Source organism: Aulonocara sp. 'chitande type north' Nkhata Bay, linkage group LG22 (assembly GCF_057382095.1).
Source record: "Aulonocara sp. 'chitande type north' Nkhata Bay isolate Kocher_YH1m ecotype deep benthic linkage group LG22, A_spYH_male_GT1.1, whole genome shotgun sequence".
Lineage (NCBI taxonomy): Eukaryota > Metazoa > Chordata > Actinopteri > Cichliformes > Cichlidae > Aulonocara > Aulonocara sp. 'chitande type north' Nkhata Bay.
The window spans coordinates 11,249,472-11,481,553 of record NC_141364.1 but is presented as its reverse complement, the minus strand read 5'-3'; the positions used below and the strand labels follow the sequence as shown (position 1 = coordinate 11,481,553).

General features: G+C 40.3%; 8 protein-coding genes across 19 annotated transcripts; 4 read left to right on the top strand and 4 right to left on the bottom strand.

Annotated features, from left to right (window-relative positions):
* Positions 1-121,011: 121,011 nt before the first annotated feature.
* On the bottom strand, positions 121,012-125,234 carry cdca8 (cell division cycle associated 8). 2 transcript variants are annotated; one of them, XM_086280739.1, is made up of 11 exons: positions 125,103-125,234; positions 124,674-124,763; positions 124,022-124,150; positions 123,783-123,823; positions 123,591-123,666; positions 123,436-123,503; positions 123,239-123,321; positions 123,003-123,101; positions 122,233-122,362; positions 121,771-121,857; positions 121,012-121,630 (listed from the first exon to the last, which is right to left on the bottom strand). In XM_086280739.1, the coding sequence occupies exons 2-11, from the start codon at positions 124,759-124,761 to the stop codon at positions 121,595-121,597; spliced, it is 837 nt and encodes a 278-aa protein (XP_086136865.1). In that variant the 5' UTR covers positions 124,762-124,763; positions 125,103-125,234; the 3' UTR covers positions 121,012-121,594. The 2 variants fall into 2 exon arrangements, with proteins under 2 accessions (XP_086136865.1, XP_086136866.1); XM_086280740.1 differs by lacking the exons at positions 123,591-123,666; positions 123,783-123,823.
* Positions 125,235-125,274: 40 nt separating this feature from the next.
* airim (AFG2 interacting ribosome maturation factor) lies at positions 125,275-127,710 on the top strand. The gene is made up of 4 exons (XM_086280741.1): positions 125,275-125,731; positions 125,994-126,173; positions 126,250-126,368; positions 127,115-127,710. The coding sequence occupies exons 1-4, from the start codon at positions 125,463-125,465 to the stop codon at positions 127,153-127,155; spliced, it is 609 nt and encodes a 202-aa protein (XP_086136867.1). The 5' UTR covers positions 125,275-125,462; the 3' UTR covers positions 127,156-127,710.
* Positions 127,711-134,641: 6,931 nt separating this feature from the next.
* On the bottom strand, positions 134,642-136,092 carry cldn35 (claudin 35). Its single transcript, XM_086279308.1, has one exon. It carries the CDS (start codon positions 135,525-135,527, stop codon positions 134,838-134,840), a length of 690 nt encoding a protein of 229 aa, XP_086135434.1. The 5' UTR covers positions 135,528-136,092; the 3' UTR covers positions 134,642-134,837.
* A 9,312-nt stretch (positions 136,093-145,404) lies between these two features.
* Positions 145,405-165,747, bottom strand: ago4 (argonaute RISC component 4). 8 transcript variants are annotated; one of them, XM_086279087.1, is made up of 21 exons: positions 165,499-165,747; positions 158,344-158,515; positions 158,105-158,225; positions 157,195-157,376; positions 156,672-156,808; positions 155,060-155,194; positions 154,385-154,472; positions 154,074-154,221; positions 153,441-153,560; positions 152,999-153,160; positions 151,251-151,325; positions 149,290-149,331; positions 148,310-148,443; positions 147,674-147,858; positions 147,419-147,578; positions 147,010-147,181; positions 146,710-146,853; positions 146,463-146,597; positions 146,276-146,377; positions 145,853-146,052; positions 145,405-145,567 (listed from the first exon to the last, which is right to left on the bottom strand). In XM_086279087.1, exons 1-21 carry the CDS (start codon positions 165,725-165,727, stop codon positions 145,459-145,461), a joined length of 2,952 nt encoding a protein of 983 aa, XP_086135213.1. In that variant the 5' UTR covers positions 165,728-165,747; the 3' UTR covers positions 145,405-145,458. The 8 variants fall into 8 exon arrangements, with proteins under 8 accessions (XP_086135213.1, XP_086135214.1, XP_086135215.1 ...); XM_086279088.1 differs by having other exon boundaries at positions 153,032-153,160; XM_086279089.1 differs by lacking the exon at positions 149,290-149,331.
* Positions 165,748-166,810: 1,063 nt separating this feature from the next.
* Positions 166,811-181,723, top strand: clspn (claspin). 3 transcript variants are annotated; one of them, XM_086280783.1, is made up of 24 exons: positions 166,811-166,927; positions 167,891-168,008; positions 168,981-169,390; positions 170,177-170,320; positions 170,586-170,642; positions 170,722-170,794; positions 171,257-171,359; positions 171,521-172,116; positions 172,605-172,793; positions 172,990-173,153; positions 173,238-173,440; positions 173,561-173,613; positions 173,729-173,922; positions 174,224-174,755; positions 174,877-174,910; positions 175,105-175,201; positions 175,310-175,461; positions 175,981-176,142; positions 176,262-176,383; positions 176,753-176,883; positions 177,098-177,224; positions 178,042-178,121; positions 178,461-178,619; positions 181,104-181,723. In XM_086280783.1, the coding sequence occupies exons 2-24, from the start codon at positions 167,969-167,971 to the stop codon at positions 181,227-181,229; spliced, it is 3,948 nt and encodes a 1,315-aa protein (XP_086136909.1). In that variant the 5' UTR covers positions 166,811-166,927; positions 167,891-167,968; the 3' UTR covers positions 181,230-181,723. The 3 variants fall into 3 exon arrangements, with proteins under 3 accessions (XP_086136909.1, XP_086136908.1, XP_086136907.1); XM_086280782.1 differs by lacking the exon at positions 166,811-166,927 and adding an exon at positions 166,935-167,142 and having other exon boundaries at positions 175,108-175,201; XM_086280781.1 differs by lacking the exon at positions 166,811-166,927 and adding an exon at positions 166,935-167,142.
* Positions 181,724-187,499: 5,776 nt separating this feature from the next.
* Positions 187,500-190,510, top strand: c19h1orf216 (chromosome 19 C1orf216 homolog). Of its 2 annotated transcripts, none has more exons than XM_086281064.1 (2): positions 187,500-187,621; positions 188,978-190,510. In XM_086281064.1, the coding sequence occupies exons 1-2, from the start codon at positions 187,617-187,619 to the stop codon at positions 190,047-190,049; spliced, it is 1,077 nt and encodes a 358-aa protein (XP_086137190.1). In that variant the 5' UTR covers positions 187,500-187,616; the 3' UTR covers positions 190,050-190,510. The 2 variants fall into 2 exon arrangements, with proteins under 2 accessions (XP_086137190.1, XP_086137189.1); XM_086281063.1 differs by lacking the exon at positions 187,500-187,621 and adding an exon at positions 187,642-187,926.
* A 17,600-nt stretch (positions 190,511-208,110) lies between these two features.
* cdca5 (cell division cycle associated 5) lies at positions 208,111-209,348 on the bottom strand. Its single transcript, XM_086280490.1, has one exon. It carries the CDS (start codon positions 209,024-209,026, stop codon positions 208,244-208,246), a length of 783 nt encoding a protein of 260 aa, XP_086136616.1. The 5' UTR covers positions 209,027-209,348; the 3' UTR covers positions 208,111-208,243.
* psmb2 (proteasome 20S subunit beta 2) lies at positions 208,991-226,764 on the top strand. Its single transcript, XM_086280491.1, has 6 exons — positions 208,991-209,389; positions 210,844-210,966; positions 211,103-211,173; positions 223,952-224,114; positions 224,419-224,468; positions 226,535-226,764. Exons 1-6 carry the CDS (start codon positions 209,299-209,301, stop codon positions 226,634-226,636), a joined length of 600 nt encoding a protein of 199 aa, XP_086136617.1. The 5' UTR covers positions 208,991-209,298; the 3' UTR covers positions 226,637-226,764.
* Positions 226,765-232,082: the final 5,318 nt, after the last annotated feature.

Here is a 232,082-nt window from a genome sequence, read left to right as displayed (position 1 = left end):
AGCAAAGACTCACAGCCTTGGCCAGCCGCTTGAGGAGGTACACCAGAGAGATAGAAGGCAGGAGAATAAACCAGCTGTTCTCCACAGAACCAGCAAAGGTGTACTCTCAGTGGCAAGAGAACAATAAGAGAACAGCACCACCAAGGCTGGAGACGGAGCAATACTGGAAGAGCATATGGGAGAAGGATGCAACCCATAACGGCAATGCTCAGTGGCTAGAGGATCTGAGGGCAGACCACAGCGACCTCCCTGAACAGGGTCCAGTAACCATCACAGTCGCAGATATCCAAGAAAGGGTCTCCAGTTGGACAGCACCAGGGCCCGACATGGTTCACGCCTACTGGCTGAAGAAGCTGACTGCACTCCACGAGCGTCTGGCAGCACAAATGAACCAGCTGCTAGTTAACGAGAGACACCCGGAATGGCTAACTGAAGGCCGGACGGTCCTGATCCCCAAGGACCCCAAGAAGGGACTGGTCCCCTCCAACTACTGACCAATAACCTGCCTCAGTACTACATGGAAGCTCCTGTCAGGCATCATATCGGCTAAGATGAACAGGCACATGGGTCAATACATGAGCGGGACACAGAAAGGAATTGGCAAGAATACCAGAGGCGCAAAACACCAGCTACTGGTAGACAGAACAATCAGCCGAGACTGCAAGACCAGACTGACCAACCTGTGCACTGCCTGGATTGATTACAGGAAGGCCTATGACTCAATGCCCCACAGCTGGATACTGGAATGCCTAGAATTGTACAAGATCAATGGGACCCTAAGAGCCTTCATCAGGAACTCAATGGGGATGTGGCGTACAACACTAGAGGCCAACTCCAAGCCCATAGCACAAGTCACCATCAAGTGCGGGATCTACCAAGGAGATGCTCTGTCCCCACTGCTGTTCTGCATAGGCCTGAACCCCCTCAGTGAGATCATTAACAAGACTGGCTACGGATACCGACTACGGAACGGAGCAGTTGTCAGCCACCTCCTGTACATGGATGACATCAAGCTGTATGCCAAGAGTGAACGAGACATCGATTCACTGATCCACACTACCAGGCTATACAGCAATGACATTGGAATGTCGTTTGGACTGGAGAAGTGTAGTCGGATGGTATCAAAGAGAGGGAAGGTAGTCAGAACTGAGGGGATTGAACTACCAGAAGGCAACATTGCAGACATAGAGGACAGTTACAAGTACCTGGGGATCCCGCAGGCAAATGGGAACCATGAAGAGGTCGCTAGAAAGGCTGCAACCACCAAGTACCTGCAGAGGGTCAGGCAAGTCCTGAGGAGTCAGCTGAATGGTAAGAACAAGATCCGGGCCATCAACACATACGCCCTGCCCGTGATCAGGTACCCTGCTGGGGTAATAGGCTGGCCAAAGGAGGAGATAGAAGCCACTGACATAAAGACAAGAAAGCTCCTGACCATGCATGGAGGGTTTCACCCCAAGTCCAGCACCCTGAGGCTGTACGCTAAGCGGAAGGAAGGGGGCCGGGGACTGGTGAGTGTCAGCACCACAGTCCAGGATGAGACAAGAAACATCCAAGAATACATTGGGAAGATGGCCCCAACTGACCGAGTGCTCAGTGAATACCTCAGGCAGCAGAAACCCAAGAAAGAGGAGGGAGACGAGGAACCATCATGGAAGGACAGGCCCCTGCACGGTATGTACCACCGGCAGATAGAGGAGGTGGCTGATATCCAGAAATCCTACCAGTGGCTGGACAAAGCTGGACTGAAAGACAGCACAGAGGCACTAATCATGGCAGCACAAGAACAAGCTCTGAGCACAAGATCCATAGAGGCTGGGGTTTATCACACCAGGCAAGACCCCAGGTGCAGGCTGTGTAAAGATGCCCCAGAGACAATCCAGCACATAACAGCAGGGTGCAAGATGCTAGCAGGCAAGGCATACATGGAACGCCATAACCAAGTGGCCGGCATAGTGTACAGGAACATCTGTGCCGAGTATAACCTGGAAGTCCCGAGGTCAAAATGGGAGATGCCCCCAAGGGTGGTGGAGAATGACCGAGCTAAGATCCTGTGGGACTTCCAGATACAGATGGACAAAATGGTGGTGGCTAACCAACCGGACATAGTGGTGGTAGACAAACAGAAGAAGACGGCCGTAGTGATCGATGTAGCGGTTCCCAATGACAGCAATATCAGGAAGAAGGAACACGAGAAGCTGGAGAAATACCAAGGGCTCAGAGAAGAGCTCGAGAGGATGTGGAGGGTGAAGGTAACGGTGGTCCCCGTGGTAATCGGAGCACTAGGTGCGGTGACTCCCAAGCTAGGCGAGTGGCTCCAGCAGATCCCGGGAATAACATCGGAGATCTCTGTCCAGAAGAGCGCAGTCCTGGGAACAGCTAAGATACTGCGCAGGACCCTCAAGCTCCCAGGCCTCTGGTAGAGGACCCGAGCTTGAAGGATAAACCGCCCGCAGGGGCGTGCTGGGTGTATATATATATATATATATATATATATATATATATATATATATATATATATATATATATATATATATATATATATATATATATATATAGGCAACATTGCAGACATAGAGGACAGTTACAAGTACCTGGGGATCCCGCAGGCAAATGGGAACCATGAAGAGGCCGCTAGAAAGGCTGCAACCACCAAGTACCTGCAGAGGGTCAGGCAAGTCCTGAGGAGTCAGCTGAATGGTAAGAACAAGATCCGGGCCATCAACATCAACACATACGCCCTGCCCGTGATCAGGTACCCTGCTGGGGTAATAGGCTGGCCAAAGGAGGAGATAGAAGCCACTGACATAAAGACAAGAAAGCTCCTGACCATGCATGGAGGGTTTCACCCCAAGTCCAGCACCCTGAGGCTGTACGCTAAGCGGAAGGAAGGGGGCCGGGGACTGGTGAGTGTCAGCACCACAGTCCAGGATGAGACAAGAAACATCCAAGAATACATTGGGAAGATGGCCCCAACTGACCGAGTGCTCAGTGAATACCTCAGGCAGCAGAAACCCAAGAAAGAGGAGGGAGACGAGGAACCATCATGGAAGGACAGGCCCCTGCACGGTATGTACCACCGGCAGATAGAGGAGGTGGCTGATATCCAGAAATCCTACCAGTGGCTGGACAAAGCTGGACTGAAAGACAGCACAGAGGCACTAATCATGGCAGCACAAGAACAAGCTCTGAGTACAAGATCCATAGAGGCTGGGGTCTATCACACCAGGCAAGACCCCAGGTGCAGGCTGTGTAAAGATGCCCCAGAGACAATCCAGCACATAACAGCAGGGTGCAAGATGCTAGCAGGCAAGGCATACATGGAACGCCATAACCAAGTGGCCGGCATAGTGTACAGGAACATCTGTGCCGAGTATAACCTAGAAGTCCCGAGGTCAAAATGGGAGATGCCCCCAAGGGTGGTGGAGAATGACCGAGCTAAGATCCTGTGGGACTTCCAGATACAGACGGACAAAATGGTGGTGGCTAACCAACCGGACATAGTGGTGGTAGACAAACAGAAGAAGGCGGCCGTAGTGATCGATGTAGCGGTTCCGAATGACAGCAATATCAGGAAGAAGGAACACGAGAAGCTGGAGAAATACCAAGGGCTCAGAGAAGAGCTCGAGAGGATGTGGAGGGTGAAGGTAACGGTGGTCCCCGTGGTAATCAGAGCACTAGGTGCGGTGACTCCCAAGCTAGGCGAGTGGCTCCAGCAGATCCCGGGAATAACATCGGAGATCTCTGTCCAGAAGAGCGCAGTCCTGGGAACAGCTAAGATACTGCGCAGGACCCTCAAGCTCCCAGGCCTCTGGTAGAGGACCCGAGCTTGAAGGATAAACCGCCCGCAGGGGCGTGCTGGGTGTTTTTTTTTTTTTATATAGATATATAACACTTCTGGTTTGTTAATCAATCATCTCACAGTCTGTTACTTCTGTACAGAACAAAATGGGATGTGTAGAAAGTTCCTGGACATAGTGCATTTTAATGAAAGCACACAGCTGGAGATACTAAGAACAATTTTAGTGAGATGCACTTTAGGAAAGTGATGTTTACAAACTTCAACTTCAATGTTAGGGAGGTTTTGTACGATACAGTCTTCTAAGTCTTAAGCTGTGCATTTTTGTGGTTTTCATTTTAATTAATCCTTTCTCTCAGTATTAACAAAGCAACAGGACAGCATGAACTGTGCACATGAGATGCCCTTTCTCCCCGCCCCCGTCCCTTTAAAAATGCAACTAAAATCGGATTAGAGCCAAAGATTAAAATGACATATGAGCTAAAAATATGTATTTAAGCCTCATCAAAACATTAACTGTGAAGCCTGGTTCAGTGAGTTTGAGATCCCATAAGTGCACTGAATTTGGGCCAAACCAATTTGGGTCAGTAATTGTGTTTTTTTTTTTGTTGTTGTTGTTGGTTTTAAAAGCTCAGACAATGTTGATGTTACTGTTGACCTCTTGCCATAAACTCCTCCTTATACTGAACGCTAAACGACCAGCCAAAGCTGATGCAAAGCAAATGATGGAAAAAATGATAGTGGGAAAGACAAATGAATAAGGAAAGAATGTGTTTTCACTGCTTGTCCTCAGCAAAAGTGTGACCTGTAAGCTTGTATAACTTCACCTGAAAGAAATCAAAGTTGAAAAAGCGAATTTTCTGGTGGCCTGTTCTGACTGTGGTCTTTCATCACAGCTGGCAGGAGATGACTCACTCAAATGCAAATGCAAAAAAAGCCATCATCGCAGACATAAGGTCTGTGTCACAAGATCCCTTCCCCCTGATATGACAAATCCATCATAAATCTGCACTGCAATGTCCAGAACATTTGACTCTGAATTTACATAAATAATACATTTAGATCATTTAACAGTCAGCACTCCTCATTCCCCAGGTGTTGATGGAGACCCGAAAAGAACTTAAAGAATAAATATTGTAATCGCATGTATGCCAGGTAGCTGGAAACATGGCACCAAGTGGCAGATAATGTATGCTGGATGTATAAATCAGTTGTTTTGCACTGCCATATCACATGTTTAATGATAATGTCAGGGTGTGAATAAATGTCTTGGTGTGTATAAACATAAAAGAAAAAGCTCAATGGATAATTCTCCCTGAGAACGGCTATGCCAGGTTAGAGGAGAGTCTGTCTGTTAGTAACACTGCAACAGGTCTTTATCATCTTGAAGATATTCGAGAGGATGGGATATTGTAGCAAGCTATTGAGTCCCTGGACAACCACAATGAGAGCTTGGTTCACATTGCCGGGAATAAATCAGACTCTTTCACACTCGGTGTTCCACCAGGGCTGTGCTTTATCATTGATTTTGTTCATAATTTTTATGGGCAGAGTTTCTATGTGCAGCTGAGGATCAAAGGGTGTTGACTTTGCTGGTCTCTTCTATGTTTTACAGAAGTTGTAATTCTGTTGGCTTCATTGAGAGAATACCTCTCAGCTCACACGGGATTGGTTTAAGTTGGCGGGTATAAGAATTAGCTTCTCTGAGTATGAGAGCATGGTTTCAGCCAGAGAAGGGTAGAGTGCCTGTTCTGACTTTAGGTTGAGTTTCTGCCCCAAGTTGAGGAGTTCGAATAAGTGGGGTCTTGTTCACAAGTTAGGGTAGAAGGTAGCAGGAGACTGACAACGAGATTTTTCAGAGTTTGTGATTAATGTGTATACTGCACCAGTCAGTTGTGGTAAAGTGAGAGCTGACTGTGAAAGCAAGGCAGTCAGTTTACTGTCAAATCTATATTCACCTAAGGGCACAAGCTAGTAGTGACCTACAGAATAGTATCATAGATATAAGATGAGGAAATAAGGTTCCTGTCAGGGTTCAGCCTTAGGGAGAGGAAGGAGCTTAGTCATTCAGGAAGAACTCTACTCCTCCACTTCAAAAGAAGCTAACTGAGATAGTTCATGGATCTTACTAAGAGGCTTCACAGACGCCACTGACTTGAGGTGTTTCATGCTTCCACTTGGAAAGAGACCACAGAGAAGACCAGCACACATTGCAGAGGTTATGTGTCACCTGGATTAGTAATGCCTTAGTGTCCCACCAGAAGAGAAGGTTCTGGCGTCTCTGCTTAGTCATGCAGCCCCATATCCCAGAACTGGATAAGGAAGAAAGGAAGGAAGGAAGGATGGATGAGCTCAGTGGCTCCACCAATTAAAAAGAAAAATCGTGCCTTTTGTAAATCTGAGTATTCCCAGCTGCTACTTTAGATCACTTGCTGAAACTCTTGTTCTTGCACTTGCATACATGGTGGTTGCCTTCCAATGTGTCTAGCATGGGCCATTTAACCTGAATATAATTTTGGGGAAGAGGTCAAAGTTGTAGACAGCCAAATCTGAAAGTGATAATATTGTTGGTGTGGTGCTCAATTTAGAGTGATACAGTGAAAACTCTTCAAGTATTTTGCACGAAAGGTTTTCCCTCAGACACTTCAGGCTGTTACAGAAGAAATCTTTGTTGAGATTGTGGGCCTTGGAGGCCAATTCATGGCTGAAGAAAACAACAAGCATCTCCCATTTTCATTCCTGCACCGAGATGTCACCTCAGGGCGTTTACACTGCAGGCTATTCCACTCACACACGTGGTCTTAGATGGAAACCCAGTGTCTCTCTTATCCAGTGACATTATTTTGGGAAAGAATCTGGGTGCTTGCTGTCTGTGGTCCGTGACCAAATCACAAATGTGCTTATAAATAGTATAAGTGGTTAGAAAGTCACTTCCAGCTTTCAGCTTTACTGAAAGTGGTCTAAAAGTCCACAAGGATGCAATATTGAGTGAAAGATAACATTTACATTAGCCATTGTTTTTACTTTTTATTTAACAAGTGGAATTGCTAAAGTGCAACTTATAAAGTTTCGCCAAGATCCTTGAGTAGACAAAATTGAATCATACAATACATTACAAATGAATTCTTTGTTTGCCAAAAATTGATGTTCATAAAATATTTCTGGCTTTCCCTATATTTGAAGTAAAATTTGCTACGTGTCAGTGTAACATTCAAGAGGCTCAGTTGTATCCCTGTAATTCAGTAAACTACTCGGATAAAACCTTTTCTCGGGCATACAAGCTTTCATTGTGAAATGACCTCATCTCTGCTGTGCTCTCAGCTCCACTGTACACTTACTTAACATTCACTGATAGCAGGCCTCGTGAAACAGCCCAACAAGCCTGGGGTGGTTTGTTGACTATCTATTGTAATTCACTGTTTAAGCCACTGTTTAATACTGCCCCCCCCCCCCCCCCCCCCCCCCCGCCGCCCAGCTATCCAGCCAGGTCTTCTGAGGTTGTGGTACTAGACCGCAATATTGTGTCTGATTGACTTTTGGATCATTTATACTTTAATCTCTGCAGCCATCCCTAATGACTTTCAGTGACTCTCTCGCTTTCCTGCCCTCCCTTTTTGCTCACCAGATGGTGAGGCGTCTGTCTGTGGCGTCTGTCAGTCCACCTGACTCTCTGATACCTTTTCATAACAGCCTCTTCTGTCAAAACTGTTAGGATGGTGGTGCAGACAGTTAGAAAGAAGATAAGGCGAATGAAGGATAGCCTGATTAAAGAAGAAAAGAAGAAAGAAAAAAGGACAGCACAATAGTGGCACAAAATCATAATAGCATGTGTGTGTGTGACAGCAGGTGAAATGGGAGATGGAAAGGTGTCACAGAGGAAGGGGATCACAAGAGAGAATGAATAGCGGCGAGATGGACTGATGAAGACCTGAAAGAGACAGGAAATGGATTTATATTCACCACTCATTTTGCGCTCCGTTTGACTTTTGGAAGGGAAGCAGATGTGCCTCCATGCACACAGCAGCCTCAATAGTTGCACAGTGTTACACAGGCTTACAGATGAATATGGAACAAGCTGAGTTTGCCACATTAGCAGGCTCATTTCCCACAGAGAGAAAGATATTCAGTCAATCCGTCACTTCTCCACTACTTTGAAAGAATGCGTGTTTGGGGGTTGGGGGCAGAGGAAGGGAGAGTGGGAGGGACTAGGAAACAGAATGAGGAATGTAATGGCAGCCACTGAGTGACAGAAGGGGAATAAGAGAATGGCAGAGCGAAGATAACAAGAGAAATGGAATGGTTTGTTTTTTTTCTGCGGTAAGTTTGTTTTCAGATGCTCATATCCCTTTTGGTTTACAGAGATGCTGGAAATAATGCGGTCATCAGCATGGAAGACAGTGTCTGAGCTACATGGATTGCGAACTGGGGGGCCGGTATCCAAATGTAGCAAGGGAATAGCTTGCTTCCTGATCGACATGGTCATTTCTCCCGCAAATGCTAGATGCCTCCTTTAGCATCACAAATTTCTTGTTGCATAGAAACAGAGTTTGTGCTGCCAGGCTGAGCAAATATGAGACAGATGGCAAAAAGGAAGACGCAGCCAAGATCAACATCAGTACAAAGTTTTATAAATATACGGCAGCATAATTGCACAGTAAAAAAAAAAAAAGACAGTCATATTGACAGCTGGGTAAACTGTTCAACTAAAATAGAAATTTCATAAAACAATGTAGTTAGCGAGTATAGTGAACTTAGCCATTTTCTTAAGCAGTAAAATATGAAATCAGTAGTCCAGCAGTCTGATTACAGGTGACAGAGGGCATGGATCTTGTCTACCTTCTGTTGTCCATTACTTGGGATCCTTTGTGAACATTTACAAATATGAACACTTGGGCACTTGGGTATAAACAGAACATTCAATAAAAACATAAAAAATGGTGAGAAAAAAGTCCAAGCTTGGCTGAGATGGAGAACTGCTGTGTGATAAAAATAAATTGTGCAAAGTAATCATGATGTAAACGAAGCATGGATTCAATAATCAATGTCCCTGAACAGATGACAACTGTGTAGCAGACAACATGAGATCAGAGTCGAGGAATGAGGAAATGTTACTCAAATACACATGAAATGAGCAGACATTGCATACCATCATCATGGTTTTTGTATCATTTACCATCTGGGGTTTACCAGGATCTTTTTTCCTATTGCATTTCCTCCTTCTCAAACATTATGCAACTCCTTTTATCCCCATAAAGCAAGTCCTTAATATTCACATTAGTGGAAATTAGCATTAGTATGTATTTTCAAATACATTTTGATGCATTTTGCATTAAGTTTGGATAGAAATCTAACTTCTGACATGTATTTGGGTGTTCTTTGCGTATTCTAGTCACAGCAAAACTCCCCTTTTGTGCAAAGTAGCCATGGATTGTTGGTTGATTCCATGTATTAAAAAGGAAGATTTTTTTTTCCCAAATGCAGACAATTCTGTGTTTTTTACTTGCATTCTGTTTCCCTCAAAGTTTGAAACTGGAGCTATTTTTTGTTAGGAAGCATGGATGGAACTTAACAGCAGAAAGAACCCTTTTTTATATTGTTTGTGTATTTACTGTAGCAAATGGACCAGATCATGGTAATACCTAGTACTTGTAGCAGCAAGCCTTTAACTGACTTTACTCTTGCTTCCAAATGGATAGTTAATCTTACTGAATATTCAGTCAAGTAGAAATGGGTTAAGAGGTTGCAGCGGCAGTGAGACGCAGAAGGTCCCAGATGCTGCTTGTAGCCTGAACAGTGCTGGAGTATTCAGCATTAATGCAGATATACTGAAACAGTAGTTCTCCCTGGTGCAGAGATGGAGATGGGACTGAATAAGTACTCAATGCAGCAAAACAATAGAGCTATCCAATGCGTCACATAGGGTGTAGTGCACAGTTATACCTTATGCAGCAAATGCAGAGAGCAATTGCATGATGCAGCAAGCACTGCACAGTAACTAATAAGCACACACACACACAGACACACACCCATATTGAAAGTATGTTAGCTGTATGCACACATTCCTACAGTTGCACTCAAACACTGTTTCTGTTACTGTCTCTATCACTTTGTCTCACACACACACACACACACACACACATACACAGAACTTACTTTTACACATACAGCCTATAGACAGCAGATATATGGACCTTCAGACACAAACACATACACACAAATAGATTCCTTCTGACACACAAAGGCGCACACACTTCTATAGGAGCAGCAGCTTTCACCTGAAAAATAACTGTACTGCTGACACGCCAACATCAGCTGTCTGCATGAGAAAGGCAGGAAGGAGGGAGGGAACGGGGTAAGGGGAGTGTGGTGGGGGGAGAGAGTGCACAGATGGAAGTGAGACAAGAAAGGACTGATGGGGAAACAAAAGCGATGTGGAGAGAAACCAGCAGCATTTTGTCAACACAAATGGGTGTGGTGTCATTAAGCACTGCCCAATGCTGCCCATCTACAACATGTGCTTGGCGGTGGATGAAAGTATTATTCATGCATTAGTGATATTTAAATTTAGGATTTTAACATCCTGAAATACATTTGTATACACATACTAGCATCTTATATAGAAGACTGGCCAGTAACACACTTAAAGCAACTTTAGTGGTATAGCTTGTTTTAAAATAGGCTGCACAAAAGAAATAATTTGAGGGGCTTTCAAATTAAAGTAATACAATATAGTGACAAGGTGCTCATTAAAGTAAGTAATAAAGTAAGTAAGCCAGTAAGTAATCACCAACATGAAAGGCCATACGTATCATATATGCTAATCTGCAAAACGTATCTCCATGGCAAATCTCTATAAAACAAATGTAACTATAATTTAATCTGAATTGAAATTTCTGTGTATTTAATCCAGCTTGAATTTTTTTTCTAGTTAAAATGTACTCCATGACTAAATAACAGTGTATAACCAGTAGTTCACTACTGGTTAACCAGATTGTCTCATCACATGGCAGTGACGCAGAACAAAGCTATAGGTTTTGGTATGTCTGTGTTTACTTCTTAGAGCTGCATATTACAAAAGATGCTCAGGTCCCATTACCAATACCCACGACGCAATAACAGACTGTTTTTGCCTCACCATATGGCGGCATGTCAGAGACAGGAGAGCTCTGCTATATGCCAACTCTGACATGTAGGACAGCAAATATGAGCAGAGCATTTTATCATGACTAGCAAATGCAGGCCCAATTTTGAATACTCAGTTGTAGAAAGTGAGTGAGGTTTGATTACAAAGTTTCCACTGAATTTCATGCACAAGTTATGTAAAGGTGCAATAAGTGAGTATTTAATTTTAAAGGATAATTGCCCAAAAACTTGCCCTAATAGTCTCATCTCACATTTCCCTGCTTGGCTGGCCAGGACTCTGCTGTGTTGGTCCTCACTGTCTTTCAGTTGTCTCGCAGACAATAGTACTGTTTACTTGAAGTCCATCCATCAAGGACTGCCACAACAGTGACCTGACCACTCTGCAGGTGGGGAGAAAAAAAGTGGGAAAAGACAAGAGGGCAAGGGGTGAGAGGGGACAAGACTAAGCAGCTTCCTATCCCTTTCAACATAAAATGTTTGGATATGGCACATTAAACTAAAATTAACTAATATGTGAGAGGAAGTGGAAAGAGTAATTCATTACCTTTAATTATCAGCTGTGTTATTAACTGTGTTATTAGTACTATGTGTGAATATTTTTAAATGTACCAATAAATCCACAATTTTCTTAAACGTAATAAAATCCTAACCCTAACTTTAAACTCTTTACTGGTAGGGAAAAGCAAACGATATCCAAACATCTAGGATATTTATGTCCTTTGCAAAGGGATAGCGGATTTGAAAGACTATTTGAGACAAAAACAAATTAATTTCTTCGTTCTTAAAAAGATACTTAGTTAATCAGGTTTTTCCAATCAGTATAAGCATCATCTATCATCTGTGCAGTTGTGGCTCAGGAGGTCATCTATTAATCACAAAGTCAGAAACAGATTTAATTCTTGGCTGAACTCCAAAACCGCCTCCCTGCAAAATGTGTCCTTCTGAAATGTATAGTGCTGTATGTCTACAACAGAGAGTGTCAATAGGTGAATGTGACTTGTAGTGTAAGGTGTTTTATTAATGAAGTATATTTAAAAGTGCTCTGAAGCTTTTCTGCAAACTAAGGCTGAAAATAAAATTTAAAAAAAACGAATGAGGTTCCCAATGGCTGGGGCGATCGTGGCTCAAGAGTTGGGCGTTCGTCTTGTAATCGGAAGGTTGCCGGTTCGAGCCCCGGCTCCGACAGTCTCAGTCGTTGTGTCCTTGGGCAAGACACTTCACCTGTTGCCTACTGGTGGTGGTCAGAGGGCCTGGTGGCACCAGTGTCCGGCAGCCTCACCTCTGTCAGTGTGCCCAAGGGTGGCTGTGGCTACAATGTAGCTTGCCATCACCAGTGTGTGAATGTGTGGATCATTGTGTTTAGTGTAAAGCGCTTTGGGGTCCTTAGGACCAAGTAAAGCACTATACAAATACAGACCATTTACCAATGACATAAAACATGAATTTCCTAGTTAAAGACCTTTTCTAATGTTAGCAATATGTTAGTATCCCATAAACTTGTACATTTATGTGACAATACTTTAAGGTTTAAGTTCATGACGTCTGGGCCAGTGGCAGATTAATGAAGTTCAAGAGGCTGAACCTCCTTCTTGACAGTTTAACCAATTCCACTTTTGCTTTAAAAGTCAAATATTTCACTACCTCGACTCAAACAAGATGACTTTCAGTGCTGATATGTTTGGTTTGGCAAGAGTTTGGCAAGAGTTCTTACTGACATGGGCTGAGTGTTCTTCCTGAGGGTCCCATATTCTGGGATCAAGCTATACTCGTTATTTAAATACATAAAAACTAAAATAAAATGGTGGTATCTATGACCGATCCTATGACTAAAGTGGATGAAAGATTTGCTTCATTCAGTTTAGAATTCCTAGTTTAGGTTCAATGTCATCAGTATTACAGAGTCCTTGTTATTTGGTTTTTATTCAGTCTCTCATTATCAATTTGGATTAGATAAAGTAATCAATGTTTAATGGTATTTTTAAAATTACACTCTCAGTTGAAAATAAATCCTATTGACTTAATATTAGTGAAATTTAAAACAATTACCGAGAGCTTAAAAGGTTAACAGTATTCGTGAATTCTTTTATTTTATTGATGCTATGCTATAATCCCTTTTTGTATTTTGTTAAATCAATTCACTAATTAAAATATTCAGCAACCTGCAAGATTATTTCTCTAAAAATCAAATCCATACAGAATGCATTTTTTCCCAGAGGATGCAAAACTGCTGAGTACAGGTCCCACTGCTATCCCATTGAGTTACGCAAGAAAGAAGCTTGACATTAGGCGAACACATTACATTAAGGCTGACGTAAATTTTCAATAGTTTAAAGGACAAAAAAAAAAAAACATGTAAATTTGATTTGCAGGGTTTTACTTTGGCAACAACATCATGCAGGGTAATAAGGCAGACCCAGGGGAGCTAAGAAAGCTGTAGGCATATCAACCAGAACAGGCTGTAACTCTATCAGTAACTTCTGCTGACACATAAAGGCCTCTTCAACCACGCTGAGGGCTGCAGTAAGTACTACCCTGCTGTGTATACTGCTAAAGACATTTATGTATCTCCTGGACATGAGAGGCAGGGGCAGAGAGGAGGAGGGGGAAAAGAAAAAAAAGAGGAAAAAAACTGCAGAAGGAAAGTGTGAAAGAACAGGCGAAGGGGAAACAGTAAAGACAGAGAGAGGATGAGGGGGTGAGCACAGTGGAAGGTAGATGTTCCACTCTCCTGCTCAGTTCTGCCTTAATGCTGATGTTTATTGGAACTGTCAGTCCTGCTGCGGCACAGTGGCACACACATGCACACACTCACGCATGCATAGAGAGATCTAAGACGTGCCTGCACTCTTTAGCACTTAATACACACACATAAATATGTAAATACTTTAGCTATAAGCACGTGTGTTTTATGCATACTTACATATGAAAGCATACAGACACATAGAGGGATGCCGATAGTCTAGAAAGTAGTGGCAAGCAAAGACGTCAGCTCTATCAGAACTTCAATGTGGATGCACACCGAACATTGAGAAAGAAAGTTGATGTTTTGGTGTGTGCGTGCATGTGTGTGTCTGAATTGCATTATTTTAAAGGTTTTTGCTGCAGTTAGTTGTGCCTCTCTAATCATATGCAAAGGTGTTGTATGTTTTTAAATGTTGAAAAGTTGTTTAAAAATATATGCTCATTAAAAAAAATCTAATTAGGTATCTAAAATGAAAAAAAAAAACCCACCTCATTATTAGCGCAATATAAATGTTAATATTCATAGCTATGGACTTTCAAGAGCATGAGCTTCCAGCACAACAAAATTAAGCGTATTTACTTAACAGCTCATAATTTATCTAAATGCCTCCGTTTCCTCTTCTCCATCTGCCATATTGCAGCTGTTTCACATATTTATGTTTCCAGATTTCATCTTGAATTTGTCATATTTAATTACCGTGTTGATAAACATTATTAGAGTGAGTTAGGGACAAAAATAGCAGCAATTATTCTTCATAATATATTTTTTGTTATATGACCAATATCGCATTCTGGAAGATAATCTACTTTGTTAGACACACATTTAATTTTGCTTATGGTGATTATTGAAGCAACGCATTCATAATTAGGCAAGGTTTTCTTTCTACTTGCTAAGCTGACATTGTGGTGAAAGGGATAAAGTTTTCATCAGACAGGGACGACTCCATGTTTGCGGGACTATCGGCACACAAAGCTCTTGTAGTCATTTTCATGCATCTTGGCATTTGCTGCTGCAACGAGTCAATTTTCCCCCACAGGGATTAATAAAGTTTCATCTTATCTAAACCTTTGAGCACCACGGGGTTTTCAGTGTGGTGACTGGAAACCAACTGGTGCCTTGAAACACATGGAGACAGACAGTAATTTGACATCTGGATTATTTTCCCTGGATCTGTAGAGCAGTTTTGTGAGGATATCTTACAAATAATTATGTAACTTTTGAATCTTTTTATGCCCTGCAAGTCTGCCCAGAGTTTAGCTTATCAAGCAGCATATAAACAAACATCATATGACAAGGACCACTTGTGGTTGTGTGAATGACTGCTGTCCCTGAGAGGTAAAAACTTGAGCATTTTTAGTCTTGAGGCAGCTAAACACGGCACACGGACAAAAATAAAAACATAACATGCACAAAGCTTCATTGTTCAATTATTCCACTGATGCAGCAGGATGGCTGGCAAAGTGGCCAAATGTCAAAATGGATGCTGGTAATAGAGATTGCATCATAAACTGCAGAAGTTTAGGCTTTACATTAGAAAACGGTAACTCTGCACACTCATGACATTCTTCTTTGCCAACGAAAAAAATCATGTGCCCCTTTAAAGTAACTGATCTGTTACACAAACCTAATTTCCTGGGCTGCCCTTCTTTACCTTACCTATAAGAAATGGCATGCTTCCACTAATGCAGAACCATGCAATTTGTTGTCTGCTGTGGGGCAAGGAGGAAGGGCAAGTGTTCCTGTTTCTATTGATAGTGACAGAGAAACAGCAGGAAATGAAGAGAGAAAGAACGACAAGCAGAAATTGTGACTGTTCAATGCATCCAAGGACATTGTGGTTCATGGTCAAGGCCAGCATGATAACCTACTTGTAATCAATGTTAACTATTAGCTGTTAACTATGAGAAAAAAAACACTGATACAAAGCATCAATCGTGGCATAATTATTCCCTAACCATAACCAACTAGGTTTTACATTTATGGCATCTTGAAAATTAAGAGCATGGTGTTATTTATTTTTCAAAAAATGCCACCTCGGATATGCTACATTAACAGGCATACAGAGAGTGGCATGAGCCCTCTCTGTTATAATATACACCATAAGTCATTATCCGGCCAGCTTGGCTGTGTCTCTCTCTCTCCTCCTCCCGCTCTCGCTCCATTACTTGCTCCTGCTTCTTAAAGACAGGCTAAATGTGACATCAGTACCGTCTCCCCATCCCAGAGCCAATTTAATGTCTCTGCATGGTGCAACACCTGCCTATCTGGTCAACTGTTACTTCCCATTAGTCAGCTCATTCCCTCCACTGTAAGAAACCATGTGAAAACCCAAATGTGTATGCAAATGTCTTACTTTCCTCTCAAACTCATGAGATTGAAATGCATACCAAATATTACATGGAAATACCATATAAGACAGCACAGGCACACACCTCGAGGTAAAAAATAAATAAATAACACATATTACAGTGCATTTCACATGGACAGAAAACATAAAAACACCAGTAAATACACTTTCATACTATGTGCACCGTGAATCCTCACATACACACTCACATGCAAACATTCATGAGCATGCAGACCTCGTTTTCCAGCTTTGATTCCAACTGCGAGACATCAGAACATTGCATGAATAAACCAATAAACAGCAAAAGAGGGATTAAAAAAAAGAAAGTAAAGGGAAGGCAGTGATAGAGCCAGAGTGACAAACTGAAGGGAGAGAGAGAGAGAGAAATAAAGCAGTAACAGTTAACAGAGTGAGAGAGAGAGATGTTGAGGAGAAGACTCCTGACATCACTCGTCTCCGTTGGTTTTCAGAGGCGAGACAGCTGGACAGACTGCTTATGCAGCAATACCCTTCTGTGTCGGACTCTCTTCTCTCTTTCTCTCCTTATCCCCAACACACACATTCACACAAACACTGTCTGCTGCCTACCCCCCAAACCTTCCTCCTCCTCTTTACTTATCCACACCTCGTCTACCTCTTTAAAACCGCCTCTCTTCCCATTTCCCTATTCCCGGCTCGTCTCCTCTATTGTTTGCGTGTCTTCCTTCTCTCCCCAATTCTTGTCTTCCTCATCCTCACCTCTAGCAACCTTACCTTCTACTATTTACTCTCTTGTTCCCCTTTTCTCCTCTTCACTCAATCAAAGCTCTCAGCCTCTCAGTATTTCACTGCTTTTTGGGGTTCTTATATTTCCCTTCTCACCTCATCCTGTACTGTTGACTCCCCCTGCTTCTCTCCTCACCTCACCCAGCTGCACTGCCTCTCATCGCACTCTCTCCCTGCTCATCTCATCTTCTGTAGATGCATCTCTTCATGTTCTCTGAAGGAAGTGATGAGGATAGACCCCGCAAGTGACCCAGCTGCATCATTCCTCCACCAGTAGGCAGAGAAATCATTTCACATAGAAAAGAAGCATATGTAGAGATGTTTAATCACTACAGTCAGGTTGTTTTAACCTTTTCTGTCTTGTATGGGCAGGAACATCACTGCTTTTGATACTTGCCTAAGCAGCCATCTAAACCCAAAGGCACGTTATTTTGAAGCGTTATCTAAATTCTGTAATGTCAATGGTCACCTGGGGATAAAAACTCTTTTTTGAGTTATCTTACAATGTATGTCATGTTGCTAAAGTTTAACACAGCATTTCCTGTTTCCTCTTGTAAATTATAGGAGCTTTGAGGTGTAGGCTTGTTGCTGTTCCAGGTTGCTGATTGACAAAGTGCAGTTATTCAGGTCAAATCAGCATAACAGTGTAGCACATTAACTGCTCACACGTCTAAAAATTCTCTGCAATTCCAAGATTCAGCCAGAGGCGTAAAGAGTTTAAATGTTAAAATGCTGCACCCCATTTTACAGGGTAACTCATGGCTGAGTTTGGTGCAAAAGTCCCCCAGTCAGCTCGTGACCAGCTGGACATTTGCAGCATGACATTTCTCCCATTTTAACCACAGACTGTACATAAAAGATGGGTGTAGCTACCATGACATCACCCGCCAGGTTGTGAAGTTCTGTTACGAATCGTTAACTTCTGGGTTAACTTTAGATGGGCTGAGTGAAAAAACTGAATAAACATGAGCCTGCTTTTTTAAATAATTGATACGATAATTTACAACCTGAGCATATTGTTCAGTTAAATAAGACCTGAAACTATTAATTAAAATGATAAGGTCAGAAAATAAGTTAACTGAGGTCATAAATCCAAGGAACCTTTTCCCATAGGTTTCTGTACAATCAGAATTCTTTATGCTTTTGAAGCAGTCTCCCCCTACTGGACATTAGAAAGAATGCAGGTTATTTTTCAAACAACTTTGATAATCACAACACTGACTAACGTGAAGTATTATTTTTTGTGAAGAGGTTGTCCAGGAGTGTGTCCTGCTGTTATTTCCATTTCAACATTTCAATCTGTAGCACACTGCATTTCACTTCTCCTTTGAAAAGTGCCATTCAAAACAGGTATAAACACTTTAGACATTTATACAACACTACATACAAACAACTTTATCTGGAGAATGCCGGTTTTTCTCTGAGGTCCTGCCACTTATTTTAAATGCTACAGCAACAATGAAAAAAATGACACTTTCTCTCAATTCATTGCAAAGGCTTTAAATATTACAATATGTTCTAGAGCTGACTTTAGGGCTCTCTTGTTTATCCACAAAACACTGAACGGCTTTGCACAGCACGCCTAAAAGCTAAATTGCTGAATTGAAATCGATGAAATTTCAGGCAGCCTGAAAAAAATCCCATTACGGCTTTAATAATGGCCACAGCGTTAGTCAATGAAAGAGGCATGTGCAAACTTCCCTGTTTGTTGAAATACTGATTGCTGCATTTTTTCTTTAATTTTCACTAGAAGATGTTTTTAAATGAAGTTTTCCTTGCTGGTAATCTCCCATCTGTTAATACAAGTCAAAGTAAACCTGCAAACTGGGGATTTCTGGGATCTGTTGCAGAAATGAAATTAGTGTATTTGCAGTATAGTATATACTTAAAATAAACTTATGTAACTCAATAGCAGGAGATGGTAATGTGATGTAGACATTTCTATAAATTTAAAAATGCATCAGTCACTCAAAAACTTTTCTGCGCTCCTTTAAAGCTGCGTGGTACACTTTTAGAAAATATATGGAGAAAGTTGGTGAAAGGGTTTTCTGAGTGAGGTGTTTAGAGGAGGAAGACTGAATTCCTGAACACAGCTTGAAAAAGCAGGTGCCGTATTTGCCTTTAGTAGTGCTACCTTCCCCTCCTTCCTATTTACAATATAAAGAATATTTCTGGTTCACTATCAGTTCATTTTCTCTGTGCCTATATGTCTGTGCATTTTTTCCCCTCTCTTTTTTGGATAGGGGAAGATAATTGAATGAAATTACCAGCCATTTGCAAATCAAGCAGGTTCCATTCCAAAGTGAGATATCTGGCATTTGAATAATAGTCATACCTTTCAGGAAATAATTGCTTGCATGACAGCAAAGTATATTTGGGTGGAACTATTTTCAATCATTTCTGTGTAACCATGATACCTTTCCCACTTCCAAAAGTTATGTCTGAGAACAGAAGAATCCTTTATGGTAAACTGACACAAGATATCCCAAAAATAAATAAAACCACTGCAATTATTACTATTTCCTGTTGTTCTTTTTGTAAATACGCTTGCAGCTTCACTGAGATTTAGGAGTTTTGCAATTCATTTTTTGTCCTGTCACATTCATCGTCCTTGGAAACATCTAGATGATCCTGATTTTGATCCAGCAGTTTCCTACAGTCAGCTGAATGTGCTGCGTTTGTGCTTCTGACGTTTTCTCCTTCGTCTCTGAAGATTTGAACCTTGTCAGATCTCAGGGCAGGCGATGACCTTGGCTTTGTCATTGAGATATGCTGACAAAGTCTAAGCTAGTAGTAAAATGGATTTCACTGGTATCGAAGCCAGAGACGCTTTGTGTTCCAAGTAATCTGCAGGTGTCCTTCAGAAATTTTGTGTATCTCATGAAATCAACAAACCACAGCTTTAATCAATATTTCTTTAATCACACAAATACTTGTCTTTCAAAGTGTGACTCATATTGAAACCATGAAAGAAAATTCAAACCCAACTGTTCTGTTTTTTGGGGGAGGGTTTTAGATTTGTGATGCTTTTACTTTACTGTTTGGGTACTCATAGCACTGAATAAAGAGTAGACCTAAAATGGGATAGAACAGGGATGCAGAGGTTGAACTCCATCAGGTGGGGCCTTTCTGTGTCGCATTTGCTCTTGCTGTACTTAAGTCGGTTCTCTGCAGGTACTCCTGTTTCCTCCCATAATCACAGTCCCGCAGACGTGCATGGGTAAGGCTAACTGGCAATTCTAATTTGGCCACATACGTAAATGTGAAAGTGCAGGGTGGTATCGGTATGTTTATCCCTGCAATAGATTGGCTACCCCACCTTTCACGACGGATGGATGGATGGAAGTAAAACGCAAGAGAACACTGAAGTTCTGTACACCAAGCAGACACAAACACAGCTAATAATTGCTGCACTGCATCTGCTTGATATCAAAACAGATGTTCTCAAACAAGTTGTCAAATTACCTTAAAAACCGATAATATGTCAGTAATTAGTACCTGTTTCTGCTGCCCTCAGCAAGCCCAAAAATCTGTTATTAAATATCTGAATGAGGTGTTCAGTTTTTTATTTAGAAAGGTTGGGTGCCAGATTTAACCATATACACTCTTTTAAATCCCATGAACACAACTCCTACAACAACTACGACAATGATATCATCTCTACAGCTCATTACAGTTTTATTGTTTAAGGATAAACTGTTGGGCGGGTGAAAGGTGAAATATATTCCCTCACTGCAGTGGTGTAGATCCCACACGTTAACCCCCACACAGGCTGTTTTCACAGTAATTGATTCAGACATGCTAATCTTTTAACCCATGTCACTAACTCGGGCTGCATTTGAAGTTATGCTGACATAAGAAGGGAATGCATTACTTTTACGCTATGCATTGTCCAACTCTATTATGTTAATAACTTGCTACTCTGTGCTCTGGATGTGAGCATGTGCATGTGTCTGGTGTGTCTGTACACGCAGAGGGTACAGGCTGCAAGCCTGGCATTATATTTAAATTTTAGCTTGTCATTTTGGATTTGTCGTAAATCTACCTGCAGAATGCATTGTTTCTCTGCTGCTGTGCGCGCACGCATGTGTGTTGGTGGATTTGAGAGTTTAATTTTGGAGCGATTACATGAAACAAAGGACATCAACAATGGCTCAACGTATTGATTGCTACCATTATAGACATGCATACCATATGCCAAGCTACCTGATCAACCACTATGGCTGATTAACAACGTTTCTCCTTTTGTGGAATTTTATTGTCGGTGCCGTTGTTTTTGTTTGCATTTGTCATCCAGGACACAACAAAATCCCAGCTCGGGTAGTATTACTATTGTTCCTTCTTACATTTTGTGTCCCTTTTTTGTCACTCTTTCCATCTCGCTCTCATTCCCTGCACTGCAGTGCAAAGACGTCCACGCAGCTGCGAGAATTTTTAATGAAGGCAGCTTTGGATAATACAGCCTCACCCAGGGGACCACTTGTTTGGAAATAATTATCTCTTACAGCTGGCAGAGAGAGAAAGGGACAGAGTTAAAGAAAGAAAAGAGAAATGTGTGAACGGGAATTGTAAGGGGGAGGGGGGGCGAAGGGTCTCTTCATCTAAATGTAGGCACATGCCCGCACTGAGATAGTTGAGAGAGAACAAACAATAAAGAGAGAGTTGCAACTCTGCTCCACTTGCTTAAATTGGCTTGTGCAATTATTAATATCCTGTATTTACAGTGAGCACTCACCTTTGTCTCATACACACAGGAATGCACAGAGTTAAAAAGCTCTAATGGAAGCCGAGCTTAGCTAAATTCAGCTGCGTCTGAGCACGCAAAGCTGGGCTGATGAAAACAAAACAATAACAGTGTAAGGATTTGTGATTAAATTAGAAATGGTGCGGTTGCATGTTGGAAACGGAGCTTCTCTGTGCGGCTGGTTATTACATTTAACCCTCCTGACTTCAGTGTGTGTGTGATAGCACGCTACATTTGCTTTATCTATTGCCGGTTGCCAAACACAAATACAGCCACAGCATGCCACATCAATCCCCTGCTGCTGGTTCCGTTACCCTAAATCATCTAAACACACATGCACGCACACACACACACACACACACACACACACACCGTCATGTAAACACCCACTGATGCAATAGCATGCCAATACCTAGAGTCGCCCCACCCTTCCCCTCTTTACATTTTATCGCCTTCAGCACAGTTTTCTCTTTTATCTTGTTTTTCCTTTTTCCGTTTCCGGCCCGTGAGTGTCTTTTTTTTTTTCAGGAGCCTTATAAAGCTGACAAAGCCAATAAAGAGTCTTTAGGTGAGATGGGTCAATGCTACAGTTTCATCTCTACACAAAGACACCTTCAAACACAGAGCAGGGGGGGAAGAAGAGGTCAGAGGGGTGGAGAGGACACCTGCCAGAGACGAAAGCAGGGGATGACTGAAAGAGAGGGGAGAATGAGGAGAATATTGAGGAAGATATCATGTGATAAAAAGCGATAACGCCAAGGACGAGAGGGAGAGCCTGGGCTGCAGAGGCAAAATGGCAGGACAACAGGAGCAGGTGGATAAAGTCATGATTATGATAAACCAACAGGATGAGCACACACAGCTCACTCTCCCCTCCCCTCTCTGTGCATCATCTCTTTCCTGTGACCAGCCGTTAATTTATGACACGATAGCCGCGGCCATGTGCCCGAGAGCCGCACATAAATCTACCTCATCATTGTTAAACACAAGGGCACATCAAGGGTACCGCCTTCAGTGCACTGCAAAAAAAAATGTTCACCTCAACAAGTCACTAAAGACCTTGTTTTTCTTAGAACTGGTCAGAAGCTCTGCCACTGGGTTGATGAAAATGAATGTAATCCCGGCGTGATTTCAGTATCTTCAAAAAAAACACAGATTTGAAAAAAAAAAAAACTTTTTATTGGGTTTTTTGAAAGAACAAAAAAAGGCAGCCACTCCACTAGAATAATTAAATTATTATACCTGAACATTTTGGCAGGTTTTCCGCGTTTGAAGAAAAACATCAAATGCATAAAGCAGAAACAATTAGCTGATCAAAAAAGAATTAATTGGCATCTTTTTTTAGATAATCAGCTGATAAATAATGTTTAAAGCAATGCAAATCATTCATTTTTCAAGCCTCTTAACTGTGAACATTTGATGATTTTACACTACGTTAAATATTTTGTCCCCCATTTTTTGGCATTTAAAGTTTAAGAAAAAACTTTGATTTTTTTTTGTATTTTTGAGGTGTAGTTTGCATTAAACGGACTGGATTGATGTACTTTTATAGCACTATTCTGCTCTTACTGAGGACTCCAAGTGCTTTCACACTACAGGCCACATTCATTCATTCACAAGCCTTTAAGCACTTTTTGCCAATCATACCCACACTCACACTTTAGTGGCAGCACCAGTTGCAATCTATAGTTCAGTATCTTTGCCCAAAGACACAGTGACATGCAGACTGGAAGAAATGGGGACACAACCACTGACCTTCCTGTTAGTAGACAATCAACTCTACCTCCTGAGTGAAAGCAGCCACTAAAAACGCGTTTTGACAGGACAGAGACCAGATCGAAGGGCGTCTGAGGGTGTGCTTATGTCGAGTTATACCAAAACGGCATTTCTTTAATGCCGTGATGTTTGATGACCTAAAATTCAAAACGCTATTAAATAACTTAAACCGAGATGACAACAAAATCCTAGAAAAACAAAACCGAGGCTCTTTGAAAGACAGGAACACAACAGCACCAAGGTTACTCAGCCTTGTTAAAGGAGTGAGATCAGACCAAAGAGGGAAGACAAAGTGGATTATGGGAACAGGAAAGATCAGTCGGTCTGATAAGCTTATTGTCTTCCCCTTCAGCGCAGTACACACTGCACCACAGCAGGAAACTAACAAAGGCAAGCCAGAGGCACTACATTCAAACACACTTCGTCGTATCACAAGGCAGTATTGATTCATCTACATACACACACGTACACCACACAGAGACATCATACAAATGTGCAATCATACAGCAAGCATACAGCGGCCCACACACACACAAAGTCATTTACATTTGATCCTGTATGTTGGAGAAACAAAAAGGCAATACCACCGCGGGCATCAGGAAGGCTTATACTATCCAAAAAAAAAACAAAAAAAAACAAAGCTTCCACTTCAGGCTCAGTGTGATAGTCAACACTATCATCACAGTTACACAGACTCTCAGTCTCAAGAGTAATATACAATACTCCCTGTCTTCCATTTTCCGCTCATGCCTCTGTATCTCTTCCAAAAGGCTCATGTCTATATGGTCTCCTCAGTACAGATAATCCAAGCATGTACATGTAATTAAATGTGCACATTAATCACTCACATACTACACACATGCTCTTCGTCTTACCCCACTTTTCTCTTCCTCATCATCATCAATCCCCATCCATTCTGTCCCCACGTGAGGGATCCCTAATTGAGGCCTCTCTTCTGGAAAAAAAATTAAATTAAAAAAGAAAAAATCTTTGCCACATAGACAAATGGGATTAAATTCTAAACAATCAACCAGCCTTTGGAAGAAAAGGCTCCCACAGGGCACACCTCATCCCATCTAATGCAATTTCTTAGATGTTCAAGCGTTAAATAAATAAATAAACTCCACTCTGTATGTGCTGTAATTAATTTAGAAGCGAATAGAAAATGAAATTACTGCTGGATCACAACCAACACAGAGGGGGAGCACTTTACATTGAGATGATGAAGGAAGTTTCATGTTCATGGACATGTGATGATGTACGTTATCAGGATGAGTGTGAGAGGCTGAGGTCCAATCAACAGCTCCGGAGACCGACTGCAGCGCTTGGTTTTGACTGTTGACAATTATCATGTAAATTCCCCTGCCTGTAACATTTGTCTGACAAATTGAACATTTGCACATTTATTGCTTGTTATAATCGAAATATTCAACATATCTTGCTGACAATAGATGGAAAGTTTGAGATGTATTAGCTGTTCTAATATTGTGGTGGTGCAATAGGCACTGGCATCTCTGTCTGACTTCGAGCTTTGAGTTGAGCTCTCAAGGCCTGTGTGGAGTTTACATGTTGTCTCCTTGTGCTTTTGTGTTTCCTCTGAGTGTTTTTTTTTCTCTAAGGTTGAATGCTGATTCTAAATTGTGTGGTATGATGGACCTGTCCAGGAGGTCACTCTCTCTCTGCCCCGTGACAGGTGGGACAGGCTCCTGCCCTCTCCGAGTTCTATTAACCAATCATTTCTGAGCTTTTGGTTACATAAGGTTAAACAATCTGTGTGTGCAGCAAAATACAAATTACATTTGCAAATCCAATCCTGAATCTTGTGGAAAAATAAATGAAAATGTACCCTTTTCACCCCATTTTACGGTAGTGTAAACAATCACCAGCAGACAGAGCAAAAGGTTTTGGCTTAAATATTCACTAAACGGCAAAACAGATAAGCACAATATCAAACATAGTGCTGATTGATGTTTAAGTTCCACTGTTTTTTTTTAAAACACCGGTATAGTTAATTTTTTGACACAAAGAACCACGCAATTCAGCGCAAAGTCACAAAATAAGAGATTATATTCGGCTATGGCTAATTTGCTAACAATGCAGGCGCTGAAGAGCATATATAAATAGACGTGTACATTAAATATAGGCTTACAGTGGCAGTCTGGCAGAAACAGTCATTATAATAAAAACAGACTTTAGTAATTGACAGGCTCCAGTGCAAGTTATTGCATTCTGTAGCATTCGTATACAGACAACTTACATCAATTCAAGGGAATCCCTGACTGTTGCCGCTAATATTTTTGATACGGCAGCAGAGATTTAAAAATTAGGTGGCTTGGTAATGTGCACGTTTTTAATCAGGTTTGTCTGGCATTCAGAACATTAAGAAAGGAACTCCCAGAAATGCAAATGCAAACGTGTCAGTCACACAAATGAAAACTCCCCACTTCTTACAATTTTGTCTCTGTGCTCTCTTTTTAAATACCAACAGTACTATTTTTAACCCCCAAAACCCAGTTTGCTTTGGTTCATCATGTTAGCAAATCTAGCTCTTGACATTTTGAAATAGTGGTTAATATTTCTAGAGGATATGTGCACAAACTGTTCTACAAAAAATAAATGCAGAAGTTGAAGTTCTGCAGGTTTATTTTTGACCTTAGAACATGATCGCTTCATGATAAGTGTTGTGACCTTTATTATATTATATGTATAATAAGATTTTGATGTAAAATTCAGCAACTGCTATTACTGTTATTGTATGTTTGTCATTCTAATACTTAAAAGAACATTCAGTTCTAATTAAGGGCTTACTAAACACATGAAAAAAGCGATGGGCAATGCTTTTAAAGACGTTGCGATGAAAGCTTTTAAACAGGATTTGTGACATTTCATCTTAGTTGCTTATTTGAATGCTTCCTTATTGCCATTTGAAAAAAGCAATATGCTTGGCGGCTATGTTTTACAGTGTTTTGACTTAGCAATTTAATTGTCCTCGTGATGTCTGCTTGCCTTTCATACAAGAGTGCATATCAGCGTCAGCATCATGCAGAAAACCCTCACCGATGATTTTCCATTTGATTTACCACAGCTGATTGATGGTGTTGCCCCAGATGAGAAGGGGAATGAAAAATGTGTTTGGATTTTTTATTTATTTATTTTACGGCCGTTGGAAAGAGAGACAAACATGTCATCATCTTTTTGTATGTCATACAAGTGCTCATTCACCCGACACCCACACACACACCGTCTGTCAAACGCACACCTACATATGTTGCTTGTGTCTTAATGGATGAAATGAGGGGAGGGCCTCGTTTGCCAAAGTGTCGGCAGTGGACCGATTGCGGCGAGGTGATGAATGGCTGATCGAGGCTCTGCAGGGGTGCAGAGGAAACAATTAGTGCCATGTTGATCTCTCCTCATCTCCTCCACCCTACATCCATCCCTCACGGCCCTGTTCTCCTCCTTGCTTTCAACATTTGCTTCTAGATTTCTTTGTCGGGCAGTCATTACCAGCGGTGAAATTGTGGCCACGACTGTTGTCGTCGTCTAGCGAGTCTGTCTGTGTGTCTGTGTCTGGACAAATGTACCATAGTAGAAATTAGCATAAAGGAGTCAGGTAGTCAAAAGATTTTGTAAGTACAGTGAACTGATGCAGTCACCAGGTCTTCTGAACAGTAGAGGCAATCAAAATGTGCAACATTTTCTCAATAAGAGGAACCAGACAAAATGCTGAATAGTGCCACATAATATAAGACACCTAATAAGCCAAGGTCTGATCCATGAATACTCAGTAATAATGAAGTAATGACTACTGAGTACCTATGTAATCGTGTAATGAGGCAGTAATGACACAGTACCCATGGGTCAGAATGTCAACATGTTAATGAGTGTCACAGTTGGAGAGATCCCATTACAACATCACTATCTGCCTCCCAGTTCCTTTAACTAAATCATTTTAGCATCTCTCTCTTGCTCTCTTCCTCCCTCTCCTTCTTCAGCTCGCTCACCGTTTTTTTTTATACTTCAATGAAGTTGCACCTTTAATGCCATTACTATTAATATGCATCTTGAGGGAAGAGAGGGACAGGCATAAATGAATAACGATGGAAATAGGGAACAGGTGGATGAGTGCTGGTGAGAGGACAATTAAGTATCTCATCCCGGTGATGCCAGCATCGTTAATGTTAGCTGCTGGTGAAGTCAGAGGGAGAGGAGGAGGAGGAAACGAGAAATGGGGACAAGTGAACAATAAATGAATTAGAAATATAAAGAAAGATGAAGAGCTGAGGCGGTTGGAGAAGCAGACCAGCCTCAATTTTTAAAGTCCGAGCTCAACATTTACAGTTTCAATGTGAGAAGTCAGTGAAAAGAACTAATCTCAGCAATGTCCTATGACATCCTTAGGAAAGAAAATTGAAGATGATCAAAAAGTGAATGTGAGTCACCTTCAATTAATCCTCTCTGGTCACAGCAATAATGCTTCATGTACAGAAGGAAGCTTTGCATATTTTTTTTGGGAGGCCGTCAGAGCGAAAAAAGTTTCATTTTATAAATATTTTCAGCAGCAACTCCTTTGAAGTGTAATCACACTTTTAAGTATTTAGTTCTCGTCACCACTGTGACTATAAGCAGGATTTCCGAGTGTCTGTGTGTGTTTTCAGCACCTGGCCCTCACATGGCGAGAGCGAGCTTATTTCTCAACTGGAAACAGCAAAAATGCATCGTAACTTTAATCATATTGCAAATTGGAAACCAGGTTGATTAGACACCAGAAGCGAGCTGAGATCTAGGCTGAGTTAAGAGTGATGTGTAAATGTTACTGCAAACACTCTGAAAGAGAACCGCCACAACTTTTATGGAGGAGAGACCAGGGTGCACATTCAGACACATTTCATCAGACGACCAAAAAGGGGTGCATGTCTGAATGAGGCTTTGCATTTCTACAATGCTATCACAAGGACAGACTCCACAGACAGACGAAACAAAGGGGCTATTTTCCTATTTTATCATGTCAAAACTTTAGAATTTAAATATTTTGTAAATAGTTTCACCTTCTTAAATTTTTGGAGTCCTATTTCTTATTATTGCATGCCACTGTCTGTGTACTTTATAGCTTTTTACTGTTTTTCTGTATTGTGTTCATTAACACAGCTTTGGTCGCTAGAGTCCTCTTTCATTGTTATTTATTAGTCTAGTTTACTGATCAATCAATAAGATGACAAGAGGTCAACCTGATAAAACACACATCAAACTATTTTAAATGGTCTGTTGCGCATTTAGACTGTTGGTTATTATTTAAATCAGGTTATTGCAGTTTTACTTTTAGTCACATTTTAAAAACATACCTGGTTTTGACAGCAATGCTAAAGTACTAGTGTGGATACTGGAGCTCATATGTTGCACAGGACACACAATATAAAGTGTTATCTGTCCCACAACAAGGTCAGGCTGATGAATGGCCACTGCTCTCTAAAGTACAAGGCAGCACCGATCTGTTTATGTCACCCCACGACTCAGTGGAAAACAATCAGTACGTATGTGTGCATGCACAAGTACGTACCAATTATTATACATATAAATACAAGGTTTTGCATAGTATCTAAACACACGTTTAAACTAACGTATTAATGTTCTTTGTGTATTAGAGTCACGAGCGTGTGTGCTTGTAAACATGCGGACAATAACCACAGCAGGTGTCAGAGGATCCCTGCTTTATACTTACAGTGCACAGGCAGATAAATCGCTCACACCGAGTCACCGATCATCACTGCAAATAGGTCATGACATAAACAGGCTAAAGAGGGAGGATGGGAGCCACAGAGTCCGCCCCATAACTGAAAATTTAAAAGTCTTATAGCAGCAGGAGGAAATCAGCAGCTCATCAGGTTCATGGGTGCCTCAAAGTTTAATGTGAGGTGAGACACTGGAACTAATTCCTGTTTGAACTGGGGACACTGGTCTGATAATTACAACAGTGAATAAAAACGGCCTCACAGTCGAATCTTCAGCACATTATTGTTTAGTGATAAATAATTTGTGTTCTTAGAAGTTTTCGTCCGGCTGAGGTGTCCTTGAGAAGAAATATCGATTTACTGTTTTGTATACTCCTCTAAATGAGATCCTTCATCAAAGTCTAACATTTTCACTGAAATAAGCATTGAACAAAGACTAGCCTGACCTCTGAACGTTCAGACTTAGATACCTCTGTACTTAACTTCTTCAGATTTTGCACAAATGTTCATTTGTACCAAAAGATTTTTTTTTTTTTTTATATACAGTTAAAGGCCAAGTTTGCTCTGATCGTCCCATTTTTGTGAATGTGATATCAGGAACGCCTGGAGTGAATTTTATTACATCTTACGCCAACGTCCTCGTGGATTCAAGGAGGAACTGATTAGAATTCATTTGCCAAAGGTCAACGTTAAAGTGAGCTCACAAAACATAGTTTTGGCTGTATCTCAAGAACGATAATTATGATGAAAGATCACACAAATATCTGTTAGGGAAAAACTCAGATAAAAAAAAAAGTCTGCACACACATGGATTTAAATTACAACTTGACTGGTTTGAAGAGATTATAATTTCATATATATGAACAATGCATAGGGACGTTTGGCGGATTTAAGCTTAAACCTTACTCTTTGTTACAATGTCGTTTATGCCTCTTTTTGATAAAATCTCTGCGGTTTTGAATGAAACTGTATGAATAGTATTCCGAGGTAGACGCTACGGTTTTCTGTTTTTTTTTATCATAAGCCCTATAATCTTTGTTAAATGTTTTAACACGACATGCAAGATTGAAATGGAAGTAGGTTAAAGGAGAGGCAGACTCGGAGAGAGGGAGGCCCGCCATAATGAGAATCATGCCCTAATTCATTTCAGTCAGGTAGTTAATTCAATGCAATTCACCACACTTATCTGAAGAGCTTTAGAAGAATATGGTAGATATAAAATTTCATTCCGCTGACAAAATGAAAACGGCAGGATGGCAGGGAAAAAAAGACCAAAGGAAGAAATATTAAAAAAACAAAACAAAAGACAGAAAATAACCTAGATTTTAAAGCAGGGTTTCATTTCAACACTCTGGTCCACTTATTATACAAATTACTTTTCATTGTCACTGGTTGGAGTTTTTGTGAGTATGTGCTTGTCACTCGTTCAGTTTTATTGCCCCACATCGGAGAGAGTGGCACAGAGAAAAGAAAACCCACACAAACATTGTGTCTCCTATCTTTTTCAGACTTTGTAGATTAAAGAGAAAAAAAAACTCTGGACTTGGCCATAGAAATTCACACCCGATGAATACGCAGCAAAGGTTAGGATGGTTTATAACACTCAGTTGGACTATTAGGCTTGTTTCCAGCAGCTTCCACTGGAACTAATGTGTCTGGATGAAATTGGCTGTAAAAGCAAAATAACCATGTGAAGCTACGGTCGTGGCAATGCCATGATTTTTATTATTTTATTTTATTTATCATAAAAGCATTTTAGGTAAACTGTTAAGGCATATTTTATAGGGTCTCATTTTCAATTTCATGTTTAGTTACCTTGAAGGCATTATCAGATCTACAAATTATTAGGGGCAATAAGCTTATTAGCTAAGTGGAGTTTAAGTAAAATGCATAAATGAATTCCAACAGCACTGTAAGGTTAAAGTAGAGAGCTTCAGATATACAGTTTCATAGCAGTTCCTTAAGAGTTTCCAGATGCTGAAAATTGTTTTGTTTCAGCTTTGAATTTCCTTTATTTCAGAACATAAAATCATATAACAGCACAGCAAAAAAAAAAGAAGTTTTGAAGCATATTTAAAGGATGGATATAGTCTCTGGGTCTCATAAAAGTGTCTTAAACCAGAATTATTTGTAATGGCATTCAAGGGGCAACTTCTGTGGTTGCCAAAAGACTTCTAGCTGTATGGAAGTCTACAGGGAAATGACCCCTAGCTTACTTTCTCTGTGACCTCAGTAAATACTTTCCTGAAAGCTTTAGTTGCTAGTTACTGGTCATACTGAAAGTCAGTTTTGTAAATTGTGCTCATTCTAAGTGTCAGAAGCATGATGAGTGGATGCTTTAGCAAGCGAGCATGAGGTTTCGCAGTCAGAGTCATCCCTGGTTTGTAACATCTGATGTCAAAACATCAGCATGGGGGCAGTATAAACCCTCAACTCGAGGTTTCATAATAGGATTTTCGCAAACCAGTGGGTGGCGTCACTGTGGCCATGTCCATCTTTTAATCCGTCTGTGGTTTCAACGTCTAACTGCTGATTCCCAGCCTTGCAGAAAATGAAGATTTTACTCGCAATGGTGTAAGTTGATTTAGTTTTTAATTTCAGGCCAGGATGTTAGTGTTGGTTCCATCATACAACAGTTTCCACTGCTTTTGCTTCAAAAGGTGGTTGTTTTGATAATGTCTTGCTTGTTCTTTCTTATAAAAAGACTTATTTTTAACCCTTTTATGCATAGTGGTCACTACAGTGCACAGCTATTCAAAGGCTGTTTTCTTGTATTTGTTTCAGTGTTCGTGGTATACTTGCACATAAACCACTACGTTGGACACTGATGTGTCACTCCATGCCCTGCCACCCATTGGTCGTTTAGTGTTACTACAGATGTATGACGTGTTTCATCATAATTATTGTTATTGTTATTTAAACCTGTTGTGCATGAATTATGACAACCTCAGTCAGGATTTTTCTTGAGTATTTTTATTCATCTTTTCATTCCTAAAGATGAATAAAAATCCTGATTGAGGTTGTCATAATTCATACATTAAAGGGTTAAACTAAGAAGCATGCAAGAAACATCCACCTTATCATTTTCGTTCCAAGTACACATACAAATTAAACCAGGCTTCCTATGTAGTGATTCATACAAGAAATAGAACACTTGTGTGTACATTTGTCATAAGTATTTTTTTAATTAAGAAGTCTTGCATATCTTACAAATCTTTGCATTTTAAAGTCTGAAATACTTTCAAACACATATACGAAAACACTGAATTTTAGGTTTCAAAGCTGACTGAGCTGGGTGTTCGTTAATGAAAGAGCTACAGAAGTGCTTGTAGAAAAAGCTCTCTGGACTTGTGCAGCCATTATACAGAGCCCTTCTGGAAATATAGAGAGGGAGAGAGGGGCTTGAATGGGCACTTGTCAAGGTAATGTGTAGGAGTGTGGTGCGCGTACCCGTATGTGTGCAAATACAGGCTACAGAGTGAATGAGTGAGTCAATGAGCGTGTGAGAATCACAGAGATAGATAGACAGCAGGGAGAGGGTAATCTGTGGGTAATCTTCACGAGAGTGCTGACCGAGGTCCCAAATGTTCCACCTTTCTCTGTGTGTGTGTTGCAATGCGAGTGTTTGTATATGTGCATATATATATGTGAGTCATTTTACTCACTACTTACCATATTGATCACCTGCACGTGTTTGCAACTGGCCCTGTGTCCCTGCGTGTGTGTTCTAGGCTGTGTTATATATATATATATATATATATATATATATATATATATATATATATATATATATATATATATATATATATATATATATATATATATATATATATGTGTGTGTGTGTGTGTGTGTGTGTATCTGGTACCACCCAGTGTGGTTGCTGGGAGGGTTGCTGACAGTGACAGAGAAGCAGGACATTGGGTAATGGAGTTTGTACCAGTTGAGAGTGCATCACACTGACAGATGCTAGTCCCTTCGGACACTGTGGGGGAGGAAGTGCTCATTCACTCTCATTGCCACCTCATGGGAGGGCCCAGTGTACCGCCACACACACACACACACACACACACACACACACACACACACACACACACACACACAGATAGAGACAGTGATAGGTTATACACATAGCCAGCAGAGAGAGAAGAGCTCGATGAACAAACACACCTATTTTTGACAAAAAGACACATATTGTACTGTGCACTACACATTACAGATAGTTATAGATAACTAAGTTTAGTTACATGTGAGGACATTGTATGAAATCAAATTAGCTCGACCCAATTACATAAAAAGATATCTTTATCTAAGTTATTCCAATATACTAGGCTTGGTGATCTTTTTGTTTTTCTATGTTGCCATATAAACCATGGAGGTGAGTCAAATATCATTTGTAGTGAAAAAAGCAGGGAAATTACCTAAATCTAGTCTAATATTGAAGGCAATATTTTAAACACACTCAGCACCATAAAAATATATTCACTGCTGTTCTATAAGAGTGGAACCTTAAGTAATGAATAAAATCTAAACTATCTGCAGGGGTTTCTATCAGGGCATTTCACAGAGGAAATATAGTCGGAGAAACTGTAGGAAGTACTTGCAAGAAATACACTTTCTCCTGTGATCATCAATAGTGTGTCTACAAAGACAAAGCTGCACCCATGCAGTTTCACTGTTCCACTTGTGCCAAGCAGTATGTTATACGGTGAGCAGAAAATGCTGTGTCAACCAAGTGTCAAAGATTTTGCTTATGGTTTGACTTGGCTTCCAGTATGTTGCCAGATGTACTGGAAACTTCCTACTGATCCATAATTGCAATTTAAGGAATTTACATCACATAATCTTTTATAAATACTAGAAAAATAGGGAAAGAAACATAGTATCTTTAGAAATTTAAAAAGGAGAATTAACAATGTTATAACAGAGTAGATGTTGTTATGTTTATATAAAGAAAAGGATGTTGTTCATGATTTCAGCCTTTATGGTAAGAGTTAAGTGCCTGTTTGCTGTACAGTGGTCCCTTGTTTATCGTGGGAGTAAGGTAAAATCCACAAAGTAGTCAGCTTTATTTTTTTTACAATTACTATAAATGTTTTAAGGCTGTAAAACCCCTCACTACACACTTTATACATTTTCACACTTTTCTCTCTTGTTTAAACACTCAAAGTTCAAACTGTCATAGAAAAATAAGTCCAGTATTATAGAATGAAACCAAAGATCAAAGCCTGTTTTCAGGTCCAGAACATGGGAATAGAGCATCTGCGAGGGAATTCAACATTAATGAATCAATGGTACAGAAGCAGAGGAAGCAAGAAGAATGAGTTGAGTAAAGTTTGACTTATCTGACTGTTTTGTTTCGCTTAATGCACCTTATAATCCGGTGCACCTTATGGTCTGAAAAATACAGTAACTTCTACCTTCCTTTAGCATGTCCAAAAGTCCAACTTTTTGTGCGATGGTTAGCATCTTCTTCTGCCTTTTGGGTGCTACCACAGGTGCCTTTGACGGTGCAAAACGTTTCGTCGACATTGTTTTGTTTGTTGGGGAGAAAACTTACAAACATACAGTATAGCACTTCAGACTCACACTGCTAGCGATGAAAGATTTATGTATGTTTGACAAGCTGAACGCATTCTGTACTGGACAGGATACACGGCACGAGATTGATTGACAATGGTCTACAGCCAGGACACAGAACACAATGCACTGTAAAAAAAAAAAAAATTTTAAATAATTTTTTTTTTTTAAGCATGCAAAATTGCACAACAAAAAAAAAAAAAAATCAGCGAAACAGCGAGGCTGCGAAAGGTGAACCGCGTTTTAGTGAGGGACCACTGTATTTTAACCAACCACCTTATTAGTTGCAACTTTGTAGCACTTGCCTCTTTTGCCTTGAGGACTGCTTCAGCTCTTCATGGCATAGATTCAACAAGGTGGTGGAAACATTCCTCAGAGACTTTGGTCCATTGGACATCATAGCATCACACAGTTGCTGCAGATTTGTCAGCTGCACATCCATGATGCCAATTCACCACAAATGTGCTTTGACTGAGATCTTGTGACTGTTAGGCCAACTCATTGCTGTGTTCAAGAAACCAGTTTGATTTGATGATTTGAAGCATCAGAAGATGAGTACACTACAGTAGCTGATCAAGAGATGAACATGGTCAGCGACATTACCCCAGTAGACCTTTTAAACACCACTGTGGTGTATAAACGTGTTTCCATTAGTACCTACTGTACAATTTTGGTGAGCCTGCACAAACTGTAACCTCAGTGTCCTGCTCTTCTGCCTTCAGAGATGCTCTTCTGCATAACTTGGTTGTAATGAGTAGTTATTTGTTGCCTGTTGCCTCTTTATAGGGTCAAAGAGGTCTTATTGTTCTCTTCTGAATTCTTACATCAACAAGTTACCCAGAGAACTGCCACTCACTAAAGTCTTTTCTCTTTTTAGGGCCATTCCTTGTAAACCCCAGAGGTGGCTCTGTGGGAAAATCCCAGTAGATCAGCAGATTCTGAAACATGTCTGGCACCAACAACCATGCCAAATTCAAAATCACTTAAATGACCTTTCTTCCCTATTCTGATGCTCAGTTTGAACTTCAGTAGATCATCTCGACCATGTCTCCATGTCTAAATGCATTAAGGGTTTTCTGTAATAAAGCCACCTTGTTAGAACCTGTGGAGTCCACCTTTAAAAAGTTAACAGTTTTGTTTAGTGAAGCATCCACAGAGGCCAGAGAGCAGCTTTAAAACCATAAAGATACTCCAATGGGTCAAAAATATCAGCTGAACCCATTCATACCAAGACCCATTATCACAAACAGTAACTCTGGTAAGTGTACTCCATGAAAGCTCTTTCTCTCTCACACATTCACACACGTTTTCAAACACTAATGCACATACATTCAATCACATGAAGTATTATAGCACCTAAAAGCCTGCAGACAGGTGCATTAGAAAGGCAAGATTTGACTGAAGTCACCTCCCAGGAATGTAATGGAAGTGTGATCTGATGAGATTGAAAGTAGAAACACAGCACAAATCCTTTATTATACTCATATTTTACACTGCAGTTTGGGCTTTATCTTTCATCTGTGCCCCAATTTCTTTCTTATATCCCTCCTTTTCTTACACTACTTGGTCTTGGTTGTATCATTTTTTTCCCCCTGCCGTTTCATAAGTCATTTTGCAAGAGCAGGTGTTTTGTACAGTTTTAGTGCAATCAGCAACTCCTCACTTTGCATTAAACAAGAGATTTTATCAAAAAAAAACTGCAGAAAATAGAAGATGAATTGCTATTCTAGGGATGGCATATTAAATGTGGTCATTTCTGGAGCCCCTACTTTTTTTTTTCTTTTTTTCTCATTTCAATCTCCCCAATTTTCTTGAAGAGCTGTATCACTAAATTAATCTTACATAACCGGCTCTTATCTGGACTCGGGGCTTAAAGCTCTTATCCAATTACAAATTTATCCAGCCCACACTGACGGACTACCTCAGCTTGAGGACACTATTACAAATGCAAGTGGAGGACACTCATTTTCTCTGTCTGTATCATGCCACTTTCTTGCTTTCTTTTAATATACAGATGTTATCAATGCTTTATACCCACATAGACAGAAAAGAAAGTGCTACAGACACACACTAAGTCAACACAGCAGGGAAACACTTGTTGTCTCTATTCATTTATCCCTGTCTCCACTTCATCCAACGAAAAGATATCTATTGTTTATATCAGCAAAGACACGTGGAGAGGGTATGGTCTTAGCGCTCTGGATGAGACTAATCTCAACAACAGGGCCCCATTCTCTCTGTCTCCTTTCAGCTTCTTCTTCTTGCGTGGCTTTTAGAGTAGACACAGCCATGTTTTAAAATAAATGATATGAGCACTGAAGATAACACTAAAGACACACAGCATCATCTGAAACAACTTTACACAAAAGGAGCGTGCTCCTTCTTGTCCTCATTATCTATCGTTCTTTCAACAGAGAGACAAATATATGCATTACATCCCGTGGAGTCCATATTCTGAGAAACCATGTCTTCTGAATGATCACAACCCAGCTAACAACAACAGAAAGATATTATTTCATGTCATTTTATCACACTGTTTCCATATAAAAGGATGAAACTATACACCACAAACTCTGCCAGAGAAAAAAATTACCATAATATTTTCACTTGGCTAGATGTGAAGAGATTTCACACAGGCAGTGGCAACATAGAATGGAGTTTTACCAGTGTGTCGGTTTATAAAAGCAAAATCCTGCAGTCCAACTTTTATGGCCGAAATGCAGTGCGCGTATAGTTGAGGCAGAGTGTGTGTTTTCTATTTCCTATCAGCTGCAGCACCAGTGGTGTTTAACGGTCTGAAAGTAGCCTAAAGAGCCTAAAGATTAAATATACAGATAGAGCCGCTCAGACTTGCCGCCCCCAGCCTGCTGACAGCCAGCTGCCAGTCACTTCCCAGCCCCGGGGAGTCTGACTGTATACACTTTTCACCAAGTTGAGTCGAGTGTCATCAGGAGGTGATGCTTTGTTCACAAAAGCTTTGACGTGTATAGTTTCTAAATGTTTTGATAGCTGAAACATTTCCACTTGCTAAGATACAGACGTTACAACCTGTTGAGCATGTTTTGAAAATGTAAAACAGTAAAAAGTATTAATAAGACACCAACACAGTTTAAAATAATAATTACACATGTAAATTAATATAAGGTTGATATAAGGTATACATAAGGGAAACACAAAGAACTGAGTCGCTATTCAAAAACTTTAGACACTGCTATAGGTCCAAGAAATCTGCCAGGAATGGTGATCTTATATTCAGAATTGATTGGTGAGTAGGCAGTGATTTCATAGCTATTGTTCTTGAACATAACCTGCTCTAGAGCCAACTAGTTAAGAAGTAAACCATTTTTTTAGTACAGAAAACCCAGTATTAGCCCTAAATTGACCTGAATAAGCCCAAATCCTGCTTTATATTACAGGCCTCGGGAGACTTGTTCATAGAAGGTCGAGAGCTGACTTGTAGAAAGGTAACAGTTGCTGTTTTTGTTGCCATACACTTTAAACTATAAGGTGGCTTAAGTGTAACCTACTACAAGAACATCCCTCCTTATATATGGAATTAACAGGACTGCGTGTAAACTAATTAAATATTTACATATTTAGAAATCACACGCAATTAAAGAAAAGCTCAGAATGGACCAATATTACTTAGCTTCTTTTTTTTTTTAATTTCTTAACTGATGACCAATTGTATGCAAGTATTTGGACTCCAAGTCAACTTTATAGCATTGTGCAAGAATGTCTGGTTTATATAATGCATCATATGTAACAACATTAACTTTCAACTTAGTTTCTATCCATCTTGAATGATTCTTGGATTCATTTCTTTATTATTTGATATTTTATCCATTCAATATTCATGAAGGAATTTGTATACTGGTCCTTGAAAGTCACAAAAAAAATCCATCCACTTTCCTAAATGCTTGTCCAATTCAGGGCTGGAGGCTGTCCTAGCTGATTGGCAGGGTACACCATGGACAGGTCAGCAGGCTATAGCAGGGCTAACACACAGCTAGATAAAACAGTCACACTCATATTCAGTGATTACAGTTAAAGTCCCATATCGCCTGACAAAAGTCTACATAAAAGCTGTGTGGCAAAAACAAGGAAATAACAATAATATAATAGAAACTCTACTGATGGGAGGAGGATTAGATGAAGTGAATAAAAGGTGGAGGGATTTTTTTCCTGTGATAAACTCAGTGAAACTGATATCACATCTCACACAAGCCCACAACACACCCGCCTTTTCTTCTCCACCTGCCCTTTCTGTTGCTCCATCTGCCAAAGAATAGTACGGGATATGAGGCCAGAAGAGCTAAACAAAAAAAGAAAATAAACACACACATTGTGTTTGTCGTGTGGCTTACACATACACACGTAGGTATCAAGCCAATCAGATAACATTCACACTCTCATAAATGCAGCCAATCATATCTATCAGAGACATAAAATGGGTGACAGATTATCTCACTCTTTCAATTCAATTATAGTTGTTTTCTTTTGCCTTTTGTGGTTTTTGAAGTCTATGGAGGACAAAAACTCAATAAAAGAGAGGAAAGTTGATTAAAGGAAACTGTCTATATCAAAAAAGAATAGGAAACATTATTTCGTCTACATTATTTAAAGTGTTAGAGTCACAATATGTACATAATCCGTACTTTATGTCCAAAATGAACACACGCGTACAAATAAAGGTATAATAGTAATAATAGTACACAGAGACATCTAAAACACACTAACACAAGGCCAATTAGGTGAGTCAAGCATAAAACGTATTCAGACTTCACAACACAAAAAGGTCGGTCACACATACACACAGACACACAAACAGACACACGCTTCCCAACAGGAGCAGGAGCCCCCCCATAATGTGATTCTGTCTCGATTAAAATAGTGGGAATTGGATCTGAGGTAAAAGGCCATGTCAAGAGAGAACAAATGGGAACGCGGCACACGGAGGAAGATGAATGACTGTCTGGGAGATAGAGAGATGAGATGGAGGGAGAGAGAAATGATAGGATGGGAGAGAAAAGCCAGAACGAGTGGGGTGCTACGGGTTCTATATTAAACCATTACAAAAGGGCTCCTTCCTCATTTCTGTAACCCCCCCCCTCTTCCTCACATAGGATGATAGCACTGACCTCCATGTTGAAAGGGTAAGTCAGGAGCTGACAGTGTAGCTGGACATCCACCTTCCTCATTATCATCTGCAACTTTTTGCATTTGTCTTCTTGTCTTATACGTGCTTTTATTTGGCTTAACGTTCGCTGCTTTGCATATACACAACTTCGCCTGCATTTTCTCAGATTCGTCCTTCTTATGCTTCAGATATTTTTTACCTATTTCAAAGTATTCCTCCATCTTCCTCTCCCTCGTGCCCCTATGGTTGGAATTTAAGCAGTTTTCATGCATGAAACCTGGAAAATGTAGTGAGGAATATTTCAGGTGAACATTAAATGAACAAATGATGAAAAAATGTGTTACCATATTTCTTTTTTTTTTCATAAAAATGTGGAGTAGAAGCTTGTACACATATCGGTAGAAGACGACCCAGGGCTTCATTTATACAAATATCCTGTTTCACATAACTCAACTTTAAATCCTTCCCAAATATGTGTTTATACTTACACAAAAAGTAAAGAAATCAGTGTTTAGTCGATTATTTTTTTTGTTGTAACGATGCTTCTTGGTAATAAATCTTATGGTTGGAAAGTTTTGGCAGGGCTTACCAGAGGCTTGGATGCTCATATATTGAAATGATCTTATCGTCTTAGATACAACTTGATTTACACATCAAATAAACTATAAATAGTTACTCCTAACTCTCCTGAAAGTTAGCCCAATGCTTTGCATGGCCGCCCTGCTGCATTTGCACATGGCTGAATGAGAAATGTCCTTAAATTGCACTTTGGGTAAAATTCCTTAGAGTAAGTTAATGAGTTTTAATTCGTTAAACTTGTTAATAAATTTGACAACTCCACTTAATGCAACTACAGAGCATTTTACATTTGCTAGAGCATTGATTGATACACCCATGAGTGCATGACAAAGGCCACTAACATCATTGTGAAGTTTGCAGATGACACAGCATTTGTGAAATTGATTCAACAAGGTGATGAGACATCTACAGGGAGGAGGCAACTGCCCTCGAAATGTGGTGCAAAAGCAACCATCTATACCTGAATGTTTCCAAGACAACGGAGGTCTTAGTAGATTACAGGTTGAGGGCAGCCTTAGGGACACCAAAGAGCCTTCTGATAGGTGGTTTCACCACTTAGTATGATAACTGCACCAGTGACGATTTTAAGGACCTTGAGAGAGTGGTGCAAACGACTCAGCACACAGCGATGGGGAAGGCCATGAGAATTTTAAAGGACCTATCCCATCTACACAACAGCCTGCTCTCCCTGATGCCGTCTGCTATTTGATATAGAATCCAAACACCGCACACCAGCAGACTAAGGAATGTTATTTTTTTCTCCCCTTACGGGCTATAAAACTATTGAATAAATAACAAGTGCACATAACACATGAGCAATACATACTGCACATGTGCACGTCATCTCTGTGTATTACCTTCTTTATGTATGCAGGGTTACCTTTTGTAATATTTTTTTAATCCATTTGTTTCCTGCATTAACAGTATTTTAGCTGCTGTTTTTAATTTCTGTTGTTTTTTTATATTGTTGCACATCATGTTGGAGCCTTTCAGTTTAAATCTTTCAATTGTATTTGACTGACTTTTAACATCTTGAATCTTGAATCCACTTAATAGCTTACTCTCAATGCTGCAGCTCACCGCTATTATATCTAGAGCCATTAATCATACCAAAGATCAATAGAAAAATGAGGTTTTTTTGCAATAACAAACTTGAAATAACCATTAAAAGCAGAGCACCAAGTAACACTGGGTCTTTTTTTTTTAATGTTGATAATTCTCATGAAATGGACATTGATTTTCACTTTTCTGGCTTCTCCTGGTCACAGATTTTCTCCTGCATTTACCCAAATTGCCCCTCTTCTTCTTCCTTTGGGTCCTTCGTGTTTGAATGTCCTTGTTGGTGACAACTGTGAGCTCCTTGATTTCATGTTATTTTTCTCTTTGTTCTACAATTTCAATGCAAGTTATCCTACACACACCAACATCTACTGGACGAAGGATTGCTCCCCAGTTGTGCTTCATGAGCAACAATCACTCTGTGAGGTCCTTCTCCAAATTGTCCACTCCAAGGACAACAGGCGCTGTACAGACCACACTTTTTATGATATAATAAACAAAAAAGATTTGACACTCTCGGTCCTTCAGCCCTCTTATTTCTATTTACACTTTTCCCCCTCTGTTTGGTATCCTTCTTTATAAAACAAGCAGGTTTTCATCTCAAATTTGTTTTCTACACTCAATTATACAATATTTCTACACACATGGAGTATATCTTAATGCTCAGGCTGAATGCAGATACAGCAATAGCAACAAACAGTATATCTCCATGTTTTGTGCTAATCCAGACGCTATATGACAATATGCACTGTCTCTCTTCTGTAGATATAATATGTAATCTGTGTGGAGCACGACACAGCCTGCAGCTTTCATGTGTCTGTGTTGTTTAGCCATTTCCAATTTGTGTAAAAGTCACGAAAAGAAGATGTGCAGAGAAGATCTCATCATCTCCAAAGTGAAATGAGGGAATAGGCTCAGTTTGAAATGTCTGACTACATTTAATACCACATACTGCTGGTGAAATTTAGCAAGTTGTCTGTTTACTTACCATCACTTTACCAGACTTGAAAAAGTATCTAAAATAACTGTCAGTCTCAGTGTGAGAGTTTAAAGCCCATGTATCTGTTTGTATAACGGTTTAACGTGAAAGTAAATGATTGCAGTACTATGATCATCGTATTAGGAAAAGTTTTTGTTTGTTTGTTTGTTTTCTGGTGCATATTAGCCTTGCTTCACTCTATTTTCGGGAGAACACTGATCTGAACACTGATCTTTTCAATATATTCATCAAAACACTGCATGTTTTACTACTGCTGACATGAAGACACCAAGCTGTGATCTGTACCCTGATACCTTATCAGGCTAAAATGCATTGTAATATGAGGTGTACTGTGATAAGAATACAATCTGATCTAGTTGCTGACATTGAAATGGGATCTCAGCCAGTGAGCTGCACGCAAATGCAATTTACTGCAGTATACTGTGTTCATATCTGTGAGGAATTGCTGCCCATCCTGTATAAGTTGCTCTAAAATAAAGTTTGTAAACCAAATTACCTGCTACGCTTTATTTTATGCAACAAAAGTGATGATGTGATATAGTTTGTCTTGCATGCATGCACATTTTGATGCTATTATGTCACACTGAAAGAAAAATCGATCATATTTGTTTGCATTGCTAATGTCACACTCATTCCCTAATTTCCCACGTTTTTCAAATTACACCACAAAGTTCAGTGTTTTCCCACGTTCTCCGGCACGCCACATAAAAGCCTCTTCTGCTCTGATGTCGCTATCAGCAGGATTTGTTTCAGTTTTAATACAATTACACTGTTGAAAGATGAAAAGGGTTTCTGAAGTGATAGTATTAAAAGCTATGGTTGAGTTTCCACAGGACTGAAGCACAAAGGTTAGGTTTAAGAAAACATTTTACTCTTATTATTGTCAGCTTTAAACCAGGACCTGAATTTTTTTTGAAGACTCAGTCTGGTCAGGTTTGTGCAATATGTGCAGCATATCATGTAATAATGTGATAACGATTGAAAGAAAGTGTGACTGTTGTTTTCATTATGCTCTATAGGTTATTTTTCCTTTGTAGTTCTTCAAGTGCATGCTACTTGTCTTTAAATACCTTTGAGTTGAGAGTTGATTTGAATATGATTTGGTCTTGAATTGCTGTTGGTTTTTTTGTTGATGATGAGCGAGTCCTACAGGGAGAAAATTGACTAGTGTTTTGTTGACTCATCTACTGACCCCAATCACCTCCTTATGCAGACATTGCCACTCTAAAACAAGCCAATCTGATGTCTTCCTATCAGCATTTGTATAGCAAATGTCTCATCTTTTTGCCGTCTTGACCAGTAGATCTCCAGACTTTCTGAAGGTCTTACATCATTGCAATATATAAGCTCTTTGACCTATTTTCTGTCCAGTTCTTGTACCGGGCCTTTTTCAGAAGAATGCTTTGTTGTTTGTTTAGCCACTTAATTTTGGCCTGTTTATCATTCAAACAATGAAAAAGATATACATAAAATGTGTTTACACATAACTGACAAATTAGCAAAGAACCAAATATATCTTTGAACACTTAAAATAACAGAGGAAACTGGACAACGCCCATTTCCAATTTTCCTAGCAAAGCATAAAGAAAGATAGGGTGGCTCAAGAGTTTTGCACAGTACTTTACTAAACAATAGTTTGCTACTACTTAGTAAACAGCTTAAACACCTTAATGTTTACACAATATATCTAGAATTAAATGTGCAGTGATTATTAATGGCACAGCATCATTTACACTGACAAAGTCATACTTAACTTGATAAATGCTAGGCAGGCAGTAATCATGGAATGAAGCATGACAGGCTGTTTGGACAGACCTAGCCTGCATTGCAGAGGGGTCCCTGGGGTGATACTGGGCAGAGAAAAGTGATATGTGATGAATCCGTTGTTAAAAGGTCAATACAAAATATCAGCTGGCCAGATTGCTTGCATTGATTTGAAGGGGAATGTTTTGCAGAGAGGCATTTGGCAGCGGCCAGAGAAAGGCACTAGTGATGAAATACTTTGCTGAAAGGCCACACTGACAATGATATAGATTTCCAAGAATAAAACAGCCATAAATGAAACTTTCCGGGGGAAGAAGGCTGTCACATTACATGACCATTATGTCCGCGGTATATAATGTGACCAGCAAGGGCCCCATGTACTTTAGATCAGTGGTTTATAACCTTTTTGGCTTATAAAACAAGAGCTGTCTACTTCTGAGCTTTCATTATGGGTTTCATAACACTTGACAATTCGACTCTAACTTTTAACTTGATCTTCATGACTTTAAAGTCTCAGCTAAAGAGAGACATTTAAGTCAAAGTATTTAAGCAGGTCAAAAATTTTTGGTTTTGTCATTTTTGTCATCTAATCGCTTTTGATTTGCTGCTTGCTACTTGTTTTATTTCATCCTCATCATTGTGTAAGAGTAGTTTTGTTTTCAAAGCTATATTTTAACTATGAACCCCTAATGGGCTCACTGCCTGCAAAAGGTACCGTAGGAGTTGGGGCAATCTATGTCAGGCAGTAGTCAGCAGAACCTGAAACTAACTTGTGCAACATGGGACGGCACCTCACGTCTCTCCCCCGTGAAATTTTGAGATTTTGTTTTTCTTTTCTACAGAGCATAACGGCTCGCCCTAACATCCTAACACTGCTAGTCCAGGTTAAATAAATGCCAACTTAACCCCTTCCCTAATAAACCATTAATAAATGTAGTATTTAGTGCCAGATGATAACTATAATCCATGCAGCACATACAGTATACTGCAGAAATGTATTCTATGCTGGGTATCCCATGGAAAAAGGGGGAAAAAACCCACTACCCTACTCTTAATTTTGATTTCGGGGTTTGAGTATGTCTCAGCTGGTAGTGCTATGAATTTAAAATGGAAATTTTACTCTTGCACCGCTTTTACATGCATATAGGTTTTGATATTGGCGTATGTAAGTGTCTTGGCATGCACTGAGGCATGTGTGAAAATGTGCAGGAGCATATGAGAAAGGAGAGTAAGAGAGAGAATGAATAAGAATGAATCGGTGTTGACCCCTGGACCACCAGAGCGGCTGATGAAATTTCTCTAGAGATGAATATTGTTTTGAATATAGCCAACTGTGAGATGGCTTAAAGACACACATGGCCGGGCTACTTCTCTCTCACACACACCTTCAGTGCACTTACAGAGCATACCTGTGAAAGAAACGGTCCAATCTCACATGAGAAAATCATGAAAGCTGAATTCATAGACTAGAAAGAGAAATTCAAAGAGGAAAATTGAGAAGCTAAGAAGGGGGTAAAAGAGAGAAGCAAGTAATGTATATAGAGAGAAAAGAGATATGTATATGAGGAGGGAAAAAATGAAACAGTCATCCAAAATGAAAAGAGAGGCAAGGACATGCACTGAAGAGGGTGAAATAGAGTGCAGCTTATTTGAATGGCTCTCAGTTTCAAGTCTTTGACTCTCTTTCCCCTGGTTCTGCTTTGACTGTGCCTGAGCCTACTAATGTATCGATCTGGGACAGGAGCTGACTGAGAAGCGTATGGAGTCATTTAAAGTTTATTCTGACTCGCTCCCACGAAGTAAGCGCTAGACACGACAGCTTTAACTTAGTAGTCCTTTCCCACTCGCTGTCTGATTTTTCACAATTTTCCTTTCTTTTTCTTCCCTTCTCTTTTCTCTTTGTTTGTTTTAGATGCACTTGTCACTTCATCTTCAGTGATCTGACATTATGAGACCACAGTGGGCGTCCTGCTTTGGCCTGAAAATGTCCTTACAAGTCTCCTGCGGCTCTGTTTATTTTCAAACTGCCGGCTCTTTGCATTTTCTTCCTTTGTCTTTCCACAGCTCGTGTCTTCATATGCATTCCCACTTTCTTTTTCACAAAAAAGAAATAAAGCTCTCAAATCAGGTCATGGAGCTGAAAAATGAGTAATTTATGTCAGTGTCGTCATGATATCACGCTTTTATCATGGAAGCTAAGCTAATTAGTCAATTAGTAGACATAAAATTTTTAAAGCCAAGTAATATATGATATTTCTTAATGTTAGATTTGCTGATTTCATCATACATTGAATTAAATTGGATATCTTTTGGTTGCTGTTTCTTACTTTGGCAGCATAAGGACTGCTACAACCATCACCTTAGGCTTTGTAAATTAGAATAGATCATGTTTCACCCTTTTTTCTATTATTCAAGATTATAATCAGCACAGTTTGGCCCTTAGCAGCAAAAATCTCCACTTGAATAGTAAACATAACCCCTTACAAAACACTGTTACAACCCAGTGTTCCTTAAGTATTAATATCAACTTAGTGTAATCCTATTAAATGCAGCCTATTACAGCTCATGCAGTTAGGCTTAAAGCTTCAGTGGGCAAGATTTTCACCCTGCATGGAAAAAAAACATCAATCAACAGGAACTAAAGCTCAATTATTTTTTTATATAAGATTTTCATTTCTAAAGCCTTTTGCTCATCCGTGACAATGTGGACAGTGCGGCAGACAACACCTGTTTTGTTGAAGCAGATTTCAGTGACTGTTTCAGGTTATAGAAATTGTATTACATGTAACTGCTAACATGTCATCCATCCGATCCATACTCTGCAGTCCATCTTGGGGACAGAAACACTCTCAGGATTGCAGAGGCATAAAGAGAACATCACAGAGACAATAGGAACCATGGCAGGGAATCATCGTTCTGTGTTTTGATGCTATCTCGGTGAACAATGAAGCATTTCCTCCCCTGAGGCTCGGTGGTGAGATACTATGAGAAACGACAGGACTAATGCCGAGAACATCCCCAAAGGATGGCGAAGAAGACAAACGTGTTGGTCTGCTAATGGAAGCGTTTTATACAACAGCACAATAACACACACACACACACCTAATAGACTTGGCTGATAAGTGGAACAATAAATGAAATAATTTCTTTCCTGCCAAATCCTAAAATAAACACCCGGAAAAAACCCATCCAGCAAACTCCTGTGTATCTAGAACAATAGTAAATGGACTGCATTTAAATAGCCCTGATTAGACAAATTGCTTTACAGATGGCTTTTAATTCACACTGAGAAACTCGTACGCTGAGGGTGGTGCTGTGATGCCAGGTAAACAAACATATGGACAAGGAGGATCTGGGGATTGACCAGCAATCCTGTGAGAACTGGAAAGTATGCTTTGCTTTCAGAATCTTAGCCAGATACTCTTATATTACTTATAATTACAACTTGTACTTATATATTACTGATACTTACAATGTAACCTTATTTAAGTAAAATGCATGATTAGTTTATTAATGTATCCGTAATTTTTTGTTAAAACAAGGGGGTAATCAGCTCTGCATTGATCGGCTGGTTCCTCTCCAGGAGTATGTGAGTATTCTTGAAATATGTTTATAGACTTTCTCTGTTTGAATCACGAAAAAAAGGTAAAATTTTTCCCAGAAATTACGACCCACTACCTTGCCAAAGTAGTCAGCAGAATTTAATATACCAGCACATTAACCATTTCAATAAAACTTGGTAAAGCTGCAGGATTATCGTAATCATGTCGATCAGCTCTGAGATTCACTGATTTTAGCGACAAAAATGTTTTTATTGCACTGTCATACAAAAAAATCTCAACACTTCTTTCATGTCTCATACACATCTGTACAAATCTCTGCATCAAAATAAAATTAGTCTGCATTATTCATCTGAATTCAGTGGAGCTCTTTGTCATAGTCACTGGATTTTTGCCTGAGTTTTGAGTTTTTGTATTTTTGCTTTTATGTTTTGTGGTGTTTAAACAACTCAAAAGGACTTAATTTTCGTTGTTACAGACATTTCCTGGCTGGTTTCTTTACAATTACTCTCTCAGTTTAATCGTTAGGATTAATTTTAGCCATTCCACCTTTTGCAATCTAGTTTCTGTTTGTGGTTAGAGTTTATCTTTAACTCCTATGAGTTTCACTTTATCCTGCCTCCCGCGTGTCCCTTTGCATCTTGTTGTTAAGTCTGTCTTTATTTTATGTTTTCTTGCTGTGTCTTATTTTGAAAGCTGTTGTCTTCTGTGTCTTGTTCCTGATTTTACTTCTTCTGTGATTAATTTCAGCTGTCTTTAGTTCCCCATCTGTTTCCTCTTCCCTCGTTAGCACTTTTTTATTTAAACCTTCAGTTTGCTTCTGTTCTTTGTTGTGTTGTACCACTTATTTGTTTCCTGTTCCTTCCCATCATGCATACCTTGTGCCTTGTTTAGTTTTTGCTTCACTGCATTTGGGTTCACAGACTTTCACTCTCCAAAAGATGACACTGTTAGAAGAAAAATGTTTTTACATTTACATTGCGCTACATCCTGTTAATTAAGCTTTAGAAATGAATCTTTGCAAACTAAATGTATCTCCAGAAGCTACATAACATATTTTGCTCTATTTATTCTACTTGCATGATGGATATGAATAAAACTTAGCAAAAGCAGTCTCAGCTGTGCGACCCCTTTCCTTTTTCCCTATGATCTTTGCATACAGTGTAGGTATTTCCACTTTGGAAAAATAAATGTGTGAGGGAATCGCATATCTTTTCTCCATTAAGCTGACCATTTTCCTGAAGCCTTCATTACTTAGGATGTTTATCAGATACGCGTTTGACCAAATGGATGCATCCGTGTTGGTGATTTCAGTGCATATTTGTGAGCTGGATGGATTCACTGATGCGCCGTACAGGCTCACTTTTATGGATGTCCTATCCTGTGTCTAAATAAGTCAGTTATATTGCTTTGCAGTGAATGTCACAGCACTACATGTGATTTTTTCTTAATTAACATGAGCCCTAAATCCAAAGTATTCCCAAACAATGGATGATGATCCGTTTCAAGGGACAAGCTCCTTCTGGGTATCTATATTGGATATCTTTTAAGGTACTGTTTTTGCACTTAATAATCACAACCATAACCTGCACAATATATAATGTTCAAGATTATTTTGGTCAATGTTTGCTACTATGAATACACACTGACTTTTGAAACATCGTGCACTTGCTGAAAATCTTTTCTCTTATTATTATTTTAACGCTGGTTTGTGTTGTTACTTCTCGCACCCTTTGAAGCATGTGTGTTTCAATACAGCTGAAGTGCTTTTACCTTTCTTTTTGCCTTTCTTTCATCTGGGTTTTGATTTGAATCTGCATGCCACGTGGTTTAGGAGGGTGAAGGCCCACACACTTGTAAAACTAAGGGATGTCCTGGATTCATATCATAAGAGAAAATAAGATCATCAATGCAAAACAGAATGCAGCACAATAATCTTCTGTCACAATTATTCTGCTGTTAGTGAGAATAAACAAAGCCAAAATAAGAATCCGAACACGCCAGCGGTTTGCAAAATGCAGAATCAGGTCTTTTTGTCCCCTTGATGAATATGTAGTACCACAAAAAAAATGACACTCCTGACACATGTTTCATTCATCCCGCATCTATGTCACTGATACAATACATCAAGTCAAGTCTTATCTCAGCTTTATATTACCTGCATGCCGCTACATGCATCCTGTACTTCACTGTTTAACTGCTAAAGCTGTGAACACTACCACTTTTGTCCTGTTACTCTTCCTCCTTGTGTGTCACTGCTGGCAGGAGATAAAGTGGAAGTGACACTTGTGTGGGTAAGATGATATTTATGTGGTATGTGGGGGTCATTTATTAAAAGAAAAATGGCTTATTACTGGCCCTGTATGATGACTTGATTTATCCTCTCCTCAGCTTTTACCTGTAAAAATCCTCTCCCTGTAAAACAACTGGGATTCACTTGTTTCTCTTCCCCACGTAATAAATCTATACATTTTTTCAGACTTTCACCTCCCTCAGACACACCGCTGATTAACTCAGAGGACAAATTACAGCCTTGTATCTATTAGTGCTGTCCAGGTGCTCTGCCCTATTGAACGATCAGAACTAAAAAGGTCGGCAAAATACACCACACCGCCAAGCCCCTTAGATTTAGATGGAGTTTCTTTATGCACCAGAGGACAAAGGAGCATGACTGACTGGAGATTACATCATTTTGGTTTCGCACCAGCTATCTGCCCTGCACTCAGGTTCGACGGCAGATTTACGATCTATTCATATTATTCTGACTGGTCGCTCTCTCTGTCCTTCTAAAATAAATTATTGTACACAGGGAGTTCGTTTAATTTGTGCCATGCTGAGTCCCCAGTCAAATTAAACGGAGTGTTTACTAAGGATAAATGCAAAATGGCCCCTACACAAAAGACCTACAAACTGTAGGAGCTTTGGCAGTAAATTAATCTAAAAGGAAACAGTGTGAACTCCACTTCCTCTCAGTTGGGGATTTGTTAGGACAAAACAGTTACTTTCTCTTTCTCTGATGAAAGAAATAGAAAGACTGCTATCCAATATGAAGCCACAAACAGTACACATAATAGCTGAAACATTTAACAACTCTGTCCTACTGATCTCTTAAGCAAGATCCTCTCACTTAAACAATAAATTGCATCACTTGTAGCTGCCCTTGAAAGATGCACATCAGTATGTTCTGGTCTTCTATCAGCAGCACATCATTTGGCACTGCTGAGAAAAACTATAAAACATTACACTCTCTGAAGAGCACACATTGTGACCGAGGTCATCATCACAGTAAAAAGAAAGCAAAAGTTCAAAGACAAAACAGCCAACTCACTGTCAAAGTCCAGCCTTTTTATGTTGTATAGCAATCTCATCCCTTTTACTCTCTTATTCCCTACAGACAAAAATTAGGATTCTTCCGGCTGCTGGAGAGCTTTGTGTCTCGAACTTCAACAAAAGTCATGTTATTGGTCATTTGCTGAAATGAATAATGTCATTTTTCCTGGAAGAACAATTTCCCCCCAGGGGAGAGTGATCTATGTAGCATCTCCTATTAAAGCATACATTTTAAACTATGAATGAAAAAAAAGTCAAGGTGGTTGCCTTGACTTACAAAACTACTTTTGTAAAAACACATTAAAGCACAGGATGCTGCAAACCATTCTAACAATATGTGGGCTAAAAAAGATGATGGCTAGAAATCCATTCACCATCTGTTCATTTTCATTGTCCTCCATCTCTTTGGTCTGAGCTGGAAAGGGGCTTTTCAAGATGGAGTTATATAACTTTAGGAGTATGTCTAGCAGACTGTCAGGCTGTACAGTGAAGGGAGACAGCTGCTGATTTCAGGTAAGGTATCTGAACTTGTGATTTAACAGTGACATTGAGTTATGATTTTACACTGAATTGTTTGCAGTAAGCCAGTGACTACAATGCTTGAAAATTAGGCATTTCATTACACAGTTATGCATACATGTAATATTTATATTACACTGTACAACCGCAGATAATGTACAGTCCTGTGAAAACTCTCGTTTAAGGTGCATTCTTACTACTTCCACAGGAATTAAGAGAGTAAGTTGATTAAATGATCACGGCTATGTTAAATGTTCATGATGGCACAATTAGAAAAACACTGAGTGTGGCAAGGTTGACAGGGAAAAGCATATTCTCTTTAAAATAAAAAAATCACTATTATTTAAAACACACACAGACACAGACAAGGTTGTTATAACCCCAATAAATATGACATGAAACAATGCTAGTCAGTAATTGGTGACTTACAGCATCTGACTTACACTATTGCCTGCTTTTGGTTTTAATAATCAGCTAATATCCACAGTCTATGCTGTTCCAGATCCAAAACAATTTCCTTCCCTCCACTGAGTCCCAAATTAAATAAAATTTTCAAGTCTGGTCTCCTGGGTCTAACCTCTACAGACCTCTCCTTGATTCTTTGTACTTCCTGTATGATGCAGCCTTCCCTGCCATCTGCTCCAACTCACTACTAGATGGTAATCAGCTGACAGCTCCTCTCGCTACCTGAATTTCCAAGACATACGGTCACAGGTCAGATAATAAGACAACAAAAGGTTGATCATTTGACTTTGTTCTAAGATTATCTGGTACCTTGCAGATTTATGACCCACCTAATGCTTAAACGTGATATTTGTTACATACACAATTAGAAAAACACTGAGTGTGGCAAGGTTGACAGGGAAAAGCATATTCTCTTTAAAATAAAAAAATCCCAAAACTTCTGGTTCTTCCCCAGTGACAGATGAGAGCACAGTGGAGATGTTTGGCCAAAATGCACAGTGTCAAACCAAACACAGCATATCAGCACAAAAACCTCATACCAACTGTGGGGGTGATGGTTCCAGCTTGTTTTGCAGCCACAGGACCTGGACACATTGGATTCAGTGAGTCAACCACAAACCCCTCTGTTTACCAAAGTAAACTAGAGTCAAATGTGAGGCCATCTGTCCAAAACCTAATGCTTGGCCAAAACTGGCTCATGCAACAGGACAACCGGACTCGAATCAGAATACTTGAATACTTGATAGGTCCCAGGGGAGAATTGTTTTCCTACAGATGTTCAATTAAAATACAAATATAAAAGATAGAAATTTTAACCTCTCTATTTTAAAATAAATGAAATTAAGGCACTCAAAGTGCAATGTTATATTAAATATTCCAGTGTTAAACAATACTATGTATAATGTGGACAAAAAATTGCAAGTAAAAAAAATAGTCCATGTATCACTGGGAGGAGTTTTAAAGTTTGACTTCCACAGGTATGAAGGATTTCCTGTGGTGTGGGGCATCGTGGTGGAATGAGTCTTTTGTTGAAAGTGCTCCTGTGGCTGTCCAGCATGAGATGAAAAGGGTGTGAAGGATAGTCCGTAACTTGGACAGAATCCTTCTTTCCGAAACCTCTGTCAGCGAGTCAAGCTGCTCTAACACTACATTACTGCCCTTGCAGATCAGTTTCTTACATTTTTTGGTATCTGCTACCCTCAGTTTGCTGCCTGAGCACACCACAGTGATGACCATCATCTTCCAGGTAAAAAGATTCAAGTTGTTGCAAAGGCCCAGTTAAAGCCCAGAAGTCAACAAAATTAAATGCTGTGGTGGTACCTTAAGAGATCTTTGGATAAATGAATCCCCACAAACCCTCAATGAACTGAAGCAGGGATTTAAAAAAGAGCAAGGCACAATTCCTCCACAGTGATGGGAGAGACTGATAAAGTTCTCTCACATGTGGAGCTCAAAGTTTGCTGTTGTGTCAGTCCTGTATCCAAAGATGACCATTTAATGAATTCTGTCATGTCAACAACTACAACTAATGCAGTATGAAATTATGTCATAATAAATTCTTACTACCATTACTTTATATCAAAAACACACGCACACATATAGAATTGATGGAGGTGAACTTGGAAAGCTTGTTATCATGGCCAGATATTGAAACGGCAGAATTGCAGCCAACAATTGATCATCATCGTCATACAGCTTATTTATCCTTCATTAGATTCATGCTACACAGTCTGCCTTGGATAAACTTAAAAGACTGGTGAACTTTTATAGCACATCCTAATAACCTTGTACAATAAATTTACTAAAATTTGAATACTTAATAAGATGGTGAATGGACTTGACTTCCATAGAACTTTTTAAATCTTTACATACAGTTTTCCTCTCTTGTTCACATAATCACGCACCACTGGTGACAAAGCTTCCACGCAGAGTGCTCGAGTACCCGCAGGATAAAAGTGGTTCTATTCAGATATTAAAGGGAAAATCATATTCATTAAGTGTAACTATCTTGGGTGGCATCTTCTAATTAAATTGGTCACAAGGAGACACGGATCAAGATGTGTTTACCATCTCGACACAGTAGTTTCTGGAAAAAGCTAAAAGTACCTGACAATCATATTAAGAGTAATCGAAGTGTCTGACCTCACAGTTTGAGTTTTCTTGGCGCAAGCAATGCTACTTAGTTGGCTTACATTTTTAATTACATAAACCTACTAATTAAATAAACCTACTAACTCCTTTCTGAGAAAAAGTTTTTGAAGCTGGCAGTGAAGGACAAATCATAAAAATATTCACATTAAGAACATGACATTTACACAGGCATCACACACACACACACACACACCATATAAAACATAATTAAATATTTGGGTTCATTCACCTGAATGTCACATGAGCTAATGAACACATCACAAAAAGTATAAAATCCAATTAGATGGAAGATATCTTCATGAGTACTATCAAACTAATTGACAGACCTCAAGCAACACACTCTCACGCCTATTACACATGAAATCACTATTATTTAAAACACACACAGACACAGACAAGGTTGTTATAACCCCAATAAATATGACATGAAACAATGCTAGTCAGTAATTGGTGACTTACAGCATCTGACTTACACTATTGCCTGCTTTTGGTTTTAATAATCAGCTAATATCCACAGTCTATGCTGTTCCAGATCCAAAACAATTTCCTTCCCTCCACTGAGTCCCAAATTAAATAAAATTTTCAAGTCTGGTCTCCTGGGTCTAACCTCTACAGACCTCTCCTTGATTCTTTGTACTTCCTGTATGATGCAGCCTTCCCTGCCATCTGCTCCAACTCACTACTAGATGGTAATCAGCTGACAGCTCCTCTCGCTACCTGAATTTCCAAGACATACGGTCACAGGTCAGATAATAAGACAACAAAAGGTTGATCATTTGACTTTGTTCTAAGATTATCTGGTACCTTGCAGATTTATGACCCACCTAATGCTTAAGCGTGATATTTGTTACATACAAGCCACGTCTGCCACAGAAGTCCAATAAGAAAAGACTGCTCTGGTTTAGCTCAGTGCAGTAAGCTATTCCTTCCATCCAACCCTCCCCACGTTTCTCCATAGTATCCCATGTGAGCACTGATGTTTTACAGGAGAACTATAGAGTCCCCTTCCAGGATCCTACCCAGAGGTCCCAAGAAGGGCAGATATTCTGATAACAGTCAGAGATTTATCTTCTGTGACTCAGTCATAGAGGTGGCTATCTGGCTCTCAGAGTAAAGATCAAATCACAAGGGCACACAATGTACACAATGTAGGCTGGCAGCCATTAAATTTTAAAAATTCTGATGGTTCTCACATTGCTGAAAATAAGAACCTGGCAACAAGTAGATGTCAAAACAGACAAAAACACACTGTAAATTATATTTAGTACTAAATGTTTATAATCATCAGTATTAGATGCCAAGACATTTATCAATTTAAAAAAACTCTGAAAAGCCTTTGGCTGGATGTTGCCATTGAAAGGAGGCCACACACAGAGAGCAAGAAGGCCACCATCTCCTCAAGGATCTGGAGGCAAAAGGGTCAATAATATACCTCAACTTGCATTAATATAAAGTGAAAGTTGACAAACTCAGCAAGGTTGCAGCATCTTAGAAAGATAACCATGACAAGCTGACTGTACTGCTCAAGACAGAAAGGGGGAAAAAATGGACTAGCGGGCGGATCAGGTCTATTTAGATGCTTTGAAAAGTCCAGCGACTTCTAGCAGGAGGTGAACAACCTGAGTAGTTGAAGGATCAGCTAAGGTAGAGAGACAACAAGCCTGAAGCCTGAGAAGAGAAGTCTCTATGCCAGTCTCAATGAAAAGCTTCAAACTGACGAGGCCTTGATAAACAAATACAGCAAAACAGCACACTGAGATGCTGAAAGTGGTGGCCCAGAAAGAGAAACCTGAGCAACAAAGAAAGCTCTGAAGGAAGATAATGAAAAACTGACGAGACAAAAGAAAGAAACCATGAAAAAACTGCAGGAAGAAAACAAAGACCTAAAAAAGGAAAATAAAGAACTGACGGAGGGAAAGAAAGACCTACACACAGAGGTATCTGATAAGGATAAAGAAAGTCTGGAAAAGCGAGAAACCGAACAGTCAAATAAAGAATCAAAGGAAGTGCGAAAAGAACTGAAAGAAAAGAAGAAACAAATGGAAGACGCAAAAACAGAGGAAAACACGAAACTCTTGAAGAAAGAGTTTTTGAAGGCTAAATAATCAGAGGAAACAGTGCAAAAAAGTACAGAAAGAGCTGAAAAGCAAAAAAAGGAGGATAGAAGGTGAAAGAGTAGATAGAGAAAGTGAAAAAGAAGAGGCGCTACTTGAGTTGATACAGAAGAAAAAATGTGACCATAACAGAAAGCTGGATTTCATCACCTTTTTCTTTTCTTTCTCTCCTCTTTTTTCTTCCTCTCTGTCATCGACATTCCTTTAACCCTCCTGCTCCCCGACCCAGCTGTTACCCTTCTTCCTCCTCATTCCTCCATTACCCCTCTACCCTCCCTCTCACCCCCCTCTCTTTTCTGTCACCCCATCAAGTCGAATAAAATCATAATAATAATCCTTAACATAAAACAAAAATAAAAACAAAACACTCAAAATCATTTGAAATTGTTACATATTTAATAAACAAACTATTAATATCTGCATGTGTTTGCCTCCCTGATTAAACAGAATTAACACTGTGGCCGTTGGTGGTTGTGGAAAATGCTGGTGGTTATGATTTAAAAAGGAGTAAATGTCTGAAAGTCATTACTGTACAAAATAATTATATAAATTGTGGCAATTAAACAATTAATTACTTGCTTATTTCACTGTATGATTTTTTTTTTTACCTTGCTGACTCTAGTTCATGTGGTGAGGAAAGAAAAACAGACCAGTCGTCCATATTTGAGAAGATACAACGATGACTTTCACTGTTAAAGGTTTATTAAAGGCCAGAGGAAGCAGCATCCTCTCCCAAATCCAAAACACATCTACAGAATCAGATTAAACTACTGCATCTACAGTTCAAATGATGATGGCGCACGTGCAGGTGCTATTTCATCGGTTGCGAAACAGCAGGGAGCTAACATTTGTTAAGCTAGCAACTGGATATTAAGAATGAGATGAAGAGTTCATCAATGTGAGAAAGTGAAGGAATACTTGACCTGCATTAGGTAAGACCAATTGTTCAGGTTCAGGTTCTGCCACCAAACAGTCAGCATAAATGATCATTAGCCTGTTTTTACTGGTAAGTTGATGATGTGACGCCCTCGCTCTTCTTGTGAATATAGCAGCGGTTATGCTCTCAAGATATTTTATAATCAGCATAGCTGTGCTTGTAGTGTTTGTGTACTTTGTTCTATCAGATCGCTGTTGGCTTTATCTACACACAAAAAAACCTGTTTGACAGACGTTTGCTAAAGACTAAGGAGAAGGTGTAGTGTTGCCATTGCTGTCAGCTTTGATAGTAAATTTCTATACTTGTCGTTTTATTGTTAACATTTATTGTGTGGCTTTGAGAGCTCAATCACTGGATATGTGCATAACCTCTATTTTTCTGTATATTTTCTTTGAAGATTGCTCTTTCTTAATGTATTTTACTCATCTTTAAGATCACAATTTTTAAATGATGCACTTAACATTTTATAGCAGATACAATTTATAGAGTTCTTACTTATATGGCTACTGAGGATGCTATCCAGCTTATAGTGCCATTTTCACAGCACCGTGTGTGTAAAACTAATTCTCACAGCTATGTTGTTATTATATGAAAGAACAAAGAACGTGATGGTGAAGTGTAAACTGCACCAAAGCCAAAAGCATCTATAAGGTGTTACTAACGCCACCTCAACTTATGGCAACAGAAAGCTAGTATCAAAAACCCAGTTATGTTAAAGCTGAGTGTATGTAAAGTTCCATGTAAGCTGGATTTTAACTTTGTTGTTGACTATGTGTTCATACTTAAAAGCGGTCTGCCTCGTCCTTCTGGGCTACATAGACAGAAGCCACACGCCAAAACACCTTGATCAGTTAATAAGGTTGGTTCTGTTTACCTTTAAGTGTTGCTGGAGTTCATGCATCCCTACTGGACAGAAGACCACTTCTCCTTCAAGGTTTGACCTCTTGTGCATTCTGTGAAAGATGCTGCGTGACCTCACTGACATAAAACTACAGTATATGTTGGTGTCACAGCTGGGATCGGCGGTGTGTTTGAGAAGCAGACCCAAAAGCACGAGGGACAGAATTGAAGTTAAACAAAAAGCAGGACTTTTATTCTGGCTGCTAGAAAACGTAGGTACAAAATGGCAATGGTGAAAACTAAATTATAACCTAAACTGGGAAAGCTAAAGCTAGACATGGAAAACACACAAACATGAACCTGAGAAAACTAAGACTTGAGATGACATGAATTTAAAGAACATGAGGTGCGCTAAACAGACGACCTGACAATTAACAGAGGAAGACAGAGGACTTAAATACACAGGAGGGTAATGAGGGTAGTAGAAACACCTGGGGAAACACAGCTGACACAAATGAACATGATGCCACAGGGGAAGCAAAACTAAACACACTGAACATGGAAACACAAGACTTTCAAAATAAAACAGGAAACATGAAGAGACGTAGACATGACAACACAATCTTGACAATATGAAACATGCAGACAAGAAAAACATGACAGACTGGGGAGACACGGAACACAGGGAGAGACACATGAGAACAGATAAGGGATAATTAAACATTAAACAAAGAGGACAAGATAGACTAACACAGGAAAAAACCCACAAACACGGAGACATAGGTGAAACATAAACTAGACTAAAACTCGGCTAAACTCTAACTAAATAATAGTACAAGAACTTACCATTACTGCAATGCCATCTGGTATGGTCTTCTGCTACTATAGCCCATTTGCTTCAGGATTTGACATGCTGTTCATTAAGAGATGCTCTTCTGCATACCAAGGCTGCAACAAGTGTTTATTTAAATTACTATTTCCTTTCCATTTGCTCAAAGCTGCCTGGCTGTTCTCTTCTGCCCACTGGCATCAACAAGGCTTTTTTTCCCCACCAGTCTGGCTGATTAGATATTTTGATTAAAAAAAGGAAAAAGGAAACAAACATGTTATCTGCCTCGAAAACCACTGTGCTCTACATGTTTTGCATAAATGGTAGAAAAATACAGGCCAGCTGGCCAAATCAGATCTTTCATCAAGTGAAATATTTTATGCCAAAATATTGAAATAATGTCTCATACTTCAGGTAACAAAATACTGCATACACACACACACACTGACATCCCTCCATGCATTCACAAAGTTCTACTGCTTCATTGCTTATTAATGCTTTCAGACAACCTTAGTAACTGGAGAGCTATTTCGGGGGCAGAATGATCTTCAAATCATCTGCCAGCGAGCCAATCTCTCCCTGTGCTCATCACTCTCCTACCCGATTCTCATCACTTTTTCTCCCCCTGCTCATCACTTCTTTCCTGAGAGCAGGAGGCTGGCTACAGCCAGGGCACGGCAGGTTGGAGGGCGTGTGTGTGTGTAAGAGAGAGAAAGAGACACAGAAAGAGTGCACTGTGTGGTTAGATAATGCCAGGTCATGCTTTTCTGACACTGTGCAGTCAAAGGGCGTCCTCTATAGGTCACTCGACTAACTACATCCTGCCAAGGATCAAAAAGGTCAAAGAAAATCATACAGATTTAAAAAAAATCTGCAAATTTTCCAGTCTGACTCCTGCATTTCTGCCTAAATATATCTTCCAGTTAGAGATTTATTTTGGGAGATAGCTCCTCTGCAGAACAATATAACTGTCCAATGCCCATTTTCTCCCTCTTTTACATTGTACTTGGTTGTTATTCACAAAAATCTTTTTTATTTTAGACAGCTCCTCAAAGGAAAGATTTAATGTTTCCTTCCTGCATCTACTGATCATCTTTGAGACACTGATCCTGACACTAATCCTTATGACTGACAGTGAAAATGAGGCAAAAAAAGGGAACATAAACAGATGGATATGTAAAAATTGCATTCACAAGGCATAGAAACAGGAGGATGAGGTGCAGCAGTGATAGAGAAACGAAATGAGGCGGATGAAAAGAGAGGAATTAGACGTTTGTTTTTCAGGACACTTCTGCTGTTGCATAAGCTATTCTGTCAAATCACATAAACAACCTAAAACGAGGAAAGACGTAAAGGACAAAAGAAGGTATATAAAGCTGGACTAGAAAGAAATGGAAGAAATAAAGTAGCTTAAAGGGGGGAAGGCGAAGAGCAAACCAAAGAGTGTTTAATGAAAGTCAAATTCTATCCGTTTCAAAGAACACCGTTCCCTTAAGTTTCGTTTACACCTCCCTGCAGCTACTGTACCACTGCACCACTGCACCATCAACACTGCATCACCATCGCACACTCCCTATCTTTCAGTCACACACACAAACTCATAACTGTCAAGCTGCTTACCTGCTGAGCCTTTCACAATGAGAAACTATAGCGCTGCAACAAAAACAAAAATACCGACGAGCATATGATCCCATCCCATCCTGCTTGGTTCGTTTTTACCCTCCCTTGATTTGTGAAATAGAGTTTACCCGACTTTGAAGTGACAGCAAAAAAAAACTTTCACAGTATCTTGCAAGATACTGCAAGTTCATAAAGAGCTACATGTAATTTCAGTAACATCATGTTTGTATTTGTTATACGTCGTTATTTTAAATTAATGTCATCACACTACAAAGTTCACAGTGCTTTCATACAATGTAATAGAGACTGAGCTCATACAGTACTGTGGAGAATTCTTTAGCCACCCCTCATTTCTTTATATTTTGCTTCCAAGGAGCAAGATGTAATGTGTCATTTCTTTAAATAGTCCTTAAGTCTTTCTGAAGGATTTTGTTTTTTATGATGCAGAAACAATTTTTTGCTCCCATTTCTTTGGGAAAAAATGAATCAATAAAAAAGAGGTGGCACAGATTAACAGGCACCATCATTCAGTTGATCCATCTACTGTTCACTGAAGACTCATCAGAAAGGAGCTCAGTGGAAGGGTAGCTGTGAAGAATCTGTTCTTATGGAAGGGAAATGGGGAGAAAAACCTGAGGTATGACAAAATACACATAAAAAGAAAAGAAAATGTAGAAGAAACATCTGTTGGAGATTTGGGGACACCTGCAGTCATGGATTGACCTCTCCAGAGACTTAAAAACTGTATGCGGTCATCTTGACACAAAACAAAACAAAAAGCAGCCAACATCCAATGAAGAGCTTTGAATGTCCTTCAGGTAGCCTGGAGAACTACTCTAACATAAAGAAATTACAAAGCACCCATGCTAAGTACAACTTTCAACCCATTAGAATTGGACAATCCCTGTTTTTATGGCAAAATAAGAAAAGTGGGTTGACTTGAGACTTTTGCATAGTAATGAAAACTCGTATGATAGTACTATTCATACTTCTTAAATAATCTCACTTCTAAATAAGATGAAAAAATAGCAGATTTTGTTGGAAGAAGTGAGTATCCATTTGAATGAAGTGAATAACATTTTTAATAGTTTATGGAAAGAATATGCTGCCGGTAAAAGCTGAAACGGCACTAAACTCTAATGTGAATTTTGCCTCTCAGAAAATGCAAGTGCAACAGAATAGTTTAAAAATGAAGACAGCAAAATCCTACAGAAGCCAAAAAGTGACTGATATCCCATGGGATAAGCAGCAACACTTATTCTTTGCCCACCTGTAGCCTAGATTGCACTGGCCTGTCATGTTTGATGCAATGCAGAAAAATTGGGGAAGCTGAAGTACAGATCACTGTGTCAGAATCAGCTACAATGCTCATCAAATGAAGTGGCAATCATAATCTTTTGTGAGAAAGAAAGTCTCACCATCTTCATGATTAGCCCCAATCATCCAGGCCAGAGTACAGGAGCACTCATAGCTATTTGACAATGACCTCCAGTGATTACTGAGATAAAAGTTGACTTTTGTGGCCATGAGACAGATCTTTGGTCCTTCACTGCAAGTTTTTTTGTCACGCAAGTCAGAGCAAAACTTTTCTGTGGGTATGTGGTGAGGGTCACACTGATTTAAAATAAAAGAACATAAGAATTCAGCATACTCTTGAGGGAAACCTCATAGAAGTGGTGCATACGTATAAATATCTTGGCTTTTTAATTGATGATTCTCTGACCTTTAAACCTCACATAGACAATCTTGTGAAAAAACTCAAACTAAAATTGGGATTTTTCTTTCGAAACAAATTTTGCTTTTCTTTTGAGACAAAAAAGCGTCTTGTAAATGCTACATTTTTATCTGTTTTAGATTATGGTGATCTGCTGTACATGAATGCTTCCGCCCAGTGTCTTCATAAGATTGACTCAGTTTATCATGCCTCCTTACGGTTTATTACAAACTGTTGTGATCTGTACGCTCGAGTGGGATGGCCTTCGTTGTCCTCCAGGAGGTTTGCTCACTGGTGCATCTTTATTTATAAGGCCCTGCTTGGACAAATGCCCACCTACATTTGCGATCTGCTCACACGGAGAAGTACTGTTTCTTACAGCCTGCGTTCAAGCGATCTTTTATTGCTCAATGTTCCATTTGCCAGAACTGAACTGGGAAAGAGGGCTTTTACTTATGCTGCCCCTTTCACATGGAACATGATGCAAAAAGACTGGAAGATAGCAGATCTTATTTCATTAAATGCTTTTAAGTCCAGATTGAGAGAGCCAGAGAAAAATGTTTTTAAAATGTAATTGTTATTTATAATATGTATGTAACTTTGTAATTTCAACGTGTTGTCGCCTCTTGGCCAGGACTCCCTTGCAAAAGAGGTTTTTAATCTCAATGGGACTTTTCCTGGTTAAATAAAGGTTAATAATAATAATAATAATACTATTTTATATATTTAGTCTGCAGCAAAGAACAGCTTCGGCAGATTCAGCTCCACTGGAAGGCAAAGTTACTGAGATGCATTTTAGCCCCCACCTATGTTGTCAATCTCAGGACAGCAGAACTCATGAAAAAAGCATGTAGTGTGATTGCAGTGCCTATGTCCAGCTGAACAGCACATCTCTACCTTTTCAAGCAGGCATGGACACAGTTTATTAAACAGTGCCCAGGCACAGCACACAGCAATCAAACCAGTCACAGAAACTGGACTTTGGAGGTCAATTAAACTGAGTAAGAGTACAGCGATAGTGCACTGTTAGTAGGGCCTCAGAGAAAGGGTGAAGAGTTCATACACCCATTGGGAGCTTGGAGTAGAACATCTCTTCCTTGTGGTGAAAAGGAGCCAGCTGAGGTGGTTCGGGCATCCAGATGCCTTCTGGGTGCCTCATCTTGGAAATGTTCTGCCAAGCTGGGAAAAGAGCCCGAGGCAGAGCCAGAACTCAGTGGAGAGATTATACAGTGTGTCTCATATGTCCTGGGAGATGCCTAGGATATCCCAGGATGAACAAAATGTTGCTTGGAAAAAGAACAACGGGAACACCCTGTTTAGCCTGCTGCTGCCACCACAACCACCATGACTTCAGATAAGTGTAAGAAAAGAAATCGATGGATATACATCATATGATGCACACTGAAAGTATTAGGAAGAATGATTCTCTTCTCTCTGCTAGGAAACTCCTATATATTATAGTAAATTACGTTGGCGATGTATAAGACTGGGCCCATTTGAATTTGGCTTAACTGCATTGTCTTGATTTATGTTTACAGTTTTTTTTTGTTTTTCTTCTTGTAAATCATTGTGAGAACACTGCAGACATAAAACGAAACTGTTTATGCTCCATTGAATCACATCATTCCAAATTATGTCACATAACGTACAGAAACTGAGTAGTATCACTTCAGCTTAAAATGTCATTTTTCTGTGTATCATGTGTATCATGACATCCTCACAAGGAAACGCACTCGAATGCATTCTGTAATAGGAAAAAACAGAAGCTAGTTTTAGCTAGTTGCTGTACAAAGCCTGCAGCTCAAACACACACATACACAAACTTATTTTGCTCTGACCATAAAATTCTTAAATATGCAACAAGTACTGCATGAAGTAGAAAAAAGATCTCACTAACGACCTAATTAGACCGTGGGGTTGTGGGTCACGTTAAAAAAGAAAAATCCTAGTTAATTACAAGCACATCTTCTGTGTAGCATGATCTGAGTGGAGTCCTGGAAGCCCTTCTAATGCTATCAATGCTGACCCGCTAACCTGCGATTCTTTAAAGGACTACATTACAGCACATCTAGTAAAGAGGGTGTCAATTTGCCAAGCACGACTGTTTTGCCTCACCCTATGCCCTTTTGTTTTGTAGCATTAAAAGTAGAAACTAAAATCTGAACAAGTCAAGCAGCAAAACATGGTTATTTTAGAAACATAGCCATAATTTTGTTATGTACTGCATCTTTTTTCACTATAGCTCTTAATTCAATATTGAAGATCCCTTTAGTCTTATTATTTCATTTGAACGACTCAAATGCCAACTGAAAGCAGCTTTTTCAGTTTTAACAATGACTTTGCCTTGCGAAAATATTTGAGCTGATAAATTCTGTCAGAAGAATTAAATATCAATTTCCATTCATCTGGAAAGAAAATTAGAATTTGAATCATTGCAAACTCCGTACTTGTCACGAGGGAACGATGAAGTGAAGTTTAACAAGAGTTGCTATGGTATCTAAAGTTGCAGCGCATAAAGTGAGGTCAAATATAGTAAAACAGAAGTGGGGCCTCACTACAGGTTTGAACAACAAGAGACTTCAAACTGACATCACAGAGAGCTCTGAATTCAGCAGCACCGTCCACAACAAGTGTTTAGAGCAATCTGAAGCCTGACCTTATTACTCACAGGGTTCATTCGTGCATACACCAGATTTATTTTAGCCTTGTTTATTTAAAAATCATCGCTGTAACAGTATATATGACAGAAATTAAAATTGAAAGTATAACAAATGCTATGTTAAAATAATTTTAGTATTGAAGTTTGAGCTTGAGTAAACCAGGTGGAAACTATCACATGCCTCAGTCTCACAGTGACACTCATGAGCAGTCACAATCAATTTACAAACAGGCCTTCAGCCCTTCGCTCACTGTCAGCGCGACACAAGAGGTATGAAAGCACTGCTGACTACCTGTTGCTTTTCTCTTTCTTCATCCCGCTCTTCCTCCTGACTTCTTCCTCATCAAACCCAATTCACAGGAAATTGGTCATTCCAGTGCTACCTTTTGAAGCCTGTGATTAACAAGCTATTTGGCCTCCAGTCAGAGAGAAAGAATGGCACAAGGGGAAGAATCAGAGAGGCAAAAGCACTGACACTCAAAGGGATTACTGAAAGACCGCTTCCTCAGCATGGACTTCACAAGAATCTGAGGGACATCAGAGAGAGTATCAGTGAATTCCCATTTGATTTACATTTTTGGTAAACTGTTGAGCTGCAAATCTTAGTTTTTAATTCTATTATATAATGAAAAAATAATTTTAAAAAATTATCCCATGCAATGTTAAGCATGCAATATGTCTTCTAATGCATGCTTCTGGAGGCAGGAGGTCTGAGCACTTCAAAATCATAATAACCCACTGATTTTTTTAACCATTTTACTGTTACTTTTGTGTGCTTTCTCTCTTTTCTCTTGCGTGGTTTTGAAGCATAAAGGACTGAAGTAATTGAGTTCTACTACCAGATTACCATTTAAAACATGCAGATGAGATGTTTTTGTTTCTTTTCATTGTTGTTGTTGCGTTACTTTAACATATTCAAATTACAGCCACGCAATACATTACTTTTAAGAAGTAGAAAAAAAGAGAAAAAAAAAAAAAGAGAGGCAAAAGCACATCAGAGATTTCTGATATATGTCTGCCTATGGCTCACTTCAGTCACATTTCTACAGATTTACAATGTCTTAGCTCTATGAGGGCAAGACCTCTGGTATTTAGTTTTGTTCGCTAGAAGGCAGCTTCACTGCCAGATCTAAAAGGGCACTGCAGGGCAACAATAATCCACAGGAAGAGAGCGAGCTGTGCTGTGAAAGAGTGGACAAAATGAAAAACAAGAGCAAGGCTCTCAAAAGACAGGGACAAAAGAGCTTTCCCCCTGCTGCCTGTTCCTCTGACACGACTAATAAATCACCTTTACACCATCCATCAAGTGCGAGACTCACATGATCGATCAGGATGCCTTCAAACTGAGGTAAAACATGGACTAGATACAGAGGTCAGGCTCTGTCATGTATGCAGCAGAGCACATAAACAAAACGTATACATATAGACAACAGTTAAAAAGCACACTTAACAACTGGCTGTGAAATTGAGCTGAGTTCAATGTCAACATCCACACTCACACCTGATTATTGCCAGACCTGTTGAACCAAGAAGTCACTTAAATAGAACCTCACCACCAAAGTGAAGCAGGTTAAGAAATCTAAAAAAGCAGCACATCATGTTACAATCTACAGAAACTCAAGAACTGCTGAGAAACGAAGTCATCTGTCAGCCTGGAAAGGGTTACAAAGTCATTTCTAAGGTTATGGGATGCCAGCAAGGCAGAGTGAGAGCCATTATCCTCAAGAAGAGAAAACTTGTAACAGGGGTCAACCTTCCCAAGAGTGCCCAGCTGTTCAAAATTACTCCAAGAGTGAATCAGCGACTCATCCAAGAGGTCACAAAAGAACAAAGAATAACACCGAAGAACTCCAGGCCTCACTTGCCTCAGTTAAGGTCAGAGTTCATGATTCAACAAAAAGAAAGAGACTGGGCAAAAATGGCATCTATGGGAGAGTTACAAGGAGAAAACCACTGATGACCAAAAAGAACAGAAATGCTCGTCTCACATTTGCAAAAACATCTTGACTTTTGGGAAAATATTCTGTTGACTGAGGAGACAAAATTCAAACATTTTAAAAGGTTTGAGTATCATTACAGCTGTGATGGTGTGAGGCAGCTTTGTTGCTTCATGATCTGAATAACTTGCTGTAATTGATGGAAACATGAATTCTGATCTCTAAAGAAGAATGTCCATCAGTTCATGCTCTGAAGCTCAAGAGCACTTGAGCACACTTGAAAATGATCTGATTTGGAGTGGCCTAGTCAAAGTCTGGACTTAAATCAAATTGAGATGCTTTGGCAAGACCTTAAACAGGCCAATAATCCTCAAAAACCCTCAATGTCGCTAAAACAGTTCTCCAAAGAGTGGGCCGAAATTCCTCCACAGCGATTTGAAAGACTCATTCATTCAATCATTGTGAACACTTGACTGCAGTTTTGCTGCCAAGAGCAATACAACCAGTTACCAGGTTCAGAATGCAATTATTTCTCACATAGGTCAGGTAGGTTTGGATAGATTTTTTCCCCTTAATTACTTAAATCATTATTTAAAAACTGCACTTCATGTTTACTCTGGGTTATCTTTGTTTGATGATTTAACAAATTAAGTGTGACAAAGTTCTGCTCTTTGTCATTCTGGGTTCCACTTCGTCTTTTTTTAATATTGTGCTGGAGAAGACAATACTCACCACCTCTGCTGCAACAATTTGGGGAACGCACACTTGGGAAGAAAACATCAATCAAAGGGGGGAAAAAAATCTTTGATTCAAAACCATAATACTCAAACAAATTACTCTCCTTATAGCAACATCTCTGGTGTCTCTTTATCACAAAGCACAAGACACAAGCACCAAAGTCTTTTCCTGTTTTCTGACATTTACTATTCTTATGCTGTCCTGGTGGCCAAGAGGTTCTAACACAGAGATAACAGTCAATCTAGATTTACTCTTGTTGAAATTTTAATATAAACTCTCAGTGCGCCCGAGTTCCCTTTGTTATGATTCAGTGTTATGGATCATTTTTGTGCTGTGTTTTTTGTCTGCCACACCAGAGGGTGGCATAGTTTGTGTCCTGTGTTATTGCTGCTACGTGAGTTCCAGGTGGAGGCTGACCATTGGTGGAGGACTGGGAGAGGCCTGCTATAAATGAGGACCCTTCTCAACCGGCAAGTCCCCTGCCTACTTCCTGTTCCCAACGAACTGTGCATGTGGCTGCGTGTGAATTTGTATTCTGGAAGCTTTTGCCGTGTTGTAAATAGTTTGTTGTAAATAGATGTAAATAGTTGTCAATATTTTTTTTTACTCGGTAGCTGTAGGGGTGAGAAGCCATTTTTCTTTGGAAACTTTTTCTCCTGTTTTTGGTTAGGGAGGCAGGTAAGACACCTGTAATTTTCTTTTGGGGTTTTCTGTGTAGGTACGCCAGCTGCATTTCATTTCTAGAGTTTTTGTTTGTTGTTTTGGCTATGCTCACCCTGATGCCCGCTACCTTTGGGGACTTAATAAACTGACTGGCTGTTGCAAAATCCAGGGCAGTTGTCTTTTTGGTTCGTCTTCCTTGAGAGCAGGGAGTGTGGGGGCATTTTCTTTTTTTTAAATTTCCCTTATGTTGCACGCCGGTTTTCCCTGGGCTGGGGTGTAACACCTTATATTGGTTATACATTCAAATGAAACCAATCCTTATGTTATCAAAAAACAGTCAATTGCATTCTATAAACAGATGCAGTCTGTATCCACAAACACATGTGACTAGAAAACTGGGAAGCAACTGTGATGCACATGTGTTATAGCTTTTTGAATATCTAACATATCAGCAAAGTCCAAACAAAAAAAGCAGCTTTGGCCCCATTATTTATGATATAGTTATTACAATATAAAATGTTAACCCTAATAACCCAAATCCTATCATAGCAGCTAGGCTAGTGATAGCCTAAACTAAAACTAAACCATAACTAAAGTTAGTTAAAGCAGAGGTTGGTAAGCAGTATTTCAGTGATGCAAGGTGATGTTTTCTTCAGTGCATATGTAAATTACCTTAAGATAAAAAAAAAAATCAGTGGTTAAAATTAATAGTTATCATTATTCCAGCTCCAGCTTTTCCCCTTTATTGCCTTTCTTTTTTTTTCAAATAAATGCTTCCTGAACCAAAAACCGTGAAATGCTTGATTTGTGCAAAGCTACGCCCGAAGCTCAGCTAACTGGATAATGACATCCTTGTTTTTAAATGGTTTTGGAAATCGACTGTAGGCCTACATCTTGAACAGCATTTACAAATGGCTGAAAGGAAAACATATTTTTCCGCTAATAATTTCTTTTTGACACATTTAACTCCAAAATGAGTGACAACAAGACTTTTTCCTGATGAAGAAACTGAAACAGCCACAGCTTTAGACAAACAAGAGCTGGTATAGAACTTTAGCCTCAGTTCATATAATACAGATTAAAAAAAATACAGCAAGACAAGGACAGAAAATGACTGCAGAGGACACTTTTTATTGTTTTTAACACTCAGGTTGACTTCAGCTCTTTGTATGGTAGAACTTTGATGGCGGATGGACCAACAACAGTATGAGCAAGAGCAGCGTGCAGACAGATTGTACCACATATTTTGTACACTGCCTCCATCAAGAACCAGCCTCTTGGCAGGTAGATGGGTAGTGTGTGACTGCACTCAGAGTACCTTTGCACTGCACCCACCCAAGCATAAAACAAACATAAGCTGTGACACTGAAGGGCAAATGCAACCAACTTCTGTAAATACTTAAATATTTATTAAATACACAATATCTACCTAACCTGGCCTGAAGTGAAAAGAGACAGAAACTATTCGTTTTATTTATTTTATTTTTTACAAAAAGCTTTAGAAGGGTCTGAATCACTGTGACTATTATTTTAAATTACTCCAATACTTTTAAGGCAGTAAAAAACTGTGGGTTCAATGAATCTGTTGTTGCAAGCAGTGCTGGCTGTAGTAACTTGTACAAAGTAAATCATACAAAAACATCAGATTACATTTTTCTGTAACACAGTATTGTAATGTAACTACATTCATAAAGTTTGGAAATTAATCATGAAAGGAGACAAATGTAACACTAAAGTGCCTGAAACTAACCTGTAGCTAGCAAAACGTGAACTCTTTGCAAGCGTCTGCAAACCCATGCATGCTAACGCAAAGCTAGTAGCGATGAACCCCAGACCCAGAGAGATGTCAAGTAGCCATATCGTGATTTTTGGCACATAATAAAAGCAGAGACAAACAGTCAAGTTTGTAGTATTGAAGCCTCCACTTCACCTGTTTCTACAGGAGAATCTCACTGGCCACATCTGTGTGCTCTTTAGATTGTTAATACTGATGCACTAAAACAATAGACGTCTCACTTGCTGCCAGATATGATCGAAATCCCTTTCCTCGCGGCGATACGTAGTCACTTTGAGACTACCCCCTTAAAAAAAAATGTGGACTTTTTTTCCCATTTGTGACCTTTTTGATTTTCTAATGAAAACCAACCGAACATTCTCCTCTCGAGCATCATTCTCCCTGCGGCAAAAGGATAAGAGAAGGTTGAGCAGAAGGAGAAGACGGAGCGACACTTTGGTGGCCTCGATGGATGTCGCCTTCAAACGCCACATATACCCATCGAAGCAAAAGTGCTGAGAAACATGAGAGACTTTTATTTTTAACGCAGCCTTCCCTAATCTAATTACCTCAGCAATTAGACTGCAGTGACATGAAAATGAACTCGCAGAAGGCAATGCGGGAGTTGTGACATGCTCTGTTTGCCTTGGCCAGCCCAAAGACGGGGAAAAAAAGCTTCTGAGAGTTGGCATAAAATTTCATCAGTTTTTCCGCCTGTGGCAAGTGTGTGGCCAGTGCCTGTGTCCATGCCAGTAAGTGTCTGCTAAAAAAAGGACATATCAGGGTGTCTTTATGTTCATGTCTCCTCTCTGGTATTTGAGATGAGTGATCTGCTATGAGCTAAAAAGAGTAATGTTCTTCCAGCGCAAGTGACAGTTTTTGGCTCGGTTTCACAGCTAGTCACAGTCTCCATCAGGAGACATCGAGTCACATTGTGCCGTCATAAACAAGGCTTTTAGGAACAGATCCATACCTCCTCAGTGTTGTGAGTCACATGGTTGGACACTAGCCTGTGCTTGTTGGCAAAAGAAAGAGTCACACACAGATGGAGAGATGAGAGGCAGCACACGGATCGGTTTAAGTACAGGCGTGGACAAACAAGGTAGAGCAATGAGCAGCAAAGATTGGAGAGATAATAAGAGAGAACTAGAAAAAAATAGATATCGACTTCAAACCCAAACAAAATATAGAAATACTGCATTTCTTTCATCTTCTGCCGCATGTATATGTATGCGTTTGCATGGTTGTAAGTGTGCATCGGCCCATCTCTTTACCACCCAGTCTCTCAGAGTGCGTCTCACTTCAAAGTCAAACCAAAACTGATTTATTAGGTACTTCAGTTGACAGGATATTATAGCTGCTCGTTAGCATAATGGTAAAGATCCAGATCACACACACATATATATATGTATATGTATATATATATACACACACACACAAAGACGTGCATTTAAAAAAGAACAACTGATTTGTTGTTCAGTTGACAACATTGGCTGTAATGTTGTAAAAGACATTCTCCCTGATGGATGTGTTGTGTTGAGGCAAAAATGAAGTTATTTTCAGATACAGTGGGCTGTTAACCAATTAGAAGGTAGGTGGTTTAATCCCCAGTTCCTCCAGTCCTTATGTCCATCCACATGTCCCGATTCATCATCATCTCATTGGCATGAGATGGTAGTAGACACGAGCGCTGCATGCATAGAATAATGTATGAGTGAATGTGTGTGTTCGGCTAATTGGAGATCCTATTTGACCATAGGTGTGATTGTGAACGTAAATTGTTGGCTGTCTCTCTGTGCTGGCCATGAAGAACTACCCGGGGTGTACCCTGGCAGCTGGGATAGTTTCCAGCCCCCCGCTGACAATGAATTGGATAAGCAGTTAAGAAAATAGATGAATGTGTGTGTGATTGGGTGAATGTGGTGTACAGTGTAAAAAGCAGTTTCAGTTGCCAAGAAAGTAAAATACTTTGTGTTCGTGGCAATTTACCATTTACACAGTATTCACCAAACCTACAATACACACCATGCACATACAGAGTGCAGTATGTATGCACTGTGTTAGATCACAACTACTGACAAGACGTGAAAAATACTAAAAGCTGCAAAACTCTCTGTACAGCAAAGCTTTCCCGCTGTGCTATCACGCTGTGTTACACTGAATCTTCTCTATGAAGTAAATGTAAGTTCAAATACACAAAACAGGAAATTGCTTACAAAAGGCATAATTTGCAGTCTCACCTGCCCATTTGTTGTTCTTAGGAAATTTGGTGGCTATCATGACACTCAGTTTTGGCCTACAGTAGTATTTTTTTAGACTGCAGAAACCTTGATAACAGATACTGACGGCATTTGTACGTGGACTGTGTGCACTTCACAAAAGAGCTACTGCTGACTTTAAGCAAGGAAGACATATCAAGGAAAATCTTAATATAAGGAGCTCATTGTACTTGCAAAACCGAGGTATGGAGAACACAAAAACTCTTTGTTGTCAGTCAGTAAATAACACATTCATGCGGAAAGAAAATGCTTATAATGCACACACTCACCCTTTTTCTTTAGATTTTCCTTTTTTTAAGAAGATCACATATCTTATCAGTATTGTTCCTCCTTTGGCACACTATAGGTAAACAGGTGGTTATGCAGACATTTTCTGTACTGTCTTTTTAAAGTGATATACAGCATGTAATCTGTAGGGCTAAAATTCATCTTTTTATTCCATCTTATCTCATCTGCAACCGTTGACAGTGGGCTATATATCAAAGATTTGACGCCACGCTAAAATATGAAAACTACACCATTATTTCAAACTGCATGTGGAGACATAAAAACTCATCTGAGGATAAAATCTAAAAAAAAAAAAACTTAAACTCTGTGTTTCATGCTGGAAGATGCCCAGGTTCTCACTGAACATTGGCTTCTAGGTATTGTAAATGCTGGGGCAATTTTTCATCAGCCCGAAATGAATTCCACTGGCCTGACTACAAAGCAATAAAAGCATGTTAAACTTAGATTCTCTGTCGGTCTGCACCATCAAACATGAGCAGACACAGCAACAACAAAAGATTAGAGATCAAAACTGGTACCAGAGCAATAAATCAGCTGGAAAACTCCTGTACCTGGCATACTGGAGGGACAAATGTCCCCTGAAAACAGCACTCTTGGCCTTGATAGGTTACTGTGCTATCCCACAAAATGTTGCTGCACCACAGCCCGCGTGCCGCGTACTGTTTCATATTCAATGAGTCTGTGGTGAGTTTTCTCAAATGCATTCCATCACCTCAATCACTGCTTCCTCCATCTTTTAATTAAATCAATGTCACCCTCCTTCTCTCTACCTCTGTCTGTCTGTCTCCTCTTCTTTCGTTCTCATTCTTTTCCATCTCTCTCGCTCTCTCTCTCCCACTCTCAATCTCTCTCGCCCGCTCTCTGGCCCGTGTTACTCCCCTGCCGCAGTTGATTGATGATGAGAAAAATCTCCCAAGGACAGGCGCCTTGTTAAAGACAGGCCAGTGTGTTCTGTCTGTTGGCGCCAACAGAGATGAGTGAGGGGAGGGAGAGTTGAGGGGATTACTAAGACAGGATCGCCCTGATATCCAGCTGCTCCACTTCTGCTTTTCCTTTCATTTCCCGATTTTATCTTTCGCCATAAATTCTCGCTTCCTGCTCTTCCTTGTATTTTCTTTTATGGTCTCATCTTGATTTTATACCCTACAACTCTGCAGCTTCACCGCAAGGTCCTTTTTTGGGGGAACTCCACTGAGAAGAGGATAGTCACAAGAGGGGCTGCTGGATGGGGGTGATAGCCGTCAGGTGGGGGAGGATGGAAATGGAGTAAAACAGGAAGATGGTGGTGAGGCGTGGGGAGTCTGAGTCCCCTTTGAGATCCCCAAGAGGGGGGGGCATTCCAGAGAGAGACAAGCGGCGGTCTGATTAATGACAGGGAAGTCGTCGAATTCATCACTGCCCTACATCAGCCCAGGGAGAATAGCTGTTTGTTGCCAAGACTGGTGGTTTTTCTGCCTCTAGATGTTTTTTTTCCCTCTCTCTAGTTTTTCTGAAATTAATGTACAATGAGACAAACAGAACCAGAATACATTGAGGAAAATAGCAAATGAATGAAAAAGAAAAGAAAAAGAATAAATCCAATTCTTGAAAGTATTTTTTAGTTTTTATTGGCTCCGTATAAAACAAAAGGACAGATAACAACAGAGGGAAGGACAAGGACTAAACTAAACATTTTATTACAACATGCCGATGTCAGCCTGTTTTTATTTTCTAATTCATGTGACCCTGACCTTTGACCTATGACCGTGATGTATTACATACTGAAATCTTTTGTTTTTTTATCTTTATGATTTGAGCTGAATTGACTGAATCCTTTAGCTTCTATAAGCTATAAAAACGTAAGATTTGAAGATATATTTGTGCAGTGTGTGATTTTGCAAAACTTTATGTGATGTGATAGTGGTAATAAGAAAATAAGATGTGCTGTACAGCTCTCTCCATGTCCTTTCATATGATATTTTACATGATTTTTGAACTTGGGTGCTAACCAACATGGTCCCTGAAACCTAATAATGTTTTGAAGTTTGAAGTTCATAAATAAATGTGGGCAATATCAAGTTTTTATTGATTTTCACACTTGGTGTGACCTTGACCATGCCCCTATTTTCACAAAAACTAAATCAACTGTCAAACAGAATTTGAAAATGATATCCTGAAAACTGTAGTTGCTACATTGCTAACAACCACACAGACAGACAAACAAACAGAACTGATTACATTCGCGCTCCTTCCAGGGCTTAAACATGAAATACGGGAATATCGTAGAGCCAATGACATGTTTCTGTCAACGAATTGTTGGGTCCCCAAAAAACACATTACCAGATTTGCAAACAGGTGTTTATCCAGACAGATTTCAGGGATTCTCCAAATATATTACACTTCCAGGAAGAAAAGCAGTGACCGCTCGGTGCCAGGTTTCCAGCACTTGAGCAAATTATGATAAAGTGGTGGCTTCCGTGGAAAACCACAGCGCTTGTTGTGAAATCCATGAGCTGAGAGTAAAAAGCTTTGTTTTCATTTACAGGCAGAATTCAGTGACTGTCAGAATAAACCTGCAGCACTAAGTTTACATGGTCAAGAGAGGCAGATCATTATCTTACCTTATGCATGTAAAGGCAAGGTTTCTCAAGTACAAGCAGTCATTTCAGTAGTCTACAGCTGAAAGACACTGTGACTGTTATTGTTTGGATCCTTCTACACATTTCCACAATGAGTGTGAAAAAAGGTAATTATGAACTGAGATTAAGATCAGTCAGAAGTCCTTTAATCCCACAGAACTGTTGTTACAGCGTATGCTCCCTAGACTTGCTGAAGACATTAAAAGTACTGTGAATTCAGTAAAAAAAAAACTTCCTGGCCTTGAATTTGTTCAGCCATGTGTATTTCCCTATACTGCAACCACTGCCATCTAGTTTACATTTGTTCCGTATCCTCCTACTCTTTTCCTCCCTCTTCCTCATTTTCAGTCCTCTTTTTCTCTACTTCCTCTCCTCTTCCTCCCTCCCCAAGCCCTCCACAGACTCATACAACATTTATGACTGTCTGGAACATACGCTTGCAGCAAAAAACTGAAGGGCATATATCGCTGTCTTCATACCAATACTAACACCGCCTAACAGCCTTTTTGTTGTCTGATTTTCTTTTTCACCGGACAGAATTACACCAACTCTCTGGAGGCAGTGACCTGCTTCAAACTCGTGCTGGAGAAAATGCAGTTTGGATTCGGAAATAAATTTTCCTGCTTCCCATGTAAATGTAAGCCTGAATATTTTTTATTCGCCGTGAATCCCAGATAGAAGAAAAAACATGACGGGCAGCAGCGCAGCACATCAGTGCAATCTCTAACCGTACTTTTTATTAGTTTGCTCTTATTTTTTGCATCCCCAGTAAAGTTTGAATTCTCAGAGACTCGTTAAAGAAGGGATGGACATTTCAAGCAAACACAGTTCAATTTTACTTTGAACTATTCAACTATAAAACTGACCTCAAACAACCGTGCACAGTAGTAGACGTGTGACGTACTAGTTTTACCTAAAGCAGGTTTAACACACACAGGATATCTTCCTGTTAGCTGGTTTTCTTTAGCCTAACATCAGGAGGCCGTGGTCACAAGAAGATGTTTATCATTAATAATTAAAACATATAATTAAAACAAGGTTCATCAAATTAGGTGCTAGCACATTCACAAACATAACTGTAAATGTCTACTGGCAGCAGAACGGCTGATAAAACTAAGATAGTGGAGAAATGTCTTAGTTTTATCTTAGAAATATCTTAGAAATTAAAGAGGTTAAACATGTAATGCAGACTGAAAACAACGCAGTGGCTGCACACAGAGAGGCAGAGTGTGAGTGTGTGTGAGTGGAAAAGTGTAACGTTAAACATGCTGTACAAATGTATGTGTGCTATACATGCTTTGGCACCACTGATTAAACCATTAAAAGTGAGAAAACAGCATTTATTGATTTATGGCATTACATATGATACACTAGCTTTACATAATTATTGCTGTAGCTGTTTGTTTTTTGTTCGCACTGGTAAACACCAGTTTCCACCACAAGAAAAGAAAAAGGTGAGTATTACAGGATGTATGGACCTCTAAAAATCTTTAAAGAGACGTCTTCATTATCCAAAAGACAAACTGCCCGAAAGAATTCAAAAAAGGTAAAAAAAAAAAAAAAACTGTTTTAGAATTTCATTCAGAATAATACAATAAACAAGCCTTGAGCAGCTATTTATGCAACAAAAGAAGAGTTGTTTTAGTTTATACATTTATTTGTTTGCATAGCAATCAAAAGAGCCACAGGCTGAGAAGATGTGCACTGAATCATTTTCATAAAAGAAGACTGAGACTGAAGCCGTGCTCTTTTTTTCCTAGCAGAAAAGGCTTTTGTCACTCGCATCACATCTCTGCGCTGTTTCCTGGAAATTCCAGCGCATACTTGGAAAAGTCAAACTCTGAAAACTACAAGCAGCCCAAGAGGCAGTTACAGAATGCAAATGTATTGAATCAGTCAGATCAAAACTGAAGTCTGATAGATTTCTTCAACTTTAAACACTATGAAGATATTGAAGGCCTGCGGTACCACGGGGCACCAGGTGTGCGAGAGAACGGCTGAGCAGCTTTAGCTCCTTGCAGAAGTGTGGAAAGACTGAAGTAACTAACCTCAGTGGGCAATTTTTACAACGACCATTTTATTGGACCTCACACTCTTTTTATGTGGTGCAGAGCCATAATAGACCACTACTGAAGTCCTAAGTGAGCGCACTGGTGGTGCCGAAATGGAGTTTAAGGAGATTCCACCAGTTCATATTTCAGAGCTTCTTTTGATTTCACGCCTTTGCTCTGCCCATTACCTTCAATCATCTGCGTTAATAATGAAATAGGTGGTTTTCTTTTGTTGCTAATCTATCTTATTTGCTATTCAGCCACTTAAGGCCATTTCACTAGAACTCATATTAGAATACTGGGCCCAGTGGGCATTAATATTGGATGAAGTGGGAATATAATAATGTGAGCTCCCCTCAATGGAGGCAAATCATTCTCAGTGCCTTTCTCTCCTTCTCTGCGGCAATATATATGGAGGAATATTAATTACTGTCGAAGCATTATGGTTATTATTATGATTTCACATTATGCAGCTTCTAGGGGCAATCTGCGGTGCGATGCTAAACAGGTACAAGCTACTTAAGATGATGAGAGGAAATGAAAGCGGGTTACAAAAAAAGAAAAAGCTCTTTCTAAGACCTGCTACTTTTCTTTCTCACACTTTCTCTGGTTGTTTTACTTGCATCCATGTTCTCCACTTCCTGTCCTCCTTCTCTGCAGCTTGCTTCTTGGACCTACTGGCAACACTGTTTTTTTCCTCCTCGACCTCTTCCCGCCTCTCACTCTTTGACCATCCCTCTCTCACTCCCTCTTTCCCAAAGGCACAGTGGATCAGAGGGTTTTAGGTGATAAATACCCTGGACCGAGGGCTCACCAGCCACCGATTCCTGCCACTTTACTGTGTCACATTGTGGCCGAGGCCTCATTAAAAAGGCATTAGCCTCCTCTTGGTCCCATGATGGAGGCTGGCTCTGCCACTGCCGCAGGGATCTATTTAAAAGTGGCAGCAGGAACGGATAAGGACGAGAGCGATAGGGAAACCGAGAGCGAGACACAGAGAAAGAGAGATGGCAATGTAATGAAGGCAGGATTTGCCTATAGAGAGGGAGCAAGAGGCATCAATCCCGTGTCTTAGGATGAGCCGAGGTCCAGGAGTCCGAGTAGGCGAAAGAGGAGGAAGCAGAGATAACTAGCTGGAACAAGTCCACTTACTTGTCCCCTGTGACTTCGTGTGCTTTCAGAATTTAATTGATACTGGCCAATTAAAGCTGCTCAGTTTTCACCTTGAGGAGGTCAAGAGAGGTGAAGTCAGGGGTTGAGAACAGGATGAAGGGGGTGTCGGGGGATGATGACAATGAGAGGAGTGAGGTGAAGAGTGCAGAGCGAAAACACAGGAGTAAGCGTTTGCTGAACATCATTAGTAAATAAGTAGTCTAGAGGTGAAGATGGAGAGGGAGGGAAAGTGGGAAAAGAGGGCAGGAAAGGAAGACGAATAAGGAAAACTGTGTCGGTGGATATAAAAAGAATGTTTGGGAATTAGGATAAATCGAGGGCGCTATAGGGAAAACCATCAGACATTACATCATCTACATATTTCAAATATTGCAAAATAGATTAGTGTGAGGTGTGCAAATATTCCTGAATTCCCTCATTCGGATAAGGTACTCTCTTATCTCTAGCCTACAGCTCAGCTTTCTGACCTTCAGACTGTGCAGATACAAGTCGACATAATATAGACGGATGTCAAAGAAAGACTTCAAGGCCACCCATTATGTTACAGAGCAATGCGCCTCTCCTCTTCTAATCCTTTCTCTAAAGTTCAATAAACCATAAATGACACCGTGACCACATGAGTGATGCTATGAGAGACATTTTAACAGCCCCAGCTGTAGCCTTTACAATCAGTAACCTAAACACAGCAATTTGTTTGATTGTACCCCATTAGAGTTGGAGAGAGCTACCCGGTGGATTAAATACAAGGCAAGAAAGTCAAATAGAAGACTTTTGGCCTCAGAAGTACATTTCTGGGGGGGATTTCTTTTCTTTTTTCATTTGGCACATCATAAAACTACTAGACTTGTGCTTGACAATGCTAACCGCAGCACTGCATAACCACTGTGCCTGTTTTTACACCGACTCCTACTCGAGGAGGTGCTCACAACGATGAACCCAGAGAGAATCAGTGTCTGAGGCTGAAGTTCCTCTTGGCAATACTAAGCCTTGCACTGTAGGCTTTTCGCATTTCTCTGTTTTGTGCCTCTTCATCTCATCTCCTCTCCATTCCCCTGTATCTGAGCTGGAAATGTATCTCAGTAAAGCATCTTGTAGGATGTCTCAATCCCTAAAATGCTCTCTCGGAAGGAGAGCGAAGCCTTGCCTGTTAAAACACACTTCTGCAATACAGAACCCTTTGACAGGAGAATGACTCTACAAATAAGAGTTTCCTTTTTATTGTTTTGTTAGTTATATTAAAGTTGTATTAAGGCTATATTAAATATGATCAAACGCATGAACAAAAACTTCTGTATACCATTTGTGAGTGTATGTATACACGACTTCCTTTGGTTTATTAATGTTGTGCTCCGTTTTGTGTCGGTAGTACTAATAGTAGTGATACTATTATGTGATTTGTGTAGTAATGTCACGTGTGATCCTCATGTAGGGGCATTTGTGTGCATTTAGGGAAGTCCACTTAAACTAGTTAGTAAGAACTGCATGTGGTGACCTATAGTTAAACACTCATGGTGTCCTGTGGTGACTCAAGCTTGTGTGCAAGGTTGCCTCTTGCTTCAGCTTCTGATTGGTCTGTTAGGGTAACTTGATTTGTGGCTGCTGCACGCCACACTTTTTTTTTGCAGCTTTTCTCATTTTGTTTTTCAACTCTGGGAGAGGATCCGAAAAGACTCAAGAGGGGCTTATTCTTAATTTATTTCGGGCTCCTAGAGGAACACTTCTGAGGTGTGAGGTGTTATTCCCTCTCTATAACCCTTATTCTCCTTGCAGTGGCAGCGCAAAAGTATTTGGGTGTTGTTTGGACTTAACTGTCGATTGTTTGTTTCAGCTTAGAAGTGAGACACAGGATCTTGCCAGACCACGTCATGCTCTCCTGGCTGTCATTCTGTGAGCTGAAAATATTTTAAAAACGTAAAATAAAAATGTCACTTTACTGCCATAACAGGTGTTAGTTATTAAAAGCAAAGGAAATAAGATATGACCAAATAGAAAATAACATTAACTGTATAATGCACCAGACCATAAGGGGAAAAATGGCACAAATATAAGGAATTACAACACCATTAGACAACAATGCCGTAACTTTTTGAGGTTAAAGTAAAAATTGCCTTAATGAGATAGTTGTGTCACAGAAGTATGGCTGAAGTGGGCTTGCAGATTAAGACTGACAGTGGAAGGTTTCATTAAAAAGCATAAATGAAGCCACATTCGTGCCAATTTAGCTCAATTTACCATCTACCTTGTTTAACTCAACTCAACTTTGTTGTAACACCTCCTTGCTGACAGCTTCTTGATTCCGTTAATTTGAATTATTTTCTTGATGTAATTGCTATCACTTGTTAAAAATTCCGACAATAATTTACCACAAATCCACTTTGTGAATTTCATTCAAATTATTTATTGAGGTTTCAGGGTACAGCTTAGCTAAACAGGTCAAGAAGGCCGTGAGGCTTATCTTACAGCCCAGCACTGAGTCTGCCCTGGGTCATTTGTTGAGCATCTCCCTGCCTTCCTGCCATGTCCTCAGCTGTTCCCATCATGATTGAGGTGAAAAAGTCATGTGCACATTGCTCAAGCGTTGTCACTACCACGCTAGTGACCAAAAGAATCTTAAGGAGGTTTTTGTCAGCCTGTTGTGGAATACATGTTTTTCCCTAGCAATGGGTATTTGCCAGGGGGTCACCGACCAGTCTTTTGGCCTGTGTGCTGGGACTTTAGCAGTCATTTTCGGTTGTTGCCAGATAGTCGCAGACCCTTATTCACTTGATCCGACGTTGTCACCATGACTGTCACCCATCCAAAAGGCAGACAAGTTAGCGTCACATATCTGCAAAAGCTTGATAGAAGTTGTCATAACTCTGTTATATTAATCTGACAGAGATCATAAAATACCAGGTTTAACTGCCCTTGCTTCAATTATTTGCTTGGAGTGATAAAAGTCCCAAAAATATGAAATATTTTGACAAGCAAATAAGCAGATCAAACTTCAGGTGGACTGCAGCAAACAGAGAGAAAGTAACAGACAGGCAATCCAGCAGTATGCCTCCTCATGTATTGACAGAGCAGATTCCTATCAAATTGCCCTCTGCCCTCTGTAAGGAAGGAAGAATAAATGAGCAGATAGCTGTCACCACCAACACCTGCGTGTCTGTCCATCCACTGACAGGCTGAATAGGAAAGATGCGGTGTGTGTGTGTGTGTGTTTGCATGTGTAGGCAGCTCAATGAAAGAGGATGGGGTCAGACAGGCAAGCATTACTCAGATGCAGAAGAATGTAATAGCTCTAAAGGAATACTGGGTAAAATAGCCACAGACAGAAAGGTAGGAAGTTGTTCGTGGAAAGTCGAGCCACAGGTGAGGAGTTTGTCTGGTAGCCAGACACAGAGAAAAAAGATCATACTGCAAGCAGCTAAAAGGAGAGACAACCATTGCTCTTGTAACGATGCAGATCAAAAGGAGAAGGTCAGATAGAGAGGATTCAGGTGGAAGGAAGTGGATAAAGCTGTGATTTTTTTTAGTATCATTTTCTTCTTTTGAACTGTAACAGACAGATGGGCTGTCTGAGGTAATTTTGCAGGAAATAAAGTCTTTGTTCAGATGAAGAAGAAGACAATCTGATGTGAGGAAGGCTGCGTTGAGCCTTGTAGGGTACTGGACTGCTGTACAATGATAACCAATATGCTTGAATAATTCAGAGGATGGACAGGCAGCAAAGTTAAAGAAATAACAAAACTCAGCAGTCAAACGGAAAGAATATACTTTGTAATGATACAAATCAATACAGTGGAAAGACAGACTTTTGTTGTTTCTCCTCTCTAAGCCCTTTTGTGATGTTAGGCAGTTTGTTTACTTGTTCTTGTTCTGGTATGTATGGTCTTGTTTTTGTGGCTTTTGTCTTGTTTTTGTGTTTTATGACAGTTAATGAGTCTTCAAGCATTTGGTGCCTATTGTTTTTCCAGATACTGTCATAAAAGAGGCAAAAGCAGAGACGAGATGGTATATTTTTTCTGTATCTGTGCACAGTGGAAACCCCTTGAGAAAACGATTTCCTGCGATTCACATCTGTTGTTTACCAAGTCGCATTAGTATAATGAAGTTAAAGTTTTATTATTGTACAAAAAATGTAACTATAGCAATGAATCTTCATACTTTGGTTGCAAATTTTCATGCAACTCCCACAATCTGTTATGCTTTCTCGAGGAACTCCAACAACCCGTGCTTTGTGCTTGTACTCTGTGCTCCTGACTGACTAATACTTTGAACTGGGGATGTCATGCTCTTCCGGATCTAGGCCAGATCAGTCCACACAATCCTTTGTGTCTATGTAGTTTAAGTAATTGGTTGAGGTCTGGGTTGCCTCTCTTTATAAAAATACAAGACTTATAAATCTGTGCAACAACAAAAAACGTCAGCATATGGATCAGTAATCATTATGAGCCAAAACTCAGACTACAAACTGCTTTGCCCACACACTTCCTTTATGATTTCAAAAGCTAGTCATTTCAAGCACACAGCTGTGTCCCTGTGAGCAGAAACTCCAGCCACCCACTGTTCAAAGTGTTTATGAGGGCCAGCCAATCAGAAAAAAGCTGGCTTACACTGAGAGGAGGTAAAACTGTTTGTTTCAGGATAAAAGGAGGAGGATGAACCAAGGGGCTTCACCGATGTCCATAATGATAAATAAAGGTTATTAAGAATGAGTTTCAGATTGAGAAAGAACTGAGGGATTGCTCTAATGCCCAATATAAAGTGAATAAAGATTATTCTGAACTGTGAATCATGCAAAGCTACTGTAAATATGCTAGTAGAGTCCAAGTGTCGTGATTTGTGTGGATGTGGACCCCAACTCCAGACTCAAACACTGACAAGCAAATTTAAATTAAAGCATACCTTTAAAGGAACCTCCAGGAAACCACAAGAGCCAAGAATAAATGCACTTCTCACAGGGTGGAAGTAAATTCAATTTTTCTGTTAGTCTTATTAGTTTGGTTTTACTGTTGCGTGTTTTTACGTTTCTTGCATGCCTTTATTTTGAAAAGTCCTTACCTCCTACCCACGTTCTTCTGATCTAGAAAATTTTTGACACCTGCTCACTCACTGTATGAATAAGGGGGGGTCAGCACAGTTGAGAGGAGTCAACAGAGCAGGGACACAGCAGAGTTTCAGCAGAGCAAGTGGAAGCAACAAGATGAGCGTTACAGACAAATGCCAAGAATCCTGGGATTGGAACAAGGAATTGCTTTGGAACTAGAGTTGGATGTGGAGGAGGAACTGGGCCCAGTGAAAGACTGATTGCCATGATGGTTGGTTTTAGAGCATTTTTTGGAAGACTGAAGGTTTTACTGCTAGCCTGGTTTTTGTTTTGTTTTGTTAAATGTCCCAGACCGAAGCAATTAACATGAAGCAATTAACAAAACGACCTGGGTCAATGACCCAGGACATAAATGGGAATATGGAGCAGGAAATGGGCAAACGTTAGTAAACCTGTGGGTTCAAGAGCTCAGGGAACACACTGGGGCCAGGTGGCCTTCGAGACAGGCCAGCTAATTTGAAATTTATCAATTGCACGGTTCAGTACAAACACACCGACTGTGTGTGGCTGTGTGATTTTAAAACATTTAAGAACTCCAAGCACCATTCCTCTGCAGTGTAATACAACAGTTGTCCTAAAATTCCTGTAATAAGTTAGTAAACTCCTCCGTATGACAGTGCAAAATGACAACTAATCACATGCTAGCAGCTTGATCCTCAAGCTGTCCATGCATTTAGATTTTCATTAAAGGCATTAAATCCCAAACTGCTCATGATGTGGGACAAACATAAGTCAGTTTGGATAAACATTCCTGCCCAAAGACACGTCAAACACCACCAACCTCAAAGCACACAAGTGGGATTTACATACAATAATACAACCTCTCAGAAACATTTGCAGCACACTAGATCAATTTATGTTAATGTCACAAAGCATCAGTTCATTCATTTTAACACCAAGATCTCCCCTAAATGCCTGATTAAAGTTACATTTTCATTATAATACTCATATTTTAAAGGAAGATGTAGATGTAAAAGAAGGAACTGCCAGAGTTTCATATTTTCCAGCAAGTAATAAAAACATTTTAAACAATATAATATGTACAATATGCAATTTTTTCAGACCAAAAGCCACAAGTGTTTTACTGAGAAAGGAAAGTCAAATACTGAAACAAAACAGGCAAACAGGCAGAGGATGAAATGTACTTAGTTTAGCTGACGCTGGAGCACATTCTCCACCTGTATGTGGGTGAATTAAACCATTTCCATATCTCAAAATATCCCACAGGAAGCTGATGGCAGTGAAACAGTTTGCTGGAAAATGTGTTACTGAAAAACAAGGGAATTAACTCAGTGTTTCAGTGAAATTATATGAAATTATACTGAAATAACTTTTTTATTTCTTTGTTAGAATTTAGATCTTTAATTTCTCACAGTGTCACAGTGGACTGCAGGTGGCTGTGTTTGATGATTGTTTTTTAATTAACTTCACCTGGATTCCCCTCACAGATTACAGGAAAACCAGCCATTAAAATGAGGAGTGCTGTGTCACACGTTTGAAGACATCATTGAAAGCCATGCATTAGATAAAAGATGGGTTATATCTTTTAGCATTTTTTGCATACTTGTGACTTAGTTTTCTTTGATTCTTGAGAGAAAAAAGGGGCAAAATGGTCAGGACTTCTTGAGCAACTCAGGGGGTTGGAGAGTGAATGAATAGTGGAATTGTAAAGCGCTTTGAGGGTCTCGAAAAGTGCTATATAAATGCAACCCATTATTATGATTATTAACAAGGTCGCCCACTATGGACCACCACTAGAATACCCTAGTGCCCCAAATGCCTCTGTCTACTGCAACAATAATTAATAACTCTTTTATGAGCTCCTCACCCAATCTCTCTTAGAGAAAGGGTGAGGAGTTTGGTCATTCAAGAGGGACTTGGAGTAGAGCTGCTCCTCCTCCACATAAAAAGGAGTCAGCTGAGGAAGTTCGGATATCTGACTAGGATGCCACATGGATGCCTCCTAGGTGAAGTACCCTAACGGGAGGATACCCCGGGGCACACGCAGGACTGGCTGGAGAGATTACATGTCTCAGCTGGCTTGGTGTCCTCCTGAATGAGCTGCAGGACATGGATGGACACTTGGATGGATTTCTTCATAAAAGATTTAAAGTTAACCTTTTAATTGCCCCTACTCCGAAAGGTGTTTAGCTGGTTCATTGGGAGGCTGTATAGTTTGTGGCGCTACTGAGTTGTGTCATACTAAGAGGGAATTCTAATAGCATTTTCCAAACCATATTATATTATTGAAATTTTATAATGGCCATAAAGTTGTAGCAGGAATGTTGTAATTAACTGCATTAGCTTTATCTATCTGTACCCAATAAACTGGCGAAGTACACCTCTAAAGACATTTCTCCAGAGTTAATTTAACATCTCTGTTACAGAGTCCAAAAAAAAAGGTCATTAAAAGTTTCACTTGCAAGGCTGCATTTTATTGCTCGAGTAATAATGATGATACTGCACATCTAAGCTGTGTGGATTATTCTCACTGGCATGGAAGACAAGCCTCTACTCTATCACCTGTTCTTTTTAGAGATGAATGAGTTAATTTAGTGGTTAATGTAGAAAATAGTGAGAACTATCCATCATTGGATATTTGCACTGTGCTGGATATTGATACCCAGAAAGTTAAAAATGATGAACATTTTTTACTTGATAAATGCTAATTACAAAAAATGTTCCTAATTAATTTTATTTTTGCTTATTTTCATCCGGTCTGTGTTATTCATAAAATGCCCATTCGCAATAGCATGAATGTCAGGGTAGCACGTTGTTGTTTTAAGTTAATAGGTCTCGAGCTGAATGATTTATAGCAGGCAGTCAACATTTTGTTTGACGAACCAATCACATTAGAGATCCCACCCCAAATCCCCTGTTCCCATTAGGCTGAATGACACACAGTTTCACACCACGCAGGCTTACTGTCATTCTCAGAGGTTAGTTTTAGTCACAAAAGTAAGTCAGAAAATGAAGAAAGTCCCTAGAGCTGTTTTAAAATACCCTGACATACCCGCCAGATTCATGGACTTTTAGATCATTCAGAATTATTTACATCATGTTTACCCCCTCACAGCATTTTTCAGTCAGTATCTTAAGAAAGATTTTCTTCCCTGTTGTAAGGTAAAGACCTTATAATAATACAGAAAGAAGCTCAACAATGTCCATGGATCGAGTACTTGGGGACAGTAACTGTTCAGTCGATATTAATGCCTTCTCTTTTTCTTTGTTTTCTTTGTTTTTCTCCCTTGCGACCACATTCTTGCACCTCCTCCACATCTCCACCTCTCACATGTTGCTCAGGCTCCATCCAAGCCTCCAATTTTATCTCCACCACCAGCATCTGGACTCTGGGTGGTGATAGGGATCACCATTGGGATCCCGATACTGTCTGCTATCAGAGTCTAATAACCAAATAGCTTAATTGAATTCTGTATGTCAATAAACCATGTTCGATTCCTTCTAATTATCTCTCCTTACTGAAATGATTTTAAAACTGCTTCTTTTAAAGATACTTCCATTCTTATGACAAGACTTTATCTGATTACATTCAGTCTTAACCAGTGTTGGTCAAGTTACTTGAAAAAAGTAATCAGTAACTAATTACTTCCCCAAAAAAGTAATCCCGTTACTTTACTGATTACTTATTTTCAAATAAGTAATTATATGCAACATTCTCTGACTGGAAGAAATTTGTTTAACATTTAAACCTATTTTCTGCACATTCCAGCACATAAAATAAAATATTTTTTTGTGTTTACACTCACTCTTTCAAATAGATGCAAGTGAAACACAGCAGAAAATAAATAAAATAAAAGACTCAGCGGTCCTGTTGCTCTATTTTCACCTGTAAAGCAGGAGTGGGGTAGGCGGAGGTTTGCCCTGGTGCAGGTGTGCCGGAGCGGTCAGTTGAAGAATCCGTGAGTTTCTCTGTGAATTTCCCATTACGTGGTAGTGTACTGTCGGTGCTTGCTTGGAAGTTTAGGGGGTTTTTTCGCTGTAAAAAGAAGTTTTCTTCCCATGCACAACTAATGTTTTTGTCACTTTTTATGGAATCGAACTCAAAGTAAGGTCAGTACTTCCACGCTTAAAACGCTGCACGCTCATACTCTCTCCCTCACTCGATATATTATCCATTGTTGAATGCGACTTTTGCCCTGCTTCAGATCAACTACAGAATCTTTTCAAGTATGGAGCAGATTGCTCATCAGGTTTATCACAGGAGACTAGTGTGTGTTTTAATCAGCCTTAGTACCCTCAACAACTCTGAATGCTAAGTGAGAAGTTTTCAGAAAAACTTTCTTGTAATTTATTCTTGTTTCGGTGAGCCATCATTTTAATCTTCTCCAGTAAACTTGGTAAAAACAGTAAAAGAAGTAAGAGAACACGATGAAACTTTCCAGCATCTGGAGGAAGTTGCTGAAATAGCTGGACAGTAATGAGATAACAACATAGACATTTTGCTGAGGCAGGTTGGAATCTTCACACCAATTAATAATAAAATCACACACGCACACACCTACACACCCAACCCTGCATATCCCATGCTCTACTTATTATGAAACTGATTTTAATTCATGCTCAGGGGGTGTTGAGCTCTCATAAGAAAACCTACAACAGTTGCCAAAAAAAGGTCAAAGAAACTTGAAAGGGCATCAGTCCCCAACCTTATCCACTCACAGATGATTTAGTTCCTGTGTCTGTATGCAGGGGCTACTCCACAGATCAAAGTGGGACAAGGGTAAAGGTGCTGTGGCAATAAAGTCAGATTGGTAGTTTATTAGAATAATAAATGATCTGAGGTCAGTGAAAGGGGACACGTTAATGATATGCAGCGCATAGAGTCCATGTAGGAGAAAAATCTGTGTAGGAAGTTTGTTCACAAATGTGTGCATTTGTATATATTTTGCATTTATAAAATTTCATCAGTATATGATCCTGAGTGCTGAAGGCTGAATAGTTCTGATTTATTTTGAAAATTTACAACTATTTGGTTTTACTGTTTTATTAAAGAAGCTCCACACGTGTGCACTTGTACAGGCACCATTTAGAGGTAAAAGATGAAAGCCTGTAAAGTATTAGAAAAATACCCACTACCATTTTTGTCTGGATTTGTTTAAAGCCATGTGAAAAAAAAAGTTTTCAAGGGCTCTCTGTAGTCTTCCAACTAAGTACACCCTATGATTCAATAGCTTGTAGAACCACCTTTATCAGCTATACCTTGAAGTAATCATCTTTTCTGTGACTTTATCATTTCTCACTGCTCTTCTTTACCATGTTGCATCAATTCATTCAAGTTTTTCCAGGCATTTGTTTATGCACAGCTGTCCTAAGATTAAAACAAAATAAAAGGCTTGCTGCTAATTATTTAAGGCTCATTATTCTACAAGCAGGAGACAAAAGTGAGAATCCTTTAATATGTGCATTATTATAGGAAAATTGAATATGCACTTATTTCCGTTCTCGCTAAGAGCAGGCTAGGAAGACCGATATCGTGAATTGTAGGTATTAAAATTTTATATAAAACTAACGCCAGCAGCTGTTTACCTTCAATAACCTTGAACATAGGAAGATGAAAAACAAGTTGGCTGTTTGCAGTGGTAACAGTTATTCTTGTAGGAGTGCACGCCAAACTTTTTCCTGGAGTGTTCTCATCAAATTAAGGTTGCAGATATCAAGCAGGTGCAGGTGACTAGGTCTAGCCAAGAAGTATTCCAGCACATAATCACCATTATAATAATGATTTCTTGGGTTTGCACAGCCAACATATTCCCACAACGTCCAGTCTACGTTAAGCCTGGAAAGGGGTAAGCTAAGAAATCAGCTCACATAACCCCAATAGGAAAAAATCGATGATTTGATGATGTAACAACTAGATTGTGTGTATAGAGGCTATAATATATGCTTTTCTTCAACTTTTTATCCGCTACCATTATCAAGATTCCTTTAACAGATGCAATGTTTACCTTCTGCGAAAGACCTGCAGGGAAAGTGAAATTCATTTAGAAGCACCAACATTTACAACTGCTGACTTTACTGAATTTATTGAGCTAATTTACTTCGCATGGCTGCTTTGTACTATATTCAGTTTTTCACATAGTACTTTCATGGTACTGTTTGTTTTCATAGTATTGTTTGTTGATGTATATTTATAGAGCACTTTTATTACATTTTTTTCAATTTAACACATTTTTTTCCTTAAAAATTTAGTTATAAACTATATAATTTAATCCTTTATAAAATCCGTAAATCTTAAGAGGAAGTGGTGCCAGAAGATATTGCTTCTTTCTGGTTGTAGTGTGAACACCTGAATGACGTACAAGAAGAAATGGTCAGAGACCACATACTCTGCAAGCGGAGGTCAAAGAGCAGTGTGTGTGTGTGTGTGTGTGTGTGTGTGTGTGTGTGTGTGTGTGAGGCTTGGTGAACAGACGTTTAGAAAGACAGGAATTACTGGAAGTATTTGTAACATTAGAGGTGAGAAGAGGTTATGCAGCCTAGCGAGCAGCAGTTTTGAGAAATGAGCAGTGAACTGGCTTAGGTCAAAGGTTACTAGCTCTGGGCAAAGTAACCTCGAACCTGTTCTCTAGCAGATTTGTGGCTTTGCAGAGCGGTAAAAACCCCACCCTGCTAAATCTTTAATACCTGCTGCCTCATAGAATCAGAGGTATGATAGATTGGACTAGTGCTGAGCAGGTGACTGCCATCTGGGAGTGTGTGATACAGAGAGGAGTGATTGACTGGAATTTAGAGGAAACTGGCCCGGCTGTGTGGTCTGACAGGGACTGATAGCCTTTGTAACATCATTCTGGGTCACAGCAGGGGAGGTCTACACTCTGCCTGGGAGGTCAGGAGGGAAGTACAGCAGCAGTGCGGGTGAAGGGACATAGATGGCTGTTCTGAGAGGATTATAGAGAAGTTTTTATTAACGGAGTTTTGGCGCATTTATAGAGGTGAAAAACATTTCAAGTGCAGAGTGCGAGCAGCTTATCACAGATAGGTTTCATCAGATTAGAGACCATCATCAACAAAAATGTGGACTTTAACTTCAGAGGCTGTTTCTACTCTGATACTGAATGTTTAGTTTAACTCTCATTGTTCTACAGTCCTAACCACAAGTGCATGCAAAAACTTTAGCATTGTATCCAAATTTTTGACTCCGTTTACATCCTGCTCTTCATGAGATCACATTATTAGCTAAAAGTTTGGAAGGAAAATGCGCAACGTCAAATCTCAGTTGAGGACTTGAAATCATCTGGTGCTTGAGCTCATACTCGGATTAACAGATTATAATTGGTTAATACAAATGTATTTCAATCTCACAAGCTACCACAGAACAATATAAATACACCAGAGTGCACAGTGAAGGTAGAAAGATTTTGTAAAGAGGACTGTCAAGTGGAGGCCAAGAAATGCCTAAACACAGAACATGCTATCATTAACCCAACCACTCCAAGGTAGCAGTTGCTTCTTTTGCCTCTGGCTCTCTTCAGTGGTCCAGCTGACTGATCACTCGGGTTGCATTACCACCAGTCACAGCAGTGAACACTGGAACATCCACAGGTTGTTCAGTCTTACTCAAGTGTCAAACCGTTGATAATTCAGTTGCTTTGGATTCCAACGTCAGAGATCGTGTTAAGAGTCTGGTTTTGACTTTTAGAGCTGCACGGACAAGCAGTTTGTACATCAATGAACTTTTACATCCAAACATCCCCAGGAGGTCCCTGAGCTCTTGTGCCTGCAGCTGGCTGTGCAACTTACAAGGCTGGGAGTGTGGCTCCCAGAACCTGAGACTCTTCCGCAGGGGCTTAGATGTTCGAACTCAAAATTTTGCTTTTGGCTCATTTTTTGATGCTCAAATATGGGATATTTATCTTGAAAGGTGCTATATAAATACAAATGTTACGTACTTACACTGTACACACCTGTTTTTCATCTTCCCACTTACATGCTGTACTTAAAGTCTTTTCTGTCCATTTACCCCAGAGCATTTCAGCTGCCAAAGTGATAATGTCAGGCTTCTTAGGATTGCACCTCTTTCATCCATGTGTATTAGATTACTTACCTTTCGTCTTGTCTGTGCTCCTTATGACCCTTCCAGTGTGTGTGATTGCTGCTTTGTAGCCTGCCTGGAACTGTCTCACTGCAATTCTGTAAGAGGAAAAAGATGTTCATGAAAATGATAGCTCACATGCCTATGCAAGTACATTATAAATACTACTTTGTTGCACATCCCCCTTATTATAATAAACCTATGATAATTTTACAGCACGCAGTCACTGAAGTGTCAGCTCCTAAAGCAGACGCTGTGTAGTTTGTGTGTCGGTTTTGGCAGCAGGGTGCTTCTGAGAGGCATGAATGACTTTGCAGTTCTTAACACAGGGTGCAAGATGCCCCTCATTGGACTGGGAACATGGAAGAGTGAGCCTGGAAAGGTGAAACAAGGAGTTATTTGGGTACTGGAAGCTGGGTATCGCCACATTGATTGTGCACCCATCTATGGCAATGAGGCTGAGATTGGAGAAGCCCTGCAGGAAAAGCTCGGAACCAAAAAGTCCCTAAGAAGAGAGGATGTGTTCAACAACTCACACTACAAACTGAATTTGTGCCTTCAACAACCCCATCAGCACACCTTCACCTTCCCATATCACTGATAAATGTACCTGGGTCCTGCCATCGAAGTTTGTCTTTAGATTTTGTTCAATTCTGCACTTGCTGTTAGAGTAATTCAAGTTACTATTGGATGGTTGAGACTGAAAAACTAGTAACTGTAAACACACCGTACAGTATGTGTTAATTTTTTTTAATAAACATTTTGTTACTTCCCTTGCAAAAAAAATTAAATAAATAAATAAATAAATAAATAAATAATAATAATAATAATAATAATAATAATAAACCTATGAAATTGTCTCCCGTGTCCGTCTGCTTTAGAGGTCTTTCTGTCTCGGTGTCAACATACGCAGTGAGTACAGTCCATTTATATCAGCTGTTTTGCTTGTGTACTACAGCGAGGTCACATGTCAAACCACAGAAGGACTGTAAAAATATTACAGTTTTAAGATGAGTATAACTTGATTCATTTGTTTCGGTTTACCACCTCTCTTCCACACTGCTCCTGGCTTCCCTTTGGTTAGGACCCAGGAACTGCCAAACCATTCGAGATCCTTACAGACTCCTTTTGAGGTCAGTGTCCTGTGCAGGCTCACCAAGTGTCATGTGAAAGAGGGAGAGACTTGATGTTTAGAAGGATGCATTGATTTTAAGCAGTTTAAGGTATCTTAATTTTTAATAAGACTTGGATATGACTTTTTCTTCTGCTGTTAGCTTAAAACAGTTGGCTCTAAGTTAATTGAGTACTAGTAGTACTAGTAGTTATTTCCTGGAGTAAAATGAGCTATACAGGCAGGAGATGTTGCTCCTCTCAAGATTCATTGTGTACCAGGTAATGCTGATGAGCAGGCCACAGTGGCTGTACTGCCAGAAGCCCAAATTAAATGTGATATAAATGTAATACATTTTGGATTGTCATTTTTAAGTTGGAGTTTCCGGGTTGTTTCTCGTTGTTATTTAGTTTTCACTCCTGCGGTTTCTCTTGAGGTTATCTTCATTATTTACCAAACTAGCCTGCAGAGTAAATATGCTACATCAGTCCACTGCTGTAAAAGAGCTAAAAACATTTCTCTGAATATAGTCAGGCACAATGTAAAAGAAAAAGAGAAAAAAAAAGAAGCTAAAGACAGCTTAACAGCCCTGCATTTCTGCCTTCAACACTCAGGTATTCTTTACAAGGACAGCATGCCACACGAGAAGATTATGTCGAGAGAAATTTTAGTAGATTAAACCTGGATTATTCTCAGGTTGAAATGAATCATAATAACCCTGAACAGTGTAAGTGTCATGGATTTGGGGGGAAATTCATGCACTAAATGTTGCATGCTAGATAAGATAAGTGATGTCAAACTTTTCCCTAAAATCGCTATAAATCATTGTCTTGTAAGCTAGTAAAGTGGAAAAATATTGTTAATGGGAGTGATAACATTCTGTGTGCTACACAAGAATCGAGGATATGGATTGCCATGTGTCAAATGCGAGTTATCTCTTTCTATTATCATGGCCAGTGAAGAGAGCATAAAGACTATATAAAAATGCTTTTGGAAACAAGAAAAGCAAATAACCATTTGTTACAAGCAGTGTCTGAAGACACAAGCATTAGCATGCGGTGGGGACAGGCTCACCGAAATTGGACACTGGAAGATTGGAAAAACACTGTGTGATGTGATGGGTTTCGATTTCTGCAGAGACATTCAGATGGTTGGGTTAGAATTTGGCCTAAACAACAATAAAGCTTCAACAAAGATTCCTGCTTTGTATCAGCAAGTCAGGTTGGAGGTGATAGCATAAAGGAGTGGGGCAGATTTTCTTTGGCAGACTTTGAGACCCAATTCAGCAACAACTAATGTTCTTGATTGTCCCGGAGTTAAAATTTAGTATAACCACCTTTACTCTTCAACGCAGCCTGAACTCTCTTAGGCAAGCTTTCTTGTCATTTCTTAAAGCAGTCTTTAGGAACAGTTCTTCAGACTTCTTGAAGGACATTCAAAGTTCTGGATATTGGCTGGTTTTTAATCTGTTCTCTGTAAAGGTGATCCCATGTTGCTTCGACATTGTCGAGCTCTGGGTGCTCTTCTTCTGTCCTCCACTTGTCCAGTTTCCTTAGATTTAGTAAGGGCACACTGCCGAGATGTTTTCAGCTAGAAGTTCTTTACAAATAACCTTTTCTCTGCAAAAACTACTATTGTGTCTGTCAAGCTATTATCTCTGGTAGATTCAAAAAGTCCAAAGAACTACTGGTCAAGAGCACTTTGAATATTTCTGAAGCTGAGATTCAAACAGGGGTTTTCAACTCTTTCTTTTTAGAGGTTTAAGGGCAGAACCTGCAGGTCAGTGTCAATAGGTCGGGTAAGGACAGATTAGCAACCAAGCAAACAACGTATCAAAGGTAAGAGACTCTAACCCTGTAGTCTGGTAAAGACTGCTGGTGACAGTAGATGTGCCAGAGGAAATTGGGGCAGCCACGCCTAATCCTGGGTGGATGCGAACATAGTTAATCACTCGCACATTCACATGTGCAGAGGTAGAGAGAGAGAGTGGCAGTAAACACCTGAGAGGACAGGAGGACCATGACAGTTATGTCCAATATTGAGCCATTAAACTTCTCCCTAAACAGCAAACTCATTGCATAAAGTGAAAGTTTCCTCATTACTATCACTGGCTCCATATAATATCTAAATGAACAAACCAGGCAGATAATGTCAATCAGCATAAGCCTATTAGTGCATTTAAGCCAATATGCAATTAAAAGCTGCAAGTGATGTTGTGATGCAATGAAAGAAATCAATCCAACATTACCAATTAAATTGTGTGAATATGATGTCATTGGGACATTTTGCACTAATTTACGGCCATGCCCTTTCAGTCTGAGATGTTAATCCATTTGTAATAAAGCTAATCAACAACGCAGTAATGAATGAGTGGTTATTGTAGTCTCTCGTGTGGGAATTAAAAAATCGTCTCTATTTCCTCTCTCTCGTTCTTTCAGCCCACTTCCTTTTTTTTCTTTTCTTACCTACATCTGCATTCCCGCTCTCTACTCCTTCACTCTCCCTCTCTCCTCCACACCCACCGCGTAAAGCTTATAAATCACACAGTGAAAGACTGACCCCTTTGGGAATGTCTCAACCTGAGGCTCGGAGCAAGGGTAGCTCACCAGAGATGCTAGTCTTTGTTCTGAAAGCACATCACCAGGGAATATTTACATGAAGGGCACAGATCCCTATCATCCCAACTTGAAAGAAGGGAAGAAAGGGGTATACTCAGAGAAATAGTCCAAGGACAATAAAAGGCTACAATAACAGATATTTTCAAGGGACCAAATTGCAGGTTATATTCAGACTGAGACCTCTGGAGGGACAGAACACAACGATTGTCTCTATTTATATTTCAGCTGTGTGACTTCACTGCCATTGAGGCAAATTGTGTGTCTTCGTTCAAGAGGAGTAACTCAGAAAGTGAAGCACATTGGTGCTGTTTGAAAGCCGAACTAGAAGAATATGAGCCTGATCTGTTATAAGTGGCTTATTAACAAGGAGCAAGACACTCTAAGCATCGATGTTTTGCTGACAAGGGCTCAGGTTAACTCCTGTTTCACACAGTAAATTTGACACTTCAGTTTCAAATGACCTTCATCCCTACACGCTGCCTCACTGCTTTCTCTTGCCAGCGATCCACCACGGTAAGCTTGCGAAAATGACACGCTGCGAGGGGCTCGCACCATCCATCACACCTCGCAGGAAACAGTGCGGTAGCTGTCACACAATCCTAGACACACGTTTTACTTTTAATGCATTTATATCTGTACGGGAATGCCAAAAGCAACAAGGTGACCTCAAGTCATCAACACAATTTGCCAAAAGCTCCCTCTGCCATAAGTCACTCATCCCAGAATTTCAGCACAGGCGTCCTCTCTCAGTAGGATTAAATATTTATACAACGCAACAGGGGTTCACAGTGAGCACAGGAGGAGCAGCACAGTTTAACACAATGTCAGGTAGTGTTATCACCTTATTGTTAATGACTATAGACCTTACAGACATCCAGGCGACAGAAAGTTGCCAAGCAGAAGCACAGTTGTAGGATACAGCCAAGTTTCTTTGCAGAACTGCCAGTTGGATATTTATGCCTGGCTCCTCCTACAGTATTCCCCCCTTAAAAAGTCCAAGAAGTTACTACTGTTGTTAATATTTTTGCCATTCAAAGCAAAATTGGCAACTGTTCCATCATTATTGAACAGACCTAAAGAAAAAACACATTTTGTACAATTGGAATTGGGATTGTAAAATCATATTTAAGTATAGCCATTAAATTGTGGACTGGAGTTACTTACATCTTGGTTTTTTAAGCAGGATGAAAACACGTTTGGAAAAAGAGGGTTTCATCCTCATGGTGAGCTTTCTGTTAATGGTACTGTCATAGAGGATATAAAAACTAGACATAGCAACTGCTTTCTGAAGTTGCATTGTGAAGTCTTGAAATTAGTATTTCTGTGATGCCATCTTGTGTCATGGTTGTCCAGTCCTCCTGTGCATCTCTCTCCTCTTTTGTTTACCTCTTTTTCATTATGAGTGTGTGGGTGTGTTTGTTTGTGTGCCTCTAACCAACCCCTTAATTTGCAGGGGTGGGATCCTTCAGGGATTTCTGCCCTCCGCTCCAGCACACCTGAAGTAATCAAGCTCCCCTGTTTGTCTGCTGATCTGCCTGCCACTACTTATGCTGGGAGAAAATCTTCAGTCTTTGCCTGACCGTTGAACTAATCACGTTAGTGAGACTGTCTCCAGTCTGTACGTCCTGTTGCCTGATGACCCCACTGATCATTTACCTGCTCCCCTCTTCTGTGCACTGTCATTTCCTTGGTGAGAGAAAACTGTGAGAGAGAGCGGTAGAGGATAATTTGTTCTGTTCATGTTCAAGCTCAGGGAGCTCAGCTCATTAACAGACTTTCCTCTCCAAAGGAATTTGCAAATAGTGGATTTGTCTCTTTATCAAGATTTGGTGAATTGTTACTTTTCAGAAGCACTGTAAATAAAAGCACTGAATCTGATCTCCTAAGACCCGCATTTTGAATCTGACCTGCTTCAATGGTTATGACATCTTGATTGCAGAATAAAACGGAGGCATGAGTCTAGGCAAGGATTGCGTGGTCTCATACCATAAATAGTCCTCCATTCTGAAACATGGTGTGACCAGGATTTACAAAATAGACTATTTGTCGTTTACTCTGACCAAAAGTATACAACTTTGCCCTTAAACACCAAAGTATTTACGGAGGCCAAGTCAGAGAGCTGGCTCCTCACAGACTTGCATATGAACATGTCTTTTTACAACCACAGCTATCGCCATCTGGTGGCCTTTAGATAAATTGCAGGTTTAAGGCACTTCCACACTGGTTATTCCAACCCAGAAGCTATGTCGACCGTTCATAAACTAGTTTGTTTAATAAGGCAGATCCTCATCACATCACTGTGATATTTAATGGGATGCTAACTAGGTGTGACGGCCAAACCCATGGACACAGTATCAAGTCGGTAACTCTTGTGTATTTTCATTTCTTCATTTGAACACAGTAACACACTTTAGTTTCTCCAGTTTCAATAAGTTTATTGATTGGTTTGGATACACTTGTTCTATTTTTAAGCGCGCACATTTAGTTTACTTATTACTTTGATTTTTGACTAACCTTTGTTTCTTTTACTTCTTACCTGCCATGATTACATGCGAGTTGCCAGGCAAAAGGTGTTGACCGCACCACCACTTGCTGCTGACGGGGAGAATGTGTGTTTTCTTTAATTAAGGAACAAAGTATTTGTACTTAGTTAATTATTGAGTTTAGGGTTTAGTAATTTTGATTTTCTTCTTTGATCTTTAGATTGTTAGCAAACCAGACTGTACTACTGTCACGGTCTGGCTGGCAGACCGTGGGGATGTGGGGAAAGGAGGACCCAAAACGCAGACTCTGCGATGCAAACAGTGCTCTTTATTTACAGTGAAAAGGCTGTAAATACAATAACTCCCCGTTGCTCCCTCGAACCCCGTGTGCGTGCTTCCCTCCGATATCTGTGCTCGTGCTCCCCGCTGTTGTGTTTCCGCACCCCCGTGCGTGCTGCCTCTCCGGACCACTCCTCCTCCTGTAGGGAAACCAGAGACGCAGCCGTCAACACTAACCCTCGGCGGGCATATACGCACAGCACAGACCTAAGCTAACACACACTGACTTGGTAAGATAACTCAATGATCCCGCGTCGGTGGGAGCTCCAAGACTCTCCTAAGTAGCTCCCCCGACGAGCCCTGATCAGCGGCAGGTGTGTGGCTTCGGGTGTGGCCAGTCCCTCCGCAGGGCCACACCCCTCAGGCCTGCAGGTGGCCGAGCTCCATCCTCCAGGCACACCCGCAGACATACACACCCATACCTCGCCTAAACATATGAGTGGGACACAGACTAACACAGCACAGAGAAACACACATATGTACACGCACAGAGAAGGGGAAACGACACCAAAAATACATAATAATAATAATAATACACAGGTCCATGACTGCCCAGGGATCCTGGGTCGCCCAGTCCCAGGACCCTGACAACTACATTGTTTGTTTACGATTGTATTTTGTTTAGTTACCCCCTCATGTGTCATAGTGGTCTGATCAGCCATTATATATTATATCTGTGTCATTTCATGTTCAGGTCAGTTATGATTTTTGGGCAGTCATTGGGTTTGTCAGGTTTGTAGTTCTTTGCCTGAGTTCAGTTTGTTTCTTTGACCTCTTTTATGAGCTCAAATTTATTGCTTTTGTAAATGTAATTTTTGGTTAAATGAATGGCAACCCTTTTTTTCTAATAATTCCTGTGACTCTTGCTTTTTTTTTTTTTTTAACTCGGCCCATCACACTAGGCATAGCAAAAAAACAGCAATAGAAAAATTTAATAATTGAGTCCTTAGATCAGGGGTGGTCCCCATTTTTCTCAGGGACATAGATACATTTTTAAAATGGTGATGGTGTTGTTCATCAAAGAAAACTTATTTAAATTATTTTTATTTGAGGGAAGTTCAGGTTGTTGGACTTCAGGGGCCCAACCATACTTTGCTCATGTGTGCCTTTGACTCTCTTTTAGTATAAAAGATAAACATGGGATGAAGTCACACTTCTCACTCAAAGTGAGTGGCTTAGTTATATATATATTTTTTAAAAAACACCCCTTACAGAGCTGTCACCAAGCAAGACATGCTACAGAAACCTTGACTGATTTGCTTGGGCAGCGAGCCTCAAGTGGCAATTTAAGGAACTGCAGTTTTTAGCATCTCTACTAAGATTTAATTTTTGATTCGCGAGGGTTGCCACACCAGGTGTCTCAGTATTTTAGTGCCGCTAGACGCAGGGCTCTATGGATGGCTGTGCTGAATAGTCAGCAGTCACATTACCTCTTTGGTCCAGATTAAAATTAGTCAGTCAGCCGTAAGATGTTCTTTACAGACTTTGCACAGCTGTCACAAAGAGCGTCCCAAGCATGGCCGTAGATTATTAGACAGTAATATTTCTAGCTGCAGGAAAACATCAACACAGAGTGGCTTTGCAATATCCAGGGTTACATTTGGTTTACAGATTTCAAGTTTATGGAACAAATATGCCTCTGTGCAGACATATTTGTTTGTCAATATCCTTTTGAAGTTTGAGCAAATGTCTCTCGTTTATATAGCCAATCAACGGGCCGACTTTTAGCTTGCATCTGGAGAAATATAAACATTGCACAAAGATGCTTTGAAGAAACCTATAAAAACTGACACTGAAGTCAGTGGAACTATAAATTAGAAGTCACTTGCTCAAAACTGCCCTTGACAACATGCATTAGGCTTCCAAGACTACTGGGGTCTCAGATAAATAAAGAAACAAACTCCCTTGCCAAGCCTGCCTGCAATTGCTTTTCTTTATTAAGTGGTCAAAAGCAAGACCTCATTTAAAAGCCTGAAGTTTCATTCTTCCTTTCCTCAGTGCTCTCCCTCCATTAGCTCCAACATCTCTTGGGAGAAAGAAATCTGGTGCAATAATGTACAATGCACGGTGACAAGAAATAGGATTTTTAATAAACAAAAATAAGAAGAAAATCCTGCCAGGAGACAGGACCTGCAACCTTTCACAGGCTGTCTGTTGAAAGTGTCCTGATCTGTATTATACTGTAGAGTTTTCAGGGGGTCTGCTCCAGATAAAGGTAAATAAAGCCTTTTATTGCCTTGATTTCCTCAAAGATAGACTCAGCTGTGTAATATAGCGACTGAGATACCAGGGGATTGAAGCCAAATAAGAATAGCAGCAAGGTAAGGAATATATCATATGAAGATTTTTTTATTATTATTTTCTTGTGATGATATTGATGCAAAGAATAGCTTGGCAGCAATATTGGAGTATTTCTTTTACTATCCCAAGGCCCAAAAAATCACCTAAAAATCATGTTTTCTTCTGTTATGTAATACACAGGTTTTATTAAGAAATGCACAGGTATAAAAATACACTTGTATAAACTCTGTGTTCGGCTGATTATCTGAAGATTACATTAAAAGTGTATTTTGGCTAGAATATAGGTTTATCCCCTGCTGGCTGTGCCAAATTTAACAATTACACCTTATCTCATAACCTGCAGCCATGCTGACCTATCTGAACTTGGCTTGGTAATAAGGTCATACTGTATCTGACAGCAGCTTCCTTTCATTACTTCCATCTGTCACTTTAAGCACTGGTTCACATACAGTAGCTCCAACACATATCGATCGGTATTGAAACCGCCATAGGACTCAGCTGCCGATCAATACACAAATACTCTAACAGCTCTAAGATAATTCCTTTACGCTAATATGAGGTCCTCAAGTGGTTCAAATACCTTCTGTTGGCACAGGTGAATGTGCACCGAAATTCCTCTTTTATTTATGTCTTATTACCAGTTATGTAGTCGTATGGCCTGATTTATTTCTCAACTTGGACTCGCTATTTATTGATATTTTCTGAGAGAGCGCCTTGTGCAGCACCTGTCATGAGGAAGGTCACTGAGAAGTCAATGTTTGTGTCAGTTTAGTGGCTCGCTTGATGTGCAAGCTGCTGTGTCATATGGATGACTGATGGGTGCTCCCCCTCTCCTTTAACTAACATGGCAGCTGGTCTGCAAACTTTCAAAGTGTTTGGGCAAGCAGACATTGATGGTAATTTCCTCACAGACCTTTTTGAAAGGAGAGGAAGCAACCGGAGAAACACATCACCTTTCAGCACTACGCTCATCACGAGGCACCAGAGGCGCCACCGTAAGAGTGGAGGTTAAATTTTAGGTGACTTTCAAAAGAGAAATGATGGTTCTTCACAGATTCACACCCAAGATGTAATAATAAGGGGGATGTTTACATTTGTTCTCCTGGTTGTTCAGTATGAGACATTTTAAGTGAAAATACTCTGATGTAGTTTTGTGTTTCATGTTTAATTGAAATAATAAATTATTCAGTAGACACTATACTGCCAAAAGTATTTGCTTGTCTGACTTCATATGCACATGAACTTGAGTGATGGCCGCCTACTTTGCAACTATAACAGCTTCAACTCTTCTGGGATGGCTTTCTCTGACGTTTAGGAGTGTATTTCTGGGAATTTCTGAACATTTTTCCAGAAGCATTTATCAGGTCAGATGTTGGATGAGAAGGCCAGTCAACTTCTTCCACACTAAACTCATTCATCCATATCTTTATGGGCCTTGCTTTGTGCACAGAGAACACGTCTCCACGGTTCTAGAGTCCAGTGGTAGTGTGCTTTATGCCACTGTATCTGACAGTTTGCGTTGTGCTTGGTGATGTGAGGCTTGGTTGCAGCTGCTCGGCCATAAGAACCCACTCTGTGAAGCTCTATGCACTGTTCTTGAACTAATCTGAAGGCCATGTGAAGTTTGATCACTGTGACCGTGATACTGTGTCTAAGTTGCTTATCAAAATTAACCAAGATCATTCTGATTGGTAGTTGAAGTGTGAGGCAGAGGAAGATGTGCAGGGAACAGGAGAGTAAAAAGTAATAAAGTAAAAGATACTAGATAAAAGTCTTGGATTTTCTGAGTTCCGTGTGCTTCCTTATGCTGCGTGAGAATAAAGAAATGTAAAAAGGATGATAAAAGGCTCCCCCAAGCCTACAGCAAAGACTTTTTTGCTGTGCCTGCAAAGGCACTTGGTGCCAAGTGGCCTCCATGGGGGTCACAGCCTGAGGACCTTTTTCCTCCTCCATGGGACACCTGAGGACATCTGCGTTTCAGCTCATCTTTCATCCAACTTTGCTGCACAAAATCTCAGGAGATCGTGAAGTGGAGCAGGATGAGATAAACTGGGACTAGGGGTTGATTCACTTTTACTGATTTTATTTCTAACTATTGAGGGATTTTTTTTTTTATTGATTATTGCTGTTACTTTTTGCAAGAATTAATAAATGCTTGGAGTTAAACTTTTCTGTATGTACTGTTTATTTGGGTTTCTTCAAATGTGACTAGTGTGTGTCTATGCCAGATCCTTAGCTGAAGGTTCTAAGAGGTCATCTCTGGATTCTGAAATTAACATCTCATTAGCAGTAAATGCATCTTCACAGTAAACCACACTGTTTTCAAGGGCATTCCTGGGTTAAGCAGTAGGGTTAGTGATGAAACAGAGAGGCTTTGAGAAGAAGACAGTTGGCAGCTGGATGGAACTCCTTTAACTCAGTCTTTTTCTATATTAAAGACTGTACATGTAACATATAATGTAATTGTAAGGAGGTATTTCTGTAGTCTATCAATTACTAGATAGTGGAAAGGGGGTGGGATTAAATAAGCTTATGCTTCTTCCTGCTCCTTTTTGAACATGAAAGTTATTTGTAGTTGTGGTTGCTCGTTTTCCTTTTGTTGTGCTTTGTTTGTTTCTCTCTTTTTAATTCTATGTTGTTATACCTTTTCAACATGTTCAAAATAAGGATTCAATCAATCAATTCAAATCTTGCACTGTTGCGTAGTCAAGTAAGCATTTTGATATGAAGGCTGAACTGGGCCCATGTACTGAGCTGCTGGGGTAACAAACAAAACATTCCAGTCAAATGTATTTCTGACAGAATTCAATTGAGAAGTATGAAATGTGTTAGATATAAAGACTAGATTTAAAGTTTTTTCTAGAGTTTCCATGGAGTTTTCACCAGATGCCCCTGATTTGCATAAAGAAGCCTTCCAGACTTTATGCAAATAAGTAACAGGCGACTGAATACCTTAGCAGCCCTGTTTGAAACAGTGCAACATTACCTGCTTCCTCTTAGAGAATAAATGGAAAAGAAAAAGAAATCTGTATGTATGTTGGCTTGTTGTGTTGAAGCTAAACGCATTTGGCAGCCTAAAGGTGACTTTTAGAATGTAATGTTATCAGGGCCAACCAGGGTTTAGAAATGAGTTAAGTCCAGCATTTTTATGTATTTATGTATCATATTTATATGTCCTTTCTGAAAAGTCCTAAAGTTACAAAACAATCATAACCAGAAATTGAAACTATAACAGACAATATTTTTCTCAGCTGTACATCACATATGTATACCATTATGTAAAGACTCTAGCATACTGAACCACAGGTAACATCATCATCATCACACATCCATTTATGCTTGTCTTTATGGGGGCAGCTAGTCGCTACAGTATTCTCCTGAACCACAGGTGTCATCACTCAGACGGTACCTTCACATCAGCGTTGATGTAGGAGGAGAAGAGATCAAAACCAGAAGCAAAGAAAAATTTTGTAACCCTTAAGTCTCATCTTTTCAAACTGTTAGAACATCTCCCTTTGTATAACTTTGTATAATCTGTAAAACGCTGAGCTTCTGTGCCGATATATTAGGCACAAATTCCAAATGTATCTTAACAGTAGATTGGACTGGTCAGAAAACACTCATGCTGTGTACAAGGGCAAAGTTGGCTGTAACTGCTGGGCAGGCTGAGGTCTTTTATGACACAGTGATGGCTTCTGCAATCTTTTAGGCAGTTGTCTGCTGGGGAGGTGTCAGCATGACAGGAAGCGACTTAATAGACCGGTGAAGAGGGCCAGCTCTGTCCTGGTCAGTCCCCTAGACTCCACTGAGGAACTGGGTGAGAGGAGGATGTTAGCAAAGCTAATGTACATAAGGGATGACATCTTTTAACCTGCTGCATGAGACTTTGGAGGCCCTGAGCCGCTCTTTCAGCAGGAGACTGTTAGAGCCACTGTGTAAATGGTGCACTATTGTAACAGCAGTCAGACCTGCTCATGTGTATGTACAATAAATATTTATGTATATATGTATATGTTATCACTTGTTTTTTGTACACTATTTTGTCTCCCCCCCCCCCCCCCCCAAAAGGGAGAGAGTATGTAATCAGCAGTCTGGATATCATTTAAAATTTTTGAGTGTTTGCCGACACTAATAACTGCTAGAGCTCGTTAAATTTTGATATTAATCGGGTCAAGGTCAAGCTCAAGGTCACACCAAATTTCAAACTCAGTAAAAACTTTTTTATCACCGCCAATTTTTCTATGGATTTTCTTCAAACTTCACAACAATATACTTGGCCTCGGGAGTCATGAGTTCCTAGGTTGGCCAAGCATTTGACCTTGATGTTCATTGTAAGCCTTCAAGGTCAAAGTTGAAACCATATTGAGTAATATATCATATAAAAGAGCGCGAAGAAAGCTGCACAACACACTTTTTTTTCAGTACGACGCCTATGTGACATTAACTTTGTCACACGATGGCAACTTGCCAGGCGCCGCGAAAGCCCTACCACCAACTCAGTATGCATTCTCTCACTCATTTCTTATTTTTAACTTTAATACCAGTTATTATTAAACCATTTTTTTCATCTTCAGTCTTGAACTTACAGCAGCTGAAAGTAAAGCAACCAGTCCTAACAGTTGGAGAAATAAGACGTGGCTTTAATTACAGCAGCTGCCACATAAAGAGCCAACTGAGAAGGACAGAGAGATGGTGTGATTCATTTATGGCATAATATATTTGCAGATGGCCATATGACACTGCATATGGGACCATCACTCTACTTTTATATATGGAGTCGCTGAAACAAGCGCACGACACACTGCAAGCAACTGTAGAATGAATCCACTTTCTTCACAAGGTTTTAACCATGAGGTAAGCATCATCAGCACTTTTTTCCTCCAAGTTTGTTAATTTAATAAAATTTGAGAACACATTAAAATGAAATACACCAAAATAAAATGGATTAAGGTTGAGTATTCAGTTTACTGCTGAGTGAGAGTGACGAACAGACTCAAAGCAGGAGCCACCTGAGACTCCACACTACCCTCAGTCAATTTAAATCACATTCTACAGAATCTGTCTTTCTGAGCGCTAAATTGAAATAAAGATTACTTAAACTTTTTTCCCCACAGTGTTTTTATTCTTTTTGGTTCTTCTGCAAGAATGTAGAACTTGTTTTACGTGTAACGGACCGTGTCAACTGTCACTACTTGAAAAAGGAGTACAAGACGGGGGGGCGGAGAGAGAGAAAAGTGTCTTTTCAGCAGGATACCAGCAATAATCTGTGTTAAACCTGCTGAGCCGCTGTATTACTGAGGCTTTTGGCAGGTGCAACCACAATGTAGCCTTGCTCAGTCAGTTTGAATAAGCTCTGAGATGATCACCGTGAAACTATAGATTAGCATGACTGGCGCACAGACGTGCCAGGGGAAGGCTGGATCTGCCTCTCTTGCCGCTGCGATCTCAGAAGAAAAAGCAATCACAATATGACGGCATGGTTTTTTTGCAGCACCGGAATCTGCAGTGGTATTGTTTTCATGGGAGCAGGTGACACACGTGGAAGGGGAGAGGATATTCAGAGGCATTAACATGAGCTAAGCGTGTTGTTTAAACCTGAAGTCCTTACTTTGAACTCATTTATTCCCATCATTCAAATGAGATTTCCATAATCTGTTCCATCAGCAGTGGCTGTCCTTCTTAGAGGCCGCACGGTAGATTACACTCAAATTAATGCACCCCAGTCGCCGCTGTTAATGTGATCTACTGATTATGCAGGAGGGAGAAAAACAGCAATTCAGCAGCTTACTATAGCAGCCATAAAATGCTTCTCAGGCTTTTTAATGTTGTGTTAAACATTAAAAACTCTATTTCCAGGGAAATAATCAAGAAGACGGGCACCTGCTACTAGAGACTTGAGACCCAAGCACTTAAAAACACTTTGCACATTTTTTTGCGGCTGACCAGTCAGAAACAGGGGTCTAAGGGGTCAACAGCTTTGTGATGCATGACACTGGAACAGGGTTTTCTGCTAACAGCACGTCAGTGTTACTTACAGCGAGGTCAGCATTTTACTCACTTCCCTCTGCACACAATCTCAGGATTTCTGCTCCAAGACCTCAGACACACATCAGCAGGCTGATGGGCCAGCAGTCTGTCTTCACTCAGTCGGACGTGCGTTCATGTGTCTGGGTTGTTGCTCACACTGCGTGTCCATATGGTCGTACATTTGTTGTTGATGATTAGCAACTTGTAGAGAAGAAGGAAAGTAAGATACACTATGCAATATTTTATATTAATGACTGATCAACAAGAAGTTATGAGCACACAAACAATTATCACCTAATTCTGCAGGTTTTCTGAGTTCGGGGGACAATTTTAGGCCCTTTCCGATAATTGTTTTGATTTTCTGACCTTTAAGGAAGCATGCTTTTTCATTGGTTTCTAATGGGAGTGACAAGCAGCTGGGTTTCTTTTGCATTATGAGGACTGAAAAATGTTCCACTTCAGGAAAAATTGTGCACCCATTTCTTTCACTTCCTACCCAGCTGGTCCAGTAAAAGTGGAGGAGGGTCGGGATAGATGCTACATCAACCAGCCATCACATCCTATTTGTACAAGTGGTAAATGGTAAATGGCCTGTATTTGTATAGCGCTTTACTAGTCCCTAAGGACCCCAAAGCGTTTTACACATTCAGTCATCCACCCATTCACGCACACATTCACACATTGGTGATGGCAAGCTACATTGTAGCCACAGCCACCCTGGGGCGCACTGACAGAGGCGAGGCTGCCGGACACTGGCGCCACCGGGCCCTCTGACCACCACCAGTAGGCAACGGGTGAAGTGTCTCGCCCAAGGACACAACGACCGAGACTGTCCAAGCCGGGGCTCGAACTCGCAACCTTCCAATTACAAGGCGAACTCCCAACTCCCACAGTTTCTTCAATTAAGCAACAGTTAGCTAGAGTCACTAAACATCAAAGCATTTCTACTGATAAAATCCTGCCAATTGGGCGTTTTCCTGCTGTTTTCAGCTGGGCTTAAAAAATAAAAAATAACATACAAATACTTTGGTATATATCCCCCATATCTATTCTCTTATGAAATATCACCAGTGACTGGCTGGTGAACATGGTTACAGCATTTAAATGCTGTCTCTCACAGTGGTAATGCACCTACAATGTGAATCTAGACCCCTCCATGATTTCTAAGTGGGAGAACTTGCAAAATCGCAAGGTGTTCAAATACTTGTGTTCCTCACTGTGAATGTGAAGGCCCAGATATTTATTTTGACAATTAGTGTGATGTAAACACAGCTTGTACTGGAGTAAACATTGGTCTTGAATTCTTCAGGTTGACATCAGCTTTGAGCGTCCTAAACAGGACAGTATCTACACCCATCTTTAGTCCTATCTACGCCCTCCCTCTACTCAACTCTTTCGTGACGCCATAAAATTCCCTGAAAATATTGTGAACATTAAACGTGTATTGGCTATGAAAAGAATCAACTGATGCACTTTGATTTTAGTGGCCCTGGTTTTTAAATATCTAATCTAATACAGTGAAGGAGAATGAAAACTAATTGTCTAATTACTTAGTTACAGAAAACCAAAGACAGCCTGTGGATCATGCAGGGAAAAACCCATCCAAGGTGTTCAATCGCACTGGAGCGGAGGCGTTTTTTTTAAGATAAGACCAAACCTTTTGTGTGGATAAATATCACAGGGTGGAAAAATGTGTCTGGTATTTGGGTGGTGAAACGAGCTGAGCGATGTTGTTTATAAAAACTTCTTTTGACAATCTTCAATTCTGACTCATTCCCTCTTTGAAAGGCAACTATTAGAAAGGAAGAGACTGGATCAATGAGTTCACAATGTTCAGCTAAAAAGTTAAACATCTTCTTTCATGGGGAGAGATTTATTGATGGAAGACGTGTACCATAAAACTACTTTCCAAAGGGAGGTAAAGAGGAGTTTTCAAAGTTGCCTGATGCCATCCTTCAGAGGCAGAACTGTTGTCAGCCTTTCCTCTGTTTTGGCTTCATTTGATCTCTTTCTCTAGAGTGTGACTGCTTAATGAAAACAGCTCTGATGTTCCCCGGTGACTCAATCTAGTGGTACAAATGCAATGTACTCTCAATTACATGGAATTAGATGCTGGCTTAATGGTGCTTTATTATCTCACTTCTTAAGTTTGCACTTTCTGCCTCCTGTCTGTATAGAAATGCAGTGTAGCTCATTTAAGTAAATGAATGTCACAGTGAAATTAAAATTTCATTAGAAATCAATAAAGTAAGCACCCACTTACATTAGTGTTCTTCAAAGGCAATGAGGTTTTGGTTCCAACTAATAAAGTCGGTACTGTAATTTGACTGGTAATATCTTGTATTGGCACTAAATATATTTGTAGCTCCAGTTCCAACAAATATTGCAGTTAAGAAACACCACACTAACTTTTCTATCAACTCTGGAAGCACTGAGATAAATATTTTATATGCAATATCCATAAATGATATTAAAAATTGAGATAGCTACCAAACGGTGCCCAGTGTCACCCACTGGGTTTTGTCTCATTCAAAGCGACAGTGTTTACCAGTTGATTAGCTTGGTTAGCAAGGTGACTGCGTGGGTGCATCACAAATACCTGCTAATTAGTGCTAACATATTTTTAAAAATTAATTATAATTAACAGTTAACTACAACATTAGATACTTGCATTAAAACATTGTATAAGGCATCAGTTGTCGTGATATCTGGTAATGGGTATGTCTTTTTCACAAGTTTTGAATTGTGAACCTTTTGTCTGGGTTTCTGTTTTTTTTTTCTGTATTCTTGAAGCTTTGATTTATGTATTTGGTATGTTGAGTTTTGGAATCCTGTTTTGTATATCCTAAGTTTTTCAACATTCACCAGCCACTTTATCGGGTAGTGCTGGCTTAGACCCTTAGATTTTCCATTCATAACTGGCTTATTTCTCCCTGATATTGGTTCAACAAGGTGCTGGGAGCATTCCTCAGAGATTTTGGTCAATATTAATGTAATAGTATTCATCCACATCCATGATGTGAATCTCTCACATCCCAAAGGTGCTCTATTGAAATAAGATTTAGTGACAGTAGAGGTCATTTGAGTACAGTGAACTCATTGTTATGTTAAAAAAACAGTTTGAGATTATCTGAGCTTTGGCCTGCCTAAATCACCCGTCAGAGGATGAGTACACTGTTGTCATGAAGGGATGGCCATTGCCAGAGACAACTCAGGTAGGCTGTGGCACTTAAATGATCCTGAGGCGTCCATACTGTGCCAAAAATTAATCACCAATCAATTACACCACCACCTTTTTGTTCCCTTTTCATGAATATCAGATTTTGGATAAAGTTTTACTTTGTGTCCAGTTTGCATTTGGGTCTACCTTTGACACTAGTTACTTTCAGGAGGTCCATTTCATTGACTCAAATTAGCTGAGCTGAAGCCTGTTAGATAGCATGGGGTTAAACCTACTTATGTCTCTACCTGGCTCAAAGCAGCCATATCGCTAATAATGCATAACGCTAAGCTGTATGGAAATTAAACAATAACAAAAAAAGAGCAATAACAAAAACAGATATCACCCTGTATACAGTCGTTAGAAAGCAGGAAACTGTTTTTTGTTGGGGGGTTGTTGTATGAGACTGTAAACATGTCTATTTCTGCTGTAAAGTTGGGTATTTTAACACTGGACTCAATGACAGTGGTCCCCAACCCCCGGGCCACGGACCGGTACCGTGCCGCGAGAGTTGAGGCTCAGGTGTGAAATGCATGGTTTTCGGGGTTTAATCAGTTTTTATCGTTATTTTTTTATCGTTTTTAACATTAACTCGATTTCCCTGGGTCTTTCCCGTGTGTTATGAGTACATCTTCTGGTTTTTTGGTACCGGTACTGGTTTTATTTTGTTGTATTTATCCGCAACACCTTGAAGGCCGGTCTGTGAAAATATTGTCGGACATAAACCGGTCCGTGGAGCAAAAAAGGTTGGGGACCGCTGGTCTATGAGGACTCACTTTTGGAGTTATCCTTAAGTGGTGATCAGAGGAACTGCATTTTCTGGCTCTTTAGCATCAGCTTAATTCCTTAGCAGCAGAATTAATTGTTCTGCTTGAATTTATCACATAACTGTCTCATCCATACATTTAACTGGTAATGAAAAAACACCTTCAATAGATCATTCAAAAGCAAATATTTATTCATATCCAACTCAAAGAGAGAAAGGAATTTGAACCAGTAAAGATAGGCTCTAGTTGTTGTTGTTGGTAGGAAAATTTGCTAGCTGTGTTCTTCCATGTGTTTGTGTGTTGTGAAAAATGGAAATCAGCAGGGCAAATGTGCAGTAGCTCTTGAAGCAGACCCCTTAATCATATCACTCATCACTGCATCTAATAAAAAGACAGCCTAGAAATGAAGATAAATTGATCCCCCTATTTTATAATGTAGGTCTGGTGCTGTGAATCCAAGAGAGACAGGTGTTTCTCAAACGATCCAAGAACGTGTGTGTGTGTGTGTGTGTGTGTGTGTGTGTGTGTGTGTGTGTGTGTGTGTGTGTGTGTGTGTGTGTGTGTGTGTGTGTGTGTGTGTGGTACACACATTATAACCAGCATTGTTTCTGCATCTACTACACACCCGGACAGAAGATGCCGCCACAACTGTCTGCCTGTGGTGAGCATGCAGTCACAGTGTGGTTTTTCTCCAGGGCTGACCAACTTAGCAACTGCTAGAATAAAAAGACTTTTGTCTTTGGTGGGTGTTATAAAATAAGCATACACCACATATGTTTTATTTAGGGGAGACATAGTGGCTGTAAGTGCATCTAATAAAATCACCCATAAGGGACCAGTTAGAGGAATACCGCAGAGCAAAACTCATAGCTGAGCAGCAATCTCAAGGCCTCTGTGACAGCAGCACTTTGGGAAAATCTTTTAGACGTAACCTGAAGTAATAACAGAAATGAAATCTCTGAACCCAGCCCTGCATCAAAGTTGAAAACCATCCAAACAGAGTGTCAGCTCCATTCCTTTTGCTGTTCTGTCTCTAAAAATGCAGCTGAGTGTCCCAAAAAACTCAATAAGAAACTGTCAGCTTGGCTTTTCATTTATTTTCCCACCATTTGATGCACCGCACAGTGTTTCTCCTAACCTCAAAATATGAGTTAAGATGTAGAAGGGGGTAAAAATGTTTGACTTTTGGCTGAAACTGCCCGATCTTTGTTTTGTTCCTGCTTGTTTTCTCACAAAAGAGGTTTCAGAACATTTTCTCTTCATTCCACTGAAGTCCTGTTTTTTCCTGTGAATCGACTTCTCTGTGCACCTACAAGACAATATGAAAAATTATGTATGTGGCTCCATCGTGTTGTAACAACTGAAAACAATCAGAGAATGGAGAGAGCAGAGAATGTGTTCGTAAAAAAACTACTGGTCTCAAAACATAATGTGAAGCTTGAAAGGTAGTCCAGAAAGAATGCCCCCCTATGGAGCTGTTGTCCAAAATTGTAACTTTCATGGAATAGAAAAAAAATTTTCATTATGTTTTAAATAGGAGTCCAGACAATAGATCAGATTTCATTTTATAAAAATGGAAACTTCACAAGCTGTTTTCCAGCATTTCAGTTTTCCACTTGCAGTTTTCCTTTTCTTATAGTGATCCCAAGCAACATGATTCAAAGACCCAACTCTAGTGCAACAGAGCCTGCCACCTCCTGAATTGGATAAGCATAAGAAAATAATAGGATGGATGAAAGGTGTGTGGATGCTACGATTCCTTCTTTGGGAACCAAGGATGTCTGTACCAAATTTCATTACATTCCATCCAATAATTATTCACACATTTAATCCCAAATAAGTATTAAAACCGCTCAACAACCATTGTTTCAAACGTGGAGGCTTAAAGTTTACAGGCTTTCTGTCTACTAAATGTTAGATATAGAGGATATGTCAAAACATAAAAATATGTTTCCATGAGGTACTCTCTGTCTCACCACAGCCACTTCAGTTCACCAACTTGAGAAGTTATTTAGATTTAACAACTTTTATAACAGATGTCCTTTCAGAAAGGCAATAGTTTGACACTAAATCTAAGCCATCCCAGTAAAAGACTTTTGCCTATACTGCCTCTGCCATAGACTGTACATGAAAGACAGACCTAGAAACCTTAGTCTCACCTATTGATTAATGAAGCATCGCTCTGAGCATTTCAGTCTCTGCCATGTTGGACAAACAACAATCTGACTGAGATGCCAAGAGATACTGTTGACTCTAAGGTAAGGCATCAATTTATCAATCACAAGGGAGAGTCGTCCTAAAGCAAACCCTGCTTTTTTCTTATTATTTACAGTAATGAGGGCCATATTTAACAAAAATTAAGTAGTGAGACCATAAAACTGCTTTCTTCTTGTTTCTAGAGGAGACAGGCCCCCTGCTGGTCACTATAAAAAATGCAGGTTTAAGACACTTCCACGTTTGCATTTGTTCCCACCTGGAAGCTACATCATTTATTTACAGTCTATGGTCTCTGCTGACAGTACACGTCATCACTATCCTGTGATGTGACCTTTATTTGTTGTTAACATTATGTGCTGTTCTGAGCCGAGTGGCTGAAGCTGTATGTATCCAGTTTGATTAATATTTGTCTAACAGCATTGTTTTGCACTAACATATAAGATCAAACTCATCAGTCTCCTCACTCATCATCTGTTAGTGCAACCTGTTCTCCCAAACAATATATATGAGTCATACTAACTGATAAAAGAAGCATTCAAACACAGCCTGTGACAAGGTGAACAGTAAGGCATCTGAACTTAATGTAGGATTTTCTGTTGGAGGACAGAAACGGACCCTTTGTCTCCTCCCCAGTCTCCTAATAAATTGGTTTTAGTCTGTTTTGGAGCAAATTATCCTTCCCTCTCCCCCTAATTTTCCAATTTGCTGTGTCATTTATACCTAATTGAGGACCGCACTGGGCTGCATTACTCTCACAAATTGGGTGATATAGTTTATTGAAGGTCTGCTTTATACAGAGGGGCTGGTAAACCAAACATCAATTGTAGACCATACAGAAGATGGGGATTTTTCCTGCAGGCTGGGGAGCATTGCAAAGAGGCTTTAATTATTTCTCAAAGGCAATCCTGGCCATTGCTCCACCACTCATTTTATGGTCACTTTCTTTTTCTTTCTTTGATGGAGGTAATGAATGGGGTGAAAATTCACTTCATTTCATCCCTGCTCTGTCACCCTTCCTGGTATTTGCATCTCATATTCTTCTAACCAAATAAGAAAAGCTTGTTTTCAACCTGCTCAGGCCAGGTCCAGCATAGGAATGAACGAAAGAATAAAGCACAGGTTAGTGCCTCCTCCATTAGCGTGTGACTCCTCCTAATAAGGAGGTGTAGGTTTGTGCCCTTGACTGTCAAACTATTTACTGGAAGAAATTCCCAACAAAGTTTTGTATTTATTTGCAATACAGAAACACAATTTATTGGTACACTAAAGTGAAAATGTAGGAACATAATATACAAAAATGTGGTTATTAGTTAAATTCATGTGATGATAAAGGAAATACTTCAACAGTTTAAGATCCTTTTTTTTTTCACTTTTAAAGATGTCACAGAAAGAAAAAAAGGAGTTAACAGCAGTTAAATACATATTGTATCTCCTGCAGGTTTTCCAATCAAGCCTAGTTGACTCAAGTCAAGTACAACATCCACACAGAAAACTGTAATGGTTTTGAATAGCTAATCAGCTAGCATCATGTCTTATTCTTCAACTGACATCTCAGCCTCTTTCGGTACTAACCAAATATTCAGCTGCTGACTTTCTATACATAAAGCACCACGAGACGTGTGAACTATTCAGAGTGCACGGCTTGACAAATGACAGTTTGACTGCTCTTATCTCTTACACAAAGTGTCTACATAAACACGTCTCCAGTGTAGACTTTACTCTTCAGCTGACAGTTCAACCTCCTTCTGAGCTTCGACATTACCTGGCACTTTAGCTGTTTACACTTAGGCGTTTGTTTTTTTTAACTCCAGTTGTTACAAAGTGACAGCTCCACTTCCCACAGCACTTAAACTGAAATCTGACAGACTTTATGTTATTGCACTTCTGCTCATTAGCAGTTCTGATAGTGTAAAGGCATTCACTTCTTGAGAGTCTCTGAGTGCGTCCGTGTTTTAGAAGGGCAAACTGCAATCCTGGAGGCATCTTCTGTAGCAGGAGCTATACCACAAAGGCCGTTTTGTGATTTTTGTCTGTATGCTGGTTGCTAGAGTGGTGCTCCTTCCAGCTGCTTTCAACTCACATTTGAAGTTCAAGATGGTTTTTCCCCTTTGTTCAGTTTTCATACTTTAAGTGAAAATATCGGATATTTCACTTGCTTTTATGGCGTAGACAGTGATTGCTATTATATGACTTCAACAAACATGTTAACTGAAGACCTTCAAGTTCCTGGGTACAACCATCTCCCAGGACCTGAAGTGGGAGACAAACATCAACTCCATCCTCAAAAAGACCCAGCAGAGGATGTACTTCCTGAGACAACTGGGGAAGTACAGTCTTCCACAGGAGCTGCTGATCCAGTTCTACACTGCGATCATTGAGTCTGTCCTGTGCTCCTCCATCACAGTCTGGTATGGAGCAGCCACTAAACAGGACAGGAGCAGACTGCAGCGGACTGTACGGGCAGCAGAAAGGATCATCGGCACCCCCCTGCCCTCCATCCAGGATCTGTACCTCTCAAGAACCAGGAAACGGGCAGGGAAAATCATCGCAGACCCCTCACACCCTGCACACAGACTTTTTGATCTGCTGCCCTCTGGCAGACGGTACAGAAGCCTGCAGACCAGGACCACCCGACACAGGAACAGTTTCTTTCCCCTCGCCATCTCCCTTCTTAACAGTTGACCTGTCACACTGCTCCCACTGCCAGACTGCAACTGCACCTTATGTACATTTTGTAGTATTCATTCCACCTCATTCATTTCTGTATTTTATGTATATACGTTTAGATTCGTTATTTATAGTTGGTTTACATAGCTTTGTGTATGTATGTGTAATGTGTATATATAGACACTTGTGTGTGTGTGTGTGTGTGTGTGTGTGTGTGTGTGTGGTGTGTGTGTGTGTGTGTGTGTGTGTGTGTGTGTGTGTGTGTGTGTGTGTGTGTGAGATTTACATTGCTGTGCTTGAGAGCCACCATCTACCGGAACCAAATTCCCTGTATGTGTCTGCACATATACTTGGCCAATAAACACGATTCTGATTCTGATTCTGATTCTGAACTGCTTACAGAGCTGCTCTACTGTGACATAAAATTATGGTGAAAACCGCTCCTACAGGACCTCAAAGTGAAATTTCACATGGTTCCAGAGGCCACGGTTCAATTGTTTTGATCTGTTTTCAGCTCTAATACTTGAAATCATTGCCAGGGATTCAACGACTGCCCTTCTGACATTTTACATATAAATACAAGCTGTCCTATGGCTTTGCTGACTGTCCCAACTGATCTATTACAAAAAAAGATGCAGGTCACGCTCTCACCTTTTCAAATATGGACATTTGTAATGAACCCATTGGCACCATTTAAGTGTCATTTTTCAAAAGCATGATTATCACCCTAATACATGATCTTTTGCTCAGTGTTACTAACTAGTTTTATGTCTAAACCTAACCAACTAGGAAATGTGAAATTAAAAAGTGACTGAAAACAAAGCTTGAAAAGTGCAAAATAAAGCTTGATCAAATTACAATCTCTTACAAACTTGTGGTTTAATTTATTGGCACCCCAACAATCTTTAAATGCCACTCTTTAACCTCCTGCGGGTTACAGGTGAGAACCCTGTTTTGTACTGAAGAAAACAGTCACAGCAGCAGTCACCTCAAGGCACTTTATATTCTAAGGCAAAGACCTACAATAACGCAAAGAAAACCCAACAATCATATGAGCAACTTTGGGCAAGCAGTTGGCGGAAAAGCTCCCTTTTAATAGAGAGAAACACTCAGTACATCATGGGAATCCCCTATCAGCCCAGACCTATTGCAACCACAAGATTTATTTAACAAAAAGGAAAGTTTTAAGCCTAATCTTAAAGTAGAGAAAGTGTCCGTGTCTCAGTTGCAAACTGGGAGCTGATTCCGCAGACGAAGGGCCTGAAAACTGAAGGCTCGGCCTCCCATTCTACTTTTAAATTCCCTATGAAAAACTACATGTGGTTTTCCTGGTCAAAAACAAATCATTTGATAAAATGAAAAAGAAAACAATGAAGGAAAAATGTGATATTCTGATTGCGTAGAGTTGGGGTTAGAGTTGGAGCTGGCACTGATGAGTTAAATAGCACAGTCACTGTCCAATAATGCCACTACTAGTGTGCCAGGAAATCCATGCCAAAGCACACCTCTGCAATACCAGAACAGCAGTATCTGACACTCTAGCACGAGAAAGCACTTGACAACTATACAGGTAAAAATGTTTTCTATCTCTAAATGGCAGAATGGGTTTAATACTTAGGTCTTGTTTTTGTATTTAGTGCAACTAGATATCTGAATTTCAAAGCCATCAAGAGGCTTCTCAAGCAAAAGTTTGTCTCTGTGCAATCAGCAAACAGCATTAACTTCCCACCTCTCCTCAGGGTATCCTGTTATTTTCTTTCCACAGGAATTTTTTCCTTTTTTTTTGGCAGCAGATGTTCCTCTCCACCCTGCCCATCGTTGCGGGTGCCTGAGTGACGGAGAGGCCGCCCATCAAAATGCCATCAGGACCCTGCTGGCCACCAGATGAACGCATGCCCAGAATGCATCATGTGGGGGCTGTTAAGTCCCATTTACCTCTTCCTCCCGTCTGCCACTTCCCTTTACCATCAGCTTGTGTCCTCGTAACTCTCCATCACCGAAGCAGACATAACAAAGCATTCAGCGACACTTTTTCTGGTTTGTGCTGACAAACCAACTTAACAAAAGATGAGTCTCGACCCCTGGCTGGCTCAGTATAAAAGACCGCGGCAGACGGAGGTGTGGGCATGTGAATAAATCGATTAGCAGAGCGCTTGACGGATGGGATTTACAGGAGGTCTCGACGCACCAGAGAATTAATTTTGCTGGGAGAACATGGTTCTGCCAGGTTCATTCGTCTTGGCGGGGAGTTTGGCAGTTTCCCCAGGTCTGGGGGCTCAATTAACGAACGGCTGCAGCGGTTTGGGGAGGAAACAGCTTTGTTGAGGAATATGCCACATCCATGTGTCAGGCACATTTTAACGATAACGGATTTTGGGAATGCAAAATGAGAAAGGGAAAGGGGAGGTTAGGTGGGTGAGGTTAAGCTTTCAATGCTGGATTGGTGGGGGATGGGGTTTTAAGAGGAACTACAGGACAAAGAGAGAGGTAAAAACATCTTGTGGAACATTAAGCCAGCACGACAGCTGGCTAATTTACACAGCATTACACCATGGACCCAACAAATACACTGTACTGCAAAAAGCACTTGCTTGTCTGCCTTCACATTGCCTTCAGTGGCATCCCATTCTTAGTCCATAGGGTTTAATGCGATGTCAGCCCACCGTTTGCAGCTATAGCAGGTTCAACTCTCTGGGATGGCTTTCCCTGAGGTTTAGGAGTGTGTTTATGGAAATTTTAGGAGCATATTTGTGAGGTCAGACACTGATGATGACAGTGATGAAAGCCTGGCTTGCAGTCACAGCTCTAATTCATCCCAAAAGATGTTCTATCAGGTTGAGGTCAGGACTCTGTGCAGATCAGTCAAGTTCTTCCACACCAGACTCACTTATCCATGTCTTTATGGGCCTTGCTTTGTGCACTGGTGAGAAGGAGCCATCCCCAAACTGTTCTCACAAAGTTTGGAACATCAGATTGTCCAGTCTCTTGTTATGCTGAAGCATTAAGAATTCCTTTCACTGGAACTAAGAGGCCAACTCCTGAAAAACAACCCCATGCTATATAAATTAGCGACCTGTGTGTACTATGCGCCTCAACATCTGCTGACCCCGCTTTTACGTGGCCTACCACGTTGTGGTTGACTTGCTGTCATTACCAATTGTTTCCACTTTATTATAATACCACTAGCAGCTGACTGTGGAATATTCAGCAGTGAGGAAATTTCAGGAATGGACTTGTTGCACAGGTGGTGTCTCATAAAAGGACCACTCTGGAATTTAGTGAGCTCCTGAGAGCAACCCATTCTTTCACAAATGTTTGTAGAAGCAGCACGCTTCTGTACTTGATTTTATGCACCTGTGACCATGGAAGTGATTGAAACACCTAAATTCAGTGATTTGGATGGGTGAGTGAATACTTCTAGCAGTATAGCATATAAGGCCAATATTCATTTTACTTTTGATGCTGCCTCCACCACCTCTACACTCATACAGTATGTCAGTCGCAGAGTAGTTCACTGTAAAGCATCCAGTGTTTTCTCCTCCTTTTGCTGTAAATGGAACCATAATGAGAAGATGGAAATGCAGATTTAAGCAACTTAAAACAAAAGATGGGGGTTTTTTTTATCTTCTGTATACAGTCAGTTATTTATGCAGTAATATTAAATATTAAAAATTATTAAAATTATAAATATTACAATTAAATTACAATTTTAATATAAATTATAATTATGAATATTAAAATTATTTGAAGCTTTGTCTTTCAAAAAAGAAAAAGATTTTCCATATGAAATTTGCACAAATGTTACTTTAACAGGATGTGGTCTGTTCATTTCAAGATGAGTATTTTCAGTGCATGGGCTCTGCAGAGTAGCTTTGGATGATTAAAAGGTCAAAATAATCTTCATTTACTGGGCCTTCAGTTAATCTATTGTCTAAAACAATCGGTTTTAGCACCTCTGCCTTCAGCCAACTTTCTTCTGACTGGAGGAGTTAATTGAAAAGGCCTCTGTGGTGACCAGATTGGGAATATCTGCTGTCTTTGACATCATACAGACATCCAAAATCAAGCTTCTAAAGCAGCCTCAGATAGCCTGAAAGAAGGGATTCTTTTTATTATTTGAAGATGCGCTTGAACATGTATATGCATCCACCATTGTTAAAGTATAAGTAAATATATATATGTATATATGACAGAAACTAAGGATAAATATGATGGGCCTGCTTTAAATTCTTAAGTACCTTTCTTTGGAAGTAAAAGGCAGGTGAATCTAGACTTCCACAGACTGAGCATTAATGCAGAGTTGCTTGTTATGTTGAAGCATCTTTGCACTCACTCTTCCCTTCCCACTATCTCAGGTTCCAATCCCTCAACCTGAACATTTCAGTGGATGATTTATGTAGTAGTGTTGCTCTGTGACCTCAAAATCCGCCCCATCCATACCGCACCTGTCACTGCGCCACAGCCTGCATGCTTACTGAAAAGCAAGCCATCCATGCAAAATGGCAATTTTCTACTCACCTAGAGAATAAAAAAAGGATCCAATCCATTCAGAGGCAAAACAAGGAAAATTCTATGATATATAGAGCAGGTGCGCGAGGCCTTGGCCCACTGCTAACGAGGGAGCTGAACTGCATGCACCGTTGACCACAACATCTGTCGTTTTCACTGATGCAGAGTTTGGTTTTACCTTTGCAGCACAGTTTGCACGGCAAGAGACAGGAGATGATAAAGTACATAAGATGGATACAGATGGAAGAGACCCGGCCCGATTTCAGTTGGGGGGCACAAAGTTCCCATGCTGTGCCTTGGTAGCATATGATGCATGAGAATCCACCACGAGCAGCAAAGAGTTATGCTTGTCTACCTGGGCCCAAGGTGAGGCCCGGCCTGACCCAGTTCACCATCCCAGGTGGAAACCCTAATGAGCTCATCAGGCCTAACGAAGCTTAACAAGCTTCTAATTGGCAGCGTTATGATGTCCCCGAAGGTCAGAGTGCAGGTTCCTGTGCCAAGAGCAGGAAAGGCTTTCACTTCCTGCCAAGAGCAATCACGTGACTGACTAATATCCCTTTGTGTAAACAAAGTCGGGAAAGGGCAAGAGGAACTTCTTACATAAGCAAAAAGAGTGCGGTAGCTTACAGATAAAAAGTTGTGGTGAGGTTTGAAAACAACGCTGCAGCCTCACAACTGGAAAACAAAGATGTAAAATAAATATCACCAGTATAAATCATGCTTGACAGTGTAATCTAATACAAGAGAGAATACAGACACCTATAACTTTACAGATTATAAAATAAAAATCAACAAACATATAAAAATTTGCTACCAGTAAATAACAAGCAGTTAAAAAAGTTTGATCAGATACAGAAATCTTTTTTTTCCTTTAACAATAAAAAAAAAAAAAAAGAGCAGAGGCTGTTCAGGTGCCTGACAAATATTTCTGTGGTGAAATGCTGCCACCTACTGGTCACTATGCACAGATACAACTTAAAAAAAATCTGTCCACTGAAAGAAAGAAAAAACGAATTTCCACATTATGGCATAATTAAAATAAAAATCAAACATGCCATCTGCTATATTTAAGAATACAAAACCCCAATAAACCAGAAAATAGCCACATCACACAGTTATGAAGACAGAGTGCACGATGTACACGACATATACATTTTAACTATTGATGTAACTACAAGGTTAGTGATAGAAACATGGAGGGGGTTTATTGCAGCAATGACAAACCACACAAATAATATCAGAAAATGTACTTTAAAAAAAAAAAAAAAAAAAAAAAAAAAAAAAAAGAATAAAGAGAAAGTTGTATCTGATAAGCACATACTGCATGTTTCTGTTGGATATTATCATGCAAGTCCTATTAAGATCCATTAAATCCAGACTGGCCAGGAATAAAAGACTGGAATAGCACTAAAATCTATCCAATTTCCCCTGCAACAAAAAAGCATCTGAAACTACATAAAATTAAATTTTTTTAAGTAAAGAGATAATTTAGGAGAATGTAAATACAATGAAATGAACAGTTTAACTCCTAGATTAATTCCAGTGAATGTGAAGGATCTCAAGAAAACAGTGTCCAGCGCAACAAATATTAACCTTACACTGTATCCTAAAGTATTAGTTAAAGTATAAACTGTATAAAGGCAAAAAAAAGAAGAAGAAAAAAAACATGCCACATTGTAGAATGATGAAAGCTTTATAATAGAGATAAAACTTGTTTTTAAAAAAAAAAAAGTATAGTACACGTCCGTGGCAGACTGTTTGGTCACTCTGATGTCCCACACAATGTTGTGAGTCGATTCTGTTGGGAAAAATAAAAAGAAATGATGAGAATCAAAGCATATGCAAATATTTCACATCAAAATTTGGCTAAAGCTGCAACAAAACAGTGATGAAAAGCTGATGAAACTGCAAGTAACGCTGTCCTGCTGGAATTTTTACCTGCAGCTGCCGAATGCTCCTCATGGCGGTTTCGTCCAGCAGTGACAGATCTACTGAGTCCATCTGACTGGCCAGCAGGTGAATGCTCTGGATCAATATGTTAAGGACACTTGTGTTAGTGATTTCATTTTTGAGAATTAGCCTTCTAATCAAGAGTTTTGTTAGACAATTAATTACTCAAAAGCCATGAAGTCATCAAATGTAACTAAACAGTCATCAACATAAACACAGTATAAAATCAACATGAAAGCAGAAGACTTGAAGGCCGATTTAATGCATCTTTAAGCTCATTTTCAATAAACCATATATAACAAAGTATTCAATGTTTTATCTTCCTGAAAATAGACATCTAAATTTCTTCAGTAAATATCGTTTCCTCTGCTGCCTTGTTAAAATCATTTCTTAAACAACTGACTGATCAATAGTACCTGAAGCTCTGAGCCTGACTAAATGTGCACTCACCTCTCCATTCCCAACGGGAACATTGATGACAATATCCTCATTTCCTGCTGCAATGGGAGAGCCGTTGACTGAAATGCTATAGACCCTCTCCTTGTGGCGGGGAACTCTCACTGCGGGGGTCTTGGGAAGCCTGAGGTGTAGTGAGTAATATGAAGCCTTCTTTGTAGGAAATGTCAACATTACAGAGTAAATAGCAGGGGCTGCCAGATTACAGCAAGTCTCCAGTCCCCACACACTTTCTAACACTCAAAGACACTAGATCCACTTACAGCTCTATGAGAGCAGAGATTTTGCTTTAACGAGAAGCCTGAGCTTTAATACAATACTTTGAGCATTTGTTTGTCTGTTTGCCCATGTTTTCACAGAATCACTATCTATTCAGCATGAACTGTAAATGAATTTGTGCTAGTAAAAATATCTCAGTACTATGTCTCAGTAATAAATCACTGAATATAAAGACATAACAATGCAGAAGTCTTCAGTGAGCTGCACTGAATAACCACATTCAGCACAGGTGTAGATGTCAACCTGCGAGGACGACTGGTGCACTGCTAATGTTATCCACACACAGCAAACTAACCTGACCAGTATGTGAGTCTAGTATCTTATGCACAATATAAATCTGACCCGTCTTCATCTGTGCTCAATTTTGAACCCTTTTTTTAACTGTTTTATAAATACGTTTTCTCCCCTCTCAATCAACTAGAACACTAATTGCCATTGACACAAACACCATCTTTAGAGTGACACAGTATAATTCTAAGGTGTACCTTGGGTCAAAGCGGGGGGTAATAAGAGGAGTGGGTCCCATCATCACAGAAGAATCCAGCAAGCTTCTGGCAGGAGTAATCAGGGGGTTCCTGTTTGATCTGAATCCAAACAATGACAATGTGTTAGCATCACATTTGTTAGCCACCAAACTTGCTTCCAAAAGTTTTTAGCACGGGAGGAAAGAAGAAGAAAAGAAAGAAAGAAAAAGAACAATACAAAAAGTAAAAGAGCTTACCGTCTGATGGTGGAGCTCTGCTTGCTGATCGACAGTGCCTTTGCCCTCTTTGTTTTAGTCGGGGGCTTTCTGGTAGTTCTCCCCTAAATTATAAACAAGCATTTAAAACACCACAAAAGAAGCAAACAGAGGATCCTGCATAACAACAGCTGTATGTAGTTGCTCTCATGTATGACTGTATGAAAAGCAGTCATTACCTTTTTTGTTGTGCTTGGGACGTTTTCATCCTCAGAGCTCAATGTAGCCCCACCTTTCATCTTTAATGCTGTGGATTGGACAAAACAAATTGCATTGGCTAAAGGGAAATGGTTTTCTTGTTTCAAGGGAAATGTATAAACTACTTTTAACTCACTTTTTTCAATTGTTTTTAGAAGAGATGTATGATCCTTAGCCACAACACTTTCCACGAGTGCAGCTTCCTCTTTTCTCTATAAAAGCAAATATAACTGAGTGTTTATGCAGAACAGAGCATCCTTGCACAAGCATGAAACTTATATATACTTAACGTATATTAAGTATAATTTGAGAAGGCTAATCAACTGACCTTTGCATTATCGAGTTCTGGTGTTTGTGGTTTCTCAGACTCTGCAGAGATGTAAATATTCTTTATTTAATGCTGTTTAAAAATGAAATTCATCCAAGATCAAATGCACAGATTTTTGAAAATGTACCATTAGCTTTTTTAAAAATAGGAAGCAGAATGCTGTAAAAGTCTCTGTGGCTCAAGAGCATTTCTTCTTTATAGATTTGGGATTTGTTAGTCAATAATCTATGTATACTTACTCCAATGCTCCAACCAGTTCATTTGTCTGACAGCCTTGGGGAGCTTAATTATTGCCATGTTGTAGCTGTTGTCAACATCTTTCAACAGCTGGTTTATCTTCTCTTTCACCTGTCCAACTCTAGTCTTCACTGCAGAAACACAAATGTTGAGTTCCGCTTCAGTTATACATTGTCACTTCAGCTTAAGTTATACAGTGTCAGGGTGGGGTGGATGGATGTTAGCATCAGTGGTGATTTGTAGCAGTAGGTTAGCAGCAAGAGTGAAGGCAAGATTTCCATTGGTAGTGACCAGAAAGGACAGATTAGAAATTAGTACATGTGAAGGATGGTTGAAGTTGAGTGGTTTGGAGACAAAGTTAGAGAGGCAGGGCTCAGATGTCATAAACATGTGCAAAGGGGGGACAGTGGAAATACTGGACAAATTATGTTGAATATTGAGCTCCAAAGCTGGAGGAAAAGTAGAAAAGGTTCATGGATGCAGTGAAGGAGGACGCTCCGAGGGTTGGTAAGACAGAGGAGGATGCTAAGGATACAGTGAGCTGGAAGAAAATGTTCTCCTGTGGCGACTCCTAAAGTGAGCAACCGAAAAAAGAACAGGGAGTATTTCTGTAGCATTTCTATGGTGAGTTAAAAAAATAGTAATAATAATCACCCTCGCTGTCAAAATCCTCCATAAAAGCTTCCAGTTTTGCCGTCTTGGGGTTATTCTTGCGTTTGGTGGTCCTTTTCCTGGGAGCCATTTCTGACGGACACGGAGTATATTAGTAATTACAATATACCCTAGTACAGTACAGTGTAGTGTAGTGCAGTATAGTGTGGTATATTAACACCCCATAGACACCATGAAATGTTAACATTGTGGCCTTAATCGGGAACAAAAGAATGCAAAAACAAAAAATCAGCCTACATGCGACTAACTGTTGGTGAAGCTAACGTTAGCAAGTAGCTTTAGCTGAGTTAACGCTTATTTTCTGACCTTATTTTCGACAGCTGTGTTTACATCTACCAATATGTGTTATGGTCTTTTAAATAACTGTCCCGAGATGTATTTACATAAATTTTTTAAAGTATATATCATTACCTAAATGTGTTTTTCCTGTTCGTCCTCGAGACTCGCCTTCCTTCCTTCACAAAGCCGTTTTCAAATCTTCGCGCGGGGAGGGGCCAACACACCAGATCAGCCAATTAGGACGCGCATGTGCCATGCGTCGCAACAACTTTGTTTTCAGCCTATCGTAGCGCCAAACGTCAGTGTTTACATCAAGAGAACGGAAGTGGTTCAGGCAACATGGTAGAAATGTGATGTTCTGTAGCTGCGGGAAGAATCATTTAAAAGTCATTTTTCATAAAGTCGCCTTCATGGAAAATAAGACATAAAGCTGACTTAATGTATTTCGTGTTTTTCCCTTTGAACACCTAAGTACTGAAATCGTTTGCTGAAATGTCCACGCTTGCGGTAGCTACGCTTCATCAGGCTCTGAGGAAAAGCTTCGCGACACTTGAAAGCAACCAAAAAGTATGGAAGAGTGTTTTAGCCGAGTGCAGCCCTCTGATGGTGTCTCTCGGGAATTTGGCGGAGCAGTCGAGAGCACTGTCCAACGTGCAGATCTCCAACACACCGCTCAGAGGTTTTCCTGACCTGGAGGAGAGACTCCGCTTTAAGCTCCTTGAAGCAACGGATATAGTGCTGGGAAAACTCAACGAGAAGATGTGAGTAAATCGGCTATTATATCTGATGAGGATGCTGCGTTATTGGTATTCACATCCAACTATGTATGTTTGATCGGACAGGAGTACAGCTACATCCTTTTTAGTAATAAAGATCAGTTTATTTTTTTAGTAAGTAAATGGATCTTTGGAGAAGAACCTTATTAGTACCAGTTTGCAGAAGCTGCTCAGAGTATGCTTAAAGTATATATTATACTATAATTTTTATCTCACCCTCCCTTCTTTCCTTTCCTCTTTCTTTCAGGTCTTCCCTCCAGTCTGCGAGGGATGCTATCAGTAACCAGGTTGCTTCAATCCTTCATCTGTACGAGCAGAACGCACACAGTTTAGATCTGCTTGCAGTAACTGAGGGATCAACCACCACCCCGTCGGTTGCTGACATGCTCGAGTGGCTTCAGGATGCTGAGCGTCACTATCGGCAACAGTATCCTTTTCTCTCTTCAGTTTTGGATGTTTATGTTATATACTGGTATTTTTTTCCCCTCAACTCTTGTGTTCAGATTCCTGAGGAGGAAAACTCTGCTTCAAACACTGAGAGCAGATGACCTCTCTCTTCTGGAATCTGCTCCCCAAAGGTGGAACTCATTGGAGTCTCCCAGTGCTGAGGACCACATCACAGGTAAAATGTATATGACTAGTATGTCTGTGAAGGTTCTCAGTTATCCACTTCATTGTAGTCTAAGTAGCTTGGAAAGAAAAGCGTCTGGACTTCTTTAAGTTGCTTTGCCCCTCTTTGGGGGGATACTCCCACTGGGTTTAAATCTGGGACTCTCCACCATTTGACCCTTAGAACTGAAGAAGCTTCTCGGATGAGAGGTGAAACGTCTTCAAGCAACTTAACTTTTCTTTCTAAGCTCCTTAGATTATATGACCTGTACTTCACTATACCATTCAGTTCACATCTGTAATTAATGCTGTATAATGGACTAGTTCTTTCAACATAGAAAGAAGCTGAAGATGTTTATAAATGTACTTAAATCCAGAACAACACAAGTACTGACAGACTGTCGTCTAGCATATATCTAAAGTCATGTAAAGATTTGAAAACAATAGATTAGAAAACAACTGTAAAAACATAATTCGGGAAATATTATATCACGGCTTTAAACTTAAACTTTTTTCCTGTTACACTACAGGGCGTCTTTAAATATTCTTTTTCTGTCACGTATAATCAATCATAAAGGGACCTACCTTTATGGCCAGTATTCATAACACTTTTAAAATTCAGCTCAAGTAGCAAAATTTAACTTGATATAATTTCACTTTTAATAATTGAGTACACATTGGCCAGAGACCAGTGCTCTGATGGATCTAGAAGTGACTGTTATTTATTAAACGAATTATCTTTCTCTCTTTTCTTTTCAGATACACTTTGCAAAGTGTCTTTCTTTGTGGAGTCGCAGTGAAGATTGTTAAGGACTTACCTAATCGTGAATATAACTGCATTTTAATGAAGACAATGAGAAGAAAGAGATCCACAAGAATGACTGAATCTAACTCCACATTGACTTGAACTGATGCACACAAACGTCGCTTGGAGGACAATGGTGCAGTGAAAGCTCCTGGTTCAAACCTCCTGGTTAACTGTTGGTTTTTGTGTGGAGCTTGCATGTTATTCCTGAGCCTGCAGGGGTTCCATTGGCTTCTTCCCACAGTCCAAAAACACAAACTTGTATGTAAATTGGATGCCTGGATGTGAAAGTATAAATAGTTCTGTCTTCCCTGATGAACTGTTAAGCCCAGATAGGATCAGCAATTAAAAATGGATGAGTGGACTTAAACTGCTTCTAGATCTATTTTGAAGGGAAACCAGGGTGGCCTAAAAACTACAAATAAGTATTTACAAATAATGGGGCCAATGTAAAATATTGATTTATCTTGAATTCAGTTTGGATGGATTGAAATGTTTAATCCAGTACGTATGAGAATTTTGAGCACAAGTGAAATTAAATGTATTGATTGAACAGAAATTCTTGGTGTGTGTGTGTGCTGTTTTATTAGCTACAAAACTAGCAGTGTAAAAGAGACTCAAGAGCAGAATAATATCAAGTATAACAAAATGTACAGTGGGGCAAAAAAGTATTTAGTCAGCCACCGATTGTGCAAGTTCCCCCACTTAAAATGATGACAGAGGTCAGTAATTTGCACCAGAGGTACACTTCAACTGTGAGAGACAGAATGTGAAAAAAAATCCATGAATTCACATGGTAGGATTTGTAAAGAATTTATTCGTAAATTAGGGTGGAAAATAAGTATGTGGTCACCTCAAACAAGGAAAATCTCTGGCTCTCACAGACCTGTAACGTCTTCTGTAAGAAGCTTTTCTGTCCCCCACTCGTTACCTGTATGAATGGCACCTGTTTGAACTCATCATCTGTATAAAAGACACCTGTCCACAGCCTCAAACAGTCAGACTCCAAACTCCGCCATGGCCAAGACCAAAGAGCTGTCGAAGGACACCAGGAAAAGTATTATAGACCTGCACCAGACTGGGAAGAGTGAATCTACAATAGGCAAGCAGCTTGGTGTGAAAAAATCAACTGGGAGCAATCATCAGAAAATGGAAGACATACAAGACCACTGATAATCTCCCTCGATCTGGGGCTCCACGCAAGATCTCATCCCGTGGGGTCAAATCTAACTAAATTAAACCATATCCCACTTTTAAAGAAGGTAGAAGATGATCTGGCTAGATGGAAATGTCTACCCATATCACTCATGGGAAGGGTTGCCGCTATAAAAATGATGGTCTTACCAAAAATAAATTATTTATTCTCAATGATCCCAACTAAACCGCCACAAGATTGGTTCAGATCTCTAGATTCATGTATGTCCAAATTCCTTTGGAAAAATAAACCCCCACGTATAAGCTTAAAAACACTACAAAAGACCAAGGATAAAGGAGGACTAGAACTGCCTAACTTTCAGCACTACTTCTTAGCCAACAGGCTTCAGTTTATCTCAGGATGGCTAAAACATACCCTCTTAGATTAACCTTGGCTAGATGTAGAACAAGCACTTTGCAATAATCTAGAGATCTCAGACCTACCATTTATCAGCTCAAACATCCAACGACATGAATGCTTTAAAAGCATCAACATCAGCTCTTCTCTGACAGCATGGTGGGAGTTTCTAAAATTGACGGCGTCTTCATTAATCCCATGCAAACGTACACCTATCTGGAACAACCCTGACATATTACAAAACAATAATATGATAAACTTTCCAGATTGGAGTGGTAAAGGAATCAAATATTTAGAACATATACTAGAAGGAACAGAATTTATTTCATTTGACGGACTAGTTACACAATATGGAATCAACAAGAAAAGATTTTTAGAATATCAACAAATTAAATCCATAGTAAAAAAAAAATTTAAACCAGGTCAAGTTGAACTACAAACACCACCAAGTGTGTTTCAATTTCTTACTCTTAAAACCCCCAAATTACTATCCAAAATATACAGAATGCTTTCTAAAACAGATGAATCAATATCACTTCCTATTGCAAAATGGGAAGCAGATTTATCAGTTAACTTAGACCTAAACTTCTGGTCTCAGATTTGCTTAAAAACCTTTCATCTAATTAGAAATCCCAGTCTTCAATTAATTCAATACAAAATATTACATAGAGTGCACTATACAGGTCATCGGATGTTCAAGATGGGCTTTACGTCTACCAACAACTGCTCACACTGCCAAACCAATTCACCGGACAATTATATCCACGCTCTTTGGTTCTGTCCACCAGTTCAGAAGTTTTGGCGCGAGATATGTGAAGACTTATCGAAGTGTCTGAAATGTAACATTCCAACTTCCCCCTTAGTGTGTTTGTTGGGCAGCTTAGATAATGTCACTTCAGAAAAGAATATAGCCCATATGGTTTTCACTGCCCTATGCATAGCCAAGAAAACAGTCCTCATGAACTGGAAAAATAAAAATAATCTTAATTCTAACCAATATAGAAATTATCTATTAGATTACATTAGTCTTGATACAGCCTCTGCCACCACATCAGATCAATTGCTCTGGGCTCCTTTGATCAGCTCCATCACCTAGTGGGGGTGGGGGGTCATAGTTTGGTCCCGCCTTCACTGTTGTGATTGGTGTGGGGGTAGGGACAGGCTTAGGGCGTCGGGGGGTTCCCCGGAGGCATCTTCCTTGGGGGGCTCAACCCGGGGTAGCGGTCATGTCCGGTTAGGGGCTCTGTTGGCTCTCAGGTGACTGTTTCCTCGCAGCTGCGTGCAGCGGGGCTAGGGGAGGGTCTGTGCTGACGGACGTGGGTTACTGACCTGGTAGCCTGGCTGCCCCTGGGTGGGTCCGGGATGGGCGTGAGGTTCTGGGGGCGCTCCGTCTCTGGGCTGGGGCCCGGGCCGGGCCTCGGGGGCTTGGGTCCTGGTTGGTGTGTTGCCGGGGTTGTGGGCGGGTGGGTGCATGGGGGCCCACCCCTGGAGCAGGGTGCCGCCGGTGCATCGAGCCACCTGGGGGGCTCTTCAACTGGTGGGGGAGATTGTCACATCTTGCAGGAGCTTTCCTCTCCTCGGGAGCTCTCTCTGCAGGAGGGGGAGATACAGGAGAGGTGGAGGAAGATCTCAGCCTGGGTGTTTATTGTCTTATGTAGTCTGGAAGATGAGTGGATGGTGGGGTGGGTGCAGTTTTCTCTGTGGTGGGGTTGGGTGGACTGTCCCGGGCTCTGTGGGGCCGGGAGGCGCTGCTGCACTGGGCCCCGGTCTGGATGGGCCTGGGCCCCCTTTCCCTGGCGGGTCGCGGAGTATGGGGGTGCCTACTGGGGTCAGCGGGGGAGCTGGCCCCAGGGAGGGGTCACTTGCCCCTCCCTTCCTTCCCTCCCCATCTCCAGCTGCCTCCCTCTTCCCGCTCCACCACAACCACCCACACATGCAGGACCTTGGAGTAGGGGTATGTCACCAGGGTGCAGAGGAGGCTACCCCCCCCCCCGTCCCCTTCTGGCTGCCTCTGCCTCAATTTTATCCCACAACTTAGACATTCACATTACTCACACTCTCATTACACATACATATAGGATCTTGGGGGTGGGCACGATACACGGAGTCCAAAGTACCATCAGGGTGTACACCCCACCCCTGGCATCGTTGCCCACCTCTCAAGGTTAAATACACGTAGACATTGAGGGCTAGCAGGAGGGACCATGCGCTTACCTGCTGCTCTCTGGCAGGTAGCTCCAAGCCCTCCTGGGTTTTAAATGCACCTTAGAACACACATGCATCAACACTACAATAAGCGGGTGGAGGGAGGTTTGGAGTCTTCTCTCACCCCCGTTCTCTGCGACCTGCTGGAGCAGGGGGGCTAGGAGGAGGAGTTGGCCGTCCGACTGCGGTCTGGAGTGTGGGGCCTCCCTGCTGCTGCGGAGTCGGGGTGGTCTGCCTCCCCCCACCGCAGGGAAAAGGGTAACACCACCTGGGTCTGGGTGCAGTTCCCCCTCCAGGGGTAAGGGTACCTAGACCCGGTTTGTAGAGTACGCTTGGGGAGTGTGATCGTGTGTACAGCGTCTCTTTATGTCTGTCTCCACGTTGGTTGAGTGTGGAGTAAGTGCATATGAGAGCATGAGGGTGGGAATGGATGTTTGTATCTGTGTGTGCCTGTATTTCTGTGTCTATATGTCAGGTTGGGTGTCAGGCGCCACCTCTCTGGGGACATCTCAGGCCCTCCAAGGTTTGGAGGCCTATCTCCCCCTACCACCACTTCCCCTGCCAGTGGCGGACTCCCTCAGACATCGGTGCGTTGGTGGTTCTTTGTGTCCGGGGATGGGCGTCCAGGTACACACCGGCTCACTCCTTGGCGGCCGCTTATCGGGGCCTGGAGCCTGGGGCTCGCTCGGGCCACTTCAGAGGTGGGGTGCCCCCGGCCTCTCGGCCTGGGGCTCGGTCACTCAGGCACAGCTGGCTGCCGGCGGAGCTCACGGGCACGTCACTGCAACTCTCCCTGGCTTCTGCTCCGCGGCTGCTGAGTGAGCCCTCATCTGGGACTCTCCTCAGCTCTTTCCGGGACAGTGGCGCGGCTGCCCCTCTGTTGGTCTTCCTTGGTCTCTTGTGTTCTGGGGGCCTCTGGATGTCTGGAGTTTTGATCTCCTCCATACCTGCTTCATGCCCTGGAGGACGGGGCTGTGGCCCCCCCACACCCTCTAGCAGATCATTACATGAAGGAACCTTTTAAAAAAACAAGCGCGTCCATGCTCACAGGTGTACACACGGGTGATCACACCCACAAACTACACCCTTTTTGGCTCCTACCTCAAAGCACACTGTGTTCTGTTGATCTTATGTGCTGCACAATAATGTTTAACATTTAGTATTTACTGTCATATTCCCATATATCATTGTGATGCTGTTTATTCTATTACTCTTGTTCTCTTCTGCTTGTTTTCTTTTTTCTTTCTCAGCAGGTGATCCAGGTGATTGATATATGCATTTTTTTCTTTTTTTTTTCTGCTCATTCTGTTGGTTTTTGTCTTTTGCCCTTCTCCCCCGTCCCTCTTCTCAGCTGTTTCTCTTTCCCTCTTTCTTTCTCCCCTTCTTTCCCCCAGTGAAGTCTGTCCCGTATTCAGTAAGTGAAAATAAAATAAACAATAAAAGGTGAATCAAATGGACCATTATGGCAAGGCTGGGATGGTCAATTTGGTAAAGTAAATCCGTTGGGCATCTTTCTTTGCCTTTAGACAACAATTCTGATGGCAAAAGAGCCAAACGGGACAGGCAAAAAAAAAAAAGGAAAAAAAAGAGAGAAGTAAAAAAGCGCAGACAGCATAGGATCAGTGAAACCATCGTATTGTTACACATATATAAGTTAGGTCCTGTGATGAAGTCTGTTTAAAATCTTAATGATGATGGGTGTTAGAGTGAGCGAACCCTGGATAATCCTCCTTTTTGTTTGGAAAGATGACCAAAATTTACTAAAATAACTTCATGTTATTTGACATGAAACTCATGACTAAACCAGTAAAGTCATCTGGAGCATAATTACTGAGGTCAGAGAGCAAAATAAATTATAAAACCAGACGTCTTTTGGCAACCACAGGAGTCGCCTCCTGCAGGCCACCCCGTTTTGGCTTCAGTTTTCAGACCCAGAGACTATGGCCATCTTTTTTACAGTGTATGTAAAGAACAGAGTGAAAAAAATGTTTAGAAAATGGTAGTGAGAGCAGGCAAAGTACATGGGTAACAGTGCTGATGAAAAGGGAGGAGGTGGAACCAATGGCTGCTCTGTTAAAGATAATAAATTTGCACTGAGAGTGACAAAGACTGACAGGATTAGGAATGAGTACATCAGAGAGAAAGCTCAGAGATGGACAATATGCCCCAAACCTAGCTTCAGGTGAAACATTACCTTAAAAGGGACAGCAAACCTCCCTAGACCTCTGATCTCTGAGTAGTATAATTCATTTTGATGTTATTAGGTTACAAAGTTGATACTTTGTTAACTCAGTAGACATTTTTTTGTAACTTAATAAATAGGGTGTTACAAGTTCACAGAAAGCTTTATTTATTGTAGAACATAGCTTGTGTACTGCTAAGTTAAAATGGGAGAAGTGTATCATTTATCAAACCTTTTTAACAAGACTGTTTTAGGGATTTATAATCAAGTATATGTGTTGTTCTTATTAGGATTTCGCCTACTTCAGTATCAGTTTAAATGTATTACTAAGACATACACAGAAAGAGAGAAAAAAAAGAGAAGAAAAGAAAGAAAAAGGAAAAAAAGAAAAAAGAAAAAGAAAAGAAAAAAATGTAGAGGTATGTATTTTCTGCATCACCAAATTAATACATGTACATTTCCATGAGTATATAACACTTAATTTAGTGGTTTTAGTGAGGTACGGCTTAACAACTTACACATATTAAAAAGTATTCTCCTAGAAACTTAAAACGTAGTCTAATTTAAAGCTGAGCAAAAACATGATACTTTCTTTTACTTCATTACTGTACTTAGGTAGAACTTTGAGGCATCTGTACTTTTCTTACAACTTTTTACTTTTACTCACTACATTTTTAAACATATATTTTTGAATTTGGATTAACGGATCTGACGGGAGTTATTATTTCACAGTATTTCATCATCTAGCTAGCCCTACAGAAAACAAGCAGGTAATTTTAAATTAAGAGTTTCTATCAGCTCAGCTCAGCTCACTCAACCGTTTGTGTCTCCAGTTTGTGGCACAGTGTGTTGCTAGCTAAAGGTCCAGCTACTGTATTTGATGGAGAGAAAAGAAAGAAAGCTAATTTCGCTCAGAGATGGATAAAGGTAAGAAAGACGACACGAGAGGAAGAAAAGAGGTTAGAGTTAAAGGTAAGGAATGCTCAGTGGGGTCTGCTACACTGGAAATGTAAAGCTTGCATGTAAGTCCTCGTGTTTTTAAATCAGATATTGGGTCTGTACATGCGGCATTGTGTGTTTTTCGTATTGTGAAACATGCTGCAAAACAAAACGGAGGTAGACTGTGTTATTTAAGGCTCAGTCAGCTTTGCATAAGAATAGCTGGTAGAAATATTCCTCAAGGAGCTTTTTTTACCTTTTTACTTTAAATACATTTCAGAGCTGGTACTTTTTCACTTTTAGAAGTTTAATTGGTGCTTCAACTTTTACAGGAGTTTTTTTTTTCAACACTAGTAGGTGTACTTCTACTTAAATACAGAATGTCTGTACTTTTTTGGGTTTGTCATATGCATGTCGACAGAGTGACCCTAAATAGAACAAAAGTCCAGCACACACAAAGAAAAGCAACTACTTCAAAATACTTTAAGCACACTTTGCCAGATTTTTTTTTTTTAATTTCACAATTTTCTGACTTAAGTAATCACTGCAATCTTCAAAACAAAAGCCATCATTAAAGCCATCATCAAGTCATACTGTTACAGCAAAGACTAAAGGCTTTCTTCAGGCACTGCTATGACTCAGAGAACAGAAAACATCAAATCTCAACGTACTGAAGACAAACATGACAAAGAGATATACAAAATACGTATTCATAAATATATGTTTGAATTTATACCTTAAAATTCATGATCTTTGTACCATTTTTAAGAGTATCAGCTCTTCTGTCCTTCTTCCTTTCCTACACATACTCCTTCAGTGGTAAATTATTAGAAGTGATAGGCTTTGGGAAATCTGGTGCTGTAGCAGGTGAATTTGCAAAACTCCGCCCTATGTAGCCCCTCCGGTACCTGCCTCCCCTCTCCATGAGCGGGCAGGTGCTGCTCAACACAGCTCCGCTGATCATGAGAATAACCGCAGCCGCCCAGCCCAAATAAATAGCCTGGCCCAGCTCTCTTTTGTACATCACAGGCACGTTGGGGTTGTAGAAATCCTGGATGACTGTATTGGCAGTCCAGGAAACTGGAATTAATACGCACAGGCCTGTCAAAATGAAGAGAACTCCACCTGAGAGCGCTATACCCGCCTTGGCCTGGCGATCGTCCCCGGCACAAGTGGTGCACTTCATGCCGCAGCAGGACACGGTGCAGGAGAGCCAGCCCATGAAGATGGCCAGACACATAAGAGCACGGGCTGCCTGGATGTCGGGAGGCAAAGCCAGCATGGAGTCATAAGTCTTACACTGCATGTGACCCGTGGTCTGGTAGATGCAGTTCATCCAGATCCCTTCCCACTTGATCTCTGAGGTCAGGATGTTGCTGCCTATGAAGGCTGAGACCTTCCACTGAGGCAAGGCTGTGACAGCGATCGCCATGATCCAGCCGGTCACCGCACAGGTGAAGCTGATCAGCTGCATCCCGGTGTTCACCATGATGAAAAAACTGGATGTGAAGCTATTTCTTAATGTTTAATTTGTTCTCTGTCTTTAGCTTCTTTGACAAGATCTTTTCCTTATTATCAGTCTTCCAAGTTGTTTTTTATTTAAGTGTTCTTCTCTTTTCCTTTTGTTGTTTGGCCAAGCGTCTTATGGTCTTTGCCCTAATGTCACTTTGTCAAAGTCATGTTCTTCTCTTTTTCTTTTCCTTCTCAACATCTGCTCACAGTTTCCACTTCCACGCGTCTCAGTGCGCTGCGTTATCCAGAAGTAATCGCTTGCTTTCCCTCAACAGACACCCAGCTTTTCAGGGGATCAGTGGCTCACGCACTTTCTCCTCCTTTTCAAGTTTGAGTCGGTGCATTATTGAGTAGCCAATACCTGTGCAGCCACCTGTGGCAGCCTGCAGATGTGGGATCAATCAGGCTTTATAATGCAGGACCGGTGGAAGAGAGATCTCTGCCAGGAGTTTTTCTTTTCTTTTCAGTGGAAGTGCTTCTTTTTTCCTTGAACTCAGGACTCCTGAGCTGCTGTTTACTTCAGTGTCACTCTTGGTTTTGGTGTAGCCTTACCTAGATGGATCAGACTGATATAACCTGATACCTGGATCCGAGGCTACTGATGATGCTATGAGTGTATCCTTTCACAGGAGGTTGAATATAGTGACTCTCAATTACACAGAATAAAACAGCGTAGCTTTTTACCTCCTGGTCATCGAAAGCCAGTTTCTACTCCTTATGCTTCCAGAAGGATGGACAAAATATGAACCATGATCAACCTAAAGAGGGTACTCCAGCCTCCTTTTTCCTCCAAAGAATCCCAAATCCACATTAAGCCTCAAAGCAACGGGTTTTTGTAGTCTTCGTCCTCTGAAAGAACAGCTTTCCTGTAGAAAACAACCTGCAGAATTTATCTTCAGACACCGCTGCTGTTGCCAGCTGAAGTGTCTCTTAGCTGACAATATATGGCGCTGGGGTCCAAGCCTTGATGAGGCCACTTCAGGCTTCAGCTGCTGCACAGCTTCACCCTCCCTCAGCCACTTCCTTTAGTAGCAGTGCAGCCCAGATGGGTCAGTCCAGATCTAACAAGGGTATAAATAAGAAATCAGGCCTGCAAAGTCAGACTTCTGGGTAAGTAGAGCATAAGATCCCTCCCCCTTACCTTCATCCCCTCTGATATCCAACCTGTGGAAAGCACCACTGAACCCCACAAAAAAAAAAAAAAAAAACACAATAAAACAGGCGAGTGGGAGGGAGAGGGCGAAAGAGGGTGAGACAACAAAAGGGAGGGAGGCATGGGCAAACTCAGGATGGAGCGGTGTCTGTAGGTGGATCAGCTAACACAAAGACAACATGGAGTGGGCTCCTACAATGGGGATTACAAACTCTATTGCTCCATACCACACGTAATCACGTGAATTTTAAAGAAGACAACACAAAAATAGCTTTCACTTGCCTCTTTTTGTCTACAGCGAAAGGGCGAAGCAGCTTTTCATGGTTTTATTTTTTTGACTGTGGATAAAATGTTGTGAGGCTACACAAAAAATAAATAAATAAATAAATAAATAAATAAGAGATCACAATTTGTTTGGGGTTTATTTTCAAATTCACTTAACTGCAATTTCTTACTAAACACTTTCATGTTTTTCAGTTAGACACAGACTACTGAAACATTAACAAGCTGAAATACCAACTGCAGTTATTATGGTGAATTGTTTGGCACATAAATAGCTGGGGGCAGTGTAACAGAAGGATCTGACAGCAGGTCTTTGTTTTCATTTCAACATATTTTCCACCCAAGAAAGAATCCTTATTCCCGCTGCATTTGGCCTTAGTGGTGTGTTGTGCTGATGAATTAAATATCGTGGCATCAAGATCTGTGGTTCAGGTTTCCTTTCTTCTGTAGCCTCCGCTCGCCTTGGTAACAGTGGTCATGACAACCAGCCGGGACACAGGAAATGCAGCGGAGACAGATGATACACAAAGGGGGGGCAGAGGAAGGTGGCACATACCGCTAATGGCGAGTCACAGTGAACAGATAAACAGACAGATGTGTGTGTTTGAGTTTTCCTTTAAGGGAGCAGGCGGCAGTGAAATTACTCTAAACTTAAATCTTAAATACACATGGGAAAGACAAATACTTTAGAGCTTAAATTTTGAAAATATGGTTTAATGGTGGAATGCTTCAAGTCCTAGCTTGGGACTTTATAAGCAACCAATTCACTATCCCAGGTTGATTGCTTGCGTTACAGGTTGCATTTGCTGACTGCTGACCTCTTTACCTGAGGTGCACAAATATAACAGGCAGCCACCTGGTTATTTGACCAGTTCCTTCTTAGTAAATGTTGTGTTGTTGTTTTTTCAGTATATAGTAATGCATCTTAAAAAAAAAATCTGAATATCATGAAAAAGTTTAATTCTTTCAACAATTTTCTTCAAAAAGGGAAACACTGATATAGTCTTTATTCATTGCATGCCTTTTAAGCCTGCTAAGGTGTTGTTGAAGGTTGATTTGATAGCTGCCATAACTTGAGATTTATAATAGTTGTCACTGTGGGCAGTGCTAGGTCCTGCTGGAAAAGGAAATCAGCATTCCCATAAAGCTTGACAACAGGTGGAAGCAGAGGTGTGGACTCGAGTCACATGACTTGGACTCGAGTCAGACTCGAGTCATTAATTTTATGACTTTAGACTTGACTTGAAAAAATGTTCTAAGACTTGTGACTTGACTTGGACTTTTACACCAATGACTTGGGACTTGAATTGGACTTGAACCGGTTTACTTGAAAAGACTTGATATTTTACCCCAAATACAAAATTTAACATGCATATTATATAGAGATTGAAAATGTGACGTCATTCACGGGTAGAACCGCAAAGGATTCTGGGAACTCGTGGCAAGCGGTACTAGCGCACGCAGGCTTTCAATTAAAATCAGTTATACAGCGATAAAAAGAAACACAAGAAGCCGTTGTATTATTAACTGCAATAGCCGGTCGCATGACAGCCATGGGAAGCCGACGGGTAAAGAGATCGGTTGTTATCGGATTACCTCGTTGAAGAGAAATTGTTCGAGCCATGTTTCCGAAGTAACAAAGAGGCGACTGGATTGCAGCCATTCAAAGGTCAAATATAACGTCCCAGAACCCTCCAGCTCACAGGTTAGTCTGCTCCAAGCATTTACACGAAGGTCAGTGTTTTTTAGTAGTTAATACGTCACTTTCATAACATAACTGGTGATATAGGTTACAAGCAAGTCTGGCGCTGAACAGAAATTGTCGCGCTATGCTCCTTTATTTATTGTGCATAAATAGTGAATTGTCCTGACACAATATTGCGTTTCGCTTCTGTTATTATGGTACATTGACAAAAACATATACTTTTATTCACAGGATAAAACAGGTTTTTTGTATCACTAATTGCCCAGTGCGATTACAGCATACAGTATTATTGTCACTGCTACATTTCTGTGATGCTACCAGAAATTATTTCCACTACTAATTAATTACCGTTGAGCTCAAAGGTCCTATTAATAAACGGTTAACGAATGTGTATTTATGACGACGATTTGTGAGACTGGTAAACTTATGATACGTACGATGGTCTTTACTTTCTACACGGTGCATTTCAAGGTCCTGTACCCATCCGTCGGTAAACTGTACCTGGGCTTGTTGCAGTGACCTGAAGTTACTAAACTTCATGAGTGTATGCACTCACTCCAAGAACCGTATGATTATAAATATGCATATAAATATGCTAAGATGAGATAGCTGACTTCATCTAACTAGCAAATGTTGTCCAGGCTACGTTGGTGATACAGTTTTTTTAATGTGTATGATATTTTTGTCATGCGATTTTAAAGCTGGTCCTACAACCGCATCCAAGAATAACATGCAGCTTATCTCAGAACTGTCGGTGAAAATTATTCTTGGAGCTAAGTTTAATTGAGCTGCATTTTAAAGAGGTGCAATTTCACAATTTGTGTATATTTTCTAAGTTCACTATTTTGTCATGTGTTGAGAAAAACACAGATTTTAAAATTACATGGTCTAACATTTACATTTAGCATATAACTGCAACATTATTTTTTCGTTGTTTTTTTTTTTTTTTAAAGACTCGAAAGGACTTGAAATTCAAAGTTTCAGACTTGTGACTTGACTCGGACTTTTACACCAGTGACTTGAGACTCGACTCTGACTTGCCTGACATTACTTGAGACTTGACTTGAGACTTGAGGATAAAGACTTGAGACTTACTTGAGACTTGCAAAACAATGACTTGGTCCCACCTCTGGGTGGAAGCATAAAGTGCTATAAAATCTCCTGGTAGACAACTGCAGTGGACCAATCAACCATCAAAACCCACCAGCACTTGATACACAGACCACACTCTCCACTTTTCCTCCAGAAAAGCGTGGGCGATCGTGGCTCAAGAGTTGGCAGTTTGTCTTGTAATCGGAAGGTTGTCAGTTCGAGCCCCGGCTCGGACAGTCTTGGTTGTTGTGTCCTTGGGCAAGACACTTCACCTACTGCCTTCTGGTGTTGGCCAGAGAAGCCCATGGTGCGATATGGCAGCCTCGCTTCTGTCAGTCTGCCCCAGGGCAGCTGTGGCTACAACTGTAGCTGCCTCCACCAGTGTGTGAATGTGAGAGTGAATGAATAGTGGAACTGTAAAGCACTTTGAGGGTCTTGAAAAGCGCTATATAAATGCAATCCATTATTATTTGAAAAGGACTTGATTTCCAAATGTAGTTCAAAACGTACTTTTATCTGAAAAGAGGACCACAGAGCAGTAGTCCACTTCTAAAGTCTCTGGTTCAGGGTGGTTTGACAGCAGTAGTAAAGCAACAGCTATACCGCCTGTTATGAAGACGTCTATATACACTGAAACCAGCCTCCGTTCACTCCTTGTGATGTTCTTGAGTCAACTTTTCCTGACAGTCCTCTCAAGTCTGTGGCCATGCTCTTTGTCTCCCTCATACTTTTTCCCCTTCAGCCAACTTTATTATTTACACACCTCCATACAGCCAGCCTTTTCAGCAAGACCTGTGGCTTATCCTCCTATTAGAGAACATCAATGATAGACATCTAAACAACCATCAAATAAGCAGTCTTCCCTCTGATTGTGTTTGCAGGTATTTACCAAGGTCTGCATACCAAGACAAACATTTATGTGAATAGTTTGTTCTTTAAATTTAAACTGGCTTTCTGATTTTCATGAGCTATAGGCATGGTCATCACAACAACAAAAAAGTCATAATGCTTGCATCATGTATAATGAATATGAAATATAGTTAAGTTTGTAGTTAAAGGTTTTATAGTTTAAAAAAAACCCCAAAAAAACCAAACTATTTACAATAAAGGACAAAGCGTCACATTTTTTGACAATGAAATCATTAAGAGAAAATATCCTACTTATACTGTTAAATATGCCCCCACAACAATTTCCATTAATCTTTGGACCCTTTTCTGTATTGTACAGCATGTATTTTGTTTGGGTTTTTTGTTGAGAAAAATAAAAATTTATCCCATTACTTGCACTACATTCTTAAACTTTCAATTTCCAAAACTGCATTCTATTTTTTTTAAAAAAAGAAAAAAAAAAAAAAAAGGGATATTTGTTTAATTTTTTTTTTTTTTTTTTATATATATATTTTTTTTTTTTTAAATACTCAACATTTCAAGTCACTGTTCACATACAGGACCCCATCCCTACACTCTTGCCAGGACTACTAACTTAACACCTGCTTTACTAAAGCAAAAAAAAAAAAAAAAAAAAAAAAAAATTAAATGTGTTCAGATTTCTTCAGGCTACTTAAGACAGAATATATCTGATATTGTTACACTATTCAGCTGCATCCAAGGACAGGAACAGCTTACATCATTAATATTTTACCAAGTGCCATCATCCTGTAATCTGATTTACTTTGGTAAAGAATGCCATCTAGTGACAATAAATGCATATGTAGGCTTTGGTGTCAAGTGCAGATCTAGCTCTGTGGGCATAAATCCACCTTTTAATCAATATTACAGGCTAAATGTCAATGACGAGCGCACACAGTTATGTTATAGGCATGAAATACCCATTTATTACTTTGCACATTAACACAAGAATTCCCTGCAGGCGAACAAAAACAACAAAAACCAATTCAACATGTCACATAATAGCAATAACAGCAAGTGAATGGCCTTCTGAGGGCAGGGACAGAACGAACCCTGCCCCTTTACAACTTAAAGGATTCCGTTCATTCACAGAATCTGAACCACCAGATTCCCAGAATCGGATCGCTCAGATTCTGTGATTCTATTGCTATTAGACAATCACACAGTTTCAGAGACCACTAGCAGGAAAAAATAAAAATAAAAAAATAAAGCAGAGCTATAACAAACCTAAAAAAGAAAAAAAAGTGGGAAAAAGGGTAACAAAAAAGGGGGAAAAAGACATAATACACAATGTCAAATTACAAATCTGTCAAGATATAATATATCAAAGTGAGAGGAATTTAAAAATAATTCATGCTCTTTCCATTGGGGCACAGAAAGAATTATGGATCTTGTTTTAAAAAGGTTAAAAAGAGGTAATCCTGCTCCGTCAATGCCTTGGGGACCTCTACACAAAAGAGGAAGTATATCTGTGAAGGGTCAGCGGAGTTGCCATGGAAACAGGAGAGCGCCCACCAATAGGCGTGGCAATAGGTACAAACCAGGAGCGAGAAGACGAAATGGATGCTCTCTACAGTAACCTGGCTCAGAGGAAAGGAGTTCGGTCTTTAACGGGTCCACGTTTGAAGAAAGTACCTCGTTTGATTTGGAACACGACGCAAAGCGCAGAAGCCCTCACCTCAAAAAACAGCTTGTACCTCCCAAATTACTGACATTTGTGTAGGAATCTTTAAAATACATCTTAAAGAGAGACAGACAAATATTGCTAGCCTAAAACAGTCCCACTAAATTGATAAACATTTACCCCGCCCCAAAAAAAGGAAGTTTATATTTTTTTTTTCTCTCATAATAAATATGACTCCAAAAAGGTTTTCAGTTTTTTTGTTTTTTGTCATTTTGTTTTTTTTAAAGGACAATACTCTGGCATGCAGGCGAGCAAAGTCTACATTTTGTTACTTGAAAGAAAGAGTCTAAAGCCTACACAACTACTCCACCGAATGCACATTCCCACTGATTGATACAAGCAAATCATGTTTACAAAAAAAAAATAAAAGTAAAATTAAAAAAAAATAAAATACAGAGATTTGATAGCGAGTGACCAACAATCACAATGAGTAGAATTATATCTTTGTTTTTAACCATATTTGAAAACTTGGGTTAATATTGCTTTGTAATATTTATAAACAGGGAGTGAGCCTTTATCTGACTGGATTTTAATGACCAAATATTGTGATTTAAACTTTCCCCCTTGGAGATCCCAGATGAATATTTAATCAAATCTGCTAACAGAACTGCACACTGTAAAAACTAATCTGCATCATTTAAAACTTATTGCAAGCAACGCCTGGAAAACATCCTCCCCAGTCCCCCTTCTGCTACTCATTTCCTGCTTCTCCACTTGATGCCCACGCCCACATCAAGACGGAGCTCAAACTCATTCATAGTAAACCTGCTGCTTTACGGGTGGTTTATTACAAAAGGGTTTTCACTGAGCTGTCCCTCTCGATGAGGCGTGCACATTTCTCCCAAAGCCTGCTGTCCTGCATTATTATCCAAAAGCAACATTAGGGGGAGCCAATTGTACGTCTGTCACCATTAGTTTCCATGTTAAAAAAGGGAGGGCGGGGGGGGTTCCCAAGGGCAGCGCTTCTATTTACCGTCAATTTAATCCAGTGTTGAAATGCATAAAAAGCACAAAGAAATACTGTTAAATAGAGAATTGTAAGATTGATATAACTGACATACACGCCGAGTAAAATTGTTTTTAAAAAAAAACAATTCAATTCAATTCATTGCCTACCATAACAACATTTCCCGATTGTCTCCATCTATCGGATCAAAACCAGCCAACACCCGGTGCGGGACGTACACCACCATGGCAGACCTGTTACACCAGTCTGACTGCTACAAGACAACTAGAGTCGGCCACTGTTACATCAGAACCTGCAGAAGAGGCGCGAATTCATCCATCCTGAGAACTACCTCTCACCAGAATGCTACCAAAAAAAAAAAAAAAAAAAAATTTCCAATCTGAAAACTCAACCCCTCAACCTGCAGCTCAACAACTGAAGTCTATTCCTGAAATCACACTAGTAGCTATATAACTGGCTTCGCTGCAGACCTTAAAAATTTGATCACAATAGTAACAACAGTGACAACAACGAGAACAACAACAGTAAACTACTAGGTCTAAAACAGTTTAAGATAACCACAAAACATCTTATATTAAACTTTTACAAATCTGCTTTGTTGATTCGTATGTATAAATGCATAAAGGTAAGAGATTGACAGTGCCCTCTGGTTCCTGCTTAGCATCCCTGGTCAGTGCAATGAATTGGCCAACATTAGCAAAGGAGACCTTAAAAATCAAAATTAAGTTGGTTCCAGGTTCCTTGAAAACAAATTTAAAAATGTCCAGCAGTGTCATAACCCTTCTTAAAAAGTTTTAAAAAATTGGATACCACTTTTCACACAGAAAGCAAGACTGATAAAAACATACTGTGTTTAATGCCTTCAGCTTTTTAAACAGGTCCCAATGCTGAACCAGTCACAGGCCAGACCATGGTTGCTACTGCTACACATCAGTCCTGGCTTCAGTTACTACTTGAAATGGACTCTGGGATTCAAGGATGTTTAGAGGCACAAGAAAGCAGCCGTCTCCCAAAGGTGCAAATCCCTATCCAGCCTGTGCAAGCAGCAGGCTAACACAACCACTAAATGTAATAAAGCATTTCATTTAATAAGTGACCCAGGACTGCTACAAATACCCACACGTGCCTCTATGAGGCCTGTTTAAGTCATGTCTCAAAGTTGCTCTATAGATGTAAATATATGCTTATATGTACTGTATGTGTGAATATAAAACACAACAAATCTGAGGCATTTACAGCAGTTATCTCCTTGATTTCCCTTTACAATTCAGTGGCCTGCCATGAAACACACACAAACACTCTCATACAGCAGTAAATGTATATACAGAGATGCACGCACACACACACACACACACAGACTTGCGTATTCTTCGCTAAGATGGGAGGAAAGTCGCAATGGGTATGGACACCCAGGTCACCTCGCTTGTAAAAGACCGAAAAAGGAGAAAAAGTTAAAACACACGCTCATAAAAAGGAAAATATATATAGATATAATTCTCAAAAGGTCAACCCCCCTCCATCTCTGTTCATGTAGAGCTCCCTCCCCACCACCCGATAAACCCAAGACCTTGTGACAGATTTTGCCCAAAAGGGCTTTGAGGTAAAAGTAGATAAGAGTCCTGCTTAGCTGGGAGAGCTAAAGAGCTGTGCGGGCACAGTTTGCGCCTGCCCACTCTCTCGCTCAGTGTATCTTACAAACACATGAGTACAGACATTCAAATAGAAAAAACAAAAACAAACGCAAAATAATGGCTCAACTCGTAGATGTGTGTATGGTTTGTTTTTGTTTTTTCGCGTTTTTCTCTTTTGTGCATTGTAAACCCCTGTGGGTTCGCAGTGCTGGATTGCTGGTTAAAAGGGCGGCTCGATTGGGAACGCTGGTTGGAAATTGTTCCATGAAACAGAGCCTGCTGGACGTTGGGATGTAGATGAATCCCCCTCCACGAGCCGCTTTGGTGCAGATTCAGAAAATGTAGAGTGAGTATGAAGAAAAGACTACAAGGAGAGAGGGAAGAAGGAAAACGGGGAATGGGGCAGATGGATTTAAAAAGAAAAAAAAAAATATATATATATATATATGGGGTAGATCCACAAGTGGACTGGCTGACAGGCTAGTTCAGGCAAAGTACATGGTGTGCTGGGTATCATAGTGGATTTGAACTGCCTTTGCCAATGCCTGGGGGTCTCGGCCATTACTCTGGCCTGAGACGTGGCTGCCTTCGGCGCTGCAAGACAAAAAAGTAGTGTCAGTACGGTTTTCCTTTCTGTACCATCAATACCGATTAGAAAGCCATTTAATAATTTAGCTTTTAGGTGCTTTAGAGTTTTAAACTAATAGGTTAAAGTGAGTTGATGCACAGACTTCTATATTAAAAACCAATTTAAAAAAAAGTTTTACATTAGAACTTAAACAATGTGGTTAATTTGAAAGGTTTTAGAAACATCTTAAACACTCATTTATGTTTTATCTGATAATGACATTGTTGTAGTTACATACGAGGCTCCCTTACCTGTCATGGTCTTTGTCCACCAGGTGGTAGCGGGCTCGGAAAGCCACCAACCTGGCATAGTAGGCTGGGGCCGGGATGGAAACTGAGCGTGTGCAGCGAACATAGGTGTGACACAGCTGGTAGGTAAGGAGCTGCAGTTCATCGGCCGTGAAACAGTTGTCATCCCACAAGACGTGGTAGTGGGAGGGGCGACTGGTTCCCTGAAAGAGAAAGCAATGCAACAATGTCAATACTGCATTACAACTTCATGAAATGACTTCCTGCTCTATTCCAGCTCACTCACAACTGCAGATTTGCCTGGAATCTGTTTGTTGCTCTAATCTTTGTCCACCCTCCCAATGCTCTGGAAGCTATTCCACTGCAAAAAGTTAATAACCTGGACACAAATTTCACTCATTTTCCTTTATTATCATGTAAGCTCACCTGGATCCCAGCATGGCTGCACAGGTAGAAATCAAATTCGGACGGGTGTGTGATGGTGCTGTCCACTGTGGTGCCAGCTGGAACGTTACCACTCTTCCCAACCTGCAAGGGGTCATAAAGTCAGACTTAGGGAACAGATTGACCAATAGATATCCCTTAAATGCACACATCTGGGTAAACTGCTAACCCTCTCAGCTTTGTCAGAGCAGAAGAGACGAGTATGGTGACGTTTCTGGACCACAATGTAGGTAATGCCAGGCCTGTAATCCTCCTCCAGACTGATGCAGGCCTTCCTGATGGCTATCAGCTCGGGCCATGCTACCTGAAATACCAAAAATAATTTAATGAATTTACACAAAACTCAAAGGTGTTTGATTTTACATATCATTCTGTTAGCTTTATGGTTTGTAATTTCTACATGCTGCCAGTATTACCTGTTTCATTTGTCCCTCTGATACACCACCACGATAATAGATGATGCGTGTGGGCTTGAAGCGTGTCGACTTGTAAAACTGGATTAGCAGTTCTCTGACCATGTTGGTAAGGTCTTGGATAACTTCCTGGCTGAAGAGCTGCTCCTGAAGATGCAAAACAAATCTGGAGTTAGTACAGGAAAGTATTAAAAAGTGAGCAAACTTTGGTTTAATGGACGTGAGCTGGGTCATACTGAGGTAAAACATTAGATCTGTTTTATAAAGACCATCTGTGTCAGTTTCAAGCACATCTGTAGTTACCTGGGACATGTCTTGTCGAGACGTCTGGACTCGCACCGTGGCGCAGTACCGGCTTGGGTGGCCATCCATGCTTCCCACCACTGCTGCGATGGATGGTTTTTTCCCGTCACCCGCTGGAGGATGTGTGACATCAGCACCCAGGAAGATGACAGGCTGCTGGAACACAGAGGGCCTGAAAAAAAACAAATAGGAGTATGCTTCATTTTTAATTTCATACTGCATAAACAGCACTAATACTGTAACAGTATAATTAATAATCCTCGCATGTTTGCAAAAAAAAAAAAAAAAAAGTCTTTCTGTCCCACATGATTACCAAGGAAGATTTCATTTTCCAGAGAACATTTAAACAATCTTCACCATTCAAGAGAAGAAATTGCATCTCTGTGACCAAATTAGAATTCTTTCTGACCTCTGATGAGGCACCAAGACATTGTTGATGCCTCCTAGCTTGGCATTAATCTTGAGGCAGAGGTTGGAGAGGGTCTGAGGGGAAGTCTTCACCACGTTCTTCACTTGCACGCACTGGGTGGCCATACCGAGGAGGGTGTCTCCCACCCGCTTTACCTCAGCTGCACAAGACAACCAACATGACCAAGATTACAGTCACAATATTGTTTAATCCATATAAGAAAGAAGAAAATAAAAATGAAGAAAAGTTCCTTACCGTAGACCGGTGTTTTGCCAGGAAGGATTACCACAATCAGCTGCAGACCAACGTAAGACATCTTAAGGTGTTTAAACATGGGCTCCACGCTATCAGCTCCTTGGGCATATTTACAGAAACAAGGCTGGCCTTGAATGGGCATCCCAGCATCCTTTGAAATTTTTCGCAGCTGGTCAGTGAAGCTCCTGTTAAAACCCCAGAGTTTATTATAAATCAGTCCCTTATCCAATTCAAGGTCGTGGGCAATTCCCATCTACTGCTGTGAAAAACCGCTTGCATATAAATATTCTCGATTTGTAGTTTAGAGTTAGTAGTAATGGCAACATGTTATATCAATGATCGTTAACATCATATAGACATACAAAGCTTTAAAATCGTTGCACTCTTCAGAATCTGGGTTTTCTCATGCTGCACCCAAACAGTGATGATGCCGTTTGGGGGGGGGGGGGGGGATTTGAGCAGCTTAGTCTAAAGAGTTGGAGTATTAAAAGTGAGTTCTCATTTACAGAACTTAGTTTCATATTTTTGTGCACAGAATTAAATCCAGACATTTCACTGTAACACTGAGTGTTTAATATAAGCGTAAATGTTAGATATTTCTTTAAAATGTTGCACTAACAGCTGTTAAAAGCTTACTTGAGCAGGTCCTCACGACATTGTTTTTGTGGAGCGAAGCAGGCCACAGCCCAGACCTTGATCTCTATGCCAGCGTAGAACTGCTTGCCCCTCATGTCCCACACGCCCTGATTGGGCGTCGCCACTGTTTTATTCTGCGGAGAGAGCCCCTACACTCTTAGTCAACCCTGCAGTTGGATGAGCCAATACAAAAGCTGCAACAATTACAAGCAAACAAAGCATTAACCCTCTGAAGTCCAATCATCCTTAAGGTTAACACTAACCCTATGTTGAAGAGGGGAAAAAATAAATAAAAAAATAAAATAAAAAAAATAAAAAATAGGACTTTGTTTTGTAAAAATGTGTAAAAAAAAGTTTGTGTGTATGAGAATTTTGTCCACTGGTTGCCAAAACATGTGAAAACATTTTTTTTTTTAATCTAAAAATGTAAAAATGAGATAGGGTTAGAGTTATATGCACACTGACCACTCAAAAAATAAGGGAACACTTCAAAATTACACATTGGCACTCAAATGACATTTCGGAGCCAAAATCTTTCACTGTGTAAGTTGTTGAGAACATGAGGATGTAACAGTCAGTGAAAAATATAATTTATTCCCTTTAAGGGCTTAGATAGATCAAATATAAGATTTTCAAAGTGTTCCCTTAATTTTCTTTATCCACAGCCTTTGACCTCAGAGGGTTAACACACAGCTGAACATGCCTGTAAACACTGTACATTGGCTAGGAACACTGTACAAGTGTTAAAAGGCTTAAATGTTTGATACCTCAATACCAGTTTTACCATTGCTTATAGAGGGGGGGGGGGGGGGGGAGTGTTAACACATGACATTTATTTTGGCATCACCAGACTTGTGTAAGAAAAAAAAAAGTCTCAGTTTTGAAGGCTGCAGTCAACCGAACAAAGTCCTGGCCGACTGAAGTATACCTACTCTTCAACCAAGTGTTTGGGGCAGTGGGTGTGGTGGGATACGCTTTACCTCTACATTTAGTAAGTCTGCCACAGCTGCTTGCATTTTATCCTAAATGAATTTGAAACAGACATAGAAAGTCATTATTTGCAACATATTCACTCTGTAATGGTTCACTTTTAGCTAAAATCTGGGAAACTGTCAGTTTAGATAGGAGCAGGAAGCCCATCCAAATTGGTCTGGGTCCATCCTTGCTGCCTCTGACAGATGATGGGGCTGTTGAAACAGTGGTCAAGTACAGATACATAGTTAAATATCTTCCTTCTTTTATGCTAAAGCTCAATGTGTTAAAGGCAAATGTTGAGACACTGTAGTACAGACTAGTTAACCATTTCTAAAGATATCATGCTGTTGAGCTGTGACATGCAAATTACTGACAAATTTAATGAGTTTAACTTAATGTGGCTACAACTGTAACAACATCAGTTGGTTTGCTGCCAATTCTGAGTACAAGTTCAACAAGTTGATTCACCAATTAAAGCTAGCAGTATCTAGGTTTGCCTTGAAGTCACCAGGGCTGGGTGAGTCCATAGTTGTGGTGTGGGGGGTGTTTCTGAGGTAGATTGTTACCCTGCTGCCAAAAATAATGACTTGGTCCCTCAAAGGCTAGTGCCAATTTGGTCAGTCATGTAAACGTATTGCGCGCAAAAAAATATAAATAGATTTAAAAAAATAATAATAAAATCAGAACTTTTGATTCTTTTTAAATTGCCAAGAAATAACCGGTTTTCTTATATTGCTTCATGTCAGGGGTCCTAATGAGTAATATGAGTATAATGAGTATTGCATCCACTTAAAGAGACACCGAGCACTTCCAGTTTCAGTTGGGTTGCGACTGGAAATTCAAAGGGAAGCTTTCAATTAAGTTAATAAGATTTGCCAAAGGCCATTAGGAGCTTTGTTCTTCAAACTGAGTGGCCACATGGAACTTCAGTCGAATGCCAAAAGTTTAGTGGTTCTCCATCTCTTTTCAACACAACCTGAAAAATGTATTTAAAAAAAAAAAAGAAGATAAAAATACATATTTACAGGTTGTTCAGACTAATAAAAACTTCAGCGCATATTACACAGAAAAAAGGCGGCACGATTATATCACATTGAATAGAATGAAATGTGCGCATTTCATTCATACAAAGTGATCACAGAAATTGGAAAAAAGCTTTCTGTATGCATTAAGGGCACTTATGCTAGAAGCTGATTAGACTCAATATCCCAGCAGGCAAATGGCCAAATCATTCAGTGTTCTTTCAGGATCTTGGGTTTATGACGCAATGTATAGTTGAGGCAGTCAGAAGTGGATTTAAGCTTGGCACAGGTACTCCCCCCCCCTCCCAAATGAGAATATGCCTCTTTTTTTTTTTTATAAAAAGTTTAAAAAAGGCGCCAGAGAACTCTACGAGAAAGCTGGCCAAAGACTGAGCCAATATTTCCCCACAGGGATGATTAAAATTTAATCTTATCTTAGCAGAATCATTGCACACTGCCAGTGAGTGGCGAGTTTTAATCCAGCCCCTGTAGTATTTATATTAACCTTCTAATTTTCATATGAAAAATAGATTCACATTCACTCCACAGGCACAAACAGTGGAAGTGAAGACTAATTTTACTTTATTCCTGCATGGATAAGAGTCTTATCGTCTTCCGGTTGGCAGCATTTCCATTACCCCCCACCTTTACACACAATCCTTGAATCCCAATTCAGCCTCACATGCCTTCCCAGGCAATAGTCAAGATATTGAAGGCGAATAACTTATTGCTATATGGCTATTTATTAAATTCCTTATTTTAGCTAGGTAGATGCAAATGATGCCATCTAGCATCACAGATCCTAACAGAGCGGTAAACAAATTGAACATATCCAGGCTTTCATTGCATTAGCTGACTTGACACAACCTAAAACACCAGTCAGAGATAACAAATATCCCGACGGTGGGTATCAACTTTGTTAACTCAGGGTTTTTGCGCCTCACATAAAAGGGGTCGTTTGATGGGTCATTTGACTCTTCCTCTGCACAAAGTGGATCAGCTGAAGCACTGTCTGAAATCTATAAAGAACAAAAGAAATAAGTGAAATGACACACTTGCTACACATGACAGTAATGTGGGAGAAAACTGCTAACCTTGTGATGTGATCACCACAAGTGCACAGAGTGCTAAAATGTATAACCTCAAGTTGATTTTAACCACTCAGTGCATTGTTACTGCAGCCATTTACTTCTAAAAAGGCAGCTGCACATTAGAGTTCAGAAACTTTAACATGCATACATCTAAACAGCCACATTTGACTGTCTTAACCTTTAAAAAAAAAAAAAAAAAAGAACAAAAGAACAAAAAAAAGATGTGGAAAAATCACTTTGATTTGTGAAATCAAAGTGAAATTGAAACAGCTGAATGTTCTGTGATTAACAGCCTACAAATGTGGCTGATTATTTTAACTACTCCAATAGCAGCTAATGGAACAGATTCATTCAGTGGTGTTGGTTAAGGCACAACTTAAAGCATAATTTATGGTCGAGCAAATATGTCCGTCTGTGTAGACGTTACCACTCGTACAGCGGGGGAGAGGGGCTTTCACTCACTGCAGATGGGCTCCCATGCAGTTCTCCAAAATTCAACTGCACGTCGCTGGAAGCAGATGCTGTATGCCACTGCCAATGCCGACTGCTTGACAAGTGAGCCGGAATAGAGAAGTGAGCGACAGCGGAGTTCACTGGGAAAAACCGCAAAACAACAACATTTTGCTCTATATTCATGCTGTACTTTTTTTAATTAAAGACAAAGCATGAAGAGTACCGACAGTGGCTGCAGTGGAAACTTCATGTTTAACACTCAGTTTCACTTTAGCAGTTTGTATGTTGTAACTTCGCTCTTCTCCACTACTGGCTGACGGACCAACAACAGCACAAGCAAGAGTGGCCCGCAGACCGGCTGTACCACATACTTTGTACACTGCTTCCATACACAGAGCCCTCTGCAGGCAGATGGGCCATCCCCAGACCGCCCGCTGTCTGTGAACACGCTCTCCCTGCTGAACCATAAATTCTGCTTCAGTTGCTTATATACACTGTGTTCCTCCAGGAAACAATCAGTTACAGGATACAGCAAAAAGATGACAAAATGAAGATTTAAAACCAAAACTAAATGCTTCTAGCCAGGTCAAAAGAGCCACCTTTGTGACACTAAAAACTGACTTTAGGCTTCTCAACTTTAGATCCTCAAATGGCTGATTTGAAATTCAGTGGGCATATCTCAGTGGTCCACAGGCTCCTCATCTCATTTCTTCCACTTACAAAAAGCAGTCAATGCAATATCATTTAGATCTTTACATCCTGAAGCTGTCTTAATGAGGGGAAGAATATGCAAAAGGAGACACTTAATAGACATCTGAGATGCACCACAGGATTATAACATGGGAAAGGTCCAGGTCTTACAAGTGTGCATATGTTAAAGCCGACTACTGTATCACCTATACTTCCAGTTTAATGTATATGTAATGGGTATACTATTCAGCATGTACTCAAGTCATTAATCACTTTGGATATTTTAATTTAACTGTATTTACAAGATTATAATCATCTCAATCCTTAGCTGTAAAACCTCTGCAAACCTGGAACATCCCCATGTCACAGCATTCACTCTGAAGCCCCGTCCCACGCCCACCCTGTGCATTCCCAACGGGCTTGCGCCCTGAGAATGCAGTCCCCTGCCCAGTACTCACCCTGCCACAGTCCCTCCCTGTGTCTGTACTCACCCGGCCCCCATACTGTAGCATGGGCGCTGGGAGGACACGCCCTGTCACCTCTGTCATGTCATTATGCACAACAATGCCAAATTCCTTCAGGTAAGGGTCGGGGCCCCCGACCATGCTGTTACTTTTGACCTGAGAAAGAGAAAGGAAGACCAGTTCACAGGAATCACAATACAATCAACCTGCCAGGGACTGGCATTTGAAAATGTACAGATAAATCTAGTATACTGACAATGACAACTGTGTTCATTGTCCCTTTTAAATAAATACACTCAAGTCAGACACTCAAATTTCTAATTTTCCTTTAGACATGGTTGGGTTTGAAGCAGTTGCTATAACTAAGCAAACAATTAAAAATACAGCATGATGATCCAGCCCCCAATGCCTCCTCAAACAGGGAACCAACTCTCACCAATCTGCTGATCTCTTCCTGTCTGTCGGGGGCTGAACGAGCTGTAGCTTTAATCATGGTTGATGTCTGGTTGTCGGTCAGTTTCTTGATACAGCGCTGGCCTGCTACTATGTTACAGACCTGCAGGAGGAGGAATGGGCATTTCATTAATTAAACAAAAATCAGATAAGAGGAGCAGCAGTGGGCAATCTGAAAAGGAAAAAATGTCACAACTTTTTATTAATTTTATTATTATTATGGGGCAGGGATAGCTCAGTAGGTAAAGTGGTCGCCCCATGATCGGAAGGTCGGCGGTTCAAATCCACTTAACGGCTACCCTGAGGTACCCCTGAGCAAGGTACCGTCCCTACACACTGCTCCCCGGGCGCCTGCTTAGTGGGCTGCCCACTGCTTCACTGAGTGAATGGGTCAAATGCAGAGAAAAACAAGTAATTTCCCCATGGGGATCAATAAAGTATCCATCATTATTATTATTATTATTATTATTATTATTATTATTATTATTATTATTATTATTATTATTATTATTATTATTAAAGGTATACTGCGTGAGAACATTTTCCATCTCCCCCCCCCCCCCCTCCAAACAAAAAAAAAAAAAAAAAAAAAAAAAAAAGGGGGGGGGTTTCTCACCTCTAGGGGAAGGTAGGTGTGCTTCTGTTCCTGTCCTACTTGCAAACAGGGTAAGTGTGGATACTTGAGCTGTAGATTGTACTTCTGCTTGAAATACTGAGCTACTGTGCACTCCATGGCCTGGCCGTTCTCAAGCTGTAAGGGGAACCTGTGCATAAATGGAAAATGTGTGCAAGCCACATTGAAGTCTCCGTGAGTATGAATAAATAAGAAAATGTTTGCCTAGTTTAATTTTACATTTACAACACTTATATGACTTTGGTACACTTTACTACAGTGCCTTTGCTGATGAGTGCAGGATTGCTACTTACGTCTGATGGCTGGCAGGTCGGCGCGTGACATTGCAAACTCGATACTTCCTCTTCATCTGACCACAGTGTGTGACCTCAACTTTCAAACCTGTTTAACAACACACCAAGAATAATTGCAATGTCTGGATAAAAAAAAAATAAATAAAATGTAAAACACATTACTGTGTTTGCCTTTAGCAGGTTTAGCAGTCTGGTTTTTTGAGGCCATAATATCAATGCTGACACTCCAGCTAGCTATGCCTTTTCTTTAGACAGAAAAGTGTGCTTATACAAGCCCCACAGAGGCTAGAGAAGTGAAGAACAAAAAAAAAAAAAAGTTTAATTTCAAGTTTAACTATCTGGTTCTGAATTTCAACAAAAACATGTCAGCAGCTTCTGCTCTTTGTTGTGCAACTACCAGTTACAACATGTGAGGCTAAAGAAAGATCAAAACTGGTCAAAGAAATGTTTCTGTATTTTTGCTTAAAGAGAAAGTACTTTGATTTCCGCCAGTTGATTTAGATATAGCAGGACTGCATGACCCAGTTACCAGAGTGGATTTCTTTGTAACTTTTTATGGAGTGCGGAAGAGTTAAAGAGTCTAAAGTCATTCATAACGTGATAATGTGTGTCACTGACCTCCCCGGTCTGGCAGATTCTAAGCTCTTAATTCAGTTGGTGGTTGTGAGTGCTCACCTCTTATTTCCTTGGTGAACTTGACACGTTGTGAGTCAGTCAGTGGTTTGGTCTGTTCATTGATGTTTTGTATATCAAGCACCTCGCACATGAACTCGATCACAGGCTGAGCACGGTAGAAAGCAGTAGCTGAGACTGTTAAGGAAAAAAGAAAGTTATTCAACTGGTTTTATAAATCAGTAACTGAGGAAAAATGAATAGCAGTCAATACAGAAAAGCAAAGATGAACGAACCAATTAAAAATCCGGACCCGACAGAAATTTCTTTGTCAACTTCGCTATTTAAAGACCAAACACATAACAGCCTTGTGTGCTTCTGTGAACCAATACCTTGAGCTGTACTTTACAGGTGCAAAAGTTCAATGGAGATACTTGTGTTTAGGGCACCTTTCACTTTTACCCTTAATTATCTACCTTTATTTACCTTTTCAGATTCATATTATAAACACAACATGATTTGTAATGCATCTTATAAAGCAATATATTATGATGCTTTGCTAACATACTGAAACTTCATATGAATTTCATTGTAATACTTACGACTGTTTCCGCCCAATCATTTCTTTACAAGTTTTTACTAAAGAAAGTCAGTGTTTCTAGTCTAATGGGAGTCATGACACTGTACGAAATATTAAAGAAAGTATTCTAGTTGTAAGCACTTTCTTATTTCATTAGGCACATCTTGCTAGTACTGTGGTGGACCCCGTTTTTAATTCAGAACTGTTAATTCTTGGTGGCAAAGATTCAACAAGGTGCTGGAAATATTCCTGCAGCATTTTCATCCATAGTGACATGATAGCATTGCACAGTTGCAATTTGTCACTGCATCACATCTTTCTATTGGGGATTGGACTGAGACCCACTAACTGAGGCCATTTGAGTACAGTCAACTCATTGTCATGTTCAAGAAATCAGTTTAATGCAAGATTCGAACTCTCATTCAACTGTCACGGCAGAAATTAAGATTGATTGATCAAAGCAACATTTTTCCAATCTTTTGTACAGCTTCAGCAAACCTGTGTGAACTGCAACCTCAGTTTCCTGCTCTCAGCTGACAAGAGTGGCACGGTGTGGGTTTTTTTGGCTGCTGTAGCCCATCAGCTTCAAACTTTGAAGTGCACTTCCTGCTCTTGTTTGATAACAAGTGGTTATTTGAGTTACTGTTGCCTTCCTCAGCTCAAAGTAGTCTGGCAATTTTCCTTTTACCTCTGGTATCAACAAGACATTTTCACCCAGAGAACTGCCATTCGCTGGATATTTTCTCTTTCAGACCATTTGCTGTAAAACTAGAGATGGTTGTGTGGGAACATCACAGTAGATGAGCAGTTTCAGAAATACTCAGATCAACCCGTCAGGCACCAATAACCATGCCACGTTCACTCATGCTTGTCACTTTTCTCCATTCAGACACTGAACTTCAAGAGGTACTCTTGACCATGTGTACATGCCTAACTGCAGTGATATGCTGTCAAGATTGGCCAGTTAGATATTTGCTTCAATTGGCAGTTAACTGGGTGGCCAGTGAGCATCCTTACATCACATAAAAATCTCATTTTGGATGTTTTCAAATCAATAAAATTTCAAATCATAGCTGCAGAAAAATCTGTTTGTACCATCGATGTTGAGCATCATGTTCCACATGGCAGGACGGACAGACTGATGGAAACCAAACCACACCTCCCTGCCTCCACCAAGAGGATGGTAGTAACCCTCCGGAGGAGAGAAAAACGATCGCCCCACTGGAGTGTACCTGTGTGTAACCGAAAAACAAATTTTAGGTTTTATATTATCTAATTTTTGTATTTATTAACAAACCAGATGTTCACTTAACCATTAAGGTATATTTTTAAAACATGCAATAAAAAAAAAATCCAGACGCATTAGTCTGAAAGACAAAAGTGGGCATATGAGCATGCTAATAACTGCTCTATTGATCTGGATATTCGTAGTACAATGAATTCTTGATATGTTTAAGTCCTTCTCTTCTAAATACATCTGTGTTTACATTACTAAGTTATAACAGCTTTCAGGGAAAATTTAAGCCATTATTCTGACATTAGATTACATCAACAACACTGCAGAAAAGACGTGAATAAGCTGGTGATGCGTTTGTAAGTCATGGGTGAAAAGCCGTACCTCATGGAAGGCAGATGCCTTGTGATGACATCCAGAGCCTGAACGGAGTCCTCTGGCACCTCGTTAAGGTGACCCGACAGGGCTTCCAGCAGCATCTGAAGACTCACCACAGAAACCCACTGCAAGGACACCTTGAACGTCTGATCTTTCCCCTCACCAGGTAGGGTGACCTCCAGATCCACCTGAGGGCAGAAGAGGGCCAAGAATGATGAAAACAAAAGCTCAGCGAAGGGACATTGGTTGTAGAATGTGTGACAAGGGGTGATCAAAAAACCCAGAAATGCAAAACAAAGAATGTAATCATTTTTTGGATTACAAATAGATGAGCTAGAGTCACCAATGAAGAATCAAGGGGTATAAACCAGACAAAAACTGAAGGAAAGGACTTTAAGTTACCAAAATAAAGCAAATGAAATGTCAGTAAGTCATAAAAATGGCACCAAAACACTTTTTTAACTGGTCATGCAGATATTAGTAACCCACTTTGTATTACTGAGATCTCATTTCCACATATACTGGCCAGATACAAACAGATTAAATTATTGGAGTGAAATTTATTGTTTCCTTTAAACATAAATTTTCATCATCAGGCTTTTTTGTCAGCTTAAATTACATAGTCGATGAAATATGAATGCCTGCATACTGCATTTTCTATTAGAGGTCCTATCTAAAAGACCCCTCAGACCAGCACAGATCGCATTCCTGTTCCAGACTTTCCTAGAAATCCAGTTGGAAACCTTTCACTCAATTATGTAGTCTGCCTCCTTAAGCTGAGCCAGTAACCCATTTAATACGCCTGCCATTTCCTTCTTAAAATATGATCTACAATCACTGAGGTATGCCATTAAATACAAAACTTATCCCTTTATGGTGCATTAGAGCTGACAGTTTATGTGCCTGAAATACCAACCCTGTCCCTCCCTATTGGCAGTGGATGTGCTGTGTACATGTTCCTCTTCCCATCATAGCCAGGCTGTCGGTCACCAAAAATCTGCATCTTGAAATGCCGGACCATGGTATCCACCACCTCCCTACAGAAGCGAGGTCCAACAGGATAGTCAGGGCACATAATCAACATTCAGAGACATTTAGGCAGTCTGGTTGCAAAAGCAACAGATCAAAACGATCAGTATCTTCATGAATCTTTACCTGTTAACCCTTCGTGGTCGTTTCTCAGGCTTGATCTCAATATCATAGTGATAGACATCAATCTTGGGAATCTGCACCTGGAAGTGGTTGGCAAGGAGCCGGATGGGTTTCCCCACCGTGCCAAGGCCGGGACGCCGTGGAGGCTGAAACAGAGAGGTAGGGGCGGGCGGGCCTGAAAGGAAAAGAGTAATAATTTGCAACACAATAACAATAAATTGATTCCCTAACGTCCACATTTGAGACAAGTCTCATTTTAAACTTCGCATAAAGCACATTTGGCATTTAACTGTTTATAAAAGGTGGTGACAGCTTGTTTAGCTTGCCATTAAATGTCATGTCTGATGGATGAATGTGCACTGCGCAACGCCAAGCTCATTGGAAACTCTCATTAGTGACACCTGCTTGAATGCACTAAAATGGTCTCGAACCCTGAAGGGCACATGCATGCTTTGACTGATCCGTAACTCTGGCCCCTGACCTACATGGGTCAACAAGGGGCTGGCGAAACAATGACCTCCAATTATCCTTCAACCCGCCCACTGCTCCACCCAGACACACAGGGTGCCCACCCTTTACGCCGAGACAAAGACAGCGCTCTTCTCAGACAAACAGCAGTGGGACCATATGGAGGGGTGCCATGCGGACAGTCTGGGATTACCGTTACAGTCCGCATCCAACTCCCATACATACAGAAACGTACATATACACAATTTACGCTAGTACATGAGCCTCAATTTTAATCATAAAAGCCGCAAGTACCGAGGAACACAATATATGCACATATACGTGCACAAGACCTCAAGCTTCCTGTTACAGTGAACCCAATAATGATTCATCTCTCAAATATCAACACTACTGATTTGCATCAACACGGGAGGAAGGAGGGAATGTGGTGCTTATTCTGTCAAAATCATCAGCTGATATGGCTAGCCAAGCATTACTTGGCACAAGAGCGCCTAAAAGGCTTAAAAATCAAATATCCTAATACAACTCTCTACAGGAGGGGAAAAAAGCTTTTGAATGCTTTAGCCAAACTAAAGCATGCACAAAATTTAAGCACTTAAAAGGAAATATATATACTTATGTGTAAATATAATAAGTGCTGGTAGCACCAAATGTTGCCTAATGCTTTTGTCAACTGCCAGCTAAGGGACTGCGGGGGTCCTCCTAAACTCCGTGCACCCACACGCTCCAGTTAACAACTGAAGCGTGAGAGCACAGACAACTGAGACCCTCCCCATCGCTTCCTAAAAACACGCTTCCCAACATGCCCTCATCTAGCCTGCGCACCCCAGATCACCCTCCTCCTCCCTCCTCTATTCTACCCACTCCTCCTCCATCACATGAACAAGCCATTAGTTCTTATGAAACATTATGTTTGACGATACGTGCTCAAGTAAGAAGCCATTTGTTGCACGTCTGCTTTTCTCTGCCACGATCTGGAAATACTCTGATGAGTCATTTAAATTTGTCCTACTGGCCTTGTTACAGATAGCAACAAAAGGCATACCAAATGTTCCACATTATGCTTGAAGCTACACGTCTCTGCATATGTTGTACTCATCATTTGTGTTGGTGTATGTCACAACTTACAGGCAGGATAATTTGCTTATGTAACATTTTGTCTCCAACGTGGGATTTTGTCACACTTGATCCTTCAGTTCTGCAAAACCAACACCTTTGATGCAGCTGTGTTTTACTAGGGAAGGAATAGTCCTCATTGAGGTACTTTTATTCATTGCTGCCTTATACTATCATTTGGCAGCTCCAGCTTTTCAGATTTGTTGATGCATATATTCTAAAGTCAAACCAATGTAATAAAGTACAACTTTTGTAATTTAAAACAGAAAAATATGAATGACTTGGCAGAAGTAAAAATGGATTTGGTGAATCTTATATAGCACTTTTCTACTCTGACTAACCCAAAAACTCTATGCTCTATATAAACGCTATCTAACAATCACACACATTCACTGTCCGATGGACACATTGGAGAGCAACTTGGGTTAGCATTTTGCCCAAGGACATTTGGCATGCAGACTGGAGGGATCGAACCAACAACCTTCCAATTAGCAGATGACCTGCTCTAACACCTAAGCTACAGCCAACCCAAAGACATTGTAAGGCATGTACAATAATTCCTTTAATGCAACAAGTAATAATGACACATTATAACAAACACAGCAATAGAAAATGGGCCCATTTGCCAAATTATTTTAGTGCAGGCTTAGCATGGACTAAATTTCAGCATTCAGCCATCTGCATAAATAATCCACTTTGTGTCTATGCAGCTAACAGACGACCTGCAATCAACTGCAAAAACAGCTTCTATTTCGTCTACCTTTGTGCATATGCGCAGATACCTTTGCACACAGATTTCTTTTGTTTTCAGCCCACTGTGTGAAAGTAGCAGAAAGTGTTTTTAGTATAGACATGATGCACAGCAACTTTGAGGGCTTCCTCTTCCACCAAAAACAGAGCTGTGCCTATATTTAGCCTCCTCAGCTGCTACATTACTACACTTAGAAATGTGTCTCAATGTGAAATGCCTAAAGTCATCCTTCCTCCACAACCACTCTTCTCTCCACTAACACCCCCCCCAACTTGACCCAACATGAACTTTAAAATTGTAAAATATGAAAAGCACCCAGCACGAGATAGAAACTGATAGTTTTGTCTGACCAACTGTCTAAAGCGCAGCTATTTTCCAAGTACTTGTAATCCAATAACTAACAACTTATAGCAAATCTGAGTGTAACTGCTGGCTTTGCTGCCACAGGCAAGAAAAATATAGATCTACTTTTAAATTTAAACATAAATAATTAAGTTAGTATTGGATGACAATCCTAAAGTAAATCCGTTGGGCATGTTTCTTTGCCTTTAGACAATAATTCTGATGGCAAAGGAACCAAGCGGGACAGGCAAACAAAAAACAAAAAACAAAAAAAAAAAAAAAACAAGTATTGGATGACAATCCAGGCGACTGAACATTATACAAAACTTAAGCCACACATGTGGATAACACATTTCACTTTAAAGAACTTCTAAGTAAACATGGTCTTGTATTTTGTGAATGTCATAAGCTCATTCTCAGTAACAGCACTTTCAACTGCACAAGGGGTCGCCACAGTGGGCAGCTCCAAATGTTTGATTTGGCAGTTTTTACACCAGACGCCCATCCTGACACAACCCCGACGGGATCCGTCTTTCCTCCTGGGATCACACTGGGGTATCTCTCTCTTGTCTGGCAAATATGTAAACCACTACACTATGGAGCTACGAGGCACAGTTTCAATAAAAAAAAAAACAACCCAATATTTAATACAGAGCCTACATATTTTAGCAAACCTGTCAGCTGCACTAACACAAGACAGCAGTGACAATCTGCACAGGTCTTTTAATTCATTTTTTCAACCAGAACATTAATGAAGTACTTAAACAGTGCTGAATACCATATAAATAGCAGCTCTCACATTTACAGCGAGCTTCCTCCATAATTTGTGCTTCTGCTCCAAATGAGACAGAGTTGCATCTACTTTGAGTCACAGAGGAAGTGAAATTAACTTTCCCCCCTTACACACAAAATGACAGATGCACTAAAGGCAAACAAGCCTTCCTTTTCAAAACTTAAATCCAAACTGACCATAAACATTTCGGCCTCCCTATCTTACTGTAACACCCCACCCCCAACTCTTCACTGATCTAATTTAGACAAACCATTAGATCGTGTGCAGTGTACTCACACTTTCTGAGTAGGGTTTCCTACTAATGCACTGTAGAGCCTACTAATGCTATGCATGTCCCTGGTAACCACAGTGGAGCATAGACAGCTGGGCTTAAAGCTAAGCACGAGGATGATGGCTTGGCCCTGCGATGAGTCAGAGACTAAGAGCACCGAACAGGGAGTACACTGACGCCCACACCTGAAAATCACCCGGATTAAGGTACTACACCGAACAGGAGAAAGAGGAGATACATTAAGAAAGGCTTAGTGACCATTCACAATGTAGAAATATCCACACATCAGTGTAGAGATGTGCAGAAGAATCAGGCGAGCTGACTTAGATGATTTTAAATGTAACACAGGATGTCTTACTGACCATCTTTACCATTACGAATTAATGCATTTTCCAAATGGGATCTTATACTTCTACACTTCCTCTCAGTTTCACTCAGTGTCCTCCAGGCTTTTGTCTTTTCACTCATCTCTGCATACTCATGTTGTGTGACTCCACCACAATTTCGAGACAACAACAACCCAATTCAGAATTCTGTCACTGAATAGGCCACTCACTGCTGCATTTCACACCTCTAAGAACAGACAGTTGACCGTCTGCTTTACATCTTTCCTGTGTTTGAAGACATCCCCACCACTGAACAAGAGTATTGTTGAAGCACGACTAAACGGGAGACAGCAGACACACAGACTGGGCTACAAGACATTACTGTAACTGTAATTTAGAAGAGTTAAAAACTGCAACTAAGGCCGTCACAATATTAAAGCTTTGCGTTTATTTTGGTCATAAAGAAAAGAACGCGATTAGATATTAAGCATGTATAGAAATTTTGAAAAAGAGTCAAACTTATTTCTAATACATTCAGATTTACTTCACACCTGCACCGTGGCCAGTTTGCATTATATTAATATTATATTATTATTAATAATTCAATATTAATAAAGATTAAGCACTGCCTTTGAAAAGGGCAGCAAAGCTTTACAAACATGCCAAAAAGAGAAATTCTAGAGCAGTGTTCACAGATCATATTTATATTCATCACAAAAAATCTCATTGTTACATCTGCATCTATGAACGTGTAAACAAAGGCTTTGATAGAAAATCTCAATTCAAACTCCACAACCTAAACACTTGCTGTAGCAAAGTACACACAGCAGGCACAATAAGCAATCACTAATGTATAATAATAAATGCTGATTACTTGGGAGTCATTATTTCATTTCATTATGTGCAGCAATGATCCAAACACACCCCTGAAGGATAGATAGGATGCATTGTCCCCAATAAACCTGGACCCTCACAGCTTCTTTCATCCATTTAACATTTTCTGCAGGAGCACATTTCCTGTTTAAATAACACATCTAGTGCTTCCTAATGCCACTGCCTTTCTTCTGATTCTTGCGGGGAAATGTGTGGTCATTTAGAAAGTCAATAAATAAATAATAATAATAAACCATGTCAATGCTGTCGCATGAAGACTTTTCTGTTGAAAGATGCTTCGTTTATGAAAAGGCGCGTTTCCCACACACAAAAAAAGAACACAATGTCTCCAGTGGGGTGGGGGGGAATATGACCTAAACATATTTTGCAGCTTTGTGACAATAACACTGCATATTGGACTGATGACCGCACAGGTGCATGATTTGACTTCCCACTGCATGCCTTTATTGCATCAAAATACGTGCCTTTGTTATCATATAGGAGACTATAATGGAGCTGGCCTGCAGATCTGATCGATAAGAGCGCCATCCATCCCTGCTGTGCTCTCACGGGCGCATGGCTGCTGCCCAAGGAGAGGCGCGCAAACCGATGACCACCTCACATTAAAAAACCCCACAAAATCACCACATCTGCAGAGTAAACGTGTTTTGTTGGCATTCATTTTGTCTTCCCAAACCATCGCTGTCATCTTGGACGGGCGGGGAGGGGGGTGTAAGAGACGAGCTTGCCTGCTCCTGATGGCGATGCAGGCAGATTTATATGATTTAACTGAGAGGGGGATTTTGCAAAAACACGTTACATTCCGCCGTATTTCGACGCAAACGCGCAGTCCCCTTGAAACAATCGGGTCGTAAAGGCGTGAAACGCCGAATAAACACAGCGAAACCAAACAACGTAAACATAGCACGACGCGGAAGGAAGGAAGGTCCCAGTTAAATCCCCACTCACACAATGCCAGCCCCGACACGACGAGTAGAGCGTGCCTGACATAAATATAACCCTCGGACACGGCGGGAGAGTGGATAAAAACAACCCCCTCCGGTACTAACAGGAAGAGGAGCCCCCCTTGGTTCGATGTAATTAACGTACTACGAGTACGTACACAAACACGGGCTTGGGCCTCGGCTTGTTTTCCCGTCACAGCGAGGCCTCGCTGCAGCCACGGCCCCCAGTGAAGCGACGCATTTGCGCACACGCGCCCCACACACGGCTCGCGCTCACAGCTCCTCGCTCCGCTCTCGCTTTCTTAAAAATCCTTACCGGGTCCGAGCGCTTCCATGGCCGAGGCCTCTCTCTCCGTCTCTGTCCCGGCCTGGCGGCTCCGTACCGACGCTGAAATTGGGGGCGGTATCTCGAAGCTTGAAAGTGGCTAAATTTAAGAAACGGGAGTATAGATAGACGCGTGGACGACTGCTGACTGGGCTGACCTGAACTGAGCTACCGCCGCTGCCGATGCTGCTGACGGTTTAGATATGCGCATGCGTCGGTTACAAGTGGCAAAATACACCGTAGGCTACCGCAGAGATGCAAGCAGTTGTTTTTACTAGTTATACTCAAAATTTCTTTGTTTGTGAGTTAAAATTAAATACAGCTTAAACAATATAGCATCAATAAGTATAATAGCATTTTTACACTATACAAATTACCCTTGTATTCATTCATTTTTCTATTATATCTTCAATTCATTTTCTCATTCATTCGACGCCTGAACGTCTCCAGTGTGGGATTAATAAAGTTTCTGTCTGTAAGCAGAGTATATACTAAATATTTGTTACACCAAATAAAAAAGATCAAAGTTTCTTAATGCTTAATTGTGCTGTGAGACATCAAAACATTTAAAGCAAATCTTGTGTAAGTTTTTTTGTTTTGTTTTTTCAAACTGAGAAGCTTTTTAAGTGATACTTTCCAAGCAAGGTGCACATGCCCTGCTTTATTTTATCTGAATAAAGCAGAATAAAAGGTAGCAGCTTTTCATCAGTTTGTGTTTTTGTTATTTACTTGGATTATATCATAAGAAATCTTATTTTTTGAGAAGGGGTTAAGACCCCCAAACAGGTTGCTGTTCGAGTTTAAGATTTAAATTTGAATGTTTTTGTTTTTCCTTTGAAGATTTAGTTGGGACTTGTAGAAACATGGTCACAAAATAAAAATAAAGAAGAGAAACCCAAGGCAAGATATAAAATCTGGGCATCCTTACCTCTTCTAAATCCAAACCGGTCTTCATACCTCCTCCCTTTTCCGTTGCCTTGCTTTGGTAGTACATAACGCTCCAGGAACCGCCTTAAAATATAACCGTATTTTTTCTGCAACAACTCCCAGTTCATGGTTTCTGCTGTCAAGACGCTATAATTGGACGATACGCTCAATAACAGCCCCACACGATTCTCGCTCCGTGGTACCAGCTCGTTGCTCTTGGGCAGTACCATTGTTGCTACTCTACCTCCTCCAGTAGGATACCTCCACACTGAAATAAAAACCTGCGCTTAAACCCCTGCTATATACCTTTTTTCACCTGGACACGCATGCGCAGTTGTCTTAAGAAGTCACATCTGAAAAACTTTTGTGTCAATAAAACTGAAACAATATTAGAATGATAAAATGTTTTTTTTAAATGCTGTAAATTGGAAATAAAAACCTAATGGCCAAGTATGTGCATTCAAGAAGTAGGACTCCAGTTTGGTTCTTGCTCTCTGTGCAGTGGTTCAGAGTGCAAGATGTTGAAATAAATTCGCTTATTGGTAAGTACATTTGGAGTGGAACATTGTGTTAGTGTCAGTTGTTGATTGATCATTACGAATCATCTGTTCAACTATATAGCAGAGCTGAAAAAACTGATTAAAGAATCAATGTCGCTTGTTGATTAACCTGGAGTATCAGCCTTTGGGTGGGGATGTGGGGGTGGGGGTGTCAGTTTCGGGGGTTATTGTTTGGTCTAACAAATGAAACTGTGGGATACTGCTAAAAATCCAAATGTTTCATTCAACCTTGCAAAAGACACAAATGTATTAAGCTGCAAAAACCTGGAAAAAATACTAATTAACAGAAGTCAAGGTTATGCAACTAATTTTGAGAAACAGACAACTCTTGGATTGGATTAATTAGTATCAACAAAGCGCCGACTTTAACACTTGATTGGGGAATAGTGGGTTTGTAAGTAGAATTGCACAGAAAAATCTGTGTAGATGGACAAAAATGTGGAGAAATTTAATGGTTTTGAAATGTCTGGGTAGTAGGTCTTTAAAGAACAAATAAGCGATAAATGATTAAATAAAGATATCACTCCATTATGCAATGCCATTTTCCTTGCAACGGGACAATGGAATATTTGCAAAACGGTGCATTTTCAATAACTGTGCTTTATGATTAATTACCATTACAATAAGTGTTAAAGTTGTTCTGATATTTGGAATTTTTTCCTTTTTGTTTCTTCTCCAGCAACAACCCCCACCCGCCGGAGAGGTCCCGGGGATTAAGCAAACGCTTTTGCATTGCAGCGTAGTCAAATTAGGCGGGACAGCTGCGCCAAACAGACCAATAGGAAATCGAGAACACTGTGATTGACGTTCCGGTGACGAAAAACTGTGGGCCAGCTGTCACGGCGCGCGAAACATCAAAATTTCTATTCGGTGTGTATGGAACAGGCGGGAGGAAGATAACTTTTCCGGCTAAACGCTAACTAAATGTCAATTAAAATACAGAAGCACCACTGGTCGCTTTGACTTGTCCACGTTTTTCTGTGGCTAACACGAGAGTACGAGGTACCGTCTGAGCCTGTTTATTTTGCAAAAAAAGAACGTAAACTAGCCAGCGGACAAAGATGAGCTTGCTTTCTCAACAACAGGTCAGGCAATGCTTTGGTTTGTCAGTGATTATCTTGAACATCTGCCTAACCTTTCTAGACTTGCATATATCGCTCTGTTTGATTGGGTCGTTTTTGTTTGGTGGAGATTGGCAAGATCGAAAGAAATATGCTAACTGCACATTTCGTTAGCCACCTAGCTTCCTGGCTAGGTTAGGTTTAGCTCAGCTCTTTTGGATAGTGATAACTGGCCTGGGCCTTTAAAGCGTGTCAATTTGACATTTTAATTTTAAATCCTTTTGTTAAAGTAAGACCTAGGTGACGGACAGCCTTATCTGTTGCCTGAATGGTGATAATTAGAAACGTCGAAAGGCAGACATGCTGCTCATTGTTTGGTTTACTTCAAGGCGCCAGTCCTGTCAACGAACAAGCGTTTCGCTGCTCAAAGTGACAAAAGTGACACCCATCCTCTGTGTAAACACCCTCTCCTCTGTGTTTTTGTCAAATGCAGAAACATGCTATCCTGGGGTACTTTTTTTTTTTTTTTAATTAGCTATGCAGCAATTTGGGTTGCCCTCCATTTGAAACGAATTCCTAGTGTTACTAGATTTAACAAAAGCAGTCCCACACTACATGGATCTCAATCAAGTAGCCTAAACTGAACTTCTACCCTTGCCTTAGATGAACTGTTTTTCAGTTGATACTTAACCTCAAGTTTTTTTTCCACTAAATACCTTTTACTCCCCCCATGCAGCAACAATTCATGTGTATTGTCTGCTACTGTATGCAGGCTGAGGCACTCCCAGTTGTGGCCCAGACTGCAACAGAGAGTGATTCAGACAGCGGGGTGGGCTCACCAGCAGAGGAGATGGCTACAGACACCTCTAACAAAAGAGAAGGTCGTTCAGGTAAAGCAGCATAACAATGAGCCACTCTGGCTGTGTAAATGAGGTATGCATTTATGCAACTGCCTGTGACACCAGAGTAGGCAGAGAAACACTAGTTATCATAATGAGCCAGTCTGACCAAAGAATCAAAGCTGCAGTGCTTTAGAAAATATACATTCAAAGGTTATAAATGAAAGCAAACCAGTATCTAAAAGATGTCCAGTTTCCAAAGGACCAAATTTATTTGAAAAATAATAAAGGCAAAGAGTAACGTATCAGTCCAAGGGAAATTCTGTAGGAAATAGTATAAATACTTTAATAATGAAGTATTTCACTCTCCCTGGACTCATATTTGTTTTTCTTCAGAAGGGTTTATATCAAGGTGTTCTGTATATAATTGTCCTGCATATAAGAACTCTTGGTGCTCACTGAAGATGTTTTTTCTCTTCCATCAAAGAAATTTCATCAGGGCTGTGAGCCAAACCACTCTCTGAGGACATATGTTGTTTTTGACTTCTGCTTTTTCTCCTGCCTTGAAGCTCCATTTCCCCCTTTTTTATTTTGTGACCAATATGTCCACTCTCCCACTTTAACCACATTAAGTTTGCTTTACCTGTCTCTTAACTTTGTCTCCAAACTACTCAACTTGCAGCTTATCTGTTTAGTCACTCCTAGAGGCCTGTTTCATGTTGAAAATCTCTTATTTAAATTACAAAAAGACATTACCGGTACATTTTTAAAAATACCTTTTATGTTTTGGTCTTCCTTTTTTATTTTTATTTCATTTATTTATTTATTTTGGTTAAACAAAAATATGCATTAGAATAAAATTCTACTTGAATTTATTTTTCTCACTGTTTAGTGCAAACTCGAGTATTTTGTTTCATTACACATTGATATGAGCTGGGATTACCACTCTACCATTTTCTACCATTTTCATTCTACTCTATTCTAATTTTCTAAATTGGTTGGTTTTGCTGTCTTATTTATCAGATTCTGATGACGACGAAGACATCACGGTGCACAGAAAGCCTCACCGTAATGCCATTAGAGACAGTGACAGCGAGGAAGAGGCGGCAGCTGCAGATAGCAGCGTACACATGGCAGAAGCACTAGTCTTATCTGCTTCCAGTGGAGAGGAAATGGAGACTAAGAAGGAAAAGGGACGACAGAAGTGCAAGAGAATAAGCCGAGCTCCTGTTGATAGCGAGGACAGTGAGCCTGAGGAGGAGAAAAGTGGAAAAATGGAGGAGGAAGAGGGGAAAGTGGTGAAGAGGAAAGTGAAATCCACAAAAGAAGTGAAGGAAAGAGAGAAGAGCAGGAGACATCATGAGAAAAAGGAAAAGCGCAGCAAAGCGGTGGAAAAGCTGAAGAAGAAGGAGAGGTTCTCTGAAAGGGATGAGGTGAGTTCTTTAGTGTCTGAACTCTTTTTGGCTGGTGTTTGATACATCAAGGGTTCTCACACACATGGGCAATAATCCGTCCTGTGGACTGTCTCAGCCCGGTCTATAACATATTATTAAAAATAATAAAATCAATAAAAGGTAGAATTATGTTTTTGAACCGCAAAGTGAATGATTGTCAGCAAAGTGGACTACGCTTACATAGGTGAAGAAAGATTTTATGTCAAGTACGTTACATGTTAAAAGTTATATACCATTTAAGTAGATTTTTTTTAATGTAATCATGTGGCCTTTCGATCACTTTATTTAAGTCAGTGTGACCAGAAAAAAGACAAAGATGGCGCACTCACAAATCCTCAAATGATTGTGTTAAATGTGTTGTCAAAATTAGTTTTTCAAACATTATTTTATCTCAAAATTGGAAACCTTTGACATTTAAAAAAAATGTATTTATTTTTTTTATGTCCCAGTCAGATGATGCCTTTCAGTGCATGTCCAACTACTAGGCCAAGTAAACAGATCTGCTTCTGGAAGAACTTTGTTGTCAGGAAGAAAGGGGGGAAAAACACTTCCTACCACATCAGTGTGATGATCAAACTACTGTTGTGGAAGCATTTGTGTTTTGGTTCCCCGAGCACTATAATAAGGTTTAAACTGCAGATCAAACTGAACAAAGTTTTAAAATTTAGATCTTGTGTGTTGTGCAAAATGTTGAAGCCATAAAAACAGCATACAATTTGGGTAATGTGTGTGCAACTAAAATCAGCTTTACTCCCATTTCCTCAGGAAATGCCTCATCCTGGGACCCTGAATGACAGTGGATGTCCACTCGGTGACACAGAACTTTTTGACAATGGTCTGGATGATGAGGAAGAAGAGTCTCTGGATGCGATCCGTGCTGCGGTCAAGCAAAAGATGAAAAAACATAAGGTGCAAAAACATCAAGTAGTTTAAAAGAGGGGCTCTCCACCCATTTTCCATCACTATAAAAGATAAACATTTGGAATTGGTATCATTTATGTTTGGCCTTTGACTTATTTCCTTAAGAAAAATTAAAACAGCTGTTGAATTTATGTCAGTGACTTGAGATAAATTTAAATCCTTCAATTTTATTGTAACACTTTGATTTAATGTTGTGGTGAGAATAGTTGGACCATGTTGGGCATTGTGTCCTTTTGTTTCTATGTTACTACAGGATCCCCTCTCCAATGAGGAGGAGGATGAAGAGGTGCCAGAGAAGCCCCAGCGTGCGGTATGCAAAATCAGAAAATAAATAAATAATTACTTTAAATTGTAAGCAGTTTGTCATTGCCACTATGTGACTCTTTCAGGAGAGAAAGGCTGCACGTGCCAGCAAAGAGGCGATGAAGCAGCTCCACAGTGAGTCTCAGAGGCTGATCAGAGGTCAGTTGATAAGACACGTTTATTTAACCCATAAAGTTTTATTGTGGGTAATAATTTGAATAGAGGATGGTATTCTAGTTTTCTTTCCATACTTGCAAACATTTCTGGTTTTTCTGGTTTTCCCGTACTTTAAAATCTTCTCATGGTGCCCATCTTGCTGTTTCTCCTGTGTATTTACACTGCAGTGCAGACTTTATTATAAATAACTGAAGTAGATGCATCTTTAAGGTTTTAGTTTATTCTAAACCTTAATTGCTAATTTCATTTAAAGAAAATGGAATGAATTTCACCATCTGATGTTGACTTTGGTAAAGGTGGATAATTTTTCACTTATTCAAGCCACTAGAATCAATAACAAGTGAAACATTGTAAATATTTTCTGTGGAGATTATTGCATAGATGTTGACAGGTGTAATTTAATGACTTATCTGCTACTAAAACTGCATTCTTCTGCCTTTTTAGAGTCTTCTCTTGGCCTGCCCTACCACATCCCCGAGCCAAAGACCATCGACCAGTTCTTTAAGAAGAGAGCAAGGCCAGAGGGTCCTGTCATGGCATTGTTGAAGTAAATACTAACATGACATTTAACACATTTCAGGTCAGACACAAGTCATGTAAGGATGGCCGCTGGACCTGCTCATTTCACACAAGTGCAGATTTAAGTAACTGTACTTTGATTCTGTCAAAGTAAAATCTTTACATTTATAAAACTCTTTCTGCTTTTAGATCTGCAAAGTACTCAGAAATGATGTTGGAGACACCGTCAGCTCCTCCACCTTCTGTAAACCCACCCAGCAAACTGCCATCCACTGAGCAGGACTGTAACTCTTCTTTGGATATGTCGCCCAATCAAATCCAGCCTTTACTTCAGCCAGCAGCAACCTCATCCCCGCAAAAGCAGAACCTCAACCAGGCCGGAGAAACTTCGGTTACCTCGGATCCTGAGCAGGAGTCAGGCCCAATGCTTTACCTCTCTGAGAGTCTGCAGGACTCGGTCACAGCTGATGCTGAAGACAAGCCTGCATCTGACTCAGGAGAGGAAACCTCAGCTGCTCCTTTACCACAAAATCCAACTGCAGCAACATCTGACTCTGAAACCCTGCAGAAAGAGACTGTATCTAGGGCTGTGGTTGATCCTGCAGTTCCTCAGTGTTTGAGTGCTGATTCAGCTACAACAGAGCCCTCGGTACAGCAGCCTACCAAACCGAAGAAAGACAAATTGACCAGACTAAAGGAGTTGGGACTGGATCCGCCTCCTATTGCAAAATTGTGTCCAGATGATGGAGCTTTTGTACAGCTCGACCCTCCACAGCTTAATCCTGGTGAGTCACAAATATTTCCCAATCTCAGCAAGAAGACATGGAGAATCAAGCCTTTTGATCCTTTGCCATGGTCACTGTGATAAATTAGGTGATTTGACTTCAAAATGTGCATAATCTCACGGGGGAAAGAAGTACTAGCAGGCAACTTTTCCCAGGAAAAATATGTGCACGATGTTACTTCATTTCATCTAGCTACACTGGCAACATCCTTCCTCTTTGTTTTTATCATGTTTATTGTTCTGAGCAGCAGAAATCTGAACACATGGCTGAGCGCTCTATGGTTTGGGAAGGCAGAAAACAATTAGAACATACTGTCCTTCTCTCAGGACCTCATAACATGTCCCAGATGCAGTTTTAAATCCTTTGAAACATGATGTGAGATCAAACGAAGTGTTGTGCACTACAAAATTTTTGTCCTCATCAAAAGCAAGGCCCGATGTCTTCTGTGCCAAAGAAAACCTCTCTTACCTCTCCTCTTCTTCAACTAGGTGTGGAGGCTCTGAAGGAGCGTTATCTGCGTCACATTATTGCACCCACACGACCCCAAGGGGAGCGCACTTTGCAGCTTGACATCATCCGTAAGGACAGCACCCCATCTGGCCAGGAGGAGCTGCACACGGAGTCTCTCACTGTGACTGTCAAAGAAGGAGCAGAGGAGCCTGTGACCACTAAACCAGGTCTGGATATGTAGAAGAGATAGAAATTATACAATTTTAAATTGTTTAGCATTTCTGTGAGTGTCATCATTTCACTTTAGATTATATAATTGATTGAATATAAGTAGTTATGATGGGCTTACGTTTACAATCATTAACCACAACTACACGTGGATCAGCTGGAAATGATATGACTCCCTTGCTCATCTCTGTGTAGGAGAGAAGCTGCTGACTCTGAAGCAGCGCCTGCAGCTCGCCATGGCCCAACGGAGAAAAGAGGAGAGGGTGCGCAAGGCCGAGCTGAATCGCCTAGACAACGAAGACTGTGGGGAGGATGAAGAGGAGGAGGAAGACATGACGGATGAGTCAGAGGAGGAAGAAGTACGTGGATGATTTTGTTACGCTGCACAAATTTTTGCTTTTACCCTCTTTGCACTTGCATCAAGCTGTTCTTCTGTTCCTCAGGGTGTCGATGACTTATTGGGAGGTGGTGATGGTGAAGAAGACGATGTGAAGGACAATGAAGATGAAGAGGAAGAAGGCAGCATGGCTCAGAGTATGAGGAGCCCTTCTCCAGTGGCACTGATCGGACCCTCGCCAACTCCCGACCTCATTAACACAGATGGCACTCTCATGCTGTTCCCTGGAAACTCTTCCTCGCGCACCGGGTATGTTTGCAGTTTTGTAGAAGCACTTTTAAAGTCTCTTATATTTGGCTGCAAGATGTCACCTGCAGCAGCTTGTTTAATGGATAAAATTAAAAATATTTTTGGTTTTTCTTTTTTTAGTGATGGTGTAAGAAGGTCTGGGCCTTCTGGACATGACAGTGGCAGTAAGATGGGTGGGTAAAGTGGAAGAGCTCCATTTAGTTTGACCGTATTTCCTCTTTTTTTTGTTTTGTTATTGAGAGAAATTGAAAGTACACTCTTTTCCTCTCCTCTCCCGCTCGTCTCCAGAAGAGGATGACTCCCTGTCCCTGGTGAAGGACAACAGCCACAACAGCAGCTTTGAGCTCCCAGGGTCCATGATTACATCATACCAACCAGTGAATAACCAGCGTGGCACAGGACGAAGTGTCCTCAACTCGTCCATTTTCCGCTCCCCTTCACCGTGCCTCTTCAGGCCGAGCTTCCTCGGCTCCGCCTCAAAGGTGAGAAGAAATGTTTTTCATTCACTCTAATTATTGCAGCATCAGACAGATTTCACGAGGGGTTTGAATTTGGGCCAAACATGCCCTTGGTTACATACATGCATATGTAGTTAAGTCCAAAAAAATTGACGAATCAATAAGGCTCAGAGAAAATCCACGAATAAGACTGTATCTGCAAATAACCAAGAGCTCATCTGCAAGTGCATTTTATACAAATAGAATAAAAGAAAATAGAAACCAAACTACACATTCAACATTAGAATGAGTACTTATATTTTACTTTTAAAAAATTCTCTTTCAGAGTTCAGGCAAGCTCTCCGAGCGTTCTCTTTGCCTCCCTGTTGAAGACTCCCAAGACCTGTACGCACCTTCTTCTCCCAGTGCAGATTCAGGCCCCCTGGATGGAGCTGCTTCTGGTCCTGGTCTAGCAGGTGACTCTCAGGGTCGTTTTTCGCTTGAAGATGATGCTCAGTCCCAGTTACTTGACGCAGATGGTTTTCTAAATGTGGGGCCGCGCCCCGGTGCACCCACCTCTCACAAGAGGCAGCTGATCTTGGGCAGCCTGGATGAAAATGCAATGGATGCACACATGGGGGAGCTGTTGGGGTTGTGTTCAGGTGGTTTTGGATCAGGGAAGAGCAACTCCATAGGGGGAGAGGGCGTTGGAGCAACACAGGAGGATGAGCTGCTTGGGCTGTGCTCAGGAGCGTTTCCACCGACACAAGCTGAAGGGGAGCATACAAAGAAAAGGAAAGAGGGAGAAGACGATGAAGACTCTGAAAATACTATGGATCAGCTGCTGGGTCTATGTTCAGGCAAATTTTCGAGTCCAGGTAAGAGTGGTGTGCATTTCTGCTTTTTTATAAATGACATTGCATCATTGCAATTTTTTTTGTCACTTCCTCTACAGCTCATGTTTTTACACAATCCTTTTTCATTTGCTGCCACATTTAGGTTCTACTCACACAGCTTCACCATCACAAGACAGGTACGGTACAAATATCGTCAGTATCATTTTCTGGTTTTGTTAATAATCTCTAAAGTTTGATTAGTTTCCGTGATCCTTTAAGCTGCTCCTCTCCCTCATTACCCCCAAACTGCTTTGATTAGAGGATTATAGGAATAATAACTGAAATATTTACTTGCAATGTAAGATTTTCACTTTGATTTTACACTATTAAGTAGAAAGAAGTTAGAGGCTAGAGAGCAGCAGGAGGAGGAGGAGGAAGAAGAGGAGGACTGCGAGTTCCGGCTCCTATCAGATGTTGAGAGTGAGCAGGTAAACAAAGAAACAAACAAAAAACACTTCAAGTGCTTTGGATTTTTTTTTTGGGTTAAATATATAATGCAATTACTAAAGTATTAAAAATGTCTTGTGGGTGTAAAGGAGGACAACGATGATGATGATGGTAATGATGGAGAGGAGGAGGAAAATGATGAGGAAGATGAAGCAGATGCCAGCGAAGAGGAAAACAATGAGGTGGAAGAGGAGGAACTGGAGGGTGTGTTCGCGCCACGGGCGAAAAAAAAGAAGAAAATGTAAGTGAAAGTGCTTTCATGCAACGTGATCGATGGAAAGTGGCAGAGTGTTGTGGCCAAATCCTGCTGTGGGAAGATTTTTGGTGGCAGTAAAATACGTCTGTATTTGGATGTAATCCAGCAAACATGATGCTTTGTTGAATAAAGCAGCCCTTCTTATAAATAAGTACAGAATTGAATAATACTTTTCATTGTGGCCTAACTAAATGTCTGTGCAAAATTGATCTGAGCAGCAGGCCTTTTTATGCAGTTTAGAGACCAACAGATAAATGTGTTGGATGTTGTTTCTGGCTTTGAAAGTTGTTTAAACTTCACTGACTGATGGAAAAGAGTGCTTTTTTTTTTTTTTTTAAGTTAATGCAAAGATTCTCACTTAAAAACTATTAGATTTTATTTTTGCCATTTGAATTAGGTCATTGGCCGCTAACCATCAATTTGCAAACTGTAGAAATGCTTAATTTTCACTGCTAATCCACACCTGCAACACAGCTTGAATGGTTTCTTGGATCTCCTTGGCAGGCGACTGACCGACTATGTGGACTCGGAGGCCGAGCTGTCTGGTAGTGATCTAGGCAGCGATGATGAGGACGGCGACAGAGGGAGCGAGTATGAGGAAGAGGAGCTTCTGGAAGACCTTCCCTCTGACGAAGAGCTGCAAAACCAAGTCAACAAGATCCACATGTGAGCAAAGACTAATTGATTTATAAAATGTCTTTTGTGTGAAGTACATCAAGCTGGAGATGAACCTGTGGCACAAAAACGATGTAAAAGTTGTTAAAATGCGTCTCTTGTTCTTACAGGAAGCAGATTTTGGATGATGACAAGCGTCGCCTGAGGCTGTATCAGGAGCGCTACCTGGCTGATGGAGACTTGCACTCTGACGGTCCTGGACGAGCGCGTCGCTTCCGATGGAAGAACATTGGTGAGTTTACAGGATGAACGATTAGATGCCTGGATTACCAAATACCGATAATGAGTGTTGGTAGGACTCAATTGGAGTAACAGCAGTAATAAAATGCACAAATCTAAATGAATAAAAACATTATTAGCTATTTGTTTCAGGTTTTATAAGAATTTAGCAGCATTATCTGTATTCAGTTAATTGCAACTTTAATACTGTCAGGACAAAATATTTTTTTAGCATCTAGCACAAGACAGTAAGTAAAAGATAACTAAATTACTTATTTTAATCAAAGCATCCTAAATATGACAAGTGATGATTTCTTCTGATTATTGGGTCTAACTGTACACATTTGTCATTGAGAGATTTTAATTGTAATTTTTGGTCCAGATGATGGTTTCAGCATGGAGAGAACTGGAGCCGAGGGCGAGGAAGACTGGGAGGAAGAGGATGATGTGGACCAGGCTGAGGTCCAAAGACGGATAGAGAGACTGGAGAGAGAGCAGTGGCTCAGGGAACAGGTGGGTTTTATGGTTTGCAGTTTTTTTGCACACACACATGAAGGAGGTGGCACTAATGGAAAAATATACATTTGAAGAAAAAAAAGTGTGATGGTTTTCGCCAAGTTCTGTTAAAAGGATTTCTTAGAGATGGGCTGTGTGCGCCTTATGAATTGGCCTCCTCTGTGAGGGCTGCTGCTGTTTTGTGTTCATTCTTTTGTCACTCTTCTCACAGTCTGAACAGAAAGCCAAAAAAGGAGAGGATTTGGAATTGGATCCAGATGATGAGAAGATTGGAGAGGAAGACAGCCAATTCATGAAACTTGCCAAAAAACTGACTGCCAAGACTCTGCAAAGAAAAGGTTAGTTTGATAAAAGTCCCCATGAGTAGAATCCCATCTACTTAAAAACACCCAGAGGAGCTTTTGTCCAGCAGTTATTGGCACAACTGTCTTGCATAGCAGGAAAAATAAAAGATTAAAAAAGAAAAATATGTGAATTAATTAATGGTAGTAGTTAAGACACACAGTCAAACTGTAGAATAAAGCCAAACAACAAGAAGCCAATCTGAGGACTTTAGGACCTATGAAGAATACAGAGGGTTTAAATCATAAAGTCAAGAAAGGTTTTAAAGTTGGTATTTTAAACTATTTCAAAAAGGATAATTTAATGACCCCCAAGATTAGTGTAGTTTTTCAGTTTGTTTCTGAATTGTTAATAGAAAATATAAGAAACATACATTTTCATCTACTCAGTGTTGAAAGTTGGGAGTACAGTTGGATAGATGGGTAGATTCAGATAATGTGCTACATGGCTGTAGTAACGACGGCACTGAAAACACCAACATGTGTCCCAGCAAACAAAACTTGACCATTCGCAGAAACAGCTACAGAAATTCACGTTCTGTAAAAGAAAAAAAAAGGAATGTAATCAGTAGCTAGATCTTTTATTTATTTAACTGGCTGCTTCGTATCGTCACAAAACAAAGTTCTACATTGAGATATGAATCATATTTAAAGGGTGTTTGAACTGTTTGCACTTAAAAGTATGAAGTTTTTCTGTACTTAATTCAACATGAAAACACTTAAGGAATTCATATGCAACACATGCACAACCACGTCATTCTTGTTAAATAAACTGGTGCTTTACTTAAGCTAACTGTGTAACTGTTTAAACCAGAGCCGCCTGTGGCACCACAACCAGAGAAGAAGACAGCAGCAGCTCTCAATCCCTTCCAGAGGCCCTCTCAGCCTTTACAGGTAATTCAAACACCCTGTGAATAACTTTTCTTTCTTTTAATTTTTTTTAAAAGTCTAAATAATACCTGCTTTTTGTTGTCTGTGTAACAATGTACAAAGAATTCAACATTAATCACGGCGTGAACAGTGTTAGAGTCTGCCCCACTCTGTCACTGCTTTCTTCTCTTCTCCATGCTGTCCTATAAAGAAAAGGCTAAATGGCAAAAAGATGTTTAGTTATTGCTTTTTACTAAATAAAACAAATATTTTAAACTGTCACACAGTGGGTGTTTGCAAGACTTCATCATGTGTTCGTCCATAATCTGCACAAGGCCGGTCTAAGATCTGTGTTTCTCCCAGGTGAGGAGAGGTTCTCTCCTGAGTCAGCCTCAGTCCGTCCTCCAGAAGCTGGCTTCCATCTCAGAGGGAAATCCTCTGGCCCCCAGAAACAGCCGTGGATTCCTCTTCCAAACACTCTCTCCTGAGAAGGTTAACTCATCAGAGGCTCCACAGAAACAGGTGAGTCAGAATTATGATGCTAAAAAAAAACCCAACTATTAATAAAACCCATTTCATGAGTACACGTGACAGAAGTTCAGCAGAATGTTCAAAGAGTACTTCATTTTACACTCCCAAACACTCAGCCCCACTCTTCATGTACACTGAATAGGCTCAGTTGTGTTATGTAAGTTAATATGGCTGCAGTTTTACTGCTGTAGTTATTTTTAGTCTTTTTTTTTTTTTTAAATAATCATGGATCAGTCATGAATAAAATTTTCTGTCAAATTCCCCCAAAACTGTTAAAATGAGAATCTGTAGCCTGCGGTGAAGCCTTCAAACTGCTTGTTTTGTTTGATTTTTAATCAGGTTTAAACAAAACCGGAGAGGTCAGTACATGAATAAAAATAACTGTTTAAATAGTTGAAAATTCAGGTTGAACCAAGGTTATACTTGTAAATTAGCAGAACTAGAGCTGAACTCAAAATCTCACTTAACAAAAGGAACTAATTTTTAAATGGATAAAAAAAAGCAAAATGTAAAGCACTTATTCAGATTAAGTATAAAAGTGCATGTCTCCACTATATGCACTGTTATGAAGTGTTGCTGCAAAAACAATGAAACTCTGGGAACCAGTCCTGTCCTGTGTGACCATTTAATGAGCATATGTCCTACTGATGAATATTCTGCCTGACGTCAAGGATCAGTGGCCCACAGCAGCAGCATGCAATGACCCTCACTGCTAATTTGTAAAACAATAGTCCAGCATTCCTGCAGGCCCCTCTGGCTTCAATCGGTTCAGTCTTAAAATGCAAAATAAGGCTTGAATTGCTCTTTGCAATGATTAAGTACTTAAATCAACCCTTAAACTGCCTTTAAAAATAAAACAAATGAAACACAGAAGACACTTTTTCTTGCATTGTGAAATCTTGTTAATAACCATGAAAGTCACATGACCTCCAATCGATGTCTTTTTCATGAGACATTAGTGACTCCCGAGGAAAAATGTTGTAAATGTACTAAGTGGAAACTGGAAAAACAGTCGATTAACCTCTCCAAAAGTTGATTCTGTTCATCTGGACGTTTCGTCACTCATCCAAGTGACTTCTTCAGCCTCAGCTGACTGCAGGTTTCCCCAATCTTATAAACAGTACATTTGCATAATGACTGAAACCAGCCCACTGAGGAAATAATAGGCTGGGAGGTCAGTTCCTTGATCTTAACTCTATCAAGATTAAGGAACTGACTCAATAGTTGAACAGAATCAACTTTTGGAGATTTACTTACCTGGATGATATAGCATGCATCAAGAAGTCGATTAACCTCTTTAAACCACTTTAACTCACAGGCTGATTAATGTAACATACAACTAATTATAACAATAACAAAGGTGGTTTTAAAAAAATATAGTATTAAATTTAACTGACATCGTGCATTTCAATTTCCAGAGTCCAGAAAACTTTTTATATTCAGTTTGGGAACTGCAGGGTTTAGATCTCACCCTGGGTCAACACAACTGAATCAAATGATTAGTTCATTACCAGTCCTCTGGAGAACTTCAACACATGTTGAGGAGCTAATTTAGCCATTTATATCAGCTGTGTTGGGTCAAGGATCTAAAATCTGCATGACACCCCACCTTGATTTGACAAAAATCTCTACAATTTCCTGTAAATTCTGACCATTTGATAAGCAGAGATGTCTGTTACAGTTGAAGCCACCATGAATAAAAATATGGTCAAATTCAGGGGGAATGTTTACTCAGCCTTTAGAAGCTTTGGGGAGGCCACCAAAGGTTTAGATGGATGGACAGGAAATTGTATTGCAGCAGGAATCACATCACTGTGGAGGAATTTTGTCCCACTCTTCTTTGCAAGATTGTTTTAATTCAAGAAATCGGGAAAGGCAGCAAATGCGTTATTACCTCAAGGAGTTCAAAAGATTTCACAATAAGTGCGACTGGTCTAAAGTCGTTGGCGCCTGAAAGTCTAGGGGAACTTCAGAAGAGGAACAATTATGGACACATTTCAAATAATTCTTATTGTGTGATGGTTTAAAAAAAAATCTAGAAATTTCAGTTTTTTAAAAAGATACTTTTGTCTTCTTTTAATAGTCACACAACAGCAAACTTTCCCATCTCCTAACAAGCACAGGTGGCCTTAGAAATCAGGCTGCTCTCCTTAAAGTGTCATTTCCCAACTCTGTCTGCTTGTCTCTTTAGTGAGGTCTCGCTATTCTAAAATAAATGCAGAAACGAAATGTTTTCCACAGAGCTCGGGGCTTCTCTTAAGTATGAGAGTCATGTGAATGTGCTGGGTGAAGTCATGGTATCTGGTGTATTCTCAATATTGGACACTATGTGGCGGCAAAGCCCACATTTCTAACAGTAGATTAAAGGCTGACTTTTACACTGTCAGTCCCAGTGCACATGCAGTCACTAGCCGGTATATTGTTTTATTTTGTACGGCAGTTTTGTAAAAAGACAAACTGATGTTTGTTCCTCAGACGATGAAGAAGAGGGGGCAGATGGGGGCAGCGAATCCAGCAGCAAAGAGGGTCTGCAGAGAGAACAAACCTGCAGGACAGACCAAAGGGTCTCAGAGGAGCATCTTCAACTTCCTGGACCACTGATGATGCAGCGCACTAACTGAATGAAGATGAAAAGCTGGCTGGGAGTCCAAGTTTTTCTCCCAGCTGCTACAGAGGCAGTGAGGAGGCAGAACTGACCTTTAACTTTCAGTGTTTCACTTCACAATAAGACTGAGAAAAACGAAGCTAGTGGCAAAACTCTGGGTGGTTTCAGGATTATGAGACGTCTCCCCACCTGTGCCCATTTTGTGGTTGAGCATAAATCACCAGCAAAACACACCACTGAAGATCCTGCTACTCTTTTACTCGATGACTTGCACACTTAATCTTCCCTTGTTCAGCTCGTGTGTTCAAATATTTAATCCGTTACGCCACTAGCGACATTCATCTGATCTGACTTGACCTAATTTGGACCACATGATTGAGGTCTATCTAGAAATGTTTTATCATGTACATATGGTTTTTCTTTTTAAGAAGTAGGGAATTTATTTGTGTGATGTTTTAAATGTATTTGTTTTACAGTGTAAATAAAATATTTTAAGACATAAATCTGATTCTTTTCTTGTCTCGTTAGACCAGATTCTTGTTTTCAGTATGTTTTGAACGTCCTAAGAAGATTAAAGGAATTGCAAAGATGTGCATGTTAGGTTACTTGATTTATCTAAACAGAAATCAATGCATGGCCCTATGATAGACTGCCCACTTGTCCAGATTGTACCCCACATCTTGCTCTACAACAGCTTGGATAGACTCCAAAATTGGAGGAGCTGATTCTGATCTGCGGGGGCCAAACCTTGGTAAATTTCTTGGAGAAGCCCCTCCAGTGTGCTAATATCAGTGCCAACAACTTTGGACCAATCGGCTTCATTGTAGCATGCTGTTTCCAGCTTTTTAAATGTATCTATGTAGTGGAAATCAGTTCTCCTTGGATATTGACACTGTCTGAGATATGTGCTCCGAATTTCAGAATTTGGGAGGCCTTTTTTTTTTTTTTAGTCTTGTGCTACATAAAGTTGTTAGTAGGACTTGTCTGGGTTTAAATATTTACAAAAATGTTTCATGATTTTTTTTTTTCAAATGTGTCCATGCACAGCATCAGTTGTCTAAAAACAGCAGCTAATTTATCATCTCGCAAGAGTACTGGCCGGAGATGCGTAAGACGCAGGGTGGGTGATAAAGGCGCTCTTCTACTTTATAAAACATTTACTTACAACACTGAATTCCTTACACAATAAACCCATGATTTTGGCAGCAAATATGATTGCCCTTCCTCGAATGTTCAAATCCATTTAAGCTGAACATTGAACTAAAAGGTGGAACACACTGTCAGTCATATCTATCTGTGACAGATTTCCAGTCTTTCAAGGACTCTTTTTGACTCTTCTTTTCACTTTTTCCTCCTATTTTAAAGCATAATTGCAATTTGGAGACTAATGATTTGGTAAGTGGCTAATAATAGGCTGGCATTAAAGGGATGGTCTTCTAACGAGCCCTTTCATGTCTCTCCATCTCATTAGTAGCCACGGTGATTAGCAGGAGGTCCTGGGGTTAGGATCGGTCGCAGGAGGCCCCATTACACATCATTAGGGGCCAACGCCAGGAGGGTCTGGAATGAGCCCCATGGAGGGCCCCCGCCTGCAAAGAGCTGCTGTATACCTGCAGGCAGGCTGGCTTAATCCTGGTGTTGTTATGGCAGAGAAGGCATCTTTTCTCTTTTTTTAGCTTTTGTCAAAACATTAATGGTAAGTTTGAATGTTAAAATGTAAAGGGCAGAGAATCACTGGATATATTTTCAGCAGTGAGCAGCATCCATCATCATTTCCGTGTCATTTATATGCAATTAACTGACATAAAGACTTGACTCCAAGTCCTGAGGCCTGATGAGCGGGGGTCAAGAAATCAATTTTAATTAGAATTTAATAGGAATAATGTCTGCAAGTCCTTTCTTCTTTTGCATCAACACCATAGCCTCCTCTCCAAACTGAATTTCACAACTTTGTTTAACCCCCGAGAGGGAATTACGAGGTCAGCGCAGTGAAGCCAACCCCCCTCTCCACCCTGAACTCCACATTCACTCTACACTTGAAAGAGGAGGAAGGTTACATGTTTTGGCATGGAGGCCCAGCTTCTAAATATCTAGAGGACACGGATCTGGCGTTATTCAGATTATGAGGAGGAGAAAGGGCAGAGGGTGAAATAATTGAAGAGAAACATGAGCTGTAGCACCCAAGGGTTTGTGTGCTTGTGTCAGCACTGTACGTGTATATGTGCGTACTCGTATTTAAAGTAAAAGTGTATAATTAGAGTGCAAAGCGACCTCTGTGCTGGATTAGTGGTTCAATTTAGCACGTCTTGGGTGATTTGGCTGATTTTAAAGAGTGCTGGCTGTGAGCTGGAGGTCCAGCGAGCTTCTCTTTGCAGATTCTCTTTGCATCTCAGGACCAGGGATCTGACAGCGTAGCCCATGGGTGCTGCCGGCTGCCCTCGGCCACTGTCACAGCCGAGACTGGTGCCGGAGCAGATGTGGAGCTGAACTGAGGGAAGTGGGTCATGGTGCTGCAGGCTGTGTACAATTCAAACAAGGCCTTATTATGCACAAGGTAAGTCACGCTCCTTTTTTACTCTTTTCGTGTGTTTGTCTGTGTGTGTGTGTGTGTCAAATGAAGGCATGGCTGCTGTGTTAACATTACAATAATCTTTCTTCCCCCAGGAGGCCTCGCAGACGACCCTCAGTCAGCCGAGTTCAGTCTATCGCTCTTTCCATCAGTGTCCTCTGCAGTTGTCTTTTGTAACTTGGGTTTTTTCTTTCTTTTCGAGAGAGGGGAGATGGAAAAAGAGATGATTTTGCGTGTGACGAGGCCTTGGGCGCACGGCTGTGTTTGATGTATTTTTTATGTGCTTAGGCTACTGGTGAACGATGGGGAGGGCGAGGGATGGGGAAGGAGTGAGAGAGGATGCCTGGAGCTGATGCAGTTGAATGGGAATGTTGTTGAAGGAGAAAAGGGAGGGAGGAAAGAGATAGAAGTGCGTGCGTGCGTGCGTGTGTGTGTGTGTGTGTGTAGGGGAGGGAGGGAGGTTGAGTTTTTTTTTATTTTATTTCTGCCGGCAGCAACATTATGTCAGGGGGATGAGTGCAGGGAGGAGAGAGACAGCGAACACTTGTTAAGTCTGTCTGATGTAGCCTCTCTATACCAGACACACACCTCCAGAAAACACACTTACACATGCACGCACACACACACACACACACATATTCAGACACACAGAAACCACTGCCATGCCCCTCTGATCTGACAGTTCCAAAAACATTCAGTCACCAGCTTGGAGAAAATATCACATTGCAACAAATCCTGCAGTCCTCCCTTTTGTGAGGACCGGGGGTATGATGCCGCCTGTCGGTGTTGCATTCTCCGTAACATTTTGCCTTAAACACACCTGAGACTGTAAATGATGAAGTGTGTTGTCCTAAGACTAAAACATCCCCTGTTAGCTTTATATAATATGCACTCTTATCAGCCCTGATGATGACGGTGTGTTCGGTGACTAACTGGAGGATTTGGGATTTACTGACGTGATTCTACTTACCTTAAATTCGCTTGAGTGATTTCCTCCATTTCCCAGAAAGTATTTTAACAACCACCAGAAGATGGGCATGGCTTTTTTCTTGTTGAATCCAACAAAAGGGAGATAAACTGATTATACAGTTATCACAGTGAAAGCATCACATGATGATTTATGTGTGTTTTTGGTGAATTTAAATTCCCCAAAGCCACGCAGGGAAAAAAGTTGTGATTGTGTTGATATGCACGGTCACAAGTAAAAGTAATTAGCACTAAAATATACTCAATAAATCAGCTTCGTCATAGTATATTCAAGATAATTGTGATTTATGCACATTATTGTTGTTGCAGTGGGTGGTTTTGGTGTAGCTGATTACATCATATTGACACTCATCTGGGGAAAACCAACCACAGCATATCAGCACATATACCTCATACCAGCTGTCAAACACGGTGGAGGAGGGATGATGATTTAGACTCGTTTTAAAGCCACAGATTTGGGCACTTTGGACTCATGATGAACTCCTCTGTATACTAGAGTATTCTAGGCTCCAGCGTGTCTGCCAGTAAAAGCTAAACCCAAACTGGGTCGTGCAACAGGACAATGACACCAAGCAGAGCAGCAAACCTACAACAGAATGGCTGAAAAAGAAGAATCAAAGAGTTGCTATAATCCAGGTAAAGTCCAGACCTCAACCCAGTTGCCGTGTGGCAGGACCTTAAGAAAACTATGCATAAATCAATTCCAAAAAACTTCAATAAACTGAAAAAGAGTAGTCCAAAAAGTGTTTTTTCAGATGGTGAAAGGTCAGCCCTGCAGGTCAGTTTAGCACCCAGACTCTTCTACTACAAAGTCCTGCTGTTGTAATAGCCATAGGTCTTGCATATTTTGCTGAAATATGCAAGACCTTCCCTGGAAATGTCATCTAATGGAAGTATGTGAGATGTATATGTGATGATGTCTTTCCAGATGTACAAGCTGCCAATTCCAATAGGCGCTAATACCATCAGAGATGCAGGCTGTTGAACTAAGCACCGATAAAAAGCCAGATAGTCCCTCTCATCTGTAGTCCAGAGGATGCAGGGTCCATTGTATTTTCAAAAACAGTGTCAAATATTACAATTATACTGTTTTGAGATTCCCACATGACCCTTCAAAGGATAGCAGCAAGTGCCTGAGTCTGTGGGAAGCTGAGTAAATGTGTTGGTGACAGAGTTCTCATGACGTTATCAAGGTTCCCCTTGACTTCTGTTACCACAAACTTCTTCGTTTCCCTTAAAATGAATCTAAAATCTATCTCAGTAGATATCATATCGTTATATCTGACAGAGAACAGAATGTGTGCACAAACATTTAAACAAAAGTATAAAATTTTCATTTTTGTGTGTTTTATGCATTTCTGGCAACGCATCAGGGAAAAAAGAATAACATTTATGGTAATTTTAATGCTGTCCGATGTCAAAAGAGGTAAAAATGTGACCTTAACGCTGTGCAAAGGTTATGTATGAGTGCAATTTTGGTGTCAGTCACTGATCCAGTTTGCATCTGTCCTGCAAAACAAGACAATATGGAAACTTAGAACATCCAGCATGTGGAGAACTGACTTTTTTAAGTTTGGTATGAGACACAGATTTGTCACAGGGAGAGATTAAATGTATTTGCAAGACTTAATGAATACATAACTGTTATACCGGGAAATTCCACCAGGCCTACAACTGTAAATTACATCAATGTTAAGCTTTTTACACACTTTATTGTTTTTGTGGTTTTAATTTTGACTGAATAAAACTGTCCCTTTCTCATATACTAAAAAACTAAATATAAAACAGTGAAAGAGAGTTAGATGTTCGCTAACAATTAAAACCCCCATATCTCTTATTTTATATCTCACATATGCATAGCTATATATTGTGACTCATGTAGTTATTATGTATTTGCTGGGTGACCTCCCCCACCGCCCCACCCCACCAGCCAACCTGGAAAAAGTAAAGTGACATCATAACATAAGGGAGTTTAAACCATGATCTAAAACAGTTATAGCATGTAGCATAATACTATTTCAGCTGATAGTGCAGTTTGACCAGCTTCACATTGACATGATGTCAACAAAATGTCATTTTAACAAGAGTAAAACCACCCCCTCCAAACTCCAGCTGCAGCCAGATGTAGAAAGAGGGAGTGAATGGCACTACAGTAAAACCGTGTTGGTTATATTAAAGAGATCCTATGGATGGATTATAAACCACTTTTTAAACTTCTACATTGTGTTTATGAATGAGGATTCCCATAAAGGTACCCAAGAATTATTATTCTTTTTTGCCCATTTTGAGATGCTTTTATTTCTTTTTATTTGTTCATTTATTTTACTTGCTGGATTTCCTCTATGGAAATAAGTTTGGTAGCTACCACCCACAGAGTTACAATCCATTGTAATAAAAAGACGCTCGTTTCTGGGAATTCAGACCCATTGTTGAATAAACAACAAACACAACAGGCTTTCTGTCCGCGCACCGATTCATTCTCCACTGTTTCCTTTTTTCTTTTTCAGCCGCAGCCCAGTTTAGGAAATGCTTTTAGTCACCCAGCCTTTTCTTTTTTCTAGAGCTACCGCGTTAGACTGAGAGGAGGAGGAGAGAGGAAGAGGAAGATAAACATCACACAGAGGAGGGTCAGAGGAGGGGAAAAATTGGGAGGGCGCAGTGTCCAGCTTGTCTATCGAGCAACAAACCGGCAAAATAGGTAAGAAAAAACTGGAACCTCGTGCAAATAGATTCACATGTCTGACTTATGCAAGCGGTGAAAGGGAGATGAAGGGCAGGCTCTGAGGTTGTTTTATATGAGAAGGGCTAGAGTGGAGACTGCACAGATATGGGGTGAGCGTTACATAACGCAGCGCAGATTAAATATCCCTGCTTTTTCCTCTACATTTCTGAGTATATTTTTATTATTATTATTGTTTGAGGATGAAACTCTGAGGCGTTTTTGAGCTTTAGCAAAGAGCAGTGCTCGGATGAGGAAGAAGAACTGTCGCGTTTCAGGCTTTATCATCCTGATATTCTCCAATAAGCCGTAAAATGCAGCCACTGGGCGGCATTGGACGCCTTTTTCACGTTTTCTACAGAGCCAGGCGTCCTCATTTCAAGATTATAGGCATCCACCCAGCAGCAGGACTGCTTAGGTATTATTTTCCTTTATTTCCATCGCGCTTACGGCAACAAATATGGTGTTTTTGCACTCAGAGCGAAAAAAATACAAACCACTCGTTATCAACATGAGAATTATTTTATTCTCCCATTTCAAGCGCCAGCACTGCGGCCAAAAACGCGTCGATTTCGGGCGGTTTGTCCCCGTTCCTCTCGCCGTGGTTAGAGCTTCAGCATGCGCGCTCGCGACACCGCCACCATCGCTGTCCTTCAGCACCACGTGAGCGCGCGTGCATAGGAAGAGGAGAGGGGACTGATTGACAGCAGCCTGGAGTCAGGATTAGAGAGATTTCCATTCTGAGGAGACATGTAAATATTTGACGCTAATAGAAATGGAGTGCGCAGACCAGCCTGTAGTTATAGACGTTATAAACAAGGAAAGTGTGTGTGTGTGTGTGTGTGTGTGTGTGTGTGTGTGTGTGTGTGTGTGTGTGTGTGTGTGTGTGTGTGTGTGTGTGTGTGTGTGTTTGGCCCCAGTGGGCTAGGCATTGAATTTTCCTGTTTTTGTTGCTTTAGCTCATGACTGCATTTTAGCTGTTTTGATCTTTTTTAATCCTCCTCCTTTCGCCCATGAAGAACTTTTCTTTGTTGCTTTGTTCTGCTGCCATGTGATGACAGGTTTAAGCAGATACACACTGTGCAGGCCTGCGACACAGATTTTATTTATTGTTTCACTGTGATTTGGCTTGACTTTCTTTTGTTAGAGCATACTGCACATTTCTCAATGCAACTTCTGATTGATGTTCTGTTTCTTTAACACACTAAGATGTTTTTCTGCAAAGGAAGCCAAAAACCTTAAATGTTATAGACTGAAGCTATAAGCACTAGAAACTTAACTATGGATCTCAAGTAAGTCATGTCAAGTAGATTTTCATCTTCTATCTAAATTTTTGGCTCCAGGAAGTTGGGAAACATTCAAAGTGATGTACACGGTGGGCAAATGTCCAGCGGTGCTGTGTGTAGAGGTTATTTGAAGTAAAGAATGGCACTACCAGTACTTTGATGTTATGTTCTTTGTCATTTCAGTGAGAATCAGTCGAGGCCAGTGATGCTTCATCATCAGGACCAGCCTCTGAACTCAGCCTATGGAAGCTCCAACAGTAGTTCCTCGTTCCAAAACAGGAAGTGCGACAAAGACGGCAACTTCAACTTCCTGCCAAGGAAAGATGATGAGGACTACACGGGCAATGTAGAAGGAGGAGGAGATGAGAACCGAAACCAGGTGCGGCCCCGAAACTTGGGCCCACTTGGGCGTGACCCCCCAAACTCAGGGGTTCTGTCGCCGCGCTCCCGCATGTCCTGCTGGAGCCGCCTTGAGCCTCTGCCTGAAATCGAAGGTGGGGACGATGGTTATGGTAGAGTGCCCCCTGATGGAGCGGAGGAGAGGAGGATGGAGGAAGAGGAGGGAAGGATGATGATGAACCAGGATGATGAGAAGCAAAGAGAGAAGAGGGAGCAGCAGAGGAGGAAGGGCAGCACAGACTTCAGAGGAAGACAGGAAGAGGATTATGATGCACTGCTGGACGACGAATGGGGAGACAGTGACTCCGAGTCGGAGTACAGCTACCGGTCTGGCGGCAGCATGTCTTCCCTCAACATGGAAAGCGGGGGAGAAGGGATGCTCATGGGAGGCCTGGACCGCATCGGTGTCGGGGAACCAAAATCGAGTCATCCGGAAAGTGGCCCAGCAGGAAACAGAGACCCAGCCACGAGACAAAGAAGCTTTAGCCGCAAGTCCCTCCCAGGAAGCAACCTGGGAAATCTGGAGGAAAGAGCGGAAGATCAAGACGATGATGACGATCAGTCCTCCGACTCAGACGGCGAGATGCCAGAGCTGATGGACACCGTATGGACGCTGCGGGACCGTGAGCGCTTCAAGGCTCAGGAAATGGAGAAGCACCAGGTGCAGCTGACCATGTATCGCCGCCTGGCGCTGATTCGCTGGGTCCGCACCCTTCAGGGCCGCGTCCAGGAACAGCAGAACCGCCTTCAGTCCAGCTTTGATGTCATCCTCACTCACAGGAAGGAGTTGCTGCGAATGGGCGCCGCCGCTGCCATAGCCAACACTGCTCCCGCTGCTGCTGTCAGCCAATCGTGAGAGGAAACAAGTGTTTATAAAACTGCACTTTTGCTCATAAATTTCCCCTGGAAAAAGGAAAAAAAATCTCCCATCATCCCGTCAGACATTTTTAAGCTTTATGTTGCTTATTGTTGCTCATCTTCCCCGTTTTCCCATACAGAGCATCAATTACTGTATCAAACTCATCTTTGGGCTGCTGAAGACTGGTTTTAACTTCAGCTTCTACACAAAAACCAAAATGTCACATGACTTAGGATATATTCTCATTAAAGCAATGACTGTATGAACTCTTGAGTGTTGTTATAATATGATGTTTATATCAGAAATGTCCTACATGCTGTTGTTACCTGTCTTGACCTCTGCGTAAAAAAAAATCCCTAAAAGTGTTGGAAAACATCCATGTGTTAGAGATGATTTCTACCAGGAGATGCTGTATATAATTATGATCGATTAAAAGAATAAAGTATCCTTCTATCTAATGTTTTGTGTGGATGTTTTTTTAATTTAACTTTTAAACAGCTTAATCTAGATTGAGCTCATTTCTAATAGACACATCTGAGAGAAAGACTAAGGCTGATAACTCCACTTCAAGAGCACAGAGGCTTCTTTTGATTCCTGAGGAACATTTTAAGAAGCTGGTTTATCAAAGTTCCCTCAGAACAGATATGACTAAAGAAGGCCAGTTTTTATCTTCTGTAGCTGTACTTGCTGTACTTGAAGCCTTGGGCCAATGCCCTTTGAGCTCACAATTGCCTCTTTGTCAGCTGAACAAAGTTGTTTTGTATCTGCTCATCACACGGGGCTGGGAGCGTGTGTTCTGCAGGCAGTGTGATAGCCGTGTGAGGGCTCAAGCCTCAATCTTTACGGGCTGGGCTTCCGCCGCAGGCTTTCCGAGATCATCTCACCTCTTTCTAAGTGCGTGTATGTGTGTGTGTGTGTTCAGAAAGATACCAGCCACGCTGCCACCCTGTAATCTCCGTCCTGGGCGAGTCGATGGGAGTCGCTGGAAGCCCTCGGGGAGCTTCAGTCTGCGCCCCGGGCCGCTGCGGGTCCTATCCGGCCTCGGTGAACAGACGCCGGTCCGGTTGCGCGCAGGAGCCAAACCCCGGGGCAAGTTTGGGATAATCCCCAGCTATGCCTCCAAACCAATTCCAGTTTATTTATTTTTTTCCTAGCTTATCGCTTTTCTTGGACGCGCAGGCACCGCACAGAAAGTCTGAGTCCATTTCCATATTGATCCGCTGTTCGTTGTGTTTGCGAGGCGACAAATCTGAGCGGATAACATGTTTACAGCAGAGCAGTGACTTGTATACAACGTGATACAGAAAACATCCTCAAAAAAGGGACATCTGGGAACAAACGTGCCTTTGATGGGGATTTTGTAAACCGCGGAGACTTGATTTCAAGGTAGTTAGAGGTTATAAATGAAGTGAGACAAAGCTCACGAAGATAAATGAAGCTGCAGGGGCGCGAAGGGGAAAAAAACACGGCTGATCAGTTTTACCTCGGGATAAAGGAGGGTTCCAGTATCTTTAGAGCATATGACAATATTTTAGATGTGTGGTTCAGTATTAAAATATCCGCTGGTGCTAAGCTTATTAACTGTTTCCTCCATTTAAAAAAGAAGGAGGCTTTGTGTAGATTAAATGTAACTAGTGACTTTATTAATGGTTAATAAATGACTTATTATGCTTTTATTAATGCGTTGTAAGCAGTGATTAGCACGAGACAGGTTTATCTTGTCGGCCTATATAACGTTTCAATAACAACTCAAAGACGTTAAGGATTAATACAAACATTATTTAATGACGTCATTTTAACAGTAAGTTAACCAATAAAGATTTGTAAACTGTTTTTAATAGTTAGTGTTAAAATCTATCTATGACTTGTTTTTATTGTTAAACTGCTGAAAATTTGATTTAAAAAAAAAACTGCTAAAAAAGTTTGTAACAAATAGACTCACATGTTCTCATTCAGTATTTTTCCAGAAGTTCAGAGGTCAAAGTGTTCAATGAGATCTCCAATGAGACCATTAGAGTGTCCACGGCTGGAGGAGAATAAAGGCCACGAAGGGACCTGGAAAACTCAGTAAATTGTTTATTAGAGACAATGAGGGCTTTATTTTCGAGTTTCCACCGCTGTAAATAGTGGCATCATGCAATATTTCCAGGATAACGACTATTTATATCCGACTTTCATGAAAAACACTATGTAAAGTATGCAGGGTTATTATTATTATTTTTTAACTTACATTCCTTAGACTAAATACGTTCTTCGGCGTGATCGTCGGGGCCCTGCTGCGGGCGCATTGCGCACATCTTCTGCAAACTCGGTAAATCAGTCGGTTACTAAAAATAAAAAATAAATAAGTAAATAAAAAAAAAACCCTACAAAAAAAACGAAACCCTGGAATGACAGGTATGGCGTTAGATGACTTTTTTTCAGAGCAAAGCTTCCCGGGGAGCAGAGAGGTGCGCACAGCTGGGCCTTGTGGCACATCCCCAAGGCGAGTGGGAGCGCCAAGAGGCTCATCTGCATTTTTCTGTTTTGTAACACACTTCACTTTTTTTTCAAACAACCAGAGCACCCAAATCCAAATGTTTTAATGTCTGATGGAAGGTTTCAGGGTCTTTGCTTTGCGATATATTTAACCCACAGAGAAAGGGTTGTAACACTTCTCCTTGAAGTTTAAGACGCTTAATCGCGAGTGTTGTTAAAAGAATTATACTGTTTTCTTCTAAATTGTATTTTGGTGGTATCATCATGTATTCTAATAGCAGACATGTGGTTACCTATAAAATACTGACTGTGAAAACAGATTTTTTTTAAATGAGCTTTTTTACGCTTACATTTAAAGACGAATGTGCACTAAAAGAAAATCTATCGATTGTTAAAATATATATTTAAAATATCAATTTTGCGGCCTGATTTTCATGCCCTTTGGTGATATATTCTTTCTCGTGTAGATTTTGGTAGCTGTGCATGTTGTGCCATCGATCAGTGGTTGCAAACCTGGAATTAACTGATGTATTTGTTGATACTTGTGTATTTTTTTTTAATCGATGCTTTGCAGAAAACATATCCAAGGTTGCCAGGTTTGCTACACTACCTTGTGACGTTTTTTCCCTTCGAGCAACGGGCACTCAAAGTCTTTATAGCTTCCACAGCGAGATTCTTCACACCTGCATATTTTTTTGTGATGAATCATTTACAGGAAACAGAGCCGCATGTAACCATTCACAAATGTATTAGATTAGCCAACTTCTCAGCACCGTTAGAACCTGTTAAAAATAGTATCTAATCATCAAGATGGCGCAGGGACGGAGGAAAACATCCTCCCTACCAGACTATGAAAGAAAATAGAGCTACATATACTGGGGGGGGGGATAATTTTTGAAGGTCAGTTTAAAGATGCTCTCTAATGTGATTAACTTCAGCTTTGAGGGAAGATTATTTTAATGAAGTACAGCAGATAAAAGATGTGTGATGATGAGTCATCAGCCAGTATTAGGATAACTGGAACACTACAGACTAAATGTAGGGATAATGTGAGACACATTACTAATAAATGTGCAACTTTACAAACAATCTATGTGGGCTAAATGTTCGACATGTTTTATTGTTGTCTGTGTGTCTTTATATGCTTGTGTGTTCATCGTTTCTATCCTAATAATTGTTAAGACTGTTTTTTCAGGTTCAGCTAAACATCTTTGGGTTTCACTAACGATCTTTCTTGAAGGTGTTAACTTCATTTTTCTTTTAAGGAGGGGACACAGGGGACAATATTAATACTTAAACCCCAAACTAAGTGTACATGCTACTGTGTGGTGTGAGGGAGTGATGGAAACTGTGCATCATTCTATTAAATCCAGAAGTAATTAGAAGGAAGAAATGGAACAGCAGAAGATGGGGAAACAGTACATGTAGTACAAGACAGAATTCACCACAGGGGACCATGGCAGGTCACGAGGGCAAGGTTTCACAGGCCTGCTTTAATATCCACCATTACTGTTGTCCATTTTATTTGTTTAGACTGGTAGCAAACCCACGGCATGACCCCCTGCAAAGAACAGCCTCAAGACTCTAAGGAGGGAGATTTTTTGTATTGAGATCACGAGTCTCAGGACCTTGATGTTAACTAGCAATTCAAAGAGTGGAGATAATAACCCAGCTGTCCTCGTATCATGCTGACCATTCATGAGGAACACAAAGTGTTTCGTATATGTGTTCCACTTGTCTCACAGAGGGGGATTGTGAACAGAAAGGAAGGGGGGAGAGAAAAGTATTTAAATATGTGTTCAGTTTTTTTCATCTTGAGCCAGTTACAATGTGAGACAAGGGCTAAAAATGCTGTGCAGTCCCACAAGAAGTGGGACACCTGATCACCCTGGTGGGATGTTATTAAAGGAGACCTGAATGGACTGACTTTAGATTGCCTGAGCAGGAACAAGGAGGCTCCAGCATCCACTAGGGGGGGATACTCCATCACACACCCACTCGGTTCAGACCGTCACCTCCTTTTGTTTCTGTGTTCTGACACCAGAGGTCAGCAGCGTGCACATGGATGGCTCATCCAGCAGTGTGTGCAGCAGTGGTGCACTTAATGGGGGACCACCAGGGATCTGCAAAGGAGGGTTTCTATTGGGACATATTTTCAAACAACCCCCATTTTTTATTCTTTTTTGTGGAACAACAACAAAATAAATAAATAATTAAGATTAAAAGCTCTCTTTCTAACCTTTCTACAGTTTGGGTTTAAGTTTACTTAAAAAGAAAGAAAAGAAAAAGCACTAAAATTATTTTGTAGCCAGTGCTGAATTTAACGTGTTTGCTCAGGAGGTCATGGGCTCAAATGTGGAGAGCCACACAGGAAATGCAATACCAAAAATAAAAACATTTGTGACTTCTTCTTCATCAAAATCATACGTGTAGCACAATCTTCTACTGTGTGTTTTTTGTGTTTCAGCTTTATTTTAAACATTTTGGAATCTCGAGCTGAATAAAGTTACAGGATCTGAGCCAAACTCACTCGACACACAGAAACAATGTAACACCAAAGTTTGACCCAGGATTTTGTGTCATTATTTGAACACTGTTGTTCCGTCACTTATCCAAACTGATGCTCTCGTGCAGATATTTTTTGGAACTTACTTATCTCTGCTTGTTGTTGTTCGTTAACACGTATTTGTTTCGGCCCCTCTTCATAAATCTGCCACGCGCTTTAAAGTAAAACTGCATGGATGTACCCAACAAAAGGTCAAACTCATCATATCTGATCTTGAATAAAAAGTCAGTCCAAAAAAAAAAAAGGATGTCAAAAGTGAAATGATGAATTAAACCAAGATGTACTAACCAAGTGGAGAGCTATTAATTGAAGCACTGCCTGGGTTATTAATCCCATTTTAGATCAATAGGCTGTTTTGGTGCTATCATCTGTGCCACTGTTGGTTGTTTACTCAAGAATATGATATGGGTTTGCTCTTTTTTATTATTATTTATTTAAATAATCTCTTATATGTTATACTTTTTTAACTGGTTGTTGTCTAGAAGGTTCATATCCTAAAACATACCATTTTTTCTTTCTTTAAATAATAAAAACAAACAAACTGTGGATCCAAGATTTTTTTTTTTAAGGAAATAAAAGCCAACACAACAGCATTTGTCCCCCTTGTTGTCCTCATCAGGCCTGCAGTGGATCTGCGCCCCACAGTTTGAAAACCACTTGTTTACCATCTCTTACGAATTTACTATTGTTGCATTTTATAAATTGAAATGTAATTTTTACACAAGCAAATATTAAATTGTATCATGTTTAAAGGGAACCTGAGCTTGTTTTGTTTGTCCATTCGGTTAAATAAAAAGTTATATAAAATTAAACAAATACCAGTGCTCTTGAATACAGTTACATTATAACACTGATCCAAACTATCTCAATTTAGAGCCAGTGACGTTAGTGTGCTGTATTAGTTAAACAGTCCTTGTGATTTATTATCTGATGGTTACAAAATCTCTGTCAATATAAGAGCTTGTCAAATATCAACAAGACACTGATAAAAACAAGTAAAACACTGTGTCTTTTGCCTGGATTCACTTTATTTCTGGACTCTACTGACAGCAGCCCCCTGATGTTTTGTTCATTCATGTCTGTGTAAAGCTGTAAATCCTTTCCTGCTGTCACATTTACCTCCCTGTGTACGGTAGCTACAGAGACTCATATCTCTCTTTCCCGACACTAAAATTCCCCACAGATTAAGATTCCTCAGGACAGGATCTGCAGTCTTGTATCCAGATGCCCTTGACATGCAAAAGTTCGGGAGTCCCTGCTGCAGCCACGGCTTTAGCTGTTGCATCGGGCTTTTTTTGAACACAGAAATACATATATACCCTATCATACTCTCTCTCCCCTTCTTCCCTCTGCCTGATGTAGTGTGACAGTGTGTTCGCCCGCAGCACTCTGCTGGCGTGGAAACAATCAGCTTTGACAGAAAGGGGGTGGCGGTGGAGGGGATAGAGGGAGGCAGAGGAAGAGGGAGGGATGGTGGGTGAGGAAGGGTGGAGGGGAGGCTGCGGCCTGAGGCCTGTGTATGATGAACTGGATAGAAAGACCCGTCATGAGAAGAGAAACAACACACAAACATAATAGATAGATAGATAGATAGATAGATAGATAGATAGATAGATAGATAGATAGATAGATAGATAGATAGATAGATAGATACTTCCTGTTTTTGTCTTTTCCTCTGTCCTCACTGTTGCCTTGATTGAATTCACCTGTGCCTTGTTATCCCTCTTTGTGTGTTTTTGTTCTGGTAGGTAACTTTAGTTAGTCTTCTGTTTTTGCTGTTTCTCTGTATTAAATAAAGTGTCTTCTTCTTTTTGTCAACACTTGGGTCTCCATTATGGACCTTATTGCCACCTTGATATTGATATAAAGAAAAAAGATACACTCCTGAGTCCAGCTTATTTAAGACATAAAAATACTTGTTTTATGTTTGTCCCTTTTATAATCCCTTCATCTCTTTTCTGAATGTTTATGTTGTCCCAGCCTTTTCTGTTAATTCGTTCATATGGGTACTTTCAAAGCAATATTACTCTCAAGAGACCCACACCTATGCGTAAATTATCAAATACCCTAAAATGTGTTAAGTTTAATTTAATGAGTGTGGAGAAACTCTCTGTATGAATTACAGCAGAAGTTTAATTAAATGTCTCAGTGTGTTTAACTATCAGTTATCATTACTTTACTCATTCCTGCAGAGCCCAATTATTAAATTTAAATAATTTACAGTCTCATTAACAATAGATTTACTACATCTAAATGTTCCTGGCTAAGTTCACACTGCAAACCTTTGTGCTCATTTCTGATTTATTGCTCATATACGTTTTTTTTCCCCCCTTTTGCTTTGCTCTTAATGTTGTTCTTGTCCTGAACTATTCTGCAATGTGCAAATGAGCAATACTGTCACAGAGATCATGCTGCTTTGCAGAAGTCAGTGTGCAGCGCTGTGTTTGTAAGAAGCCAGTGAATTTGTGAGAAGGTGACAACGAAGATGTTAATTATGGCTTGGTGTTCCGGTAAGCAGGTGAGTGGGATCATCACATGAATGGCTGCCACGGCCAATCAAAATTGTGGATTTGATCCAAAATTTTAGGATGTGACTTTCAACAAGATTCAAAGGAAAACTGTCCATTCAGACTTTCCCTCGGCGATGATGGAGGACACAACAAAGAACGTAAGTAAACTGAAGGTTTACATACACAAGGAGATGAGGGCGGAGTGGAGACACATAGGGAGAAACACACAGCAGAACTGAATCTAACTGAGGCAAGGGATACACAACTAAACATAATGCACATTAGCGGCTCTCAAAAGCAGGAAGTCTCAACACTGAGACAGACAGCGACACAAAATTGACATCAGTAAACAGACATGACTGACTACACACAGGGGACGCTGGGGAGGACACACAGAGAGGAGAATTAAACAAACTGGACACGAAAGGGAACAAAATTAAACAGAGAAATGAGATCTAGAAACATGAATAACTAAACTAGGAAACAGTGGAAATACTGAACCAGGAGACTAAACAATGAAAACTAGAATGCAATCATAATAACTCAGAAACAGGAGAGAAAAAACATAGGAATCATAAAAATTCACAGAGGTGATTCAAAGTGGTTACCATTCATCTGTTTTATAAAATATAAAATATATTGAATACACAGTGATAACAGTGAATACAAAGGACAAAAAATATTCTAAAGAAGAATATTCTTTATCCACTGCTTCAACAGTGTCAAAGTCCGGGCACTGGGGAGGCCAATTCATGACTGATAATGTTCCACTGTGTGTTTTTCCATCCAGATATGCTTTTACTGCAATCGCAGTGTGTTTGGCATCTCTTTCATGCTAGAAAATGAAGCTGATGTCAATCAGAGACTTCCCAGATGGCATTTCATGCTGGAAATCTGATAATACACTTTTGCTTTTACAATTCCATCAGTTCCAACAGATCCCCAACACCACTGACTGAAACATAGCCTCAAACCATGATAGATCGTCCACCGTGTTTTACAGATGGCTGTATCTTTCTCTAACAATTGAAACCAAAATGTTCCAAATTGGATTTATCACACCGAGAGACCTGTTACCACTGATTTTCAGTTCAGTTCTTGTTTATTTCGCATACCCCAGCTTTTCTCCCTCTTTCCCTTCCTGTTTCCCTTCCTCTTGACAGCCACCCTTTTTTTTCCTATTTCTTAAAGACATGACTTTCAGATACTGTTTACCTGCTGTAGGTAGTTTTTAAAGGCTGTGTAGACACAACACTGGGTTCCTTTTTACACTTGAATGAATCACAGCTACACATTCCTCCGAAAATGGTGACCAAGGACTGGACTGAAAATAAGTGATAAAGCAGCCAATGTCTAAGAAAACCTTAAAAACTTTTGCTCAAGACCACTTAAAAACATTATAAGAATGCCTGCCTCTGTAAAAGCAAAACACATAGAAATGAGGGGTGGCTTAAGACTTTTGCACAGTACTATAGCTGGATGGATTGACGAGTTAAGTTTAAATATACAAATAAAGCATGATCTAAATCCTCTGCACTACATATTAGCAAACAGTAAACATCTACTGATGTGTTGTAACAACCTGTTGAAAGGCGCAAAAAAACTTCAGATCATTTAAGGCCTTCCTGACCTGAGTGTCGCTCTCCCACTTGACTCTCTTTTCTGATTTAGTTAAAGCCATCAGGTCCTTTAAGAGGGTCTCTCTCAACCTCTTCAAACATCTTGTCAGGCTCTGATTCCAGGACTTGAAGCTTGTGTGTGAAGAGGGGTGTGTGCGTGTGTTGATGGTTCAGCTGCCTCGTCTGCTATAACCAGCTAATAAATATGAAAACAGCAGGTTAAAACTTTTTTATTCGTCCCGTGCCTGAAAGGATTATACCCTTCTATAGAGTCCCGTGAAAAATCCCCCAAACCTCATAATGCCCAATGTTGTCCCATAAAACTGTGTTGAACAAAAGATGGAGAAAGGGGGCTTTTTCACGCATAAGGGGTTTTCTCAAGAGCGCATTGAGAGGAGCCCCGGCCGGGATCCGCCCATAGATTATCTGGCTGTCGGTGAAAGCCCGGCTGGGAGAGGCAGGTGCGTGTGCCAGGCACAGGGGGGTCGTGGGGGCCCGGTGACCGAGCAGAGGGTGGTGAACTATGGGGAGTGCTGCGCAGCTGCCAGCAGGAATGTTTGCAGATTGTCACTTCCATTTAACTTGCTCTTTTTCTCTCCTCTCCACCCACCCACCCCAGCCTAGAGATGGAGCTGGTCTCCCAGGTTTCCCTCCCACCTCCGAGCCGCAGAGATCGGACTAAACGGTGACACCACGGCCACAAAAGCGACAACCGGCGCGGGTCGTCTCCGCCCCTGCAGCGTGAAATTGTGGATTAAACTGATAAGGAGGAAGAATGATACTGATCCCACATTTTTTGAGGGCGCTTTAGAAGGCTAAGCGAGTGCGATGTAACTGGTAAAGCAGGGTTAACACACTGTAGTCCCCAGAGGCTTCTTTCATACAGGTTATTGGATTTTAGGCTTCTTTTTTTTTTGAAGTGCAATCTTCAACATATGGTGGCCTGTAGACAGAACTGAGGCTCTTTAATAATGCAGCTCATAAATTTATCTCTGCAACTTTGCCAGAATTTACCAAAATAAAATAAAAGATGCAAATTGCATGTCCCCTGAACTCAGAGAGCATTCATTTGTCACGTGGAAGCATCACCTCTTATCTTTACTTTCATGCATTCGCAGGAAAAGCCTATATGCAAAATTAGGAAAATGCATTTATCACAGAGGATAGTCGTCCGCCATGTTGACCCACACAGGCTGCATCTTTGCCTGGAAATGGCCCTCTTTGCACCCTACCTTAGTCTCTAATCTCTTCAGTCCAAACTGTGTCCTCTTTCCAAACTGTGGCCTGAGGCTACGTGTGGGTCCTCAACATAATCCCCTTCAAAACTCTGCAGTCCCTGTTATTCCACTGGGGTTTGGCAAAAGTGCTTCATGTCAGAGCAGCACAAAGCTCAATGCTTTTTCACACCATCTTCCAGCAAAAAGGGATTAATGTCCTCACCATTATGAATAATGAGAATGAATAACAAACAGCTCCCTATTTATCCCACTCGATTAAATAAAGGAAAGAGTGTCCTTGTGCTTTTTTATTGAACTGTCTTGAGGGTGCGTATGGAGGTCGCATATAAATAAAAGAAAAGCCTAAAAGCCATAAATTTAGTCAGCATGTGATGCTTCAAAGTGTTTGCACTGATTTCATCTAGTGACTAATGTCTCAGCCAAGAAATTTGATTTCTCCATATTTCTGTACACAAAGAGCTCAAGAAAATGTTACGTAATTCATTGTATTTAATTTGATAATTTGACCCTGAATTGGATAAGTGATGGAGAATGGATGGATGGATAATTTGACCTTGCTGTGTATGGCTTTTAAAATAAAAAAATAAAAAAATAAAATTACTGATGATTATACTCGTATTTTTTTTTTAACTTGTGTTGTTTAATTTTGAGTCTAGCAAAGTGGCAATATGAAAAAAAAAATGCTGGGCGCATGAGTGCGCATGAGAATTTTTCAAATTAGTATCAAATAATCAGGTCAGTGTATGCTGAAGTAATCTACCTGAACCAAAAGCTCAGGCTCAGACATCCTTTCTGCTCCTGACTCTGTTTGGTGTCAGAACGATGTGAAAGGAGATATCCCTAATATAGATATCACTGCAGTAATGCAGATATCACTCAGGCACAGCGGCTCCACCTGTTCAAACCTTCTGTTTGTGAGGAGCAGCCAATCAGGAAAAAAGTTCTCTTAAAGGCAGAGTAGTTTAACTGAGGGCATATCTCAGAAATAAATAATAATCAATAAGATGACAACCCATAAAACTAAAAAAAATCCCTAATTTTAGTGTCAACATTTGCCGTTTGTTTTTCCTTAAAGTGTCTCTTCTGTATCATACTTATATTACATTTATCTTTCACTTATGGTCTCAGATTATCCAACAAGCACAACTCTGCACCAACATCTGCCAAACAGACAGTGATTCATGGAATAATGAATGAGAGAAGCATTTCTCTTAGGAGACATAAACGATGATCAATGTGACAAATCAGCTTTAATACCCCCCAATAATGAACACTTTGAGCCATGAGTGACAAAACATCTCCTCTGCATCTCCTTAAAGTGCCCCCTGTGCATCGTGACCTTAACATTTCGCTTCTTCGCATCTGTTCCTCCTCTTCTCCTCCGCACGCACTGGATCACAGCTCCTTTACCACAGCTGCCAGAGCGGACAATGGCGGCTCAGAATGAGAATATGAAAATGAAATATGAAACAGTGGTGTGATAAACTGGTAGATAATCATCTTTTCATTAAACTTTCATCCCCAGTGACTTAAAAATTCAAGAGCCCAATTACAGAGCTTGTATCTCTCTTTCTCTCTCTCCCTCTCATTTCTCCCTCACTCTTGCTTTTCTTAACAAGAGCAGTCAGGGAGAGGGGGTGAGTGGCTTAAGGGATGAGTGAGAGCATCATTATGAAGCGGTCACGGGGAGGATGGGAAGGCGGGGGGTGGGGTGGGGTGGTGGGGTGAGATGACCCATCGTCCTGAGTGGAGGACAGGGAGCAGCAGGCCTGATTTTAGCCTGTCCAAACATGGAGGAAGAGGAAGAAGAGATGGTGAGAGAAAGACAGACAGACATGTGGAGCGTACAGCCATGCGGGTCTGATGGATGGATGGATGGATGGATGGATGGATGGATGGATGGATGGATGGATGGATGGATGGATGGATGGGTGGTGGTGGTGGGAGGCAGACAGGCACACAGACGAGCTAAGAGGAGTATAGATTTTCCAGGCAGATAGTGGAAAGATGTGTGCATCCTGATGAGTGCCACAAACAGGGCGCATGACTCTCTCGTCTGCCTGTTTCTGTGTTGTGTGTGTGTGTGTGTTGTGTTTATGTGTATATCTGTGTGTGTCAGTGTATTAGCAGTCAGAGCACTGAAGCCCACGGGCGATTCCTGTGTGTGCTTGCGATAAAGGGAAAAAGGGAGGAAGTATAACGGGGGGGAAAGCGGGGCGTAGAGGCGGGGGTGAGGGGTGGGTGGGTGAGAGTAGAGATGAGGAAGTTGGATGGGGGTATGGGAGGAGGTGGGGGGGGGGGGGATAGAGAAAGAGAGAGAGAAAGAGAGCATCTAGCAGAGCATTGAGCTTCCTCTGTGCTGTCAAAGCCTCTGGATCATGTCCCCATCGGTCTCTCGCTCTCTCTCTCTCTCACACACACACACACTTTCCCTCACCCAATTGCTCTCTTTCCCTCAAACCAACCCCTCCTCCCCTCCCTCTCATGAAAAGAGTGTCTTGGCAGGGTAATTAAGAATGGCCTCTAAACACAGGAGTATGGCAGGAAAGCTCCAGATGAAAGTAAATGATTAAAATAATTACAGGCTGAGAGCTGACGAGCCGGAGTGTGGGGTGGCCGCCGGACATTTGTCGGTAATTAGATAATTAATCTGAATGCAAATGATGAGCCCTAACGAAGCAGTCAAGCTGAACCAGCGACAACTGCCGTGAGTGAAATGTAAGGTGGGGGGGAGAAGAGAGAGGGAAAAGCAGGGGAAGAGATTTGGGCTGGGTGGAGAAAAAAAACAAAAAGAAAAATATGAATTTTAGTATAAAACCTCCTGAAAGTCAGCATGAGCAGACTCAACTGCAAGAAGAAGAAGCAGCAGCAGAATTGCAAATCAATAAGTGTTTCTGGCAGTGACGGCGGAAAAACACCCCCCACACCTCGCCTCACTCTGTTTGTAACTTTCACTCCTAATGACAAGTAGACATGAATATCTTGTTAAAAATATACAAAAAGGCACAAGCCATGTGTTGTGCAAAAAATAAATAAATAAAAAATGTCTGCACTGAAACACCAAATGAAGGGTACGAACATGAAATGGCACCTGAGGAAGAAAACAGAGCGCGCTTTGCACACCCTAAAATGCGTGAGCAAATTGTGGATTTACTCACTCGCTGCAACACATCCAAACACACACTCGTTATATCTCCGCACCTCTTCCTCATACACACTCTCAAATACTATCAGCAAGTGTATGTGCTCTAAGCGGAGGTAAACACTGAACTTCAGAGCTTATTCGGAGGCAGGGTTGTGTTTTTTTTCTCTCTCCAAGGTTGGTATCTGTGCAAGAGTGTGGATCACATCTTTAAATTTAAATAAAGATCTTCGGGGTTTATTCATCGCAATTCTGAGCAATAAAGCTGAAAGTCTTACAGAATATAGCAAATATTATATATTGCTAAAGATGTGGCAATTCTGTCTTCATTAACAGCAGTGGGCATTAAAGCACCCCACAGTATTATAATAAATAACTTCCTGAGTGGGCAAGAAAAGAGCTTGAAAAGGTAAAGCTGTGATTATTTTAATGGTATTAAGAATCTCATTTGAAATCAAATAAATAAAACAACTCATGTGATGCAAGTGATGGTGATGGTTTCACATTTTGCAAATTCCACCACCAAGAAGAACACAAACACGCCTTCCTGCAAAACCTTTAACTGTCATAACTTGCAGGTTTTACATAAAATATAAATACAAACAAATCTTTATTAAGGCTATACAGGTGAATCAAGAAGCAGCAAGAGATAGCATAAATTTATAGGGTACACACACACACACAAGTGGGAAACAGGCACACAGTTGGAACTATTTAAGATGATAACAAAAGAAGAAAAGCACACAGCAAAGCTACAGAGACAGATTACTAACAAACTAAAACAGCAACTAACTAAATGGAGAAATTACATGGCACAGTTGAATACTTGACATACTTGAGATGCTAAAAGAGCCTAATAAATTAAAGCACGAGGGATTAAATATCTAGAACTAAAGAGAACTAAACTAACCAAGCAATTCAAAAACTAAAGCATAAGAACAATTGAGAAATAGAAGACTCAAATTAACAACAAAATAACCAGAAAAGCACAGACCATGGTGTGAATTTAACTGAAAAAGCCAAATTTGTCTTTTATTAATGGTTTTCTAAACTCAGTGAGCACAACAAGGGCAAAAAATGACTCCAAAATTGTGGCTAAATTGTGGTTCACATTGAAATCTAATGAAATAAAGAACTTTCAATCCCAACTGTTAGTGTTCAGCATCTATCAGTAATCCAGGTTTCGGTGCTAGGTTAATTCTAATACCTAAACACCAAAACATTTCAATTGCCATCATGTAGAAGGGGACATGGGGGAGACAGAGAGACATGTTAAAATAACAAATAACATCCACATGAATACTAAGACTCTTTGAATGGTAAGTTTCCCATCAGACTCCATTTGGAATTTTAAAAAATAAGATACTGTTTGGATTATAACATTATACAGAATACTTTTGTGTTTTCCGACAGTCCTTAAATTACATATTTGGCCTGCTGTATGTGTCTAACACAACTACACAATATAAGTCATCCACCAACTCACCTGCTTGATCTTCTGTAGAAGCCACACAATCTCTGTCTCCTGCAAACAACCAGGTCTCCAGTCTTCACTGTCGTCTGATGTCCAAGGGAGGAGCCGCATTTACCTATGCATTCATATCTGCTTTACTAAATAAACTGGAAGCAATATCTATTGATATCCTTCATTATTCTAGATTCACCAATTAACCTGAAACGAATGTATTTGCACTGTGGAAGGAAGCCAGAGTACCTGGTGAGACCCCACCCATGCACAGGAAGAACATGCAAACTCAACACAGAAAGGCCCGAGCCAGCCAGAACCTGAACTTGCTGTGAGGCGACAACGCTAACCAATGCACTAACTTACATATAACCTAAAAACAAACCCTAACTTGGCAACCCTCATATTAAAAACTTCAGCTTCTCTTTGTGGGTTCCTTTCCTGACTGCCTTGACAATACTACTTTTTTCTCCTCCGATATTTAACTAAAAGAACTGTTGATGGGTTTTCTTGCTATTTTGGGGTACAGAGTGGTACTAAATGAGAGCATGGGTATGTGCCAATTTTTTAGCATCTAAAATCAGTAGCTATCACTGCAACATAGCAACAGATATCTCGGAAATTTATATTTCACATTTTGGACAATATCATTAATGTTTTAACCTGAAAGTCTCACATGTTGGATCTGTATGCAGCAGTAGGCTGATGTGTTGGGGTAGTGGGTAGAACAGTGGTTAACAGAGTTGCCTCACAGCAGATATATCCTGGTTTGACTTTTTTGACTTACTTGGCTGTGTGAAGATTGCATATTCTCTCTGTAATCCTAAGACTGGTGATTCTAACTTGTCTTGTCTGTCTCTCTGTGATAGGCTGGCGCCCGGTTAAGGGTGTACTTCACTTTTGAAAATGTGGATGAGGATACTCATCTATTCAAAATCTCCCATTGGTCAGCTGTTAAATGTAAATATATGGACTTAGATCGGTTTAATACCAGATGAATCAACTTGGTGATCTTTTGTGTCCTCTATTCAAACGAGTGTGTCTGTCAGCAACAAATGTGTCATTTTGTAAGTCAGATCTTCTTATTTTAGCTGCTCCCTTTAGGGGTCACTACAGCAGATAGTCTAATGCCACCTTGTCCTATCCCTAGCATCTGTCACACCAACCCTTAACTCACAGCCATACCACCTTGAACATGCCTGGTCTCATGGCAGGTCCTGGTTAGTACTTAGATGGGAGACTGCCTGGAAATACTATGTCCTGTAAGTTTGTGGGGTGACTATAACTCAGGAAGTAGAGCAGGGTCATCCACATATTGGAATGTTGTCACATGGATCCCTGGCTGCTCCAGTCTGCATACCAAATTATGCTTGGGGAAGATACGTAACTCCAGTGGCTTTCTGATGTGCTCATTGGAGTGTGAATGTTAACTAGAAAGTATTTTTCACACATTGGCTCATGTGATGAGGCACACGATCAAGTCGGTCAGTGACCTTCTTAAGATACAACTCCCACTAGGGCTTAAAGACCTGGGACTCTCCAATATTTGGTTTTAGAAGTGAAGAAGCTTCTTGGATGAAACGTCTTCACAAATCTTAAGGAAATCCAGTTGCTTTTCTTTCTGAGCTCCATGACCTAGATGACAGAGAAACCTACACAGACAGCTCCTTCTAACCTTTTTTATACTTCTCTAAAGCAAGCATCTCACATATATTGCTCTTTCTCAGCATGAGGCTGCTGCTCACCAATCATAGCTTCAACAACTCTTTCCCATATCTTCATGGTGTGGCTCACCACCTTGATCCCTCTGAAGTTACTACAGCTCCTCACGTCACCCTTCTTCATTTTTAAGTGATAAATAAATCAACAAATCCTGACATGTTTTCAAGAAGCACTGGTTACTCACAACATAGCTCCTTGTTAGTGCAAATTATCCTCTCTATCCACTCCTTTAAAAGACTCTGGAGGAAAAATGTCCACCACTCTCATTAAATAGAGACAGTTTGCCCACTCAGTCATTCAGTTCACCTCATCATAACCACTGGAGACCACCTCTTTGCTGTCAGCATGCTTGGTTGGCACCTTGTTAGTCTGTGCTGGCTAATCCTGAGTGCCATCATCAGGCAATAACTTCAAAACACAAAATACTAGTGACAGATTAAATAAACAGATTTCTGTGAAATATTCATTTTACAGCTGGAATAAGATGAAAATACCATTTATAATGTTGCTAGTCTGTGATGGTCATCTTTGTTATTTTTTATTTCTTCTTTTGTTTTATAAATTAAGATATTGTGTGTAATTTGGGGAAAATAAAGGATAAAACACTATACTTTGACTCAGACGTCAGATCTGGCATTAGCATTTATTTACATGAAAATTTCCAAGAAAAGACACATAAGAAAACAGTTCAGGACAAGAGTATTGGCAACTGCTATTGAACCTTTGTGTCAATAAATGTGGATTCAAACACTCTATAAAAGAGAAAATACCCTGGTTTTAGATATAGAAAATAATACCAAAATCTTTTGTTTGCAGCCTCTATTAAAAACATTAAAAGAAACAAAATGTACTCTACAGGGTAGAAAACTGGCCCTTTGAAGGCTACAACTCCCCCCGTATTATGCGTCCAGGGTGACACAAGATTCTTTTTGTCTTTGTTTTATTCTTATTTATTCAACCCTTATGCCAGGGGAGATAATGAAATATTCATAATAAGATTAAAATAAGAACACAACTGTTTTAAAAGCCTTTAAGATCCCACCAGAGTAAAAGCGATGGTCACACACCAGATAAAAATCAGTGAAAGGCATCTTATTTGAAAAATACCAGCACCAGTCAACAATCCTGATATATTTGTGCATCCTGACTGATTATGCTACAGGTGAATGTATCTAAACATTTTAATTTTGGTCTTGTTTATGTAACTATGGGGCCATTATAACATCAAAAACTATCCTGTCTGTAAGCATCCACAAAATGACTAGCAATCACATTAAGAGCAAACTCCAAAATGATCAAACTTTACAATAAGAACAAATAGAAACAGATAAAACTTTAATGTTTTGAGTAAGAAAAGCACATTTTCAGCAGAGTCCTCCCAGAGTCAGTGTTTGTATGCATGTCTGTGACAAACACAAGCATGCTGCCAAGTCTTTTTTTCCCTTGAATATTTACTCCATGACCAGTTCAAACTCCTCAGCCTGGTCAAACTCTGCATTCATCTTTGCAGCCAGAGCGTCCAGTTCCGTGGCGTCTATCTGCTGGACCTTCTTCTTCCTCCTCCTCCTCTCCTTCACCACAGCCACTCCGGGGATGTCTGGGTCCGGCTCGGGGAAAGCTGAACCACCGCAGTCATCAGCCTCAAGCAAAGACGTGAATGAGTTCAGTCCTGTAAAGGATCCTGCAGAAACCTCCAGGCCAAACTTGGACACCCCGGCTCTCCGGACCTCTGGGGTTTTCAGCTTCTCAAAGCCGAATAAAGTCTCACGAGACTCGGGGCTGTTGAATGAATTCCCGCTGAGCCTGCTGTAAGATCGGCGTACCTTCTGCGACCACACCGCGTCCTCTGGATCCATCTGCGGGGTGTGAGAAGCGGGCGGCGGTGATGAGGGGAGGATCGGTGAAGGCATAGTGGCCTTTTTCTTCTTAGCCGAGGAAGAGCTGCTCTCTCGGCCCGGGACGGGACCGGGCGTGGAGACCTTCGGCTTTTTCTGCTGGATGCCCTCAGAGCTGGACGGCCTCGGCGTGTTCTCCTTGTTCTGTTCCGATAACGCGACTGTTTTTCTGGGCGCTATTTTTCTTACGGTGATTGAGCGTTTAACAGCGAGAGACGGCAGCGCCATTTTGTTGTCACTTTGAGCTTGCGGAGAGCTCAGCCGCGGGGAGCGTCTCCGCTGCGAGCTGTCAATGCTATTAGAGTCCGTCATTATGCTCCGAGGAGTCCCTTCGTTCATCCCAACAGTCTCTTGAAGAAACTCCAGATACTTTCCCCTTCTTACAGCAGATCAGACTGTAACTCAACCAACACAGGGCACACAACAACAGCGAACGTTCAAATTGCCCGCCCGCGTCGCGTGAAAAATATGAGCTTCCTTTGCTGTGACGTAAACACTGTGCGCCGGCTATCACAAACTTTTGCTGTGTAATCCATACAGGCGAGGCTAAGAGACTGCTCATAATTTAATCTGTTTTATATAAATACTCCAACTTGTATCAGGTCAACAGAATGGAATATTTAATCGGGATACAGGGACCGGATTTTGTCCTCGTCGCCGCTGATAATGTTGCAGCAAGCAGCATCATTCAGATGAAACACGGTATGACAACGCGTTAGCTTATAGCGTTAGCCGCATAGCCGGTTATTTTAGACAGATTTGCTAACATAGCTACATTTTAGAGTCTCTAAATGCATTAAATCGGCTTTCTGCTTCTAATAAGTACTACTTGAACCAATTTTTTATTCATTTTGCTAAATATTTACATGTAACTACACACTGAATGTGACTAAAGCTAGCCAAGCTAACAGTAAGGTAGCAAATAATATCTTCTATCGCAGTTTGATGTTTTTTCTCAGCATTATCATAACCTTTTCCTAGCTAATAGATCAACTCTACATTTCATTCGTAACTAAAGTTGGCAACCTTAGCATGAGTTGCCATAAGAAGGTTACTGACAACGAAAGTGAAAGTCACTGTATCACTGTGGAAATGGAAGTTTACTTACACTCACCATGGATAATTTTAGCCTATTAATGATTTGTTTGATCTGTTCTTTTTGCAGAGTGAAATGATTGTACAGCATGTGTCTTTAATGAATATAAAAATGAGAGTTGGGAGAACAAGTTTGAATTTACTTCGTATTTGGTTCACTTAGCAAGTTGTACCTTGATCTTATATTTTTGGAAGGCATCAACAGACTTCTGGCATAATTCTGACTGAGTTTTGACCACAATTCTTGATGCTTCAACCTGCAAGCTGTTAAATTGGGTTGAGGTTGAAGAATTTGGAGGTAGTCCTTCATTATTATTCTGTGCACTTTGTTTAAAGTACCAGCACCACTGCCAGCAAACTGCCCCAGAGCATGATGCTACCACCAGGCTTAACAGGTCATGCAGTGTTTTTACATCTGAAAGCCTCACCTTTACTCCTCCAAACAACATCTTGTCATTGTGGCCATATACTTAAATTATTGTCTTCTCTGGCCGTAATACTTTGATCGTTGAGTGATCCATGTGGTCAGCAATTTTGGAGCACGGGCTTCTTTTCTGGTGGGCACCCTCTCAGTCCATGGTGATGCAAACACCCTTCGCTGTGCATTGTGCCACCAGCAGTTTTAATTTCAAGGTTGGCTTGAGCCTTGGTGGTTCCTGAACAGCCTAATTAGTTTCCTCTCATCTGAAAGTGACTATTTGGGTCTTTCCCCAGGTGTTTGCAAAGTGGTGACACATCCATACAACTTGTACTTGCATTCATTTGTTTCAACTGATGATCTTGGAATCTGTAGTTGTTCTGAGATGGCTCCAAGAGATCTTCCTAACTTGTGTAAATCTATAGTTTCTTGGGCTTTTTCATTGTTCTGAGTATTTGCCAATCCAAATAGTGGTGTCAGTCAAATCCTTTTTATGCTGGAAAAAGAACAGTTCAAAGAAATCATCAATAGCCCAAAGTTACCATGGTCATGATTAGTGTGTGTGTATAAAGGTTTGACTACAAACTATAAGACAATTTAGGAACAGACTAATGAATTTGTGTTCTTCCTTATATTTTTTCAGACTATGACAAGATGTTCAAGCTCAGTGAGAAGATTTTGCTGCTGTGTGTGGGAGAAGCTGGAGACACAGTGCAGTTTGCAGAGTACATCCAGAAGAATGTGCAGCTCTACAAAATGAGGAACGGTAAGAACCTCAGACATGATTGTTGTGATGCTGCTGGTGCTTATAGGTTTTAAGTTTAACTCTAAAATGTTTTTGGGAAACCAGTTTGCTTGCTAAAAACATTTATATTCAAAGCTTTGTGCCTTCTTTTTCTTAGGTTATGAGCTCAGTCCATCAGCAGCAGCAAACTTCACGCGAAAGAACCTGGCAGACTATCTTCGGAGCAGGGTAAATGTCCTGATATATTTATTAAAAAAAAGAATAATATAGTAAGGCTACACAGATATAAAGTCAAAGTGATCAATTTTATTTTAATCTTTGTGTCTCATTAATTTTTGCACCGGCTAATCGAAGACGGTGTGGTAAAGAGTTGGAAAACTGTAAAGTATTTAAGTTTTTTTTTTTGTTTTTTTTTTTTTTTTTGTTATAATGAAGTTTTCTTTATTTCTTTCGCACTGAAGAAGTTTGGAGGTAGCACATAACAGAAACCAGATAAGTAAGAACAAACTTTTGACAGATTTTACACATCAACATTGACCTTGAGTGGAATGGAGATGATCTGTACATCCCCAGATACTACAGTCCATTTTACTGTGTGCTTTTTTTCTTTTTTTTAATTGAAGAAGAATGGCTTCAAGCATTGTCTTTTAATATAAGAATTAGCTTGAAATTATAGGTGTATTCGTTATTTCGCCAAGTAAAAAACTTTGTCTGAGTTGTTAATTTGTTGGCACAGTGAAGATTACCTGATATATATATATATATAGTCATTCAATGCTGAAAACAATAGGGTTGCGCTTGAATCCAAGTTATATCAGTAGAATCAGATTTGATCATAATATTCTCGCGTCTTTTTTTGTTTTTGTTTAGTCGGTTTTAGTTAATTGTATTTCTTTTGCAGTGACCAGTCATTCTTCTTTAGTTTGTGGTTCCTTGTCCATCCACTTATTAGTTGTTTGTTATAAGTAATACTTTAGGAAGATATTTTTTCTTAAATGTACAAATCAGTTAATATATTACCTAAATGTCAAAGGAAGCTAAACATTTTTAAGCACTGACTTGACTATGTCAACACCTTTATGTTTATCTGTGGAGGAAAGTGTTGAGTTTCCAGCAGTATATGCCACACCATCAGGACCCCACTCTCTATTTTGGGTCCATTAATGTGCCAATTTAGACTTGTGAAAAAAGAGATCCTTAGAAAAGTGAAATTCACAAACAAGTTCATAAGTTTGGATAGAAAAAAGATTTTAAAAAAACAATTAACAAAGTGGAAAAAAATTTTTTTACTTTACCTTGTGTATCAGAAATCCACACGATTATTATTATTATTATTATTATTATTATTATATGTTTGATATTGTAAAAAATTATTTGTCCCTGTTGAATGCGGCCTCACCTAAGTGCTATTTTTTTTTAAACTGTCACAGCCACGAGCTTGATGTAAAGCAGTGGTCGTAACCTGTGTTTTGTGAGAGCTGCTTTCTCTTGCCCCGGGGAAAATGTGGTCTGTTGAGACTAGAGAGCAGAGACTACAATCATAACCAGCATAATTGTTTGACTTCAGGTGCCTCATACACACTATGCAGACATAAAGAAGTGATATCTTTTGTAGATGAAAAAATTTCTCCACTCTGCTTATTCAGAGTTTGATCATTGTAACTGATCCTTCGCAGGTGAGTCTCCACAAGTCCGTTAAGTTTTGTCTTAATGAGTGAAATCATAATTGGTGTAAGGGTTTAACGTTTCAAAAATGAGTGCAGATAAAACAAAATAAAGAAATCAGCAAAATAATGCAACATATATCATATTTGGTCTTTTGCTAAACATTTTTTCGTCACTAGTTTCAGATGTGATTGAGCCCAAATGACTATCATGTCTAACAGAAAACAACCTGCGCTCGCTTAGTTTCCCCACACATATGTCATCTTGCAAAGATGCATTTGTTCTGCCTTGGACTCTCTGTCTTCCTCCATATTTTACTTTTTGCTTCAAGTATACTTCTACCCTTTTGCCCATTTTCAAATCATCTCAACACTAGTATCCTTGTATATTTTCTCTGTTAACAAAACAGTTGCTAATTAATCCCAAGTTCTAGTGGTCACCGTCTGAATTAAGCATATTCATCCTGGAGTAATGAATGAACATACCTATAAATATTTTAATTTCTATTTTAAATTAATTACACTCTTCTGCCAGTATTTGCAATCTCATTTGGCTTAAGGGAACAAATGATAAAATCACCAACTAATTCAAGTAAGACTAACCATATAAGGTAGGTTTACTCATCCAATTTAAAAATGTATTTTAGTTTCTACTTGAAATTCATTTTCTTTGCTCAAAATGAAAACATAGTAACAGAAGCCCTAAGTGTGTTGATGACACGGCAGTGCTGTGGTGGTGCTGAAGAGGTGGTATTACCAAGGAGCTCAGGTGGGAATGAACTCCCACTTGAGTTGGCACATGTGTTTGTATCATTGTCAGCTTGAGACACTCATGTTAAACCAGCAGATGCATTTTGACAGAGCCAGGTACATTTGTCAGCTTGTTGTGAAAGGTGACTGAGGGTTCTCCCTCTGAGATTTCCTGTAACACCTGAGCCTGCAGGCCTGTCTCTCACCCTCACTACGCAGATCTGCTGAATGTCTTATCAAAAAATTCTGGTTTTGACCTTTAGTTCTTTATTACATCTTTTACACAACAAGACAGCCAAGCCTGAGAATGAGAAACACGCAAATTACTGCTACTTTATCTGTGTTACTTCATGCAGATGTTATATTGCAATATATAGAGCTGGGGGGGGGGGGTCAGTACCTTAACACTTTAATGTTAATTAACCATTTTATTTGTCTTTGTGTTAAAAATGTTCCTGGTGACTAATTTACTAGTAGCTAAAATATTTTAAAAAAGACTAGCCGAGTAGTGACTGTTCATGCACAGTGCAAGCTATTGGAAGAATGAACACTTGAGCTCAGTCAGGGTTAAATGCAGTCTGTAGAAAGATTGCATGTGTTTTTAAGAGTCCTGAGAAACTATTTATCACTTTCTTCTGTAGTCAGTTTATCTTTTCACATTCTTCAATTATCAAGTTCAATTTTAAATTCCAATGACATATGTGGCACTTCGGGCCATATATAATGAACCAATCCCAAGTTCAGTCTCCTGATAGCCTTATGAGTAAAGCGGGGATTACAGGGCAATACTTAACGCAAGTGCACTAAGGTCCATTTGGGTTCCAGTGACATAAATTTCATCAGTCAGTTTTTGCAAATGTCCCTCCAACATCCATTTGTCTGCTTTTTTTTTTTTTTTTTCTTGACTGCACAGACTCATCTGCAGAAAAGTTACATTACAGTGCACCAACTATGCGGACTTTAAAGAAATATAAGAGGAATGACCGCTGAGCCATCAGGTCTCCAGCTGACCTAAGCTTAAAGCTGTTCAGCAGTCTAACACCTGGTTTCACTTCTTTTCACTTCACAACTTAAACCAGTTGTGGAACATGGTTGACAACCCCTGAGCCTGATTCTGTTGGAGGTTTCTTCCTGTTAAAAGGGTTTTTTCCTTCTCACTGTCACAAAGTGCTTGATCATAGTGAGGGGGTTTCGTATATCATATCTTCTCTGTGGCTAGGCGATGGACCAACAACAGCACAAGCATGACTAGCCCACAGATTGGTTGTGTTTTGGCATGGCCCCCCCATCTTGACAACAGACACTCTAAAGGTAGACGAACGGTCTACACGTTACCACACCCGAATCATCATTTCCCCATATGCACCAGATCTTCCTCATGCAGGTTGTAATACCAAATTGACTAAAACAAAATACCTTTACTACCCTTTTTTTTTTTTTTTTTTTTTTTTAAATTACAGTTTTGTATTTTTATTTTTATGTATTTTCTTGCATATACAATATGATGTCAGTTAGTTCTGGTTTTCTAGTTTTATTTTTAGTTCTGTTACCTGAAATTTTATTCCGCACATAGCCAAAACTAAATATTAACAATAACCATAATAATCCTGCTTGTTCATTATTAAGTCAAGAATGATTAGTTTAACTAACTGTGAGGGCAGCATCCCACACTCTTACTTTTGTGTTAGGGGGGCGTTTATTTCTCATTTTAAGAAGTTGACAAACATCTCTCTGATTGGCCTTAAGAGCTTTACAGTTTATCGTGCACACAGCCTTCCCTGTCCTTAAAGCCTTAATACTGATGTAGGAAAACTTTTTGACAAGAACAAAATATGCCAAAGGGTTTAACTCATCAATGTTACAGACTTTGGCCTAAAGTTAAACTAGTGTCCTGATCGGGAAATCGTGAAATCAAAATATGTCTGTTTCGATACTTGATGCGTGGAAACCTCTCTAACTCTTCACAGAAATGTTTGGATTTATAAAACCTGATTTTTTTTTTCCCCCTGTCTCTCCAAAGGGGAATTTCTGACATCCCCCTAAAGAAGTTTTAGTCAGAGCTAAAAAGTTTTATAAATAAAGTAACATATTCTTGAGCATACTTTACATTTTTGTTCTCAGAAAGTCAGAAATGACAGGCAAATTAATAGGTGCTCATCAGATAAGGTCACACGTTGCTCTCATGAGTTACTGCGACTTTTTTGATTTTACAAAAACAAAATAATTTTTCTTTATCAAGTTTTGATTGTTTTTCTAAAAACATGCTATTATCTCATAGCATTTAATAGATTGAGATTTCATTCATGGTTGTTCGTTTGTAGCCCATTCAACCAAAGTACAGTTGAGCTCATGCCATTCGCCTGTCCTTCCATAGTTCACAAGAATCACTCCTACAGTACTGGTCAGAACTTAATCGAACTATAGCCTGCTGTAGGTAGGAGGAGGTAGAGAAGGTCATGTATAAGGTTGGTGGTTCGATACCTGGAGTCTTTAATCTGCATGTTGGACAAGAAACTGAACCGAGTTTTCCCATCCATTGATCTGTGAATGTTATAAAAGTGCTTAGGCAGAGAAAGTGTGGGTACGAATGGCTGAATGAGGTGTTTTGAGTGCTCATATGGAGTAGAAAAGCGCTATACAAGTACCGCTCCATTTACAGTTGGGTCTTCAGCCAAACTGCTCATATTTATTTTCAGTGTTGCCAGATTTTATTTGTCCTAGAGATGACTGTCTGTGATGTGATGAGAGTCGTGGACTACTCATTGGAGTTTAATTCTCCTTTGTTTTTGCAATACAGCCAAATGATAACAGCAAAACTTTTCACTTTCTTTCTGTACTTCACATATTACAATAACATGTGAATTGCAATATCTTTCCTGAGAATGTTTTAATCTATGTGTCAAGTTCTTTTAGCACAGTAAGAGGAGATGCTGAAGGTTTCTTCCTGTTAAAATGGAGTTTTTCCCTCCCACTGTTGCCAAAATGTGTTTTGTAGGCTCCCGACCTTGTAATATAAAGCACTTTGGGGCAACAGTTTTTGTGATTTGGCGCTATATAAATAAAATTGAATTGAGTCAAATTACAGTTTATTTTTCTGCAGAGATTGCAATGTCTGAATCTTTGTTTTATGCATTTAGCTTATAATGTGAATTTTCCTATGAAACCAAAGCATTATACTTGAGTAGCTGGAACTAGAACTGCATAACATTTGGATCTTTGGTTTGAACAGTTGCTTTGAAGTTCAAACTAGTCTAAAAACTAATGATTTAATTTGTTTTAACCTGCAGTACACATGCACAGCTTCGTTCTTTTTCTTTTTTCTTTTTTTAAACTCTCTACTGAAGACATCTGTATGGTCCTCGATGCATCTCATGCAGTAATTTGTTAAGAGTAGTGTAGCTGCTGCCTGTCACAATAGCAGGAGGGTGAAAATAATTACAAAAAACAATTAGTGTGGCAGAGAAGGGAATGTGGGACACATCGAACGGGGGATAGGGGCAGAGGAGCAGCAGCAGGAGGAGTAGAAGAAGTGGAGGTCTCGAGGGAAACGGCTAAACCCAGTAGACAACAGCACACTGACTGGAGTGCGAGAAGGAGTAGGAGTCAACATACTCACAAAATACAATATACATGCACACAGAGGGACCTATAGGATCGAGATGGTTTTATTCAGTCAAGGTTGTGCATGTTGTGGGATAACATTTATATTCATGTCTTGCCATAAGCTGCAAGTGTATCGTTATTTTTGTGCCTCACGGATATGAATTTGGCTTTATGAGTGCAGGATTTAGTAATGCTGCGTTCTCAGGAGTGCTCAGAAACTGAAGCAGTAGCACTTTCTCTTCTGCATCCCACACCTTCCTCCAGCTATGCTCTCCTCACATTCATCAACCTCCAGAGTACACGGACATTTGCAAATTATGTTGTATAAACAAGTTTTTTTTTCATGCCGCTACCCACCCCCCCACCCCCCGCAGAACATCTTGTATATGTAGAATAACTAATGTGTCTTGTCTTTTTGAGAGTGAAACCGAGAAAGAGATCCTTGGCTGAAGTCTTGAACAGTCTACTGGGTGGATGTTATGATACATATTGCCATTCTGTGTTGGCCCTGAAGTTTATTTTTGGGTCAGTAATCGCTACCTAAAATAAATCTGAGCAATGCAATTAATGCAGCGTTTATGTCAAGACTTCAGGTCATTGATTATTTGTAAACAATTTTTCTGTTTAATCTGCCTTTTTTATTTTTTAAGATGAACAAAAAATCAACAGTGATATACAGAGGAAAGGTCAAGTTTCACAGAGGTATAGGTATAAACAAATGATTCGGGTTATTAAGAAAGAAAAGGAAATTTGAATATCATTTGACTATATGAAATCAGGGAATTTGGGATCATTTACCTGAAAAAATAAAACAAAATAAACAGATTTTTTCCTTCAGTAAATTTGGCTGATATTTCTGCCCACTATAATTATTAGTCAGGATTGTTAATCTGGTATTTTTGCTTTGATTTGATTTGACTAATGCGTTAACTCAGTGCCGGCAGATGACCAGTTGTGTGTCTCTGTTTGGTCATTAACGTCCACAAAACCATATGAAGATTATTTTGATCCTACAGGCCAATTTCTCATATGTGGTTTGAGAACCCATTTGTTGACTAAATCTAAATTAGATGTAGATTAAGGTGAAAAATGCCAGGAGTCCAAGGGAATATGCTGCATATGTTGAAATATATTTTAATTAATATGATTAAATCATGTATAGCTATTTTTTTTCTCGTTATGCCATCTTTAAATTATCTTTTTACCCTCCTAAAAAATTTGTGATCCCACTTCCATGTCCAGAGCCCTAGGTTAAAAACCAGTGGCTGATAAATTAATCAGTGGTATATTGTTAATTCACATGGCTTTATTCCTGCAGGATAAATTAGAGATGAGTCCTTGAGTCTGAAAGATGTCATTCCCCAGTGGCCGCAGACCTCCGGGAGGTATAGTTAGCTAAAGTCAGCAGAGCATGTCGGCGCAGAGACATTGAAACCCTGCTCATATACGACTATGTGCTTACCAACCCGTTGCATAGAAAAAAAAACAACCCTGGTAACCTCTAGAGTACTGCGTTCACTCAAGCTATAGAGAGGAGACAAAGGAGGGGGGGAAAGCAGCATAATCACCTGAGGCCTCGGTCTGCTGCATGCATATTAGCAATGATATGTGTGAAACTCACCGTAGAGCAAAGATCCAGGGCTGAATGCTTTGCCTCTGTTTGTTTTGCTGTTCCTCTTCATGTGCTGTGATGCACAGACAGGTCTCAAATTAAAGGAAAAAACCTGACCCTCTGACACAGTGAGAGGATCCAATGGCTCTGCCTTGATATGAGGAGTGGTTTACAGTCCACTTGTGCCTTTTATCAGCAGTTTATACTCACTTTTGTCATCCTGTTTTGATGTTGTGTATCAATCACAAATTAATCACCAGGATTGTTCTGGATGGACATGGACACTGTGATGTCACTCACTGATTTCGGTTTCTGTGTTTTGGCACATCACAATTAATGAATGTAAAGGAGAGTCAGGCTTGGTGAGATTTAGCTTAAATAGTTTCTAGATTGCTTTTAATATTTACAGCTATGTGTGATCCCGGCTGTTCAGATCTTTTGTAAATAAGAATTTTCCCATTTTTGTTTGCAGTAAAAGTGACTAAAAATGATAAAGTTAGAAGGAAATATAGTTGATCTATTGCTTTATAGAAACAAAAGGCAGGCTTATTTGACAAAAGCAAACTAAGTTAAGGAGGAACATGTTTTTAGTCCCAGGACAAAATAGAAGGAAATTCCTCAATCATGGATAAAGACACTGCAGATTGGGATTTTTGATACTGGTAGCTACAACAGGCCAAGACATGATGTTAATTTAATGGAGGGAACATCAAAAGGTTTGTAAATACAGCATTAAGCTGTTTTGAGGCTGATGAGGAACCTTAAATGTCCCATTTGAACAAGTAGGTGACATTCAGTCTGTTAATTTTTTTTACCATTTTCTATAAGACTGCTGCAACAGTTAGATCGCTGCAGTGCAGTGGTGATCTACAGCTCACCCCGTATGGGTTTGTAAAATATTTTTAAGCATGGGCACACAGTGGGTACAAATAATTACTGGCACCATATTGCACGCGGCTCCCCTGCTCCTGCACAGATGAACAATTAATACAGCAGATTGAGGAGAAATGCCAATAAAGAGAACATGCCCCGGGGCAGGGTGCAAAAATAAGGGGAAGGGAGGGAGGGGGGAGAGATGGCAGGAAGGGAAGTGCTGGAACGTGGCAGAGGAGTGTTTAGGGATGACTTTGTGATGATTTTTTAGAAGCCTGACCTTAATTTGTGTTCACAACTACAGAGAAGTTTCTTCGTGGTTTAGACGAGAAGACGGATGCCTCTCTCCTGCCTACAAAAAATAGTTTGCTACGTTTAAATCGCACAAAGACTGGAAATTGGTAGGAAGAGCCAGATTAGGGCTTTGGAGTATTTATAAAAATGCAGATATCTGTAGGCAAGCTACCAGAAGTTTCCTGGTTTGTGTGTCTAGAGCAATATCAACCAGTCAAAAAAAGTTAAGTGTTTCTACATTTGTAAATAACCACTGCCACAGGATTAGGAAGTTTAGGGTCAGATATATGATGCCTAACCCTGGGAACTCACAAAGGGTGTTTCTATTAGGCCGTGTGACCAACAAAAATTTGGTCGATCATCTTCTAATCACACCAGGAGTGTTTCAGAAGTTATTTTACTACAGGTGAGCAGATCTACCCAATATTCATAGTATCAAAACGAAACATGCACTATGAAAGATGTCTGAACCTTTTTGTGCTGACTGTCACGTCTATTTTATTTATAGGCTAAAGAACATTTACATGAAAGGTGTGCTTTGTTGGTTAATAAGTTGTGGAAAGTAAAAATCACATTGGTTTAGTGGTGATTGAAGTGTCCAGAATTTCAAAATTGACGATGATTCATCTCATAAATCGTGACACACTGTTCTCCCCTCACTATCGGTAATACTGGCCCTCTATGTACTTGGTATCAAATTGATACTGGTCGTGTTCGTGTGGTTGTTGCGGGCTGATTATTAGACCTTGCGTTGTTTAGAGTGAAGTACACCTTCTGAAGTGCTCTGCAGCACTTTTGGTAGAAATGCAAACATTGTCTTGAGTGGTGACTGATTGGTTGGAGAAACGTAACACTGCCCAGGCTGTTCTCCGGATTTGTCTTCAGGTTATAGCCAGCTGGTACCCACTTGGTTCTATGTGAGCAAAAACCATTTTAAAGCTCACTGAGAAACACTAGAGCTGTTGATTATTTTATTTTTTTTAGTAAAGTGGTGGACACATTGGGGAACATGCTGTCGAGTCTGCTGACTTGGCCTGACTTGGGGAAAACACCCAATATTTTACGACTTCCTGAACAGCCGCCTTTAAATAGCAGATAAGAGATATAAGCACTTTGTTTTAATGGTTTGTTTGCCGTTGTTGTTAAGGAACACACATAAATTCTTAAAACCAAAAACACTGAGCGAGAGACTAAAAATTATAATTAGCAGATAGCCTGTGGCATTTCCAGATATGGATTAAGCCCATTTGTTGACTAAGGCTGAATTAGAAGTAGAAAAGGTGAAAAATGACAGTCGTTTGAGGGAACTACCTCCATATGTTAAAATTTATTCTAATTAACTAGATTCAATCGTCACAAATTAAAGACCAGTTAATGATCTGCTATGACAAATACTCATGGTTTTGAGACTGAAGTTCAGCAAACACGTGGACTCGTTACCTCAAAGCAGGTAAAGACCGCTCAAACATGATTGGTCAGTAGAACTTGGATTACAAGCAGGAACCCGAAAACGTATCCCTTGACTACAGACCTGAATATTATTACAGTTACAGTAAAATCCACCATAAGTTTGTAAAGTCTGTGTTGAAGCCTCGAGCTGAGTGTGTTCAAAGAGCGAGGGACAGATGTGACCGTTAGATCAACTTCACGTGTTAGTCAGTATGACCTGAAACTATCAACTGAGCCCTTAAACTCTGAGGTCACAGGACAGCCGTTTTACCACAGATTTTTACATAAATAAGTGTTTGCAGTCAGAGGAGTCGCCCCCTACTGGCCAGTAGATAGAACGTAAGTTTAAAGCACATTCACATTTGTTTACTTTTCACTTTCAGAACTAAAAGCTACATGTGTCTTTTATACTCTCTGATGATACTTACAGGGTTTGTTTGTTTGTTTGTTTTTAATTATTGCCTCTTGAAATTTTTGTGCATGCTTTAGCCTGTAGGTCACACACTTAAATTGGTCCTGCAAATGAAAATGTGCAGTTTCCATGTTACTGTGTCACTCGCAAAAGCCAAATTTGTAAAGTTACACATTGGAGCTATGAAAGGAGGGGCAGTGTTGGAGTAATTCTTGGCTAGCTGTTCCTCCATCTAAAGCCGGTTTTTGTCTGCTTAAGGCGATGGCATGGGTTATGGGTGAAGCCTTTTGTCTCATGGCCCAACAGTCGCCTTGCTTGGCTGTGAGCAGGAGTCACGGCAGGGAGGATTAAAACATATGTGTATTGTTTGCGTATTAACTGAGGTGTGAGTTCAGGTGGTAGGGTTAACAAGGTGCCTGTTCCCTCCGAGGTGACATGGGAAAGGGAAGGTTATTTTGATGCCAAGACTGTATCATTGTTACATGTAACCAGTGAGACAGCTGTCTGGTGGGCGGGGGTGACGCCACTGGGGCGTTTGCAAGCTCACATAGGAGTTAAAACACACACACATAAACACACACACATTAAGATATTCATCCTGAGATTCACGCTCATTGTGCACTCCTGCAAACACCATTTCTCTGTGTGTGTGTGTGTGTGTGTGTGTGCGCATTCGAAACCATCGTTAAAATACACCCACATTAAAGCCTGCTCCCACAGGGAGCGCAGCGATCATCGTTGCCCTCATGGCACACGCAGCGCCAACCCACAAGTCACAGAAACAAGCAGGTTGTCTCAGACATGAATTAAAGCACGAGGGCAGGTGCCTGGCGTAATGCGAGTCTTATTGTCGTTAAGACTCCCCATTTTCCTCCTCGTGCGACACATTACCCTTCTGCTTCTACTTCAGTCAAGAATTTAGGCCACAAGTTGTTTTAACCCCCTCCCAAAAAAATTAGTCCTGGTTTAAAGGGATTTTTTTTTTTTCTATTGAAAATGAGAAACAAGAGCTTGCAACAGCGAAGATAGAAAGTTGGTGTTTTGGAGGAAGAGAAGGGAGACGAGGCTGGGAGCGTTAAAGATGTAATTTGAAAAGAGAGAGGGGGTAGGGGCAAGAGAAACGACTTTAGAAGTTTTTAATGAGCCCTGGCGCTACTCCAGGGCACAGGGTGAAGGCAGCAGAGAGAGGAGGAGGAGTGGGGGGGCAAGGGAAAGAAGGGATGAAGACAGAGGGAGGGGGTAGGGATGGGGGGCGCTGGCTCCCAGCAGATGTCACACTGCCGATGACACCCTGATTCCTTTTCCCCCCCTAAACACACAAAACACTCACCTCCTCTGTCCTGTGACCCACTATCACCTTTTCCGCTCCCTCCGTTGCACAGCCGCTCTCTGACTCCTCCGCTAGCGTGTCTCTCTGTCACACTGCTGCTTATGTTTTCTTAATGTTGCCGCTGTGTGCAGCACGCCACGTCTCTGCTAAGTGGAAAAATCAAAGTCGATAATTAGGAGCAATTTATTTGGGATAAGTTGAGAAAGAGAAGTTGCACTTTTCAAGTGCCGTCTTAATCTTGTGAGCTGGCTCCTGGAGTAAAATCATCTATGGAAGTGTTAGCACCTCTAATTGGAGCAGAGAAGTAAACTTTTTAAATGGAGACAGTAAACATAGCACCGTGTTTAAAATCGTACCACATGTGATGCCCGATGAGAGTAGAGGCCTGCAGCTGGTGGATCCAAAATTCACTCCTCAAAAAATATCCGAAAGCTTCTTAAGACACTTGTATCGTGTCTTCAGTGTTTCTGGAGCAGCTTTCCAGTATCTGAATAAATGCATCCAGTTGGCTTGTCAGAGGATTTCGATGGATGAGCAATAAAAGCAAGGATTAAATGCAGTAACCACTCAGTCGCCCTTTTGATGCTTTGGTTTTAAGCACTTTAAGCAATAAAGTTAAAAAAGGAGGAACAAATATGATAGAAATATTAAAACTCATATCATATGATATCATATCTCATATCTGTCTTCCAGACTTACCCATAAATCTTTTAATAATCAGGCAGTCTAAACGAATCATAAAGTGTCCTTGACAGAGGTAACTGAGCTTATAGTCTCTGCATTGGTTTCTGACAACTTTGAGCTGCACGTGGGTGAATGTGAATGTGAAGTCTTCCTACAGGTGTTCATGAGCACTGATTTATGACATTTCTGATCCTGCAGCTCTGAACTAAATCGCACGTAGGAACCTGTTTCTAGAGGTGTTGCGTTTAAAACTGAACACATTTAGTTTGTTTTGTTCACGGTTATAAACTTGAATATTAATCCTCGGCTGCCTCCTCCTCCTCCTGCGTCTCCAGACTCCATACCACGTGAACCTGTTGCTGGCGGGCTATGATGACACAGACGGCCCGGGTCTCTACTACATGGACTACCTGTCTTCCCTGGCCAAGGCCCCCTTCGCTGCCCACGGCTACGGAGCCTACCTCACTCTTTCCATTCTTGACCGATACTACAGACCAGGTCAGTGCATACGGACGCCTCGTATCTTGTTGTTTTCTCTTCTTCTCATTGTTCCTGTGAGACAGAGAAATGGAGAGGATGATGAAATCACCGCGGAGGTTATAGAGTTTGTTCACACTCGGGTCAGGAGATTGGCTCGAGGCGTGGTGATAAACGACTTTTTCCTGGTGGTGATAAATGACTTTTTTTTTTTTTTCCTCAGTCTTACAGCTCAAACTTTTTATGTTAATTCCAGCGTTTGTTAAAGTAACCTGTGACCCCTGTATAATGCACCACAAACTGTATTTTCTTTTTTTTGTTCTAGATCTGAGTCGGGATGAAGCGGTAGATCTGCTGAAGAAGTGTGTTGAAGAAGTGAGTTGAAGCAGTTTCTTTTTTCATTCGCATAAATGAAAGCCGATATTTATTCAAATATTTATTATGTCAAGACTAACGTCTGACAGTTCCACACATACTCTTGGGTATTTAATAGCCATACATGTATCTCCGCAGTATTTACAGCATCCATTTCCTGTCAGAGTTATAATACTTTTGTGAAGTTATTTCTTATTTCTTCTTCTTATTTCTTAGATTTTTCTTGTTTCCAGAGTAGATATACTTGTTAGTTTTTTGTTTCATTTCACATTTTTACTTATTTCACTCTGTTTTTGGTGATTATTTAAGTGATGTGGGAGTACTACAGTACAACCTCTTGACTCACAGTCATGTAGCTGTCTCAGCCTCGTACTGATGGTTGTGTTGAAAAAGACTGAATACAAGGACAGATCTTTTTGAGTTGACTGTAATACCTCTGATGTGGATTACACCTGAGAAAGGACAGCTGTGGAAAGTGTCCCGATCTAATTTCTGTGTGAAAAACATTTAAAGTAGCATTAGACAACTTCTACTACCCCCTGTGCTAATGTCCCAAAGCTCACACTGTTGGCCATTTTTAAAACACTTAAAACATTTTTAGTTACTTCGATTGTTCCAGTGTCCACAATTTCAGCGAGCTCGGTAACCTGGAAAGGCCAAAGCTCTGTCCACCTCCTGATTTGATTGGTTGAGATTTCTTACATGATCACAGACTGATTTTTTTTAAGATGTCAGTATTGTTTCACAAAGGTAAATCAGAAACACCTGATAATAATGTATTCTTACTTTTGATCACTCTTATGATCATAATCCAGTTTTTACATGAGAAAGCTGTTTCTGTTCTACTTATTATTGATTATTTTGCCTCTGTGGCCTCTAAGTGTTGCACCTGGAATTAAGATTCCAGGTTATCCGCCCATCCCAATCTTGTGGTGGTGATATCTTAGGATATAAATGGACTGATAGCGCTATTCTACTCTCCTGGAGTACTCAAAGCGCTTAATACAACATGCCACATTCACCCATTTAAACAAGCACTTTGTTGTACAATTTTAAGTTCTCACTAACATTCACACACATTCATATTCTGATGGACGTATCAGAGAGCAACTTAGGGTTAATATCTTGCCCAAGGATATTTGGCCTGCAGACTGGGGGGAGCCAGGGATCGAACCACCAACCTTCCGATCAGTAGATGACCTGCTCTACTGACTTAAGAGAAACTATTCAAATATTCCACAAGCTTACTGTCAGTTTAGCCTGTCATATTTTGGGGATGACTTATGAGTCGCACATTTATGAGTCAAGTCTTTTTCCTTCGGGAAGTCTGTGCATTTACTTATAATTTCTGGACATCTGATCGACGGTTATATTTTATGCATGAATAAATTAAACAGTAATAAACTGGTTGGGAATCATTTTATTACAATCCTCCTAACTGTCTTATGTGACCGCACTTGTTCTCGTCCATAAATGAAGAAGAGATGAAAATATTGTGTGTTGTATTTACACTATAACTCAACAACAGAAGAGGCTTCTGACCATATTATTACATCTGCGTAGGTTTAGATTAGATCTGGTAACCCATGTTTTGGTGCCCACGCTCGAAGCTGTGACGCAGCGTCCCCATTTTAAAACTCTCTTTGCAGAAACATTCATATTTAAAGCTTTGCATATTTTCGTGGCTACAGATCAGAATAAAAGAGGAAATGCACTTAACACCTTTTACTGAAATCCTTTGAAACGTTCGCGTCACGTGTAATGGCAACTTGGGAGCTTTGATCAGTCTTGACACATTAATAGGTTCACATCATACAAACAGCAGGATATTTGAGTTTTTTGAACAGTGGCATGTATAGATTATTAAATATAACAGAGGTAAAAAAATAGCTGGAGTGTAAATTATGTCACTTTTCACCTCTTTTCTTACCCTGCTTCTCTGCATCTATTTTTTTTATTATTTTTTTTTTTAATAAAGTTTGATTTTCTGTAACTTCACCCCAAATCCTTTCATCTTATTTTGTTGTTAAATTTCCTCCTGTGTCTGCTCTCTCTCCCTCTCACAGCTCAACAAACGCTTCATCCTGAATCTCCCCTCCTTTACCGTCCGTTTGATTGACAAGGAGGGCATCCATGACCTGGAGAAGCTCACCCTCGGCGCCAAGTGACCGCACTGCAAAACTACCCACCATCACAATCGCTTCTCTCTCGTTCTCTCTCTCTTTTTTTTTTTTTGTACCAGTGACCTCCCTGCTTTTTCTGTTCCAATAAAAAGTGACACACAGTTGAGATACAAGCTCTTTGTCCCTGTGGTGCTTTCTCGTTCTCTCGTGTGCTCATCTGCACATTGAATGAGAACAGCCTTCTGGCTGTGTACTTTGCACTTGTACTCAGTGAGAGGGCATGTGGGTAATGTACACTTGCTTACGCTCCTCGTACACGTGTATTAAAACACCCGTGCACATGTAAAGAGAAAAGCAGCTTTCTTTTGATTGTGAGATTTATGGTAAAGACAAACACGTGTAGCACAAGCGAGAAGTAGTACGATCACACAAGCTGTGTGCAGGGTGACCACATGTCCTGCTTTATGTGGTGCTACACGGCATTTTTTATTCCTCGTTCGACTTTTTCACATCTCGAGACAATGTCGTACATTTTCACTGATTATGCAAGACGTACATAAAGTCTGGCTTTTACCCAGAACATGTGAAGGGAAAGCTTTTTATTATTATCACCTAGCACCCTGCCCTTTAAAGCGCCAAGAAGTCACAAGCTTTGCAGATTTTGTTGGACGTGATGAAAATGAAGCAACAGTATTTTCTGAGAAATAGATGGGTTATCTATTTTGTTGTTAGACATATTATGAACAGAAAAAGTGTAAAATGCATTTGGCAGTCTGGGTGCATCCTCTATTACTGTTGCCAGGCTAGAAAGCAGCTAAGCTTCCTTTTAGTTTTAATGCATTCACTTAGCAAAAGAGTTGCAAAAGTTGCATTTAGATCAAATAGATGTGCCTTCCTCCCACCACTGTTAACGTGTCCCACACAAACACTCGGTTTGTCCCACATGTTTTTCACCCCCCAAAAAGACTTTCAGGGCAGGGGAAAAAGGTCAACAGCAAAAATGGATGGTTACAATTATGTTTTTATTATTATTATTTCCCTAATTGCAAGCTTTTAAGAAGAATTAAACACACACACAGGACATATTCTATTATTATAGGGTTCAGTTGACCACCAATGATCAATTTGACTTCACATGTTTAAGAGAATGAAATGAACAAGAGCCCAGCACAGACATACAAACAACAAACTGCTCCTTCATTTCCACACGTTACAGTCCACATACCAGAAAACAAAAGAAAGAAAGAAACAACAACCTGCAGGGTTACAGCAAACTATTCTGACACTCAATAAAATCCAAAACATTCACTTCTTTAATAAACCTTCACAATCATGCACTGTTTGTCTGTCGCTGTCCTAAATTTCATTGAGTTTTTCTTTTCTTTAAGTAATAGTATTAACCTTTAAAAAATGCTTATTTTGTGGTAATTCTTTCTTCTGGATACAAATACATTAAAAGTAGTCTTTTTAAATAATCTTCTCTTTCTGCCAAACACAAACTTTTCCTTTATCTGCACACTTGTGTTCATATCTCCAGTATATATTTTTATTTTAACAGCTTAACTTGGCAGATGTTAAATGTGCTCAGCCAGTTATGGTGTGTTAATCTCAGGTGTGTCTACACAATCCGAGCTGCAGCACAAGCTGATTTCCAATCCTCTGCTGAGATTTCACTCAAACATTATTCACTGATTTAATTATGTATGTCGGTAAATGTATCGCCGCGCGCATCTGTTAAATGATATTTACCTTTGAACAAGCTGAAATTGTTTGCTAGTGAGCCCTGTGTGTGGTTTGTTAAATATGAGCTGCCACATTTTGATTTACCTGTCAGGAAGAGATTAAACATTAATTATCAGTCAGGTTACATTTTACAGGTGTCCTGATTGATCACGTGAGCAGGTATTTCAAAGCTAGCACAAAAACACAACTTCCCCTGAATCTGATTCCATTTAAGATGATATAACAAGGTTATACCAGGGCAGCTACTCTGGTGTTAACAGAGAGACCAGTCAAACCAGTCAATGGGCTTTCAAAATAAAGTGTTCATATTGTAATCAGAAGAAGGGTTAACAACAAAGAACAACTGACTTCACAACCTCACATACAAATAAATTATAAACTACATTTTCACTTGAAATTTGAGAAGATTGCATACGGCTGATTGGTTCAGTTTGATATATACACCCTGAGATTGTCATTTCAAATTTTAAAGAGAAGTATTCTCATCCAAAGGCAATTTCGTGCATTTGTATAAAATAGTTATGAAGTTTTTTAGCTATAAATTTCCATAAGAGGACTTAAATTTAACCAATTCAGTCTACATCAAGGTCCGAACAGTAGATAAAGTTTGGGTTTGTTTTTTTTAAAGAGGGGCACAAAGAAAAAAAAAGAAGTAGATGAACCTCGTAAACTTTTGCTGCAATAGCTAAAACAGTTTCAGATCGATGTTGGTCTGCTCAGTCTCAGTTTTTTCTCTCCCTAAATATTCAAAGATGGTGTTTAGAAAGGCTAAAAAAAGCAGTTTATCTGCTCAGAGGACGGTGGTTTATGTTGCTAATTATCTTCACTGTCCTGGTTTTTAGTTTTTCACTGGTATTGAGGAAGTGGTTACTTTTCTGGACATCAGCTGAGTTTTTAAATACTTTTTTCTATTTTTTTGGCAAAAATACTAAAGAGAAATACATCCTTGGATCATTCTGTGCCGCTGCAAAAGTATAAAATATCCTTCATTTACACCAAAAGTTTAAGAATTTCTGTTACAGTAGCCAAACCCCCAAACACAGCCTTAAATATAAAAGCTTAAAGAATAGCTCAATAACAGCAAAGTTTGGCAACATAAATACCTCAATGAGGAAAAACTAAATCATGAAATGCATTTAACTAATTAGAGACAACAAAATACAGTAGAAGGCTTTATCAAGTGAAACAGCTCAAATTTATATAAAGAAAAACAGATTAAAAATGGATTTCTAACTGTAAAAGTTTAATATAAACTGAGAATGAATCAAGTGTATTCAGGCTTGCGTTCAGTAAGCATTAAATGGTTTAGAGGGCCACCACTGGACCACGGTCCACACTTTAAACCCTGGATATGTTTATTTTTACCTTTTTATATCTAATTTAAATCCTTTTATTGCTAAAAATTTGTCCAGTACTGAACCTTTAAGTGGAAATAAAAGAAAGGAATCTTTGTGATTCACTAACAAGAAGCTGAAACAAGAAGTTCATCGGTTTTGTCTGCGTATCAGAAGCATTACAGTAAACGAGCACACTTGCATGCAGCTGGAAATAAGAAAACCAGGCCAACCTCACAGCTGAGCTGGTGTGTGTTAGAGCGACTGTAAACCCATGTGTATGAGAGAGGGAGAGGCAGCGTGTGTGTGGCTCCATCATCCCATCTCCTCTCTCCGCCACAGACAGGTGATTAATAAACATTAAACAATCCCTCCTCTCTCAAACACACCGGAATCTGACGGGAAGAGCAGCATATGTTTGCCTGGAGGCACAGAGAGAGATGGAGAGCGGCCCTGCTGAGTGTCAGATAGAGGGAGAGAAAAGGCGTGGTGGTGGGGGGGGGGGGAGTTAGGTTACAGAGACGGAGATGAAGGGATGGGGTGGGAGGGGTGAGGGCGCTCACACAAGAGGGTAATGAGATGGGAGGAGAGAAGGGGAGATACGGCAGGTAGAGATGTTTGAGAATGTATGAGCAGGCGACACGTATGTGTGCGTTCCCTGGAAAGCAGTAATTGTGCTTAGCGTCTCATTCTGGTTAAATAAAGTGAAGGACTGAGCATGAGCGGTGGTCTGTGGGAGACGCGTGGAACAGACAGATGGGTTGAGGGGAAGCTGAGGTGTGCCTAGTTGGGCGCTGGAGGTCGTACTACTCCCAGGTACAGCGCTCAGGGCTGCAGCTGTGACACTGCTGTCTCCACAGGGGCCTCTGATGGAGGCCTGCATGCAAAAGAGGGTCACTGACGGTTTTTGGGGCCTTTGGGGAGCCATAGAAAGTATAAAAGATGGACATAGCTTCCAGGTCCGAAAGTTATTCCAAGGTATAAGTGCCTTAAATCTGAATTTTATTGAACCTCCACCAGAGGCTGAATCCTCTTGAAAGGCTTGGAAGTCTTTTTGTTGGAACGGTCTTTGGCTTCCTCTCTCTGTGATCTCAGTAAACAATTTTTCGATTAGTTTATATTCTCATTTAGGAGATTATGTACATGTACAATTGGGGAAAAAAAGACATTTATTTTGGAAATTACTGTCATTTTTAGAATCAGAAAGGAAAATGATCCAGAATGTGGTTTTAGAACAAAAGCTTCGAGGATTCAGATCAAGGATTTAAAACATGGCTTCACTAACCAAAAGCTCTCTCTGGCTTTTATTAATAATAATAATAATAATAATAATAATAATGGTCAGAGACAGTCACAACAGTGCTGCTGGAGGCCATTTTTTAGGTCTGGCAATTCAAATCAATTCAATTCAATTTTGTTTATTTTGTGCCAAATCACAACAACAGCTGCCGGAAGCCACTTGTAAATTATAAACTCGAAAATAATACAAAGAAAATCCCAACAATTAAACAACCCCCTTTGAGCAAGCACTTGGCAAGAGTGGGAAGGAAAAACGCCCTTTTAACAGGAAGAAAAACCTGGCAGAACCAGGCACAGAGAGGGGCAGCTATCTTTTGAGACCGGTTGAGGTGAGGGGAGGAAAACAGGTGCAGTGCTCATCATTTTCCTCTTTGGACAAAGGAGCAGATTCCGGTGCTGCTAATGGGTTAACAACATTTCCCTCCCCTCTCCAGCTCTCTTGGGTAACTGTCCTTCTTTTGAGACTGTGGTGAGACACAGCTAAACTTGTGGAAATGACCTCTATTTATGTGCCATCCCAGAGGAGCCAGATTACCTAACACACACTCTGTAGGGTCCAAGTATCGCCTCGTGCTATAGGTACGCTGACCCCTAGCCACTGTTTTGGGGGTTGTCTAATTGTTGCCCCTCAAGTGCACCTGTTTTTAATTTCATTAACACCGAAGCAGCTGAAACTGATTAACAACCCCCTCGTCTACTTAGCTGACCACATCAATATCCCAGAATATTTACTGACTTGATACTCTGATTAAAATGTTTTCCTTTCATTTTCTTTTTTTTTTTTTTTAGCAGTATCTGGCTGCTGTTGAAATTTGTCAGTGACAGACTGATCCTAACATCTACTGATTTTCTGTTTAATAATGTAAATGTAACTTTTCTTTTGGGTTTGGGCTTTTGGTCCTAACGGCGTCACTTTGGGCTCGGGGTGATTGCTTTGTGACAGTTTTTCTGAGAGTGAAGTAGACTCCTGCATCTCCTCTGGGCTCTGCTTTCAAGCTTTAGAAAAACCAGCCTGTAACTGAAGATTTTAGCCAATTTGGTTTGACACTCTGAAGACTTTCACCTCTGAGAGCAGGGTCTAAGTCATGCGTGAAGCCAGGAGTCAGTATGCTCTT

Excerpts from the sequence above, each read along its gene's own strand:
- cdca8 (XM_086280739.1), bottom strand. The coding sequence starts at position 124,761 with ATGGCTCCCAGGAAAAGGACCACCAAACGCAAGAATAACCCCAAGACG. Across the intron at positions 123,667-123,782 it reads CAGAACTCGATAATGCAAAG|AGAAAAGAGGAAGCTGCACT; the intron begins GTCAGTTGATTA and ends TTGCTTTTATAG. Across the intron at positions 121,631-121,770 it reads GGAGCATTCGGCAGCTGCAG|AATCGACTCACAACATTGTG; the intron begins GTAAAAATTCCA and ends TTTTCCCAACAG.
- airim (XM_086280741.1), top strand. The coding sequence starts at position 125,463 with ATGTCCACGCTTGCGGTAGCTACGCTTCATCAGGCTCTGAGGAAAAGC. Across the intron at positions 126,174-126,249 it reads GAGCGTCACTATCGGCAACA|ATTCCTGAGGAGGAAAACTC; the intron begins GTATCCTTTTCT and ends TCTTGTGTTCAG. Across the intron at positions 126,369-127,114 it reads TGCTGAGGACCACATCACAG|ATACACTTTGCAAAGTGTCT; the intron begins GTAAAATGTATA and ends TTTTCTTTTCAG.
- cldn35 (XM_086279308.1), bottom strand. The coding sequence starts at position 135,527 with ATGGTGAACACCGGGATGCAGCTGATCAGCTTCACCTGTGCGGTGACC.
- ago4 (XM_086279087.1), bottom strand. The coding sequence starts at position 165,727 with ATGGTACTGCCCAAGAGCAACGAGCTGGTACCACGGAGCGAGAATCGT. Across the intron at positions 157,377-158,104 it reads TGCCAATAGGGAGGGACAGG|GTGGATCTGGAGGTCACCCT; the intron begins GTTGGTATTTCA and ends TTCTGCCCTCAG. Across the intron at positions 154,222-154,384 it reads CGACCTGCCAGCCATCAGAC|GTTCCCCTTACAGCTTGAGA; the intron begins GTAAGTAGCAAT and ends ATTTATGCACAG.
- clspn (XM_086280781.1), top strand. The coding sequence starts at position 167,119 with ATGAGCTTGCTTTCTCAACAACAG. Across the intron at positions 170,643-170,721 it reads CAGAGAAGCCCCAGCGTGCG|GAGAGAAAGGCTGCACGTGC; the intron begins GTATGCAAAATC and ends TGACTCTTTCAG. Across the intron at positions 176,884-177,097 it reads AGCAGTGGCTCAGGGAACAG|TCTGAACAGAAAGCCAAAAA; the intron begins GTGGGTTTTATG and ends CTCTTCTCACAG.
- c19h1orf216 (XM_086281063.1), top strand. The coding sequence starts at position 187,823 with ATGCAGCCACTGGGCGGCATTGGACGCCTTTTTCACGTTTTCTACAGA. Across the intron at positions 187,927-188,977 it reads CCAGCAGCAGGACTGCTTAG|TGAGAATCAGTCGAGGCCAG; the intron begins GTATTATTTTCC and ends TTGTCATTTCAG.
- cdca5 (XM_086280490.1), bottom strand. The coding sequence starts at position 209,026 with ATGAACGAAGGGACTCCTCGGAGCATAATGACGGACTCTAATAGCATT.
- psmb2 (XM_086280491.1), top strand. The coding sequence starts at position 209,299 with ATGGAATATTTAATCGGGATACAGGGACCGGATTTTGTCCTCGTCGCC. Across the intron at positions 209,390-210,843 it reads CATCATTCAGATGAAACACG|ACTATGACAAGATGTTCAAG; the intron begins GTATGACAACGC and ends ATATTTTTTCAG. Across the intron at positions 210,967-211,102 it reads GCTCTACAAAATGAGGAACG|GTTATGAGCTCAGTCCATCA; the intron begins GTAAGAACCTCA and ends TCTTTTTCTTAG.